The sequence below is a fragment of the Lissotriton vulgaris genome, chromosome 12 (genome assembly GCF_964263255.1).
Source record: "Lissotriton vulgaris chromosome 12, aLisVul1.2, whole genome shotgun sequence".
Classification (NCBI taxonomy): domain Eukaryota; kingdom Metazoa; phylum Chordata; class Amphibia; order Caudata; family Salamandridae; genus Lissotriton; species Lissotriton vulgaris.
Genome location: NC_141700.1, coordinates 109,772,331 through 110,060,688, shown reverse-complemented (window position 1 = coordinate 110,060,688; position 288,358 = coordinate 109,772,331). Strand labels below are relative to the sequence as shown.

At 47.0% G+C, this 288,358-nt stretch overlaps 3 protein-coding genes and 2 non-coding genes across 8 annotated transcripts; 1 reads left to right on the top strand and 4 right to left on the bottom strand.

The window, feature by feature from the left end:
- Positions 1-96,808: 96,808 nt before the first annotated feature.
- LOC147673547 (uncharacterized) lies at positions 96,809-121,997 on the bottom strand. The gene is made up of 2 exons (XM_086947424.1): positions 119,888-121,997; positions 96,809-96,836 (listed from the first exon to the last, which is right to left on the bottom strand). The coding sequence occupies exon 1, from the start codon at positions 121,603-121,605 to the stop codon at positions 120,520-120,522; it is 1,086 nt and encodes a 361-aa protein (XP_086803550.1). The 5' UTR covers positions 121,606-121,997; the 3' UTR covers positions 96,809-96,836; positions 119,888-120,519.
- KHDC4 (KH domain containing 4, pre-mRNA splicing factor) lies at positions 103,304-212,960 on the bottom strand. Of its 4 annotated transcripts, XM_086947422.1 has the most exons (15): positions 212,804-212,960; positions 212,410-212,674; positions 194,254-194,692; positions 161,170-161,280; positions 160,400-160,479; positions 160,199-160,251; positions 152,792-152,958; positions 151,332-151,543; positions 150,889-150,949; positions 133,603-133,660; positions 133,118-133,320; positions 131,847-131,987; positions 130,165-130,277; positions 113,358-113,449; positions 103,304-106,766 (listed from the first exon to the last, which is right to left on the bottom strand). In XM_086947422.1, the coding sequence occupies exons 2-15, from the start codon at positions 212,445-212,447 to the stop codon at positions 106,564-106,566; spliced, it is 1,971 nt and encodes a 656-aa protein (XP_086803548.1). In that variant the 5' UTR covers positions 212,448-212,674; positions 212,804-212,960; the 3' UTR covers positions 103,304-106,563. The 4 variants fall into 4 exon arrangements, 2 of the variants coding, with proteins under 2 accessions (XP_086803548.1, XP_086803549.1); XR_015302622.1 differs by lacking the exon at positions 212,804-212,960 and having other exon boundaries at positions 130,165-130,249; positions 212,410-212,529; XR_015302623.1 differs by lacking the exon at positions 212,804-212,960 and having other exon boundaries at positions 130,165-130,249; positions 152,801-152,958; positions 212,410-212,529.
- Positions 114,383-114,510, bottom strand: LOC147673548 (small Cajal body-specific RNA 4). Its single transcript, XR_015302999.1, has one exon.
- LOC147673546 (small Cajal body-specific RNA 4) lies at positions 151,637-151,764 on the bottom strand. The gene has a single exon (XR_015302998.1).
- Positions 212,961-213,109: 149 nt separating the features above from the next.
- Positions 213,110-215,253, top strand: HHAT (hedgehog acyltransferase). The gene has a single exon (XM_086947421.1). It carries the CDS (start codon positions 213,424-213,426, stop codon positions 214,903-214,905), a length of 1,482 nt encoding a protein of 493 aa, XP_086803547.1. The 5' UTR covers positions 213,110-213,423; the 3' UTR covers positions 214,906-215,253.
- Positions 215,254-288,358: the final 73,105 nt, after the last annotated feature.

The window sequence follows — 288,358 nt, the reverse complement described above, 5'->3', positions numbered from 1 at the left end:
ATCTTGACAGACCTGTGGAGGGTCAACTGCCACCAGGGGAGCCACTGTGTTCTCTCCTGTGGTAGACATGCTTTTCTAGTGAGGTGTAAGTGGTGCACTTACCTACACTATGGGTTTACCTACTGATCCCTTGCTAAGAGTTGTAGTCAGGGTGTGCTACTCCCTTCTACTACAACAGCTGGTTCAGTAGAACTCAAAGTATTTCTAAGCTTGTTATATGTACCTATGGTACCTTATGTGATCTTTCAAATGATATCTCAAGATTATATTTGGCAAAAACAACAGCAAGCTCAAATCCCAACCGCTGCACACCAATGTGAGAAGTTGGCCTGATATATGATGCTCACTAGTACTAGTGAACATCATATATCAGGCCAACTTCTCACAGGAGTTGCTTATCCCCCCCACAAGAAGATAGTGGCAATGCAATCTCTTCTAAATCCCTTAATCAACCGCTTGCGGATAGGACTTTGGGGGGGAGATGCTCGCAGGAAGTGATTGGTGGTAGAGAAGAGACAAATGGAATTGCCCTCACTCACATTGCACACTCAGCCCATCCTACAACAACTGTTATGGTTGAGGAGAGTGGCCACTCCGATATGGACATACATTCTATTCTATTCGGATTTGGTAGAGCGCGACAGCTGCCCCAGCAATGAGGCGTCCCGGCGCTAAGAACCCAGGGTCCTGGTCTGAATAGAGGAGCCAGGTAGGAGGGGGTTTTTACGGGCAAGGGAATAGGAACGTTTTAACTGCCTTCCGGAAAACCGGTAGGCTGTCAATGGAGCGAATGTGTTGTGGCAGGTCGTTCCACAGCTTGGCTCCGAGGAACTTAAAGGAGCGGCCGCCCATGCGGCTGAGTTTTATGCGTGGGACGTGTAGGAGGTTTTGGTTTGAGGATCTTAGGTTCCGTGACGGCGCATAGGGGGTGAGAAGGGGTCGAAGCAATGGAGGACTGTTGAGTTTGAAGATTTTGAAGGCCAGAATGAGGGTCTTAAACTTGATTCTGGAATCAACGGGGAGCCAGTGTAGTTTTTTGATGGTCGATCTGGCTGAGCATCTGCGGGGGAGGCCGACCAGAGTTCTAGCCGCAGAGTTCTGCACGCGTTGGATCCGCGCTATCTCGCATTTGTTGGCACCCAAAAGGAGCACATTGGCGTAGTCCAGACGTGAGAGGATTGTGGCTTGTATAATGAGTTGGCGGGTTTTAGCGTTGAAAAAGCCTAGTATGTGGCTGAGGCTTCTCAGCAAGCCAATACAGGTGCCGGCAACTTTTTTGGTATGTGACCGAAAGTTGAGTGAGGCGTCCATCCAAACACCTAGATTTTTTACTAGGGTTTTGGGGGGAGGGATGGTGCCTAAGGAGGACGGCCACCAGTGCTCATTCCAGAGGCTGGTGTCTTTGCCAAGGAATAGCACCTCTGTCTTTCCGCCATTGAGTTGAAGACAGTTCATTGTCATCCATTGTGCGACCGCAGAGAGTCCGTTTTTAAAGTTAGAGGATGATCTGTTGGGGCCTTCTGAGAGAGCGATGGCCAGTTGTGTGTCGTCAGCGTACGACACTAATGTCAAGCCCCATTCTTTGGCCACTGCCGCCAATGGCTGGACATAAAGATTAAAAAGCGATGGGCTCAACGCGGAGCCCTGCGGAACTCCCTGCGGGATGGGGTGGGGTTTGGACAGGAAGGGGGGGGTGGAGACTCGAAAAGTCCTGTTTTCGAGGAAAGATCTGAACCACTCCAAGGCATGTTCAGCTACTCCAAAGGTCTCCAAACGATTAAGGAGGATGTTATGAGACACCGTGTCAAAGGCCGCGCTGAGATCCAAAAGGATCAGCGCAGCACTTTGACCGGCATCTAGGATCGTTCGGAGGTCCACTTCCTCAAATGTATCTCCTGAGACAGTCTCTTGCACGGATATACTGCCTGACACACCATTGTCGGAAAGTCCTTCTCTAGCCTTAATTTTGCATACTTTGACCGAACAGCAGCATGAAGCACAACAATACTTCTTACAACTGAAAGAAGATAATACCAAGACGCAAAACTACTTGCTTGAAGTTAACAGAAAAATGAGTAGTATAACCCAAGAGGTAGAAGAATTACAGCAGAGGGTTGTGCAAGTAGAAGAACAGTCGGCAAATACAGAACAAAAGAACGCCCGTCATGACGAAGAGATCTGTGCTTTGCAATATAAAATTGAGGACATGGATAATAGACAACGAAGGCAGAACCTTAGACTTTTCGGGATTCCAGAAGGGTCGGAAGGCTCAGACCCTCGTGCCTACATTGTTAAACTTTTTCAACGTGCCTTCCCAGCTCTGGCGGACTGGGATTGGGACTCTCAATTACAGAGAGTTCATAGACTGCCGCTAGTAAATAGAAACAAGGGAAGTAAATTTCCCCGTCCTTTCCTGATCTTTTTTTGGAATTTTTTACTGAGGCAGGCGGTTTCTCTGAGAGCGAGACCTAACCCCCAATTGTCACAGAAGATGTAACCTTTTTTGTTAGGTACGATCTCTTTAAGACTACAATAAAGAGACGATGGAATCTACGTCAATTAATTGATTCTTTTAAAGCAACAGGGGCACGGGTCTTTCTTCAGGAACCGGCCTGCTTAAAAGTCATCAAAGCAGGTCATACGTACTTCCTAAATCAGGTTAAAGAAGCGGAGATGGTTCTAGCAAAAATTACCAATGCATAATGCATAAAGTGATAAGATGTTGATATTCTCTGAATTACAATGGTGTTTGATAAGGTGATGACAAATTGATATTGCATTTGGGGGGGTTCAGACTGATACACTTAAGGGTGAAGGTGAGGGTCCTACGGATAGCTGCACCCACAGGAGGCTGCCCATCCAGCGGCAGCAGGTGCGTAAGGGTTTTTTTTCCTTATGGTACGGGGGTGGTAGAGAGTGGGAGGAGGGTATGGAGGGGGGAAATAAAAAATGACATGACAAGTCTAAGTGAGAATAACTTGGCAGTCATAAGATTAGAAATTAATAGGAACTTTAGGAAAGGGATAGAGCTTTATGACTGTAATGACACTCGAAACGGCGTATTGTAGTTGCTTAGCTTGGAATGTGTCAGGCTTGAATAACAAGACTAAAAGAAGCTTAGTCTACGAGGAACTGAAAATGTACGATGCACATCTGGTTATGCTAACAGAAACGCATATTTGTTTTAAGGACAAAAAACTTCTGGCCCAACTGGGATATGAGATGGTAGTATGCACTACTTTAAATGCTCCAATACCTGGAGTGGCAATATTGAAGAAGAGACAAATGCGGGGAGAAGTGATTAAAACTGCAGCAGATAATGGGGGTCGATGGGCAATTGCGCAAATGCGGATAGAAAACTGTAATTACGTCTTCTGTGCCATTTATGGGTCAAATAGAGATGAACCACGCATATTTGATTGGTTGAATGTAGAATTATTATCTTGGGAGGGCGAACTTATCTTGATGGGGGACTTTAACTGTGTATTAAACTATGAACAAGATGTGACGAAGAGAGGGATATTTCCACGCATGCGTAAAACGAGAGCTGCAATCCTGGAATTAGCAAAGATACATATGTGAAAGATATATGGCGCAGCCTTTATCCGGGCACACCAGGGTATACTTATTATTCATCCCCCCACAAACTTTGCTCTCGAATAGACTTGGCATGGGCTTCAGATGCACTAATGGATTACGAAGGAAAGAAACTAAGGCAGCGATTGCTAATATTTTATTGATTGAGAATCAATTAGCTGACAATCTTAGAGCCGGTGCGCTGAGTAGCCTAGATATTGCTCAATTGGAAAATAAACTTATGACTTCACGTTCAATTATTAAAAGTTTACTTAGGGAAAAAAACAGTCGTAAAATACTCAAATATAAACTGTCCCAATATGAATGTGGAGATAGAGTAGGGAAGTTCTTGGCCTACAAAGTTGCCGACGATCGGGCAACGACTTTAATTAAATCCATAAGGGGTTCTAATGATATTCTATACTCACAGCCTGTACAAATTATGGAACAATTTGCCTCTTATTATGAAAATCTGTACACTCCTGAGAGTAGGAATACGGAAGATCAGATACAATCTTACATAAATGATAAATTACCATTAAAACAATACTTAGGGGGAGGAGCCAAGATGGCGACCTGAGCGGACGTGTGGTCGCTCGGCTCCACCGGCTCTGAAGACCCGCGCCTACATCCTGCCTGCAATCCTGGGGTTTCTTTCGCCCGAAATGCGCGGGACACGGAGCCGATCCTGACGGTGTCCCTCTGACCTCTCTGCCCGCCCGGAGTCGTGAGCTCTGGGAGGATCGTCTCTGCCCCGGATCTCCGCCCGCTTCTTGGAGCCTGCCGGACCTCACAAGCCTCGAGGGGATAATCTGTTGCGGTGGCTGCCTGTAACGAGGGAGTGCTTTCACCCGTCTGCGGCTTGGCCCATGCCCTGCGCTCACTGCCAGCCGAGATCACACGGAGCAGCTCCGGCACGCATGTGAGAGGGCTCGCACGGTTTCCTTTGTCTGTGGCCGCCATGATGTCGGTCGGCTTTCCTCCTAGCTGTGCTGGTTGCCGGTAAGCTTTAAACGGCCCTGTTTGCCTATCACACTACCGGCTGCCCCTTGCTTCTGCAGCGCACAGGAGGGGGTGCAGATTGTTGCAGGGCAAACATCCATTTCCCGATCGGGGACTGTGACCCCCGTTTCTCCCCCTCCCAGCACCCCGTGGACTGCTGCTAAGATGGCGGTGCCTGATCACCAACGCTGTGGAGATGGCACTGCGACCTCTTCCTGGGGAGGCAAGTGCGCATTGGCACAAGGGACCGTGTTTGACCCCGCCACTGTGACTAGAGAACCACGTGCAACGCAGCCGGAATGCACCTACAGGGATGTGATGAGGATCCTGGATGAGGTACGGTCGGAGATGCGGCGTACCTACAATGTGCTGTTTGAGTCACTTGATGCATGTGTCCCTGCTGAGAGACGAACGCAGGGGGTTCGCCCCCGACGGGACCCAGGACTGACTTTGTTGCAGCGTGCCAGCCCCTCGCTACCTCCTGCTACTACTGTGTCGACCGATAGAACCACTGCTGGAGCTTCTGAAGATTTGTTGCCACTAGTCGACACTGTTGCTGCAACAGTGTTTCCCCTTTGTTCTTCGACTGGCTGCCTACCTCGTGTACCAGCCCGGCTGCGCAGTTCATCGCTAGCCTGTTCTCCTGCCCTGTCCCCTGCTCCTTCTTTGACTAATATCATCTCGTCGATCAGTGGTTTTTGTCACCTATATGCCCTGGAAGTACATTTTATTGTGGGACTATTATCTACGGGGGACAGGCGAAGCTTCCTCGGCGCTGGTGCACCTCCCCCATCCTCGAGGCGGCCATGTTTCCACGTCAATGCGGACTGCAGCAGACTGCCAAGTTGGTTGGGTGACAATTTGCCTCCTAGATCGGGCCAGGGCTAGGCGATCCCCTAGTTGCATTACTGTACTGGTGGGTGGAGGCAAAGAGAGACTTGATTTGTGTGTGGGGCACTGTGTATTATTTGTTGTCTCTCCCCAATGGTTATATCTCGGGTGAAGTTCTCTGGTAATTGATATTGGGGGGTAGAATGCTTAATGGGCCGGCGATGTCCGAGCGTGTATAATGTGGCCTTCCTCCTCGACTGTTTATTTCTGGGAGTCCAGGGAGGGACCTTTCTCCTTGCTCCCTATATCACTGGTGAATTTTTTCTTCTTTTCCTACTTTCCTCTCACTATTTCTCTTCTCTTCCTATATTTCGGGTTTTTTGGGGCGACAGACACTCTGCTGGGGGGGGGGGGCAGGCCGTAGCCTCTGCATGTGTGTAGGGTGGGGGGTTATATTTAGTTTTAGTTAAGTTTCTATGGTGCCTATGTATGATCTTCTTTTATGATTTTTCCTTTTTTCTGTCCTGAGTCTGCGATAAGGGATTAGGGGGTGCGGGTAGTACTGTGGGTGGTGCGTAAATGCTAGCTGACTCTCCTGTTGCTACGTACTGTACTGCCGAATTGGTGGGTGATTCCTTATTATTGTTGTTATTTTTCGATGCTGCCTGCCCGTGTGATGAAGTAAATGTACGGACTCAGTACTCCTTGGTTCTATTCTTCATTGATTTATCTTTAGACTAAAAATCTTAACAATTTTAACCTCACTGCTCCTTTCCCTGGCGTCAGGATTCTACTCAGTATAACTGCTGTTACTTGTCGCCATATTGCCTGCTGGCGCTGGGGGACCGTATATTTTGCTTTATGTGCATAAACGTATTGTGGCCGGCCGGACGGTTGTAGGCCCGTATTTGTACCATCCTTACTGCACAATAAAGGTTTTCAAAAAAAAAACAAAAAAAAAAAAACAATACTTAGATCAGGAAAACATCGACAAATTGGAAGAGAATTATACATTAGCAGAATTACGCTTGGCAGTGTTTTCTCTTCCACCTAACAAAGCGGCAGGGGAAGATATACTTCCAATCGAACGATATAAAATTTGTGCAGATGAAATTTTGTCTTTTTTTTGTTTAGTAGTTAATTCAATTAGTGTTACAGGAAAGGCCCCGGACTCTTGGAAAACCGCCAAAATTATGTTCTTTTTGGAAAAAAAACCTACAGAATGCGGGTCTTACAGACCTATTTCTTTGATTAATGCTGACGCCAAGGCCTATTCTAAGCTGTTAGCAGTGCGATTGGCACCCCTCATGCCATATTTAGTAAATGATCAACAACATGGCTTTGTAGTAGGAAGGGATACTACTACCCATGTTAACATGGCCATCACAGCATTGGATGTGGCAGCAACTAATCTCACCCCACTCGGTATGATACTTCTAGACGCCGAAAAGGCGTTTGACCGAGTGGGGTGGGATTATTTGTGGAGGGTCCTGAAGCAGTTCGGCATTTAAGAGCAGTTCCTCAGAAGCATACAGGCTCTATACAGGGATCCCAACGCTAAAATCAGCTACGCTGGGTCACTTTCATCAACTTTTGTAATCTTAAGGGGGACTCGGCAGGGGTGTCCGCTCTCACCCCTGCTCTTCGCTCTCTCCATGGAGCCTTTTATTACCGCCCTGCAAACTCAAGATAAGATCGTACCTATGCAACAAGAAGATAAAATCCTTAAAATAACTGCATATGCGGACGATTTAGCTATTTACACCACTAATGTGGTGGATGCACTACTCGGGATTACAGAGGAAGCTAAAAACTTTGGAGCTATCTCAGGTTATAAACTAAATATCAATAAAACACAAATTATCATGAACTATCAAGCTAACTCTGTAGTCCCAGGACTTTGTAAATCCGCAGTTTACTTAGGGGTAAAAATCTCTTCTAAGATCAATGAAATAAATATGTTAAACTATGATCCCTTACTAAAAGAGGTGACCACACTGCTTAAAAAATGGCAGAAAATTCCACTCAACTTACTTGGCCGAATTAATTTGATTAAAAGGAACATTTTGCCGAAATTTTTATATTTTTTTCGCTCTATCCCGTTGCGGGTTAACAATTTACTCTTTAAAAAATTGGATGGAATTTTTAGCAGTTTTATTTGGGGCTATAAAAAGGCCAGAAGGTCTATGTCCATAGTATAAATTACCACTTGAAAGAGGGGGTCTGGATTTTCCGGACTTTAAAGTCTATTTTTTTGCATCCTTTTTAGGCCGGCTTCGTAGTCTGTTAGCTGAAAAACCAATATTTTTTTATCAGTTCTTGCTTGGCACTAACTCAAAACAGTTCTTAGGAAGAGTGCAAGATCCTAACTATTTTAAGCGTGTAAAATTTAAGACCGCAAGAGATGCAGTACGTATTTGGAACTTGATTTTGACTTACTGTGACACTTCCTTTTTTCATACTGAGCTACCACTCTGGGACAACCCAGGGCTTCCTGATATCTTTAGTGATAAAACTGGGAGGGACTGGGCTAACTTCGGAATTAAGACACTAGGAGATCTATGTGGTTCAGAGGGTTTCTTACAGTTTGCAACTTTACAAACTTTGCATAACCTGCCTGAAGTAATGATATACAAGTATCTTCAAATCAAGGACTATCTGATACGTAAAATGAAGTTTAAACAAATAAACAGCTCAGACATCTGGAGTTGCTTATATTCTACGAAAACGAAGTCACTAATTAGTATGGGTTATAAATGTCTCAGCCAAAACAAATTGGATGACTGCCCAAGATTGGCGTCAAAATGGACTGTTGATTTAGGAATCAAAGTGACACCCCAGAATGTCTCAACTGCTTTAGATAATAATAATAAACTAGTCCATTCTTCTAGCTTGAAACTACAATTATATAGGACGGTTAGTCAACTCTATCATACTCCATTAAAAATATCCAAATGGTCACAAAGTATTTTAGGTAGTGATCGTACAAAATGCCCTAAATGTGGTCTGGTGGCAGCAGACCTCACACATATGATCTATTCGTGCCCTTTCCTTACTAAATACTGGCAAGAAATCGAAAATATTTTATTTCAAAAGCAGCTGATCAATACCTCAATCACTGCACCTTTGGTATTATTATCTTTACACCCCATGGGCATTACAAATAGGAGTTGGCTAAGCATAGCTCTGTCCTGTGCTAGACTGGTTGTAGCTAGGGCTTGGATTTCGCAGAACCCTCCTCATACGATCGAGTGGTGGAATCTTTTACATGAAATTTATACTATGGAAAAGGCTCTGGCTAAGGGTAGAAGTTTAAAAGCTATTGATAAATTTGAAAAGATTTGGGTTAATTTTTTGTAATCTATAGAGGATCTGACAATGGAATTTCTTTGCCTTACATGACATTACCGATTTTGACAAGAAATGTGATTTATGGTTTGTCAGTGATTTGTTTTTCTGTCTCTTTTTCATCTGTTGAACATTGATCTGTCCCTGTAATGAATGAAAATTAATCTCTTTCTTTGTATGTATAAGAAAAAAGCTGCATTCTTGGACTTGCTTGTCAAAATAAAAAAAAATGTTAAGAAAAAAAAAAGATAAATATTACATAACTTCTGATTCAAATCCCTGTGTACGCCCTTCTTTGAAAAGGGTCAGGAATATAGCCTCTTACTTGTTAGGAGGGCCTATATGTCTAATTTTTGTATAAACCTCTAATTTGTGAGCTCCAATTTGAAGCACAAGAGGTAAAGACAAACAGACTGTCCAATCCATCCCTTACTAAACAGTGAATGCATTAAAGTGAATCTAAAAATGGGTTATGGGCTCTAAGTCAATATGAAAAGACACTGGCCCCTGTTCCCGGCATCATCTTAAATGTAGAAAAGGTTTTTGTTAAGTTTATAATCAGGGTTTTTTTAAAGACTTTGGGATTTGGCTGGTTTACAAGATCAGAGTGCAGAGAGATCTAGAGTTATACAGCCTGTTCAACTTCCTTGAGTAATACCACTTAAACCTGAATTGTTCAGTCAATTGTGCCATAGATTAGGAGTGTGGAAGTAGTTGGAGCTAATATCATTGTGCATTTTGAATGCTGAGCACAGAACTTTTAACTTTATTTTATATGCTACTGCTTACCAGCGAAGGTCCTTCACAGTTGGAATAATGAGTGAAAAAAATAAATAAAAAAATAAATAAATAGAAAGAAAAAAAAAGCAAATGCAATGCGAACTATCGTTTTCCACCACTGATCATCAAGCACAGTTGACTCCAATGTATAAATGTGTTCCACTGACAATACTGAGAAACTGACATCCTAAAAGTATTTGCTCAAAACTAACCCCATCTGTCCAAAATTCCTAAGCCAAGTGCAGCGATCCAACTATATGGTAACTGAAGAGGACTTTACTAAGAAAATGTCTAAATAAGTCAATGTAAGTACAGATTAGGCTTATCGATAATACGTATTTTTACTAGTAGAGTATGTGCACGGTCTTTGAGGACTGAGGGTTTTCCATGGGTCAGTGGTGGAGAGACAGTTCAGCTACCAAGGCTCTACTACCTTCGGACATTAGTTCAATAGCCGATCAAAGTTTGTACCACAATGCTCGAGAGGTTTTTGTGGCTCAAAAGAGATCTTTTCTGCAAGATTGCTCGAGATCGAGATGATCAAGCTCTTCCACTCTTTTTAATTCAGTCGGGCTCTTGCATATTTCCATTTGGCACTCATAACTTGGCTTCCCAGTGTGTAAAAGGCTAAAACATAGTTTATGGATTTTTTGGCAACGATACATATTATATGGAACTCTCCTTTCATTGCAGCTTTCAACAACGGCACATCACAAAGTCAGTATGTGACGTCATAATTAAAAATGTTTTATTCTCCAGGACACCGGCTCTTTTGATTGCTGCTCTTACCTCATTGAGTACTCTCTTAAATTCATCTTGTTTTGCTTAGCTTCTTCGTTAGTAGTGTACATTGGCTCTCTTCCTTATAGCAAATTCTTCATACACAGTCTGTGTTTTTTCTCCTTGCCTGCATTTTAACTTTTGCTTTGTTTCTCTGTTTGCCATTTTCTTGTACCTCTATTCCAATGGGGTTTAGCTTTCATTCCAGATGTTAATATTCTTCAGTGTCCTTGCCGCTTTCTCACCCTAAACTGTTGGCTGGCTGTTGGCTCACTTTGTGGCTACAGGTGCCCATAAGGCAGAGGGCCTGAGGCTGTGGAGTGATTAACTCTGGTGTGCCTCCACTCTCCTGTGATTTGCAGCTGCAGGCCACCCAGGCTTGAGTCTGTGTCATCCTCTGCCTTCACTCAACCATGGATGCATATCTTTTCCTTTGAAAGCTTGGTGGCTAAGTGGGAAGGTATGCCCATTCGTGGGTTCCGTGCTCATTGTGCCACTGGATTCAAGCTAGCCTGGCAGATGAGGGGTGATGCCCGGAAACCTGTCTCAGGATGCTTGTTCCAGTCCGGGGAGGACCTGGCTTGGCAGTTTGAGCTGGACTGTTCCCATGAGGAGCAGGATCAAGAATGATTTGCATATGGCTGGGTCCAAACTGGAGTGGCGTGGTGAATAAAAGAACAATGGCTTTAACACAGATCCTTGTGTGTGTGGGGGAGGTGAATGTTTGCATTGTTCAGCATTGAATCCATCATTTGTTCCTTTTTGCAAAGGCAGATTCAGAACAAGTACTCTGATCTTCCTATGTGGCGACCAATTGCAACAGGCACAATGGTGAGTCGCAGCTTCACATTTGCTTAATTGGGGCATGTAGGGAGTCCGGTAGATCCTCTGTGTAGGAAGCTGGCTCTTAATATAGTGGACCAAAAAGAGGTCCAGGCAAACACCAAAGGAATTACAGAGGCACAAATGACACCCCAGATGCTCTCTTTTGTGGAAGTATGAGCGAGCATGTAGACATATCATAGAGTAGTGCTAAAAATGTACTACACACACACACATAAAAAGCAGTAAGTGGGAACACACAATAAAAAAATCCAACACCAATTTATAAAAATGTATATTTTTATATAAATTTAGATTACATCGGAATTGGTAAGTTCTCTTCAAGTTATGAATTTTAACATTTTTCAGACATGGACACTGTGCATATCTGGATCGGCAATGTTATCCTATGGAGGAAAAACATGAATTACATTCAGACACTTGTCAGCGACTTACGGGACTATACTTCAAGACTTAAGGTGAGGAGGGGGCAAGGTCCAAGGCCACACTAAGAGGTCACCTCTGGAGGCTCTCAGACGTTCGGGTGCAGAAGGGGTGACACAACGTTAGGTGTCCCATTCACTTCAATGGGAGAAAACTCCAGTTACAAAGCAGCTGTAGGCTGAGACTGGGAGGCCAGTCGGGGAACCCACAGCGGGGCTCGATCCTTGAGATCTTTAGGCACACAGGAACACCCTTGGTCCACTTTTACTCAGGCTGTGGGGCTTGGGTGCATTGGTGTGTTTTGGGGTCAGATTCTGGTGAAAGAGTCTCTCTTGGTTGGAGGGGGCCTGCAGAAAGAGACTGCAGAGGGAGACTGAAAAAGTACACACTGAGCAAATCCAAGTGTAGGCTTAGCTCTTGTGGATCTGGGGACCCCGTTGGCACCGTCCCCTCTCTTGGTCTCAGGAGCATGGATATATAGGTGCTTTGAGGCGTCGGGTGAAGGCAGATGGGGCAAACAGGACAGCTGAGCTGTTCATAATGTGGGTTTCACTGTCCCTGGAGTTTCTCAAAGTGCAGGTCAGTCTTTCTAGGTATTGGTGTCTGGTCTGAGAACAACAAGCCTTGGCTGCTGCAAGGGGGTCCAGTTTCCCAGGAATTGGGACTGTGCAGGTCCTGGTGTCTCAACAGTTGGAGGGAGGACAGATCTGACCTGTGGGAGCACTGCTACCTCTTCCTGGCATGCCGATATTCAGTGTCTTGCTTCTTTGGTGCCTGCAGCTGCAGGGGAGTAGCTCCACTACTCCAGGGGTGTTCCTATGGCAATTGGCAAACCACTGGCAGCCCTCCAGGTTTCTTGGAGTCTGCAAAGTGGCAGGAAGAGTCAGAAGATCCATGAGGGCCGGGTGAAGCTGAAAGGTTTGGCGCAAAGTCAGTTGTGCTCCTCAGTTCTCGGGTCAGCAGTCTTCTCAGTCCACTTCTTTTGTGATTGTAGAAATCTGAAGTCTTGGTATCAGTAAGTCCCATAAATACTCAATTTAGAGGCCTTGGTATCAGGGGGTTCAGTAAATACTCAATTTAGAGTAATAGAGGGAAGTGAGGGGTAGCAGCCAATGGGCTACCTACCCCGGCGGTCACTACACCCCCCAGATGACCACTTCCTATGGAAAGTGGGCATCACCCTGTCTCAGAATTCCTAATTGTACCACACACAATATGGTGGAAGTTCTAAAGTAGTGTTCACTTTTATTTATCGAGTTTTATATAGCACATACTTGACTGGAAGGTATCAGAGCGCTTCACAGAGTTTGCACAACGGCAAATACATGAGTTTATTTATCAAGTTTTATATAGCGCAAACTTGACCCGAAGGTATCAGAGCGCTTCACAGAGTTTGCACAGTGGACATTACATGAGATACATTTGGAGTGGATAAAAATACAAAGTGTTAGTATGTAAACGAAGTATACAGTGCAAGGGCACTACAGTAAATATATCTGATCTTAGTTATAATGACTGCTTTCATTTAAATGCCACGGTACTGTGGCTTTTGTGATGTGTGCTGTATAGATTGTCAGCATTTTAAAGAATATTTCAATGTGTAAATTGTCAGTATTTTAAAGATTTTTTCTATTGTGGAAGTTATGCCCCTTTCCTTATAGACCATCTCTGAAAACTTGTCCAGCCTTCCCATTCGGTAGGGTATCTGAAAGAAACATTGGCCATTTGAGAGTGGCTGGTATTTGAGTGGGTGTCAGATTATCTGTATAACTGTCTGAGTAGGTGAGAGAGTATCTGTATGGGTTTGAGTTTTATATAGTATCAGCCAGACACAAAGGCATAAGAGCCATCCATATGCAATGAGATAACGTTTACAAGTAGTACATGAGGGAATTCTTAAGAGTCCTAGTTGAACAAACTTTGGAGGCAAATGCACTCTGTGGTGAATACGCCCCAGTACAGTGCATCTCATTATGACCTTGGATGAAAAGAAAGCATTTTAAAATGCTTATATTATACCCATTATTTACATATACAAAAACCACAAGGTTTGTTTAAACAATGCCATTGTGTTATATTCCACATCCCAAAAGGCCCACAAAAATGATAATCTAAAACTTCTATAGACTGCACAAGGCACAATTGACCATTGGCATGCAAATGCATGCATTTATGATTATAATTGTTTGTTTGTTATTTTCAAAATACAAATTCATACTTGGATAAATGACCTTAACCACAAGTAAAATTACACCAAGAGTATGCAATGTTAAAGATATGAGAACATGTTCTCAAAGGCAAGTTGTGATATTGCTAAGAATTATGAAGCAATTCACGCACTGCATACAATTAAAGAATTATACCTAACATTTGTATATGGCAATATGAAAACAGAGAACATGGTTATAACACACTAACATTTTTTCAATGAAGCTGTATTGGAAGAAATGCAATCATTTGGATTTATATATATATATCTATATATATATATATATATATATATATATATATATATATATATTATAGAGAAAACATTAAGGTAACAGCAAAAATATATGTTTATTATATAGATAAATTTACAATGCACATTAACATATGTGATTCTTAGACAGATGTCCTAGAATTATCCCCCAAAACAATGGCCACCAAAAGTCAACCCTGTCCTTTTTGTGGCTCCAATACCTGTAGGACCCGCATGCATCAAAAGATTGAATCCAGTACCTCAAAATTTCCTCCTCAAACCGTCACCTGCTTCTGGAATAGGTTTCCACCTCATAGAACAATTCTACATTCTTTGACTTCACCTTTTCATTTATAGGTTTGTTGGACGGTCAGCATTATTAATATAATGGATCACTATTTCCAGTACCAGATCTTCAGTCGCCTTAATCAAATCCTCCCTACAGATACACTCACTGGTCACCTTTCTCAAACTAGCCACTACACATCTACCATCACTACTCACCTTTTATTCATTATTCCCAATTGGCAATCAGGAATAACTAGCAGGGACATTTTTTCTTGCTGATAGTACTCCAACTGAAATAAAATTTGTGTGACCAGCATAATCCGTTTTAATTTCTGGGGAGTTGTCCTCCCTGTACCTGTGGTCATGAACAGATCCATAAAGGGTCTGCGATCCCTTTGGCTTGTGATGTCAGTTCACCCACACAAACTTCCTAAACTAAGTCAAAGCTACTTTTCACCGAAGGGCTAAGGCTTCCTTCCTGATAGTAGAATATTTTTTTTCAGCTTCTGTTATTTGTCTGGTATTAGATCCTGCAGTCATGTTTACTCTCCCTCTTTCTTAAATTTGGGCCCAGAGTTACTGGTCTCCTTATTAAAATTCGTCTGTTCCTGGTATCAAAAGGTTCAAGTGTTGAAACACATTCAATTTCCATTTAGAACTTTTTAATCGCAAGATTCACTCCAATCAAACTTCACCCTTTTGATTAACTTCTTCACCATTTAGTTTTGTCTGAAAACATTGGAATACATAAAGCATATTATTCTGCAAGGCTAGAGAGCAGCATAATTGATCTTTACTCACTGATGACAGGGCAACCGTAATGGCTTTTACTAGACTCAATTTAGGAGAAATACAATTGCTGTGCACTTGTACCCCAAGCAATCTCCATGTTAAAACCATTTTTATACTTCTCTCTTTGAATGGTTTAAAAGACCTGCTCAAGGCCAGCTCTCAATCGAACTCACTAATATCTGACGGTGACACAAGGACAACAAAAAATTCACATCCAATTCTATTTTACACCGTTTTACGTAAATAGAAGCCTGGAGTAGCATAATGGGAAATTGGTCTTGGAATGTGCATCTGTTAAAGCAAGGGAGCCATTTACAATGCACCAATGAAAAAAGTTGTAAATTAAATGTTCAATTATGTCTCACTACAAACGTTGCAACAGCAGCTGCAATACTAGCGCACAAAAAAACTTTACATGTTTATTTAATAAGCAGAAGCATCCTTGGAATTATACGCTTTCACCCATACCTCCATTCACTTAAATGGCAATGAAGTCTCCAAATACCTTAATACCTTGCTTGCCGTCATAAGGTATTCAGTTGATATCCAGTGGATTAAGATCCACTGTGCCAAACGTGGGTAGCAATTCCTCATTTATGAGGGTGTCTATGGCTCCAGTATCTGGTAATGCTCACTGCTCATATAGAATAGCTTTCCCACCATCATTTACTGGGCTTAAGAATCTCCTCCTTATGTTTTCATGCCCTAGCATGTTTATTTCCTATCATCCCTTAATTTTGTATCAATTATTTCTTTGTTGATCTTTGAACACGCTGGAACCACATTTCGTAACCAATACACCTAATGCAAACGTGGGCAATAGCAGGACTTTTCCATTTTATTATTAAATGCCTTCCGACTCTATAACTAAACCATGAAATTTTAGCAATTTCCACCTTTCTTATATTACACAATAAGTACAGTCCACCAGAAGGTCAGTTTTATAGACAGAAAATTGTCTCTCCCGAATGATCTTCGCCAGTTGTTTTGGACAGGATGATGAAACCTCACACCTACTGTGGCATACTTCATTACCTGTTTCCTCATCTAACACTCTTGAAACACGACGTGGCTGCCCTATTATATAGAAGCTTTTTATGGAGTAAGCATGCTATGTATAGTGGGGCTATGTAGTCAATTTGAATATATGGTGGAGATGTCTGAACTCTGTGTTTTCAGGAGCCATGCTGCCAAGCTAAGTGAAAACCTTGCCCTCCTGTATGGTCAGACTATCCTGCGGTCCAGGAACACCATCTGAAGTTTCCGGATACTTAAGTGTTCCACTGCATCCTCTAGAACCCACATGCCCTGATGTTAACTTTGTTCATGGGGCTCCCCCAGCCCATGTGATACCTCTGTTTTATTGCTGACCGTGGGAGTTGGTTGTCTGAACGTTCTACCTACTGTGATGTTCTTCCTTTTCTACCATTCTATCTCCTTGTGCAAGCTCTCTGCTACAACCACTAGATCTACACAACTCCTGGCCGCCTGTGACTAGTATCGCTATAGTCACTTACAGATCAGACTCATGTGGAGCCTAACATTTGATATGAGGGGTGAAGCATTCCTGATAGATATAATTGAGGACACAGGAAGGCTGGTTCAATGCAGTTTAATCCAGGAGAAAGATCCCATCCATCACAAGCCAGCATCAGTTACAACTGACCACTTTACATTCTCAAAGCATAGACCCATGTTACACACATAACGTTCCAAACATGTTAACAATGGGATGCCACAAATAGGATTATTTCATTATTTATGAAATACTACACAACCCACTTCTTTACCAAATATAAGAACAGTAATTCTAAATGTAAAAATGAAAACTTGTTTAAAGTAATTATATGATTATACCAAATCATCATAATGAGAAAGTAGTTTAATAATCCTTGTTGAACAACGTCCATTAGGCATAACATTGTCACCTTTGTTGGTTGAACAACGTGCACTGGGCATAACATTGTCATCATTGTTGGATGAATTATCCTGAATTTTACCATCAAGATTAACCTTGACAGCCACCACTCTATTTACGTTCCAAATACTATGATCTTGTGTCTGTATAGCATTATTAAACACTTTAATGACTGTTATAGGTTTCATGAATTTAGATGAGGAACCTCCCAACATCCCAAGACACTTTATCATTACCCAATCATCGACCTTTAGAATGGTTTTCTTAACAGCCTTTTTTAATCAAAATATTTCTTCCTAAGTTTGGCTTTTTCCTCATCTTTCTTTTGTATTGCACGACCATCACATAAACTTTCTTTCCCTTTGGACAATTCATACCTATTGACCCAAAAAGGCCCTACCACCGTATTAGGCACTCTTCCTCTAAACAGAAGGCGTTTTACCAGGGGTTGCATGTAGAGACAACCTATACTCTTCCACCTTTTTCAGAACTTCTTTTTTCCAGTCTAGAGATTGAGAATTTGCTAACATAATAGTTTCCTTAACAACCCTATTAAATCTCTCAATCATACCGTTGGCCTCGAGATGATATAAAGAACAGGTTTCATGAATTTAGATGAGGAACCTCCCAACATCCCAAGACACTTTATCATTACCCAATCACCGACCTTTGGAATGGTTTTCTTAACAGCCTTTTTTTAATCAAAATATTTCTTCCTAAGTTTGTCTTTTTCCTCATCTTTCCTTTGTATTGCACGACCATCACATAAACTTTCTTTCCCTTTGGACACTTCATACCTATTGACCCAAAAAGGCCCTACCACCGTATTAGGCACTCTTCCTCTAAACAGAAGAAAAGGCGTTTTACCAGTGGTTGCATGTGGAGACAACCTATACTCTTCCACCTTTTTCAGAACTTCTTTTTTCCAGTCTAGAGATTGAGAATTTGCTAACATAATAGTTTCCTTAACAACCCAATAAATATCTCAATCATGCCGTTGGCCTCGAGATGATATAAAGAACAGGTTTTATGTAGAACACCCTTAGATGAAAGAAAATATTCAATTTCCTTAGAAATAAATTGAACTCCATTGTCGCTCAACAAAGTTTCTGGAATACCTTCTTCTGCAAATACCTTTTCTAGACACTGAATTATGTTATTAGTGTCAATTCCACATAAAAAAAAATGATTGGCCACCTTGAATACATGTCAATTATTGTTAATGCATATGATGATGACCCCTTACCATGGATAGAAAAAGGAAGGTTTTTAACTCAGTTGTGGATGGGTGCACTGCCAGTTTATACGCATACGATTCTGTATATTATAGATATCCTAGGTGCTGTTCGGCGAGTGGACAAACCTAAACCACTCACTAGAGTAGAAACAACTACTGCTAAATGCTTTACAAATTGCCGGAGCACTCTCATGTGAGTATACAGATTGTTCAGTAACAATTTACAGAATTCAAACACCAATTATGACAGAAGTAACAAGAGATCCAAAAGATGAGTGAATCTTGGAGTCTTTAATGGAGATTACAGCCAGCCGACACGTGTTTCATCGCCTTCGCGATTCATCAGGGCTAGAAGGCCGTATCAACGTCAAAAAGGTCGCTTAGCTGGTTATAATTCCGACCCAGCCGGGCCCGTGACCTAGTAGAGCTGGTTCGAGTGCGTCCAGCAGCAGTCTATAGCCTTGTTTATGAATATAGAGTAAAGTCGTATTGTAATGGGCTCGGAGGTGACCCGATACAGTTCTTTGCGTGTGTGATTATCTTTATCAGAAAACTACTCTATCTTTTTAGAGATTCGTGGATATCCGTTTCGGTTCCAATTATGAAAGTATTTGAAGCCGTGTGTTGGCTTCTCCAGCGCGTTCGGCGGGTGCGCCTCCTCCGAGCTCAGTTCCTGTTCAACAACAACGGATATCCACGAATCTCTAAAAAGATAGAGTAGTTTTCTGATAAAGATAATCACACACGCAAAGAACTGTATCGGGTCACCTCCGAGCCCATTACAATACGACTTTACTCTATATTCATAAACAAGGCTATAGACTGCTGCTGGACGCACTCGAACCAGCTCTACTAGGTCACGGGCCCGGCTGGGTCGGAATTATCACCAGCTAAGCGACCTTTTTGACGTTGATACGGCCTTCTAGCCCTGATGAATCGCGAAGGCGATGAAACACGTATCGGCTGGCTGTAATCTCCATTATAGACTCCAAGATTCACTCATCTTTTGGATCTCTTGTTACTTCTGTCATAATTGGTGTTTGAATTCTGTAAATTGTTACTGAACAATCTGTATACTCACATGAGAGTGCTCCGGCAATTTGTAAAGCCCTTACCATGGATAGCTCCAACAATATCCAATGCAATATCTTGCCAAGGATTGTTAGGAAGCTTTCTTAACATCATGGTTTGCTCATGAGTACATTTAGATTTGTCACTCAACAAACACGGAACACAATATCTTATGATCCGTTCAACCATCTTGTCCATACCTGGCCATCAATACGACAAGCGTAATCGTTCTTTACACTTTGAAATACCATAATGAGATGTGTGAACTAAATCAATCAGTTCTTTCCTGAGACTGCAAGGCGGAACCAGTTTTGTGCCACGAAACAGTAATCCCTTGTCCACAGACAACCCATTCCGCAATAACCAAAAAGGTTTAGTGTTTTCAGAGCCATCTTTGCTACTATTCCACCTCTTTTGAACTAGAGACATTACCTCTCTTGAAAGCGGATCACAAATAACTTCTTCACTCCACCTTTCCTCAGAGATAATATCCTGGTCCACTACACAAACCCATTCATCATCATCATTTAATCTATCTTCATTAGAGGTATCTGAGGAAACAAGACGGGATAATACATCAGCAAACCCATTGTTAATGCCAGGTATATACTTAAGTACAAAGCTATACTCTTGCAAGCCTATAATCCACTTAGATATCCTGCTTGAAATAGAATCCAATCCCTTTTTATTAAATATCTCAACCAATGGTTTATGATCAGAATGCAGCTCAAAATCAACTCCCAAAGAATTAAAAAAAAAATTTTGATGGCCCAAGTTACTGCAAGGGATTCCCTTTCTACCACAGAGTAGCGAATTTCAGGGTCTCTCAAACTCCTTAATAGAAACATAACAGTTTGAATCCCTGAAGAACTATGTTGTTGCAAGACTGCACCAAACCCCTTTTCACTTGCATCAGTGATCAAGATCGGTTTGACAGAGGGATCAAAACTTCTAAGAGATGGAGCTTCATTGAGTTTTGCTTTGATGTCCATAAAAAATCCACACCTTTGCGCAGTAAACCTCTCGTATTAACAGTTGAAGCAGCAAAACCTTTCACAAATTTTGCATAGTATTCAATCATGCCCAATAATTTCATAAGCTCAGTCTTGTTTAACGGAGCACACATCTTATTTATCGTATTAATAAAATCAGCCTTTTGTTTAATACCATCACCTGTTATGTTATGTCCAAGATAATTCATTGAATCGAATCTGAATTTACACTTTTCAGCATTGATGGTAAGGTTAGGATTGCTCAAATTCTTTAAAACCGCTTTAAGTCTTGCATCATGCTCACACACATCCTTTGCAAATATTAAGATATCGTCCTGATATACACACACACCAGGAAGACCCTTGAGGACCTTTTCCATAACCCGCTGGAATACTGAAGAAGCCGATACTAGCCCAAAAGGCATGCGCTTAAACCTAAATGTACCAAAGGGCGTAATAAAGGAAGTGTAGTCTCTAGAAGACTCATGCAACTCAATCTGGTGATAGGCAGACGTTAGGTCAATTGTGCTGAATATCTTTGCCCCACTAAGGAGAACCAAAAGTTCTGTAATGTTAGGGAAAGGATACCTATCAACCACAACATTTTTATTCAGATGTCTCAAATCTATGCAGAGACGAAGATCCCCGTTGGCTTTGCATGCTGTCACGACCGGAGCCAACGAGCAAGTTACTTACCTTCGGTAACAATATATATGTAAGAAACAGTAGTTAGTATTAGATTCCTTACCTTAGAATATCCCCAGGCGTCAGACTGGATCCGGAAATTTTTGCGTAGCAGTACCCTTGCGCGCCGGTAGGTGTGGTCTGCGGCTCCGCGTCCGTCGTGGGCGCCATGATGACGTCTTCGGAGTACTTAGACGCCGCCTCCGCGTGCTGACGTCAGTTCTTAGACACAGCTTTTCCGCGCCAAAAACGCAGAGCCATGTCAAAAAACAACACTGGTGCCATTGAAACTAGGGCCCTGAAAGGGGATGACCTTAACCCTAGATATCGGTTCGCAGAACGGGGAGGATGGGTGGGGCGGGAAGGAATCTAATACTAACTACTGTTCCTTACAGATATATTGTTACCGAAGGTAAGTAACTTGTTCATCTGAAAGAAACAGGTTAGTATTAGATTCCTTACCTTAGAATAGATACCCCAGCAATACCAACCCCGGTGGTGGGTCTGCGAACCAATAATCACACCAGAAAGTCCTGGAGGACAGAACAGCCAAAGAAGCCATCCCTCCGGACTTGACTGTCCAGGCAGTAGTGTCTTGCAAACGTGTGCAGCGAGGCCCACATAGCTGCCTGACAAATGTCCTGCAAGGGGAATCCCCGACCCAGGGCAGTGGTAGCCGCCGTGGCCCGAGTGGAATGGGCCCTCAGCCCAACAGGAGGCTCCTTCCTTGCCAAGGAGTAACAAGCCTTGATACACAAGACGACCCACCGAGAGATTGTCCGCTTGTGTACCGCCCGTCCCTTCTTAGCGCCCACTTAACCAACAAAGAGTTGGCCATCCACCCGGAACTGACGTGTGCGATCCAAATAGAATGAGAGCGCATGTTTTGGGTCCAAACGGTGGAGCCGCTCTTCCTCCTTTGAGGGATGCGGAGGCGGAAAGAAGGTGGGCAAGGTGATAGACTGCCTGATGTGGAAGGCCGTGACAACCTTGGGCAGGAAAGAGGGCCTAGTCCGCAACACAACCTTGTCCGGATGGACAGAAAGGAAAGGAGGTTTAGAGGAAAGAACCTGGAGCTCAGTCACTCTCCTGGCAGAGGTGATGGCAACCAGGAAAGCAGTCTTCAAAGTAAGAAGGTGGATAGGACAGTTGTGAAGTGGCTCAAAGGGAGCGCACATCAGATAAGTAAGAACCAGGTTCAAGTCCCACTGAGGCATCACGAATGGAACAGGTGGAAACGTGTGCATGATGCCTTTCAGAAAACGAGTTACAATAGGGGACTTGAACAAAAATGGTTGATCAGGCAGCCGAGAAAGGCCGAAAGGGCAGAAAGGTAGCCCTTGATAGTGCCCAGAGCAGATCCCCGCTGGGCAAGAGAAAGAAGGAAGAGAAGAACCTCAGAAAGAGGGGCAGAGAGAGGATCCACAGCCTTTGCTGTGCACCATGCCACAAATATGTTTCACCTGCAGGCGTATACCGACTTAGTGGAGGGACGCCTGGCTGCCAGAATGATATTACAAACTTCAGGAGGCAAGTCAAATGGCCTCAACTGTCGCCGCTCAATCTCCAAGCATGGAGGTGGAGACTGGACAAGTTCGGGTGGAGGACCGTCCCCTGTTGCTGCGACAGAAGGTCCTCCTGAAGAGGCAGACGAACCGGGGGATCGACTGACATACGGAGTAGCTCGGGAAACCAGTACCTTCGTGCCCAGTCCGGAGCCACAAGGATGACTTGGGCCCGGTCGCGTTTGATCTTCTTCAGCACTCTTGGCAGAAGTAGTATACGAGGAAAGGCGTACAACAGACCGCAACTCCACTCACGACGAAAAGCATCTCTGAGCGAGCGCCGCCTTGGAAATTCCAATGCGCAGAACTGATGACATTGCACGTTCTCTTAGGTGGCGAATAGATCTAACCAAGGCTCTCCCCACTGCAGAAAGAGGCCTTGCGCCACGTCCGAGTTCAGACGCCATTCGTGATCCATCATGCACCGGCAGCTGAGTTTGTCCGCCCTGGTGTTCAGAGAACCTGCCAGGTGTTGAACCACCAGGGTCACACCCTGATGTTCCAGCCACTGCCAGAGGCGCAGAGCCTCCTGGCAGAGGGTCCACGACCCCACCCCACCCTGTTTGTTGCAGTACTACATGGCGGTGGTGTTGTCCCTGAACACTTGCACTACACTCCCCAGACAGAGGGGAGGAATGCCTTCAGTGCTAGACGAATCGACCTCAGCTCCAAAAGGTTGATATGGAGCCGGGACTCCACCGGAGACCAGAGGCCTCTGATCTCCGCCTCTCCCATGTGGCCTCCCCAGCCCTGGAGGGACGCGTCCATCAAAACTACGTGCTCCGGTTGGGGAAGGGAGAGGGATCTGCCGCTGACCCAATCGCGGTCCGCGAGCCACCACTGCAGCTGTCTTGCAGTGCCCTCCGAGATCAGGACATGGTCCGACGGGTTGCCCTGATGCTGGGCCCACAGAAACTTCAGGTCCCACTGCAGAGCCCGCAACCGCCAAGGGGCGTGATGCACCAGAAGGATGCAGGAAGCCATCAGCCCCAGAAGCCGCAGCGTCAACCTGACCAAGACTCGGAATAAAGGCTGAAAGATCGGAATCAGAGCCTATATATCCCGAACCCGCTGTTCGGGGGGGTAAACCCGAAACTGCGCCGAGTCGAGAACCGCTCCGATGAAGAGGAGCTTCTGAGAGGGACACAGGTGTGACTTCGGCACATTGATGGAGAACCCCAGCTGGTGCAGGACTGCCGTCGTCTGGAGGTGGCTGTCGAATGTCTGGGGCGAGCCTGCTTTCACCAACCAGTCGTCGAGGTAGGGGAAGACTGAAACCCCTAGCCTGCACAGATGAGCTGCGACCACCGCCATCACTTTCGTGAACATCCGTGGGTGCTGGTAAGGCCGAAGGGGAGCACGGTAAACTGAAAGTGCTCGTGGCCTACCGTGAACCGCAGGTAGCGCCGGTGGGCTGGCAGGACGGGGATGTGGAAATAAGCGTCCTTCAAGTCCAACGCTACCATCCAGTCTCCTGGGTCCAGGGCAGCATTTTGAACTTCTTCTTCCGGAGGAAGCCGTGGACGTTCCATAGATCCAAGATAGGGCGTAGGCCCCCTTTGCTCTTCTTGGGTACCAGAAGTAGCGGGAGTAGCAACCACACCCTACTTCTGGCCCAGGAACACGCTCGATGGCCCCCTTGGCCAGGAGGGCCGTAACTTCCTCCTGCAGAAGCCGCATATGATCCCCGATACGCGGTGGTATTGCGGTGGCATGGCTTGAGGGGTCGTCTCGAAGGGGAGGGAGTAGCCCCTTCGGACGATTTGCAGTACCCACCTGTCCGATGTGACAGTGCGCCAGTGGGAGTGGTGATGGTGAACCCTGCCCCCCACTGGCGTCACAGGAAGGTTTTGAGGCGGATGCTGCGGGGGAAGGTGTGGACTGGCCTCGCCGTTGTCCCCGACCGCCTCCACAGCGATTTCCACGCCCGCCACCGCGTTGGATGTTAGTCTGCGGTGCATGGCTGGCAGCACGTGTGGGGGCGCCCCTTCCTTGGCCGCGAAAGGCACCAGTTTGCTGGCACGGGCCGACAGGCCCAAGGACTTGGCCGTAGCCCTGGAGTCCTTAAAGCGCTCAAGGGCATGGCATGCCTTGTCGCCTAAGAGGCGACGGCCATCAAACGGCATGTCCATGAGAGTATTATGGGCATCCATTGAAAAGTTGGCGGGCCTCAACTAGGCGTGGCGACGAATCGCCACCGTCGTTGCCATTGCTCTGCCCAGTGAGTCAGTGGTATCCAGCCCACACCAGATGGAGAAACGTGCCGCATCTCGACCCTCCACAAGGGCTTGGGCGAGTTTAGCCTTGACCTCCGCCGGGCATTGTGGCAGCACGTCCGCGACCGTGTCCCACAGGGAGTGGGTGTAACGGCCCAAGAGGCATGCGGTGTTGCAAGACCGCAGTCCCAAACTAAGGGAGGAGAATATTTTCTTTCCATAAGTCTCATACCTCTTGGATTCCCAATCAGGCGGAGCCGACGGGAATGCGGTCTGAGAATTAGAGGCCTGGATGACCAGGCTCTCTGGGGTGGGGTGGGTGGACAGGAAACAAGGGTCGCCTGGGGCCGGGCGGTGGCGTCTGGCCACGTTCCTATCTACAGGCTGGCCTGTAGCGGGCCTGGAGCAAGTGCCCAAAAGAACGTCAGTCAAGGCCTCATTAAACGGCAGCAGAGGCTCAGTTGAGCTTGACTGCGGTTTAAGGACCTCAGTGAGGAGGTTAGGCCTCACGGCCACGACGGGTAGCTCAAGGCCCAAGGCCTTGGCTGCCCGCATCAACACCACACTGAAGGTTGCCCCTTCCTCCGAAGCCACGGTAGGAGATGAGACAAAACCAATTTCTGGCTAAGTGCCCAGACCACTGGCATCCCCAAGTCCACCTGTCCAGTCCTCCTGGGACTGACACTCACGTGTCAGAGGGTCCTCAGACCCCTCCCAATACTACTCATCACCCATCTCCTGATAATCAGGGTTGTCAAAGGACAGGGCCGGTTCATTGAAGTAGAACTCCCCAAGCGGCGTCGAGAGCGGCGCCCAGCGGCACCGCTCCGACGCCAGAACTGGGTTGAGGGAGGTATTGGGGACACCTGTGGAACCGGCGCCAGTGAGGTCGTCAGGTCGACCGGCGACGATCCGGATCCAGAAGCGGATCCAGTGGGGCCCTGCGGGGCCGAAGCACCCGACCCGCTAGGGACCCAAGACGGGTCCGCTGGGCCCGAAGGCGCCGCGGAACCCGCCGGAGGAGTGAGGGACCTCATGGCCATGAGGAAGCGCTCGATCTCCTTCGGCGTCGCTTGCTGCCCAGTAGGGTATGGGGCAGGTCGCAACGCCCGTGACTCCGATGGAGCCGCGTGGGTGGTCACCCGAAACCCCAGCCGCATCGCGCGAGCGTCGGGGTGAGTCGCAAGAGTGATGACGTCTCTTCGACTTCTTGTGCTAACCTGATGACGACTTCGACCCTGAGGAGTGATGTCGACTCCCGGAGCTATTATGGCTCCGTCCCTGCGACCGGTCCCTCGACCTCCGTCCGGACTGGGACCTCTCACGGCGCGGGGCCGACTGCCGGAGCTCGAGCCGCTTGCGGGACCGCTCCCGCCTAGCCTTCGAGGTTAAGGCCCGACAGTCGGAGAAGGTCTTGTCGTCATGATCGGCGCCGAGACAGTGGAAACACCGACGGTGAGGGTCGGTGACCGACATCAGTCGGTCGCAGTCCCCACAAGGCTTAAAACCTGGCATCCCTATCGGCACCGATCGGAGTCAAAGACTCGAAGAAATTATCAAAAAGATCTCAAAAAAGTTAGTCAAAAAGTGACTAAGGTACCACTTTTTCCCGATCTGCGCTGTTGGCGTGGAAAAAGAAGAACTGACGTCAGCACGCGGAGGCGGCGTCGAAGTACTCCGTCGACGTCATCACGGCGCCCACGACGCCGACGACGGAGGCAGAGCCGCAGACGACGCCTACCGACGCGCAAGGGTACTGCTACGCAAAAAATTCCGGATCCAGTCTGACGCCTGGAGATATTCTAAGGTCAGGAATCTAATACTAACCTGTTTCTTTCAGATCATTCTGTACCCTCAACTTCCTCAATAATTCCTCCTTCTTTTAATTTTAGAATGTCTTTTTTCATGTCATTATTGACAGATTTAGGAACATTTTTCACCTTACAGCATACGGGAATGGAATTTTCTTTTAATTTGATCTTATGACAGTACGATTTTAAACATCCTAAGTGTTCCTTAAAAACGTTGGGAAATTCTGTCTTTAATTTGTGTACAAATTCATCTCCACCATTTTTTGACACAGAACAAATTTCTTCTCTAAGTTCAATTGGAGGATCAGCTTTGGGATCGAGGTAAACACCTAAGTCACCTTGATGTAACCAACTAATTAATCTGTCTCCTCTCTTAGATACATACATTTTCCCAGAAACAAACCTGTTTTTATATTCTATGAGACCTACAAAATAACCATGTAATTTGATAGGCTCACCGCCATAAGCAAGAGGAATTATGTCAGGTTTTAGCAATACAATTTTCTCTTTCAATTTCTTGACAAAAAATTAATTTGATATTAAAGCAATTTTTGCACCGGAGTCAAAAAGAACTCTTGTTGACTCACCTTCAATCATCGAAAGGACTCTGTTTGTGTTGTTGATTACTTTCAACTTGGACCACTATCTGACCACATTCAATATCATCAGAACTAGATTCAACTTCATCATCATTATAAATTTCAACTTTCTTAACTTTGCGCTTTTGCTTGGTTTTGCAAAACAATGTGAAATGACCCTTTTTTAGGGCTCGTGCCCTGCGTTGAACTGCGCAGTCCTTTAGTAGGTGAAAAACGTGGTTTGGAAGCTGCCCTAGGAATCGCATTGTGTGTGCTTTTCCTTTTGTGGGCAGTTATTGGCCTTTATGTGCGTCTTTTAATGAAAGACTGCATGCAATAGGCCACAGGCGGGCGCATTGCTCCGTCCATGGCCTATTGGTGTCTATAACGCACCTGGTGCATGTAATAGACACCAATAGGCCATGGCTCACAGTGGCGCGTGCGCACCACTCGCGGGCTTTCTCTTTTTTTCAATCGGAAGTGAAAGCGAACGCTTTTCCTGCTGCTTTCCTCACAGCTGTGCGCTGGCTGCCCCTCACACGACCCCCACCCCTTTCGTGGTCTCCCTGTTGCTGTTCTCTCTTTTTACCTGCCTCCCCTTCAGTCCTTAAGTATTTGCAATGCAATAAGTGTCGCATTACTAAAAGTTAGAGCTATTGGCGTTCTCATTAATACAACTTAATTAGCTAAAACTTTAAGTAATGCGAGACCTATTGCATTGCAAATGCTTGTTTTACATTTACTACAGGTTTGATTTAGTGCAGGACACTTCTTATCATTGGCGAGATGATCAGACCTGCCACACCTATAACATTTCCTTTCAATACCGGATTTTATATTATCATTCCTGTTTTTCGACATCGACTTGTCATATTTTTCCTTAACAATTTGAACCTTTAACTCCTTATTGGTATCCTTTTTTATAACTGCCACACATTTTAGAGAATGCTCTATTCTTTTTGCCACTGTTAAGACTTCATCCAATGTGGACTCGTCATGCAACCAGAGTTCCTCCCTGACCTTTTCTATGTTGCATCCAAACATAAATTGGTCAAGTATTTGCTCATCGGTTAGATTATCGAATTTACACGAATAAGCAAGCTTCCTTAAGTGAGTCAAATATGCTTCAATTGTTTCTTCTTCTGCTTGCATACACTTTGCGAACTGATACCTTTCCAGTATAGTACTAACCTTAGGAAGGTAGTGATTATCAAGTTTTTCGTAATCATTCAAGCCTCTGGCATCTGTGGCAGAGAGATCAGGTAGATTGTCAAATACATCCTGACCCTCCGACCCTAAACAGTGAAGAAGAACTTCAGATTTCCTCTCCGCACTGAGAGAAGGACCACATACTCTTGCATACCTCTCAAAAATAACTTTCCATTTAATAGGAGGAGAACCTGGACTAGATAAGAAAAATGGGGCTGCAGTAACATTTTGCATTGTGACACAATAACAGAAGCAACTTCAATTTCTATTATATTAATGTTACAAAGCAGTTGGTCCTTGGAGTGATGTTCAATTTTCAGTGTGCATATCACTGCTGCAAAATAGCTACGCAAATGAAATCTCCTAGAAAAAAAAATGTGCGTGCCGCTGTTATGCAGAAGACACCAATGATGATAGTGTGCGTATCACTGGATCTCTCCTGCACAATGGACACACAAGAGTGTGTGTCACAGTTGTACTACAGACACGCAAGTTAAGTTTCCAAGAAGTGAGTGTGCGTGACACTGCAATGTAGAAAATAATAATGTGTCCTAGATGAAAAGCTTGGTAGATCGCTACTTTTACTTCATTCGGTATAAAGCTTCAAGCTTAAGTGTGCGTGTCACTGCTGAAATGTAGACATGCAAGTTTAGGTGAGCGCATCACCGAAGACCACCTTTAAGTGTAAATCAAAAATGTTATACCTTCCTGGAGTTCAGCACTGAAAAGACATTGCTAAGCAATCCCAGACAACGCTGCAACTACCGGAGAAATACGTTGAGATAAATGGCAACGTTGCTAAGCAATACCAAACAATTCTGAACACTGCTGACCTGACGTTTTGACGCTGCTAACGTGACGTTTTGACGTGCTTGAAGCGCAGTGCTGAAAGAAACAGAGACGTTATGATGTGCTTCATGAAGACGCTGGGACACGCTGTGAAAGAATGATGTATGACGGTAACGCTCCAAACTCCAATGAAGTAAACCTTTTGTTGAAACAATGCATGCGTGAGGATTATTTTCAAATGTCAGCACGTTGAAATCCGCAGCTTTATTTTTAAATGATGCAGAGGCCGTAAGAGAAATAACGGGAGTAATTTCTGGGCGAACACCTCCGGAATCAAACTTTAATGACTGACATCTTAAGACTAAATCCAATCCACGCAGGATACAAAAACAATGCTTAACTTCAAATATTAAGAGTAATACACAGTTGGCAGACGAAAAGAGATTAGCTCCTTAATTTCAAACAAGGAACATACGCTCAATTTCTCTTTTAAAGATCACTCAAATCTTGAAGTTAAAAATAACAGCTGATAATCTTTTAACTAAATTCAGCTCAAGTATTAAATACTGATTATAGTCATGAATTCAGGAAAATAAATAAAAGTATTTATTTTAGTTTCGATAACAATAGTTCCTCCAATAGTTCTTTTAGTTCAAAATGTTACAGCTTGTTAGTTGATGAAATAAATAAGTCTTTTGATGAAATTGGTATAAATCCAAAATGATTTGAAAGTTTATCTCTCACCAATCCTTTGAGTTAGGATCTTCTCCATCACAACTACCGACTACGCCAGTGAAGCATTCCTGATAGATATAATTGAGGACACAGGAAGGCTGGTTCAATGCAGTTTAATCCAGGAGAAAGATCCCATCCATCACAAGCCAGCATCAGTTACAACTGACCACTTTACATTCTCAAAGCATAGAATCATGTTACATACATAACGTTCCAAACATGTTAACAATGGGATGCCACAAATAGTATTATTTAATTATTAAATACTACAAGGGGTATACATGATACGATCATGTCCATGACTTTCCCCCACCATCCTCACTGTCAGAGCCTGTACCCTCTGGTAAAGGTGAAACCATTCTGTCATTGTTTGGATTCTGAAAATCAAGAAGAGGGACTCTTGCAAGCCAAAGGGACCGAGCACCCAATAACTAAAACGTTAAAAATAAATCTTCCCTTTGGGAATACTAGTGGACCGAATGGTACTATATGTCAACTCAACTCATACGTACACTCTCATGCACACATCAATTACAGCTCAATACATGACCCCTCAACTCAATAAAGTTGAGAAATTGATTCTGGATTGATGGAGTATGGCCTTGTGTTATAAATGGAGTGAGTTTTTAAAAACATCATTGGGAATCGTTTAAGTATAGTGTAAAAATAGGTGTTTAAATTTGTTTTTCAAAAATATATAGATGAAAAATTCATCCTAAATAAAAGTTTGTTCTGTCTATCTAGAATATCGGAGAATAAGACCCAAGGTTTTACCTCTTCTTGGAATTACAGACAGGCCCGGACTGGCCGTTGCGGGCACCGGGCAATCCCCCGGTGGGCCGCATGGTTGGGGGCCGGATTTGGGCCCCTGGGGGGCGTTTTTGTTACAGGGCCGTTTTTGCAGCTATGCTGCAGAAACGGCCCTGTAACAAAAACGGCCGAAAACCGGTCCTGGCACAGCGCGCGGTCGTGCCCCCCTCCCCCTCCTCCTCACGGAGGGGGGTCGGGGGGGGGGGGGGGGGGGCGGCCGAGCACTTTGCCAGGGCTGGTTCTGGTTCCCAGTCCGGCCCTGATTACAGAACAATTATAAAAACAAGAAACGGTGAGAGAATCAATCGATGAACACATGCCCTAAATGAGAACCTGTTTGTTCTAATACTAAATTGAGTTTATTCCATATCTTAGGACGTAACTCAATAAGGTGTATATGGAAGAAGGATAAACTTCCATTTTTAATATTATTCAGATCCCCCAGAATATAGCGGCATGGTGTAGGAAAGTGGCTCTATATATACTGGACCAAAGTAAGGTACAGTGTGTATAGAGTCCCCAATCCCCAGAGGTATAACAGAGGTCCAAGTCAGATCTGACCTTACTTTCTATAGTGGTAACTTGGTCGAGCAGTAAGGCAGTATCAGGGGACAGTGTAAAGCATTTGTTGTACACACTCAGTCAGCAAAAGGTTTCACACACTCAAGAACTGAACTCTAGGCCAATTTGTTTTTATATCAAAATATATATTTGTTTTATTTTAAAACCAACAGTTATCAAAAGATACTTTTCTCAGTATGAGTGACTTTAGGTAATTACTTTGCAGAACGGCAATAGACTCTGTAAGTACAATAGCTACAGTGGTTGCAGTTGGCAACACAATTCTAAACACAATTTAACATTGAGCTCAATGGGTTTTTCTACATAAATGCAGAGGATTAATTTATAGATTACTTTTGGAACTCCAGGACTGGATCCTAGATTCAGTCCAGGGACCTAAGCTGAAAACAGTCTAGTAAAAGCGTTTTGGTTATTGCAGTGATTTTTAACGAATATAACTGTATTTTAAAAGTTCACACTTTTCCAGTGAAAATCTAACAATGTTATCCTATGGGAGGAAATTCAGGTCACAGGTAAAGTAAGTTCTTGTTACTTTTGTAATTCAGTACTGGGTTCCTAGGTCCAGCACTGGGATCTCTACTTAAGACAGGTAAGTAATTACGTTTCAGTAGTTGGTACGATTTTTAAGAAATATTTGAAGTTTGCAAAAATAGACAGAAGAAATTTCACTGAAAAGCAGTCAATGGTTTCCTATGGAGAAAATTCAGTTTACTAGTAAACACAGGTAGGATTACTTTTACGGTTCAGTACTGGGCTACAAGGGACAGTACTGACTTCTCTCCTGATCACAGCTGAGTACTTCGGAATTCGTTATTCGGCTTATTTTAGATGACTATTTTAAAGTTTCAAATCTTCACACTTAAAAGATTTTTCGAGTCAAACCAGTCAAAGTTATCCTATGGAAGGAAGTGAGTTATCGGTTTGCAGATGAGTACTCGACTGGTGAAGTTAAGGCTCTGGGCATAGACTCAGGAGTCTCCCAGGGTCGGAAAGGTACAGTAGTTGCACCCTCAGCGGCACTGGGCCAGACGGGTGCAGAGAAAGTAGGCCCAATGCAATCCAATGGAGGGGAGGGGGCCTGCAGTTGGTGGCTGCAAGCAAGCAGACCACGCGGCTGTGGGAGCTGAGCTCCAGGTCACTTACCCAGGGGAAGTAGAGTAGGGTAGTAGTTACACTTCCAGCGGCACTTGGGCGACTGGGTGCAGGGTGCTTTTGAGCCGTCGGGTGCTCAATGTTATCCAATGGGAAAGTTATAAAGTGAACAAAGGCTGCAGGCTCGGGGACGGAGATTTTTCAGGTGTGACCACCACTTCGAGAGGTAAGTTGGGATCTTGGAGAAGAGGGAGGTACCCCAAAGGAAGGCACAGGGGACCGTGGGGTACAGGGTGCAGGGGTGTCTTTTGGCATCGGGAAATCTTACCCTCAGCTGGTCGCGGTTGGAGGGGTCCCTGGTTCTGAGGCTGCAGGCATCGTCGAGGAGGGTCTTTGGGCACTGGACTTCGGGTCCAAGTCGCCGGGGGAGACGTCCTCGTGGTCTTGGATCACTCGGGCACGGGCCGGGCTTGGCGGGTGCAGAATGGGCTGGATTTGCGGTTCCTGGCTGACACCAGGGGTATTGCTGTTGGAGCAGAGCTTCTGCCTATGGGAGTCCTGTTAGAGGGTCAAGGCAGGCAGGTCCTCCGGGTTGTCCAAGGTTGATGTCCGCAGGAGTCGCCAGGATTTAGCAGGAGCAGGTTCCAGGATCGACAGGCCGGTAGGGCTGGGGGCAAATCAGTTGGTGTCGTCCGGTTGTTAGCAGCTGCACGGCGGGTCTTCTTCTTCCTGATCTTCTTTCCTGTTTTCTTATCGGGATCTGAGGAAAGAAGGTTCAGGGTGCCCCTAAATACTGAATTTAGGGGTGTTACAGGTAGGGCAAGGGCAGGGACAAATACGTCCCTGTCCTGGGGTGGGTACACCCCCTAGCCTGCTCCTCCTGTGGGAGGGGCAGGAGCCTAACTGTGATTGGGCAGGGCTCCCCATCTTCACGATGGCCGGGGCCCGAGGTCGTGCTTCACCTCGCCTCTCCCACCTGAGGGGTGGGGTTGGCACCCCCCCCCCTTCCTGACGTAGGGTTTCCCGCAAGTCTTCCCGCCAAAGTGAATGTCAGAACTGGTGGGGGCCAGTTGCTGAGTACAGCAAGTGGTCTGGAGAAGCTCACAAGGGCAGCAGGCCTTTTAAGCTCCCCCTGCCCATCCTGGGGGAGGAGACCTAGCACCTCGCCCAGGATGTGCATTGCTGCAGGCCCAGGAGAGCGGGGGGCTCTCCACCCAGGGGTCCAGCAACATGTCTGCTGTGTGGCAGCCTAGGCAGCCTCTCAGACCAGACGTGGATTGTAGGTTAGGATTTCAGGGGGCATCTCTGGTGCATTTTACATTAAATCCCACACTGGCATCAGTGTGGGTTTAAAGTGCTGAGAAGTTTGATATCAAACTTGTCAGTCTTCAGTGGAGCCATTATGGTGCTGTGGAGTTTGTAATGACAACCTCCCAGCACCTTATACTCTTAATGGCATCACTGCGCTTACAGTGCACAGGAATGGCCCTGGGTACTGTAGGGGCACAGGACTCATGCACCTGTGCCCACACCACTGTCATAGGGCACCCAGCTAGAGGGGGACTGAAGTACGCCAGGGCAGTGGGTCTAGTGGGCATGGCAAACAGGGTTGTGTGCCATGTCGACTCCTTGTCAATCAAAGATCAATCAATCAAAGACATTTATAGAGCGCACTACCTACCCGTAGGATCTCAAGGCGCTTGGGGGGGGGGGGGGCGTTACTGCTCGAACAGCCAGGTCTTGAGCTTCTTCCTGAAGGAGAGGTGGGCTTGGGTCAGGCGCAGGTCGGCCGGGAGGGAGTTCCAGGTCTTGGCGGCCAGGTAGGAGAAGGACCTTCCTCCTGTTGTCGCTCTACGGATGCGTGGGACGGCGGCGAGGGCATGGCTGGCTGATCGGAGGTGGCGTTTGGGAGCGTAGAAGTTGATTCGGTTGTTGAGGTAGCTCGGGCCTTGTTCGTGTAGGGCTTTGTGTGCGTGGGTGAGGAGCCGGAAGGTGATTCTTTTGTTGACTGGGAGCCAGTGCAGGTCTCTCAGGTGTCCGGAGATGTGGCTGTTTCGTGGGATGTCGAGGATGAGTCTGGCTGAGGTGTTCTGGATCCGCTGGAGTCTCTTCTGGAGCTTGGCGGTGGTTCTGGCGTAGAGGGCGTTGCCGTAGTCCAGTCGGCTGGTGACGAGGGCCTGGGTGACGGTCTTCCTGGTCTCCGTGGGGATCCACCAGAAGATCTTCCGAAGCATGCGCAGGATGTTGAAGCACGACGAGGAGACGGCGTTGACTTGCCTGGTCATGGAGAGGGAGGAGACCAGGATGAAGCCCAGGTTGCGTGCGTGGTTCGTCGGTTTGGGTGCAGTGCCCAGGGCGGGGGGCCCTTGTTTAGTTCTGTACTTAGACACTCAGCCTGCAAAGGCAGTGTGTGGGTGTCAGGGTACAGGGCCCCTAAGGGTGGCACAATAAGTGCTGCAGCCCTTAGGGGTCTTCTCTGGTCACCATGCCCTGGGTACCTAGGGTACCATTTATTAGGGGCTGATAGGAGGCCAGAGATGCTAATTGGGGTTTAGTTTCAACACAGTTTTAGGGAAGGAACACAGGCCCTCGGTACCTGGTTGGCAGGAGCCACGGGCACACTCAGTCAAAGCACATAAGCAGTTCAGCAAAAAGTGGGGGCATACCAATGCAAGAAAGATGGCACTTTCTCACACATGGATTAGCAAATTTAGCGGCACAAATATGGAAATTTAGCTGCATAAATATGGAAATTTAGCCGCATTTTTGCAGCACTTTATTTTACTCATAATGATGTAAAAATAAATTCTCAATCAATCAAATATAGTTCATTTTGGGACAAAGCCTATAAAACCATATCAGTAAAATAGAAAAAAATAAAGCACACCCATGCTAGCCCTAAATAAATATGGCATTTAAAAGTCGATCTTTAAATTAATGTTATATAATTAAATTAATATTATAAATTTAACATCATGTCAAGGAAACGGGTAAGGAGTAGGTACGGGGGCTCTCCTAATATTTTAAATGGGATTAATCAGGGTCTCCAAGATAGGTCAGAGGCGCTGGCGATACCCCACAGTTCTGCAACCACACACGAGTTGCTCTTTGTCCTTGTGCTTTATATGCTTTCAAGGCCGCTTGGATCAGGTCCTTTATTTATATTGGATCGGGATACTGCAGAGAAAAGTGCGCTCCCAGTTTGCTGGGCCATCAGATGTCTTGAGTTGATCAGATGATGCTTCCACCTCACAGGAGTGTATGGACAGCAGGTGACCTGATTGAGGGGAGAAGAGTTTAATCTGGAGTTGTTCTCGATGCCCCTGTGGGGGCGGAACATCATCAACTACGGGAACAGGTCTAGGGGGTTGTACATTGCCGATTTCGCAAGCACTTTTGTAAAAATTGCGGCATTTTTACAAAAGTGCAGATTTTCGGGCTTGTTGGATTCGACATTAGAGCCTGAATAAATTGAATATTAATTCTGAATTTTATTTAACAATTTTTAATATGAACTCTGAATCAGTTGCATGCATCATCTGACCCGATTGAAACGATACCCCGCTGAGTGTCTTTTGGCACCGGTGAGTTTTGAGTGTTAATGGGGACTTTATCTAATCGAATGTAAATTAGTGAGTCACCTCACCCCTTGCGAGTGTATGTACAAATCATTTTAACAACTGTGTAGCTGTATGCATGGGTGATGCCTGAGTGGGTATGTTTGCCATGTAGGTGTTCTTTCTATATAGCAGTGGTTGAGTTACTGCCAAATGTTTTTATAGGAATCCCCCTTCTTTTTAAATAACTCAAGTGGGGATGTGTGAGCACCTATATAATATTTGACAATCTGTAAATTAGCTATTCAGAAATATTAGATTTTAAATACTTTTTAGATGAACCATTATTTCCAATGATAAAAAAATAAGTGAATGGTGGTAATGTGTTTACAAAATTGAATGTTCCCTTTGATACACCTGTATACCGATTTTTTTTTTTTTTAATAGGTGTGTATAGAACACATTATTGCACTACATGAAACAGGAAAGGATTTAACCCCTTCCCTGCTCATGACGAGCTCAGCTCGTCATGAGGCACACTGGAGCTGTGCTGATGACAAGCTGAGCTCGTCATGAATACAGAAGAATAGCAATTTCCAGCACAGGATGGGAATTGCCTTAGCAGCCAAGGTGTTAAGAAAGCATTGTGTCCTGAAGAAGGTGGTTTTATTGTGAATCAACCACCAAAACGCGTCAACGCTAGTTGTTGGTTACATTTGTTGAGTCAGCAATCACACAGGACAGAGAATTCTTTTCTCTGCAAGGTGCTGTTCATTTTATTCAAATTGACTGCCAGGTGACAAATGTTATTGGCTCTTCTGTCTTTTCCTTTCCAGGGAGCACTGTTTATATTGATGACCACTTTTTTTTAAGAATAATAGTTTTATGAATTTCCTTATGTAATTGTGGTTTTTTTAACCTTTTTTAATATTCAAAATTCTACAAGTGCCTTCACATTCAGACTTGAGCAGTAATTGTATGAGTTGGCATATAGTACCATTGGGTCCACTATTATCTCCAAAGGGAAAATTTATTTTTAACGTTTGGATTCACCTTACTAAATGCAATGCTATTTCATGTTGTGAATCCAGTATGGCCCCTAGGGAGGTCTTCTCTCTTTCTGGATCTGTGGATGATTTTTCCCCATTGGAGAAGAAGTTTGTGTAGTGCTGGTATGACTTTCGGTCTTTACTCTGCATTTTGCTTTTATGAGCCAGGTGTCAAGGTAGGAGTAGACATGAATCCCCTTCCTTAGTAGGTGTGCTGTTACTGCGGCCAGACATTTTGCTAAGACACCAGGATTTGTTCAGAAGAGCAGCAGAGTGAACTGGTAATGGACCTTATCTATCACAAACATTAAAAACATCTGGTCTCTTCAGTTCATCGGCACGTGTAAATACATGTGCTTGAGGTCTATTGTTGTCATGTAGTCCTCTTTCCTGAGAAGTGAGATGACTTCTGGGAACATAACCATCTGAAACTTGTGTCTTAATTTACCTGTTTAGTGCCCTGAGATCCAGTATAAGCTTTAAGTCCTTTTTTGACAGTAGGAAGTAGGCTGGGCACACCCTTTGTCCTCTTTCTGATCGTGGAAGCATTTCTATAACCTTCTTTCATAGGTCTGTTAACTCCTTTTTCAAGTTTATGGTGTCCTTGGTGTTTTCAGGCCCCATCCCTTGGTGTGATGTTTGGCGGTGGCTTTAAGAATTTTGGGTTTAAATCTTTTTATTAGTTTAACAACAAGCAAGTCAATTTGCTGTGTAGGAAACATCAATTCGTGGGCTAAGGAGAGCACGAGTAGGCGACTTGCCACAAAATTCAAACTGAGGATGGAAAAAGCAAAGAAAATAAAAACTCCTCCCCTCGCTCTATCCCAGCCCTCCCCCGTCCACTGCAAGTTAGGGATCATGTTTGGGCATAGAACATTTCATTGTTGTCTCTTGTCCTGTTGAGCAGTCGCATCAGATGTAGGAGACGTAGATACCTGGGGCACGTAAGTTGACAGAACTCTTGGCTAAGTATGGCTAAGAGTGGCTGCCAGAGATCCCCAAAAGTCGAGAATTTCCCTGCCAGCGTAAGCGATATCTTCTCAATCCCCAGTACATGCCACAACCCTGGAGCCAATCCGTGTGTGCGAGGGAATTCGAGGAGTCTTGGCCGTTCCTAGAGCTATTACTATCTGGTGCCCTCTTCTGGATTTGAGGGGGTACGTCAGGGGATTCAGCAGTCCCAGAAGAGTGTATGCTGGGAAGGTCCGTGTCTAGGTGTTTATCGATTTTATCTAGAATCTGAGACCAATACTGTTGTACATGCTCACATTCCCACAGGAGGTGGACCAATGTTCTCGTTTTCCTGCATCCCTTCCAGCACTCTGGGCTTTGTGCGGAGCCGACTCGGTGGATGCGTTCTGAAGTGTAGTACCAATAAGTGGCTATCTTGGTTAATGTCTCAGTTAGACACATGTTGTTTGCCATGTCCTATAATATACACCCTCCCATTCTTTGCTATTAAGTTCTCGTCCTAGGTTCTGCTCCCAGCGTAGGCGGCTTGTGTTATATGCGTGCGTGTATTGAGTGAGCAGCATCTTGTAGCGAACCAAGATCAATTTCTTATCTGATGATCTTGTGATAAGCCAACGTTCATAAGGGGTGAGACTCAGGAAGTCCATACTCAGATCCAAGCTGTGGGAAAGAGATTACCCCCTGTACATTAAACAGGTGTCCCAAGGCGCTGCATTCCGTAACACGTCAGTGTGTGAAGGTAGTCTCACCTATCCCAGGGCTAAATTCTGGGTTAACGAAAAGTGGAGTGAGAGGACCAGGGAAGCTTATGTCTCCTGTGATTCTGGTCCAATGTTGTTAGGATGGTTCGGTAATGTGGGAGGCATATAGGTTGGGGGTCTATGTGGCTTCTTTAGAAAGGGGATCTTCCTGAGTGATGTGCCTGCTACTGCTCGATTCTGAAATAGCAAGGGCTTCTCTGACTCAGTGCGATTGCATTCAACTAGGTGCCATAGCTTTGTAATAGAGTTAGATGTCAGAAATCCCCAGTCCACCTTCATTAGGTGGGAGGGTGTTAATGTGTTTCTTCATTCGTGGTTTACGACTCTGCCATATAAAGAGGGAAAGTTCTGACTGTACTCGATTTAGCCTACCTGTTGGAGGTCCTAGATGAAGCTTTTGAAAGAGGTATAAGATAAGTCAGTCAGTCAAAGAATCTTTATTCGATTTAGTTAAAAATCATACAAAGAGAATAAAAACATTTATGTACGAGTAAAACACAATTAAACAATTTAATATCAATCGAATTCATGTGGCGAAGTATATAAGCTAAAAACAGGATTATAAAAAGGAGTATAAACAAGCATTAGAAATGCAATAGGTCTCGCAGCATTAGAGTTAGTGCTTTTAGAATTGTTTATGGGTTTTTTTGTAAATCTTTAGCATGAGGTTGAGGGTGAGTGAGGGTGAGTGAGGGTGAGGGGTTGAGGGTGAGGCTGAGGGGTTGAGGGTGAGGGTGAGTGAGGGTGAGGCTGAGGGGTTGAGGGTGAGTGAGGGTGAGGCTGAGGGGTTGAGGGTGAGTGAGGGTGAGTGAGGGGTTGAGGGTGAGTGAGGGGTTGAGGGTGAGTGAGGGTGAGTGAGGGGTTGAGGGTGGGTGAGGGGGTGAGGGTGAGGGGTTGAGGGTGAGTGAGGGGTTGAGGGTGGGTGAGGGTGAGGGGTTGTGGGTGAGTGAGGGTGAGGGGTTGAGGGTGAGTGAGGGTGAGTGAGGGTGGGTGAGGGTGAGGGGTTGAGGGTGAGTGAGGGTGAGTGAGGGTGAGTGAGGGTGAGTGAGGGTGAGTGAGGGGTTGAGGGTGAGTGAGGGGTTGAGGGTGAGTGAGGGGTTGAGGGTGAGTGAGGGGTTGAGGGTGAGTGAGGGGTTGAGGGTGAGTGAGGGGTTGAGGGTGAGTGAGGGTGAGTGAGGGTGAGTGAGGGTGAGGGGTTGAGGGTGAGGGGTTGAGGGTGAGGGGTTGAGGGAGAGCAGGGGGCATGAACACTACCAGGGTGGTGAAGTAAGAGCCTGGACATAAGGTTGTGTGTCAATTCTGGGGCATCTGGGTGAGTAGGCAATTGGTAGGGGAGCAAGGGGGAAGAAGCATACCAACCCTGAGAAGATGGGAGTGTCTAGAAGGAACACCATCCTGGTGTGGTTAATGGTCTGCCAGAAGAATAAAAACAGACAGAAGTGATCTGCGTACCCCAGGAGTGGTGAGCACTATAATCTCAATTATTACACTCCTGAGCCTGAAACGCAGATCCACAGCCAACCTCGCTACTGTGCCAAAAAGTTAAGACTGTGGCCACCTACACCACTGTGACACAGAAATGTATCTGCAGATGCCCTTGCTACTGTGATCAAGATGTGTGCCTGCAGCGGTTCTTGACGCATTAAAGAAGTGTATACGCTTCTATCCATTCTACTGCTGTGAACACTCCCTCTCAGACTGTGTGCTCCACCTGCATAGTATAGTCACATGATCCAGAAGCCGGTAGGGAGCCAAGGGGGGTCTGCTTTATTCTGTTAGGCCCCCTGTGATAAAGTACTTGTGCTAATGCTGGAGGACCTATAATATCAGCCCTTTCGGTCTATAGACTCAGCCTGCCTGGACTGACAAAAGCTACTCCTGCAAGCAGCAAGTCTCCTACCAGAAGCGGGAGCAAATGAAGGCGTCTTTCCAGTTCCCTCTGGCTACAATGTAAACACAGAACATGTGGTGGGTGAGCCTTTAAGGAGGACTCTACCAAACAGAGTACAATTTATGCTCAATAAGGATAACTTGCTCCTGGGTCTTGATTTGCACTGGACAGAGACTTTGGCCCTAGGGTGAACTTCCAGAGCTTTACCAAAAGAAGGAAATTCATGTAACATGTACTTTTCTTTTAGTTTGACTATCAATTAAAACACTACTGGGTGGGATTGCTTTTTTCTATATTGATTGTATTTATTACTCTTTGTATCCAATTTCATTATTAAGCTGTGATTTGGCTATTTAAAGACCTGTGTAGATTGGCCGTTATGTCTGGATATATGTAACATGTATTGTGATATAGAATTTGGATTGCCAATTGTTGTTTTCTACAGTGCGTTGTCCAAACATGTTACATACACAAAACACTGTAAACAAGCCAGTTTACACCTCTTCCAAAACACAAGTTGCTATTTCACTCTCCGCCTCGACTGATGCCACGGGCTAGGGGTGCGTTATTTTGGGAAGCTTGTGGCGTTTTGGCAAAAAGTCTTAAATAGGTAAAAAGATAAAAAGTTCTGTGCGTTTAAGCGTTCGCCGGAAAACGTGTACTTTACCGAAACTATTAATATTGCCCAAGCTATTTTTCTCAACGCAAAAACACTTTCCTGCATTTTAAAAATGTTGCAGGAGATTTTTTTGGGGTGTCGCAAACATGCGTTTTTTTGTGCGCGAGTACACTAATTTGTCACTCATGTCGCTCAAGCGCATCGGAATGACCTCATTTTCAAAGTGGCAAAAAAAAAATATAGGAAGCATGACGTGTATACGGTTTAATTAAAAAAAAAAAAGATGACAAAACAACACAGCCAGCTGCGAGAAAATATTCCACCATACAGGTAAGTGTGGGAGGAAAACGTTGACTGTTTGAAAAACGCGTGAATTTTATGATGCTAGGTGAAAGTAAATAACTGGCTAATTTTTGGCAAACCCCTGCTTCTGTAACAAAAATCAAACCCATCCATATGACAGATTAATTAAATTATTCCTGGTGCCCGTTTTAAGGAGAAAAAATAAACAAAAAAGAAGCCGGAGGGAAGAGAGGGGAGGGGGGAGGAGAGCGAAAGGATCGGAGACACGGCGACACGGCGGGTAAAATAAACAAAAAAAAAGCCGGAGGGAAGAGAGGGGAGGGGGGAGGAGAAATGCGACACGGCGGGAAGGGGAGGGGGCGGAGCGGGTCAAATAAACAAAAAACAAGCTGGAGGGAAGAGAGGGGAGGGGGGAGGAGAAGTGCGACAGGGGAAATGCGAGACGGCGGGAAGACGGACATGCACGCGCCCGTGACTTTTAAGGTCAATGCGCATGCGCATAAGCTTAATGCGCATGCGCATTGACCTTAAAAGTCACGGGCACTGCAAGGAATCGCCACGATTCCTTGCAGTGCAGATAAAGAGTGGATAACTCGCAATACTCTCGCCTTGCTCGATGCGCATGCGCATCGACAGGCGAGACCTAAAAACAATTCATACGGGGAAATCTTATAATGTCTTACGTGATCTTGATCTAGCTGCCGCCACTAAAAAGTTTGCCATACAAAATGTGATGCGGATGTTACACAATGATATATGAAAAGTCATTTTCATGGACGCTATCCTTCCTTGCCAGGAAATGGGGTAAGGCTTCCACCGCTGCAGGTCTGAGCGGATTTGAGTGTGTAGTTTGGCGTAATTAACTGACACTGTGATTTGCAGAGTGGGCGCTAATTGGATTCCCAGTTATGTATAGGATGCTGATTTTGGAGGCATGCCTGCACGTGTGGTGACAAGGAGAGGTTCAGGGCGACCGATTTCCCAATATTGACCTGAACTAGGAAGCCTTCATGAAGAGTCAAGCTCCGTCAGAAAAGCTACCAGAGCCACAGCTGGATCAGCTAAGGTTACTAGGACATTGTCAGCTTATAAATTTATGGTGTGGACATCACCTTCAAATCGGATGCCGGTGATATCTGGGTGTTCTCTGACTATCTGAGCCATCGGTTCCATGTACAGTGCAAAGAGCAGGGGTGACAGAGGTCACCTCTGCTTATGGGAAATGAAGCAGAGGTATGTTCGTTAACTCTAACTGACGCCGTAGGGGAGTGATAGTAGGTTAAAACTTGTGTCCTCACATTTTCTCTCCCAGGCCAACACGGATTAATTCCAGGTAAGGCCAGTGGACCCTGTGGAAGGCCTTTTCTGCCTCAATGGTGAGGAGCATGAAGTGATCCATGATGCTTTATAAGATGTAAGACCCTCTTAGTGTTGCCACTGGTCTGTCTTTGGGGGATAAATCCCGCCTCATCGGGGTTGATTATTCCTGGCATGTAAGGAGCTAATCTACGTGCTAAGATCCTGATGTATAGTTTCAGGTCTATGTACAGGAGAGAAATGGGGCGATAAGCTCCGCAGCTAGTCTCATCTTTCCCTGGCTTGGGAACAACCACTATTGCAGCCTCAAGCATGGATCTGGGGATCGCCCCTGGTGATGCAGAGGTACTAAAAGAGCCTGGGTTAACAGTGGTGCCAGTGTGGAACAGAACGGTCTATAAAAGGCGGCGGTGTAACCATCTGGCCCGGGGAATTTTGGCTAATTTAATTTGTGATATTGCCGTTATCACTTCTACCCGTATGTCCCCCTCAAATTGCTCCGCTTGTTCCACGGTTAGTGTATGGCGGTGTGCCTCTGTTAGGTAAGCGTTGATGTCTGCATCTGCCAACCTCTGCCCCGGGTAAAGTTGGGCATAAAAGTCCCCAAATTTCTCAGCTATAGCTGAATCTTCTGTGACTTGTCTCCCTGTCTGGTCGCGTATCTCCTGGACCCCCTGTAACGGTCTAGTCTAACGCAGTTTGTGCGCTAACAGGCGCCCAAACCGATCCCCCCCAACGTAAAACGAGTGGCGCAGCACTGCATATTCCCCTCTGTCTTGGTCTGTGGCCACTAATTGTGCCCAAGCTGCCGTCAATTGGTGCCAGATTCTAGGTGCCCCTGTTCGTTGGTGCATTTGTTCTAATTCCTGTTTTCTACGCAAGGTCGTGTCACTTCAGCCCGCGCTCAGCCCTGTCTGCCACCGAAACAGCAATTAGTTTGCCCCTAATCGTAGCCTTAAGTGCTTCCCATCGTGTGGACAGGAGTGTGTCAGGATTGTCATTGTGCAATAGAACATCATCAATAGCGTGCTGTACCTGTGTGACCAAGTCTGCGCGCTGCAAAAGGGTGTCCCGAAGACGCCACTGTCGTGTGGGCCGTTGGGTAGGCGGTAGGGTTAGTGTGACCACAACGGGAGCACGGTCTGACTTGTATGCCACTAAGATTTTGACATCTGTCGACATCTGTCGTGATATCGCAGACAGACACAGAGCTTAACAGGTAATCTTGTCTTGCGTAGGTTTTATGGGCGCTAAAGTAGTAGGACTATTCTCAAAGATGAGGATGGTGACACCTCCAGAGGTCCACCAGGCCTAATTCCTCCAGTCTGTTCCACCATGAGGAGGAAAGCGTACTGACCTGGCCGAAGTGTTGTGCTGACCTGTCAAGAGCATTATCAAATACTAAATTAAGATCGCCACCCAGGAGTAACTTGCGCTCAACTGTGGCAGTGGCCTCAGTCAGAGCCTCGTGAAGAAATCTTTCTTGACCCTCATTTGGTGCGTACAGAGACCCAATAACCAGCATGTGTCCCCCCCATTAATGAACTGATAAGGCAGCAGTCTTCCCCTGATTTTGAACAACAAATGGAAAGTCTTACGTCAGGTAAGAACTACCCTGAGCACTCTTGAAGCACAACCAAGTGCGTCACTGGAGATCAACTTGAGGTAAATCACTTAATGTTGAGTATTTTCAGATATTTTTATTCATCCAAATGTTTTAAATCATCCAAAAGATAATGTTCATAAGTACATATTCATTCATATACTTGTACTTAGTGTCAAAATTCCATGACATTCATCACAAATGTTCAATTTAAGGTGACATGAAAACCCCAATGCATTTCGTGCTGATTTAGCACTTCTTCAGGGGGATGAGTTTCTGAAAGGAAAAATAACCATATTGTAGATTCTACCAATGTTGTATACATGCTTAAATGCCCGTGTGGCCTCCCCTATGTGTGGTTCTGGGGGTTCTGAACCTGTGTTTTAAATGTCATGATTCTGTTATGAATTTGGTATCAGTGAACCGCAAATAATGAATGCGTTATTCATGAGTATTTTCGTCATGTTACACCAATGGATTCACTGTGCATTTGAAGGTTTTGCATTGAACACTTGGGTTTCATCTTGTAAATAGCAGCCATGTTATTCGTTGCCCTTACAGTAGGCTCTCCCCATGGCAGAGCAAGCATTTAAAGGACATAACCTTAGCATGGGTTTGTGCTGACTTCTGCATGACCTGACGACAGCTGACCCTGTTGCTTGAGGCTAACCTCCCAAGCCAGTTCCTTGTTCAGCAGCTGGCGCAATAAAGTTCAAAGAGCAGGACATGTCCGACCTTTTAGGGCACCGTTCCCACCACTCCTATCTCCGTCCCATCTGTTGCTGCCTTTCCTTTAAGACATGTTCATCTTTCTGGGTTGAAGGTTTTATGGTGGGTTTGTCCGGCCTGATTGAACAGGAAACCAAGCATGTGTGCAATCCTTTTTTTAGCCTGGACTTATCTTGAAAGTGATGCTTTTTATGCACGTCCTGGGAATCTCCAACATAATGCACTTCAAAGCAGGAATGTGTGCTTAAGGCGGAATATTCTGTATAAAAGGCCTGTGCGAAGGCCATGCAGCAGACTCCCTCATTCAGTTGCTTTAAGAGTGGCTGGGCGACGGAGCCTCACAATTAATGATAATAAAGATGTCTTTTCATATTTCAGATTCTGTGTTGATTTCTTTGCCACTTTTGAATGGACTACTTATTGGTAAGAACCCTGAGAAGGAGTATTGGAAATATTTGGTTTCTTCATATGTGGGAAAAACGGAAAAGAAAAATTAAAATCAGACTTAATGAACATCGTAGCAACATTCGAACAAAAAATATGAAATCATGTCTTGCTGCTCACTATGTTTCCCACGCTCACAATCCCAGTCAAATCCGATATCTGATTTTGGAGATGGTTACCAAAGTTCCTCACAGAGACAACAGCAAATATTTGTTACAACGGGAACTACAGTGGATTTACTATTTACAAGCCCTTCAACCCAAGGGGTTGAATGACAGAATTGAACTGAGTTGTCACCTGTAATTATATGTTTACGTAGTGATTTGATCATTCTTATAGCTGTGTATATGATAGAATGTCGATTCAATATTGGTGTTATATTTGACACTGTGCTTGCAATTTGTTTATTTTCACAATTTGTTTACCTTGCCGCTCTTTCTATGATTCATTCAATCATTCTTATTTTCCTTGGACACTGTAATTCTCTGAGTTTCTTCTTGTAGTCTCTTCCATCACTGGGACATCGCGTGGATTTCACTCTGTCTACATTGTTATTGTTTCTGTTTTCCACATTGTGCTCATAGATTTGCTTGTATTTCATACACTTCTCACTATTTTCTGTATAATCACCCTTCCATGTTTCTTTATTTTCATTGTTTATTTACCTTAGTCCTACTTTGCACTCCGCGGTTTTTTTAAACTCCCGTACCGGCAATCCCACTTCGATTTTTACTACCTTTATCTATGGTAGCCTGTGCACAGACTCGGCGTCTTCCGGGTTCCGACTCGGACTCACCTTTGCTGTTTCTGCCCGTTCCTGGTGACGAGTAAGTTTGCTGTTCATGTCGTCTTTCAGGTGGCGTTTCTTCCGTCTTGCTTCACAGGCGGTTATACTAGGTGAACATCTTAGATATTGGGAATTTTGGGTCTACTTCGACACCGGCATCTATCTTGGTTTCACTTTGGATTCTACCGTCCTTTGACTCACTGTTTATTTTCGTTCTTTTCTATGCGTTTTTTGTCCATTTCACGAGTTCTTTTAATACTTTCACGATCCCTTGGTTTCTTGGTCTCTGTTTCATTTCCCACTTGATGCTTTAGATGTGTTTTCTTTTTAATCCCTTATTACATGGAATATATGTTTATACATGATGGTTCCTCATTTGATTAGGATTATTTTCCTTAGTATTGAGTCTGGGGCTCACGTTGTTTTGCTTTGACTTACGCATAGACTTTGCGTAGAATTTTTTATGTGTGCATAGAAGTTCCTGTTCAGCAAATATCTACAATATGGTTATTTTTCTTTTCAGAAACTCATCCCCCTGAAGAAGTGCTAAATCAGCACGAAATGCATTGGGGTTTTCATGTCACCTTAAATTGAACATTTGTGATGAATGTCATGGAATTTTGACACTAAGTACAAGTATATGAATGAATATGTACTTAAGAACATTATCTTTTGGATGATTTAAAACATTTGGATGAATAAAAATATCTGAAAATACTCAACATTAAGTGATTTACCTCAAGTTGATCTCCAGTGACGCACTTGGTTGTGCTTCAAGAGTGCTCAGGGTAGTTCTTACCTGACGTAAGACTTTCCATTTGTTGTATATGCTTGACACCTGTTTGGAACCAGGAGGTGTTTCCCTGAGCACCTATAAACTATACTACCATTGAAATATTTATCCACAAATCAAATTACTTTAAGGAGTGCCACGGCAGCCCTCACTAGTATAATTGTTCCCCAGATTTTGGCCACTACTACCTTCCCCTGAAAGGGCCGGGAAACTAAGATTGCCACCCCTGCCGTCTTAGGACCAGACAAATAAAATTACATGGGTAACATACGAGATTTGAGCCAGTGGCGGTCTTTCGAGAGCAGGTGCGTCCCCTGCAACAGGCAAATGTCTGCTCTGGTACTCTCCAGGTATGAGAGGATCACCCTGGGCTTGATTGGATTATTGAGACGTCTCATATTTAGCGTGAGGATCTTCAGGTTAGTGAGGAGTATCTAGAGGTCTAGGGGCAAAGAGCGCGCATAGGAACCCAGGACCGGGCCTGTGCGTTTTGGCTAGCATGCAAGTGCGGAGTGGGCCGAATATGGTGCCAAAAAGCCCATGTGTGCCGGGGAGCAGTGAACGGGGGGACCCCCATTAGGAAAACCCCTTCATGAACTAACAAACTTATGAATAAAGAGCAAGAGTTCAGGATACAGTCCGTCATCCAGGGATGATCTGTAGAAAGTCTTTGCGGGGACCATAGTGTGGCCAAGTTTGTCCCCCCGCACACCGCCCACCTCAGTGCAAGAAGAAAAAGACAGGCAGCCCATGATATGTTCACGAAGTTTGTGTCTTTGACAGCGCCTCTGGGACGGCTTCCAATACCGCCTGCTGCCCCTTCGTGAACTCTGCCGGGTCGGGTTTTTTCGGTCGGCTTCTGAACCCCTGCCGCCACCTCGGTTGTGCGTTCCCAGCCCAGGGGGGGAAGACTGCGGCTTCCGTCACCTTCTTCAAAGACAACGCCTAGCAGCTGGCTTGCTTCAGAGAGGAAGTGCAGCTGGTGTAGTTTGCCGTCCAGGTGGAAGATGAGCCAAAACGGGTGGCCCCCCATGAGCATGAGATGTCACGCGGACGGGGGTACATAGTGATGGGTCGAAAGACTTTGGTTCCTGCAGAGTAAGCACGGCAAGGTCCTGATACAAGATCAGGGTCTGATCCCTGAAAGTTATCGAGTGCATTGATCTGGCCTTACGGAGGATCTCCTTCATGCAAAAGTCTTGAACAAAGACCATGATATCCGCCGGTGGGGCTTTATCGGAGCGAGGTGGTCCCACTCTGTGTGTTTGGTCTATTTTAAGGTCTGTTCTGAGTGGGTTGCCAAGGATATGATTGAAGAGATCACTCATGTAGTTGAAGATGTCCCTGGCCTGTTCATTGGTTCGCACCCCCTGATCCTGATGCTATGTCTGTGGGAACAGTTTTGTAGGTCTTCGAGGTGAGTCTGTAAGTCCACCTGTTGTTCATGGATGCGGATGACTTCCTGCTGTAAGGCGATCATTTAAGTGTCCCCGGTTGTCTCCCTTGTCTTCCAGTGCAGTGACGCACTTCCCTATTTCATCCACATCTCTTCAGGTGTTTTTAATTTCAGATGTGAGGTCTCGCTCAACTGTTTGCAGGTCCAGGCGAAGAGCTGTGAAAAGGGATTCGAGGAAAGCCTATGTCACTGGTTCCACCCTGGCGCTGTCCGCTTGTGAATTGGTGGGCTCGCCCGGGAGTGGGTGATCCATTATAGCTCCACTCTGGGTAAGGCCGTCATTCCAGTGTCCCTGTTGTCGCCCTCTTCTTCCAGTGCGGCGACGCACTCCCCTATTTCATTCATATCTCTTCGGATGTCTTTAATTTCGGATGTGAGGTCTCGCTTAACTGTTTGCGGCTCCACGAGAAGAGTTGTGAAAAGGGCTTCACAACATCCGCCTGCGAATTGGTGGGCTCGCCCAGGAGTGGGTGATCCATTATAGCTTCCCTCCGGGATCGTGCAAATAATTCCTTTAACGTCTTATCTTTCTCTCCCTGAGTGGAGGTCATAGTCTCGCTGTGTGTAGTGTACGCAGCAGTCAGAGGCCGCGCAAGTCCCAAAGGTTTAACACTCCGGTGGAGGCAGGAGTGCAGGGCGACTCCTAGGATGCCCTCTAAGGGAATCGGGCATGTGGCAATTAAGACCCCTTTATTTACGTATCAGGGGCCGCAATTCCCAGTCCTCCAGAGAAGCTTAGAATCCCAGCTCAGTCTGCAGTGTTCTCAGTTCATAATGGGCAGTGCTTGAGTGGGTGCACTTCTCACCAGGCTCAAAAGTGACCACTGGAATCCCCTGCTGCGTGCTTATGGGGGCCAGAGTGCTGTCGGTGACTCTGCGGCCGGGTGATGTCGAGTCGGCCTTCTATTCAGGCCGCTCTCCTCTGTTTTGATGCGTTGCCCAAGTGTACCACCCTTCAAGGTACTATTATACTGCTCCTCAACCGGCTACATCCGAGCCCCTCCATCATGGATGTCAGGCAGTTCCAGAGAACGGGCCAGCGCCCAGGCTGCAATCCAGTGTCTGCTCCCGGGGTGTCATGCGGCAGGCCATTCACCTGTTCCTGCCGCTGCGTAGCCGTGGTTCCCTATATGGCGGGTCATTGGCCCTCGGGGGCTAGAGCCACGGTAAGTATGGCCTTTCTCCTGTGCTCGGCACAGCAGCACATCGCCGCTCAAGTCCAGGCCTGGCTTTTTTACTCCATCGGCCCGGTATCATTCACGCAACTTGTGTTGGCCTCCGTTTGTGAGCCGGAGGCAGTCCGCGCCTGCCACTGCAGATACCAGGCTGGCGCCCCTTCTCAGTCCCTCTCAGCAGTGTCTCCATCTGCTTCCCTAATGGGGAGTGTTCAGGGCCACAGTCGCCGGGTCTCATTACCACTGTCAGTTCAGGCCTCCCGCATCTGCACTATCCCTTGTCTCGGCCTGCGACACCGGCTGCTCCTGGCCACAATCTATGCCGGTTGTATCAGGTCTCTGGCCGCCTAACTGTACCAAGGGCTTCTCTGGAACAAGCCCGAGCAGATTCCACTCTCGGAGCCGTGTCAGGACTCCGAAAGGTGCTGTTTTCGGGCAACGACGGGCCGGAGCAGAAAAACACCGTCCTGTCTCGCCGCCATCTTGGCCACGCCCCCTAGAATGGTTTTAAGAATCTTATACAATATCTGTGTTGGATTACTTTTGAGTATCAACTTGTCGCAAATATTGGCCATTCCCTGTGGTCTTCCAATTATACACCCCTACTAGTGCTATGTGTAGGAGTGGGTCGTTTGTGGAGTTACATACTGGTCTGTGCAGCTGCACTCGGTGCTGTTCCTCATCCTCATGTCAACCATTGAAATGGCAGGCTCCGTCACCTGCATAGGAGTACTGTGGCTAGGTTTCTGCATAGTAAAGGATGTATGGGAGGCTGATAGCTGTGAAACTCCTTCCCATTGAGTTCTTATTCATGGAGCACCTCCTCACCAGAGTTGCGGCGCACCCATGGATTTAGCTGTGTCAGCATCCTTTATCATTCTTAGAAGGGAGTCATCTACCGCTGTTCCAAAGAGCGATTCTCCCATGAAGGGCATGTTTATCACCACCACTTGACCCTCGTTTGAACCTGGACACACTTAGCTAAGAGTGTCTTTTAAGTTTGGCTCTGGTGCAGTGTCTGGAGCCACCAGGGCTGATTTCAGGCAAGAGTTATCAATCGCCTTCACCATTCTGGATGAGTGAGCTCCCTCTTTTCTGATATTGGTCTAGGAGATGCTGCACACAAGTTCAGGAGGGTGTTGGAATTTGTAAGTCAATTGCCACGGTGTCTACCTGCTTTCTTCACCCTATCAGATGATTGGCCCACTGATGCATTCAAGTTGACCCTCTTTCAGGCTATGGAGACTACGATACAGTCAGCAGGCACGGATTCCCCTAATGTGGGTGGGGTCCTGTGTGTACGGTCTGTATTTTCTCTCCATGTATGGAATAACAGCCTTTAACATAACTGGTCCATTGAGGATCGCCTTACCACGGTCAATCACACTTTGCAGCACCAGGAGTAATGGGCTCCTTCTCTGTGATGGAAGTAAGCTTTTCAACATTCCTTTGTTTGTTGTTCCAGCTTGTCAGCATCGACATTGTGCCAATCTATATGGGTGTCTGCCTTGAAAATGCCTGTATGTCAGAGCAGCTGTTAAATTCTTCTTCTTCTTCTTCTTCTTCAAGTCCAAAGGATGTCTCCTCCTCTTCCACCGGCTCAGGTGTTCAGCCTCAGGTCGCATTTTCATACATTAGATGCAGAGTGCTTTCTTTTCAGTGTCAGCCACAGATGCCTTTTTTCAGTCCTGAAGTATCCTCCTCTCTGGCTGATTTCTCCCTCCTGTGCTCTTGATTGCCTGTCAGATCTTCCGCTGTATCAATTTGCCTAGATCAGAGTGTCTCTTTGGGCTTTTGTTTCACCCCAGCCAACTCTGAAGTAGTGGGAGACTACTTCTGTCTGTAGTCCGTCTTCTTCTTCAGCTCCATCCCTAATCTCCCCTCCGGTACCTTGTGTTTCCATCTTTCGATGGACTGCTAGGATTGTGAAACCCCAGTTCTTTGGAGCAAACAACCCAATCTTATTCAGTGTTCAACAGCTTTCTTCAGTTTCTCAAATTTTCCACTGGATCCAGACCCAACAGCAGGAAAAAAATAGAATCTAGAGATGACCACCACACAATACAGCTCAAGGATGGAGAAGGAAACCATTACCCTGTAACCAACTGTTTGTAGTGTGTTGGACAGTAAAGTCACATGCTCTGCACAATCCTGCCATCTAGTGTAGAGCCTGGTTGTCCTCATCTTGTTTTTCTTTGAAGACGTTTCATGTCACAATACTTCTGTGATTTCTCCCCTGAACTACAATGCACCAGGAAAACAGCCCCACCTCAGATTGTGCTCACTCAGTTATGTTATGTTAGGTTATGTTATATTATCCGGATTTATTGAGCGCACAGATGCCCCAGCAAAGGGGCGTCCTGGCGCTTGACAGAACAGAAGGCCGGACAGGTAGTCTAACAGAACCACAACACAACAGCACTAGGAGCTGGGGGGAAAAGAAAGGTTTTAACAGCCTTCCTGAAAGAGAAGAGCCCATCAATAGCAGGTATGTGGGCAGGAAGGGAGTTCCATAGCTTGGCGGCAAGAACTCTAAAAGAGCGGCCGCCAGTCCTGGATCTCTTAAAGCGAGGCACTATGGCTAGGTGGAGACCAGAGGACCTCAGAGAGCGTGCTGGAACGTAAGGGGAGATGAGGTGCTCCAGAATCTGAGGGGATGAGTGTTTGAGGATTTTAAACGACAGACAAAGAGATTTGAACATTATCCTCTGAGAAACCGGAAGCCAGTGGAGTTTGTGAATGGTTTTTCTGGCTGAACAGAATTTGGGTAAGCCAACCAGAGCCCTGGCGGCAGCGTTCTGGACGCGTTGGAGACGTAATAGTTCAGCCTGATTAACTCCAAGAAGAAGAGAACTGGCATAGTCTAGCTTAGACAAAATCATGGCTTGTACAATGAGTTGTCTGGTGGGAGCGTCGAAGAATTTAAAAGTGGATCGAAGCTGACGCAAAATCCCGAAATACGATGCAGCAATCTTTTTGGTGTGGATAGAGAAGCTCAGTTGGGAATCAAACCATACCCCAAGATTTTTGACCTCGGTGACGGGGGTAGGGGTAGGACCAAGCTTGTGCGGCCACCAGTTATCGCCCCATAAGTGAGCTTGTTTCCCCACAATGAGCACCTCGGTTTTCTTGGCGTTCAATTGCAGGAAATTGTCATTCATCCAGCGAGCCACGGATATAAGTCCTTCACGGAACTTAGCAGCCTCAAGATCGGAGGCCCCACTAATGGCAACCGCCAGCTGAGTGTCGTCTGCGTAGGACACCATGGATAGGTTCCCACGCATGGCGACAGCAGCTAGCGGCTGCACATAAAGGTTGAATAAAGTGGGGCTGAGAGCCGATCCCTGCGGGACTCCCTGGGCGATCGCATGAGGTTTAGATTCAAAAGGAGGGGTGGTGACCCTAAAGGAGCGATCAGATAAAAAGGATCTGAACCACTCAAGAGCCAGATTATCCACCCCGGCCTCAACCAGACGTAGGAGAAAAATGTCATGGGAGACAGTGTCAAAAGCGGCACTGAGATCAAGAAGAACCAGTGCCGCCGTATGACCAGACTCCACCAACATGCGAAGATGTTCAGCCATATACAGGAGCGCAGTCTCGGTGCTGTGACCGGGCCTAAAACCATTCTGCGAAGGGTCTAAGATATTCGCAGAATGGAGATGGTTAACTAAGATGGTGTTAACATGGGCCTCGGTCAGTTTGGCAGCCCACGGGAGGAGAGAAATGGGACGATAATTCTCAGATTTTTGAGGATCTAGAGCAGGTTTTTTAAAAATAGTAATTACCTGTGCCTGTTTCCAGGCACAAGGAACAGAGCCTGAGGACAGGGACATATTAATAAGCTTGCAAAGCGGGGGAAGACAGAGGGAGGCAGATTCTCTAAATTGAGCGGGCCGCAGTGGATCTTTAGGGGACCAGCCTTAAGAAGGGCGGGCGGAGGAGGGCCGCAAGGCTAGAGCGCTCGGTCCGGCGCCTCTAGAACGGCGCGTCCTCACCCAAAATGCCGCCCAAAAAACTAGCAGCAAGCTAGGAGCCCACAGACCCGGACCCGCAAAGCAGCGGTGCAGATGACAATTATGGTGCAAGTGGGGGCCAGGAATACCTATTAAAATCAGGGGTGAAACTCAAATAAAAATAACCAAACTAGCAGAAGCGGTAAGTTTTAAAAAAGCGCGAGAGCGCTATGCGGCAAAGCGTTGCAGCGTGAAGGTCTCAATCACACTGAGTGTCCAACGAGGAGTTCTCAGTGGGTGAATAGTAAGAATGGAGTGTTAAAGGCAAGTGGACCATGCATTACAGAGGTATGATTTGAATGTAAAAAATTAGAACACTAAGTGATAATCCCTGGCTTCCATGTAGAAGGGTGGGTACCTGTGAATATAAAGCCTTACGGACTACAATCAAATGGTTACAGGTTAACATTTTCCATTCATAGCATGCATGTCTGCTAGCAAACAGATCGTGCAGAAGTTTGAAACAGCATTCTTAACACAACTTGGACAACTGTAGCTTGAGAATTCAGATGTCCAAACAGCAGTGTTTTGTGACTAAATGCCAGCTTTACAGATGTCTGCTAACGGTATGTTTCCTGAACTTTCACGACCCCCGCCCTCTTTTTTTAAGGTTTTGCCTAGCCTGGTCTCTGCAAGTCAGTTTGTTAACATACAGTGGGGTTACACACCACCCATAGCTTAACACTGGTTACATTCAGTCATGTCCTTATCTTGTTCATCCCTCCCCTGGAGCATGGGCCAAGTGTGTGTGACCTTCCACTGCTTCCTTTTTTGTGTTCAGGCACTGCTTGTTTTTTCAGTTCATCTCCTCTCTCAACATCCAGGTCTCTGCACACCTCCCCTCCCCACCCCCAATGTAAACAAATCAGCTCCTCTAGGACAGTGAAAAGGTCCGTCATTATGACATAAAATACACATATCCTTGTACTGTAAAGTGTGATGGCTTCGGAGTGCCTTCTAAATAAAGAAAGCTGCAATATTATTTGTCCCTTAAATATCACTTACCCAGTAAAATGTTTCAGCTGCGCTCTACTTTCTCCAAAATACAGTGCTCATCAGTGCAGTGCTAGTGTAAAACATAGACAAAACCCATTAGAGTGACATCTCTTCAGAGATTAAGGATCTTGTAGAACTTGAACTGAGGCTCTGACGTAGGCTTTTGACCGCATTCCTCTAGGCCAGTGCACTCTACACCACTGCCACTCGGCCGCCACACTATGCCACTGCAGTGTCACTCTTCAACACTGCATAGAACTCTAGACACGCCTACAGTCTACTGTACACCATACCACTCCACTCCAGTCCAACATGGTTAAAGAAATTGGCAAAACCAATAATTCCTGCAAACACGAAACCTATTGGCTTTGCTAATTCTCGTTTCACAAAGAATGCGCTCTCAGAGGAAAGCTAATGTATGCTTGGCATACGTTTCTACACATTTGATAATGGGCTCACTATGCCAGGCTAGTAGATACAGTGTTTCCATGTGAAGTTAGCAAAAGAAGCAAAGGAAAATGCTACTTACCAGTATGCAACTGTTCTTGGCATGTAGAGCTGCAGATTACTAAACTTAGCATTAGATCGCCACCTGGTGTTGGGCTCAGATGATTGCTTGTTGTTGACATCTTGGAAGGAGTCTTTTGTTGTCACGATAGGTGACTCCCCCCTTGGACGATAGTACGTATGGGCATCTGCTCCATACCTAGATTGTTTTTCGCCATGATGGGAAATGATAGTTAGTAGAAGTAAAGAAAAGGATGTCCATGCGTGTGCATCTAAATAAGATAAAACTTGAACAGATACAGGTCCCGGGGAGGCGGGAGGGTGTGTAGTAATCTGCAGCTCTACATGCCAAGAACAGATACATACTGGTAAGTAGCATTTTCCGTTCAAGGCATATGAGTTGCAGATACTACACTTAGCATTGATTGTGCAGCAGTGTCTCCCCTGACGGTGGTCACCTGCATCTGTTGCAGTAGTTTAAAAGAGAGTTTTAAAGGCAGCTTGGCCTACTGCTGCTTGCTGCTTGGCTTGTACATCAACACGGTAGAGTTTAGTGAAGGTGTGTGTTGTAGACCATGTTGCTGCCTTGCATAGGTCCTCTAGGGGAATGTTCCATAAGAAAGCCAGAGGCTCCTGGTTTGCGTGTGAAGTGCGCTCTGGGAGGTACTGTTAATGTACGTTTCGCTTTTTGATATCATATTTGTATACATTTTACAATCCACCTTGCAATTCCACCCTTAGAGATGGGGGTTGCCTTTATGAGGTGGAGAGAAAGACACAAACAATTGTTTAGTTTTTCGAAAAGATTTAGTTCTATCTATATAGTAGAGAAGAGCTCTTTTAACATCTAATGTGTGTAGAGCTCTTTCTGCTACAGAGTCAGGGTTTTGGAAAAACACAGGTAACTCTACAGATTGGTTTAAATGAAAAGGAGTAATGACTTTTGGAAGGAATTTAGGATAACTTCTTAGAACCACTTTGTTACGATGTAGTTGTAAAAATGGTTCTTGTATTGTGAAAGCTTACATCCCACTTACTCATCTAAGAGAGGTAATAGCAATAAAGAAAGCCGTTTTCCACGTGAGGAATTGCAATTCACATTTTTGTCAAGGCTCAAAAGGAGGTCCCATGAGTCTTGTGAGAACAACGTTCAGGTTCCACATTGGAGAAGGTGGTAACCTGCGGGGAATGATTCTTTTTAATCCTTCCATAAATGCTTTAATAGCAGGCACTCTAAAGAGAGACAGATGTTGTCGGTTTTGTTAATACGCTGCAATGTGCAGGCGTATGGATGAATATGCTAAGTTACATCTTTGTAAATGTAAAAGGTAGCAAATGATATTCTGGATAGACGCGTCCAGGGGATCAATTTGGCTATTGTTGCAATAAAAGGCAAATCTCTTAGATTTAGCAGCATAACAAGCTCTGGTAGTAAGTCTCCTGGCCTCTTTAATGATGTTCATACAGTCTGGTGGTAGGTTAAGATAACCAACTTCTAAGACTTCAGGAGCCAGATCGCTAAATTCTTTTGATTTGGTCTGGATGTCTGATGTCTCCATGGTTTTGCGTTAGCAGGTATGGTGTGAGGCGTAACTTTTGGTGTGGAACTAGAGAGAGTTCTAGCAGTGTGGTGAACCACGGCTGGCGTGCCCATGTGGGAGCTACCAGGATTAATTTGAGAGACTGTTGTCTTAGCTTGCGTACTACTAATGGTATTAGTGGTAGTGGCGGAAAAGCGTACGCAAATCTGCCTGACCAGTTCATCCATATCGCATTGCTCTTGCCCTAGGACAACGGGTGTGGAAACCTGGCGGCGAAGGTTGGGCATTTTGCGTTTTCTTGTGTGGCGAACAGAATTATGTCTGGATAAGCCCAGTTGTGGAAAAATGGTTGAAGAACTTGCGGATGTAGTTCCCATTCGTGAATTTGCTGTGTCTGCCGACTCAACTGATCTGCTATCTGATTATGAACTCTATGGAAGGTGTTGTGCTAGCAGATATATATTTTGTGGAATGGCCCATCTCCAAATGTTCTGTGCAAGCTGGGACAGTTGTAGTGTGTGCTCCCCTCCCCCCCCCCCCTCCCTGTTTTTGTATATAATACATAGCGGTCATGTTGTCCGTCCGGATTAAGACAGCTTTGTTTTGTACTTGGAATGTTTTGAGTGCTAAGAATATTGCTAGCAGCTCTAGATGGTTGATATGGAACAATCTTTGTTGAATGGTCCATTGTCCTTGTGTAGTACGATGGGCTCCCCATCCTGTGAGAGATGCTTCTGCTGTGAGTCCTATTTGTGGAACAGGTTCGAGGAACAGCCGCCCCTTTGTCAAGTTTTTGGTGTTCCAACACTGCAGAGAGCGATGTGTGCGGCAGTCTAGCGAACACCAGGTCTGTTAGTTGCCCTCGAGACTGGTTCGACTGTCGTGCTAGACATTACTGTAACGGACGCATCTGCAGTCTTGCATATGGTACAATAAAAATGCAAGACACCGTCATGCCTATTAGTCTCATGAACACTATGGCTTGGAGAGAGTGTTGATGTTGGAAAACTGTGACTAAGGTTTGAATGCTCTGTATCCTTGCTGGACTGGGATACACTAGAGCTGTAGCCGTGTTTATTGTAGCCCCTACATACTGATGTATATGAGAGGGTTGCAGGTGCGACTTGGTGTAGTTGATTGTGAACACTAAGTCGTGCAATGTTTGAATTGTCTGATGTGTGTGTTGGACACACTGATTGAATGACTTTGCTTTTATGAGCCAATCATCTAGATATGGGAAGACATGTATTCGTTGTCTTCTGAGATGTGCTGCTACTACTGCTAAGCACTTTGTGGATACTCTTGGTGCTGTTGTCACTCTGAATGGAAGGACTTTAAACTGATAATGTTGTCCTTCCAGTAAAAACCTTAGATACTTCCTGTGAGCAGGATGTATAGGAATGTGAAAGTAGGCGTCCTTGTTGCAGCAGTGGGAGCACTTGTTATAAAGTGATCATATGAAAATTATCTGATTGTATGTAATGATTGAGGGGCCTGAGGTCGAGTATTGGTCTAAGTGTCCCGTCCTTCTTGGGTATTAGAAAATATAGCAAGTAAACCCCTGTTCTTTGCTGTTGTAAAGGAACTATTTATATTGTGTCCTTTTGAAGAAGCAACAGAACTTCTTGTTTGAGCAGAGTAAGGTGTTCTGCAGACATTGGAAGCTGCCTGGGTGGTATGTGTGGAGGGGTTGCTATAAGTTCGAGGCAGTAGCCATACTGGATAATTTCTCTTACACACTTCTCTGTTGTGATGGAATTCCAGACAGGTAGGAAATGTGTTAATCTGCCCCCCAAAGGAGTGGAATGCTTTCGGGGAAGCAGAGGAAAGTCACTGTTCTGTAGTGGAAGAGGTTCGATTATTGTTGTTACCCGACCTCTTCCTTTGTTGTGGTTTCCTCTATATCCTCCACTAAAATATCCCTCATTAGAGGATTTTTGTGTGTTAGATTTGAAGAATGTTGTATTGTCTGCTCCAGCCTGTTTGGACCCTTATCTGTAGGAGCGCCGAAAGGAACTTCTAGCTTGTGTGGACTGTGAAGCTCCCATAGATTTGGCAGTATATGTATCCTTCTTCATCTTTTCAAGTGCTGTGTCTACCTCTGGTCCAAACAGTTGATTTTGATTAAATGGTTGATTTAAAATGGTAGTTTGCACTTCTGCCACATCTAGTGCGCACTTGATCGAGGCATTAGAAATTAGCTTGCCTTCTTGTATAAGGTTGTTTGCCTGCTCCTTATATTGGTCAGGTAGATGTTTTTGTAGTTTCTCTAATTGACCGTAATGAGCCCTATCATATCTTGAAAGGAGGGCTTGCGTGTTAGCTATACGCCATATGTTGGTAGCTTGCGCAGCTATTTTGCCTGAAGCATCTATCACTTTGGATTCTTTGTCAGGTGGGGGTGCCTCACCTGAGGTTTGTGAGTTTGCCTTTTTCCTAGCATTTGACACAACTAGTGAATCTAATGGTAGTTGTCCTTTAATGTGGGCTGGATCTGCAGGCCTATATTTTTTCTCAATTTTAGGGTTTAGGATCCTAGTACGTACAGGGTCTTTTAAATATTTCTGGAGCATGTTTGATGTCCCCTTTAATCATAGGAAGATTTTGAACTGACCTTTGAGATTGTTCAAATGTGTCTAACAGAAAATCTTCCTCTGCCTCATCAGAATGCATAGTGTCTCCATGGTAAATGGCAGCTCTGTTCAGCAGGTAACCAAAAGGAAAATGCTACTTACCAGTATGCATCTGTTCTTGGCATGTAGAGCTGCAGAGTCATACACTTAGCAATAGATCGCCACCTGGTGTTGGGCTCGGATGATTGCAGGTTGTTGTCCTCTTGGAAGAAGTCTTTGTAGGCACGAGATAGGTGACTCCTCCCTTGGACAATACTGTGCATGGTCATCAACTCCATTCTCAGATTGTTTTTCGCCATGATGGGAAATGATGGAGTTAGTAGAAGTTAAGAGAAAGGATGTCCATTCGTGTGCATGTAAGTAAGATGAGTACTGGAACGGATACAAGTCTTGGGGAGGCGGGAGGGCGTGTAGGACTCTGCATGCCAAAAACAGATGCATACTGGTAAGTAGCATTTTCCGTTCGAGGCATATGAGCTGCAGATCCTACACTTAGCAACGATTGGGCAGCAGTGTCTCCCCTAGCGGTGGTCGCTTGTATCTGTTGCAGCATACTGAAATAGTGTTTCAAGGACAGCTTGGCCCACTGCAGCTTGCTGCTTGGCTTGCACATCAACACAATAGTGTTTAGTGAAGGTGAGTATTGTAGACCATGTTGCAGCCTTGCATATGTCCTCTAGTGGTATGTTTCCTAAGAAAGTCATAGAGGCTCCTAGTTTGCGAGTGGAGTGTGCAGTGGCGGTCCGTCCATTGGGGGCGTTGCCCCACTAGCCATGGACGACCCCGCACTGTCTGCCACACATGGGCTTTTTAAAAAATGCATCTCAGTCACTCACTCTCTGATTAATCATCTATCAATCAATCAATCAAAGACATTTATAGAGCGCACTACTTACCCGGAGGGTCTCAAGGCGCTTGGGGGGGGGGGGGGAGGGGGGGTGTGCTGCTACTGCTCGAACAGCCAGGTCTTGAGCTTCTTCCTGAAGGAGAGGTGGTCTTGTGTCAGGCGCAGGTCGGGAGGGAGTTCCAGGTCTTGGCGGCGAGGTAGGAGAAGGACCTTCCTCCTGTTGTCGTTCTTCGGATGCGGGGGACAGCGGCGAGGGCGTGACTGGCTGATCGGAGATGGCGTTTGGGAGCGTAGAAGTTGATGCGGTTGTTGAGGTAGCTCGGGCCTTGATCATGTAGGGCTTTGTGTGCGTGGGTGAGGAGACGGAAGGTGATTCTTTTGTTGACGGGGAGCCAATGCAGGTCTCTCAGATGTCCGGAGATGTGGCTGTGTTGTGGGATGTCGAGGATGAGTCTGGCTGAGGCGTTCTGGATCCGCTGGAGTCTCTTCTGGAGCTTGGCGGTGGTTCCGGCGTAGAGGGCGTTGCCGTAGTCCAGTCGGCTGGTGACGAGGGCCTGGGTGACCGTCTTCCTGGTCTCGGTGGGGATCCACCGGAAGATCTTTCGTAGCATGCGCAGGATGTTGAAGCATGACGAGGAGACGGCGTTGACTTGTCTGGTCATGGTGAGGGAGGAGTCCAGGATGAAGCCCAGGTTGCGTGCGTGGTCTGTCGGTTTGGGTGCGGTGCCCAGGGCGGGGGGCCACCAGGAGTCGTCCCAGGCGGAGGGCGAGGAACCCAGGATGAGGACTTCCGTCTTGTCTGAGTTCAGTTTCAGGCGGCTGGTCGTCATCCACTCGGCTACGTCTTTCATCCCTTCGTGAAGGTTGGCTCTGGCGGCGGCGGGGTCGTTGGTCAAGGAGAGGATCAGCTGGGTGTCGTCAGCGTAGGAGATGATGTTGAGGTTGTGTTGGCGTGCGATGGTCGCGAGGGGGCTCATGTAGACGTTGAAGAGGGTGGGGCTCAGCGAGGATCCTTGAGGGACGCCGCAGATGACTTTGGTGGCCTCTGACTTGTACGGTGGTAGACGGACTCTCTGTGTTCTTCCGTCGAGGAAGGAGATGATCCATTCCAGAGCCTTCTCCTGGATTCCGACGTTGCTGAGGCGCTGCACTAGGGTGCGGTGGCAGACAGTGTCGAATGCCGCGGAGAGGTCTGCCGGCACAGGAAAAACTTACGTGGTGGTGGTGGTGGACGGCGCGAAACTCTGCACCAGGCGGTCCGGACCCGACCGTCCGTAGTAGGCAGGCCGGCCGCAGGCACACTCTGGAAATGGCCAATCACCTCGACATGACTGGAATAGCCATTTGCTCGTGCGGTGCTAGTCAGGCTGGCATTCCTCAGAAAATCTGAAGCCTACGTGAAAGCTTGTTATAAAGTTGGCCTGAGCCCATTTGACCATAAGATGTTAATAGATCTATTCCACTAGAGTGGTAAACCCATGCGATTACCAGGCTTGCAAACTGCAATCAGGAGCACTTTTGAAAAGCCTATGATAATTGTGCCGATAATAAAAGGTCAGCCACTCGCATTGTTAAAGCATTTAAACGGCTTTCAGCCATCCTCGTTCTGCGGCCCTGCACATGAAATGTGGAAGAGATAAGCATGTGCCAATCACCAATTATTAGCCAATGTCCAGGAAGCACTTCCCGAAGCCACTTTCTTTACTACTGCTGCAGTCTGCACCACAGCTTAAAACCTCTATGCCTAATTCACATTATTCAAGAGTAAAAAATAAACACAATAACTCCATAATACTCTGATAAAAGAATTCAGTATACAGCGCCTGAAAGCAGTGGGTGCACAGAATCACGCAGATAGACATGTTTAACAAATGTTGATGCCGTCACAAACTAAGGTGAATGACGGACATTGTCTGTTCAGATGTTTTGAAGGCGATGTTTTTTTATATGTGTGCACATTTCGAGGTGCCAAGTTTCTATCATGCTTTGGCATGCATTCCTTTTTCTTGGAAACTCATGGTTCCATCGCTAAATGTTAGAGGGAAATCGGCAAAGATTGTTTGTCATTGAGCTTGACTTCTTGAAGCAGTTCTTGCTGCTGATTCGAAATCTGAAATAGGATTATAATTGAAACTAGCAGCATAACCAAAGCTACAAGAGTAATGCTAATATGCTATTTCATATGTATGTTATTAATCAATAATGCTATTTAGAGCCAAACCTTTTAGCACTTATTAATATTGTAGCAGGCAGGTCTGAAAGTCTAACCAGGTAGGCATGGCAATACCACATCATAGGAGTAGTCGTATTGCATGTCCAATTGTATGAAGAGTTGGCTTCGAAGAGTCATATCTGGAAACGGGGACCCCAGAGATAACCACAACCAACTGAGCCGTGAAGCGCAACACCGTCCGCAAAGTCATGTGAAAAAACTAATTATCCTCCGGCCCGGGCATATCTGTAGGAAGACATGTTCCGATTCCGAATATTATCATAATGATAATATTCATAAGAGGAACACGTCTTCCTGACATATGCCCGGGCCGGGGGATACTTAGTATTTTCACATGACTGACCCCGGTGACCCGCGCCCGCCGCCTAGGCTACTACTAGTACTACACAACTCTTAGGGAGTAGTCTTTCACCGCACAAATGTCCCCCGTCGACCACATCTACGCGCGCGCACACACAAACACCTCATTCTAACACCAAGATAGATCTCACGCAAAATTGCCACACAGCCAGTTCATTAACAAGGACTGCTTTTGTCACAGTCTCAATCAGATTGCTTCCTTCCTTTCATGCGGCCCTCGAGGGGACGCTCTATCGACTACTTAACCAATTTGCCGGACTGATGAAACAGGATCTGAATGTAGGGCGAAAGCCGAAACCTTCTGCATGGAGAGCTGAACAGCTCCCAGACAAACGGCAATTGAACTTGGGGATTTCAGGGTTCTCTTTTTGAAAGCACAGGATTGATTTCACAGCTCAGATTGGGCTGAGAAAAAACATCCAAGAAATAAAAAGAATGCTATCTGGGTATTAAACTGGTGTCAATTACTGTTGCAATGCCCACATTTCAAGTGTTTGGACTGTTGTTTATAAAAGGACCCCTTTCTCACGGTAACTGCTTTAGCCAAGGACAGATTGGGACAGAAAATAGGGCCTGGCACCTTAGTAAAATCATTGAATCAGATCGCTAATATTTGGCCCATATTTGCAACGCAGAGTCGTTTTGAACTTATACAGAAAAGCTTTTCAAGGTGTCGAAGGGTTCATTCATTTACTCTTGCTACATGCGATTATCGTGGTAGTATCAAGGAAAGCATTCCATAATGGGTCACCAAGCTATAAACAGGCCCACATCAGAGGTGGGTGAGCCAGGGAAAGCTCGAACCAGTGAAGGACTGGGTTTTTCTAAGACCCAGCGGTGCCAGGGGACAACACCTGAAACCTTCGTGGGTAACCTGTTCCGGCGTACAATGACAGAGACACGGGACACTTCCTTCGGCGTCAAAGATTCGAGGTTTATTACTGCAGGGAACACAGAAGTCACGAGAAGTACATCACATGTAGGTTCGCGGAGCCTGCTTCAAATTGCTACTGTGGGTCTCTCCTTTTATACACATTTCTCCCATAGATTAACATGATACACAAAGGTTTACAACTTGGTTCCCATTATAAACGTCAGAAGGGGTTGCTTTCATGTATTCAGGGCCCGGAACATAAGTACGGAAACATTTGGTGGTTCCCAACTGTAAAAACCCATCTTCCCACCATTAGTACATTCCAATTGGCAGTAAACAGATCGAAGAAGGAACAGAAACAGGTGCAGAGGAAGGCAGAAACAGTGGGGAGATCGGAAAGGGTGTAAAAGGGGTGGTGTCGGGAAACACGAGTTGCAAGCATCAAAGAGACGTGCCTAATGAGATGCACGGCTGAGACAATAGACCGGCACGGCAAGATGAGCCTCGAGCGGGGCCATCTGCCTTACAGTATCATCCCCCTCATCATAAAGACACTTTCAAAGGAAACGTGTCTTCCGCAAGAGTCTTGGGAATCCCAGGGTCGCGAAGCGGACAGCGTCCGTTTGCTGGCTACTTGAGGGCAAGAAACAGAATGGATGCCGTATCTAAGATGGAACCCGTGGGTACAGATATAGAAACCCACGAAACAGACGAACGGTTTAGGTTAGCACAGCGAAACTGCGTACACCCACTAAACTCGTCATTTGCGGTTCATAGATACCAGACTCGACCATATTCGTGCGAGTCAAAAACACCACTTACGATCGTCACGGAACCTCAGACGCTCCTTTTGCCCTCATGTAGGCAAGCACTAGTCAGAATCATATTCGATATTCATCAGACCATCTAGATGTTGTTGCAACATAATTCTATCCATCTGAGATCCTTTGGTAACAGGCGGCCGTCTTATACACGTCGTAGCACAGAGCCCACATAAGGCAGGACCACACTGCACACAAAGGCAACACGTGAACAGAAACGCTACGACAACCCCGATGATCATCAGAATCTCCCAACCTCAAGTCGACATTATGCCCCAAAACCACCCAAGTAGCGTCCAATCCCCTACGTCCACGTGTATGGACTCAGAGATTTTATGCAACTTTGAGATGGCTTGATAGACAGTTGGAGCGTTATCTGGAATGAAAATACAGCAGCTCGAATGGATCACCTTACATACTCCACTCGATCTGCTAAAACAACGTCTAAAACCATACGGTTTTGTAACGTCATGAGCCTATCCGCCTGAAGTTCTGCGGTGATATTACCAAGGGCACTGGCAGTGATATTAGCTGTCGATTCCACTACTCGGGTCAACTGTCTCAGGTTCCTACTATTGACCATAGGCCCCCAAAACGGAAAGAAACCCTTGAAAAAGTCTCCTGCCTCTTGACCGGCAGTGTCCTCTTCGCTAATCACGCCCCTCACAACTCTAGTCTTGTGATAGTCTGCATCTGCGTCGGAGGCAACAAATTTGCGATATAACATGTGCCCGCAAAGTCGGAGGGCAACCACGTATACGTGCGATCATGGCAGACAAAGTACGTACCCTTGGCAGTCAGAAACACAGGGGACGAGAGCATCGGCAAGACATACGTCTCGGAGCAAGCACTCTCTCCAAGATAAGCTCTCGGTCTTCGGCCACGACCTTTTAGACAGAAATTACCAAGGTGGGGTACAATCCATATCGGAGACGAGCTTCTAAGCGGTCTTTCATCCACGAGCGCACTATACTCAGCCTCACTCAGGTCCCTATAGGCTCGCACCTCTTCCTCTGGGATGAGCGACGGCTCATAGATATCCCTATCTAAATCAGCGATCGCTATAGCCAAAGGCTTGTGATACGGACCAGGACCAAAGTGGGAAGGACGTGGCTCTCGATTGGGGTAGGAATCTAGTGCACTTCGAAACATTGTTTGAAATGCTCGAGCTGAACCCTGGGAACTATAAGGAAGGACCAAGTATGGAATTCCCTTATTCGTGGTATGTGGCATTAACCCACACACCCAACAATTAGTAGTATTAACCACTAACTGATGCTGATGTAGGAGCTGAATAAAGGAATTATTTCTGAATTCTGCACGTCTAGCCTGCTCGTGTTGGGGTAGAATATGGAAGGAATGAGGGGACACAGTGGTGGTAGATTTAGGTTCAGAAGTAGGAGTAGGTATGGCAGAAGGTAGGAAGTACTGTATCATATAATATACCCCACCCCCCAATAACGAGGAAACAATTAGAAACAGAAAGAACACCTGAAACATAAAGCATTTGGTACGGGTAATTTGTTGCAGTTTGAATCTTTGCGCCTGAGCTTTTTCCAAGTCCACAAGCTTTGAAAACGCCATCCTCTAAAACCGTCCGCAACGTTTCTTGACGCACTTCGTTCTGTGTAGCAGTAGTCAATCCCTAGGAGTTCACATGAACCGACGGTCTTTGACCTAGTGCCAAGACCTACTAACCAGAAGGAAGTACACGCGCGGCCCTACGGTACACCTGGATGCAAGGTATCTTAATTTCACAAATATGTACAAAGTCTTTCAGCTGTGGAAGCAAAAACACAGATGTGGAAAAAACTCAATATTTACAAAATCACAGTTATACGAGTGTTTTTAGACTGATCGTGGCAATGTGGTAACGTAGATGTCGAGGAATAAAAGCAAATTTTATTTGTCCTTGGTGTTAGATCGCAAAAAGTATCAGCTTTTTCCAGGACGTGTCTGTTCGTCAAACAATGGATCCGATGAGGGAACAGAGTTCTGTTGATCAGTCAATTGTTCAGATCTTGAGCTTTGCGGTGACAAATGTTCAACAATGTCGTTCTGCTGCACTGAGGATTCTCCGACAGGTTCGGCGTCGCTAAAAGGTACGAAGGTCTGCAATCTTTCCGTTTCAGATGAAGCAATGCCTTTCCTCACCCACGAGTCCGCCGGTAAAGGTATAGGTACCTTTTTGGTGTGGGTGGCATGCACCCAGTTCTTCCGGCCTTCCAAACGGACAGCAGTTCTAGTGGCAAGGAGGACCTGGAAGGGTCCAGTAAAACGAGGCTCGAGATTTCGTCTTCTTCCAAAGTTCCTCGTCACCACCCAGTCTCCGGGCTGGAGCTGGTGGCCTGGACCCTCCGTCTGCGTTGGCAGTGCTTCAAAGACCTGTTGGTGAATTAACCTCAGTTTAGCAGTCAGATCATGAAGATAATCAATCAACATTGGATACTCAAGATCAGAAAACACACTCGGTCTAGGGACCCCCCAAACATTCGCAGGACGGCCGAACACTATTTCATAGGGACTGAGCCCTACTCGGGAGTGTACAGTCGCCCTTGTTGACAACAGAGCTAGAGACAAAGCGTCAGGCCACGACAGACCAGTCGTAGCCTGAATCTTCGCTAGTTTGAGTTTAAGGGTGCCATTATACCCTTCAACCAAACCTGCTGATTGGGGATGATTGGCGCTATGGAATTTTTGAGTAATTCCAAGGCCCTTACACACACTCTTCATCACACTCCCCACAAACTCACTTCCGTTATCAGACCATACAATCCGTGGCATTCCATACCGAGGAAAGTATTCCTTCAGTAGGATTTTTGCAGTGGACAGAGCTGTATTGTCTTTAAGAGGGTAGGCTTCAATCCATCGGGAGAATGCGCAAACCACAACTAAAACGTATTTCAGGTTATTGCATCGCTCCATATGGATGAAGTCTAGCTGGATCACTTCAAACGGACATGAAGGGGGAGCAAAATGGCCAGGAGGTGTAGGGGTTCCCTTACCAGGATTGTACATCATACATATCATGCAATTCTTCACCAATCTCTCAGCACACTTCGTGATACCATCATTCTTCCACACAGGGGACAACAACTTACAAATACCTTTCGCGCTACTATGTGCTAACCCATGTGCCATCGTCACAACAGCTAATACATACGCATCTGGCAACATCCACCTCTTGTGCTCTGACAAATCAATCCAACAACCATTCGCATCCAACTTTCCTGTACTCTCTTTCCACTTCGTCTTTTCAGTCTCGGTGGCCTCATTCTGTATTGTTTTCACACTCTCAATGGTATCCTCGCACATACTAGTCTCTGTAGGCCACCTAACCGAACTCGTCACATACATTCTAGTGCTAAGGTTCCGGGCAGTCTCCTTAGCAGTCTTATCCGCAAACGCATTACCACGACCAACATCATCCGTCACCTTACGATGCGCACTACATTTAACAATCGCCACCTGCTTAGGTAACGTAAGTGCATCCAAAAGATCATTCACAAGCTGTCCATGTTGAATCTTAGTGCCATGCGATGTCATAAAACCTCTCTCTCTCCACAAACGTCCAAAGCTATGTGCGACGCCAAAAGCGTATTGGCTGTCGGTAAACACATTCACCCGTTTCCCTTTCGACAACACACACGCTCTAGTCAAAGCGATCAGTTCTGCAGCTTGAGCAGAGTTCTGATTCAATCTCGCAGTTTCCACAACAGTATTCAAAGTAACCACAGCATACGCAGTCGTCACATCACCATTTGGCAATTTAAAACATGAACCATCCACATACAAGGTCCCATCGGGATCTTCCAAAGGAGTGTTTTTAAGGTCCACACGACCTTTTGTTTCCTCCTCAGTCTGTAAGTAACAGTCGTGAGGGGTTACTTCATCTGACTCCATGCTAATGGGCAACAAAGTCGCCGGGTTCAGGACATTACAACGTTTTATCTGGATGTGGCTTGCCAACAGCGTCAACTCGTACCCAGACAACCTTGCACTCGTCAAGTGCTGAGTTTTCGTACGAATTAAGAGAGTGTCAACTGCATGCGGAACCATCACCGTAAGCATATTATCCATGACCAATCCTGCAGATTGTCGGATGGACACCGCAGCTGCCGCTGTTGCTCTCAAACAACTCGGCAATGCTCTAGCTACTGGGTCCAAGGTCGAGGAAAAATATCCATTGCCTGCAGTATGACGTGATACCTAAAACGGCACGCACATCTCTCTGAGTTGTTGGCACAGTCATTCGGGCAATCGCTGCAATTCTCTCTGGGGTCAACCTTCTTCCCTCCTTTGACAATAAGTGACCTAGATAGGTTACTTCTTGACAACAATATTGAAGTTTAGAAGGAGACACCTTGTGATGTAAGTCACAGAGATGTTGCAACAACGATACCGTGGCAATTTTGCAAATGTCCTGAGTATCTGCAACCACCAATAAGTCGTCAACATATTGGATTAAGGCTGCACCAGCCGGCAACACAAACGCATCTAGTTGGCCCTTCAAGGCTTGACTGTATATCGATGGACTTTCACAGTAGCCCTGAAGAGCACGTTTAAACCAGAAGCTGCGGCCACCAAGAGAGAAACCGAAAAGGTCTCTGCTTTCCTCAGCAATCGGGATGCTGAAGAACGCATTCTTCAGATCGATCACTGAAAACCAAGATGCCGAGGCTGGAATCAGAGTCAGTAGCGCCGTGATGTCGGGCACAACAGGGAACTGAGGAATCACAATTTTATTTACCTCCCGTAAATCGATAACAAAACGATAAACAGGTGGTTTCGAAGGATCAGTACGTTTCAGAATGGGCAACACAGGACTGTTGCACACGTTTCCCCGAGTCTCCTCGATAACATCTTTCTCAATCAGGTCATAGATAATAGCTAACAATGCTCGTTCACCATCAAGGGAGATACGATACTGGGGAATACGTGGCAATCGCACATTAGATTTCAAGTGAACAACATAAGGGGAGATGTCAAGCAGGCCCACGTCATTGGGACCTGTTGCCCACAAAGATGCAGGAAGAGAACTCAATTCCGGTGGAAGCTTCTCGAGAGACAAGTACATTGGAGAGATAACTCTCTCACCCAAAGTAAGCTTCACTCCCGCAGGAGAACAATACAAAGTCGCATACAGACGTTTTAGCAAATCCAGGCCCAAGAGATTTTCACCACACCCAGTGGTCAAAATCAGCGGAGCTTTCAGCTCACGCGGCCCAATTGTAAGAGGCAAAGGGCACGAAACCGGATTGCTAACAGGGGCGCCAGAGAATCCAACGGAAACATTTGTTAAGCCAGACAAAGGTGCGCCAGGGAGTTTCGAATGCATTATGGAACTTATTGCTGCACCAGTGTCCAACAGAAAAGGCTCAACGATGCCCGAGGTGGCAACTGCGACGTAAGGCCCTCTCTGATCAACCGGAACTGATACTACTCCCTCTCCTTGTCTATGGCTGTCTTAGTAATTACCGTTGTCAGCATCCTGATCGACGTAATAATCATCCACATTGTACTGAGCAGATCGCCCTTGTGACGATCCACGCTGATCAAAACAATTATTGGAGTCAGAAGTGTTAGTGGAACGATCGTTCTGAGCACCGCGACCTCTACCACGTGATGTCTGTTGAGAACCACCACGACCTCCTCTAGAAGAATTACCACTATTACGCTCATTGAGGACTGGACAATCGAATTTCAAATGACCCTCCTGTCTACAATAGGCACACTGATTGTACCCCAACGAAGATCTCTGTGAAGAGGAATCATTTCGTGATTGTGACCTATTTGACTGAGACTGCGATCGATTACGTTGTTGCGAGTCATTCTGATTCGAACGCGGAGGGTATGCCTGCTGCAACAACACTTTAGTTTTTAGCTCTTTTGTTTTCTTGTCAGCACGATCGTTCTCCTCTTTCTCCCTATTCTCATAATATTGAGCCGTAGCCAATATTTGAGCAGAAGTAGAAACAGCCCACGCACTTTCAGAATTTCGCAATTTGTTGCTTAAGTCAGGCAGTAAATTTGAAACAAATTTGTCCACAAACAACCTCTGACCGCCTTCGGTACCCATGTCTTGACCACTGTGGTCAATGAAAGCCTCCTCAAATCTCGTAAAGAAATCAGAGACGCTCTCATCCTTCTTTTATTTGCAAGCGGACAGTTTGTCCCAATTTACCTTCATGGCTGGCATAAGCGTTTTCATCAGAGCGATAATTCTCTGAGGCAAAGCCGTAATGAGTTGTTCGGGTTTAGCCCCACCAATTTGTCGTGTGTCTGCCGCTACAAGAGCAGCCCAATCACCACCTAATTCAGCCGCATTGGTTTTCTTGACGAATCTTTGCCCATACCGGTTGCGGTACGAGATTGCCAAACAGCATATCGATATTGGCAAGATTCATTATCGTAGCGTCTACAAGCTGCGATAATTCTTTATAATACCCTGCAGGATTTTTGCGAGGGTCAGGCAAAGATTGCTTCACCTGTAGAACTTCCGATCGTTTCCACGGGAGATGAATCCATACTCTCTGAAAATGCGGCAAGATGATAGGAACAGCATTAGCATCACCTGGCATCCACACTGGTGGAACTTTGCGCATGGGATACTGACCAGGCGCTGCTGGCGGTCCTTCGATGTCTTCTACAAACAATGCCCGAAGCATTATAGAAGGACGAAAAGACAACAACTGCTTAACAGCGCGTCGAACATTTGAATCGACTATCATTCCGCTCGAAAACTGGAGCTGCAGATTAGTCAAAGCAGTCAACACATCGTCCGATGCATCTGCCGATATTTGGTCACGTAAAACTTTACACATTTCTTCGAAAACGTATCTTTGTGTCGGTATATTGAATTGACAGAACGTCTCAAGCACCGCACGTGGAGGATTTCTAAGAGGGTATCTCATCCAAGCCATCGCCATAATATATAGTGCAGCACGTTCCCTATTACCGGGAAGCTGACTACGTCTTTGGGGACCGTCCGAACCAGCGGACTCAAGAATAGGTCCAAGAGAATTAAAGAAGTTAGCAGCAACAGAAGGGGTACGACGTCGGGTAGATGGAGAAGTATAACATAGGGGATTAACAAGAGAAGAGTCGGAAACAGACGAAACAGCAGGAGTAAGTAGAACAGGAGCAGCAGCTGGAGCAGGAGTATGAGGAAGTACAAGCGGTGGAGCAGTAGGAATAGAAGTAGGCAAAGGAGCAGGAACAGTCGGAAGAACGGGTACAGGTTGAGGAACAGGTTGAGGAACAGGTACAGGGGGAACCACAGGAACTGCGGTACCCTGGGCGTACGGAGGTGGTGATTTCAGAAGGTAGGACAGTAAAGGGTCCTCAACTGACTCCTCTTTCTTATCCGACTCCATTGGCAAAGCGGGGTAACATTTATCTATAGACATACGCTGAAGCCTATCAAAAACGTCCTTTTCCTCCTTATCTCGCTGAAACTGTTCTGCTTTCTTTACTATGGCAGCAACTCCATCTCTCTGATTACGTTTTGTCTGTCTGATTTCTTTCTGTTTGGCTTCTTTGCGCATAACCGAAAGGCATCAAACATGGCCGGCCTTGATTTTTTCTTAAACAATTTAGCCTCGAGGTTATCTAAAATCGGGGTCTCGAAACTACCATGAGGTGGCCAACTAAGGACACCGTCCTTTCTAGTGTAGCGAATCCAATATGCATTAAAGGTAATCGGACCTAACCCATGCTTGCTATATAATTCATAAGTTGGAGTTCCAACCGGAGGTATCGGACACGAGTCCTCCAGTCGGGAATCCGCACCACAACGACCAAAACAACTGAACAAAGTACTACGGCCAGGCATCTTGCACACTAGCTGAGTTTCACAAACTTCAAGGGTTACGGGATTTACCAAGTCCCCGCAAAGAGCAAAAACCCTCGGTTTTTGGCAACTGCAGACGTCAAATATCACAACAAAGAACCAAGTACTAAGAACCACAAATGCAATGGAACCATGCAACAACTAAGCACCCACAACTAAGGACTCTGGGAGCGACCCACAAATACTTAACTCAAAGATCGATGGCGTCACCAGGAAGGCCCGTCAATCGTCTCGCTGTACCAAGGTCTACACCAGGCGCCAAAACAGGTCTACAGTCCGGGCAGCAGTCCGTCGCAGCCGTCAGGAGGCAGGAATCTTCGCGGGAAAAGTCGTCGGGCCACTTGTTTCGACAACAGGATCGATGAAGCGGGGTGCACCTTCCCTCGGAGATTTCACACGAAGTTCCTCACGATCGTCGGGCTTGGACCGGTACCACTGATGCAGCCCCACGTTGGGCGCCAACTGAAGGACTGGGTTTTTCTAAGACCCAGCGGTGCCAGGGGACAACACCTGAAACCTTCGTGGGTAACCTGTTCCGGCGTACAATGACAGAGACACGGGACACTTCCTTCGGCGTCAAAGATTCGAGGTTTATTACTGCAGGGAACACAGAAGTCACGAGAAGTACATCACATGTAGGTTCGCGGAGCCTGCTTCAAATTGCTACTGTGGGTCGCTCCTTTTATACACATTTCTCCCATAGATTAACATGATACACAAAGGTTTACAACTTGATTCCCATTATAAACGTCAGAAGGGGTTGCTTTCATGTATTCAGGGCCCGGAACATAAGTACGGAAACATTTGGTGGTTCCCAACTGTAAAAACCCATCTTCCCACCATTAGTACATTCCAATTGGCAGTAAACAGATCGAAGAAGGAACAGAAACAGGTGCAGAGGAAGGCAATGCGTTGGCAATGCTCTCTATAGAGAGCAAGCTTGTTTAAAATATTGCTGACTTTAACGTTCAAGTAATTGAAAAGTTTGCTGAAGTAAATATGTTGAATGGTGATCGTTTGTGACCTCTTTAGTTGGTTCTTTTGTTGTTAGCAGTTTTTTTTTTTAAAACTCTTTATTCGTGACTGTATCAGTTATTACATTTTACATGCATGCATATCATTTCCCAGCAGTCTTTTCACTTTTTCTCCCTTTAACATCGGGCTAATGTACATGTAGCTTTCCCTCCAATATAGTAATTTAGTCCATCTCAGAGTTATTACAACCAGAATTACATTGCGTTTTATGATAGTATCGCCTCTTAACAAACCGCTCATTGGGGCTCCCGTTGCCTGTGCAAAGGAGGCGTGGTCCAGTAGCGTGTCATATCCGAACAGGTCTCCTACTCTATCCACTCCCGCCTCCACCCAGGGCCGTATCCTGTGTTGTGTTAGGCATCCTTGCGGTGTTGGGATCCCTAACAGGTGAATGTTATCCGCATAGGGTGCGGTCCCTGCTGTGTATGTCAGTGCCTTCCTCCAGCATATTAGGGCCGTATGTAGCAGGGGGTGACAATCTCGAGGGATCCTGGCTCTGGGTAACAGAAGGGAATGCAATTCTCCTCGTGCTAGTTGGGTCGGGTGAAATTGATCTCATGTATGTTCTTACCCGCCACCCATTGTGATAGACATTGCAGTTGGCTTGCGTAGTAATAACTTCGTAGGTTTGGTACACCTAGGCCGCCCTGTCTAGTGCTCAGCTGCAGTTTCTTGAGGCTTATTCGCCGTCTCCCCGAGCCCCATATGAGAGTGGTTAGGATCGTGTTCAGTGTGGTGAATATGTGCTGTGGGAGCAGGACCGGTAGGTTTATTTATTTAATTTGTAAAGCGCTACAGCTACCCAAAAAGGGTTTCCCGGCACTGGTAGAGAGATTGAGTGCGGGAAAGGAGGGGAGGGAGATGATAGCCAGGCCAGGTTTACTGGTTGAACAACCATGTTTTCAGAGATCTACGGAAAGTACCGAGATTAGTTTCAGTGCGCATTTTTAGGGGGAGGGAATTGCATAACTTAGGACCTAGGTAGGAAAAGGACCTGCCTCCCATTCTGGAAAGCCGGACCTTAGGCACGTTAAAAAGGCCCTGAGAAAAAGATCTCAGATGCCGAGTGGGAAGATAGACATGAACTAGGGATTTTAGGTATCTTGGGGCAGAACCAAATTTTATCTTATGCATGAAGCAGAGAGTCTTAAATTTTACTCTGCTCTCAATTGTAAGCCAATGCAAAATTTTTAGGTGTTCCGACGTGTGTTCTCTTCTGTGGCACTTGCGTAACAGACGGGCCGCGGCATATTGTACACGCTGCAGTCGTTTCATTACAGCTTGGGTTGCCCCTAGATAAAGGACATTCCCGTAGTCAAGCCTAGAGGTGATTAGGGCATTGACTACAGATTTTTTGGTGTCTTCCGGGAGCATCCATATAATCTTACGGAGCCATCTCAGGATTACAAAACACATGGCAGTAAGTTTTCCGACTTGAGGCTGCATTGTAAGTCCTTTATCGATAGTTGTGCCTAGGTTCCGGACTTGGTCACATGGGATGGGAAGAGGACCCATGCTGGAAGGCCAGTGGGAGGCATTCCATAGATCATGGCTGGGGCCAAAGATTAGAACCTCTGTTTTTTCTCCGTTGAGCTTCAACAGATTGGTCCGCATCCATGTTGCGATATTGACAAGGCCAGATTTCAGGGGCGAAGGTGAGTCCTTGTTTGTACTGGACAGAGAAAATTATTTGCGAATCGTCCCGTAACTAAACATGGTTAGGCCTTCATTTTCCGCGATACGGGCAAGAGGGGCCACATATAAGTTAAAAAGTAGGGGGCTAAGCACCGAGCCCTGGGGGACACCATAAGGGGACTAATAGACACCAGAGGTGCCTATGTTGGAGTTAATTTGGAAAGAGCGCTGATCTAAAATAAAAAAAAAAAAGAGGTTAGCCACTCAAGAGCAATTCCCCTTATGCCAACATTAAAAAGGGAGTCGAGCAGGATACTGTGCGAGATGGTATCAAATGCTGCACTGAGATCAAGTAATATCAGTGCAGCAGGGAGTCCCTTGTCAACTAGGCTCCGCAGATGTTCTATGACCCCCAGCAAGGTAGTCTCGGTTGAGGAACCGGGTCGGAAGCCCGACAGAGGAATGGAAGATGTCATTTATCTCTAAGTAATGGGCCAGATGGTTATGAACATGTTTTTCCAAAAGTTTGAAAAATGCAGGTAACAAAAGAGATCAGGCGAAAGTTACCCAGAACTTTCGGGTCAGCCGTAAGTTTCTTCAACAAAGGTGTGACCTTGGCATGTTTCCATGATATAGGGACAGTGGCAGAGACGAGGGACTGGTTTAAGATTTTACAAAATAAAGACAAATGCCTAGTGTCAAGTTTCTTGAGTATTGACACAGGGAGAGGATCTACCGGGGATCCCGATTTTAGTTTCCTAACAATTTCTTGTAGATTTTTGATAGTAATCTCAGGCCAGCAAATTAGAGGGAGATGTGTTAGCTCAGATTATGTTTGCTGATTTTTATTGGCAATATTGTTATTTGTTTCTTCCGACTGCTGCTTAGAAATATCATCATAGATTCTTTCAATTTTGTTTGTAAAAAACTGAGCCAGTTCATCACATTGAGCATTGTTCAAAGAGGGAGGTTCAGCAGTAGACTTAGATCCTGCCAATTCTTTAACTAAGTTAAATAATGTCCTCGATTTGTTTGATGCAGCTGAAATAGTCTGGGTGACATAGGCTGCACGAGCTGCAGCACACTCCCTATGATATTGCTTGAGTTCCTTTTTGTAGGTTTCCCCAGAAATATGAGAGTAGTCTTTCCTCCAGACACGCTCGTAGCGTTTACATTTGGATTTAGCTGCCTTAAGTGTGTCATTAGACCATGGTGCTGGAGTGTTATGAGGTTTGATTCTCTTTTTATTAAGCGGCAGGCAGATGTCAATGGCTCCCAGGAGCCACCTGTCCGTTGAAGCAGCTATGGCCTCCATGTTAGTTTTGTCACTCAGAAGATCCTCAGGGACAGAGTCTAACGCTGAATTCAGTAGAGTCAGATTAAGTTTCTTCCAGTTTCTGTGACCATAGAGGGATGATATGTAGGGAGGGGACGATGTTTCCCCGCCAGGGATAGTAAAATATGTGAGAAAGTGATCTGACCATTGAAGGGGTAAGGCAAGAAGGCATTGGATCTGAGGAAGGTTGCCAAATATAGGATCGAGTAAGTGGCCATCTCTATGAGTGGCCCCCTGATTATGAAGCAAAATATGCATGGCCGCCAAATCATTGATCAGATTATTGGCAGCCGCATTTTGAGGGTCGTTTAAATGAATATTTAGGTCACCTACAATCAGAAAGGTGCTAGTGTCAATCAGAAGAGAGCCTACAAAATCAGAGAACTGAGATGTCCAAGTTGTTGCCGAACCAGGTGGTCGGTATACCAGTAGGCCAGTTAATGTAAAAGTAGGAAGTAATGTGAGTTTAAAACAAGCTATCTCACAGGCATTCAAGGATAGGGGTTCAAGATAGCATTTATAAGAATTTTTATAAATGATAGCTATTCCTCCCCCTGATCGCTTAGCCTGTCAAGTCTGAGTATAACATAGTTTGGAGGTAGTGCTTATGCAACATCCGGACCTGAACTATCATTCAACCATATCTCTGTGAGAAACAGAGCATCCAGTGTTTTATCTATGAGAAGGTCGTGAATATTCAATTTATGTTTGCAGAGTGCGCGGCAATTTAAACTCGCAAGCTTCCAAGTCTGCTTATTGACATTGCTAGGCATAGTCTGTTTACATAACTGAGGCGCATCAAGTTTATGGCTACATGTGGGGCATATAGCAGTATTAAGGCGTTCGTTTTGAGAGACAGTACAGTTCCCATTATCTTGTTTTCGAAGCGCGTGCAATGCCAGTGAGGAGTATGTTATAGGTTTCTTAGTGCAGAGGCCAGAGGTCTGCGGCCCTTGGCCCGGTCGGGCACAGACGGGCTTGCCTTTGGCGCGCCGGCCCGCTGCGCCGTCGGAAGGTGTTACACATTTATAGCCAGAGGAGGAGGGTGGGAGGCAGCCAGAAACTAGAGCGCTCGGTCTGCCTCCCCCCCCCCCCCCCCCAAGATGGCGCCCGCTCCTGACTCGCACCAGTCCTAAGATCGGCTCGGCGAGGAAATGCAAGGGAGAGGTAGGGCGAGCTGAGGTGCAAATGTGCAGTCAGCAAAAGACACAGTATTACAAAGTAATACAGTATGCGGGGGAGCAAAACCATTTTGGAGACTGCTATCCCACCCATGACAGACAGTGGCAGGGATGTCCAGAAGTTTACACTACCTCAGAGTCCAGTGATTGCCCTCCTCAGGTTACCCTCAATCTGATCTTCCTGTCGTCTATATACGTTAATGCCCAGGTATTTAAATGTAGACAGCTCTATGCGAATCCGACAGTCGCCAAATTGTATTTGAGGGGGCCATTGCCCTTCGCGGAAATAATAACCTAGGGATTTCGCCAGGTTAATGGCCAGGCCCGATACGGTTTTCAAGTGGGCAAATATATTTGCCAGAGATGAGTGGGTCCCGTTTTGATCCCGTAGGTACACTAAAATATCGTCGGCGTATATTGATATCAAATTATGTGTTCCTCCTATGGAAATACCCACCTCGCCCGCTCTGGTTCGGAGCGCTACCGCTAGGGGTTCGAGTGTCAGTACAAACAGTAGAGGCGATAGTGGGCAACCTTGCCGAGTTCCTCTGTATATGTCGTAACTGTCGGATATATACCTGCCTGTGCGTGCTCTAGCTGTCGGATTTGTGTATAATAGACGGATCCATTTGATTAGGGAGTCCGGGAAGCCAAAACGTCGTATGACCTCGAACATAAAATCCCACGTCAGGGAGTCGAATGCCTGTCGGAGATCCAGGGCAATGCAACCGGCCCAGGGAAGGTCCGCTGGTGTGGCCGACATGAGGGCGTGGCGCCTCCTCGTGTTCTGGGAAGTGCTCCTCTCCGGGAGGAAACCACATTGGTCTGGGTGTATCAGAGCAGGGAGACGGGACTGTAGGCGCAATGCGATAGCTTTGCTAAGTATTTTATACTCTGTGGAGAGCATTGAGAGGGGTCTGTAATTACTCAAGTCAAGGGTATCCCTTCCGGGTTTTGGTATGGAGATCATTGAAGCCTGCATCGACGTGGCAGGCAGGTGGCCCACTTCGTACGCCGTCTTGTATATTTTCTCTAATATGGGTACTAGTGTTTCAGAATAGGTCTGGTAAAATTCTACAGGCAGGCCGTCCATACCGGGGGTCTTGCCCTGGTTAAGGGAGCCAATAGCTATTTTAATTTCTTGCTGCGTAATGGGTCCGTCCATCCCCGCCTGTTCTTCTCGGGTCAAGGTTGGTATCGGGAGGTCTCTCAGAAAGTCCATCATGTCATCCCAACCGCCCTCTGGGGGAGGGGCGTATAGCTTTTCCAGGTGAACCCTAAATGCAGTGTTGATATCTGATTGAGTGATTACTTCTCTGCCCTCCCCGTCCCTAACTCTCGTAATCACTGGGGCCTCAGGGTTGTCTCGGATTAGGCGCGCTAGTAAGGCTCCAGATCGGTCTGCCTCCGCCTGCTGGCGTCTCAGATAGTCCTTGTAATCAATGACTCAGTGTCTCCAGCAGTTCTGCGTGTTCTATATTGCACGCCTGTAAGTCTCCCTTGCGTCCGGGGTCTGTTCCTGCTGCCGCCTCTAGGTCTCTCAGGCGGTCTTCGATCTCAGTTTCCTGTGAATTTCCTGTCTGGCCCCCACCATCCGCCCAATAGCGGCTCCCCTTATCACAACTTTCATGGCGTCCCATACCAGTAGGTTCGAGGACGCAGTGTCCCAGTTTTCCCTGAAATAATTATTTAAAGTGTCCGACAGGTGTTCGCAGAATGGACCATCCTCCAGCAACAATGGGTTAAGTCTCCAAGTGGGCACTGGCGGGGGCACTTTCCCCCAGTGTAGGTCGAGTGTCAGTGGTCTGTGGTCCGAGAATGTTTTTGCCAGGTAGTCTGAGGACATACATTTAGTCAGTAGGGAGTTGATACACAAGATCCTATCTAAGCGGGTGTGTAGGGCATGCACTAGGGAGTGGTAAGAATATTCCCTGTGTGTTGGGTGTAGGGCGCGCCATACCTCTGTCAATCCCCAACACTGGAGCCAGGTTCGAAAGTAGACCGCCATCTTATGTATTCCTGTTGTCTGGAGGGGGGGGGGGTGAGATCTGTCCAGGTCAACATCTAGGATCATATTCCAATCCCCCCCCTCCCCAGAATCCAGGGGATATCCATCCAGTCAGTCAAGACCCGGCCCACACTTGCTAGGAATTTATCTTGGTCAAAGTTCGGGGCATATATGCTGCCCAGGACCAGCAGTGTACCGTCCAGTGTGCCTTTCACCAAGATATAACGCCCTTGGTCCTCCACCCTCCTCTCAAGTTCTACAAATGGGGTGCCGTGGCGTACCCATATAGTGGCCCCTCTGGAAAAGGCGGAGTATGTTGTAGAGAATATAGTACCTCTCCACTTTTTCCTCAAAGTGTGTGCCTCAGCCTGCGTCAGGTGTGATTCTTGTAGGAATACTATTTGTGCATGTTGGCGGAGCAAGAAGGCATGTATTCTGTGTCGTTTTTGTACTGCTCCTAGTCCCCGTACATTCCAGGTAGCCAGCCTATACTTCCCCTTTGTGTCAGCCATACTGGAGTACCGATGTCATACCTGCCAATGCTATATGATGTGGTGTTTATAGTGTCCATGCCAGCCAGGAGACGTTTCCCCTCCCTCCCCAACTTCGAACTCTATAGGCGCAGCCTAAGATCATTGCTGTGCCGAACCAAAAAATACAAAACATAGCTAAACAATTTGCGGTGCATGCGCCTTTGGGGGGGTCGACTAAGCATGTGCTGTGTCTACAGAGTCTTGTAGCTCTATGCTGCCGGCTCTACGGTGCCGCCAGGGAAGTTATTTCCAAGAGTGTCAACAGTTGGTGTCCTCCAAGGGGGGGGGGGGGGGGTTGGGCTCTCGCCCACTTCCGTGTTTCTGTGTCTCACCTTTCTGCAGGAGTGTGGATTGTGCGGTCCGTCAGTTGCGACGTCCAAGTGGGGAATCAAAAATAAGTAATTCGGACCGCAGCATATAGACGGCGCACCAAGGCCGGTGCCCCAACTCAAGATCTCCCCTCCTCTCCTCCCCCGGCCCAGCTTTCAATCAATTCAACTTGAAAAGGATATTTGTAGGTCCTAGGGCCTCAGGCCCACTCCGTTTACGTAGTCACTCCTGGGCAGCGTCCATAAGTTCATCTGCTGCTCGTGGCGTTACAGTCGGGAACAATACCAAACTGTTCTCTGAGTCCGAGTGTATAGTACTGTCTTCAGTGTCTGTATTAATGATCTCCTGCTCTTCCCGAAAGGAGCCCACCATTGCAACTGCTTCTTTTTGACCTTCTTGCTGTTGGGTTTTAGTGGGTTTCCGTTGTTTCGGTTTAATTTTCATAGTTTGCGTAGTAGCGGTATCTCCTGAATTATCTGCGCTGTCTATGGATCCGCTGGCCGACGATCTCTGGGATGTTCCCAGATTTTCTTCAATGTCCATCACCTCCAGCCACTCCTCCAGGTCAGTGGGGCTCTCAAAAAGTGAGTCTTATTGTCATGTATCACCTTAAGGCGGGCTGGAAACAGTAGGGCATATCGGAGGTTGGCTTTTTGGAGCCTCTTTTTAATCTCGAAGTAGGAGGACCGTTGCTTTTGCACTAGATTAGTGTCGTCCGGGTAAAGCGATATGAGTTTGTTTTCATATTCAATGAGGGATTTCTCCCGGGCCTTTTGCAGCAGAATGTCTCTGTCCCGGTAGTTGAGGATTGTGACAATCAGTGGTCTTGGTGGTAGTCCCGGTTTCGGCCGCCCGGTGGGGATCCGGTGAGCTCTCTCCACACAGAAGAACGGCGATAGGGCTTCCGATGTCACGTTGTTCCGGAACCATTGTTCCATGAATTCCGTTGCGTGGGGCCCCTCACTCCGTTCCGGAAGCCCTATGACGCGGATGTTGTTGCGTCGATTGCGGCCTTCTGCATCCTCCACGCGTTCCATTAGGGTCTTCACTTGCTGTTGTATCTGTTGGATGGAGGTGGTATTTTCTGTCACCGCCGGGGTGAGGTCTGACAGCATTATCCCTTGGTCCTTGACCTTGTCTGCCAGTTTGCTATAGTCCGCTTTTAATAGCGAGAGATTGGTAGTAAGGGTTCCCATCTGTGTTTCCATTGCGGTTCTGGAGTCTCTGATTTCTTGCAGAATCACATCTAGTTTGTCCATTTGCTGGTCTCCGGGTAGGGTTGAGTTTCCCGTCGCCTGCGTGGAACCCTCAGGGCCAGTGTCTAGGGTCCTTCTCACAAGCTTGTGACCCCATTGTGCAGTCCGCGGCAATTCCGGCTCCGGAGGGGGGGGGGGGGGGGGGTTTGTTTGCAGTTTAAATCAAAAAAGTTGTTTGTTTTGTTGTTTGCAGTTTAAATAAAACAATCTGTGAGGTTCTCAGCATTGTATCTTGAAGTCGGTTATAAAGCTCTGTGGTATACTGAATAAGCAGCTACCTATGTTATATGACAGCTCTTTAATAATGTAATACCTGCACTTTCACAATTGCTTTATTAACCTTCCTGCTTTCTCAAATTTGCTTGAAAATGCACCATTTTCCCACTATTTTTTCAAAATTTTCTTGCGGGGAATTCCCCCCCAAACCCTCCCTAGGGGGTTCGGGCTCGCTCGCTACGGTGCAGTATGATTATCAGTTCCGTCCCACCCCTTACAAATGTCACCAGCAGCCACTGGGAGTGTGCTCTAGGAGGAACTGTTAGTGTACATTTAGCTTTTTGATAGCATATTTGATACACTTTACAATCCATCTGGCAATTCCTCCTTTAGAGATGGGATTGACTTTGTGTGGGGGAGAGAAAGAAACAAATAATTGTTTTGTCATTCTGAAGGATTTAGTCCTGTCTGTGTAGTATAGTAGAGCTCTTCTAACATCTAAGGTGTGTAAAGATCTTTCTGCAACAGAGTCCAGGTTTTGAAAAAACACTGGTAACTCTACTGATTGGTTTTGGGTGAAAAGGAGTAATCACTTTTGGCAGGAATTTAGGATTGGGTCTAAGAACCACTTTGTTAGGATGTATTTGAATGCTTGTATTTCACTAACTCTTCCAAGAGAGGTGATGGCAATAAGGAAAGCAGTTTTCAATGTTAGAAATTGCAGTTCACACTTATGTAAAGGCTCAAAAGGGGGGCCCATGAGTCTTGTAAGGACCACATTTAGGTTCCATACTGGAGCAGGTGGTAACCTAGGTGGGATTATTCGTTTTAATCCTTCCATAAATGCTTTTATTGCAGGTACTCTAAAGAGAGATAGATGTGTATTTTGTAAATACGCCGCAATTGCTGCTAGATGCAGGCATATGGAAGAATAAGCCAAATTGGGCCTTTTGTAGGTGTAGAAGGTAGCAAATGATATTTTGGACGGAAAAATCCAGTGGATCAACTGGATTGTTGTTACATTATATTGCAAATCTTTTCCACTAAGCAGCATAACATGCTCTGGTAGTGGGTTTTCTAGCTTAATTATATTCATACAGTCTGGTGGTAAGTTTAAGTAATCAAACTCTAAGACTTCAGGAGCCAGATCGCCAAATTCAGTTGGCTTGGTTCTGGGGTGCCTTATTTCTCCATGGTTCTGTTTTAACAGGGATGGCGTGAGCCGTATTTTCTGATGCGGAACGAGTGAGAGATCTAGTAGCGTGGTGAACCACGGCTGGCGCGCCCATGTGGGGGGCCACTAGCATTAGTTTGAGAGACTGTTGTCTGAGCTTGCGTACTACTAGTGGAATGAGTGGGAGAGGTGGAAAAGCGTTCGAAAATCTGCCTGACCAGTTCATCCATATTGCATTCCCCTCTGACCGTGTGTGTGGGGTAACCTGGCGGCGAAAGTTAGGCATTTTGCATTTTCGTGGGTGGCAAACAGGTCTATCTGTGGATGCCCCCACATTTGGAAGAATGGTTGTAGAACTTATGGGAGCAACTCCCATTCTTGAATCTGTTTTTGCTTTGTTTTGTACTTGTACTTGAAAAGTCTTGAGTGCTAGAAAAATTGCTAGCAACTCCTAATGGTTGATGTGGAACTGTTTCTGTTGATTGTTCTACTGACCTTGTGTGGTATAATGCAAGAGATGGTCTCCCCATCCTGTGACGCATGCCTCTGTCGTGAGCACTATCTGTTGAACAGGGTCTAGGAACGGCCGTCCCTTTGACAAGTTTTTGGTGTTCCACCATTCAAGAGAGCGATATGTACGGCTGTCTACCAACACCAGGTCTGTGAGCTGACGTTGAGCCAGATTCCACTGTTGTGCTAGACATTCTTGTAGTGGGCGCATTTGCAGTCTTGCGTGAGGAACTACAAAGATGCAAGACGCCATCATGCCTATTAGTTTCATGAACACTCTGGCTTGGAGAGAGTGCTGGCATTGAAAAAGGGAGACTAAGTTCTGAATATTTTGAATTCTGGCTTGACTGGGATACGCTAGAGCTGCAGATGTGTCTATGGTAGCTCCTAGATATTGATGAGCGTGCGAAGGCTCTAGGTGCGTCTTGGTGTAGTTTAACGTAAACTCTAAGTCGTACAATGTTGGAATTGTTTGTTTTGTGTGTTGTACACACTGGTTGAACGATCTTGCTTTTATGAGCCAGTTGTCGAGGTAAGGGAAGACATGTATTTGTTGTCTTCTGAGATGTGCTGCTGCTACTACTGCTAAGCACTTTGTAAACACTCGTGGTGCTGTTGTGACCCCGAATGGAAGGACTTTGAACTGATAGTGTTGTCCTTGTATGACAAACCTTAGATACTTCCTGTGCGCAGGATGTATAGGAATGTGAAAGTAGGCGTCCTTTAGGTCTAGTGTGGACAGAAAATCTCCCTGTTGTAGTAATGGGAGTACTTGTTGTAAAGTGATCATGTGAAAATGATCTGATTGTATGTAGTGGTTGAGGGGCCTGAGGTCGAGAATTGGTCTTAATGTCCCGTCCTTTTTGGGAATTAGGAAGTACAGGGAGTAAACTCCTGTTCCTCAAAAGGAACTACTAGAATAGCATCTTTTTGTAGAAGTGCTAGAACTTCCTGTTGAAGCAGAGTTATATGGTCTGTAGACATTGGACGCTGCCTGGGTGGTATGTTTGGGGGGGGGGTTGCTGTGAGTTCTAGGCTGTAACGAATAGTTTACCTGTCGGTGTAGTTTTGCAGCTTGAAGATCTTTCTGGATTCACTATGCTGTGCATTATTCCGCGGTCTTGTGGGTGGGTCCGGAATCGTAGTCTTTTCTTTTTTTCATAGCCCAGGTGGGCGTCGATGCCCTACCTTTTGGTGTATTTCCGGTGACTTCGGCACGCTTCCTGCGGAAGCAACCACTCTTGGGCGCCATCTTCGGATTCTTTTTTCTCGTGTTTGTTCTGTTACCGAAGTAATGGCAATGTTCTAGTAAGTCATTCACCGCTTTAACCTTCAAGGTTTGTTTGTTCAAGTAGTTGTCCATGTTTTCAACCCCCTTCCTCTCCAGCCTCATCTATCTGGCGGAGGTGGGCGGGTTCGCTAGTGAATCCAGAAAGATCTTCAAGCTGCAAAACTACACAGACAGGTAAGAAAACAAGTTACTTACCTGTAACTTTAGTTCCCCAGTATTGGTAACTTTCATAGATTCCCATGCTTTGTATCATTCCCCGTCGTCGGAATGGGAGTCTCGGTAACAAAAATACCATAGCTGTAGGTACAAAAGACAATGGAAAAAGGCCTAGGCCTCATTACCTTTTGTAGCATATCACCCTCTTTGTGCAAAAGAGACCAAACTTTGGCCTCAGCCAATCAGAAGTGCCTCACCACTTAGAACCTTCCTGAAGGAACCTCAGAGCCTCAGATTTTCGTAGCCGTTGTGTACTGAGACACCATTTGTGCTGTAGGCTGAGCTTTCCCCGGGGAGGTGGGTGGTCGCATGGGAATCTATGAAAGTTACCAATACTGGGGAACTAAAGTTACAGGTAAGTAACTTGTTTTCTTACCCCAGTATTAGAACTTTCATAGATTCCCATGCTTTGTATCAGATTTTGCATTGTAAATAATAGCAGTAGAGAACATGACATTAGATACAAAATGTGAAAAATGGAAGGTGGGAAGAAAGGAAAGCTCACCATTAGTGGAAGAGGTTCCTCAGGACAGCCTGTCCTACTGCTGCATCCTCCTGTTGCAGAGATTTCAAGCAGTAGTGCTTGGTAAAGGTGTGGATGCTGCTCCAGGTTGCAGCTCTGCAGATATCCTTAATTTGCACCCCTGCGAAGAGTGCTGTGGAGGAAGCCACAGATCTTGTGGAATGCGCTCGTATCTTCCCAGTCAGAGGTTTACCAGCAGTCCTGTGACAATGTAGTATAGCGCTTGTGATCCACCTTGAAACACCCTGTTTGGATAGTGGAAGGCCTTTACTCGGTCCCCCGAAGGCCACAAACAGTTGAGAAGATTTTCAAAAATCCTTGGTACGTTGTAAATAAAACTTCAAGCATAGTTGCACATCCAACGAATGCAACGCTTTTTCCGCCGGTGTGGAAGGCTGAGGAAAAAATGTTTTCAGAATGACCGGTTCATTCAAATGGAAATCCGAGGGAACCTTTGGCATGAACCTAGGGTTAGTCCTCATGATGACAGTGTTCCTCTTGAATTGAAGGAAAGGTTCTTGAATGGTCAAGGCCTGTAACTCCCCTACACACCGAGCCTATGTGAGAGCGAGGAGAAGAGCCAATTTCCACGAAAGGTATTTGATGTCAGAACGATGGACTGGTTCAAAAGGGTCCTTCATGAGCTGAGAAAGGACCAGATTCAAATGCCATGTTGGAGGAGGCGGTCTCACCGGTGGATAGACCCTGAACAGGCCCTTAAGAAATTGTTTGATTATTCTCCAAGACCATAATAAAGGCCCAGATTCTGTCCTCCTGAATCGTGACAAAGCGGCCAAATGGACCTTAATTGATGAATGGGCTAGACCAGACTTGGCCAAGGACAGCAGGTAAGGGAGGACCTGATGAGGTTTGGAATTGAATGGATCAATGTGTTGCTGTCGACACCAACAACAGAATCTTTTCCACTTAAGGCGGTAAGTTTTGTTAGTTGAAGGGGCCCTTGCTTGGGACAGAACTTCTCTAACCTCCTTTGATAATGGCAGGTTCATAAATTCTCGCCGTTCAGGAGCCATGCAGTCAGGTGTAACGACTGAGGGTCTGGATGCAAAATCTGTCCTTCGGACATCGTGAGAAGATCCGGCAGAATCTGTAGAGGTAAGGGCGGAGCAATCGACAACAGATGGAGCTTCGTGAACCAGAACTGCCTCGGCCAGGCCGGGGCTATCAGGATCATCCTGCACGGTTCCACCTGGAGTTTCTTGATTAGTCGTGGTATCAGAGGAATGGGAGGAAAAGCGTAGACAAATGTCTTCGACCAGGCTATCGAAAGGGCATTTCCCAGAGAATTTGGATGGGGAAGCCTGCTTGCGTAAGACCGGCATTTCTTGTTGGTCGGAGTGGCAAACAGGTCGATGTCCGGTCTTCCCCACCGACTGAAGACTTGTTCCAAGACTTCCTGATTCAACTCCCATTCGTGGCTGACCGAGGATGACCTGCTCAGTCTGTCGGCGTTTTCGTTTAGGACGCCAGGCAAGTGTTCTGCTATCAGAGACATTTTGTGTCGGATCGCCCATTCCCAAACCTGCTGGGCTTCTTGTGACAATGGGCACGATCTGGTCCCTCCTTCCTTGTTCACATAGTGCATGGCCGTGGTGTTGTCCGTCCTGATAAGCACTTGTGAACCTTCCAGGCGAGGAAGAAACGCTTGCAGAGCTAGACGTATCGCCCTGAGTTCTAACAGGTTGATGTGGAGGCGTTTTTCCTGGGGTGACCAATGACCACTGACATGTAGGTCCTGCAGCACTGCTCCCCAACCCTCCAACGACACGTCCGTCGTTATCACTTGTGGAGACGGGTCGCTTTCGAAGGATAGGCCTTGGGACAAGTTGTTTTGGTCTGTCCACCATAGGGCCGCATTCTTCATCTCCGGAGTGATAGCCACTCTGTCGTCGAAGGAACCGTGGACTTGCCACCATTGATTGTCCAGTTGTTCCTGCAAGGGACGCATTCTCAGTCTGCAATGAGGGATCCGTGGAATACACAATGATATTACTCCCAGCAGAGACTTGTAGCGGCGAACTGAAAGAGACTTTCTTGTTTGCAAGTCTTGGGCCATCGCCTGTAATTTTTGCCTCCTTTCCAGAGTAGGAAATGCTCGTGAAAGCCTTGAGTCCAAGATGGCTCCCAGAAACCGGGCTCTTCTGGATGGGATCTGGCAAGATTTCTCGTCGTTTAGAGTGAGACCCAGGTTTTGGAATAAATTGGTACATGCTTGAACCGCCTGGAGCGCTGCTGCTCTGGACGGAGCTTTCAGTAACCAGTCGTCCAGATAGGGGAAGACTTGAAACTTGTGTCTCCGCAGGAAAGCTGCTACTGGAGCCAGCACTTTTGTGAATATTCTTGGGGCTGAGCGGAGTCCAAAGGGTAAAACCCTGAATTGGTAATGGCTCTTGGCTACTGTGAATCGCAGAAACCTTCTGTGCGCTGGGTGAATCGGAACGTGAAAATAGGCATCTTCGAGATAGAGTGTGGCCATGTAATCCCCCGGGCTGATGAGCTTCAAGATATCCTGGAGGGACACCATCCTGAAGGACAGAGAAATGAGATAGGTGTTTAGCCCCCTGAGGTCTAAAATGGGGCGCCACTTGTCGAGCGTTTTCTTCACCAGGAAGAACCGGGAATAAAATCCCTGGCCTCTTTGGTTCGATGGAACTGGCTCTATCGCCCCTTTTCGGAGCATTTGTTGAACTTCGAGCCGAAGGAGACGCTGGTGTTTTGAAGGAGTGGCTGCCGGGGGCTTGGGTGGCTGAACTTGAGTGAACTCTAAGGTATGCCCTTTCCGAATGATGTTGAGCACCCAACGGTCCGATGTTATTAGGGACCAGTTGTGAAGGTATTTGTTGACCCTGCCTCCAACTGATGACTTCCTGGAGGAGGGTCCAGTAGGAAGAGCTAGGAGGCCGCTATTGGCGCTTGGACGAATCTCGTCCTCGCGCCCCCTGCTTTCCTTTACCGTAGGGCCTGGAGTAGTTGGAAGACTGGCCCTGCCGCTGTTGGTAAGATTGGCGGTGTTGCTGGGAACTGGATCCTGTGTTGGAATAGCGTTGTTGTTGGAAGGATCCTCTGTAAGTACTACCCCTGCCTCTGGAGCCCTTGAAAGGAGACTTCCTGTACTGAAGTGTTCCTAAAGACTTAGCGGTCTCTGTGTCTTTTTTAATATCTTGCAGGGTGTCGTCAATGAGTTTGCCGAACAGCGCTTCTCCATCAAAGGGGAGATCCAATACTTTATTCGGGACCTCGGGTCGGAACCAAGTAGCTTTAAGCCACCCTTGGCGACGGAGTACTGCTGCACCAGCCAGTGAACGAAATGCAGTAGTCGCAATATCCATTGCACAATCGATGATTACCATTGACGTTGCTTCTCCCTCCTGCAAAACCTTCTTTGCCTCCGACATAGATTCAGGAGGCAGCTGGTCCAGGTACGGGGCGACATCTCACCAGAGTTGACAGTCGTACCTACCCAGGATCGCCAAGGCATTAGCTGCTCGCACCAGCAAACTTGCCATCGCTGAGAATCTTTTTCCCCACGTTATCTAACCTCCGCCCTTCCTTGTCCGGAGGAGTTGTCAGCGGTGCTGAAGGGTTGCGCGATTTTCTCTGCGCTGCCTGCGAGATCACCGAGTCTGGTCGTGGATGACCTGTCAAGGCCGCTGGGGCATCATCGGTCGCTTGGTACTTTTTTTCGAGACGCGGTAGCACCGGCACCACCGTCGCCGGGTGTGTCATGGTCTTTACGCCCTCTTTCCATAGGTGATCCACGATTGGAATAGATCTGGTAGTTTTTCAAAAGGGTTCCTTAAAGTCATATAAGAAACGATCAGTGGTGACTTTAGGCATTGCTAACTTAAATCTTGCCATTAGCTGATGGAAACCCCCAATATCCACTGGCGGGGAGTCCGCCGGGTCCGGATTTGGTGACGCGGGATTGTCAATAACGTATTCATCATATTCCGTGTCGGGATTAGAGACATGATCCGACTGCTGATCCTCATCCGAGGATTCATCAACATCATGCGATCCTGGCAATCCAGAGGAATCCTGATGAACGGATGCTTGAGGCTGTGGAGAAGTTGGAGCCGAGAAAGTAGGTGGCACCAATGACGCCTGAACCCCTGAAGGTGTAACAGGCGTTGATGTATGTGGCAAAGGTCTACTGGCCTTAGACTTCTAGTCCTGCAGCATCCTATGTAGATCCTGCAGGAAAGATGTTGGCACTGAAACCATTTCCTGGTCAGGTTGCTGCTGCTGCTGACTATGATCATGTTGTTCGTGGGTGTATTCGCCCTCTGAATCAGTGTCCTGGCATTTGACAAACAGTTGTGAAGGACTATTGGCATAGCTATATGCATCTTGGTCATCTTCCTCTGACTGTCCCTCTTGAATGAGCATTGTTGGTAACAGAGGGTACACTGTCCTTGGAGAAGTCATCTCCGGCGTGATCCGCATCACAGAAATGGTGATTTGCTTTTCTGTGGACAAGATCGTGGGTTCAGTAGTCGACGGTTGTATATACGCTGTCGAGATAGGGGTCGTCGACGATGAAACTGTCGACACACCAGCCGTCGTCATAGTCACTGTAGTAGTCGACGAGACCGCAGTCGTCGACACCGTTGTCATCGCGGTCGACGGGGCTTTCGTCGTCGGCGGGGCTTTCGTCGTCGGCGGGGCTTTCGTCGTCGACTGGAGTTTGGACGTCGACGGGGCCTTCGTCGTCGACTGGAGTTTGGACGTCGACGGGGCTTTCGGCGTCGACGGCTCCTTCGTCGACACCTGTGAAGCTGGTACCTTCGTCGTCGGCGCCTTTAGTTTCTCCGTCGACGGTGAGGACTCCGCTGTCGACGGTCTCGACGTCGACGAACCTCTAGTCGACGGAGCCTTCGATGTTCTCGTCGACGGGCCTCGCGCTGTCGACGTCTTCGTCGTCGAGGACTTAGAAGCTCTCTCAGAAGACTGGCATGAAGGTGTTTTGAAGGCTGTGGAAGTCTTCGCACCTGTAGACGGCGTAGAAGGTCCATCCCTCTCCTTTACACTTCCGTGAGGAGATTTGCTGGGACCGGGGCTCTCAGACTCACTGGGGGTCTTTTTTGAGGCCTTAGAAGATCTTCCCACAGAAGTAGAAGGGGAACCCCTACCCCTTTTCACTGACCTTCTAGTAGAAGCCATCGATCCAGCATCCTCACTGTCACTGGAGACCGTACCCTTCCTTGATTTAAGCTTCTGCAGCCATGTCAGGAGCCTACCCTCACGGTCCCGGAGGGTCTTGGCAGAAAAAGTGCGACAGATTGAACAGGCAGCAGCCTGGTGGTCAGGATAGAGGCAATAAATGCAGTCCTTATGCTTATCCTCCACAAAAAGCCTTTTCTTGCCACAGGAGGAACAAGGCTTGAAAAGCGCTTTTTTCTTCTCAATTTCCGACATTCTGGAAGGTAACAACAATCCTGAAGAGAATCTGAAAGATTCTGAAGAAAATCCTGTAGAAAAAACCTGAAGAAATCCTTTAGAAGAGTAGAAGTTGAGCAGAGCTCAAAGGAGACTCCCTAGCACAACGTGCAGTAGAAAATCTGAGGCTCTGAGGTTCCTTCAGGAAGGTTCTAAGTGGTGAGGCACTTTCGATTGGCTGAGGCCAAAGTTTGGTCTCTTTTGCACAAAGAGGGTGATATGCTACAAAAGGTAATGAGGCCTAGGCCTTTTTCCATTGTCTTTTGTACCTACAGCTATGGTATTTTTGTTACCGAGACTCCCATTCCGACGACGGGGAATGATACAAAGCATGGGAATCTATGAAAGTTCCAATACTGGGGTAAGAAACTATTCCTTTTGCAGCGTGAATCTTTCTGGATTCACTATGCTGTGCATAGACTTTGTAGCGGTTTCTCATTTTTGTGGCAGCTGGGTGGAAGATGAGCGTTGGTTATTGAATATGTGTTGAACTACCTTTTGTCCGACCTGTGCTTTCTTGTTCATCTGTATTTCCACGCAGTAGTGCTTCGTGAACGTGTGCACTGAAGCCCATGTTGCCGCCAGGCATATGTCCTGAATGGGTGTGTTGGCCAGGAAAGCTATTGTAGCTCCCTTTTTCCTGGTAGAGTGGGCCCGTGTCCCACCCCCTGCCAGTTCTTCCCCTGCCTGCGGCAGAATTGTATGGTCTGTGCGATCCATCTCGCAATTGTTCCTTTAGTTACTGGTTTTACCATGAAGCTCTTAGCGTATGAAACAAAATTGCTTTGTTTTCCTGTGATCCTTTGTCCTTTCAATGTAGTGCATGACCGCCCTTCTGGCGTCTAGGGTGTGAAGAGCTCGTTCAGCGCTTGTTGTCGGTTTCTGGAAACTTGGTATTTGTATAGTTTGATTCATGTGGAACTCTGACACCACCTTCGGCATGAAGTGTGGGTCTGTTCTCATTACCACCCTATCATTGTGAATTTGGATGTAGGGTTCCTGTAACGTTAATGCCTGCAGTTCGCTTACCCTGCGCAGCGAGGCGATTGCTACCAGGAAAGCTGTTTTCATTGTTAGCCTCTCTAGGGATGCTTTGTGAATTGGTTCGAAAGGATGTTTCATCAGTTCTGTTAGTACCAGGTTAAGGTTCCATGCGGGTGGTGGCACCCTCTTTGGAGGCGCAATCCTCTTTGCTCCTTCTAGGAATCTTTTAACCACTTGTGAGGTGAAGAAACTCTTACACGTCTCCCTTCTTGTGTAAGTGACTATTGCTGCTAAGAGAACTCTCAAGGAGGATGAGCTTAGTTTCTTGTCCAGTAGGTGCGTGAGGTATCTAAGCACCGTTGAGTCCCTTTGCATCTTATTGTGCAGCTTCTCTCTCCTGCACCAGAGTGTGAATCTGTTCCATTTTGATACATAGCACTTTCGAGTGCTGGGCCTCCTTGCCTCCCGAAGTACCCTCAGGGTGCTCTCTGGTAGTTTCAGATGCGCAAATTCTATGTCCTCAGGAGCCACACTACCAGGCTCAGGCTCTCTGGCTCTGGATGTAGCACCTGCCCGTTTTGCATGGTGAGCAGGTCCTTTCTCCTTCCAAATCTGTGGGGTGCGCTCTGTGCCATCTCCATGATCTGCGAATACCATGTCTGCCTGGCCCACTGTGGTGCGACCAGTATCCGTGTCATGTTACTCGCTCTGCTCTTGCTGAGGACCTTGTGAATCAGTGGTATCGGGGGGAAAAGCGTAAGCAAATGTCCTCAACCAGTCTATCCATAGGGCATTCCCCAGGGACCCCTCCCCGGGCCACCTGGATGCGAAGCTTCGGCATTTTGGCGTGTTGCAAATAGGTCCACCAACGGTGTCCCCCACCTGTCGAACAGCCTTTTTGTCTCCTGTGCATGGAGCTCCCATTCGTGGGTTGACGATGTCTGTCTGCTGAGCCAACCTGCTTCTACGTTGTCCTTTCCTGGCAGATGAATGGCTAGCAGGTCTATGTCGAGAGCGTGGCCGATTGTGTTCCACCCTGCTTGTTGATGTAGAATATCGCTGTAGTGTTGTCCGTCTGGATCAACACCCTCTGGTTGTTCAGTTTTGTCTGAAAGGCTTTTGTAGCAAGGAAAACTGTCTTTAACTCCAGGAAATTGATGTGCTTTATCGCATCTGCTGGTGTACACAGACCCCTCACTTTGAGTTTCTCCATGTGAGCTCCCCATCCCTTCTGGGATGCATCTGTGGTGATGGTCACCGTTGGCGGCGTTAGAGGCTTTCCCCATGTCAGGTTCTCCATGTTCCACCATGCCATTTCTTTCTGCACTGTGTGCGTTACAACCACTAGATCCTCCCAACGCCCTGTTGCTTGTGACCACCATTGCCCTTGTAACCACTCCTGCAAAGGTCTCATGTGCAGCCGCACATTTGGCACTAGGTGAATGCATGATACCATCATGCCCATGATCTTGCTCGCTGTTCTCACTGTCCGAGCTTGCCCCCTCCGGTAGAGTTTCGTCTCCTTCACCAGTGCAACTGACCTCTTCTCGCTTGGGAACACCCTGGTCTGTACGGTGTCGATCTGAGCTCCCAGGAAGACCTTTATTTGTTCTGGTTCCATTGAGGATTTCCCCCCAGTGTATGGAGAATCCCAGGTCCATCAGTGCTCTTGTCACTCTGTGCATGCTCCTTGTATATCTGGTATGACCTTGCTTTTATTAGCCAGTCGGCCGGGTAAGGGTATACGTGTATTCCCTCCCTTCTTAGGTGTGGTGCGACTGTTGCTAGGCACTTTGTGAAGACCCTTGGCGCCGAATTTAGACCGAACACTAGGGTTGTGAACTGATAGTGGTGTTCCCCTATGGCGAATCTGAGCAGATGTTTGTGACTTCTGTTCATTGGTATGTGCAGGTAGGCATCCTTTAGGTCTATGGGGACCATGAAGTCTCCTTTTTGCAATTGAGGGAGCACCTCTTGCAGGGATGTCATTAAGAACTTTTGCGTTCTTATGAATTTGTTTAAGAACCTTTGGCACCAGGATGGGTCTCATTGTTTCGTCTACCTTTGGCACCAGGAAGTACGTAGAATACACCCCTCTGTTCCTTTCTCTGTAAGGTACTGGTTCTATGGCTTGTTTTTGCAGGAGCTCTCCCACTTCCTTTTGCAGTAGCTGCAGCTCTTTCTTTGCTAGTTGCCTTCTCTTTGGCTTTCTGCTTGTTGGTGTCTTTTCCAGTTCTATGCAGTATCCGAAATGCATGATGTTTAGAACCCATTTGTCTGAAGTTATTTTCTTCCCTCCTGGAAGTAATGCTTTAGTCTTCCTCCCACTGGTCTCACATGCCCGCAGGTACTTAGTGCGCCTGACCCCTGCTGCTGTTCTCGTGCCTAACCCTGGGAGTTCTTATTTGGGTGGGCACATGATGCCTGACCAAGTCACTTGGTGGGGGGGTTGCTGACCTCCCCTCCTATTCTGGCCCCGTCCATTGCCTCTCCCGCGAAAGGGCTGGCCCCTCTGCATGTATTGCCAGTACTGCTTTTGTTGGCCTTGCTGTGTATGGTTGTCCGTCTGGTGGGATTGTTGGAACGCCTGGTGCGATGTTCCTGGCTGGTTCCCACCCCTGCCATTGGGCCTTCGTGATGGGGTGTCCCTTTTGGACCCTCTGAACTGCAATGCCCCCATGGACCTTGCTGTTTCATTGTCCTTCTTTAGTTGGCTGAGCTTTTCGTCTACTGGGGCCCCGAACAAGATCTGTCCGTTGAACGGGGTGTTCAGTATGCTGTGTTGTACCTCTGGCTTGAAGCCTGACACCCTGAGCCAGGATTGTCTTCTTTCTGTGATGCCCATCATCATGAGCCTACTGGAGGTGTCCGCTCCGTCCAGAGCGGTCTTGATGCAAGAGTTTGCCACATTCTTCCCCTCTTCGACTAGGTTTTCAGCTCTATCTCTGAATTCCTAAGGCATGTTTTTCATCAACTTGCCCAGTTCCTCCATGATTTGATACTGATGTCTGTTTAGTAGTGCGCTGGAATTGGCCATTCGCCAGTGCATCGCAGCATTCCTTTCAATTCTTCTCCCTACCAAGTCCATCCTATTGCTCTCCTTGTCTGGAGGTGGTCCTGAGGTAATAGACACATTAGCCCTCTTCCTTGCTGTGGCAGCAATGATTGAGTCTGCTGAGACCGTTCCCTGGATATAGGCTGGGTCCTTGGATGAATGTTTTTACTTCTTTTCAGTCCTTGGGGTGACTGCCTTGCAAGTAGCCGGCTCCCTGAAGGCTTCTTTCCCTTGTGCCATGACACTTTCTAGCATTGGCAGGTACTGGCTCTTGGTCTGTGTGGGGAGCACTGTCTCGAGGAGAAAGTCAGCCTTCTGCTGCTCTTCGTCGAGTTTCACCTTGAAGACAGCCGCTGCATTCCTGATGACCGAGCTGTACACGCCAATGTCATCTGGCGGCGAAGGCCTCTAAGGATAAGTGTCGACGCTTTCTTCAGGACTCTGTGTCGACATCCTGCCAGTCGATCTCCTGGCTTTCCGAGGTCGCCGAACCCAGGGGCGTCCTCCGGTCGTCGTCCTCCTCATAGTAGTCGAAGGACTCTTCTTCGTCCGGTTCGCCAAATGTTTCAACATCCCCCATCTGTTCCTCGACTTCATCCTCTTCCTCCTCGACCACCTCATGCACCTGTGGCTTGGGCTTGGTCGGGATTATGTAGTCTTTCATCCTGGCGTTGAAATCCTTCTTTTGTTGCAGGATGTTTTCCATTTCTGCTTCGAGACACCTCTTCTCCATTTTGGCAGCCAGATCTGCATCTAATGGGTTGGCCGATCTCTTCCACGCAGAACAAATTTTCGGCGTCAAAGGTTTCGGCGCCGAGCTTATCTTCGGTGTCGGCACTGGGGCCTTTTTCGGGTCCTTCTCCCTCGCCCTCGGATGTTCCTTTTCGGAGAAGTTTTTTGACGGCTTTAGCTGTTCCTCAGTTCTCGGCGCCGGGGACTCCTTCTCAGAGGATCCGCTGGGCCTGAGTTTAGGTGCGGGCGCCGAAGCTTTCGAGGATTTTCCCTCGATCTTTCGAGACTCTTGGTCTCTCGGGGCTTTAGGGGCCATAGAGTCTCCTACCTTCTTTGGAGTCTTCGTAATATCGGTCTCTACGACCGTGTAGCCGTTGTCTTAGTCTGCGGCATGGTTGTCTACTTCGTCTGAAGATAGACCAAGGTCTCGAAGGGATGGAGGCTGGCCCTGGCCCTGCATCGTGGCGTTGGCTACCCTCTGTCTCGCTCGAACTCGAAGAGTTTTCGGCATAAAGGCGGAGCAGTCGCTGCTCTCATGGTCTACCGGTAGGCAGAGGTTGCAAACCGGGTGCTGGTCCTTCTGTGCGTACTTGTGGTGGCAATTGCGCAGAACTTGAAAGGAGTCTTGTACATCTCATGCATTCAGGGGGCCCCCTGCACTCGCATTCCTCAATGGAAAATCAAAGTTCTGGAACTCTCTTCCCTCTTTCGTTGATCTTCTCGATGTAGTCTCCTGAAATCTTCTCCAATATTTTTTGTCCAAAAACTGCGTTTTTTCTTCTTTTCCAGACCCAACCGCAGAAAAAAAGAATCTGAAGATGGTGCCCAAGAGTGGGTGCTTCCGCAGGAAGCATGCCGATGTCACCGGAAATACACCAAAAGGTGGGACGTAGACGCCCACCTGGGCTACGGAAAGAAAAAAAAAAAAGAGAAAAGAGTAAGATTCCGGACCCAACCACAAGACCGCGGAATAATGCACTGCATAGTGAATCCAGAAAGATTCACGCTGCAAAACCATGTTGGATAATTTCTTACCCACCTGTCTGTTGTGAGGGGAGTTCCAGACAGGTAGGAACTGTGAAAGCCTGCCCCCCACAGGAGTGGAATGCTGTAGGGGAGGCAGAGGGAAGTCACTGTTTGGGAGTGGAAGAGGAGCAGTTGTTATTATCTCTGCCTCTTCCCTTATTGTTGTTGCCTCTGTATCCTCCTCTAAAGTAGCCTTTATGAGAGGAAGTTTGTGTGTTTGTCTTAAAAGATGATGTGGTCTCTGGACCTGTTTGCTTTGATCCTCCTCTATAGAAGGAGCGGCAAAAAGAACTTTTATTCTGGGTGGATTGTAATGCACCCATAGACTTCGCTGTGTCAGCGTCTTTTTTCATCTTCTCTAGTGTGTGGTCTACCTCCGGCCCGAACAACTGGTTTTGAATGAAGGGCTGGTTCAGGATGGTAGTTTGTACCTCTGGTTTAAAACCTGAAATACATAACCATGCATGACCTCTGAGAATCACACTAGTATTGACTGCTCTGGATGCTGTGTCAGCTACATCTAGTGCGCATTTAATTGAGGCATTGGATATTAGTTTGCCTTCTTGTAAGAGCTCTGCTGCCTGATCTTTGTATTGATCTGGGAGATGTTCCATTAATTTTTCTAGTTGGTCGTAGTGAGCCCTGTCGTAGCGTAAGAGTAAGGCTTGTGTGTTTGCTATGCGCCATATGTTTGCTGCTTGTGCAGCAATCCTTTTTCCTGACGCATCAATTTTTGATTCGTTGTCAGGCGGGGGGTCTCACCAGAAGTTCGGGAGTTTGCTCTTTTACGTGTATTTGACACTACTAAAGAGTCTACTGGCAGATGTCCCTTAATATAGACCGGATCAGCAGGTGCTGGTCTATACTTTTTCTCTATTCTGGGATTTGGTACCCTACATCTTACTGGATCTTTAAAAATGTTCGGAGCATGTTTAATAACTCCTTTGATTATAGGTAATATTTGAGTAGACCTTTGTGACTGCTCAAAAGTGTCCAGTAAGAAATCCTCCTCAAATGGCATCAGAGTGCGTTGACACTCCATGGTAAAGGGCAGCTCTGTTTAATAAATGATTAAACCCAATACTATCTTCTGTAGGGGAAGGTGTTGTTGGGTAGTACTGAGGCTCAGGGATGTCTGGTGCATTGTTTGGTGTAAAACCATATGCCTCGTCCTCCTTGGGATATTGGGGGTTGACATCTTCATCTAAAGGGTATGTTACGTCATTGCCCCCACTTAAATCATACTCTTCGTCAGTGTGGTGTGATGATGCAGGAGATTGAACAGGAAAAGTCATAGGTTCAATGTAGGGATTAGGAGGGGAAGAAGGTGAAGGAGAGGCAGGGTGCATTGGAGAAGTTGCACATTCCTTCTTTTTGGCAGGAACCAAAGGTGGAAGTGGTGTGTCTGCTGGTCTTTTGTTATACGGAATTGCTTCTGGTCTTTTTTTTTAATATGGAATTGCTTCCACATGTCCAGTTTTTGGATTAATATAGACTTTTTTCTGTTTAGGATCTGGTTTAAACAGTTCTTGTTCTATAATCTTCTTTGGCGTTGATTTTTTCGGTGCCGATTATTATTATGTTTCTTATATAGCGCCTGAATCGACCCCCGAAGGGGTATCTCCGCGCTTGCCTTGGGAACCCGTCCTGGCTTTTACCTGTGAGATAGCCCCTACAGGGCATCCCCAAGGTGAAAGCCAGGCATTCCGCCGTGGGGGGGGGGACAGTTGTGGAGATTGAGCAAGCTTAATGCACAGAGTTGCAGAGTGTGGACCCATGATTAGGTCAGGCACCGAAGCGAGAATTATCGAGTCCATGGACATTTGAGCTCAAGACCCTGCCGCGTCGGGAATTGAACCCTAGACCCGGGTCTGACCTCTGCTTCAGGGTCTGCCTGCTCTAACCAGTGATCCACACTTCTCAACCATAGAGGTTGATTAGTGTTCATTGCCTTAGGAGGAGTGATTGAGTCCTGTGGCAATTTTTTCGGTGCCGAAGGTGGTCTAGGCTTGTCTGTATCATGCCTTGGAGTCTTTGTTACCGATATCGTAGATTTCGGCGTGGAGACAGGTTTTGTTGGGCCTGCGGCGCCGGAATCGCGCTTCCCTTCTTTATTTTTGGAACCGGAGGGTTTCGGAGTCGAAGCTTTCGGGTCCGGCACGGTTTTTGGCTTCGGCACCGAAGGGTCTTTGGTCACTGGAGGGCGTTTTGGCTTCGGTGTCGAAGAATCCTTCAGTGTCGAAGGATGGTTCGGTGCCAATGGAGGAGGTGGAATTGGCACATGATGTTTTTTCGGTGCCGAGGCACCGGAAGGCGTATTCTTTTTCCTCGGAGCCAAGCCCGAAGGCGGGGCGTCAGAGGGTAAATTTCAGGCTCGACTAGGCCCCATGGGCGGAGTGCAGACCGCTGCCTTTGTCTTGGGTAGTGTATGTTGTGCAGGGGCAGTGGTACTCACAGGTTGTCGAGATGGAATCGAATCGTCCGAGTCCTCCTCCCCGATATGATCTGGAGATCAGACGGATCTTCCTCAGCAACGAGTGAAGCCTCGTCCTCGGAGAGATCTTCGATTGGATCTTCGTCCTCTGAGACATCTTAGTCGACGATCTCCTCCTCAAAGATGGCCTCCGGTGCTGATCTCATTTCGTGTCGACGGGTCCTCCGACCCCAAATGGTTTTCTTCGATCGGAAGGAGGCACAGGTCGACTCGTCGTGTTCTGGCGAGAGAGAGGTTGCAGACCTCGTGATGGTCGCTATGAGGGAATTTTGCTCTACATACCGGGCATCTCTTGAATAGAGTTCTGTCCATGAGGTGTAGGTCGCACGGTGCCGATAGGCCCAACGGCCCGCGTCGACGCACAGGAATGTAGCTGGTGATGTCGAAAAGTCTATTCGATGTCGAAATAAGTTTATCTAAAGTTTCTCGCTTCGAAATTGCAGAAAAAGTCTTTTCTAGCCAGAGCGGAAAACTTTCATCTGCACCCAGTGGCGGAAAAAAACAATCTGAGGATGGGTCGATGACCATGCCCAGTATTGTCCAAGGGAGGAGTCACCTATCTCGTGACAACCTGCAATCATCTGAGCCCAACACCAGGTGGCGATCTATTGCTAAGTGTAGGATCTGCAGCTCATATGCCTCGAACCTAATGATATCCTCTGGCAGAGGTTTTGATGGCTATGACTGTGGGTCAGGGATATCTGGCACATCCTGTGGGTTTGGGTACTCCCAGTCTGTATCATCTACAGGGTATGGTAAAGGCTCATCTGGACCCATCCCTCTTCCTAAACTATACTCATCATTTTGAGGTGAGTGTGAAGACCGAAGAGGAGAATGTGGAGGAGAAATCTGTGGTGAATTAATAAGAGGAACGGGAGAAGGAAGTATAGGAGGAGAAGGGTGCATTGTCGGCGCTGATTTTTTTCGGTTCCGGACGAGGTTGCTGCCTGTCATTAGCCTTAGGAGGCGTTACCTTGTCTTTTGGCATAGTTCTCAGCACCGAAGGTGTTGTTTTCGGTGTCGTAGGCTGTTTTGAGGGCTTGGGCGCATCGGAATCAGGCCTTGTCGGTTTCGGTACCAAAGACGATGGCTTCGGAGTGGAAGCTGGTCTTGTCGGCTTCAGACTTTGGCTTCATACCTTTGTCTTTAGAAGTAGACGGTTTCGGAGCGGAGACTTCTTTCGGTTTCGGTGCCGAGGGAGCTTGTGGGGTCAGCACGTGCGGCTTGCTCGATACAGAGCTACCTGAAGGCTTGATTACTTTCTTCGGAACCGGGCTCGATGGCGGGGCTTTCGAAGTAGTTTTTCGGTCGCGACTGGGTCCCGAAGGCGGAGTGTTGACCTTTGCCTTCGATCTGGGTGTTGTGTGTGGTGCAGGGGCAGTAGTACTCATGCGCTGACCCGATGGCATGGAGTCATCTGCCTCCGATACTATTTGGAGATCTGAATCTTCTTCGGGAACGAGCGGAACCTCCTTGTCGAAGATATCCACCGGTTCTGGAGCTGATCTCTGCATGTCGTGTCGACAGGCCCTCCGATCCCAGATGGTTTTCTTGGAGCGAAAGAAAGCGCAGGCTGTACAGCTTGATTAGTCATGTTCTGGCGATAAGCACAGGTTGCAGACCTCATGGTGGTCACTGTGTGGAAATGTTGCTCCACACTCGGGGCATCTCTTGAATGGAGTCCTTTCCAGGAGGTGTAGGCCTCACGGCTTGGATAGGCCCAACGGCCCGCGTCTACGACCGGAATCGAGCTGCTGGGAGTCGAAAACGATGTTGGTCGATATCGAAGGCAGTTTGGTAAAGTTATTTGCGCTTCCAAGTGCTTGAAAAGTCCTTTTCTAGCCGGAGCGGAAAAAGTTCATCCGAACCCAGCGGCAGAAAAAAACTATCTAGGGATGGAGGCGATGCCCATGCGCACTATCATCAAAGGGAGGAGTCACCTATCTTATGACTACAAAAGACTTCTTCCAAGACAACAACAACATGCAATCATCCAAGCCCAACACCAGGTGAGGATCTAATGCTAAGTGTAGTATCTGCAGCTCATATGCCTCGAACAAGTTGTTTTGTTTAGGGAAGGCCTTGGTCCCGTCAGTGTAATCCATTAGCACCTTTTAAAAATCCAATGTGAAAAGTCTTCCCTCTACGGAATCATGGTGCAGGAAAATGGGCAGCTGAATGGTTTGATTAATGTGAAAACAGTGTCATATACCTTTGATAGGAACTTAGGATTAGTACTAAGAATAAACTTTCCATGTGAACTGGATTAAAAGGTTCCTGTATGGTTAAAGCTAGTAACTCACTGATGCAGCTGAGTGAGGTGACTGATATTGAGGTGGTCACCTTCCATGACTAAAAACAGCAGACTACAGGAGTGGAATGGTTAAAAAAACCTAGGCCCATAAGCCATACAAGGAAATACATTAAGGTTGGATTTTGAAAAGGTACTCACATTCCCTGTTCTGCATGTATGCTATGACTGCACTGAAATGTGGGCGTATGAAAGTACATACATGCAAACCTAGCATTTTGAGGCTATAGCAGGTAGCAAATATCTTGAACAGACATATTGAGGGGGCTCTAAATGTGTGTTAAAGCAGTAATGGACAAACCATTGCTGTATACCAGGTTTATTTAGTGGGCCTTCACATCTTGTGCAAAATCAGCAAACTCTCCTTTGCCAGCCAGACCTGAACTCTAGGTCCTTAGTTGCCATTCTAACATTGATTAGTTTGGGTCTGGCTGAGTGAGCTAACCCTTAAGTTAAGTGAGAAGGTATGCTTCAGAGGCAGTTGCTCATGTGGGCTGATAAACATTTCATGAAGCAAATGGCTCTCTAGGCACCTCTTAAGGATTTGCAATTAGTTTGACCTTGCTGCAAATGGGCCCCTAGGTCTGGAGTTTTCTTTAAGTGAAAGGCTCAGCAGGGGGGCCATGTCGTGCTCCAGCGACAAAGGTTGTACAAGATCTAACAAGTGGTACTTGACGCCATCTCAGACCAAAACTGGAAGGGTATCTGTTCCATAACACTCCACAGTCATTCTCTGGAACAGGACGTGAAAGTGCCAAAGAAACATCAGTACGGATAGGTGAGATGTTGATTGTGTAACATCTCATTGTTGCTGAAAATACACTGACCGTATACAGACTGAGCAGCCATTGTTTTCAAAGTAGTTGAAAAAAAGACTCAAAGGCTGGTGCAGAAGAACCTGGGGAAGAATGAGTCCTTCCCATCACTAGCACTCCAAAAACCTAACACAATGGCAGAAGAAAAATTAAGATGGAACCATTATCGCTGTACCATGTGGACCGAAGATGTAATCAGAATAAGTCTTGTAACTCTAAATTTCTTTGCAGAAAAATATGGCTCAACATTAATATGAGCATTCAGAGCATGTTTATCCATGGCCACACACGCTATGAACATTTAGAATTATACAGTTTCTGGGACAATGCACACAGATGCATGGTATTTTCTTTGTATCCAATTCACAATGCCCACACCCCTTTCTTGTTGCCTCATCCACTCTTGAAGATCTTCCAAAGAAAGCTAATAATTACATTTTGCTTCCACCTGGTTTTTATTTTAACCCAAGCTACTCATCTGTGGAAGATTAGAGGATCCTTTGAATCAGGTATGAATAGACACTTCAGTTAAAGACATATCTGCACGGAGGGCAAAGTCATTATTTGTGATGCACAAATTAACTAATGCCCAAGACCACCATAGTTACATTCATCGAATAAAAAACATACAGCAAAATATTATTACATTTATTTACAAATTCAGTTTTGAGAAATGTACAACGTATCAAGCAAAATTATTTCATACAAATGCAATATTTACTGAAATGTGAGCATGTTCGAAAAGCACATATGCCAGCAGCAAAACTACTGGTGTAAGACTGGAATCTCTAGTAAATGTTTTTGGAATATTCACATGTAAACTCATCAAATATTTCAAATGGTTCGCAAAACTTAAACGGCTATTAAAACAAATTGTTCTAGTTGGTTTTTACTGCACTTCAGCAAATCTAATTAATCAATCAGTATACAGGTAAAATGAATTCTTTATTACCCAAGTCTGAACTGTCGCCTAGCAACTCAAAGGAAATGTTACCAGATTCTCCCCCCGCTCCCCCCCAAGCTTTCAAAACATGCTCAGCCTGTACAGACATACCCCAAATACACTGAATTGTGAGTCAACAAAATGTGTGGCCCCCATCTTGTCTCCCACATGTTCTCAAGAGCTTTTAGATTTGCATTTAGGAATGCAAAGTATACTTGTTCAGGTGGTGACGGCTCAGTTTTAAGAGTACTCTAGTAATTAGGATAAGAAATGTATTCTTACTTCCAATCAGAAATTTTGAAGTGCACAGTACCATTTGATGGCACCTGTAACAGATGTAAAGGTATATAGGCTGCAACAAAAAAGGGGAGCCTAGCTCCAGATGCTCACCTTATCTTGGACAAATGCTGTGAGTATTACAGTCAAAATTTACAGCATGAATGCTAAATGTATGAGGATATAATGGATGGAGGAGAAATGGCATTTCAAGTATGGTATCAGTTGCTGAAATTGAAGTATTCAACATGTTCCCTCCGATAGAGAATTACATAAGAGAGGAAAATAACTCCTGAGGAACACAAAAGCATTTGTAGGATCCAAATAACAGTTAAATTCCCACCTAACAACTAAATTATAGAGTGTATGGTCAGTCTTTAAGGCAAAATTGGTGTAGAGAATTTAGATGTATGGGAAAAAGAGAATTGAGACAAGTGTGAATTGTACATCGTATAAAGAAGTACAACATCCTAAAACTGCACTCTTGTTCAGAGCTTTAAACGTTAGAGCTTCCAAGCAGGAGCAACAATGATCAGAGCTAAGCTGCCTTTTAGGCCACTACTTTAGCAAAGTAGGTCACATCTTTCAAAAGACTGAGCCAGGTTTGTAATTAAAACCCACGGAAGATGCTCTTCTAACAGGAGGAAAAATATGTATAAGCCAAACCAAATTTTGTAAAAATTACAATATTTAAAAAATTAAATATATCTGGGTGAGCGTACTGGTAGATCTTCAGGTCTTTAACAGAAGAAAATCTAACACTGTGGACGCAAAAAAAAGGTAGATGCAACGCCTTAACTGTTAAAGAGATTGACCTCACACCTTTTCTGCTTTTGTTGCACTCAAAGTCAGCAACTGTCTTATGGATGTACTTAATTGTTACCACACAAAAGAAAGAGATACAAAGTTAACAGTGAAAATGCATTCCTTACATACCCTCCCCACTAAGGAGGCGGCATCCATGGATCTTGTCTTTCCCAGACAAACAATGCTTGGCCAACTGTAGAAAATTAGCTATTTGGGATTAGGAGCTTGGCTGAGCATTTTTTAAAAATATTTTTGCATTTTTTTTAAAAGTCCGTGTACTGCATACAGAAATGTTTTGCAAATAACCTCCCTGTGGTGAAGGCTACTCCAGAGACGAATCCAGAAAAATTAAGAAAAACAGGGAAGGAGCACAATCTATTGGGAGTTCAAGCCTAGGAGTACCATCAGCATCTGTGGTGACCAGACCAAAAAAAAACTACAACTTAAAAGTAGAGCACCTGAAGTCTGCCACATAAAATAGTACAGGCAAACGAAAAACAAACCTTAGACATGGGTGTTGAGACTGAGGAAGAAGGGAAGGATTGTTTTGAAGTGTGGGGTATGTTAGAATGGTTGGGAAAGTTCAAGCTTTGTAACTGCACAGCTTAGTTACCAGAACAAAAAAACCTTAACTAGTGGAGGAAAAGGTCCCTTACAAAAAAGCAGTTAGGTTAGAATTCTTTGCAAGGTTTCTAGGTTTTTGAAAATAGTCTATTAACCAAGATACTGCAACATTTGTATGCTACTTCCATTTCCCAGAGTCCAAAGTGTGCTACAGATGTTGACAGTCAAAAGGGTAATTTCAAAAACTGAAAAGGGCAAATGTTCCAGCATCACTCAAGAAGCACTGATGCAAAGACATGGCTGTAAAAGCAAACCAAACGGGAAGAACAGGTAGCCATGAAATATGCTGCAAGCAAATACATTAGATCCCTGTAAATGGGGGAATGAACTTCAATATAATCAACTGAAGGGGCAGGATGTCGCACCCATAATATAGGGAGCAAAAAAAAAAAAATACATGCTAACATTCTGAACACACAGTGTCATAGAATATCAGAATTGTCCAAACTTCACTTGGAAAGTTAGTGCCAAATTGGAAAGGAAAAATGAAGGAAAAAAACACTCATCTAGCAAGAGGCGATAAGAGTTCTGTTGGCCATGGCTTTAGACACAAGGGATAATTATCAGGTAAGTGCCACAGTAACAAGGTAAAGGTGTAAGGCTCAAATGTATATCACTGTTGGGACACTGCAATATTTTTGGGGCAACAAGCTTAAGAAAAGTGTGAATCTTGACAGACTGTGTCAAAGCCTTGATAAAAAGAAAAACATTTTGGCAGGTTTAGTATTCTTTCAGTAATAAAAAAAAGAAAAAGAAGAGCAAGACAAATGCATTGCCCTTCCATTAGAAAAAAAAATACGTTATTGTACCCTTTCACTGGCTCTTCATAACAGACTTTCATTAATGAAGGACACTTGACAGACAGCGGCACATTGCCCGTGCTCGTTTCAGCTCCATATACAATTTCTTTAATTGCAATAAAGCCAGGAACAGTAGTTCCAAGACTAAAAAAAATAAGATAAATATGCATAAAAGGTGTTAGCTGAAAACAATCCCTGCTCTCATACCACCCTGTCCATTTTTTTCTACACGCCGTTCATAAATTTTTCTTTACCTTCAAAATTGGACAAAAAAGTAGGTGCCAAGTCCATTGGGAGAATATCAAACTAATGGAAACAAAAGAAATTACCGCACCTCACATTGTATGAAGGTAAGAAATAGTTGTTCTTTAAAGTTTAAATAAAAAGTATTAATTTTACATGCTGCATTATTGCTACTGAAAGTTCGCTCTGGACAGCTTCGGTCATGGTGCCATCCAGAAAGGCATTGGTTGCTGGGTACGTGGCTGCATGGTAGATGGAAATTGTCGACTAGAGTTCCAGCTCTGTCCAAATGTACTTGATTTTTTGTGACCGCCATGTTCTTCTTCATCATCTGAAGAGTCTCCAGCATATGCTACCAATCCCCCTTCTTTTGCAGAAGTCTTCATCTTTTTACTTGGAAAATCTGGGAACAAAAAAAGAAAAAAGAAAAAGAAACACCCCATCCCCAACAAACAAAGACAAATGGTCGATTAAGTTAAAAGAAAATTGAAGTTAATAGTAAAATTGTTAGTTTGACACCGTTTCAAGATCCCACAGGATCAATGGCAGCCCCCACGTTGGAAGTCGCACGAAACAGCATCAGCATCCGCAAACCGATTCATCAGGCACATGTAAGAGAACAGAGAAAGAAGAAAAAAAAGAGAACACAGAACAACAAAAGAGAACAATTAGGTGGGTGTAAAAGATGAATCAGTCACCTTTTAGGCTTTTTTTTGTAGATGACAAACTAGGTTGAAGACGCTTGCAAGAGCAGAATGTATAAAATGTGTAGTGTTGATGTCATGGGGCGCAGGGAACAGAACATCACATCCCACACAAGTATTCTCTTTAGAGTTCACGAGATGAGGCAAGTATATTTGTCAGTAACTCTTGTGAACAGAAGGAATATATTACTTACCCTCTAAGCATCTGTTTGTTGCATGTAGTTGCTGTAGATTCAGTCTCTGCATACCCCTACCATCTGTTAGCTCAGACTGCTGTAACTTGTTTTTTGTTTGAAGTCTTTGGAGTCACAGGGCACCATGCAACTACCCTCCTTTAACTGGTAATACACATGGGCACAAACTCCATTGTTAGATTATTTTTTGCCATAGGGTGAGAGCAAGTAGTGAGGAGGATAGTATGGTGACTATGCTTGTGCTGCAAATGAAAAAACAACAGTTGATGGACAGAATGCAGAACAATGTCATACATTCACCTCAGTACAGAGATCTGGGCCTAAATCCATTGTTTTTTTGCACGCCACACCACCCCAGTTCAGACATGGCCATATGCAAAACAGCCTTGACCCCATGCCTCATGGGAACAGTCCAGCCCGAACTGCCAAGCCATGTCTTTCCTGGACCGGAATCAAGCCTCCTAGGACCGATTTCTGGCTATCAGGCGTCTTCAGCCAGGATAGCTTGACTCCAGTGGTGTGGAGAACATGGGACTCACGTCTGAGCATATCCATCCCACTCGGGTGACATTTAGGCCCAGATCTCTGTACTGGGGTGTATGTATGACATTGTTCTGCATTCTGTCCATCAACTGTTGTATTTGCATTTGTCACCCTGAGTGGGACGGGTGTGCTCAGACTTGAGTCCCGTGCTCTCCACACCACTGGAGTCAAGCTATCCTGTCTGATAGCCAGAAACCGGTCCTAGGATGCTGGATTCCGGTCCAGGGAAGACATGGCTTGGCAGTTCGGGCTGGTCTGTTACCATGAGGCACAGGGTCAAGGCTGATTTGCATATGGCCATGTCTGATCTGGGGTGGTGTGGAGTGCAAAAAAAACATGGATTTAGGCCCAGATCTCTGTACTGGGGTGAATGTATGACATTGTTCTGCATTCTGTCCATCAACTGTTTTTGCATTTGTGCTGCAAATGAGATACATACGATTTGAAATTATGATCTGTACCAAGCGCTGGCTACAGGAGAGGTGGGTGACGCCTTTGAATCTACACTACATGCAACGAACATATGCTTACAGAGTAAAGTATTCCGTTCATAGGTTTTGTTGCTGGAGATAGGTGCTCTGCATCATCTGTAAAGCAGAACTTCCCTGAGCAGTGGTTAGCCGCCTGAGGGACGCAATAGCTACAACAAATGCGACGTCCCATTAGAGGAACTATAAAGGGCATGAGTGCAGTGGTTTGAAAAGAGGTCCCATGAGTCTGGTTAGGACAATATTACGATTGCAGGCTGGAGCAGCTGGTACCCTTTGGTGGGATGACTCATCTAAGGCCTTCCATGAAAGTTTTGATGTCCGGAATTTTAAATCGAGAGATGTTCCCTATTCAGCATACATTCATCAACAGTAGCTAGATGTAGCCACATCGAGGTAGAGAGTATCCGTGAAATGTATTATTTTTTTTTTAATGTGCCAGGGTTAGTGGGTCTATACAGTTAAAAGTAGTAGTGGAAAAACCTCTTCCACTTAGCAGAATAGCAGGCAGGTGTAGTTGTTCTTCGGGCTTCTTTGAGAAGTTCATGTGTTCTTCGGGCAGGTTAAGGTAACCGAATCCTCAGAAGCCAATTTGCTTGGCTGAGCTGTCGGGGGTCCACATGTCTGACTTTGCCTTAGTTCAGCTCGAGAAGGTCCAGCTTCTTATGGGGAGGATGGACATCTCTACAAGGGTTGAGAACCATGGTTGTCTGGCCCAACTAGGTCAGGGATATTTGCAGCAGTTTCCTCACTATGTACGGGAGAGCGATAGATAAGGAACAGTGTAGGCAAAGATTTCTAATCAGTTCATCCATGGAGCAATGCCTATGGACGGGGCGTGTGGAAACTTGTTGGCAAAGGTTGGGCATTTAAAGTTTTTGCTAGTGGCAAATAGATCCATCTCTGGGCCCACCCCTACTGGCAGAGGTACTGGAGTAGGACTTCTGGGTATGGTTCCCACACTTGTTACTCTCTGCTGCGAGGGTCTGCAAAAAAAAAAAAATGGTTGCGCCCTCCTGGGAAGCACTCTTACTAGGAGGTGTATTCTGTGGTGAATCGCCCAATGTCCTATCCACACAGATTGTGTGCTGCCCAGTTTGTAGTGACAGCACATGGGGTCTTGTTGGATGTTCACACCAGGACTATTTTGCCTTGAACACTGTACAGAAACTTGTCAGGGCTAGCTGAAGAACTAAAAGTTCTCAATGGTTGATATGGAAACCTCGTTGAGGAGGTTCCTCAACTGTACTGTTCCCAGATGCAACACCCAGCTGGAGAGTGATGCATCTGTTGTAATGGTCACGTGCAGAATGAGGTCAATGAAGGGCATTCACTGCAACAGGTTGTTGCTGTTTTACTATGGTAGAAAAGTTGCCGGTTCGCCCTTATGAACACTAGATCTTCCCAACAAAACTCTGCTCTTCACCATTGTGCTGATGGACATCTTGCAGTGGATGCATGCGAAGCCTGGAATGGGGGACTATGGCTACGCAAGAGGCAATCATCCCTAGGAGGCGCATTATCTTTCCGTGCGAGAGATGCGGCTGAAAAAGAGGCAGTAGGTGCTGAATTACTGCAAACCTACGGTCACTTTGATACACTTTGGCAGTGACTGCCTTTAGGACAATGAAAACAGGAGGTATGCTGTTCCTTTAATGGGAAGGAAGGTGCGGTCCTAACCAGAGGGGCACATGCGGGAAGTGCTCCCAATAGGAGAAAGAGCCCTCACATACCCCAAAGTGTGTCATGCTTCATCATCGGGCAGCGCCTCGTTGGGCTGGTGCTGCAATGCTCAATGGGCTCCGCGAGGGGGCTCTTTGCCAAGATCTTTTACCTGTGATCTTGGCCGATTAAGAGGGTGTGTATGTGTGGTGTATATAAAGGTGAGTATAGTGCAGGGAGAATGTGAGCTAAAAATAACTGAGAACCAGCCGAGCCAACTTTAATTAGGGGGTGCCATGTTACGATTAAAAAAACATTCAGTGCTGCAAGAAAAGGATATAATAATCCTATGTGTCTACATGTTTCGTGACTTCTAGCGGCTAAGATCATTACATTTCTTCAGGACCGGTAAACCCATTTTTACTACTTACTGAGGGGTGGCTCAATATACACGTGAAGATGAGTAACCATACCCTAACCAAGTTACACCAACCGTAAAGGTGTCCCTCGGGGGTAAGAACCCGAAGACGGCAGGAGTGCAGAGCCAATACTCCTGAGTGTTAGGAGGGTAGGTCCCCTGCTAATCGGATTCACCAACTTTAAGATTTATGGCGACACCACTGAGCGGCTGTCCATACCGTAGTGATTACCCTCTCCCCCTTTGTTGGTGGTAGGCTTGCTGCTGCCTTTGGTATGACTGGGTATGGTCAATGGAGATGGCTTGGGACCCCCAACACCGTATCGTGCCTTCTGAAAGAGAAGTCCAGTTGTTGAGGCCTTAAGGACACCCATAGCCTTGGTGGGTTCTGTGTCCTTTTTTATTTTCTAAAGCATCTCAACTTATGACGGAAGGGATGCCCTCCAAACAGTAGGTTGATGAAATGCTGTTATTCTGGCTTGAACCCGGATATAAGGTGCCTGGCATAAGTATGATAGATGTTTTTCCTCCCTTTGCTCCAGTGCCAGCGGAGTCACGGACACAACGCATGGCAAAGTTAGAGATGGTTTTGCCCCCTGATATGATGCAGAGTCTATGCGCTTTTTCCCATTGTCAGGCTGAGGAGTGTCGCCCCTGCCGCATGAACAGCAGTGAGTCTAACAGGAGGGAGTCTGGGGGACATGAATATTTATGTATGTGGGAGTCAGAGGGCAAAATCTGGATTTTTTCTATTCTTGTAACCACCTGTGCCCTTAACTACTCTTTTAAAGTATCAGGGGTGGTATTGAGCGGGAGGAACTGGACAGACTTCTCTGTCCAAGAGAGTGTCTACACTAAGAAGTTATAGTTCGCTATCTAACAGAGCTGGTGGCCATGCGTATTACCAACTAGAGGAAGACTTGCATGGAACCTTATGATTATAAAGAGTTCTTCGAACAAAAACAAGCTGCAACAGTTCAGGCCCAAGACTAGATGGCAGGAGTATGATTAGCATGTGCATATACAACCACACATGCTAAGAACATGTCGTCACAGGGCAACGTTAAATACTACATATTAAACAAGTGTGAAAGCTATTCTGTCCTCTGGGTCATCACGGATATTTAACTAGTAAAACAAGCAACTGCATTTGCTTACTGATTCACTAAGGAAACATGTAATATTGATGGCCAGGCTCAAACACAGAAAATACAGACTGCTTGCCTGTCTCCATGGATCAAATGTGTAAAAGGTCGCCAAACATATTTCAGACACATTTGGGAAAGCAGAGTTTTCCAGTTGGCATGTAGCAATTTGAAATTTTTAGCATTCAATTATCGAACTAAGAATCCATCTTGATATGTGGGAGATTATATATGTGACCATCCCAATAGTGTATTATACGCTTATAAAATAATTATTTTGCAGTGCAGTGCCTCAAAGGAAGTGCTTTGTGGCCTGCCAGTGGTGAAGGAGCTCTGTTGTCCAGCACACCTCTAATGCTGGGCTCCACTGTGTTTATGTAAGATTGGTATGCTCCTCTTAACTGGATAGGGTTTCTACTCCTTCTCTGAGGGAAAGCTCCAAGTTAAGACAACTCATGACTGCTTAAAGTCAGTCAACACAACAAACCATACTGAGGAAGGAGGAAAAGTAAATCTTTTGCTGCAGCACAGATAACAGGGCTTCACCGAGCACATGTCACCTTTGGAGGGGCGTGTGTGTGTGTGTGTGTGTGTTGGGGGGGGGGGGGGGGGGCGGGGGGGGGGGAGGGGGGGTGAGAAAAGCTCAAGGAGTATGACCCTTGTCAAGCCGATATGAAAAGGGGTGGTGTGCCTACAGAGAGGTAGTTAGGTAAGGAATAGTGGTGTTGCACATGCCCCTATATGTGTAAGTCATTAAGTATAAACATCCCAAGTAAAATTGCTGTATTGCCAATCTCCAACCTGGATCTAACGGGACAGCGGTTTTTTTTGTCTTTGGATCAGGGTATGATTGAACAACGGAATGCTAACTTACAGGTTTGCAAAGGGTCAGGTATCAGGCAAGGAGAGACAGCAGATTATGGTAGGAGCGCCAAACGAGCCTTGCTCAGACTATAGCTCTTCTAAATGGAAACACTGGAGGGTATGCCACTTACCATTTATATTACCGTCTAGTACCCAGTACTGACCTATGAGGCCGTACTCTTGTGCATTCTTCTGGGAGGCAGCAGTGGATGTAGAGTGCCTTCAAATCAACCATTTGCATTTTGGGGCACATGGTTTGTAACCCTCTTAACGAAGTATACAGGAACGAGCAAGCTTAAGGTCAGGTATCCAGCTAATAACAGTAGATTAGCTAGACATATGTAATGCTATAGAGTAGGCCTGCCAGCAATCAGAATCAGTTAAATTAATTTAAAAAGCCATTAGAGACCTCACTTCAATAGTGACAGATCTGAACATGTATTTTTTTTTATCTGATTACTATCCTATTTTGCTATTCACTTACTACCGACTACTATATTGTACCCAAAAGTTTGTTTAATCACCCTCTTGTTTCCCTTAGCCCTTGTTTTCTGTAAAGCGCTCTGATATCTGCAAAGATCGTGTTCGCGCTATATAAAACTTTGAAAATAAATAAATTTATAAAAATTAAATAGTCTAATATGGTGGCCTAGGGCTTTGATATCCAAACCTGGCAAGCTAACAGCCTCCTGTATCCATATATAATTTTACTTAGAAACATGGTAGCCTCTTGCAACCCTTTAAAAGGATTTCTAGACCTGCAACATGGAAAGATGCACACGATGTCAGGACAGAACTATTCTGAATTAGGTTACTCAGAACAATGAATATGCTTAGTCTCAAACAATCATCTGATCTTAGGGACTAAATATCCAACATTCAATATGAGGGAGCTAGCTCCACAAAAGAAAACTATGATGCAGACCTGCTCACAGTTGGACATTCACAGGCCATATTCTGTAGGAATTATGCTCACCGTGACTCCCTGACGAAGTTCGGGAACCATTTCTCTCTGCGAGTTCGGTTTTTATGCCCATAAGAGGTGGAATCGATGAAGACATCACGTTCCTGAAAAAAATGGCAGCCATGATTTAATTGTAGAGCGGGCTGCCTACCCAAGCATGGAACAGGCTCACTCCAATTTAATTTCACCATGCACGTAAAACTCTTATTTACTCATACATCCACAGCCTACAAGAAAGTTTAGTCACCTTTCTGAATTTTACATAGAAGCATAACTTTTCAAGTACATAGAAATGATGGTATGCGGAGGGGCAGAGGGCAATAAAACAGAGTCCAAGTAATAAGCCACAACCACACAAAGCACATTCACATTCTCTGTAAACACACTATAGGTCTAATCTACACTCCTTTGACCATTCTTCACCAAGTACCTTCTCTATCTTTCTATGCAGATCGTTGCAGACTGTGATGACACCCCAACTTTACGCATCAAGAGCTGCTAGAATAGTGAATGAGGTACTGAATTACCATAAGGAATATAAATAAAATACCTCATACACTTGAAAACAATTGACTATATCCATGTTATATTAAGTGGTCTTTCAGACAGCAATTTGGTTTATACAGTACTGGCAATATTTGTTTGATTACCAAACTGCAGAAAAGGACTTTAAATTCCTATTGAAAGGACATTGGGGGTGATCACACTTCAAGGCACTGGAGCACAAATAAGGAAATAAAAGTGTACAGGCTAGAGTATAGGCAGTATCAGGTAAAAATTAAATACCTTTTTATTCTTAACGGATGGGCTTTATTTTAACCTGTCTGTGCTTTAGGGGAAATGAACGATGGCTTGGGTACTGTACCATCGTCCTTACTAGATGCCATTCTACACTGCCTACAAAGAACATATAACACTGTGGAAAGCTAAATTACCATCTCCCCAATTATCACATTGAGCGAATTCAAAGACTGTTAAAAGCCAACCCAGCAATCATGCATACTACCACTAGAACTAAACAATAAGCAGATAAGAACAAATGTGGGAAGCAGTAATACGTCACTAGCTCATCTTAACACTGGACAGTTCTTTACTTCCGTTTTCTCTAGGAGGATAGTATCAGCAGAGCCTTACTTCATAGGCCCAACCTTCTTAATCCTCCAATAGCAAAAACATCAACTGTAGCTTGAGGGATTTTTCGGTACAAAGGTTGATAACTTACACATTTTACACCCTGAACCCATGTTTGAATGATTTTTCTCAAGATGTTTCAGAAAAAAATTAACACCAACTGTGTACTCACAAGGATAATAAAACAAGCATTTACAATGCAATAGGTCTCACAGCATTAAAGATGGAGTTACCGGCATTGTAAATGACAATGCTTTGCAATTTTTTATTTTTTTTAATTTGCAATTGGTATAGAAACATTGTTTGTGAATGGTTAGCTGTTGCTTATGCTAAGCAAAGTTGGCAGTAATATAGAGTGCTAGTCTTGCTTGTTATAGGTATGCTGATTTAAAGCGCTCGGATACCTGCGGGTAAAGTTTGAGCTATATAAAAGTGAAAACTAATATGCCGCATTAGAAAGACATGAACACGCCATTCTGATAAATTAGTCCAAGTAATTCTTTAAAAGCATTTTAATTTTATTTTTGCTTATACATTTCCAACTGCTTTCATAAGGAAGCACTGTTCTTGTAGTCTTGCTGTACCTGTCAACACAGATAATTGACAGTGGTACAATATCTGAAGTTTTTTAGGTGACATCACTGAAGCATAGAGTTTGAAGATAGGATACTCTCCCACACTGGAGGGCTTTGTGGGGAGCTCTGAAGAGTCGTGGCTAGTGACAGGAGGGTGGACCAACTCTAGAAGGTAAAACAGGTGTCGCATGCTGGGATAGGCTGTGGCGAAGTAACAATGAACTGCGTTCCTAGCCCGGAAGTGTTCGTGGGCACTCCCGTCAACCTATTAGAACATAAAAAATGGTTTGGCTCGGAGGGCCACACCTGCTATACGGCATGAGGGAAAGGGGTGCACTTATCTCTCATCAAACGGCAATATGCCCACAACTGTCAGGGAGCACAGAGTAAAGCAAAACCCAGCATGTGGCGCGAGTAAGCCCCATAACAAAGCTAGAACATTAAGCTACCCACTGTAGAGGCAGGAAGGTCACATCTGCCAGGCAGAGTCAAACGAAACCTTACAAGTGACAAGAGGGTGGGGCTAAAATGCTACCCCTGGTAGAAAGGGGCAGCATCCAGTAGTGCCATCCCCGGAGAGTAAAAGGGCAACCCCTGTTTTTGTTTTTAAAACAAATAAAAGGCATTGTCATTTACAATGCCAATAGCTTAAACTCGTGTAAATGCGAGACCTATTGCATTGTAAATGCTTGTTATTCTGCTCACCAGGACCTAGCATTTTAGGTCTGGTTATTGACAGTGATAGACCTATTGCTAACAATATACATAGAGTGGGCTTTGAATCTACCCCTTTCAACTGTTGGATTTCTTTGTCCAGCCAGTATCAGCCACTGGTTTGAAACTTTGTTAATGAAATCTTGGCCCACACCAGAGCAGTTTGCTATATGGGTACATCCTTCCGCCTCTATATGAATGCTAAACCATCTTGTCTACTCATGCTACACCTCTCTCCCTCTAATGTCCTAATGCTGCATGCAACAGCACATTAATTGCAGAACTATTGGCTTTGCCAGTGCTTATGGATCTTGGTTTTGGTAACCAACTGCCTTCCGGGAGTTGTAGTCTAGCTTGAGAACTGATCAAATCTTACTGAATTCCTCGAGCACAGTGGTTTGTGGAAAGCTGCAAAAGACTACGCCTGTATACACGCTGTCCCAGTGGCTGGGGGTCATAAGGTCACATTAGGCCAGTGGGCCAACCTAAGGCAGGGACAGTACTATAGGGAAAGATTGCTGTTAGGATTGCGTCAGGCCGACAAGTTAAACTTCTAAAAGACTTGTCAAAGCCAAAGTGATTTTTTTTTTTCAACACTGGTCAGCCTGGACAGATTGCAACTTCCTACAAAATTAAGTCCCTTCTAGACACAAAAAGTTTTTTTTCTGTGGTCTAGAACAGGACTAACGGCGGCCTGAGATTGTGAAAAGCCTGACAGACTGCTGCGGCTGAGGCTTCCCGGCATGACTGCGCTCGGAAGGCATGGGGCCTGTGTTCCTTTTCTGTAAATACACGGTAGGCTTCGGTTTCCAGCAGTGTCCAAAATAAAATTCATGAGCAAAAGGTTAAAAAATAAATTCATCTCGCCCTTTACCATTGCGTTGCCTGCGTCACTCACGAAAACGCGCACGGGGGTCATAGGGCGGCAGCCATGAAAAGGGATCATCTGTGCCCGCCTCAAAATAACCCAGCTGAGCAGCCAGAAATACCGGGGCCGGAGAGGGACCGTGCTGACCGGTGAGACGGGTGCCGGAGCTCCACACCCCGGCAGGCTCCAGTCACCCCGCGTGGGGGGGCTCGGCTTATAACTGTCACCCATCAGGGGCCCGGAGGAGGGGATGGGGGCTGCCCTAGGCAAGAGCAAGGGGGCACTGCCAGAGCAACAGAGGAGATCTTTAGCCAGCAGTTAGAACATAAAAACCTGTCCAGAGGGAAGGATAGTCCTGGCCAAAGAGAGTGCCTGAGCCATGAAGGACAGCGCTATGAGCAAGGGTCTCTCCGGGTTTTATATTTACAAATGAACGTGCGTCAGAGATCAACAAGAAAAGGGCAATACAAACTGTGGTAGGAAATGCGTCTGGTATGAAATAACCAGGCGAGGCTCCTGGAAAGTGCTGCAGGCTCAGGCCATCCGCCTCCATTCCACCGACAGCAGTGCCAGAGAACGAAACTGAAAGCTAAGTCTAAGCGCGCATTCTAAGCTCATTCCGGCCTGCTGAATGGAGCGCGTGTTCGCGTGTGCGCGGCTTGCTCCGATCAGATTCTTTCAAATGAGAGTGGCCATCTCTTGTCTCCTGGGAGGCTGAGCCGGTGACTATAGGTCTCTGGCGAGACCGCGGTAATTGCCACAAGACATAAAAGGATATTAAAAAAAAAAAAAGATAAACGCCCCCCCCCCCCCCAGGTAGTATTTTTAGTTATGAGATATTGACTCCTCATTAGAGATTAAAGTGACACAAAGATGTTCATGCATTAAGAAAGAGAAAAGTAAACACACAGTATCTGCAACAACCAAGGGTTTCCGGAAAGGAGGGTGGCACATGTGAATTTACAGCACTACATGCCACAAACAGAGGTCTACAAGGCAAGTAACATTCTGTTTGTTACACGTAGCTATAGATACACATGCTGTACATAGACCAGAAAGCCGTTCCCCAATAAGGCTATGGCTAACTAGAGGATGTTGCAGAACCTGTGGACCAAGTAGCAGCTTTACAAAAGGTCAGTAATTGAAGCTGCTTTTTTGAGAGTAGAATGTGGATTTGGAAGTGTCAGGAGTGGTCCTTGGCTTTGGTATAGGTCTGAATACACTTGACTAGCCAGCCAGCAATTTCGTGTTTTGAAATAGCAGTCCCTCTACGTGGTTTAGAAAAAGCCACAAACAATTACTGAGTTTTTCGAAATGGTTGTGGCCCATCAACCTAGTACACAAGGACTATTAACATCTAGTGTATGAAGCACCCTCTCTGCTACGGTCGTTGGAAAGCTGGAAGTTCTATGGTTTGGTTAAGGTGAAAAGATGATTTTAACTTTGGATTAGGTTTACAGATTCGGAATATACTTTGAAAAAAGGTTCTTAAAAATTTTGCACTTTAATCTCACGCATCTAAGTGAGAATAGTGACTAAAAAAGCCACTTTCCAGGACAGAAATTGTAACGGACAAGAATGAAGGGGGATCAAAAGGGAGGTGCCCTTTTTATCTTGTGAGGACTATATTAAGATTCCAGGAAAGGATTGGAGTTAGTCTGGAAGGGATGACTCATTAGCCCTTCGTTAAAAAGCCCTAATTACAGGTACCCTGAAAAGGAAAATGCTACTTACCAGTATGCATCTGTTCTTGGCATGTAGAGCTGCAGATTAGTACACTGTGCATTAGATCCCCACTTGGTGTTGGGCTCGGATGATTTCAGGTTGTCGTCTTCTTGGAAGAAGTCTTTGTTAGTCCCAATAGGTGACTCCTCCCTTGGAGAATACTGCGCATGGGCATCGGCTCCATCCTCAGATTGTTTTTCGCCATGATGGGAAATGATGGAGGCAGTAAAAATAAAGAAGGATGTCCATGCGTGTGCATCTAAGTAAGATGAAAACTGGAACGGATACATGTCCCGGGGAGGCGGGAGGGCGTGTACTAATCTGCAGCTCTACATGCCAAGAACAGATGCATACTGGTAAGTAGCATTTTCCGTTCGAGGCATATGAGCTGCAGATAGTACACTGTGCATCGATTGTGAAGCAGTATCCCCTCTAGCGGTGGTTAACTGTATCCGTTGCAGTATTTTGAAAGAGTTCTAAGGACAGCTTGGCCTACTGCAGCTTGCTGCTTGGCATGCAAATCAACACAAGTGTTTAGTGAAGGTGTGTGGTGTAGACCATGTTGCTGCCTTGCATATGTCCTCTGGTATATTTCCTAAGAAAGCCATAGAGGCTCCTATTTTTCGAGTGGAGTGTGCTTTAGGAGCAACTATTAGTGTACGTTTAGCTATTATATAGCATATGTGTGTACACTTTGGAGATGGGGTTGCCTTTGTGCGGAGGACAGTAAGCGACAAACAGTGGTTTAGTTTTTCGAAATGATTTAGTTCTGTCGGTATAGTAGAGTAGAGCTCTTTTAACATCTAGGGTGTGTAAAGCCCTTTCTGCTATTGAGTCTGGTTTTGGAAAAACACAGGTAGCTCTACAGACTGAGGTGAAAAGGAGTGACAACTTTTGGGAGAAATGTTGGATTAGGTCGAAGAACCACTTTGTTAGGATGTATTTGGAAAAATGGTTCTTGTATAGTGAAAGCTTGTATTTCACTTACTCTTCTGAGAGAGGTAATAGCAACAAGGAAAGCAGTTTTCCATTTAAGGAATTGCAGCTCTCATCTATGTAGGGGCTCGAAAGGGGGTCCCATAAGTCTGGTAAGGACAAGATTTAGGTTCCACACAGGACAAGGAGGCAACCTGGGTGGGATTATCCTTTTTAAGCCTTCCATGAATGCTTTAATCGCGGGAACTCTGAAGAGAGACAGATGTTGTCTGTTCTGTAAATAAGCTGCAATTGCTGCAAGGTGCAGGCGTATGGAAGAATATGCCAAATTAGACCTTTGTAGATGTAGAAAGTAACAAATAGTTTCTTACCTGTCGGTGTAGTTTTGCAACTTGAAGATCTTTCTGGATTCACTATGCTGTGCATTATTCCGCGGTCTTGTGGTTGGGTCCGGAATCGTAGTCTTTTCTCTTTTTTTTCCATAGCCCAGGTGGCGTCTGGTGTATTTCCAGTGACGTCGGCACGCTTCCTGCGGAAGCACCCACTCTTGGGCGCCATCTTTGGATTCTTTTTTCTCATGTTTGTTCTGTTACCGAAGTAATGGCAATGTTCTTGTAAGTCATTCACCGCTTTAACCTTCAAGGTTTGTTTGTTCAAGTAGCTGTCCATGTTATCACCCACCTTCCTCTCCAGCCTCATCTTTCTGGCGGAGGTGGGTGGGTTCGCTAGTGAATCCAGAAAGATCTTCAAGCTGCAAAACTACACAGACAGGTAAGAAACTATTTGTTTTGCAGCATGAATCTTTTCTGGATTCACTATGCTGTGCATAGACTTTGTAGCGGTTTCTAATTTTTGTGGCGGCAGGGTAGAAGATGAGCGTTGGTTATTGAATATGTGTTGAAGCACCTTTTGTCCGACTTGTGCTTCCTTGTTCATCTGTATATCCATGCAGTAGTGCTTCGTGAACGTGTGCACTGAAGCCCATGTTGCCCCCAGGCATATGTCCTGAATGGGTGTGTTGGCCAGGAAAGCTATTGTAGCTCCCTTATTCCTGGTAGAGTGGGCCAGTGTCCCCCCTGCCAGTTCTTCCCCTGCCTGTTTGTGGCAGAATTGTATTGTCTGTGCGATCCATCTCGCAATTGTTCCTTTAGTTACTGGTTTTCCCATGAAGCTCTTTGCGTAGGAAACAAAGAATTGCTTTGTTTTCCTGTGATCCTTTGTCCTTTCAATGTAGTGCACGACAGCCCTTCAGGGTGTGAAGAGCTCGTTCAGCGCTTGTTGGCTGTTTCTGGAAGAAACTTGGTATTTGTATAGTTTGATTCATGTGGAACCCTGACACCACCTTTGGCATGAAGTGTGGGTCTGTTCTCATTACCACCCTATCATTGGGAATTTGGATGTAGGGTTCCTGTAACGTTAATGCCTGCAGTTCGCTTACCCTGTGCAGCGAGGTGATTGCTACCAGGAAAGCTGTTTTCATTGTTAGCCTCTCTAGGGATGCTTTGTGAATTGGTTCGAAAGGATGTTGCATCAGCTCTGTTAGTACCAGGTTAAGGTTCCATGCAGGTGGTGGCACCCTCTTTGGAGGCGCAATCCTCTTTGCTCCTTCTAGGAATCTTTTAACCACTTGTGAGGTGAAGAAACTCTTACACGTCTCCCCTCTTGTGTAAGTCACTATTGCTGCTAAGTGAACTCTCAAGGAGGATGAGCTTAGTTTCTTGTCTAGTAGGTGTGTGAGGTATCTAAGCACCGTTGAGTCTCTTTGCATCTTATTTTGCAGCTTCTCTCTCCTGCACCACGAAGTGAATATCTTCCATTTTGATACATAGCACTTTCGCGTGCTGTGCCTCCGTGCCTCCCCAAGTACCCTCCGGGTGCTCTCTGGTAGTTTCAGATGCGCAAATTCTATGTCCTCAGGAGCCACGCTACCAGGCTCAGGCTCTCTGGCTCTGGGTGTAGTACCTGCCCGTTTTGCATGGTGAGCAGGTCCTTTCTCCTTCCGAATCTGTGGGGTGCGCTCTGTGCCATCTCCATGATCTGCAATTACCATGTCTGCCTGGCCCACTGTGGTGCGACCAGTATCCGTGTCATGTTGCTCGCCCTGCACTTGCTGAGGACCTTGTGAATCAGTGGTATCGGGGGAAAAGCGTAAGCAAATGTCCTCGACCAGTCTATCCATAGGGCATTCCCCAGGGACCCCTCCCCGGCCGCCTGGATGCGAAGCTTCGGCATTTTGCATTTTGGCGTGTTGCAAATAGGTCCACCGACGGCGTCCCCCACCTGTCAAACAGCCTTTTTGTCTCCTGTGCATTGAGCTCCCATTCGTGGGTTGACGATGTCTGTCTGCTGAGCCAATCTGCTTCTACGTTGTCCTTTCCTGGCAGATGAATGGCTAGCAGGTCTATGTCGAGAGGGATGGCCCAAGTCCATATCTCCTGCGCCAGCTTCGAGAGCGTGGCCGATTGTGTTCCACCCTGCTTGTTTATGTAGAACATCGCTGTAGTGTTGTCCGTCTGGATCAACACCCTCTGGTTGTACAGTTTTGTCTGAAAGGCTTTTATAGCAAGGAAAACGGTCTTCAACTCCAGGAAATTGATGTGCTTTATCGCATCTGCTGGTGTCCACAGACCCCGCACTTTGAGTTTCTCCATGTGAGCTCCCCATCCCTTCTGGGATGCATCTGTGGTGATGGTCACCGTTGGCGGCGTTAGAGGCTTTCCCCATGTCAGGTTCTCCATGTTCCACCATGCCATTTCTTTCTGCACTGTGTGCGTTACAACCACTAGATCCTCCCAACGCCCTGTTGCTTGTGACCACCATTGCCCTTGTAACCACTCCTGCAAAGGTCTTATGTGCAGCCGCACATTTGGCACTAGGGCATGATGGCATCATGCATTCACCATGATCTTGCTCGCTGTTCTCACTGTCAGAGCTTGCCCCCTCTGGTAGAGTTTTGTCTACTTCACCAGTGCAACTGACTTCTTCTAGCTTGGGAACACCCTGGTCTGTACGGTGTCCATCTGAGCTCACAGGAAGATCTTTATTTGTTCTGGTTACATTGAGGATTTCCCCCAGTGTATGGAGAGTCCCAGGTCCATCAGTGTTCTGGTCACTCTCTGTGCGTGCTCCTTGCATATCTGGTATGACCTTGCTTTCATTAGCCAGTCGTCCAGGTAAGGGTATACGTGTATTCCCTCCCTTCTTAGGTGTGCTGCGACTGTTGCTAGGCACTTTGTGAAGACCCTTGGCGCAGACTTTAGTCCGAACGCTAGGGTTGTGAACTGATAGTTGTGTTCCCCTATGGCGAATCTGAGCAGATGTTTGTGACTTCTGTTCATTGGTATGTGCAGGTAGGCATCCTTTAGGTCTATGGTGACCATGAAGTCTCCTTTTTGCAATTGAGGGAGCACCTCTTGCAGGGATGTCATTTTGAACTTTTGCGTTCTTATGAATTTCTTTAAAAACCTTAGGTCCAGGATGGGTCTCATTGTTTCGTCTACCTTTGGCACCAGGAAGTACGTAGAATACACCCATTTGTTCCTTTCTCTGTAAGGTACTGGTTCTATGGCTTGTTTTTGCAGGAGCTCTCCCACTTCCTTTTGGAGTAGCTGCAGCTCTTTCTTTGCTAGTTGCCTTCTCTTTGGCTTTCTGCTGGTTGGTGTCTTTTCCAGTTCTATGCAGAATCCGAACTGCATGATGTTTAGAACCCATTTGTCTGAAGTTATTTTCTTCCACTCCTGGAAGTAATATTTTAGTCTTCCTCCCACATGCCAGCAGGTACTTAGTGCGCCTGACCCCTTCGTGCTGTTCTCGTGCCTCACCCTGGAAGTTCTTATTTGGGTGGGCACATGTTGCCTGACCAAGTCACTTGGTAGGGGGTTGCTGACCTCCCCTCCTATTCTGGCCCCGTCCATTGCCTCTCCCGCGAAAGGGCTGGCCCCTCTGCTGGTATTGCCAGGACTGCTTTTGCTGGCCTTGCTGTGTTTGGTTCTCCGTCTGGTGGTATTGTTGGAACGCCTAGTGCGATGTTCCTGGCTGGTTCCCACCCTTGCCATTGGGCCTTCGTGATGGGGTGTCCCTTTTGGACCCTCTGAACTGCAATGCCCCCATGGACCTTGCCGTTTCATTGTCCTTTAGTTGGCTGAGCTTTTCGTCTACTGGGGACAGAACAAGGTCTGTCCGTTGAACGGGGTATTTAGTATGCTGTGACTTACCTCTGGCTTGAAGCCTGACACCCTGAGCCAGGCTTGTCTTCTTTCAGTGATGCCCATCATCATGAGCCTACTGGAGGTGTCTGCTCCGTCCAGAGCTGTCTTGATGCAAGAGTTTGCCACATTCTTCCCCTCTTAGACTAGGTTTTCAGCTCTCTCCCTGAATTCCTGAGGCATGTTTTTCACCAACTTGCCCAGTTCCTCCATGATTTGGTACCGATGTCTGTTTAGTAGTGTGTTGGAATTGGCCATTCGCCAGTGCATCGCAACATTCCTTTCAATTCTTCTCCCTACCAAGTCCATCCTCTTGCTCTCCTTGTCTGGAGGTGGTCCTGAGGTAATAGACACATTAGCCCTCTTCCTTGCTGTGGCAGCAATGATTGAGTCTGCTGAGACCGTGCCCTGGATATGGCTGAGTCCTTGGATGAATGTTTGTACTTCTTTTCAGTCCTTGGGGTGATTGCCTTGCAAGTAGCCGGCTCCCTGAAGGCTTCTTTCCCTTGTGCCATGACACGTTCTAGCATTGGCAGGTACTGGCTCTTGGTCTGTGTGGGGAGCAAGGTCTCGAGGAGAAAGTCAGCCTTCTGCTGCTCTTCGTCGAGTTTCACCTTGAAGACAGCCGCTGCATTCCTGATGACCGTGTTGTACACGCCAATGTCATCTGGCGGCGAAGGCCTCGAAGGATAAGTGTCGACGCTCTCTTCGGGACTCTGTGTCGACATCCTGCCAGTCGATCTCCTGGCTTTCAGAGGTCGCCGAACCCAGGAGCCTCCTGCGGTCGTCGTCCTCCTCATAGTAGTCGAAGCCCTAGTCTTCGTCCGGTTCGTCGAATGTTTCGACATTCCCCAACTGTTCCTAGACTTCATACTCTTCCTCCTCGACAACCTCATGCACCTGTGACTTGGTCGGGATTATTTAGTCTTTCATCCTGGCGTCAAAATCCTTTTTTCGTTGCAGGATGTTTCCAATTCTGCTTCGACACGCCTCTTCTCCATTTCGGCAGCCAGATCTGCGTCTAATGGGTCGGCCGATCTCTTCGGCGCAGAACAAATTTTCGCGTCTAAGGTTTCGGCGCCGAGCTTATCTTCGGCGTCAGGGCCTTTTTTCGGGTCTTTCTCCCTCGGCGTCGGACGTTCCTTTTCGGAGACATTTTTCGACGGCTTTAGCTGTTCTTCAGCTCTCGGCACCGGGGACTCCTTCTCAGAGGATCCGCTGGGCCCGAGTTTAGGTGCGGGCGCCGAAGCTTTCGGCGCCTTCGAGGATTTTCCCTCGATCTTTCGAGACTCTTGGTCTCTCGGGGCTTTAGGGGCCGTAGAGTCTCCTACCTTCTTTGGAGTCTTCGTAATATCGGTCTCTAGGACCATGTAGCAGTCGTCTTCGTCAGGCGGCGTTGTTGTCTTCATGTCTGAAGATAGACCCAGGTCTCGAAGGGATGGACGCTGGCCCTTGCCCTGCATCGTGGAGTTGGCTACTCTGTCTCGCTCGAACTCGAAGAGTTTTCGGGGTGAAGGCGGAGCAGGCGTAGCAGTCGCTGCTCTCGTTGTCTACCGGTAGGCAGAGGTTGCAAACCGGGTGCTGGTCCTTCTGTGCGTACTTGTGGTGGCAATTCACGCAGCACTTGAAAGGAGTCTTGTACATCTCATGCGTTCAGGGGGCCCCCTGCGCTCGCATTTCTCGATTGAAAATCGAAGTTCTAGAACTCTCTTCCCTCTGTCGATCTTCTCGATGATGTAGTCTCCTGAATTCTTCTCCAATGTTTATCGTCCAAAAACGGCTTTTTTTCTTCTTTTTCTCCAAAAATGTCTGGAGCCCTCTCGGGAACGATCCAGACCCAACCGCGGAAAAAAAAATCCGAAGATGGCGCCCAAGAGTGGGTGCTTCCGCAGGAAGCGTGCCGACGTCACCGGAAATACACCAAAAGGTGGGACGTCGACGCCCACCTGGGCTACGAAAAAAAAAAAAAAAAAACACACAAAGAAAAGACTAAGATTCCGGACCCAACCACAAGACCGCGGAAAAATGCACAGCATAGTGAATCCAGAAAGATTCACGCTGCAAAACAAATTATATTCTGGATGGAAGCATCCAAGGGGTCAATTTGATTATTTGGGCAATAAATTGCGAATGTTTTCCATTTAGCAGCGTAACACGATCTGGTAGTGGGTTTCCAGGCTTCTTTAATAATGGCCATACAGTCCGGTGGTAGGTTTAAGTAACCAAACTCTAGGACTTCAGGAGCCAGATCGCTAGATTCAGTTGGTGCGGGTCTGGGTGCCTGATTTCGCCATGGTTCTGTGTTAACAGAGATGGAGTGAGCCGCAGCTTTTGGTGTGGAACTAGAGAGTTCCAACAGCATGGTGAACCACGGTTGGCGTACCCATGTGGGAGCTATAAGGATTAGTTTGAGAGACTGTTGTCTGAGCTTGCGTACCACTAATGAAATTAGCGGGAGAGGCGAAAAAGCGTACGCAAAGCAACCTGACCAGTTCATCCATATTGCATTGCCTTCGGACCGTGGGTGTGGAAACCTGGCGGCGAAGCCTGGGCATTTTGTATTTTTGTGGGTGGCAAACAGATCTAGGTGTGGATGACCCCACTGTTGGAAGAATGGCTGAAGAACTTGTGGATGCAATTCCCATTCGTGAATCTGTTGTGACTGCCGACTCAACAGATCTGCTATCTGATTGTGAACTCCTGGAAGGCGTTCCGCTAACAGATGTATGTTTTGAGGAATGGCCCATCTCCAAATGTCTTGTGCGAGCTGGGACAGTTGCAGATAGTGTGTGTGTCCCCCCCCCCCCCTGTTTTTGAATATAAGTACATGGCTGTCATATTGTCCGTCCGGATGAGGACAGCGCCAGGATACCCTCTGGGTGACAGCTGCGCTCTATAAGTGTGCTTACAATTACAATTACGGCGCCGCAGGCATAGTTTTCGGCTTCTTTGTAGGCTCGGAGGCCTCAGAATCAGGCTGTGTGGTTCGACACCGTGTGAGGCTTTGGAGCCGGTGCGTCTTTTGGTTTCGGTTTTGGGACCGAAACATGTTCCGGCACTTCTTTCGGTGTCGGAGCCGAAGGGTGTTTTGGCGTCGACTTGGGTCGGTGACGAGGCATCGGGAGGCGTGGAAGATTTCTTCAGAGTCGAGCCGGAAGGCGGGACTTTCCAAGTAGATGATCGGTCTCAAAGGGGCCCAGTGCTGACCTTTGCCTTCTGCTTGGGCGTATGTGGTGCAGGGGCAGTAGTACTCACGCGCTGACCCGATGGAATGGAGTCATCGGAGTCATCTGCCTCGGACACAATCTGGAGATCTGGTGAGTCTTCTTCTGGAACGAGTGGAGCCTCGTCGTCGAAGATGTCTTCCGGTGCTGGGGCTGATCTCATCTCGTGTCGACGGGCCCTCCGGTCTCAGATGGTTTCTTCGAGCGGAACGACGCACAGGCTGTGCAGGTCGACTTGTGGTCCGGCGACAGGCAGAGGTTACAGACCTTGTGGTGGTCGCTATGTGGAAACTTTGCTTGACATTTCGGGCATTTTCGGAACGGAGTCCTTTCCATAAGGTGTAGGCCGCACGGCGTCGATAGGCTCAAAGGCCCACTTGGATGACCGGAATAGAAACTTTGGCGTCGAAAGGTGCCGCAGTCGATGTCGAAGGCAGGTAGTAATAGTTTTATTAATTTCTGCGCTTTGAAGTTGCAGAAAAACGGTTTCTGGCTGGAGCGGAGAAACTTTCACCCGAACCCAGTGGCAGAAAAAAACAATCTGAGGATGGAGCCTTTGCCCACCCGCAGTATTGTCCAAGGGAGGAGTCACCTATTGGGACTAACAAAGACTTCTTCCAAGAAGACAACAACCTGCAATCATCCGAGCCCAACACCAGGTGGCGATCTAATGCACAGTGTACTATCTGCAGCTCATATGCCTCAAACATACGGTTTTGCAAGTATTCTGCTGCTACTGCAGCCAAATATATAATGAATAGATGTATATGCCAGTCTTGAACGTTGCAAGTTAAAAAGTTAATTTCCCGTACTTTTGGTTTTAAAGTAATGATGCAGTTGAGAAGGCAGTAGTAGTCCAAGTTGCAGCATTAATATGGACATCGATGCGCTCAATAAAAATGAACTGTCGTCCTTATTAATAGAACCACCCATCTTGAAGTCCACATCTACCTCAACATGTAAATATGTAGTCAGGCAGGCCCTGTAACCTAGGACCAGGATTGCTGATTGATGGATCACAGGTGGGAGTGCATAGCAGATGGGAGAGTGCATATCTGGCAGGCAAACACATGGGCAGGAAACTCTTGATCAATCCCACAGATAGGGTGCAACAGTATGACGGTCAGTGGAGATTGCCACCAATAAAGCACAGCCTGTGGGAGGGTATGTGCGCTTCTGAAAACACCATGAAGTCAGATGCCACATAAGTTAGGAACACATAGCCAATCAGGACCTAGCACACGAAGTGATGACGCACCTCTATGCCTGACATCTAAACACATTCACCACTGTGTCCACGCAAGGTCAAGACCCACCCGTAGTAACCATTTAACCATTAATTTAGGACTAAGGCAGCAACTAATATTCCTCACCATATATGGTAGGCCAGACACTTTCTGCTTGCTGTAATACTATATCTAAGATGCACACGAACCCAATGTACATCGAGACAGTCCCTCACACCTCCTGAATGTAACTGTTCTGGACAAACTGTTCTAACAGTTTTTGCTTTGCCAAATGCCTGGTCTTCTGTTTCTATCAAGGAATTCGAACCCTAGCAACAGCAGCTTAACCGGCTCAAGTGGTGGGTTGACCAGACTCCCTGAGGATAAGCATGCACTCATGGTAGATATACAGGTACTCAAATGCTAGGATTTCAGGAGCCAAATATCTAGGTTGAGTTGTTTAGGATGTCTATGGGTTCCATGGTGTTTCGTGACAAGGTCTGGCCTGTTGGGGAGCTTCTGGTGGCGAACTACAGCGAGCTCGAGGAAGATAGGGAACCAGGGTTGTCCGGCCCATGTGGGAGCTACTAGAATCAATGCGAGAGAAGTTTGCTGTGGTTTCCTGACCACATATGCAAGTAGTGAGAGATGTGCTGCATCCTGCTGAGCAGGTCTGCAAATTCGTTGTCCACTCCTGGTAAAAGAAAAGGCCTGCCCTGTTGCAAATTGTCGCTGTTCCACCACTGCACAGAGCTTTGGTCTTTACCATTAGATCCTTCCTTTGAGCCTTTACCTGTAGCCACTGCTCCGATAAGCATTCTTGGAGCAGATGCATGTGAAGTCGGACGTGCAGTACAATGGCAATAAAGAGATGCAATCATACCATACAAGCATATGATCATGAGAGGTACCCGCTCCTTGAGGTTAGCTCTGCTCTTCTCACAGACTTCGGTGGTATTTGCGGCATCCGTGATTTTTGGTAGGCTTTTCTTTTCTAGTCTCTGCAGATCCTTGAAGATTCTTCAGAACTCCTCCGGTTTGCCTCCAGAGCCATCAGCGGAACAAATGATCTGAAGATGGTGGCGACAGACAGGAATGTCTGGGTCGCCATCTGACACCACACAAGGGATAGTTTTATCACCAAATGGTGGTCTACAAAAAAAGCCAGAAGGACAAAACACGGTTTTGGACCCAATCACTAGAGGGCAGAATAGATGCACAGCAGGTGAATCCAGAAAAGGATTAAAGCTGCAAAACCAGTGCTAGTTCTCGATCTTTAAGGGAACAGCATGGTGGCAGTACCAGCAGTGGCCATGTGCTCATTTGAACAGTGCTCTTCAGGGCTAGAACACACATCATAAAATCACAGTGCAAAATAACCTTGTTTTTACCAACTCAATTTACCATTAAAAGGGAAGCGGCGAGGGAGAATTTACATGGTTTGGAGGAGTTGTACCACACTGGACTCACATTAATATGTTTTTTCCACCATTTAAGTCAGTTTTAAAACCGCTGTAGAAGCAGTTTCTGGCACCATCACTAAACAGTAGGTATTCCCCGGCCGGGGTGGAGGATGGTAAACTGCTTGCTAGGTTCGCCTTCCATGTTCAACAATCAACAGAAATGTGCCCAAAAAAAAATGTCCAACCATTAATGTAACAAAGCCCTTTTATCTATATATAATGTTCAGAAAATGATCTATTGCTTACAGCATGAGAAATAGGATGACCGTTCAGTGAGGCACCTTCAATTTTTGCAATATTCAAACATTTTCTTTTTGAAATGGACAAAAAGAAACCACAGAAGCAATACACACTAAGGCTCAAGTCACTGTCCCAACGTTGGGCCTTCAGGGGTACCAAACACTATTATCTAAGAGTAGACTGCTTTTGTATTTCTATTTAAAAAAAACCAAAAAAAACGAATTTCACCTTAATATTTCATAGTAAAACATAGGAACAGCTTCCACATACATATGAAGTAAGGAGGTGCTCTTGCAGCCACGTTACCAGATGTGTTGAGTGTTTTGAAAAAACTCCAACAAAGATACAGGAGTCAGTAACAAATGCAAGATAAACCTTGATTTATAATGCTGGTGCTCAGGTTGGTGAGCTTCATCAATACAGTCTTCAAACTGCCTATACTTCAGAGAGCCTCATAGTGCGCTGGATTGCTTTACTATAGCAAAGGGTCAATTTATTATGCTTAAACATACCTGTCCCTCTCTCTCTCTTTGCTCTGGGAACCACCTCTCTTCTTGCCACCTCCGTCGGCACCTCGCTGGTCTGGGAAGCCTGTACCTAAATTAGTCATATGAATGGGTCCATGCTATGAGCAGAAAAACACACATTAGCATTAGCGACTCTACAATAATTACTTACGGTCCAGCTCCTCAACGTCACTGTGGCACCATCTCGCAACACAACATTAGCAGCAATTCTGCCTTGGCTGGGGGTTTACCCACACCCATTCAAGTGCGGGGATATGAGAATTCAAAAGTGAATGGGAGATCAATGAAATCTCCAATAATACCCATTAAATGTAGAATAAGAGTTATATGGTTTAAGACAAGAGGCAGAGGGAGCCCTGGAACCTTACAAATGACAATTAGGGAACTGATGCTCTGCTGAATAAACCCACATCAGCACCATATGCTTTGGCAGTAGCCAGCTTGGATAAAGACTGTTTCCTATTTTATTAAGGAAAGTTGCTGGACTTCTATTGTGGAAGGCCTGAATGCAACATTTAAAAAAAAGAGACCAGAATAGGTTCTGGACAATTTGAAAGTCATCATGATTAACAAGGTCAAGGGATGTCTTTTTGCCAATTACTCAGACATCAAGCATTAACAAGGGAGTAAGCCTGTCAGGACTTTGAGCTGCAATAAGATGTAGCAGGGGAGTTTTAGAAATGCATTGGGAGCTAGAATAGGGACTTTGCTTTGAGTGAAGTTATGCACCCTCATGCAGTTCACTCGAGTGACTTTATAAACAAATTGATGCCTAATTAGAGGGAATCCAAGTAATTGTGGTAATTTTCCCCAAAGTACGAAGATTACAAATGTATTCAGTCATTTCAATGACAATCTTAGCATGCCAAAACACTGAAATGGATAAGGACTCAAGTGAGAACTACAAAGGATGCTCTTTACATCACTTGGCATACAACATTAAATTGTGGCTCCCACTGCCGGGTACACTATGGAAGTGTTCCTTATTGTTTCTTTGTCAAAGCAGACATAAGGAGCAGCTGGGGACAGAGGCAACAAATGTTTTAGTATTAAAAAAAAAACCATCCTTTAAGATTATTATATGCAACATCAGTAGAGAAAGACGGACAGTTTTGCAATACGTTATGTTGTCCATCTGTGTGAGCCTTGCCACAGATCAATAAAGAAGAAGTACTTTATGTTTATGGAGGCCAAATCCCCTGATTTTGAAGGGAAAGTAGCTTGTGTACTGGTCAATGTTTCTGTCAAAGGAAATCACAAATTATGCTAGGAGATAGGCCAGTAAGGACTGTCGAAAAGTGGCACCTCTGGTTAATGTAGTCCACATACCTTAGCAATGCTGAGAAATTAATGTGAAGGTCAGTACCACAAGGGGACCGCCCAATGTAGCTATGGTCTTCATGCAGGAAAACAAGTAAGGTGTTCATATAGTAAGGTCTTAATCGAAGCTGCATTTCAAACACTGCTCGGAGACTACATAGGTGAAGAGTTCACAACAGAAAGGCATTATTTTTGAATTCATATGAAATTTTGGGGGTGGGCTATATTTCTGGTGTTTTGTATTTTCTAATGATGTTCATATATGTTGAGAAAAGAAATTGAGATTTACAGGAGTGATTGGAAAGATAGAAAGCACTTAAAAAAAATAAAGGGTCGGTGTGGCGCACCTGGTAGCCAAGCAGCCGAGAGTTTCTCTCATTCGGGAGCTCCTCCCGGAAGCGTCTCTTCTGTGCCATGGACTGCAGACTTCCAGTCTCAGATGACTTCATCATATCAGATGCCATGTAGCTGAAATTTGGAGCCATTCGCTGCGGAACGGGGAAAGTAAGAGATTTAACTACTAGTTGCCAAGTTCCCACTATAACAGCACAATATCTGCAGGAGTCACATCAAGTAGTTCTTGATCTATCCAGGTGTCAAAACAAGACCTCATTACTCAATTAGTTTATAAGTACTCTAATAGTTCCTTACGAGCAGTTAGAAAACAACTAAAACAAAGGGCATGAATACACAAGTTTAAAGCATGAATTAAGGTTTGGGATCATTACTGTAAATGTAGTATACTTGTAAAGCGCACAGCTGCCCCAGCAACGGGGCGTCCCGGCGCTGTATAACGCTGTGTAACCCTTCCTGGCTCTCCCTGTGAGATGCCCCTCCTGGGCTCCCCCAAGGTGAAGTCAGGCATCCCAGCGTTGTAGGGGCCGTTGTGGAGATTAAGCAAGCTATTTCCCAGAGTTGCAGCATGGGAACCATGATAAGAGTAGGCGCTGAGGCGAGAGAATTATCGAGTCCACGGACATTAAGCCCAAGACCCTGCCGTGTCGGGAATTGAACCCTGGTCCCGGGCCTGATCTCTGCTTCAGGGTCTGCCGCTTCTAACCAGTGAGCCACACTTCTCCACTCAAGTGTGAACACATCCTCAAGTGTGAATTTTTTAAGAACCCTGAACAGAGATTGGCTAGTCTATCAATTTAACTCTAACCATATTACTGCAAAATGTGTTCATTTTCTTTGAATAGAAACAATGCAAAATACATACTTTAGTTATTTACTTCGACATTAAAACAATCAGGAGGAGTAAAAAGATCAGGGATTACATCCATTACAGACATGTTGGCTATCTGCGCCCATGGCCCGGTGACAATACGTTAAAGATGAATCCCACATGACCTCTAGAGGTTACACCCCAGCTGAATCCATGGCATTATATGGTAGGTAAAATTGTGTCCTCTGGACTTACACTCCCACACATAGGACGCTTACGATCCGGCATAGAAGAACCCCTACATCTTACAAGAGCAATCTCTACCAAGCATGTTTCACTAAAACATTCAACCGTCTTGAAAAATGTTCAATTATTTTTAAAACTGTATCGACAACGTATGAACTATTACCATTTTTGCACAGATCAAACATGTCCACATGCTTCGCATCTCACCTGACTACTGTTGGCCTGCACAATTGGATACTGCGTGGGCGCTCCCATCGAGGGATCTAATAACCGATCGTCAGAGCCCATTCCACCGTACGAGGCCTGCCCTTGATTAGGTGGTGAGCCAAGAGAGTAACCTACATTGTAATCGTCAGATGGATAATACGATGTTTGAGGAGAGGCACCGTGCATTGAAGGCAAACCAAACCCTGGGGAGAGAAGCGCTCTAGTTTACAAATGACAGACTAAAGTGTTTGAACAGCACTTACATATTTCTGCATTGCAATACGCGGCGCGTAGCAAAGTGTAAAATGAAGAATTGGTGCAATTTAACGTTGCTGCACTGCAGCAATCTTACTGCTTGATCTACGAAACCAACACAGCCTGAACAATTCAAATAAAATAGTGATTACTCTCTCATACTCTGCTGGCAAATACAGTTGTTAACTAGCTTAGCAACCACACACAAATAAAGAACATTAACTCTGTACCTGCCATATTCATAGAACCAGTCATCTGATTTATGTGTTTGTTGTACTCCGTATGTACCTACAAGAGACAAAGATGATTGTTAACCTTCTAGTAAATTTAACATTACACAAAATCAAAAAAAATAGAGGACTGTTAATCTGCTTTTTATGATGGTGCCTACTTATAACACTGGTGCAAACTAAGACTTTACTCGATCATATTTGAGAAAAATGATATGATAAAAAAAAGAAAGTAAATTACACCACATACTGGGCAAAGTCAAAAGCCCTAATGTCTAATGAATTTCTGGCTCTGCTACCAACTCAAATCAAGCAATTGGAGCTTCCAACAATGCATACCCTGTGAACACATCAATACACTCTCTCCCAATGCAGGCACCAGTACTGTCCAACTGAGGAACGACGACCAAGCTACTGGTCCTGTGGCCTCAATGAATATATGATGGATGAACACCAGCAAGGCGAGACCATAGGGCAGGGGGTCTTCAAACTGTGGGGCGCAACACTCATGGGGGTCGTGGAGTGATAGAAAGGGGGGGTCGCACATTCCCTGTCACACTGAAGGATTTTGCAGAAAATAAAAAGTCAAGTGTCTCAAGGCTGCTGGGGTCGTGTTCCGTGAAGCACCCAGTGAATTCAGTGTTGCTGTATACCATTGCACTATGAGCTTTGAATTACGCTCCTTTTTTTAGCGTTTTGGTAGTTGAGAGGTTTCTTTTCAGAGGACGTGTGAGGAATGACCAGAAACAAAAGTTTGCGATTTTGATATTTTTGACCATCACACCAATAAGACTTTTTGTGCAGTGAAATTTTTGTCATTGTAGGTTGAGCTGGTGTTATTGTGAGTGGCAGAGGACGTTTCATTGAATTGGGAATGACGTTTCATTAAATTGGGAATGACAATGCTGGAGACGTGTAGATTGCACACAAATGTGCAGGGTGTGCTTAATTCTGCAGTTTTCCATTTTTTTCGGTTCAACAGATAATATTTCCTTTCTGCTGAAGTGCAGTTTTTCGCATGCCGGAAAGTGCACCCCTACCAAATGCAGGTGGTTGTTTTCCTTTCTGCATCAATACGTGAAAATAGCATAGGTGAAAGCGAGGCCCCAAGTATCCAATTCAAGGACCATAGAAATCAGGCTGATAGTCCAGCAGAAGTCCGAGGCAACAGGCAGTGAGTGGCCACATGGAAAGCAGGCTCTTGAAACCAGTGTTAGGCAGTGCTGACCGCCTGCAGTTCAGTTGTGCATTAAGTGCCACACTCCTCTCTGCCCCCACGGGTACTTTACTGCTTTTACTTGCTAAGGGAGTTTTAACGCAGAAAGTGTGCATTCGTGTTTGTCTGCAGCCGAGGTAGTTTTGTACAGCCGTGCGGTGCTTCGCCCGTCCCTGTGAATGCTTGTAAGAGCTCCGTGGGATCTCTTAAACGTGCTTGTTATGCAAATGTATATAGTTGCTTTCAGTGAGGTGTTGACACTTCCCAAATAGTTCTTGGATTGCTTTTACCCTTAACTTTGTCCTTTTCGTAGGAAAGATTTTTTGCGTCATATTGATGCAACATACAATTTACTGACAACACTGTGCAAAGTTACTCGCAGAAATATAAACCCAGAGCTTTGTCTATGGTGTTTAATATTCGAGAAGCAGATATCCACACAATGGCTGATTTGTGCAATATTGGAGTCTGGAAGTTGGGATCAAAATCTCAGCTTCCTTGCTTGATCAGATTGTGTGATTTTGGGCAAATCACTTTACCAAGTTGCCATCACATTTGCGAGCACAGTGAAGTAATTCAGCTGAGGGAAGAGTACTAACCAGATTAGACAATAATATTACTACCGTATACTAAAATTATTCTACTTCTTTAGTCACGTAGGCACGCCAAATCGACTTGTCTCTTTGTTAAACCAATGACGTCATCACGAAGGCATGATGGACTTCATGAATGTTCAGGTTTAAAATCTATTACCTTTATTAAATGTCATTTAGTACATCAGTATGATTTAATGTACTCAGTGATGGACAGGGAACCCCAAACTTGCACAGGTGGTTTTGATACTAGGTACAAATTGCTACAAGCGAACAGTGCGCAAGCCTAAAATTCTCAAGGTCATTAATGGGGAAAAAAGGGCCTCTTACTCTCTTCCCAGGAAGTGTAGGAAAACAGGACAACACAGTGCATTTTCAGCACAGTCCTCGAGGCAAAAATCGGTATTATATATTGTGTGCGCAAATTGGCTGCAGTGATACCCAAGCGGTGTGGGGCATTTACACAATTCCTATTATAAGAGAAATTTTATTAGTGTTTTTGAAATAATCGAGAGGTGACCAATTTCGTAATGGCTCTACACCAGGGGGTATTCAAATTGTGGGGCGCGACCCCCATGGGGGTCGTGGAGTGATAGAATGGGGTCGCACATTCCCGGTCACACTTCTGCCTCTTATTATTTCCATTTGTAGTTCAAGTTCAGGAATTTGTATAGCGCACTACTCACCCAGAGGGTCTCAAGGCGCTTGAGGGAGGGTGGGTGCATTACATATCGAATAGCCAGGTTTTTAGCTGCTTTCTGAAGGAGAGGTGGTTCTGTGTAAGGCGGAGGTGAGTGGGGAGACAATTCCAGGTTTTGGCCGCTAAGTAGGAGAAGGATCTTCCTCCCATGGTGGATCTGTGGATGCGCGGAATTGCGGCGAGGGCTTGATTGGATGATCGTAGTTGGCGGGTGGGTGTGTAGGAGGACAGTCGTGTGTTGAGGCATTCGGGTCCTAGGTCGTAGAGGGCCTTGTGTGCGTGGGTGAGGAGACTGAATGTTATTCTCTTGTTCACGGGGAGCCAGTGGAGTTCCTTCAGGTGACCGGAAATGTAAGCTTGACGGGGGATGTCTAGTATGAGTCTGGCTGAGGCGTTTTGGATGAGTTTGAGTTTTTTCTGTAGTTTGGCTGTGGTTCCGGCGTAAAGGGTATTTACATAATCCAGTCGGCTAGTGACCAGTGCGTGGGTGACTGTTTCGGTGGGGATCCAACGGAAGATTTTTTTGAGCATGCGTAGGATGTTGAAGCATGAGGATGAGACGGCGTTGACTTGTCTGGTCATCGAGAGGGAGGAGTCTAGGATGAAGCCCAGGTTACGTGCGTGATCTGTAGGTATGGGTGCTGTACCCAGGGCCGGTGGCCACCATGAGTCGTCCCAGGCAGAGGGGGATGATCCTAAGATGAGGACTTCCGTTTTGTCCGAGTTTAGTTTTAAACGGCTGTTCTTCATCCATTCGGCTACTTCTTTCATTCCTTCGTGTAGATTGGTTTTGGCGGTGTTTGGGTCTTTGGTGAGGGAGAGGATCAGCTGGGTGTCGTCTGCGTAGGAGATGTTGAGGTTGTGTTTTCACGCGATGGATGCGGGGGGACTCATGTAAACGTTGAAGAGGGTGGGACTGAGTGATGATCCTTGTGGTACGCCGCAGATGACTTCGGTGGGCTCTGATTTGAAAGGGGGGAGGAGGACTCTCTGGGTTCTTTTAGCACTAAAAGGTGGAGGTTAAGGGGTCAGAAGGAAAAAACGAAGGAAGAAGAGAAAAAATGGAGCGAGAGGAGGAGAGCGACAATGGGAGCAGGGAGAGTGGAGGAGGTAGACAAAAGGAGGTGAGAGGGAAAGAGATAATAAAAAAAATGGGTATGGGGTATGGTTGAGATTGGAGGAGAGAGATGGAAGGGAAAATGCTACGTTCTAATCGAAAGAGGCCCACTTCACCTTTCACCCCAATTAGGCAGACAAGAACAGTTTCAAAGATGGTAAATAATAAATTAGCAATAGAGCAACATGCAGGACACTACAAATCTTCTGTGAATTACAGTGATTTTTGTACACGACCGGCACCCACTGTGACATCTGCCGATAGTGCGCTCTCTTTTGGAATTACCTAATCACACACGCACAGGCTTCATTGCAGCACCCCACGACTCCCACTTACTTCTCAAAGCTGCAGGAGCTCGAGCCACCGCAGCATCACACAGCCTCCTCAGAGTCTTCTGGGCCAGGCCTAGACTCGGGTCACATGACTATAGGGTCAAGAAGGGCGGTATTTCAGCGCTGGTTTTTAATTTTTACCAGGTCTGTGAATGGCGAGCCCCGCACCTCTTGAAGCCCTGTATAAACTACTACTGCAGCAGCCCTACTTAGAAGCTTGTTTACACAGTCCCATTAGAAGAGTAGCAGCCCTGGTTAGAATTATGTTTACAGTGTCCCATTAGAACAGAAGCAACCCTGCTTAGAATCTACTTTACATCGTCCATTAGTAGAGCAGCAGCCCTGTTTTGAGAAGTGCTTACGTGCGAAAGAGGGAAAGCAAATGCTATGAGAAGTGCGGCTGCTAGTATGCGAGGTCTGCTGAGAAGTGCTCGTGACAGTACAGCAGATCTGCTGAGAAATGCAGGAGCTAGCATACCAATGAAGCTGAGAAGTGCAGGTACGAGTATGCAAGACCTGCTGAGAAGTGATGGGTCTAGTGCAGCAGATCTGCTTAGAAGTGCAGGTGCGAAGCCTTTGACAGGAAGTGCCGGGCACTGAAAGCTTGGCAGTATCGGCCCTGCCACTCCCCCTCGATGGAATGAAGGGAACTGCGGGGGGTGAGCTGTAAAAGCTTACTTGCGTCTCTTGAGGCCGCAACAAAAATTGTTTTTGTTCTTTTTTTCAAGACACAAGTCGTAAATGCGTTAGACAATTAGGAAAACACTACTTCTGAAGTTCCAAGAGTCATCACAGCGCTGGCAAAAAGGAGGCGGACCTGCCTCTACGCCAGGAAGGTGAGACCAGGAGAAAGGATGTGCAAAAGGTGATTTTCACTGAAACTCTGCCCGGGTGACAACTGAGGGCCTCTCACCGCTCCACAGGTCTGCGAGCATTAAACACCTCATACATTAAAGCATGCCTTCCGAGAGACTGCAGACCGAACTAACAGGCGGCAAAGTTTACTGGAACACCTGCCAAAACGTGCACACTCGAGTAATGGCGCTCACTGCCAGACCTGCACAAATGGGCGCCCGTTTTAAGAAAGCGGTCCTTTACTGTGCTAATGATAGCAACAACCTGGCATTCTTCGAGCGGATTCACTGGGAAAGGTCAGTGCCCATGACTCAACGGGGGTGGGTGCAAGGGCTGTACCCTCCCCGTTACTTCTACGAGGCAGACAGACACAAGATTGTCAACTCAGTGCTGCTCCTCGAGGAGCAAAAGTCGGGTAGACGGGTGTGTGGCTGACTCTTCCCCAGCTCTGCCGGCAGTCCTGTGATCTTACTAAGTCCCTGAAGACTATAACAAGCATTTACAATGCAACGGAGCAGGATTGTGACGAGGTGGTCCTGGCTGCGCTGCTGTCCGGTGCGGAGGGAAATGGTGTATAACGCCGTCGGAAGATGAAGGCTCAACATGGCGGCGCCAGATGAGGGTGGTGAAAGCGCGCTCCCAGGGCGAGCGGACGGGAAGCAAACACCCTTGCGAGCAGATAGGAGCAGTACAAAGATCCCATCCCACCATCTAAGTTTGTCCTGTGTATGTTCAGCAAACACGTACAGCCACATTTGAAAAACAAAAGAGCTATTTACTTACAATGTAAAGTTTTGCGTCGCCCCATCCTAACTCTTGGGCACTTTGCTGGCGTGTTGTCTTGTGACTTTCGGGACGTAGACTGTCGGGTTAAAGAGACGGCGGTCGCAGCACATCATTTTTTTTTAGCTCAATCCTTTCCAAATTAAACGATGCACAGTGCAATGAGATAGTTGGGGCACAAACAGGGGTGCAGGAGCACTACAAACGGGGGCAGAGGCAGAGGCTCAAGCCTCACCCTCACTGCGGGGAAAAGAAAATGGCTGCCGCAGGGTTCTGAATTTTTCGGAATTGGGGGCGTGGTTTTGCGGTTTTGAGTGACGCACGACGTCACTATCTAAAGAACAGCAAAAATTACGCCCCCAAATCCGAAAAGGACGGGGCTACATCGGAGTGACGGATCTCTCCTCCAATGGCTGGCCTCCATTTAGGAAGCCAGCCAATGGAGAAGAGACGGGGCAAGGAGCTTAACGGTCCCTCGACCTAAAAACCGAGAGACTTTGCGAATAGTGCGAAGGGAAAGGAAAGACGACGACACCACAGTGCTGACTTGGGAGTGAAGTGAAGTGAAAGTTGATGATCCAGTTTAAACCCAAGGGTTTTTACAGAGGAGGATGGGGTTGGGGGAGAACCCAACGAGGGGGGCCAGAAAGAAGAGAACCAGGGACTGGAGCAACCACCTGTCAGCACCAACTCCGTTTTGTCGGGGTTGAGCTTCAGGTGGTTGTGATTCATCCAGTCCTGAATGAAAGTCATGACAGTTTGAAAATTAGAGATGGACTCTGGGGAGGAGGATAGTGAAAAAATAAGCTGGAGGTTATCCGCATAATTGTAGACGGAGACCTCTAGTTGTTGGAGGGCAAAAATAAGAGGAGCAATATACAAATTAAACAACGGGGAGAGGGATGAACCCTGGGGGACCCCACATTTGACCGGCTGGAAGTCCGCTGAGAAATCACCAAAGCGCACTGCTTGGGTGCGGCCACTCAGAAAGGAGGAAAGCCAGACCAAGGCCGATCCTCCGATTCCCGCCGCTCTGACACGGGACAATAAGATGGAATGATCAACCGTGTCAAAAGTGGCGGAGAGATCGAGGACCACCAGGGCCTGGGGATGGTTAGTGTCCATACCCTCTCTGAGGTTGTCAAGGACCGATAATACAACGGACTCCGTGGAGTGTGAGGGACGGAACCCAGCCTGCCGGGGGGCTAATACCCTATTCTCCTCCACGAAGGTGCTCAGCGTTCTGGTTACATGGCGCTCCAGAACCTTCGCCAAAAAGGGCAGGAGTGAGATAGGGCGATAGTTGACAAGTACTGAGGGGTCCGCTCCATTTTTTTTTAAATGGGTAGGATGGGGGCCGATTTAAGAGGTGGGATGACAATGCCCTGTAATAGCGAGCTATTGAGAAGGGTGAGGGGAGGCGAGGCACATGCAGAGTAAATCTGTTTCAAAATATGTGCAGGGCAGGGATCTAAGGGGGAACCGGACTTGACCATCGGTAGAAGAGAAAGAAAGGATTCTTCTATAAGGAGAGGGATGAAGTCCAGACTTGCTATGTTGGGGGGACATTGGGGGTTGACAAAGGAGGGGGGATATTTGCTTTAATGGTAGAAATTTTATCAAGGAAAAAAGAACTGAGGGAGTCACAAAGATGCTGGGAGGGGGAGGGTTTGAGAGAGGCCCTATCAGAGTATGCAAGGTCGTGCACAATAGTGAAGATTTCTCTGGACTGATTTTCGGCGGCTAGAATTTTAGAAGAAAAGTAGGCGTTCTTGTTGACCAAGATGGATTTTTTTGTACTGGGCCAGAAGGGTGATGTATTGATTTCTTAGTATTGGACAGTAGCCCCCCCTCCAAGAGCGTTCTGCTCGACGGACGTTAAGTTTTTGAACTTTAAGTTCCTGATTGAACCAGTGATTCGAGTCGTTGGTGCGTCTGGATGATACACGCCTTAAGGGAGCGACTAAGTCGCAACCTGAACAAAGCCAAGAATTGATGGAATCAGCTTGTTCGAGAGATGACTGCCCGTGAAGATCCGGGCGAGAGGCGGAAAGTGTAGCAGACAGGGAGGTCACATCTACGTGGTTCCAGGAGCGGGCCCAAATGTTTTTAGGGAGGGATGACTTACGGGCTGAGCTAAGGGATAATGAAAAGGAGATGAGAAAATGATCGGACCAGGTGCAAGGGGAAATGGTCAAAGACGACACCGGGCAGTTGAGGGACCAAATCTGGTCTAGGATGTGGCCCTGACAGTGGGTTGGGGAGTGCACAACTGGGGAAAAATTAGGAAAACGGAGAGACTCCGAAAATTCTTTCGATGTTGAACATTCGGCCGGATCTGAAGGCCAAAAGTTGAAGTCTCCTAATACCAAAATGGCTGAGTTGTTTACAACTAGGGTTGTCACCAAGTCTTGGAAGCACGGCAGAAAAAGTTGAGGAGAAGAGGGAGGGCGGTACATCAGCACACAAGTGAGCGGAGTACTGAAAGAGTGTGCGGGCAACTAAAAAATCCGAAGAGCCGATAGGGGAGAAAGTTAGAGGTTGAAAAACTATTTCTCTGAGGGCAATCAGGGCGACGCCACCACCCGGTTTACCGGGGGGGACGATCGGCGCGAAGTGCATAATATGATGCGGGAAGCATGGCTAATAAGGGGGGAAGGGAACTGTCACAAAACCAAGTAAGAAAAAGGAGGTCGGGTTTGTGCAGGTCCAATAAAGTGAAGAGTTCATAGTAATGCTTAACAGCTGACCTGGTATTAAGGTAAAAAGCAGATAAAGTGGTGATGGAAGGGCGGGCCGACGGAACAGAGCAGGAACAGTTGGTAGGTGGAGGAGACCGAGGGGGGGAATGGTGGGAAGCGGATGGAGGGGTCAGACCCAATCTGTTAATGCGCGCTGTTACAATATCACCCAGAGGCCACGAGCCTTGAAGGCTAAGTAGCTGCGCAGGGGAATATTGTGTGAAATAGGCAGAGTGCTGGCCACTGGTCCCATTCGGACGCGGACGGGCGCAGACGGGCTTGCCTTAGGCGCGCAAACGGCGCTCGTCCGCTGCGCTTCCGATAGATGCACATGTTATAGTAGAAAGGGGGGTGTGGTCTCGAAGGAGCGTGGCCTGGGTGCACGCTGGAGATGGCGGCCGCAAATGTTTGTTTCCCTAAAGTCCGCGACAGCGTTCAAATCGGCTGTGCGGGATGACAGAGGGTGGGCTTCTGCCCCAAGAGTGAGCACAAGTAAGGTGAGAATAAAATACAGTTTGTTAAACAAGTGACTCAAAATTATTAAAAATCGCACCTAAAGCTCCCGACTTCCGCCTCAGGAGTAAGGTTCAAATGTGGGTGTGGGAACTGCTCCTGGAGGTGATAATCTTTTCACCCTCTCCAGGAACCCTTTGACGCCTTGGAGGACACCCACGTTTTTGAGCAGTTGCAGATGTTCAAATTCTAGTTACTCAGGAGCCATGTTGCAAAAAAGATTTTATGGTTACGGGTGGGACACTTTGCCCCCTTACATGGTTAGAATGTCCTGCCGTGTTCATAGTGGCATCACACTTTTCTGTGCCAGCACACCTAAGTCAGAAAACCATGCTCATATGGCCCACTGTAGTGTGACGTGCCATAATTGGAAATCTACCCTTTCAGCACCGTCACCCCGGATGTTTCGGACTGTGCTGGACCCGATATTTTTGCTGGATGTAGATCCCTGTGCACTTTCTCTGCTAGCTAGTGGTACAGTGCCTCTTCTCCCTCTTTCAACAAGAGATTAAGTCACAGCCATAATTAGCATATTTACCTAACTGGTCCCTTGTATATGGTTCAAAGGAAAGCCAGGGGCTGCGGAGTAAATGCCACCATTATCTCACTTCCTTTTAATCAAGGCTTCAATTTGGCCTCGAGGCTGTTCATCCTTGTGACGTCGAGACCTTTCTTCTTGGCCTCTACTACAGAGTGCCTTTTTTCAGCACCCAGATATCCCCATCATGAGTCAACTTCACCCTCCCGTTTCCCATTTAGGGTAGAGGTTTTTTTCCTGAGGGTTTGCCACGTGCGATTTCTCTGCATTTAAATCTGGAGGGGCCTTTTGGGTTTCTTTTTGCCCTTTGCATCTTCAAATAATAAACAGGCTTTTTGGGCTTGGATCGCTTTGGCTTTTATAACTCGTAACAGACACCAATAGGCCATAGGCTGAGCTAGGCGACTGCCTACGGCAAATTGCGTGTTCTGTTTAAAAACAGCACGCATCCGAAGGCCAATGAAATTGGACCTTGGAAATCCACACGCACAAGCTATGTGAAATCCAAGGTCCATTTTCAAAATGCCGGGATTAGGACTCTGGGCTGCGCGGACACTGCTGCGCAGTGTATGCAGAGCCAGAGGCCTAAAAAGGGGTGGGGAGACTATTCCCCATAGTGGCGCTACACTGGCAAACTCTGTAAAGTGGCGCTAATGTGTTTGGGTGCGACTAAAACCAATCAGGCCACTTTGTCTTATTTAAACAATGTTTTTCTTCCTTTTGTTTCTCTGTCCAAAGGCTGCAATTTGGGAGGGAAAAATGTCAGAAAAAGACGCAATTTTAAGCAATGTGTTTCCCCCGCCTCTTTTTTGGATCAATTTCACACGAAAATGAATGACAGGTGAGGAAGAGAGGGTAAGTGCCATTTGTGTTTACGGTTTTCAGCCGGTGAGGAGGAGCGAGACAAATTGAGAGGGAGATGGAGAGAAAGAAAGAGGGAAAGAGCCGCCAGCAGCCTCAGTACCAAAAGCAAAATAGGAGTACAATTTTATCAAAGTCCCTCAAGCTCTGTTAGATAGGCTTTTGTGAACATAACATTGGGTGCAGGGCCTATTTCAGTCCATTTGAAGAAGCTGTAAAGGTTCACAAAGCCTGGACCTCTTGTAAGAGTCTCACAGAACTGAGTCATCGTAAGCAGAGACTGCAGACGCCGAGGAAGGAACACAGTGAGGGGCTTTATGGGAAGGTAGCTATAAAACCGAATTACAAACCGTAAACCTCAATTTAAATTAAATTATTATTTAGAATACATTCACTCAAATAATTGTGCGTGCTGATTCCTCCCTGGTGTCAGTATTTCTACATTGCATTTACCACTGTTAACCAACTGCTTTGAGGTTGGGTTCAGGATGCGCCATTGGCTGTCAGACGGCGTGTTTTTTTTTTATTGGTGGTTAAAGATTAGCAGTCAATAAAATGCTTGAGCAAAGCCTAAGAATGGAGTCCTAGGGGACTGAATAAGTGACTGGAAGCAACCAACTGAACATGTGTCAACAAAAGGCTAGAGAGGAGCTGCAGAGACAATGTAGGATCCCTTAAACAAAACAAGGAAGAGTAGGGCGGTGCACTGTGTAGAGTCAGAGTCATAAGGGAAGACCGTAAGTGAAGCAAAAGACTTACTTCTAACAAGAAATCAGTCTAATTTGAAATATCTGGTGCTGTTAAGGCTCTCTAAACTCACTGCACTGGAGACCTGTAGCCCTTGACACAGACTTCACTAGTCAACAGTGCTAATTGGCAAAAAGAATTCCCTCTACATTTATTTATTTATTCAAAGTTTTATATAGCGCGAACAAGATCTTTGCAGATATCAGAGCGCTTTACAGAGACAGGGTACAATATACAGTATTGGGTACAATATGATAGCTTAGTAGAATAGGATAACAATCGTGTACATATATGAGGAACAGTAAACGATCAAGTAACTAATAAAACAAAAAGCGGTGCAGAGTCTTAGATCCAGCAACAATAGAGACCAGGTGAGCTTAGGCCAAAACGGATGGCTATAACCTCTTTCTTAATGCTTGCAGGAACAAGGGGTAGGGGCAACAGGAAGGAAGTTGGAACCGACTACTAGGAACAAAATGGTAGTCGGTGGTAAGTGAAATAGCATAATAGGATATCAGTCATGTACAGATAAAAATACAATAAACAAACTGGTAACCAGTACAGCAGCAACGATACAGACGTCCCTGTTCCAGCATCAGAAGCGTTCAGGTGAACTTGGCCATAAGGATGGCTTTTACCTCTTTCTTAAAAAGTGCCGTGGAGGGGATATGCCTAGTTTCAGGCGGGAGTGAGTTCCAGGTCCTGGGCGCCATCCCTGAGAAGGAGCGTTTGTATGTTTTTTCAGCTGTATTCTGGCCTCAAAGGGCAGCCAGTTCAGAGATTTTAAATCAGGGGATATATGCGAGTGTTTCCTAGAACCAGTGATGAGTCTCACGGCAGCGTTCAAGGAGGCTCTTAGGGGAGCGGTTGTTGAAAGAGGGAGACCGCTAAGGGTCGCAATTCCATAGTCTATGCGAGGGATGACTAGGGCTTGTAAGGCAGTTTGGAAGTCCTCAGCAGATCGGAAGGGTTTAAGTTTCCTCAACATGTTGACTTGGAAGTTAGCTCCTTTGCTAATGTGCTGCTGCATGTTGAGCTTGGCGTCAAGTGTAATGCCTAAGGATTTCGCGGATTCCACAATGGTGGGTTGGACATGGAGCGCAGTTAGCGGATTGAGCCAGGTTTGGGTGATGGCAATTTTCGTGGGGGTTAGATCAGAAGGAACTCAGTTTTCAGAGCATTTAATTTGAGGTGATTATCGGCCAACCATGATTGGGTGTTTCGGAGTGTGAAGTTCAGAAGCTTAATGTCTTCCGGGGATTGTAGCTTGAGGTAAAGTTGAGTGTCATCGGCGTACATATGGAAGAGTACATTGGATGCTTGAAGCAAGGAGGCGAGTGGTTCCATGATGAGGTTGAACAAAGTGGGGGACAGGGAGGAGCCTTGTGGGACGCCTAAAGTTACCGGCACCGGTGAGGACAGCACGTTGTTGATCTTGAACTTCTGTGAACAGTTATGTAGGAAGGAAGCGAACCATTTGAGAACAGTCCCGGATAGACCCATTCTGGTCTTTAGCAGCTCCAGAAGGTTTTCATGTTTGACAGTATCAAAAGCTGAGGAGAGGTCAAGAAGGATGAGGAGGCAGGAATCGTTGCGGTCAAGGATTTGGAGGGCGACATCAATTATGTGAGTCATAGCCGTTTCCGTACTGTGTTTCGCTCGGAAGCCTGATTGATGAGGGTTGAGGAGGTCAAACTGATCAATGTGTTTAGTCAGTTGGAGTTGTACACATTTTTCCAGAAGCTTGGCCAAGGTGGGGATATTGGTGATAGGGCGATAGTTGTTCAAGTCAGCCGGGTCAGCTGTAGGTTTCTTGAGTATAGGTGTGACTTGCCCCACCTTGAGGGAGTCTGGGATGAGGCCTCGTTGAAGGGAGCTGTTAATGATTTTAGTCCAGAGTGGAAGGAGCAGGGGGTGAAGTCTTTCACAGTATTAGCAGGTAGGGGGTCAGTGAAGTGATTAGAGGGCTTCAAGGTGGTGAGCAGTTTGCGAATTGCTTCTTCAGTGTAGGTGTCGAATGACGTCCGTGATGCATTGTTTTTAGGGTGAGTGGTAGTCACTCTGATGGGGCTGGACTATTGGCTTGCATCAATGAGGAGATCACTTCTTATGTTGTCGGTCTTTAGCTTGAAGAATGCGGAAAAGTCTCCACAGTGTGGAATATCGCTTGTTGCGCTGTTTGATTGTGAAGGTTGCATCTTGGTTTGAGCTTTGATTAGATCCTAAAAATGCATGCGAATCCACCGCCCGTCTTGCCGGTCCTGTCGAGCCTAATGAGGTGGTAGTTGGGGGGGGGACTAGTATGTCCATTATAGGCGTAGAAGATTCAGTTAGCCACGTTTCAGTCAGAATGGCCAGGTCGAGGTCCAATGCTATAATGAGATCCGCGATGTCGGAGGAGTGTCTCAGGGCCGATCTACAATTGAGAAGGATGCATTTGAGTCTGGGGGAGAGAAGGGTGATCGATTGCTCTAGAAAGAGGGGGACTTCTGAGGTTATTGGGGACGGAACTTCTGTTGCTCAGAGTGGGGGGGGGGGGCCTAAGGGGATTAGTGAGGATTGTGGGAATGGGGAGGTGTGTAGCGGTTTAGTGTTTTAAGGGACCAGGGCCGAATGAGCGAAGGAGGGTGCATAGGTCACGTTCCGAAAGGGGGTTAAGGGCGTGACGGGGGCGTGTGTGATTACGGGCGGGGATAGAGGGCCAACGCGGGGAGTATGATTTATGAGGGTATGTAGGGTGGGTGGGGGGTTTGTTGCGTGAGGGGGCGGTGATAGGTAAGGGTTGTCTGGTGAGTGTGGTAAGTAGATCTTTGATTGTGTGGAGCTCTTCTTTGACTTGTAAGAGGGTGGCTATAATCATGTCCAGAGGAGGGTTAGGGGGGGAGGGAGGGATGGGCGCCGTGGGCGAATTGTTGATTAGGGAGCTGAAATGGGGACTGGGGGGGGGGGGGGGCTATGCTAGCGTTGATGCCGGGCTCTGAGGTAATAGTGAGTGGGGTGTCATTCGATGGGTGTGAGAGAATGTGGGTGAGGGGTGGGGAGGGGGGTGTTGGAGGCATAGGTGGGGGTGCTGGAGGGGGGCGGAGCAAATGAGTTGAGGGGTGGGGGGAGGCTGGAGACAGTGGGGGTGTGTCGAGGGTATCGGGGGCTGAGAGTGGGGGGGGGGAGCGAGGAGGAGGGGTTGAGGTAGGGGAGGTGGTGTGTTCCGCGACTCTGGTTGGGAGAGTGGGGTAGTGGGGAGTAAGCGTGGGAGGGGAGATAGTGTGAGAGCTGGACCTGCCGCGGGGCAGGGGGATAGGTTCCAGCCGATGGAGGGTTCTGCGAGATTCATAGGAGGTGAGAGTTGGGGGGTATGGAGGATGTATGAGGGGGAGAGATCTCTGCCATTGGGTGAGGGGTGTGGAGAGGTTATATCCGGTAGGTGAGCGACTACATCGCTTGGGATATATGAGGGGGGAGTAGTCCTCTTGCGTGGATGAGAGGTGAGGTTACAACTGGTGGGTGACTGACTACAGCACTGGGGGGATGGGAGAAGTGTGTGTCGTTCAGCTGATGTGCTAGGATAGGCAAGTTAGATTGGAGATTAGAAGTGGGAGTGGGGGGGTTGTGTAACTTGAGAAGTTAGGAAAGGAGGTGCGCCGGTTAGAGAGGTGTTCGAAGAAGGTGGGGAACAAATTGTCGAGCAGGTCCAGGTTCTGATCAGTGGATTGGAATAGGATGGTACCGCTGTTGTAGATGGTGATGGTTGCTCTACCTGGGAAAGTTTGGGATGGGGTGGTAGTAAGTGTTAGGCCATGAGCGGTTTTTCTGGTGGTGGAGATAGTGAGAATGGAGAGGAAGGCTTTCCTCCATTGTGCTCTGCGTAGAGTGTTAAGAATGAAATCAGTGCTCGTGGCACCATTGGTCGGTGAAAAATAGGTGTCCACAAACGGGGTTTCAGGGTGGGCCTTCAGGATGTTGTGTTTGAAGCGTTTGGCGTTATTTTTGGATAACTCGGGAGGGTAGTTAATTTTGTAAGTGTGCTTGCCCATGCGTTCCATAACAGAGGAGGAGTGGGTAAGTAGGTAGAAGAGGGGCGGGTGTGCATAGATGAGAATGTGAGGTTCCAATGGTGTAGGCCTGATGAGAAAAGAGAATGAAGATAGCCTTAGGTGTGGGCAGTTGTTGAGTTGGATGACTAATCTAAGATGGCCACCAAAGTGGGGGACTAGTCCAACATGGCCGCCAGAGTAGAATATACAGGGACCAGAGTCCTATGTAGTAGTCCCTTGTCTATTGTAGATGTGTTAAGAGTTTATTTTCCCTTTCTAATCCAGGGGAAGTCGAGTTAGTCCATCATCTATGTTGCTAGGCAGGGAGGAGAGAGTTTCTGAGTTGCATGGAGGTGAGGGGAGAGACTTATCTGTTTTTGGTGACCCCTGAACGCAATGGAATGCAGCCTCATGGTCATCTGGTGGGCAGTGGAGGCGATTTATGGCTCCTGTTTATGGCCCCCGCGATTTTAGGTAAGGGAAAGTGCAGGGGCTGCTGTGTCCGCAATAGTAATTTTACATGCAGGTACCCCTATAAGAAACCATAAAGATTGTTTGAAATAATATTTTTTGTGGCGATACCTTCAGGAACAGCGTGCTCATTGTGGTCGCCCGAACTGCATTGATGTTTTACAAATCCGTAGCTTCAAGGCAGTGTTGCGTTGACACTGACCGATCACCCAGGCTGAGCACACCGGGGACGCTCCGATTGCCCAGCTGGGGGCGGGGGGGGGGGCAAACGGAGGAGGCATCCGGCTGAACAGAGTACGCGAGCGAACGTTCCTCACTCCCACGAGAGTCTCCACAGAGGTGGGGGCGCTCTCGCTCGCCTGCGCCAGGTCAGTCCGCACACCCTTTCATCTGCTTGGATCCCGGACACGGATCCACGATATCGCTAGGGCTGGGCGGGGGGGGGGGGGGGGGGGGGGGGGGGGGATCGAGCTCACCCTGGCAGCAACTTCCTCTGGTGTCGCCGTGGTGCGCAAGGCTCAGCCCCAAGGCGAACAGGCAGGCACACCGCTCACCGGGCGGGATAGGGCGAACACCCCCAGCATGAGCGGGACACCGGGGTGATCTCAGGCCGTAAAAGCAGGCAGTCAGGAAACAAACTCCGCAGTGGGGCTACCAACGTCCAGCCGGCGCCAGCAGCGGTCCAGGTCCCCTTCCACGACCGGACCTCCACAGCTGGACTCGCAGGCAACCAAGGCAACTCAACAGGCAACCAAGGCAACTCGCAGGCGACTCCGCAGTGGGTCTCACGACCGGCGCCAGCAGTGATCCGGGTTCAGGTCCCCTTTCACTATTCTATCTCTGTTCCATTTCCGATTTGCATTCCTTCACGCTGGGAAGTCCACACAGAAAAAAGTGCACCAAGAAAAGTGAGAAGCGCAACAGAAGTCCCGGATTAACCTCCAAATACACTGCTGCGGCTAGCCAGCCACAATTATCTACTAGGAAAGCATACAGTGCTGCCGCATATTACAGAGAAAGGTCTCTTTCTCCAGCTTATTATGTTCTGTACTGCATACCTAGAATAAACAGACACCCAGCTACCTCACTGCCCTTTGTAACAGCCTTGTTACACCCACATGCACTTCAAACACAACTTTAACACATGCTAAACTGCAGACCTGCGCAACATTTACGCCACACAAAGGAGCGAAGGATCCATTTGCAGAGTACTTGTTACCACTTTAAAGACTGTCTGCCAAGGATAGGTAAAAGTGCTTGACTTGCCACTAGAAAAAGTACTGCTGTCACCACTGTCAGCCCTCTTCAGGCCATTGAGTTGACTGTAGTCCTGCTTTACGAAAAAAAGGGTGAATTCAACATGACATGCCCTTGGGCACCAAAAGCCCTACTCTGGGACTCAATCTGAGTTATAAACTGTACCTCCAATCCACATGAATGATATCTGTGTGTACCACGATGGGCATAAAAATAATTTCTGCTTGTGGCTAGAGATCAAGGCAGGGGCGCATGTTCTACTCAGTCAAGCAGGGGACCTTGAACATACATACAGTTCCAGACTGCCTGGCCACAAACAATTAGTTTAAATGCAATTGGGACAGATTATAAGCATTCGGTCAACTGTGTTACAGCAGATGTCCAACCTACTTATAACAAGAGTGACTACTTGACCAAAAGGACATGAACTGTGGTTCAATGCAAAAAAAATCGGAAAGTGAACTTAAGATACTGATGGGTTGTTATTTTAAGGAACTGAATGAGTGGAACATTTATGCTGCCATCACTTACAGTTTGCAATAAATCCTCGCAGAGTTTTTTCGCTGTGGTCAGCCCTTCTTGTTTAGGATGGCTGCAGAAGAACATGACAAAAAGTAGAACTACTATTGAGAAAAAGCTCTGTGACATCACATTCAATTACTCTGCCACACATAGGTGGTCAAGTCCTAAACAGCATAGTTCCTGCAGCCCCACTGGCTTTTAAAGAGCCTCAAATTTTGATAGTTAAAATAAGTTTGTACCAATCCCTTATGGCCAAAGAAGGAGTGACCAACATTCAGAGATCTCTGCAGAAAAGCTTATAACATTACTTTATTCTTAAAACAAGTTAAAATGCTTTATTTAGGTCTAACAATATGGAAATAATGGAGAAGCAGAATATGCAATTGGGAGAGGATAGATGAGCAGTGTAAATGTACTTTGGTCCCTGCAGACCCTAGAGCATCTCCGATTACCTAATATAAATGTACATCGGCTCAAAGGCTTCTCTGCCAGATGCAGGTTCGATGCAGCCAGAGCCCCTTCCGCGCAGAAAAACCTTGGCTCCCGTCTCCAACTGGATATGCTGTAGGTACGAGCAGTTTGGCCCCTCCACTTTCTCCTTCACGTTAAATGAGGGTGGCGCTTGGTCCAGGCCAATGAACAGTTTATCCTGCACGTAGTGCATCTGGCAAAGACAGACAGTAATCATATTATGAGAATCCAAGACATGACTCACCCACTCGTAAGAAAATCAAGGCAAACAGAAATTTGCCAGAATAACTGTCGGACAGTGCAGTCAGTCCTTGGCTGCTCTTTAGACAGGACTGCTCTCTGCTTCCTTTTTTTCTAGGAAGATGGTATCAGCGGAACCTAACTATACAGGCCCAGCCTTCTTTATCCTCCAATAAGCACACAAACAAAACGTATTGCTTTAAACACTACAAAAATACTACATGGAGCACAAAAAAAAAAAAAGATTAATACACAATTTCGACCTACTAAAACAATAATCACTGCCATTTGCCCAAAAAAGGATGACATTTTATGGGACCACAAACAAGTTATTAAATCTCAATCATTATTACCATTCAAGCACATTGGATCCATTTGGATGGACATGAAAAAATCCTGGTTCAGGGGCCTTAAAAATGTATGATCCTTCCTGAGGGTGGTGCAAACAGACATTGGCTACGCTCAAAGAACAGCAGTAACCTGATTTCAGAGAAAATAAATTAACTGCGAAGCTAAAAAAGGAATCTAAAGAAATCCAGGTGCACCCCGCGCAAGGATTTTTTTTTCCTCACCTCGAGCAATCATCTACAATATTAATTACCATTAAGAGGCTATGCATCAGTGAACCACTCCCATAACAATTCAGGGTAACTGTTACACAAATGTGCCTTTTAGGTTACTGGTCGGAAGGAAAAGAAAGTCAAATTAAAACTAACAATCTTTCCTTTCAGGACTTAGAAGCTTACGCAAAATCCTTTTACAGTCTTGCACCATACCACATACCCTTGGTGGAACATTTCATCACGCAACTTCGCTTTGCTTCTATATTATGTAATGCACGATATTTTATTCTGATACTAAACGTCAAATCCTAAAGCATTTCCATAAATGTTTTAATGGCATGGCCTGGACAGGGCAGACTAACCAACAGGAAGAGGTGGATAGTTTGAAAAGAGTTAAAGCTTCCAAGACCCCCGATAACTTCTACTTTACTTAATATACAATAATATCAGTTGTCTTGGGAATCTTCGTCATCTAAGATGCATCATATTTCAGAGTTCGAAAAAGAGGCAAACATATTCCTAAGAGCAGTCAAAGCCTCCAACCCAGTTCTGCACACACAACTATGTCAAAGCTAATTACTGAAATCACTGTGCAAAAAATCAACATATCAAAAATAAATATAGATTGTTGTTCTTACTTTACCTACCCCGGACTGGAATTGCTTCGGGCCGCCAGTTTGGGGCAGGTGAGAGGAGGGAGCAGACTGATGATACACCGTCACGGTCGCACCATTAAAAACGGCACCTCCAGCTGCAGCCTTCATCATGCCGCTAGTGATTATCTCTTTTATAAGGTTTACCGCTTCTGTTGGGAATAAATAAAGACTTAATGCAGGGATAGAGCTTCCCCTCAAGGCAATCTTTTGCAACGTTACAGAATAAAAATATGTTACTGAATGGTTATAAAAATGGATGGATTGTCTATGCCGTCAAAGACTACTTTTGATGGACTAACCAGCCTGTCTTGCTTTTTTAGGTCTCGCCTAGCGTTTTGCGTAAGCAATAGCTATGCGAGAGAGAGAGCTGCTCCAGGAAAGCTTACCAAGGGGCTTTTCAATGCGGATTATCGACAGTGCATGTGCTCGTGCGTGCGCTTGCCATTTGCCTGCCCCCCCCATCCGACTTGAAAGGAATGCCTCGCCCGCCACAGCAATGCAGAGAGCTTGTTAGGTCTCATGTGCGCTGGAGCATTTGCGGCCGCTTTGATGTCAGGGCCACTCAGACCATCACAGCAGCCGCCAAATGCTCCCAATTTGCCATCCGAAGCCCCTTACTGCTTTGCTTGTTCACCTCATTCTTCTAGCTCAGCATCGCCATTTGGAAAGAGATTCTCGTCAAAGCTTTGCCCATTGAGCTTCTGAGGGTGGGGAATGACCGTCACCTGCTATGCGAATATGGGCGCATTGAGAATACAGCCTCGTACACTTCTTTACTCTTTCTGCAGCCTGTAACCAGCACTGTTTACACAGGGGATTAAAGAGCTCTGACGTCAACAGTGGCGTCTTCTGCACTACTCAAACCTTCACAAATAGATCTAATGTATGGCCACACTTTCCGATTTCACTGCCTCGACTTTCCTGGGCGCTTCCTCTGTAGGAAGCGGTGTCTCCCACGGCTGACTCGGTAGCTAAAGGCGGTAAGCGCTCACATGTGTCCTGAGACTTTCCCAGAACGAAGCCCTGCGGCCTGCAGTCCTCGCCTGCAGCTACCTTCACGCTAGAGTGCTTTCAGGACCTCTCCATATCATGTTTATTTGCTCTACTCACCCGCGAGTGACCTTTCGCTTTTTGTTGGTTTCCTACCTCAGCTCAGAAGTTCGTTTGCAGGCATTCTGCATTTATGTTGTAACAACAATGAATTGCTGTTTTGCTTTTTAAGTACCAATGAAAAAGCTCACTAAAAATGCAGTCCCTCGGAAAGTAGGCCTGCGCCCTCCCTCCCCCACCCTTATGGCTTCCAATACCACACACAGTCCTGCAGCTGCCTCAAACAGGTCTCACATTCCACTCTTCTTTCATAGCCCTGATATCCAATTAAGTAAATTAGTTATTGCCACATGGTTAATTTTACAGCAACGATGTGAGTTAATATTACAGCACCGTTGTCCTTAAATTTCATCAAAAATTTAAAATACAGGAGTGTTTTGGGTGCAGCTATTAGCCATACCAAAGCTTTACTGACTGTAGTTCTTGTAACCTTCATTTTCCACCAATAAGAGGGCAACATAATTTTCACTCATGCCTATACTTCTTAAATACATTGTTTCTCCATTCTGCCCAGGCTAAGCTAAAGTCATCCTCTCATCTACCCAAAGCCACAATGTACAAGCTTGCATACAAATCACAAATCTCTTTGTAGACATTCAGATCAATGTGTCTGCACTGCATACTTTTGCTTCCATTTTCTTTGCTTTTGTTGTCTAGAGCTCTGTAGATATTTTCTTCGTCCTCTGGTATCGCCTATATGGTCTTCGGGCCTAGAATTCCTCCCTGAATTGCTGCATTACCTCTAAATGAAACCCTCAGCATTTGTCCTAGATAACACACCCTTTGCAAGCACACACAATTCAAAGACCTCTCCTTGCACAGTAAGTTATTTCTGAGTTTGAAGTTTCGAACAGGGAGGGCTTCCATCTCGCTCCGATCTCTGTTCCCAGCTAAAGATTACAGCAACTTTGCTAGGACCTATGGCAGGCAGATGAAGAAATTCAACTGCAGGGATGTCAGCCTGGGCTCTGCACAAACAACCTAGTGTTGGTGTCAACAACTCAAATTCTAGATAGTGGAAACTTAGTCTTGGAAACCACATCGCCTCTCCCAACTATCCAAACCATCATCATTTGCATCACCTTTTTTAGGAGAGGGCTGATAAATAATTTGTGGTCACGCAATTGAAACTCCAGGATGTAAATTGTTTATGGTTAGGAGGATTTATTGGGAAAACCAAAACGTCAGTGCACACTTTCACCACGCACAGACATCACTCATCAGTGCACGCTTTCACCGGACACAGACACCATCACTCATCAGTGCACGCTTTCACCGGACACAGACACCACCAGCTGTCTGTGCACGCTTTCACCAGACACCACCAGCTGTCAGAGCACGCTTTCACCAGACACCACCAACTGTCAGAGCACGCTTTCACCAGACACCACCAACGGTCAGTGCACGCTTTCAACAGACACCACCAGCGGTCAGTGCACGCTTTCAACAGACACAGACACCACCAACTGTCAGTGCACGCTTTCACCAGACACCACCAACGGTCAGTGCACGCTTTCAACATACACCACCAGCTGTCAGTGCACGCTTTCAACAGACACCACCAGCTGTCAGTGCACGCTTTCACCAGACACAGACACCACCAACTGTCAGTGCACGCTTTCACCAGACACAAACACCACCAGCCGTCAGTGCACGCTTCTCTCTATCGCCCTCCCTCTATCGAACCACCACAGCATCACTCAGGGGCACCACAGCATCACTCAGGGGCACCACAACATCACTGAATGCCACAGCATCATGCTGAACGCCACGAACGCCACAGCATCACTGAACGCCACAGCATCACTTGTCGCCACGACAACATCACTCAGCGCCACCACACCATCAATCTGTACAGCCATTCAACAACTGGTTCAAATATGTTCTCTCAATGTTCAAGCTTTATTACAAATGTGACAAAAATGTTTGATATTTCACTTCTGTTCTTATATTTTAGTCACGATAAAATACACTGAACATAATCTTCACAAAAGTTATTTACTACTAAATTTTAAGCTATTGCCATTATACATAATAACTTTTAAGTATTAAATATTTAAAAAAAATAAAAGCCATTGTTATTTGTAATATCAATACATCTAAGTGACGTAAATATAACACATTGCATTACAAATGCTATAGGTGTCACATTTTCAAAAGTTATAACTATTGGCATTGTTAATGACAAAGCTATTAATTTCGCTATTTTCAAAACCAACACATAAATAAAAATGTTGTCATTTACAATACCACTGGTCAAACTTTCCTAATGCGAGACATATTGCATTGCAAATGCTTGTTTTTAATTACCATTCTGCTTGACGAGCAGACTTTGGTAAAAGGATTAGATTTTGTGAATAGATTTGCATTAATCAAACTTTCCTGATACAAGGTCCATCTTTATCACATACAAAAAACACACAGCTTTAACACTCCCATACATTCAGCAGAGCCTCTTAAACATCAATAAAAGGAATGATAGTAAGGCACTGAAGAGTTCTACAACATACTCCATACACCTTCACTTTCCCCAAGTGGGCTGAATGCCGAAGATACTGTTTAAGGAGGTTACCCAGCCTCACTATGTGGATTTTTACATTATATATGGAGTACTGTAAATACAAGTAAGCAAAGAAAGAACATGACAGAACAAGGGGGAGTTCACACGATAAGGGCATCATGGAGGCTTTGCAACTGCATGGGTCTCAGGGAACCAGATAAAAAAAAACACTTCTGTACCAGGAAAAAACTCCCTATCACCACTCAGCTCACTTATCCACCATGCAAAAGTGATAATGGACAAATTATTCTTTTAAACTGGTACGAAATTATAGCATATCAAGTCCACCACATAGGATGAGGACTCCCAATATGGTCAATAACATGCACAGGGAGTATATTTTGCTGCAGTCTATGATGAGTGCTAGGCAACCCTGGTCGTGGTCTACCTAAATCAGAATGACCCAGCTGGCTCATGCAATAATAAAAGGCAGAACAAATGTTGGCAGCGGTTGACAGGCATATTAACTACACTCAGAAAAAGAAAAGACAAACTAGTCCCCACAATTAATTCCATTCAAACTGCTGCTGGAAAAGGGTGACTCCTCAATGTGTGTAGATAACGCACATTATAGTTATAGCTAAAACCCCTGGCTTTTCAGTTGTTAGACAAAAAGGCTACTCTTCTGGACAGAACCAAAAACTCGCTCACAGACAGCAAACAAAGAATATAAAGAAAAGGAGGGGGTATGCAACTGATAACTACAAGTAAAGTACCAACTACCGGCCCAGAATTGCTTTCCTGTGGGGTTTCTGTATGATGAAAAGTTATGTTTGCATATAGCAATCTTCCACGTACCCAGAAGATAGATTTGAAGCCTTCCCCAGGTTTTACTTGATACTAACAATATAAAGATGCATATCAATCCTTAAGGTGGTGTACCATGTTATGTACATATTATGTGCAGTGCATTATTTCGTGGAGTGCTGCATTACTTAGTTTGCTACTTAACTTGAACCAAGATTTACAGCTCTCTAAAGAACTGTAGTCCTACAAAGATTTGAAGTCAACAAGCAGACTACACTGAAATTCTTTGCAGTGTCTATTAATATACAGAGTTAAACTCACTACTGAAATTACAAGATATACATTTGTATAATTGCTCTATACAATCAGCTACTGTAAACCAAAAACAATTTCTGGTCCAATGATTTTGAGATAAACATTTCAATTAGAGCTGTATTATCCCCTAAAAACCTCTGCCAACAGAAAAGATAGGGATACTATCAATAACTATAATGCTTATAAAGTATATACACATTTATGAAATCCAATTCCAAATATCCTTCACCCGTAATAATTGTGTAAATATTCACAACTTGAGAAGAGGCATGGCTTGATACCAAGATGTCTGAACACCGTTGAAGCTTCTGAAAGGTTCATCAGTTCACGGTTCACTGATCCACCCTGGGAGGCACCCAGTGTCTCCTGGCATGGTGAGCCACAATGCAGTGCATATAAATAACCACACAACTAGTAACATGCAGTGTAATACACACTGGATAATTTAACTAATAGGGTGCAAGAAATGGAACAAGATCAAGAAAGGGTTTTGCCAAAAATCCAGGAGGGATAAATATCAGAGATGGGGAAAAGAGTGCAGGAGCTCCTTTGTTATTGTAGTCACCAAACTGATGCCCGGGACAGAAACTTTAAACATACTAAGGGGGGTACACCTCCGCGTTTATTGACTAAGAGTGCAGAGCCTGGCTGCATCAATGACCGAAGAGATAAAACAAACAGTTTAACCAGCACCGATTCATCCCGTGCATAGACATACACAGAATAAACAGCGAGGTGGTCAATGTTTAGGAAGTAGAGTTACAATGAGCAAGCAGACAGTCGAGTGGAGAAAAAAGGTTTCATGGGAGAAAGCGAGGAAGAAATTTATGATGAGGGTGGAAGCCAGGCACCTATTTTTCTGACTTGATCTATTACCTTACCTAGAAAACAAGCTCCACTGGCGATAAAGATACTGGCAACAGGAGATCTTCTGGAACTGATGGAGGCTCATTTTATTGATGCTGCGAGAGTTGGGGCACTTCAAATTGGTAATAGGCTGTCCCCTTATGAAAGAAGGGGGTGGTGGTTGTGAAACAGTTGGCTCGTTAAAAACCACCACCCTCTTCCCACTAAAACGGACCTTGTAATGTCTGGGCATGTTGATTAGGGCTGGACAACGGTATAGCCTACGAAATGATTATTCTAGAAAATCCCTCATCATATGTATAAAGAAGGGGAGGAGGGCTTCATATTGGTGAATATAAATAATTCTACTCTTTCTGGATCCTGCTACTTTGTGAATTAACAGTTTTAGACTTAAAATATACGCAATATTACGAGTGGCAAATACAGGTACGAAAAGCGGTGTCTTTTATCCTAGGTCCCACTACATGCACCTTTCGTTAACAGTTTTTTGCAAAGATAGGAAAATTGTAAAAGTATGCAGAAGATAATTGTATACAGCATGCTGCAAATTTTTTTGAAGGGGTAAATGGTGGAAGATTTTCATTTTTTTCAGTGATTCTACGGCAGGTGTCTTCAACCATTTCTTTAATAAAAATTGTGAACTACTGAAGGCTAAACAACCCATGCATGATTTCCAGACAACTCCAAGCCCAGCTTCATTGACTTTAAGCCTAATGTCCATAAAGGCAGATACCATGGTTTGAACAAAATACTTTGACATGAGGCACTATGACAGGGCTGCCATGGATGTCATAGTGTGCTCTTTGGGGATGTGTGAGCATGTGCGAGTATGAATGGGCTATGGGTGTATGGGTGAGAGCCTGTGTCGTCGTATGTACTAGTGCATCAGGATTTACCTTTCGCCATATGGCACAGTTACATGCATAACACAAACCTCCAACCATTTCTTTTTAAATGGGATACATTTAAAGTGCAGAAAATTGTTCTGCAAAGAAGTTCAAAATGTGGAACAATTTTCTGCACTTTAAATTTCTCCCATTAAAAAATGACTGTTCTTCAGTTACAAATATGGCATTGTGTCTACTGGCCACTGGGAGCAAGATGCCGGTTTGTGAATGTAACACTTTATAATGGGAGAAAATTAAAATGTAGAAATAACAATCATTTAAAGTAAAGTTTAATTGTACTGTTCTCCCATTTAAAAGCATTCAGAAATATAATTTTATCATGCTCTAATATGGAGTTAAGGACTTTTATTTAAGAGTTAAATACATCAGTGCCTCAGTTCTTCGCATCTGTGACACAGCCCTAGTCTGGATCAGAAATCTGACTCCAGCACTGCTCTTTATCAGGCCCTGCTAACTTATCAGGCCCTGCTAACTACAACTGGATGATAAAATAAACACAGCCTCCCCTTGGCCTTAAAAGGGTAATGTGAACCAGTGCTTATTTAAAAATGAATTCAAAGCTACGAAGTACTCTGAACGTATCTGGGAGCTACTAGCAGCTTGTGATCCAATGGTTGGAGACACCTGCTCTAGGCATACTCATGTGTAATACATCCAAAATGTACTAGGCAAAATAGCAGTAGCGTACAACTTACAAAAATGACTATGGAATGGTGGCACACATGCTACTAACTCGCCACATGCTCCCAAATGTAAGAATTCCAGATTGAAGGCTGTGATCTCAATTGCTCTTAAATAGTGTTCTTACTGACAGATTCAACATCAAATGATCTCAATAGTAGAATACAAAATGAACAAGACAAAAACACCAACGGTACTTACTCTCCACCTGGTCCCGCGAATGGCCTTGGACATGTAGATACAGAGGGCGTTCCCTATAGTCAAAAAAATAAATAAATTACAGGTTTACAGAAAAAGAAGCCACACAAGTTTAATCCAGTTTAGAAGAATGATGAAACAGCAACCCTCATTTTAAACTTTGTTACAATTACACTATAATAACAAAAACAGAAAAACACTTACCCAGCTCCAATGAGGGCTTTTTCCTCATTTGACATGAAACGGCCTCGTGTGGACACGGCAGCTCCACTTAAGCGACTTATCTGTAAGAAATACACCAAGATTCGTTCACAGAATTTCCGGAAAACAAAATCTCCTGTGATCAAGCTTTACAGTTTGAAAATTACAGTGTTTTGTTAAAGATACTCATCCTTAATTAGTGGCAGTAAATTAATCTAACATTGAAAGAATGGCAAGCCTTTAATATTACACACAGCACGACTTCAACGATCTCCTGTAATTTAAATGACAGGCAACATTACCCGAAAAATGGCTTACGAGTCCTAGATCTCTAGCGGATTCAAAACGGAGTTAGATGTGCTTCAAACTGAACCTGTGCCCAGTAATTACACACAGAACAAGCACTGAATCCAATGAGCCTTTGAGACCATCCTACTGACTCTGGTTCCATTCTTCACAGATAATGGAAACATTCCAATACCCCTTAGATCTAGCTGCTTCATGCAAAAATAGCAAATTGAATAATGTCAAAAGTGAGCACATTTTCCTTCTAGGTTATCCGCACACCCTGCTTGTTTAAATAAAGAACTACCCACGAGATGAAACCATTCAGGTGTTTTAACCACTCGGATGATCACCCAATAGGCTCTGTCAAAAGAAATAGTACTGAAAAGAAAAACCTTCCCAAGGGCGCAGGGAAAAACAGGTCTAAACATGTCCTTTAAAAAAAACACTGAGTACATCTAATGGGAATAGATCAATTGTATTCGCACCTCATCCTGGGTCTGCCCCTTTGTCAGCAAGTTTCTCGAATTTAAAGGAACGTCATTGATTTCCACCTCTGCTACAACCAAATCATCCTTGACTTTCATGGCTGGTAGAAACTGCAAGAGAAAGTTCTTTAGATCAGAGCATGACAAGATAACAAGGCACATTCTTTCCATTTAAAAATACGTTACTTTTTTGAAGTACACCCAATAACCCTAGGGTGGACTAAACAGTGCAAGACAATTTATCTGCCACAACAATTAAGTACTGAGGCAATAAAACACCATGGGGACGAGGTAAAAAAAAATAACTACAGTAATATAAGAAAAGAGGGATCAACCTCGACAAAAATCAAATGGCGTTTCAATTTGTGGACTAACAAGAGCTGGGATTCAATTTCTATATATGAAAAAGTAGCCACATTTTGTAGGCAGCTTGGCTCCTCGCAATGTTGACTTTTAGAACCCGTCCGAGATTCAAAGTACATATGCAGCTACAAAAACTATTTTGCTCTATATATTATGATGTGGAAGATAGAAAAGCTCCACAGGAGAAATGCCACCTTCATAAACGTCAATGTGCATGCTGTATTGAAATATAGTCATCCAACCACCAAATTGGAGTAGAAATGCGTATTTATAGATTTCCACCTATGGGGAGACTGGGTAATGGACAAAAGGATGGAAATACCAAACGGTGCACCGGTGAATACTCTGGTTTCTTAGCGAGCAACTGGCAAGAACCACGAAAAGTGCCAGTCTAGTATTAAGTTTAATAAAAAACAACTTAGGATAAATCACTTTAAAATAAACATGGCTTAACACATTCATAAAAACATTTCACCTTCAGAGAATACAAATGTATTCTTTCCGCCCACAGCCCAAGATCGAACACAAAGTTTTGAATCAGATTCACTTGTTTTTTCACCAGCACCCTACTCTCTAGCATAAGAGTTAAGGAAGCTGTAGCCATGCATATAACCTATCAATTTAGGTCAAACCTGTTCCCAACTAGATATTAATGTTTACCAGTTTTGAAGAGGACAGCAGCTCCAACACCAGGAAATAATAAAGAGTAGAGTCTCATCTGCTGTTCCAGTTGTTCCTGAGGGCCGGGCGCAGCTCCGCCAGATCCACTTCGCTGGGCTTGGCTCCGCCGAGCCCTGAATCCCCGCAGCACCAGCATCTAAGGGCCGGGCTTTGCTCCGCTTATTCCCCCGGCCGGGCTTGGCTCGACCGGGCCCCTCCCACTCCCGTGACCAGCAGCGGACGTCAGAGGAAAGCGCCAGGAGGCGCATAAAGGCTCCCTCTGTGCTGAGTCCGGGGGAGTCTCACCTGCTGTTCCAGTTGTTCCCGAGGGCCGGGCGCAGCGCCTCCAGATCCACTTGGCCGCGCTTGGCTCCGCCGAGCCCTGAATCCCCACAGCACCAGCATCTAAGGGCCGGGCTTTGCTCCGCTTGTTCCCCTGGCCGCGCTTGGCTCCGCCGGGCCCCTCCCACTCCCGTGATTAGCAGCGGACGTCAGAGGAAAGCACCAGGAGGCGCATAAAGGCTCCCTCAGCGCACGGGAGGGCGCCGGGAGAAGCCCGGGACAAAGGCGGGACCATCTGTGACCATCAGCGGCCAGGCTGGGCCACCCCCCTTGTGATCCTTATAAAGGTACATTGATATTGAGCACCCCTATTCAGTACGATACCTCGACGCCCAGCCAGCCTCGAACTGTTTCTAGAAGGCGGTACAAATAGTGGACTATAATCTATTGTGCAAGTGCGGGAGAGAGAGAGGAGATAATTCCTATTCTCGGTCTTGAAGCAGGGAGGACTTATTCACTAGCCTACGTACTAAGGAGGGAGGGTAGTGGTGGGCAGGTGACAGTGCAAGTTCTGGTACCCTCCCCTCCTTCTGTTTAGTTATTGTCTAGCCATGTCTAACAAAGCGAAAACGCGCTCTGCTACGAGCAAAGCACACTCGTCCCGCACCCTAAACTCTTCTGGGCTTGAGACAAATAGTGCGTTGTCCCAAAAAAAAAAAAAACCCACCGCGATTGACTTTATGTTGAGGAAAGTCAACAGGGAGATTGAGCGTACAGAGAGAAGCTTATGCATTTCACCAATACCTATCCCAGACACACCTACACAACCTATTGACTTAAATATGTCAGCAATCTCTCATACTGACACATCGGAAAATTCTACTGAAGATATTCTTTGTGCGCAGGTGGCAGCACAGGTTGCCGCAGATACAACTAGGGACAGAAACAATGCCACAAGTAAAAAATCCAAACAAGGGGGTGGTAGGAAGGGCCAACCTCGGAAAAATAAATTAAGTAAGGTACGAAAGTAGCAGCGGCATGCCACCCAGCTCCACCAGAATGGATGGATGAAGTAATAGGAGATCTCCAAAAAACGCCTAGAAGCCTTTATTATGAGCCAGCTAAAACCAGTAATTAGCAGACTAGACAAAATGATAAATGAACTGACTAAGCTGGGAAAGCCAAAGGGCCCTACTAACTGTAACCTAACAGCAAATCACAACTTGGCAGCCATTACGCCAGCTGAGCAAACAGTTGGCAATAATGACTGTGTTAGTAATGAGCAATGTACTACTGTACAAGTCCATGATAAAACCTAAATCGACAGCTCAGGTAGAGAGGGGAAACACACAGAAGGAGGGGAGAAAGGATACTGACAAGGCTCAACAGTGAACAAATGTGTTGTTAACACAAATAGGGAATTCAACAACTCATACCCTAACTGAAAGAAACCAGAGAGGCCATGAGCCGAATGATAGACCTGACTATCCTGCACCACATACAAACTTGCCCCCTAAAGCATGCCCTTATGTTGTTGTTTTTGCCGGGGTACCCAAACTTAGGGCAGTGGAGAAAGAATCACATATAGAAATAAAATCTAAGATAACTAAGAGGTTGAATACAGACAGGCCCCTGCAAGGTGGGGAATGTGGGGAGATTCTTCATGTGAGAAGAGTTAACTGGCTAGGCAGCAGGAAGAAAGATATCACAGGGGATTGCATTGTGGTGAATTTTAGTAACACTAACTTAGTGGAATATAGATTAGGCAGCTATAACAGGAACCAGACTAGCACCATACACTCCCTATCATTAGGATATTTCTATCCAAGGAAACGGGTCATACACCCTCTGAACCACACCAATGGTAGAACAGGAAGGGCACCAGCTAGTCACTGGGTTAGAATGCATGAGCAGATAGGCCAGATCACACCAAGTAAGGGCTACCCTCAATGGGTAAACAGATTCAGTCCGTTATTGTCCCTTGATGAAAATGATTGACTACCCCAAACTGAGAAATGTCAAGAGAAGATGGCCAAAAGGGTGGGAAATGAATGTAGAGTAAATGGGGCCTTGGAAAATTATCAAGAAAAGAAAGTGGTAGAACCCCTAGTAAAGGGAGAAGAGGGAGATCAGGGGGTCATGTCGCCCAGGAGGGATGAACCCGGGCCATATAACCAGGGAGGGAAGATTGGAAAAGTACCTAGTGAAGGTCTGATTTTATGTCCTGGAATATTGCAGGCCTGTAGGGGAAATTTGAAAATGGGGATTGGAGAAAAAAATCTCAGCGGCTCTCATATATTAGCATTCCAGGAGACGTGGGCAACAGAATCCTCCCTCTACCAAATAGAGGGTTATAAATGTTTCTTTGTGCCGGCTCAAGAAGGTAGATCAGGTAGGGCAAAGGGAGGGCTAGCACTGTACGTTGACCTTGATTTAGAAGGTTCATGGACACAGACCTCTTGGACGTCACATACCCTCCAGGCAGTGGTATTTCAAGGGCACGGGCTGAGGTTGCTGATATTCAACATCTATAATTCAGGGCCTGCAGATGGGACTAATGCAGTAATCCAGGAACTAGATAACAGACTTAATCAAGAGATCAGGCAAAAGAAAGGGGGAGGAGAACCGATTGTCCTGGTGATGGGCGATCTAAATTGCCATCTATGTCTAAAACTCTTTCCAGTAAGCCCTGATTGGTCATCGTGCCCGGTAGAGAGTGGGCCACATTTTGAGCATAACAGGAGGGAACAACATTAATGAAGCTATTAGGCACTCACGCTCTCACACACACAATTGATCTGGTGGTCCCGGGTAAAGAGGGTACCCTTATACAAACATTCAAAGGCAGAGGATGTTCCTCCATTATAGATTATATGTTGATACCTATTTTTGCAAAGGACCAAGAAAAAGGAGGTGAGAACGGATTGGAGTCCTTTTAGTGACTAAAACCCGCTGATTCTGGAATTAACATATAGCGGTCGCTCCATAAGGAGTATCCCGACTGCGCCCAGTGGAGGCGTCTTAGATGGTCAAAAATTAATGCCCAGGAGTTCTACAGAATTTTATTAGAAAAGGGTAAAAAGCAGATCCTAGACTGTCTCGAACCTTCAGTAGAGGGTGGTGCGCTGGTCTCAGTGTTTGAGTCTTTAACCAACTTGGCCTGTAGATGGGACTAATGCAGTAATCCAGGAACTAGATAACAGACTTAATCAAGAGATCAGGCAAAAGAAAGGGGGAGGAGAACCGATTGTCCTGGTGATGGGCGATCTAAATTGCCATCTATGTCCAGAACTCTTTTTTAGTAAGCCCTGATTTGTCATCGTGCCCGGTAGAGAGTGGGCCACATTTTGAGCATAACAAGGAGGGAACAACATTAATAAAGCTATTAGGCACTCACGCTCGCACACACACAATTGATCTGGTAAAGAGGGTACTCTTATACCAACATTCAAAGGCAGAGGATGTTCCTCCATTATAGATTATATGTTGATATCTATTTTTGCAAAGGACCAAGAAAAAGGAGGTGAGAACGGATTGGAGTCCTTTTAGTGACTAAAACCCGCTGACTCTGGAATTAACATATAGCAGTCACTCCATAAGGAGTATCCCGACAGCCATCGAGCTGCGCCCAGTGGACCAGGGGAGGAGTCTTAGATGGTCAAAAATTAATGCCCATGAGTTCTACAGAACTTTAATAGAAAAGGGTAAAAAGCAGATCCTAGACTGTCTCGAACCTTCAGTAGAGGGTGGTCCGCTGGTCTCAGTGTTTGAGTCTTTAACCAACTTGGTTGACGGACTATTGAAAGCAAAAGGCCCCGGAAAGAACGTAACACAACCACGATGGTTTGACACCAACTTTTCTCGAGCACTGAGAGATTTAAAATCATGTCTTAAAACCAAGCCTAGGGATAAGCAGAAAGTAGCCCTCTGCCGACATACATATAAAACTAAGGTAAAACAGAGGAAGACTATGCTGCAAGCGGAAGTTTGGGCAGACCTGAGGAAGGCAGGGGAAAATAGGGATTCTAACGAATTCTGGAAAATTATCAACAGGCCCTGTTTCCAAGACAGCAACGCCTTGAACAGTGGGTGGTTCATTTTAAGGGTCTTAACAATCATAGCTGTGACACAATCTCTGAAGGGGGTTGGAACGGGGCCCGGCCCAAGGAACTAGAATTTTCACTTCAAGAAATTAGTCAAGCTATCCAAGGACTGACCCGAAATAAAGCACCGGGCCTGATGGCACGCCACCAGACCTTTATTTAAGTAACATCGACCTCTGGGCTCCCATTATGACTAGGGTGTTAAATGCAGCTATAAAATCCGGGCTCCCGCGATCTTGGTCCACCGCATTCTTTGTCCCTATCTTCAAAAAGGGGAGTAGGGACAATCCCCAATGCTATAGACCAATATTGTTGATTGATGCGTCAGCTAAATTATTGGGTAGGGCTGTATTAAATCGTCTTATGGCCGGGACTGAAGAGCACCACACCATAGCAGACACCCAATATGGACACAAATTATGGGCCATGATGAGTAATCTGGGAATTGACCCTGGACCTGGGTGGGGGGGGGGGTATAGATACCTTCCCGTGCACCAGCGGAGTGAGGCAGGGGTGTATCCTTGCTCCCTTTCTATTTTCATTACATATAAATAATTTGGAGAGAACTCTGGTTGCCCTGAACGTGGATTGCCCCAAAGCAGGAACGGGTCAAATTTTGTGCTGCCCGTGCGCTACTGAGAGTCCCACGAAGAACTTAAATAAAAAAAATGGCCTAAGAACGCTACACTGGCTGCCTATCAGGGACAGAGTGAAGTTCAAAGCGCTGTGCATTGCTCATCAGACCCTTTGGGAAACTGGTCCAGAAATCAACCGCTCCCCGATTTCCCCCTACTTGCCCAACAAGGTGCTTCGATCTTCGACTGCATCACTGGCCAAAATTCCTAGAATCTTTAGAGCCAGAGCAGGTTGACGTTCGTTCTCGTACAATGTGTCAAAATTGTGGAACACCCTCCCTCTGCAGTTGAGATGCAATTCCAACCTAACTAGCTTCCGGAAGCATCTTAAAACTTTTCTATTTTAGCTACCACAAACTACTCCTGTTCCTCTGAAGGTATTTCTGTGTAGTCACAGAGCCTGGACGCCTCAGGGCAACTGTAGTGCTTTATAAATTTTATTTTCCTTTCATTTCATTTCATATTCCGGTACTGCTGTACGCAGACGACGCGGTCCTGCTTGCACGAACAGCTCTGAGTTTACAACACTTCATTGACGGCTTTGTGAAATTCATGGATAATTTAGATCTGTCCGTGAACTTGAGCAAGTCCTTCGTGATGGTGGCGGGTAAAAAATCCTGTAGGAAATGCTCATTTAAAATAGGGTCCCACACACTAGAAACTGTAAGCACCTTTTCCTATTTGGAAATTTTATTTGACGGGGAGATAAAGTTTGACTCTTTAATTGAGGAAAGGTGTAGAAAGCTGGTCTCTGCAAATGGTGCGATTCTAAACTTTGCCCAAAGGCTGGGTAGTTTGTCTCCAGAGCAAGTAATGAATCTATATGTAGCTGTAAGCAATGCAAAGGCTTTGTATGGTGCAGAGGTTTTGGGGTTTTAGGGATGCAAGATACTTACAACTGGAGGAAGACAAATTCCTACGCAGGATCCTCAAGATATCGCCGAGTACCCCAGCAGAAATTGCACACACTGAGCTTGGGATCCCATTTATCAGACCAGGTGAAGGAGAGGCCCATTATGACATGGCTCAGAATTTGGGTAAACCCCGAAGCAGAGTTAAGTAGGGTAATAGTCGGAGATTGTTTACAAAAGGATAAGTGCCTCCAAATCCCTTGGCTAAACTATATTAAGGATACACTAGGATCTATCGATCAGCAGTTACTCTTTAGTGATCTGACCTTAATTGCCACCTCTTGTAAACATCAAATTAAAAAACAGCTACAAGAAAAATTTGAATTGGTTAAACTAAGCTCCGAATTAGCCAAAAGATCAGTTGTGGCACATAGTTTAGTAAGCAATGGAGAGGGTATGGAACCTTATTTATTTCTGATGTATAACCAGCAGGATAGATTTTTAATGTGTCGTTTTAGGCTCAATTTGTTACATAACATTTTGGCTAATCCATCAGGTTTTACTTTTAACAATTGAGCAGAAGGGTGCCTGCGGCTGCGACAATAGGTCTCCGCAGGACACCCTTCATTTTGTACTTTTGTGTTCTTTTTTATCAGAATCCTCGTCGCAGATTTCTTGTGGATATTCTAAAAGAGGCAAAATTCCGTCATGCTAACACTGCACTACTTTTCTGCAAAAGGCGAATGACATGCGCACCTTATGTTCTATTATGAATTTTTTTAAAGTAGCAGTAAGATTAAGAAATATGAGAGGTTGAGCAAAGATGTATATAATGCCACATGTTTTAATCGTATTAACTTTGTTTTTAATGACGAACGGTTCACAAAATGTAATTAATGAATTTTGTAAATGCTTTTTTAGGATGGTTTGTAATCATCGAAATAAAAATCTACTGAACTGAATAAAGAGTACAAAAGTTTAACCTTTCTGAAAGTGAGAAGAAATTTGTGATCTCCATACTGGTCTATAACAGCCAACACGATCGAAGGAGGTTTCCCAACTGTAACATCAAGAGACACTACCCAATATTTGATCTATCATGCAGAAAGAATTTGCAAACAAGACTGAAATGGTGGCTTAGATTGCTCTCTGACAAACACGCGAGTTATAGTACCAATGTATTAGGTGTTACTATTTTTTTTAATGTAAACAATTGTTATTGATTTTCGTACATACGAAACAACAAGGGGGATTTCGGTTACACACCCCAAATAGGGATCAAGGTCACAGTGCAATGCAGGTTATCTATGGCATAACTGGAGCACCATGCGATGCCCATTGCAAATGTTTGGCCATTGCATAGGGTCATCACAACAAATGTTTGCAACCAGTGAAGCTTCCCATCCCCTACCAATCCTCCACCCCCCCCCCCCCAGTGTGTTAGTTACGTGCAATCTGTAACAAGCATTGGAAATGCAATAGGGCTTGCATTAGGAAAGTTTGAGCTATTGGTGTTATAAATGAATTTTTTTATTTATGTGTTTTTTTTTTAATAGCTAAATTAATAGCTTTGTCACTTACAATGCCAATAGTTATAACTTTCGCAAATGTGACCCCTAAAGCATTTGTAATGCAACATGTTTTGTATTTACGTGACTTAGATGTATTGATATTACAAATAACAATGGCTGTTAATTTTTTAAAATAATTACTTAAATAATTAATTTAATTTGTAATGGCAATAGCTTAAACTTTTGTAAATAACATTTGTAAAGATTGTTCAGTGTTTTTTATTGTGACGAAAATCCAAGAACAGAAGTGAAATATTAACATCTTTTTGTGATTTGAAATAAAGCGTGAAAGCTTGAAAACAGCTTGAAACATTGAAAGAACATATTTGAACCAGTGATGCTGTGGTTGCACTGAGTGGTGGGTGCATCGGCAGAGCTGTGTGGTGGGTGCCTCGGCAGAGCTGTGTGGTGGGTGCCTCGGCGGAGCTGTGTGGTGGGTGCCTCGGCGGAGCTGTGTGGTGGGTGCCTCGGCGGAGCTGTGTGGTGGGTGCCTCGGCGGAGCTGTGTGGTGGGTGCCTCGGCGGAGCTGTGTGGTGGGTGCCTCGGCGGAGCTGTGTGGTGGGTGCCTCGGCGGAGCTGTGTGGTGGGTGCCTCGGCGGAGCTGTGTGGTGGGTGCCTCGGCGGAGCTGTGTGGTGGGTGCCTCGGCGGAGCTGTGTGGTGGGTGCCTCGGCGGAGCTGTGTGGTGGGTGCCTCGGCGGAGCTGTGTGGTGGGTGCCTCGGCGGAGCTGTGTGGTGGGTGCCTCGGCGGAGCTGTGTGGTGGGTGCCTCGGCGGAGCTGTGTGGTGGGTGCCTCGGCGGAGCTGGGTGGTGGGTGCCTCGGCGGAGCTGGGTGGTGGGTGCCTCGGCGGAGCTGGGTGGTGGGTGCCTCGGCGGAGCTGGGTGGTGGGTGCCTCGGCGGAGCTGGGTGGTGGGTGCCTCGGCGGAGCTGGGTGGTGGGTGCCTCGGCGGAGCTGGGTGGTGGGTGCCTCGGCGGAGCTGGGTGGTGGGTGCCTCGGCGGAGCTGGGTGGTGGGTGCCTCGGCGGAGCTGGGTGGTGGGTGCCTCGGCGGAGCTGGGTGGTGGGTGCCTCGGCGGAGCTGGGTGGTGGGTGCCTCGGCGGAGCTGGGTGGTGGGTGCCTCGGCGGAGCTGGGTGGTGGGTGCCTCGGCGGAGCTGGGTGGTGGGTGCCTCGGCGGAGCTGGGTGGTGGGTGCCTCGGCGGAGCTGGGTGGTGGGTGCCTCGGCGGAGCTGGGTGGTGGGTGCCTCGGCGGAGCTGGGTGGTGGGTGCCTCGGCGGAGCTGGGTGGTGGGTGCCTCGGCGGAGCTGGGTGGTGGGTGCCTCGGCGGAGCTGGGTGGTGGGTGCCTCGGCGGAGCTGGGTGGTGGGTGCCTCGGCGGAGCTGGGTGGTGGGTGCCTCGGCGGAGCTGGGTGGTGGGTGCCTCGGCGGAGCTGGGTGGTGGGTGCCTCGGCGGAGCTGGGTGGTGGGTGCCTCGGCGGAGCTGGGTGGTGGGTGCCTCGGCGGAGCTGGGTGGTGGGTGCCTCGGCGGAGCTGGGTGGTGGGTGCCTCGGCGGAGCTGGGTGGTGGGTGCCTCGGCGGAGCTGGGTGGTGGGTGCCTCGGCGGAGCTGGGTGGTGGGTGCCTCGGCGGAGCTGGGTGGTGGGTGCCTCGGCGGAGCTGGGTGGTGGGTGCCTCGGCAGAGCTGGGTGGTGGGTGCCTCGGCAGAGCTGGGTGGTGGGTGCCTCGGCGGAGCTGGGTGGTGGGTGCCTCGGCGGAGCTGTGTGGTGGGTGCCTCGGCGGAGCTGTGTGGTGGGTGCCTCGGCGGAGCTGTGTGGTGGGTGCCTCGGCGGAGCTGTGTGGTGGGTGCCTCGGCGGAGCTGTGTGGTGGGTGCCTCGGCGGAGCTGTGTGGTGGGTGCCTCGGCGGAGCTGTGTGGTGGGTGCCTCGGCGGAGCTGTGTGGTGGGTGCCTCGGCGGAGCTGTGTGGTGGGTGCCTCGGTGGAGCTGTGTGGTGGGTGCCTCGGTGGAGCTGTGTGGTGGGTGCATCGGTGGAGCTGTATTGTGGGTGCCTCGGTGGAGCTGTATTGTGGGTGCCTCGGTGGAGCTGTGTGGTGGGTGCATCGGTGGAGCTGTGTGGTGTGACCGCTGCGCCTCTCACCAGGTCGGGTCACCCCCTTGCTCCTCCTGCCGCCTCCTGCCTGCCAGCCTTGACGCCTTCTTCTTCCGCCGCAGACGCCCCCCTGGCCCCCAGAGCGGCCCAGCCACAGCAGAGCCGCCCGCTCGCCAGTTTCCCGCCGCAGCTCGCCACAGGCCCCGTCCACCACCGGCCCATTGGCCTAGTTGCTCCCGCCGCCCAGCTGACCCGCCCTCCCGTCCCCCTTCTTATGACACCCCCAGAGCGACCGCGCGCAGCGGGAGCACCGACTGAGCGCCGAAGGTGCGCCAAAGATAAGCCCGACTGCGCCCATCAGCGCCTGGACCACGCCCAGCGCAGGACCCCTGGCCCCCGCAGACCCCAGCCCACCCGCCGGACGTACGACGCCGCCACCCTCAACGCCGGCCGAACCCCAGGATGCTACCGAGCCACCCCGAGACGCACCCACGGACCCTTCTGCTGCAACTACTGCAAGTTCACCTGCATCCGGACCTGCACTACTCCAGCACCAACCAAGACAGCAACAGCAGCAGCCACCTGAAATGCATCCTGCTCAACACCCGCTCCGTCCACAGACACGCCGTCGAGCTCTGGAACCTGCTCGACACAACTTCAGACGTCGCCTTCCTCACGGAAACCTGGATGAGCGCCTCTTCAGCGCCAGACATCGCCACCCCAGACGGCTACAAGATCATCCGAAGGGACCGCATCAACCACACCGGAGGAGGCATCGCCATCATCCACAGGAACACCATCCGCATAACGACCAACACCGACGACACCCTCGCACCCGCCGAGCACCTGCACTTCCAGGTCCACATCAACCCCAAGACCACCCTCAGAGGTACCCTCATCTACAGACCCCCGGGACCACGCACACAATTCAGCTTAGACAATACCGACTTAATCAGCCCGCACGCCCTCTGCTCCGCTGACTACGTCCTCCTCGGGGACCTCAACTTCCACCTGGAGAACAACAACGACCGCAACACCACCACCCTGCTGGACAACCTCGCAAACCTGGGACTCAAGCAGCTGGTCACCACCCCCACCCATTACGCCGGACACACACTCGACTCCGTCTTCTCATCCAGCAAGGACATCGCCTTCAGCCACGCCACCGGACTCCACTGGACGGACCACAGCTGCGTCCACTTCAGCTTCAAAAGGACCACGATCCAACACCACCAGCAACAGGTTGCACGCAGAAGCTGGAACAAGATCACGGCCGACCAGCTCGCGACCTCCCTGAGCATGAACTCTCCCACCAGCGCAACGAACCAAAGCCAGGCGGCCACCAACCTCGCGAAGTTGATCAGCATCTGCGCAGACTACCTCGCCCCTCTGAAGACCCCGCCTAGCAGACCCGGTAGCAAGAAAGCCCCATGGTTCACCGACGAACTCAAGAGCTCCAAGAAGAACTGCCGAGCCCTCAAGAGAACCTGGCGCAGAGAACCAACTCCGGACAACATGACTGCCCTCAAGCTCGCCACCCGAAATCACCACCAACTCATCCACGCCACCAAGAAAACCGCATTCAAGGAACGACTGGACAACAACGCACACAACAGCAAGGAACTCTTCAACATCGTCTAAGAGCTCTCCAATCCAAACGCCGGAAACAACGACATCACCCCTTCGCAAGACCTCTGCAACTCCCTCGCCTCCTACTTCCACAACAAGATCGCAGACATACACAACAGCTTCAGCACTCAACCGACGCACGCCACGACCGAACCACCGACCCCACCACCACCCTCCGCGCCTGGACCCCGATCAGCACCAAAGACACCGTCCGCACGATGAACTCCATCCACTCCGGATCTCCTACCGACCCCTGCCCTCACCACGTCTTCAACAAGGCCGACGCTGTCATCGCACCCCACCTGCGGGACATCATCAACATCTCCTTCAACACCGCTCCCTTCCCGGGGAGCTGGAAGCACGCTGAACTCAGCGCCCTACTCAAGAAGCTATCAGCCGACCCCACCGACCTCAAGAACTACCGCCCCATCTCGCTCCTACCGTTTCCAGACTACCGCCCCATCTCGCTCCTCCCGTTTCCGGCCAAAGTCATCGAGAAGACCGTCAGCAAGCAGCTGGCCGCCTTCCTCGAGACGAACGGATCCCTCGACCTCTCGCAGTCTGATCCCTCGACCTCTCGCAGTCTGATCCCTCGACCTCTCGCAGTCTGATCCCTCGACCTCTCGCAGTCTGGCTTCCGGGCCAACCACAGCACCGAGACCGCCCTGATCGCAGCCACCGATGACATCCGAGCTCTGCTCGACAACGGAGAAACAGCGGCCCTCATCCTACTAGACCTCTCCGCGGCCTTCGACACTGTCTGCCACCGTACCCTAGTACAGCGCCTCGGCAACGTCGGAGTCCAGGAGAAGGCACTGGAGTGGATCATCTCCTTCCTCGCCAGAAGGACACAGTCAGCCTCCCCCCGTTCATATTTGAAGCCACCGAAGTCATCTGCGGCGTTCCTCAAGGCTCCTCGCTCAGTCCAACCCTCCTCAACGTCTACATGAGCCCCCTAGCAGACATCGCACGCCAGCACAACCTCAACATCATCTCCTACGCCGACGACACCCAGCTGATTCTCTCACTCACCAACGACCCCGCCACCGCCAGAGCCAACCTTCACGAAGGGATAAAAGAGGTAGCCGAATGGATGAAGAACAGCCGCCTGAAACTGAACTCGGACAAGACGGAAGTCCTCATCCTGGGATCCTCACCCTCCGCCTGGGACGACTCCTGGTGGCCCCCCGCCCTAGGCAGCGCACCCAAACCAACAGACCACGAACGCAACCTGGGCTTCATCCTGGACTCCTCCCTCTCCATGACCAGACAAGTCAACGCCGTCTCCTCGTCGTGCTTCAACATCCTGCGCATGCTACGCAAGATCTTCCGGTGGATTCCCACCGAGACCAGGAAGACGGTCACCCAGGCCCTCGTCACCAGCCGTATGGACTACGGCAACTCCCTCTACGCCGGAACCACCGCCAAACTCCAGAAGAGACTCCAGCGGATCCAGAACGCCTCAGCACGACTCATCCTGGACATCCCCGTCGCAGCCACATCTCCGGACACCTGAGAGACCTGCACTGGCTCCCGGTCAACAAGAGAATCATCTTCTGACTCCTCACCCACGCACACAAAGCCCTACACAACCAAGGCCCAGGATACCTCAACAGCCGCCTCAACTTCTACGCTCCCAAACGCCAGCTTCGATCGACCGGCCACGCCCTCGCCGCCGTCCCCCGCATCCGAAGAGCCACCACAGGGGGACGGTCCTTCTCCTACCTCGCCGCCAAGACATGGAACTCCCTCCCGACCCACCTCCGCCTGACCCAGGACCACCTCGCCTTCAGGAAGCAACTCAAGACCTGGCTGTTCGAGGAATAGCGGACCCCCCCTCCCCTAGCGCCTTGAGACCCTCTGGGTGAGTAGTGCGCTATATAAATGCTTTAATTTGATTGATTGGTGGGTGCCTCTGTGGAGCTGTGTGGTAGGTGCATCGGTGGAGCTGTGTGGTGGGTGCATCGGTGGAGCTTTGTGGTATGTGGCACTTTTTATAAATCATTAGTAAAAGAGATCAATGAAATTCAACTAAAACCCATATATAGCAGAAGAGGAGAAAGCTCTAGTAACGGGATGCAGGATTAATGTGTTCCTTTGAAGCAAATCGCCAGCGTGTGAAAGGTGTAAAATTGCAATCAGCATAAAACGAAAATGCCAGCAAAAGACTTTATAAAATTCTGTGTGGCCCTGATAAAATAATTAGAGCGTTTAATTATATCATGACCAACATTGTTTTAAGAGCAGCGTGCGAGATGGTTAGGCTGCAATATAAACAATCCCTCGGCATTGCTGTGGTGGGAAGGGGTGGCGGGGAGAGGCAAGAAGGGAAGAATAGCCGGCAGCAGCAGCCTTTGATGTGCCGGCCGGCCGTGCAGTGAATAATTAAGGAGGAGAAATGCCTGTTGGGGGAGGCTTGAGATGCCCGAGGAGGCTGGTGGCTTTGATGTGCACGCGCTTCGGGCACTGCAACAAATCGCCGTTCGGTGAACTCTGTTTAAGCTGCAATATAGCTCGCCAGCTATGCGCATGCGCATCAGCAGGCGAGCCCTAATAAACCAATGGGACTACTATCTCTGTGGGGCGACTAAGTTGTAGAGGGGGCTGCTGCCCTTGAATGTCACCTGGAGCGCATGGGCAGCACCATTACTATACACGAGGCTACAGATCAGAGTGGTCTTGGAGCTGCGTAGGCATTAGTCCATAGCTGCTCCTGGGCCTCCTGCAGATGCGTCCGCTTGGCCAGGAGCAGACCTAGGTCTATGAATTTGCTAATAATTTAGGATAATCTTAGAACGCCTCCAGGATTGGGCAGAGGAGAACTCTGTTCTATCCGACCTGCAATACGGATTACGAGCAGGATTGGGGACTTCCCTTCATCTCGGATTTAATAAAGCTGGAGCCTGTGCTCTTATGGCACAGGCTCTGGACTAAAGATTAGGCAAAATTAATCCGAGATATTCTACTAGATACTTTGAAACTGGAAAGGGTCCTAAAGATCCCATGGATAAGGTACGTCTGCAACTTCCTACAAGATCTTGGTTGTAAAGACTGTTTTAATAACCCTAGAACTATTGGGACAATAAAAAGAAAAGAATTACGAAAGGAGGGCCGCTTGTTGTTGGACACTATTAGAATTTCTTCCGAGATACTGAATCCAACAGTCCTGAATCACCAGTTGATTTTATCCACTTTTAGCCTTCAACATTATTTGACTTTTGTACCCGGAGTATACAATAAGTTTTTATTAACTAGGTTCAGGTTGGGGGTATTTCATAGACTAGTCACTTTACCTACTATGAACGACTGGACTCATAACCTTCAACCCTGCCCCTGTGATAACTCCAGCAAATCTGTGATTCATGTGGTCTTTTGTAGATTCTATATCCCCATGTAAGGAATATGTACTTAGTACCAGTTTTAAAATTGTTGGGATCCGCCAATGTCGACCTGCTCTTCTCGCACTGCAACACCTAGATAACTAGCATAGTGTTTTTAGAATTGTAATTTTTCTGAAGGAAGTTCTGAGTCATAGGAAAGTATGCTTATTTAGGCGATTCTAATCGGACGATGGTCTTAATTGAATACTGTTTTTTTAACGTTATAACATTATAGATTATGTGTACATTTTTAGGATAATTTTTAACTCATGTACTGCTTGATATGTATTTTAGTGCTTTTCTTATGTGCTTTTATGATTGTTTGATATAGCAATTGAATAAAGCTTTCTTTGACTTGTTAATAATTTTGTTCTTGGACGTGTGTGTGTGTGGTTGTGTGTGTGGTTGTGTGTGCGCGCGCGGGGGGAGGACAAGTGCACTAGGTGTTACTATTGTCAACTTCAATAGTACTAATTCTAATGGCCATGAAAATATCTAAGGCGGAGATATTAGAGGGCATGGATGCTGGTGATCTCTCTGGTTTACAAATCAAATATTTCTAAAGCAGAAGGTGCAGTTTGGGTCTAGTATAAATACGTAATGGTGTTTTCTGTGTGTATTTTATTAAGTACAGCAAACTGGATTAGGTATGGAAGACTGGTGGTCTTACCAGAAGAATTGGTGTCAACATTAGAAATCTTTGAAAGTCTTTCAAAGCAAAAAACGTTAGTACTATGGTAGAGTCTGGCACAACACTTCCTCTTTTAGAAGAACAACTGAAAGTTAAAAAGCTCCAACCTTCCCATTAAACAAAAATTGCGATTTCTGCATAATTTTTGTTTTTGAATTATCATAGTTTCTGTATTTGACAGACCAACTTTCAGTATTTATTTATGGTTTTGAGATGCACACTGTACAAATTGTTAGGCCGTGGTCTATGGCTTCCAACGAAGACTTAGTGGATTCCACAGAAATCAAAAGGTGAATGCTGCCTGAACCATAATGGAAGAACCAAAACTCAAAAGGGGATAACAAAATACAATAGATACAGTTGATGCTAGTAAAGTAGCTGACTGAGCACATAGTAAGCACTGAATTTTGGTAGAAAGCCTAGGTCTTCACACTCCGGTAGGTGAAATGTTCTCTATCTGTGTTGCCACCCTACACTCCATTCTAGTCTTTCCTCACACCCATCATCTCTCCCGCCAGTAGTAGTAATAGTAATGTTTTTTGTTTAAAAAATAAAATTAAAAAAAAAACACCTGCAGCAGCCAGCACTGGCCACGACTCTGCATTTACAAAGCCAATAGCACTTGTCTTGCAAGTTAGTCCTATTGGCTTTGCCAGCGCTTGTTAAATAACTCCCACTGAACCACTAGCCTCTCCATGCAACCCCTGCATCACCAGTCTGCCTGCCACATTCCTACACCTACGTCAAATCCTGGCTGATACCTGCCCTCACAACTTTATCTTTAACTCAGTCACTATCCATTTGCCCTGAAGGGTACTCTATATGTCACAACCCTCCTGCCTCCCAAACAGCTGCCCATAACACTTGATGCAAAGTGCCTGCCCCACACACATGGTAAAACAGAATTGAATCAACTCCCTGTGGGCTCTAGACACACAGACATCCAGCTTCTGCAACACCATCGCAGTCTTCATAGTACCCCTAGCAGTCGACTTCAAGGATTAAATCTTTCCCAACGACCTACATTTTCACATCAACAACCCATTGACAAAAACACTGCACATCTTGACAGCAGGAGCAGGCTTAGATTGACCCAGATCATCCAAGACCCCACACATCACAGGACACACGCTGGACCCAATGTTCACCTCCAGCAAGTGTTAACAAGCATTTACAATGCAATGGTTTCGCCTTTGGAAAAGTTAGAGCTATTGGCATTGCTCACACACAGAGCCCCACACACAAATACACACACACACAGAGCCGGACACACAGAGCCAGACACACACACACACACACACACACAGAGCCAGACACACACACACAGAGCCAGACGCCCACACACAGAGCCAGACGCCCACACACAGCGCCAGACGTGCCCACACACAGCGCCAGACGTGCCCACACACAGAGCCAGACGTGCCCACACACAGAGCCAGACGTGCCCACACACAGAGCCAGACGTGCCCACACACAGAGCCAGACGTGCCCACACACAGAGCCAGACGTGCCCACACACAGAGCCAGACGCGCCCACACACAGAGCCAGACGCGCCCACACACAGAGCCAGACGCGCCCACACACAGAGCCAGACGCGCCCACACACAGAGCCAGACGCGCCCACACACAGAGCCAGACGCGCCTACACACAGAGCCAGACGCGCCCACACACAGAGCCAGACACGCCCACACAGAGCCAGACACGCCCACACAGAGCCAGACACGCCCACACAGAGCCAGACGCCCACACAGAGCCAGACGCCCACACAGAGCCAGACACCCACACACACACAGAGCCCCAGAGCATAATTCCAAGAGCCGCACGTGGGGTCAGTTATGTCATAGCGTACTTAGTAACATAGTAAGGTTCATCCATCACAGTAAGAGACAGTGTGTTATACAGTCTACATAGTAAGGATACACAGGTGGGGAGGACAAGTTAAAAACGGGAGGGGGCCAAACATGGCTGGTTAACAACACACAAATGAAGCGTACTGTCGTTAGGCCTGACTTACCCAGAGCAAAAGGTGCGCTTACTCCTGTCGTCTCCCCGGCGTAGGACACCTCAAGGTGGTTGTCGTAGGGAAAGGGAGAGAGAAAGACATGGAGATGCACCTACAAACAAAAGTAGTGGGGGAGGAGGAGTGGCCCACTTGGTAAGGGAGAGAGTCTGGAGACCCTAAAGGTCAACTCACCGGACCCTGTGAGGTCAGGGGAAGGAAAAGGCAAGGAGGTGCCAAGCCCAAAGGGGTCACCTACGTGTGGCTCAATCACTCGCCACAGTATCCAAAGGGCGTGGTTCCTTACACCAAGTAAGGGTAGTCCAAAAAAATACCGACATCGAGACCGTCACACCGGAGCCGAATCAGGCCAATGCCCGTCAGGTGACAGGATACGTCCCAAACCGTGCTCCGCCGCGCAGGCAGTAGATGGTGGCATCATGGCAGAGTCCCCCTCGAGCAGTAATTAAGCACGCCAAGGGCACTTGGAAAGAGACAAGCCCACACGCTCTGCTAGTCCGTAGGCAGTGTAGGCTCCGCGTCGGTAACCCCTAGACTCCGGGAGCAGTCCAGGGTAATACTGCTGCCACCCAGTATCGTGAAAGCACTCACCTGTTCTAATTAGAGCTAGCGCCGGCAACCTACCCACGCGCTATGTCCGGGTAGACGGGGCAATCCCTGGTACGTGGCACCGCAGTTTAAATGTGAGTCAATGCCGTGCTGGAACTGGGGTTGTGTCGCTTTGTTCGCCCTAAGTGTGGCAGGGTATGCTCAGACGTGAGTCCCTTGCTCACTTGGCCACTGGATTCAAGATAGCCTGGTTGATGAGGATTATGAATCCGAAAACCGGTCCCAGGATGCTTGTTTCCGGTCCAGGGAAGACATGGCTTGGCAGTTCGGGCTGGACTGTTCCCATGAGGCACAGGGTCAGACTGATTTGCATATGGCCATGTCTGAACTGGGGTGGCTGAGTGAGCTAAAGAATGGTGATGGATTAAACCCAGATCAGTTGACTGGGGGTGAGTGTTTGATTTGCTCAAACGCTCCGTCCATCCTCCCTTTTTGTATCGCTTGGAACTGGAGTTACAAGCAGACAAGGGGGCACATGTTGTGCTCCCCGGAATGCACCCCAGGGCGGGCCCCGTATGGCCCCCTTTGTTTCTCCACCGCCAGCCTTTACATGGCGGGCTCACCGCCATGAAAGGGCTGGCCGTGAAGAAACTCGAAATATGCTCGGCGAGAATGCGCCAATACTCGCTCAGCATATTGGATCGCCTCTCCGCGGTGCCATTGTCAGGGAATGGCAGCCGGCGGTCCATCACCTGAACGACACAAAGTAGTGATCAGGCAGTTGGACCACTGCAAACCCGAAGGTCCACGAACTGCCAGACTCGTAATCAGCCCCTTAATCTGTATTTGAATATGCAACAATTAATAGTTTAAAGCTAAACAACTTGAAAAAAGGACTAAAATACGCCCTTTCAATCAAATATGAAAAATCTATGTTCTAAATGAATAAGTATGTGGAAAATGTCCTTTCAATGGAATGTCTCCTGGAAGCTTTTAGTCCTACAGAAACAGCTTGATCCTTTAGTCTCTAATTTTTTTGCAACAGCAACAGATCATCCTCGGTGCTCCGGTGACAACTACAATCACATGATCAAGACCAGAACAGAATTTAGTTTAAACCTTATTTGTAACTGGTTAGCAATGATTGTGAAGGAAGTACATTTGGAGGTACAGCTACAAAATTGTTAATAAATTAACAGACTTGGCTCAGATATTAATCGGAGATTGACACGACAAAGAATAGGGTGTCTATCCCATTTTTCTCGGGAACAATAGCACAAGTTAAACCTTTATAATGAGATCTACAGTTTCAAATGCAACCCTTCAGAAATTTAACCTGGCATAAATATCTGGAATGAGTAATTGAAAAATTAACTTAATTGGACAGGCTTCTAGCTAAGAAAAATAATGATATTCAATGATCGGACCTCATAGGGTTTTAAATGTTCTGGTAAACGATTGAGGATAAAATATTGTTTTTCAGATTGAATTCTCCGTTTTTCTATAGCAGAAATCCTGACAAAGGCTAATAGAGCACTAAACTGCATATATCGTCACATTCTGTCGTGGTGCTGTTATTCAGCTGAGCATCTCAATGTATGTAATGTTTACTGTAGTATTTAAAAGGCAAAAAAAGTGATAAAAAACAGCATATATAATTAAAATAAAAAAAGAAGACAAAATTAGAGCAGCGGAGGTACAATGTACAAAGGCATCTTGATGAAATGGAAGAACAAGTAAGAGTGTTTATGAAAATAAATTATATTTCAAAAGTTTAAAAAAAAGTTATGTTGCATGTATGATTTTCTGGACTTTTTAAAGACTGTCCAACTAAAACGGGATACCATTAGACGAGAGTATCTTCAATGCCCTTTCCCAGCTTCCCTTTTGTATTCTTTGTGTTCCGGCAAATTTTAAAAGGAATGGTAAGTTTATAGGTGCAGGGTCAGAAGTATAGATAATTTTTAAAGGCATAGTTTGTATTACTTTTTTAATTAGAAAAAAATAGTTTTGACTATCCTGCTTGTGTTGTATATGATTGTATGCATTTAAGGAATAAAAATGTTTTTTAAAAATGAAGTGAACTTTAGGTTTATTTTGCTCCTATTGAGAAAACTGTGAATCTGAGTTTATTGTAAGCGCAAAGTACAACTAATATGTACTTCATCTACCACAGGCAAAAGCAAAGACGGCTCCGATGTAATAATGCCTCCTATTTTCTGCCAAGAAATTTAGTCCAGCTTTCTTAACCTTATACTAGCCCCTTTAGAGGGGGTCAGACAAGGATCTTTAAATGACACAAAAAAGGTGCATCAATGGTGCTTTGCACAAGTATGAAACAAACTGTATTTCACCAACTGCAGGACAGGAGTTCAATTTCCTGCAGCCTTTTCACAAGTTGGGGAGGGTGTGGGCGGTGGAGGTACCAGCGCTCGTCACACCATCGCTGGTCTAGTGGCGAAACGCCTAGCTCCTAACTTTGGAACATAGGGACCTGGGTTCTAATCCTTGCTTCGGCACGTGACTGCAAATCGTGCGATTTTGAGCACATCAGACCGTTTCGATGTTCCTCCTCAGCAGGTACACGCTTCACACGTACCGACGGCATACAAGGCCTGCAGCCCCAAACTACACACGACGCAATCCCCAGCATGCCCCTCCTACTCAGGAAAAGAGGAGGGCGCAGGAGGAAAGTATGCCACCTCGTGAGAATAAAGGAATCCCAAGTCTGGGTATCGGTAGTCACAACGGTGTACCAGTTCTCACGGTCGCGGGGAGATGTGGCCTAAAGGCCAGAGGGGCCTATTTTGCAACGGGGGATGCGGGTTCGATCCCCGGCGTCGGCTCCACCTCCTGAGATTCTGGGCAGAACACTTCATGGACCTCAAAATAAAAATATAACCTCTTGCAAAGTATGCTGGTGCTTATGTGACACGTTCTGAAGCCTCTAGGCCACGTTCGGCCATATACAACAACTGCAAAGAAGTGTGTCCCCGGCTGGGGAAGGAACTGGCAATGAAGTCTGGATGATGACAAGTCTCTGCTAAGAAGAGAGCCTACAGGATGCCGAAACTTTGCTGTTTTACAGTTTAGGGCAAAACCTAATACAAAAGAGGCCATAAAATGGATGGGGATACGTTTTCAAAAGCCCTCGTGCTGCAGTACTAAGACGATAAAAAACATGTCAGGTCCCGGGCCGGCAGCCAATGACAGCGCGGCCCGGGACAAAGGGGCGGGATTTAAAAATTATTATTCAAGCTCTCTGCTGCGGGCGCGTTAACCCACTGAACTGTCTTCCTGCGATTAAAAACTGTAACCTGCAGGGACACGCAGACTCCCCACACCCGACCAGTGCATTAACCCCTGGCATGCCTCGCTATCCCCGCAGTAATGCCTCTCAATCAAACATCAGCTGCTTGGCACAAGCCGGGAGTGGCCGGATGGGGGAGGGGCGGGGTTGGGTCAGTGCGGGAAGGCTTCTTGACGGCGGATGCTGGGCGTGTGTGCAGTGAGGCTGCAACCGCTGCTGGGAGTGCACTACGACCCTCCTTTAAATGTGCCCCGTTCATCTTCCTCCTGCACACCCTATCCCCATCGAGCGTCTGCCCTGCTGTGCAGCGACCATCTCTTGCCAGTACGCCACCTCCTGCAAAACTTACCTAGCGCATATCTCACCCGGGGCGCACACCGTTCCTGTACAATCTATTGAGACATCTCTCTCCTGCACTTCTATACACATCTCGCGCCCGCAAATCACCTTTATACGTCATCCGCTGCACATCTGTATATTTTGAATACTCCACATCTCCCCTGCTTATCGCATTCCTCGCGCTCCCTTTACTTCACGCACGTTTCACGCGCACAACTCACCCAATGCACATTTTACCCCGGTAAATCCCTGATCACGACACATGCACATCTCACGCTAGCACCTTCCCCGCGCGCATCTCGCCTCCTCGATACCTGCCGCTCCTTAACTTACCCACCATACGTGTGACCTTCTGCACTTTCTCCCCTACACCTCTCCCTGCTGCCCCGGACCAACCACCCTGCCGTGCGTTATGCTGCGTTTCTGGACGTTACTGGGATGTCTCGTCGGAGGCTGCTGGGGGCGCCCAAAAGCCCAGGACATCGGGAGAGGCGTGGTGAGTACCCGGGGAGAGGGTTGAGGGACGCTGGGGGAGGTGGCGAAGTGATGGGGAAAGAAAGTGCAAGAAAGGTGGTGTGAAGGTGGACGGGGATGTGCATGTACAAGACACCTTCGTCAGACAGCTCTGTGAGGCCCTAGTAATGTCATGCAGCGCTATACTGTTCTCTGTCAGCATGGACGGTCGCTGAGAGGGAGATTGTGTGCGCGCCGGGATTTCATGATGGTACCACTGCGAGAAAGGGCCACATAAGATAAGAAGAGTAGAGAGCATGAGACAGAGGGGTGCAGCACGAGCGGGGTACCAGGCCGATATGTTCGTGACCAGCCAGAATGCAGGACTCAGAATTGACAGATCCGAAGACTCACCCTCGCAGGCACGGCCCCCGTCGCAGCTCCCACTGGCCTCCGCTGACGTCGAGGGTTCCCCCGGAGTCAGCCACTCACAGCGCGGCTCCCGGGGCAGATCCTGATGACGCGGCGAGGCTCCAACCAACGGCGGCGCAGCTCACGGGGACAGGCCCACTGCAGCGGCCAATCAGAGCGCGCCTCTGTCGACGAGCCACCAATGCGGTCGCAGCCCCTTCGTGCCTCGGCCAAGGTGCCGAGCAGCTGACGGGCGGCAGCACCTACGAGGACACGGGGGGGGGGCGGGAGAGGAACGGACGGCGGGAGGGGGCGGGAGAGGACACAGGGGGCGTGAGGCACGAAAATTGGCACAAGTGCGGCGTGGGCAGCCGCGGATTAAAAAAAAATAAAAAAAAATGGCGGCAGCACCTACGAGGACACGGGGGGGGGGGGGCGGGAGAGGAACGGACGGCGGGAGAAGACACAGGGGGCGGGAAAGGACACGAGAGGAACGGACGGCGGGAGGGAGGCGGGAAACGGCGGGAGGAGGGACACAAGGCAGGACAGCAGCAAACACGACCCGGCCGGACCAGACACGGGGGCGTTCCCGGCGTCGCGTGACGTCGGCAGAAGCCAAAGAATCTCGGGAACGCCCCCGTGTCTGGTCCGGCATTGACGGACGCCTCTCTGTTCCAATGGCTAGCCTCCATTTATGGAGCTAGCCAATGAAGCAGAGAGGCGTGTTCAAGTCACCCATACTAGAAACTACAGATTTCTCTGGAGGAGGAGCCTAACGGCTCCGCCCCCCAGCGAAACCTAAAAAGGGCCACGTCACAGAACTGACATTAACTGATCACTTCATCGCCCACTTTAGCATCTCCAGCCCCCACATCACCACCCTCAAGATGACCAACACCCCCCACTGAAGGCAGAATAAAATCTCAGAGACCTGCTGGAATGAACGCCTCAACACCTCCAACTCGGCAACCGACATGGACCTCGAACAATAAGTGAATAACAAACGCTTGGATCACTCATTGCGCATACTGCATGGTCCACATCAAGAGCAACATCCAGGGAAAATCCTCCAAAAAGGACAGCTGGTACAGCCAAAAACCCAGAACAGCGAAACTAGACAAAACAGTTGGAGGATATGGCGTACTAGCAAGGACACCCCCAACAGGGCAGCTTTCAAGAATTTTCTCAACCTCTACCACTGCCTGCTAAGGGCAACAAATAAGACAGATCTTGTGGCATGCATCGAAAACAACTGCAACACCACCAAGGAACTTTCAACATGGTTAAAGAATTCTCCAACCCGGCTGTCAGCAAAATAATCAGCAATCACAGGAGCTGTGCGACAACTTTTCCAATTTCTTCCACGACAAGATTGTGACCCTATACAGAAAGTTCAAACCCCAGCCCACACCTACGGACTTCTGACAGATGCACCATCACCGTAACGGACACCACCTTCACCATGAAATCCATTGATTTGGAACATCCCAGAGTCTCATGCCCACACCATATCTTCAAACTCATAAACCAAAGGATCACCTAGGAACTCACCACCCTACTCAACACCTATCACCACTGAACATTTCCCGATACCTGGGAATACGCCAAAGTCATACCACTACCCAAAAAACCCTCTGCCGACCCCACCAAACTCGAACGTTTCCGGCCACTCTCTCTGCTCCCAGCGAATGTACTGGAAAAGATAATCTGCAATCAACTCACGACACACCTTAAGCAGAACCAGTTAATCAATGCATCCCAATCTAGATCTGCAGCAATCACAGCACCAAAACCAACCAGAACGCAGCCACCGATGACCTCCACACCATCCTCCACCTAGGAGAAACAGCAGCTTTGATCCACCTCAACATCACAGTATCCTTTGACATCGTATCCCACCACACATCAGCTTCCAAGGGGGCGTACTCTAATGGTTCACCTCCTTCCTCACCTGAAGAACCCAGCGGACCCACCTCTGAACCCAAGGAGATAATCTGCGGTGTCCCACATGGCTCATCCCTCAGGCCTACGCTCTTAAACGCATATATGACCACGCTGGTCCGCATAGTTAGATCCCATAGCCTCAACATAATTTCTGGCGCAGACTACACCAAACTCATCTTCCCAGACGATCCCACCACCACCAGGACCAACTTCCACAGACACATGACAAACATCGCTGACTAAATGAAGAACAACTGCCTGTAGCAGAACAGACAAGACAGAAGTACTGATTTTTGGCAACAGCAGCAAGACATTGAATGACTCCTGGTGGCCATCAGACCTAGGACCCACTGCCTCCAACCACACCAGAAACCTCTAATTCATTATTGACAACAGGCTCACCATGCATGCTTCCTCACTCTGCGCATTATACACAAGATATTCAAGTGGCTACCACTACAAACGAGACGCACTGTGACAAGCCCTCATAACCAGCCGACTGGACCTCTACGTTGGAATGTGCGCACACCACCCACAGAGACTTCAGACCATACCGAACGCCACAGCCAGACCCATTCTCGACCGTCCCCGAAAAACCCACATCAAACCGCATCAAGCAACTCCACGGCTCCACACAACACCAATGTTAACCACCACCCAAAGACTACACTCCACTTCCTTTCACTTGCCCATACTTCCCACATTGCAGCAAAAATCTGGAACAGCCCCCCCCACAAACTTCTAGACTATCACATCACTTCCAGAAATTCAAATGGCCCTCAAGACCTGGCTGTTCAAAAAAGCTTATGGGACCTGCAAGGGCCTGAATACCCTATCGGGTAATTAGCTGCAGTTTATAAAATCGTGACTGATTGATAGCACATGTGGTTGAAAATATTTATCTCTGGTAGTCCGAATGACTAAGTAGCTTAAAAAATGACTAAGTAGCTTAAAAAATGACTAAGTAGCTTAAAAAGTGACTCGGGATCCAGGGCCTCGGTGTAGAATGAATACAGCTGGCCAGGTCACGTACAGCCTGTCTTTCAAATACACTTTTTTTTTAAAAACCTTTATTTAAACAAATGCACAGTACACAGCGTCTGCCTACAACCCGATCGGGCCGGCCGCTATGACATCAAAGTGAATTATAAGCACAATACATTGCGGAAAAGCCGAAAGTCGATTCAGTACGGTGCAGCGGTATGTTCATCATAGAAAGGATAAGAAAGGTTCAATTTTGCAATTTTGTTGAAATCAAACAAACAACAAAGACACTCACATGGTGGCAACAATATCTAGTTCACGTGGGGGGGGGGGGGAAATCGACATATGAGAATGGAACCAGTTCTGCAGGGGGCAGGGAGACAATGAAAGGGATGTTAAAAAAAATGGATGCTAATCAAAAGCAACATCAATTACGGGGATGAAGGAATAGTTTCAGTATAATCAAGTGGTGGGGTACAAATGTCTCCCCGGTATTCATTTCACTGTGCCCAGATTCTACCCCATTTCTTAGGACGACCTCGAGCCTCATAGACTGTCTTTTCCCGAAACATGCACCAGTCCATGTTATCTTTCCAGGCACTTACTCCCGGTGGTCTGTGGGAGCCCCAAAGTTGCGCTATGTCTCTTTTAGCAATCATGTTGCCTAGGGTGACCCAGAAGGTCTGAGCGGTCGTACAATCTGTGGGTTCCCACACGTTAAGCAGGCAGCGTCTCGCCTCAGGAAGAAGGGAGACCCCAGTAACTCGCCCCATCACATCATGCACCCTAGACCAAAAGACGGAAATAACCGGACATTCCCACAAAATGAAGAAAGGTGCCGTTCATCCCACAGCCACGCCTACACAATCCATCAGTTGCGAGCCCCATCCGTACCAGACGCACACCAGTCACATACACTCGGTGGAGGATCTTCAGTTGTACAAAGCGCAGCCGAGCTGGAATGGCCACCTCCTTGGGAGAAGGTCCGCCCTGGTGTTGATGAGCTTTTTATAGATTAAGGAAATCGTACTATCCGGGACATGGCCATCCAGAATGCGGTCTTCCAGCGGGGACGACTGGGGAATTTCCGTCCCCGGGGGGGGGGAAGGTTGAGAGCAGGGCGTGCCGTACCTGGAAGTAGCGAAAATATTCCTTGTCGTCCAGTTGATATTCTAACTTCAGGGCCTCAAAGGACTTGACTGTGCCCTTGGTCCAGAGATCCTCCACCTTGCTAATACCAATCATATCCCATCTATCAAACCCTTTCGTATGCCACAGGTTACCCAGCCGTTCAGAATCATACAGTGGGGTCATGCGTGTCAATCTATCACTCCAACCCGTAGCCACAGTCGCGTCCTTCCAGGCACGCACGACATCTCGCCGGGCCAGTCAGAAGCCGGAGTGGTGGTTTCGAATATAAGGCTCTATTAAAGTTACCGCCCGGCAGCAGGAATTTATCCATGGCGAAAGCGGGAGTGGGCCCTGGAGAATAAGTCACATGGTTGATCGCACTCAAGTGCGAGGCCCAATAGTAACGCCTGATGTCGGGCAAAGCTATACCGCCATCATACCATGGAAGCGTGAGTTTTGATAGGGAGATACGAGCCCGTCCATCCCAAATTAACTGCCTCTGAAGGCTTTCCACCTCACGGAAATAACGGGAAGGAACAGGATCGAAAAAGTTCTGTAGGGCATATAAAAACCTGGTGAGGGACATCATTTTAAAAAGTGCCGCTCGTCCCAGTGGGGATAATGGCAAATCACGCCACCTTCGTACATCCTGCTTGAGGCGACGAAGAGGAGCATAGAGATTACGGTCATAGCGAACGGAGGAGTCCATAGAAATAAAAATCCCCAAATATTTAAAGCCATCCGCGGCCACGTGAATCGGGAATCTACGGGGTAGCGGAGGCAATACCCCCGCTATAACAGACACATGATTTGGTCCAATTAATAACAAGCCCGGAGTTCTTCCCAAAGGAGGTGAGAACATCGAAGAGCACATTGAGAGACTTCTGAGGTGACGTGAAATAAAGAAGGATATCGTCCGCGTATAGCGAGACGCGATCCTCCAGATCCGGTGTCCACTGGATCCCTTTTATTGATGGCTCTCAGCGGAGCCACGCTGCAAGGGGTTCCATCGCCAATGCGAAAAGTGGAGAGTGGGCACCCCTGACGAGTGCCACGTCCCAATGGAAACGACGCAGAAGCTCTGCCGTTAACTACAACCTGGGCTAATGGCTGCTCATACAGGAGCCGCACCCATGCAATGAAACCAGGACCGAAACCAAACTTAGAAAGGGCAGCCCATAAGTACGGCCACTCAATGGTGTCAAAAGCCATTGTGGCGTCAAGGACGCCACCACTGTGGGTTCAGAGAGAGTCTCAGCTCTCGCGAAGACACTGTGGAGTCTACGAAGATTGAGAGCCGTATTCCGATGGGGAATAAAACCGGACTGATCCGGATGGATCAAGTCACAAATCACTGACAATAAACGATTAGCCAGAACTTTGGCCAGGATCTTAGGCTCAGCGTTAAGCAATGAAATGGGACGATACGAGGCGCAGCGGTCACGAGGTTTGCCATCCTTGTGGATGATCACTATGGTAGCCAGGCGCTGTTCGGGGGGAAGGAGGCCCTCTTCAAACGCAGAAAGAAACATAGTACGCAGATGGGCGGCCATTTTGTCCGGTCTTAGTTTGTAAAGTTAGATAGGCAAGCCGTTGGGCCCCATTGCTTTGCCCGGTCGCAAGGACCTAATGGCGTTGGCAATCTCATCCACCGTGAACGGCGCCTCTAGGGCCAGTCTATCCTCCTACGACACACAAGGCAGTGTGATGTCACGCAAAAGCAAACAGGAATCAGCCTCATCACGGTCACTCACAGATCCATATACTGAACGGAAATGATCCACAAAACATTCAACAATCTCGCCCGGGTCAGTCACACTTTCACCATTTTCACGGATTATTTCTGGCACCACACAATTCAATCTATCAGCTTTGTCCAACCACGCCAGGAGCTTACTAGCCTTATCGCCCACATCATATAGACGACCTAACTGATTCATACACATCACCTTGGCAGCGTCAGTGACCAGGGCTCTATAATCTGCCTGTTTCAGCTCCAGGGAATGTAAGAGCGCAGGTGTATCATCTCTACCCAACTCAGTTTCGAGCTCTGTTATTTCGGCCTCAAGAGCTGACAAAGCCTCCCTCCTCGCCTTCCTATCTGCAGCAATAAGGGACAGCGCGGAGCCCCGTATGACAGTTTTGAAGGCCTCCCACAGAATTGTAGGAGAAGCGACCGATCCCACATTCTCATCAAAGTAATAATCGATCGCCTTAACCACGTTCGAGCGAAGCTGAGGATTCTTAAAGTGCCAGGGAGGAATAGGAGGGACTCTACAGCCAGAAAAGCCACCCACCGAGACCTCAAGTAACAGAGGGGAGTGGTCAGAAATACCCCTAGGGAGATGTCGGATCCCACTAACCAAGGAGGAATTGGCAGTTAACATAAAAAAATAATCAATTCTCGAGAGGCTACCATGAGCACCGGAGTGAAAAGTGTACTGAGTTTGCGTGGGGTGCAACATCCGCCAAACATCCACCAGCCCAAAGGTTTCAAGCAAGTCAGTCAGCCACATCTGGGACAATGGTAGAACCCTGGGGGGTAACCGGTCACACTCGCCCGATATTACTGAATTGAAATCCCCACCCATGATCAGGAGGCCATCTGGAAGCCCTAGAAGAGTCCTACCCAGGTCAGCATAAGTGGTGGCCTGCAGTCCCGGGGGAATAGAAACAGCAACAAGTACAACCAATCTTCCCTCCCATCTCCCCGAAACAGCAGCAAATCGGCCCGATCATCGAGGGTGATGTCGCCAATTGCAAGGGCCAAGGAGGATTTCACCATTATGCCAACCCCCCGGGAGCCGGATGTAAAGCCAGCGTGAGCCACAAGTCGGTATCCTCGGCGGTCAAGAGCTTAACAAGCATTCCCTATCAAGTGGGTCTCTTGGAGGAAAACAACATCAGGGGAGTGGCGTCTAATGAACTGAAGCACAATACCACGTTTAATCCTATCCCCAAACCATTAACGTTCCAAGATAGCACTTTCATGTCGCCCCCCCCATTCCAGTATGACTCCCATACCACCGCCTCCCAAAACCTCAGAGCAAGGATATGCATAAGTGATAAAGTACCATGTGAGAAAAAACATTGAACACAAAAACAACCAAAATCCCACCCCCCACCTCCCAACCAAAAACCCGTTACAACACCCCCCACCCTGCTGACTCATAAGCCACCCCAAACTGCAGAGTGCGGTCGCCCCTTTCAAAAATCTACACAAAGAACCCCTGAGGAGGAAAGGAGAGACTATCCCAACCTGCACCACCCCTGGGCCGAGAAGTGAAAGCATATAAAAATAGTTACGACTAAGAATCGGACCCCAGGACCCAAAGTCATTCTTGTGCCGATGCACCTCCGTCCGCGCCTCCGGGGCCTCTGCTCTCGGCATCATCTTTCGGCAATGAGTCCAGCCAGTCACTAACACTATCCGGTTGATCAAAAAAGAAAGCACGTTCTCTGTACTCAATACGTAGACGAGCGGGGAACAACATCGCATATTTGAGTCCCAAGACTCTCAAGCAGCGTTTCACTCCCAGGAATCCAGACCGTTGCCGCTGCACCTGAGGGGTAAAATTAGGGTAGATGGAAATGGAGCGGTTCTCAAATTTCAGCGGGCCATGTCTACGAGAGGCTTGAAGGATGGCGTCCCTGTCTCGAAAATGAAATAGCCTAGCAATAATAGGCCTCAGGGGGAGCCCCCGGTTTGACCTGTCCACCTGGGAAGCGGTATGCACGCTCCACCGCGAAGAACTTACTAAGGCCTGCAGGAGCCAGTTTGCCAACAATCAACTCCTCGACCAGTAAATCGAAGTAGTACCGCTGTCCTCCGGCACCCCGACCAGGCGAATGTTGTTCCGTCGGGCCCGGTTATCGTACTCCTCCATACGTCTGGTCAAGAGATCATGCGATGACCGGAGATTCCCGATCTCCGATTGTGCTTCCGCCATATCAGTAACCAGACTGGTGGCCTTAAGGTCCAATTCCTTGACCCTCTCATTAGTTTTAGCCAGGTCGGCTCGAATAAGGGTGACATCAACCGCCACCGTGTCTATCTTGGACACGATGGCCTCATATTGTTGACCCATATCCGCCTTGAGTCCCGAAATGGCGGCCATTAGATCTTGAAGGGACACCTCCGATGCGGCCACCAGGTCCGTCCTCATGTCCTCAGTACCGCGGCCAGCAGCGCTGGGGGAGCCTCTTGGCTGAGTATAACGGTCTATCACGTTAGTCTGGACCGATCCCCCACGGTTGGTGACTTTCCTGCGCTTATCCAGCTCTGGGTTCGTCGCCATGTTGAAATCAGCACCTCGTTGGGTCTTCGCGGTTGCGATAAGATGGCAGCGACCTTCTGGACTCCAAAGCCACACTGTCACGAAAAACCGCAGATCGCCGGCCCAAGGCCTGGTCAGACGCACAGCTGGTCAGACCACCGGAGTCAGGAAGGCAGTGTAGCTCTCCGGCAATCAATTCAACAGGGAAACAGAAACCGAAAGTGAAAGTGGCGACACCCCCGCTAGAGCAAATGCCAGGCGACCGTTGTTGCATTACTGCACGGCCATTCAAAGCAGCAGAGTCCCCGGTCCCGTCCGGGGCTAGGCCTGAAAACTTAGGACAACGTAAAATGGGTTCCCGAGGTCCGATCTCGGCCCGGAAAAGTGTAGCAGCATCAGGACGAGTAGTACTTCAAAAGCCCATCGAAGTAACCAGGATATCAGAAGGATAGATCAAGAAGGGCGGCGCGGGTCTCGGGAGCTCTCTGCTCACGCGACCATCTTGGATGCCCGCGTAGCTCCTCCTCAAATACACTTTTTCAATTACTCAGGGTTTCCATATATCGGAAGGCAATTCCTGTAGTAAAGATGTGGGAAAGCCATGCCTCTTACTGCTGAGTGTACCTCGGATGTTTATCACTGCTCCCAGTCTTCAGACTCCCCAGGCAGGCAGTAGTAAAATGCTGCTAGTAAAGAAGAAAGGGTTCTCATGACGGTGCAAAGGTTTCACCTAAAAATCGCAGAGGTACTCCACGACGTCCAATTAATCAAAGCAAAGAACAAGGATTTTTTTTACACTAATAAAACAAGGGAACTGTAACTAATGCAACAGGGAGAAAATGCTGGTCAATGCCCTTTTTTTTACAGAAAGTTAGTTTAATTACGCAATCATTATGGGAGCTCACGAATAGTATGCAAAATTTGTGAACCCCGAATTCACAATATGCTGGAGTGTCCATATAACTGGCCTATTGAAAACTATAACAAGAAAGCCCCGAGCGCCAGGCAGCTTCATTAATACACTTTTAATGTCACTAGTTATGTTACACAAATGTCACCTCACAGGTCCATCCAGCTATTGTGCGGCAGCTTTTATATAGCACCCACTACGACTATGTGGGGTGCTGAAGTGCTTTCTTATATGAATAGCATGCCACACCATATAAGGTGTGTGGTTCGATGAATGTTTCGGTGCTATATCGGAAGTGTTATGTTGTGGGATCACTACTAAGTTTTTAAACTATACCAGAAGTAACCAGCAAAAGTATGTAAGGCATGCAATTCTCCAACATATATCAACCTGAAAGAACAATGCAATAGATTTTATGCACGATCCAGGTTGAATCTCAGAAGCCTACAAGATAGGTGGTTATACAATGACTTCTGCATTACTGGTAAATAAATGGGGAAAAATTACCTTATCAGCAGTTTGGGAGGGTACTAGCTTGCCCTTTGCTACAAGCATGGCATTGATTTTCCTTGCCACTGCAGCAGCGGCATCCAATGCCCCTGACGGTGTAGAAACATTATCAGAATCTTTCTTCACAGAAAATGGATCTCTGTTGCCTGTATTCTGAGAAAGTGATTCCTGGTAGCGGGTGTTCCCAGCTGACGAGCCCTGATATCCAATATTGCCAGAAAAGGATTGTCCAATACTGCCAGAAGATGAACCTTGATAATTGTATCCAGCATTTCCAGCAGATGAATTCTGGTAGCCAGGATTCCCAGATAAACCTTGGAAGTTTTGGAAAGTACTACCAGCCTGGGACATAGTAGCAGTGTTGCTGTGTGCCATGGTGTTGGCATAGGACTGGGATGAAGGAAAATCGCCAGGAACATCCCACTTACTGCGGCGCCTGGAAAAAAAATGGGGGGGGGGGAATTACGTCTTTATCAGTAAAAGAGTGCACAAACCATTGCATCAGTAAACAGACTACAGAAATTACATTCTTGTAACTTGCACTGCCACCTTATCTCTCAGCTCTTTACCCAATCAGAAAGACTGACCTACTCACCAATAAGGATGAAGTGAAGAAATAATGAAAAAAGCAAGCACTGTAAAAGTCAACTGGTGTTGCCTACAAGCTCCATTGGCTTTCCCAATGATTTCTAGCCATGTTGTACAGCAAAGCGGCTGTTGTTGCCCGAAGTAACAAATATTATATATTATATATATGTGTGTGTCAACACAGACCGGAATCTACCAAACAAGGAGAGCATTTTTTTTTAAATGCACTACTTTGAGGCAGATTCATATATAACAAGCATTTACAATGCAATAGGTCTCGCATTTGCGAGAGTTTATGCTATTGCCATTGTAAATGGCAATGCCTTTTATTTATTTGTTTAAAAAACCAACACATTAATAAAAGGCATTGTAATCTACAATGCCAATAACTCAAACTCTAGTAAATGCGACACCTGTAGCATTGCAAATGCTTGTTTAATTTGATGGTAACTTTGGCGAGGCTTGACAAAGCAACAGAAACCCTGGCAGACAATTTGGTTTTGCACTGTAGCCACTATTAAAACCATGCTCACCCTTGTCGTCTTAAACTTTAGTTTTTTTCAGGAAATGTCATTTATTTCTAAGGATGTATGTTGGATCTTATGGTACTAGTTTGATAACTATCAAGTGTCCTGAAATCCATTGCCCCTAAATTTCGAAGACGGGGACAATACCTCAAAGAATTGTAGGCCAAGAAGGACCAGGACAGCTAAACATGCTCCAGCACCCTATTCAGAAGCAGAGAGGGTGCTACTGCAGCTATCACAAGGACCCTTCACACCTCATTTTGTTTTCAATGTGGTATAGAGGACAACTGCCCCGGTGCCCAGTTCACAATTGCAAATGTTGCTGCAGGACAGCAAGTACCCACTGAAAATGTGGGGGAAAATAAATGTACCTCACTGCCTTTGAGCACAGCGGTGGACTAACCCATAACACCACTGCCCTTGGAAAGGACCATGTCTACCCTACCCCCTCCTCCTTTTAGGAGCAGATAGCACTGAAGAGGCTACACAGTTATGGAAGTTGCTTGAATACATGGGTTTTCAACTCCGGAGAAGGTTGGATCCTGGTGATGTGGGCTTGGATTCGAGTCCTGAGTCTGCATATCATAACTATGCAGGCAGTGATCAAACATCTACATCTGCTACTCCAGGAACTCAGCATGAGCAATAACACAAATACCATTAATAATTACGCGAGCTGTGAAGTGCCAATACCAAGTATTTTTTTCTGTACAACATACCTGCCTTCCTTTATTCTTTACAACCCACACGTCTACTTCTTCCTCAAATTCTAGCAAGCACCCCAACCTGCCTTCACTTTCCTCCCACTCTGCTCATTCTTAATATCCTTTCCCAAACTTTTGTCCTAGATATCTGTTTTTCTGCCCCCTGTTCTTCATTTGAACTTGCACAAAGCTCACTGGTGGCTTCTATGAAGATTACACCGTTTCAAGCGCTACAGGACATCCATAATGGTTTGGAGTTTACTGCGCTTTGAATCCTCTCATTCCAATCAATCTGCCTCGTTTCCCGGGCTTCTCTATTTCAATCATGCCCCTCCATTTTCTCCACATTAAGTTTGTCGAGTCCAGGCCTTCATTCCTGCAAGATGGTCTCAAGGGCACCCTGGGGGGCGCTAGGCATAATTTGGGTGTGGGGGTGATAGTCCGTCCTCAGAAGACACTGCGCAGCGCGGCTCTAGGTGCTGCTTGGGTGAGGGCAGTTCTCTGGCTATTTTCTTTTCCTGACTACAATCACAAGCCGCCAGAGGGAGCTCCGATGCGATTAGCCCAGCAGTCAATAGATTCATCTAAACCCACCAGTCACTAGATTAATCTCACCAAAAGTGAGGTTAAAATGGCCGGCCCTCATATGACTGAGGAAGGTGCCCAGTGAGTCCCGAGAACTTCACTTCGACCTGCTGAAGGAAAAGAAGATCTATTAACACAATCACACAACTACTTTTGTAGCACTGAGTCCCGAGAACTTCACTTCGACCTCCTGAAGGAAAAGAAAATCTATTAACACAATCACACAACTACTGTTGTACCTGTGGAAAATACAGAGAACTGCCTCCGAGTCAATCACTGGTTTCAAACTGTCATCGGAACAGCAGTCTGCAGAGAACTGCCCTCACCCAAGCAGCGCCTAGAGCCGCGCAGTGTCATCTGTAAGGAGCTAGACTTCCAACCATGGGGAAGAGACAGGGCAGGAGGGCGCGCAGCTGCCCTCAAAGAGAGCCCTGCCCCTTCAGGAGACTGACGAGGGACAATCACCCCCACACCCAAATTATGCCCAGCGCCCCCCAGGGTGCCATTGAGACCATCTTGCGGGAACTGGAGATGTTGTATTCTGTGATTAAAGTCGTAAGAGATGTGGCGCGAGCCCTGCAGACTGTGTGCTCTGTTGGCAGGCATCTCTTTGAAATGTACAGATGGGGGCAGCAATGAGCTTCAGAGGGTCTGCTGGTCGGCAACACAGAACAGATCACACCCACCTTCTTGCCGCGACTGAGGCCCTACATTTCTGTGATTAAAGCCCTAGCAGGTGGGGTGCAAGCAATCTCAGGACCCTGTACAGAGTCACAGGCTCTGCTTGCTGGAAACTTTGTGAAATATACAGATCGTGGCCACAATAAACATCAGTGGTGTCTGCTGGCTGGCTATAAAGTGCGCCCTGTACAGCAGCACTGGCCTTTGACAAACTACTTTTTTGTGTCATAATTTTTAAGCACTTCAATGTTAACTTTCATCTCGGGGATGGGTCAAGGCGAATGAATTCCAGCGAAGCACGTCTACTTATGAAAACCGAACAGAATGTAATTTTGACACTGAATTGTATTTTGCGCCGGTCCTGAATATCTCAAAGAAAGTGTGTGCGACTTATTTAACTGTCTTTGAATAAACGCGAGATTCACTGCAAAATTGACATTTTTTTCCCACGAGACTTGAAATGTTGCCTTCAATTTTTACAGGTCGCATACTGCAATGTGGAGAAAGAAGCCGTTCCTGGGCTCATTTGCATACCCATAATGCCATGGTGTGCAACTGCTACTTTGGGCTGGGTTATTCTGTTTAATTGTGCTACTGCTCGTGCAGTGATATGTTTGTAAGTTGGGGATGGAAAGCACAGAGTCCACGGATAGTGGGCCTTTCTCTGCAAAGTCACCCTTGGTGTAAAATATTTCCACATGAGACCTTTATATAGCGCGTCGTAGTGAAAACTTTTTGTTTGCCAGCATTACATTATAGCGTCTGGAGTTTCCTCTCGCAGGTGTCCAGGGACAACACTGCGCAACTCGAGGCTGCCGCAGCATCTGAGGGGGGCTCCTTCAGAGCAACAGCGAAGGGCGCCGGCCGATAGAGGGAGCTCAGTCTCCGGCTACACTACAATCACAAGCCGCCAGAGGGAGCTCCGATGCGATTAGCCCAGCACCCACACCCACCAGTCACTAGATTAATCTCACCATAAGCGAGGTTAAATGACTTAGGAGAACTTCACATCGAGTGTTTCCGAGCGTCAGTCTGTACAAGAAATAAAGATTATTTCAAGTTACCTTGGCGGGGCTTGCTTGTGTGCTTCCCAGAGAGACAGGAGATGGGGAAGCGCGCGCGCGGCCGGCGCCGATCGCTTTCCAGAGCGTGCTCGTGACATCTCCTGTCTCCTGGGAAGCATACCCGGCAGCAATAGTATCGCGCCTGCGCGATGGCATATGGCTTCGCCATATGCATCGCAGGCGCGAGACCTAAAAAGTTGTGCTGTTTTTATGTAGCGCTAATTCGCTTTGGAAACAAGCATTTGCAATGCAATAGGTCTCGCATTAGGAAAGTGTGAGCTATTGGTATTGTAAATGACACTTTTTATTATGTGTTGGCTTTGAAAATATATAAATTAATAGCATCGTTATTCACAAAGCCAATAGCTTACACTTTCTTAATGCGAGTCCTATTGGCTATGGCAATGCTTGTTGGTAGCAAGCAAGGACAGTGCTGTTGTGGTGCTGAGTGATGATGCGGTGGTGCCCCAGAGGGATGCCCCCCGAGTGACGCGGTGGTGTTCCCCGAGTGACGTCTTGGAGGGTGGAGTTGGAGGGTCTGGTCAGAGGAGGATGCATTAACAATATACATGCTGGAGTGAGAGGCTTAGGTAGCTAGCAGCGTAGTGTGGTTAAGTTTGGAATCATGTCAGCAGCGAATAGTAGCAGAAACAAAGGTCAGGCCAAAGATGTAGCGCTTGCACGCTGAAACAAGCATTTGCAATGCAACAGGTCTCGCATTCACACGAGTTTGAGCTATTGACATTGGAAATGATAATGCCTTTTATTTAAGTTTTGGTTTTTGAAACATAAATAAAACGCATTGTCATTCACAATGCCAATAGCTTACACTTGCGTATATGCGATACCTATTGCATTGCAAATGCTTTTTTTACAATACAGCTGGCAAACCTGCCTGACGCACTGAGGTAACCATTGATGGTGGGTGATCTGGCACAGGGTGGCAGCTAATGTAATCTTGTCTGAGGTGGTCACTATTACAATACTCTTATTAGTAGCCTAAGATGAATTTCACTGAATATAATTAAGCAGCTCTTATAACATAGAACGTTGGAGACCCTTTAGCCAGACAATTACGACCCAAACAAAAGTGCCTGCTTCAAATTACTAGGGCACTGACTTCTACTTATGGATATAAAGCTTTCTTCATTCCAGCAGCAAAAATGTGGAATACCGTCCCCTTTCATTTACGCGGTAAATATACCTTGCTTTTATTAAAGTAAATATTGAAAACATACCTTTTTTAACCCCTTTGATGCAGCGCAAATATCCCTCCCCAGTGCTGCGCTGTCCATTGGAACTAGTGCTGAATGGACGTCCAATGGTCGTGCGCAGCACTGGGGAGGTAGTGCATGCGACGACCGTTGGACGTTCGCAGCACTGAAGGGGTTAATCTATAGAAAGTAATCTGACATCTAACCAATGTTACTACAGGCCTTGGCACCTTGATCTTGTGCCCACCACGGGGTTCTGGCACGATGAGGTTGATGCACAGTTTGTCCTTATTTATTTATTTATTTATTTCGATTTATATAGCGCTATATAACCCCGGGTTCTCTAAGCGCTTAATAGCTCCTTGATAGCTAAATTCCTATACGTTTCCCCTGAGATAATGGTATACGTGAGCCAGTCTACCAGCACTTCCACATCCAACTTAATGATTTGCACCAAACATCTGGGTTGACTTTCATCCTTTTCTTTCCCAGAATTGCCACTTATAGGACAAGATATTCCATGTCATCCTCCAAACTAATTATGCCATCTTCCTCCTCATCACCTGTATATACTCGCCTTGGTCAACTTTGCATACTCCGGAAAAGTGGTCTTTCTTTCCACTGGGCATTGTTTGTTACGTGTCGAACAATTTTTTATACAATGATAAATGTGAAGTTGTCCCACACTGGTAACATGCACCTTTGCCAGATTCATCATCCCTCTGTTTGTCTGCAAATTTTTTTCTTTGATTTGGTCAGTTAATTTCAGATTCTTAATAAATTCACATCAGCAGTTGGCATTTCAAGTTTATGCAGCATTCATATTCCATACGTAGATCACACTGCACTCTTGATGGTGCTTATTACTTTGTCTAAATGAGACTGCTTGTAATTGAGCAATCTTTGCTGGGCTCACTCTCTACATGCAGAAAACATATGGGACCTGCAAATCTCACCCAAAGAATTTAAGAGATATTTCAATTCTATCACCACTGATGGCCCTGCTGGGATATGTTAAACAGGTACAAGTGACGCATCGAAAATATGTTGCCCTTGCATTACTCATGGCTAAGAGGCGAGTGGCCTGCCGGTGGGGTAGAGGGAGGGCGCCTAAATTCAAGGTTTGGCTTGACGACATGGTCTATTGTCAGGAACAACTCGCCAACTATGCGGAGCTGTTGCCTAGTACCTCCAGGCCCGAGATATCTGGTCACCCCTAACATGTTACTTGCTGGCAAATCCACGAGAGAGCCCACCAGCGGAGTCGCAGTGACCAATACCATAGAACACTTCAGATAGGTACGCAAAGGTCTTGGAAACTCTATTGTGAGGACTTGTAGATGTCAATCTCGAATTGCATGGATTATATTCAGATGTAGTCGAACTTCACTTCATGTAGATAGCTGCAAGCCAATGAAATGCCTGGGAGGTCAGCAAATATAATTGTGTGTTGTATTGTGGATCTCCCCTGTGTGTGCCCCTTGCCCCCCTTGCTGCAACTGCAGACAACGTGTTGTGCCTTGATATGTGCCATGCTATGATCTGAACTGTGCACATGCATGATCCTGTTAATAATCATATCGAGTGTTGTATAAAACCAATAAAGAAAGTTAAAAAAAATAATAATTCTAACACCAGGCCACTTTCCTTACAGGAGGATAAAGCCACACTGGCTATGAAACGGCACAGCTGGAAAGGTATTAACTCCTACAAAGTTCAGACCTCAGTCTCACTTCGACCAATGATACTCATTCCATCTGAAGTTAGCATTCATGCGCCTGGACAAAGACTAAAATTCGAGGAACATGGCGGCCGCCACTTGAACAGCCGCGGACACACTTCTCTCGGGCTCGTAATGGTGGTGGGAAAATAAGGATTGTCGACCTCTTCTAGCGTCTCCTGCACCCTGCAATCAATAGGGAATATATTTCTGTTAGGAAAAATCAGGTTTTTCTGATCTTGGTTATGACTCGAAGTTACGCTTTTTGTGCTGTTTGCTCTCAGACCGCTGTTGCATTGCTCTGGCGCAGGTCTGCATAGTGTTTGCAGGTGGGGACCCGCCCTCGCCGTTCCAGGCAGGGGTTGCGGCGGTCGGCCCTCTAGTTCTTTCACGCTTCCCTGGCTGTGACGACTTCGATACTGGTGAGCTCAGTCCAGGCATACGGAGCTCTGGCTGGAGGTGGGAGTTAGCAGCAAGCGAATGGAGGCGGAGTGAGCTTCTTCCCCTGTTGGTGTGTGGAGAGCGAGGGAGAGCATACAAGTTGGAGATCTCCGTTCTCTCCTCAGAGCAGGTAGGAAAGGCTGGGGCCCAATGCACGTCATCAGGGAGGACTTCTTCGGCAGATAACCAGTTTGAATGCTCCTCTTTAGGTTGGAAACTACTTTTTGGCACCACAGTAGTTAAATTAGATAGTAGTGTTCCATGCTCCAATTTAAGAAAGGTTTTCCCCATACTGCATGGAGAAGGGGGCTGCTCCTCAAGAGGGAATATCTCCCCCTAAACTGACCAGATACTCACCGAGGGCAAGGGCTGCACATTTTGCGTCGAATAATTTGAATATACAGCCTATTTTACCGCAGCGTGTATCCCCCCCAGTGGCAGAAATAACAAGCACCGCCTCTCCCCTACCTGCTCCACCGCCGAGGAAACAGGATACTGAATCCCGCCCCTCCAGGACTCCCTGACCTGCCTCATGGTTGCCAAGGCAATATTTCTGAAAATATTGTCGTGCTACCGTAAGGCAGGTCATGGAGTCCTCGAGAGGCGGAATCCAGAGCAGACAAATCTGCTAAACAGGAGCTTTTTCCAATGGCAAGCCTCCGTTTCGCGAGGCCTGCCAATGGAAAAAGAGGGCGTGGTTTCACGCAGTACTGAAATTCCCCTGTTCACAATAGGTCTTTGCCTGCAGCAGGGCAAATGCCCTGCAATGCAGGCTTCGACCTAAAAACGTTCACCCCTTGCACAAAATAGTAAAACAAATGCATCACCTAGAAGTCTAGGTTAAATTTAGTGTCCCAGCTAGAATATTTTTAAATCCTTCTGAAAAAAGGTTGTTGTCTGTATACAATACATCCACAAATCATACACCTGGAGTAAGAGGGCAACTGTTGAGGACGTTTCTGGTACTCCAGTACAGCCAGAGTGGCTCTCGGCGGCCGATAGTGTTTAACAAGCATTTACAATGCAATGGTCTCGGCATTATTAAAGGTAGAGCTATTGGCATTGTTGATGACTTTTTTAAATCATAAATAAATGGCATTGTCATTTACAATGCCAATAGCTTAATCTCTAAACCCACACACAGAGCCCCCCACACACAGACAGAGCCACCCACACACAGAGCCACCTACAAAAATAAGCTACCCACAGAGCCCCCCACACACACAGAGCCCACACACACACACACAGAGCCCACACACACACAGTCCCCCACACAGAGCCCCCCACAAAAAAGGTACCCAGCCAGAGCCCCCCCCACACACAGAGCCCCCCCACACACACAGAGAGAGCCACACACACACACACACACAGAGAGCCCCACACACACACACACAGAGCCCCCCCCCCCCACACACAGAGAGCCCCCCCACACACACAGAGAGCCCCCCCCACACACAGAGCCCCCCCCCACACACACAGAGAGCCCCCCCCACACACAGAGCCCCCCCCCACACACAGAGCCCCCCCACACACACAGAGCCCCCCCACACACACACAGAGCCCCCCCACACACACACAGAGCCCCCCCACACACACACAGAGCCCCCCCCCACACACACAGAGCCCCTCCACACACAAACACAGACTGTGTTTGTGTGTGGAGCTCCCGGCTGTAATACCAACGGCTACCCTCCATCTTGAGACCGGAGCACAGCGCATGCCCACATCGCGCACGCCTGTGCACCTCCAGCTCAGAGCGGAAAGCATCTACCACCATTTACTGCCCAAAGAGCATGGCATGAGTGTTTACTTCCGTTTTGTTGGACCTTTTTGGCGGACCTCTTCCGGCGCAGGAACAGATGATGTAAACGCTGTTTGAACGCGCACATTAGCGAAAAGACATGACATTGTAGTGAGGAAGACGCGGAGTGTCTTGAACGGGTTCAATAATTTATTTGAGAAGCCATATTAAACTGCGTACTTCCTCTCGCCAGTCAAGCTCAACTGGCAAAGGAGCCCGCTGCCTCTGCCGCTCGCTGCAAGACTGCCCCCAGCGAGGCCCTCTCGCTGAATGTCCACTACTGGAGAGACGGCCGGCTCCCGGTGAATTAAATAAATAAAAGAAAGCTAGAACAACGGCACAAACAGGGGCGCAGGAGTACTAAAAACGGCACAAACGGGGGCAGAGGCTCGAGGCTCACCTTCACTGCGGGGGGAAAGAAAATGGTGGCTGCAGAACGTTCCAAATTTTTCGCATTGGGGCGTGTTCGGTGTTCTCAGAATGGGCGTGGCCTAAAAGTGGAAAGAAGAACACCGAACACACCTCCAAATCCGAAAAGGACGGAGCCTATTCGGAGGGACAGCTCTCTCCTCCAATGGCTGGCCTCCGCTTAGGAAGCCAGCCAATGGGAGAGAGGCAAAAACAGAGGCGGGACAAATAGTCCACACTGAGAAACATTAAATCTAGGTACTTCCGGTCCTGCCTTCGGCAGCCCGGATATTACCTCGACCTAAAAAGTGGCTGTAGGTCACCCAAAGGTTACAGTCCTGCTTTACCCCTTCTACAAGGGGAAAGACAATGCCAGATGCATTTCAGCCTTGTTGGGAATCCCAGTGATGAGCAGTGACTGTTATAATGGCACAGAGGGCGGAGGGTCCAGATCCAGGTAAGGGAGTTCCAGGTGGTTCTGATTAATTCATGCATAGCTACTTTTATGTGAAAAGCATCATTGTACTAGTCAAAAAATATTTGAAGGTGCTTTATACTGTCCTGAACTGTAAGCTTGAATTGCAATGTTGCTTTTGGTGGTGCTGCTTTGTAAAGCTCATTTTTGATTTTGAAGGCAGCACTCAAGTAAGATTAATACAAAATATTGACTTCCCTGCCATGTGATCGAATCAAGGTTGGGGTTTCGGTGACACGATTCCTGATCAAAGGGTTTTGCAACTTAAAGTTGCAACTTTAAGGCATGCCTTTTGGTGCTCAGTACTTTTTTGTTGCTATGGTTCAGTGAAGCCTGGTGAGAGTTCCACCAGAGCATGCCAAGTCTCAGGCGCTAAACTATTATTTACAGCTTATCGTTTTAGGTCCATGGGTATAACCTTCACACATCATGCCCAATGTAGTGACTGCTGATGGTGTAGATCTGACTTAGTGGGGGTACGCCCCTAAAAGAATATAGTCCAAATATAAGCCAAAATCCGATTGCAATTTATTTGAGCAGATTCGCGTATGTATATGTTTCGTTCTTACTAGAACTTTTTCAAAGGTGTGCCGTAACGTCTATTCAGGTAATGGTGAACCAACAGGAAATGCACTCTGTTTAAATCTTCGCCCCCGGTGGAACCCCCACAGTGAGTCGCAGTGCCTGATGGTGCTCGTGGTTCACTCCTGCTTCTTTACTTTTTGCCAGCCATTGGGTGATGTTTAAGAATTATTATTTTGCGCTTTGATTTAAAAATGCAAAGTCTGTTGTGCCCCAGAAGCCCATTTTCGAGGCTTGCCCTATAATATATATATATATATATATATATATATATATATATATTATATACACACACACATACATATATATATATATATATATATATATATACACACACACACACACACACACTATTATGGAGGCTGTATGCATACAAGTATTAAAATAAGGCAATTGAAACACATTTCAAAGAATAACACGGGTAAAGCTCTCAAGCGTGCTGCAGAGGTTTGCTCATAACTTGCAAAAGTACTTGTTGACATCCTGGGAGCCTCTCATAGTTGATCACTTTATTTACGTAGAGTAGCAGTATTTAATTAATATTTAAAATATCAGCAATGTGACAAAAAAAAGTGTACCTCTGCAGTACCAGCTCTAAGCATACACTGAAACAAACCTATACCCCGGGCTAACGGAGCTCGAACAAAAGCTTGGTGCGGGTCATGTATGGCACTCAGACTCCAAGCCAAATTGGCCTATGAAAAAACTACAAGGAGACAGTGGAATTAGTCCACAGCTTCAATGGAGCTGGTAGGGGTGGTGTGCGCCATGCACGGAACACAACCATCGGTCTGGAGCACTGCAACATAGTTGCTCATAACAGTATTAATTATCTTGGGCTTTTATTATCTTCTTTGATGATTCAGCCAACCTGTGTTTCGTCATCAGGGGAAATTATCCTACGACTTCCTCAGGGCTGTCTTGAGGCAATTTAATTCATGAAACCTCCGCGCCGGTTGTACTTCAGCCCCAGCCACTGGTTAGCAGATATTAAATTGTTATCTGAGATTTATTGTGAACAAGTTAAAGGCAAATAGTTGGTTAGTCTTCTGAAATTACACATATGCTGATGCGCTTCGTCAGGTAGGGTAACGAAGGGCACTGAATGCGGCCTGACGAACAGTTGAGCAGCGTGTCTAGTATCTGTGACCTGTCCTGCTCGAGTACGTCCATACTCGAGTGGAATTATATTGCATCAAGACAGCCCTGAGGAAGTAGTGGGATAACTTCCCCGGACAACAAAACATGTGTTGGCTGGATAATCAAAGTAGATATTAAAAGCCCAAGAAAATAAATACTGTTATGAGCATCTATGTTGTATACTACTAACGGTCACTGGCATGTGTGTGCTCGGGTTTTGAGTTGTTTCTAAGGTAGATCCCTAGGGATCAAACTCTGGGGATTGGGGTGGTCTCCCCCTTCCTGGAGCACCATAATAATTTGCACTACGAATAAATGTAAAGGTCAAGAGTGAGCGCCAAAACCACCTGGTGCCATATCACCCACCTTGTACACTTTCATGAGAGCCCAAAATTAGTCATGTCACTTAGACCAATCAGAACTTTCATGGGAAACCAACGGCTCAATGCGCAGATTTCAAAAGGTAGAATTATGGCATGCAGTATTCTGCAACAATGTGATGAATTGCTCTATTGCTGAAGAAGCATGCCCCTGTCTGTGCAGTGCAATCAGCTAACTTCCTTACCGCCCAGATCACATAAACCAAGAAGGCTTGCACGGGAGGGGGCATTTCCAAGTATCTCATACCCAAAACTTTGAACCAAACAGCAATCAAAATTAACTCCATGGCTGCTAAGGCTTTCCCCCCCCTGTGCTGACTTATTGACTTTCCCATTATTCATGACGAGCTGGGCTCGTCATCAGTGTACGAGGAGGCTACACCATGACGAGCCCAGCTCGTCATGAGTGTGGAAGGGGTTAAGAAGGGTAGAAATTACAAGCCCCTTCAGTAGAGCAATGAAACCCTGTTTGATAAAAACCTTTGATTAATTGCACGGCCGTGGTCCCTCTCCTGACATGACATTTTAACCCCTAGTATACTGGAGGTTTTTTCTCTTTTTTTTTAAGCCAGGAAGCTTGTTAGATATCAGTGAACTCGCATAATAAAAAAGATATTCTTCAATAAATTAAGAAGCATTGGCATAGCCAATAGGTCTTGCCTTTGGGACCTTTTAAGTTTTTGGCTATGCAGCACATATGGGGTGCTACAACATCTACTGATGCTTCACATGCCACTAGTGAACGGGGGAGTGAGCCTCCAATCAAGCCAGGATGGGCTTGTACAGGCCACAAGAGAGTGAAGAAGCTGCAAGGGTCAGGTATTATACTATAGATGGGCGGGTGGAACATGTAGTGCCCTTGTAATAGTAAGAGATATAATGGTGATGAGAGTGTGCCTGCCCACATGTTACAGAAAATAAAGAGAAAGACAAACCCACCATACAGCGCCAAAATGTGTTTAAGTGTCCATTTTAGACATGAGGATGCGTTTAGCACCCAAAAGTGCCCATGTGCCATAAACCATTGTTTAAACACTATATCTTTCCAATGCCGATCATTCCTTTATTGAGACTACAGTATCGGAGGCAGCAGTAATTTTGCACTGGGAGATGTCAGCCCTTGAGGGGGTGATGCTCAGCACACGGAATGCAAAGAGGGGGGCGGCGGATTAGCAGACCGGGCACTTTATGTAAGAGACCTGCTGGGGGGAGTCCCCAATTCCACTAAAATGGAGGCGAGGCTGGGCGATGTGTCTGGCTTAACGGGGAATATTTTTGCCGAAGAGAGGCCTGACTGAAAAATATAGTTCGCTGGCTACAGGCAGGAAACGGCCTTGGTATTATTAACTCAGCCAGGTATGCTACATAAAGGAGGGGGGCTCCGTCCATCATCCCATTTTGTATCGCTTTGTTCGCCCTAAGTTGGCAGGGTATGCTCAGATGTGAGTCCCTTGGCCACTGGTTTTAAGATAGCCTGGCTGATGAGGATTATGAATCCGAAACCGGTCCCAGGATGCTTGTTTCCCGCCCAGGGAAGACATGGCTTGGCAGTTCGGGCTGGACTGTTCCCATGAGGCACAGGGTCAGACTGATTTGCATATGGCCATGTCTGAACTGGGGTGGCTGAGTGAGCTAAAGAATGGTGATGGATTAAACCCAAATCAGTTGACTGGGAGTGAGTGTTTGATTTGCTCAAACACTCCGTCCATCACCCCCTTTTGTATCGCTTTGATCTGCTAAGGGAGGGGGCATCAATAGAAGACCTAATATTGAATATAAGACGATAAATATGAACCTTGCCGGCACCATCTTGTGTAGCGAAGGCCTCCGCGAGCGCGTAAGCAGCAACCATTTCAGATATCGCAGCCATTTCATTCACTGCTAGTCCCCTATGATTCACCCTGACCTCGCAATCATCCCCAACACCCTGACCAAGCATGACCAAACATACTGGGGTTATAAAACCTTGTCCTCATGACAAAGCCCCGGAGCCACTTCCCGCCCTAAACCCATTTGTCCTTTCATCCTCTGAACATGAGCAAGGACTCCTGATAACCTCCCTGACCGCACCTGACTGCTCAAATCCAGTCTCAGGCACTAACCGACCCCTGCAGACAGTTTCTTGCCCCCACATGGCCGAACTTTTAGAACAAAGAAGTCTGATTTAATAAATAGCACAAACCCTCAGATCTGACCGATCCCACACACTTAGGTCCTGTCGGAATGTCCAGCTACAAGATTGCAATCATCTGTTCGATGGGGGGGGGGGGGGGGGGGGGGACCACGACAGCTGCAGGGTCTGTGTGGGAACCTGCTGGAGGCAGGAATTCCAAGGATGTTTGACCACCAATAAACTAACTGAAATGTGTATAAAAGACCGAGCAGCAAAGAAGTTGTCAGAGCACCTCCTGACGAGAGCCCCGGTGTCCGAAGTGATGTACTCTCCTCTAGAGCAATAAACTTGTCCTTCGCCTACCAACTCCCAGCGCCAGCCTCGTTATTTTGATCACTAATCTTAGAGTGAATTAGAGGTGGTTTGCACCAAGCGGCAACGAAAGTCTTGGGAGTCTCACTGCCTTTCATCACTAAAACGAACGACGTTCTGGGGTGGGGCACTTAGGAGAGTTCGAGTGATGAACACCTGAACACAAATAAACTCTTCACCTTTAGCAGTGCTCTGGTGTTCGTGGAGAGCACAAGGACCAAGTAGTCGGAGAGGAGATTTAAAATAAAAGTGGAGGTCATCGAGTTTGCGCGGTGAAAGTGACAACTCCCTTGGACCGGGAATAGAGGAATGCCTGGATAATCATTAAAGCGTCTTACTTGTGGGGAAACGTCCAAGCAGTTGGCGAGTGTGCCCGATCTAACAGCAAGAAGTGACGACTGTGTGGGCAATATGGAGGCACTGACCTGGCAGCTCTGATTACTACTGAACCTGGTCAGAGCCCATGGCGGCCGCCCGACAACAGCACTCACCGCAGCATCACGCAATCTAATTCCAAACAGGCTCAGGAACAAATCTCAGAACAATAAGTTAAATGTATGTAGAATAATAAAGACAGAATGTCGACGGGCAGGAAACATTTTTTTTTAAAAACAAGCGCAGTCGAAAAACTGAAAGAGACTGTGCTATGTTTAATTAGTAACATGATACACAACAAGGGAGGAATGCAGCTGCCAGCCTGCTCGGTCCTGAGACCCAAACGCTGTGAGAGTGAACGTTTAGAGAAAAGACGGGACATGCACCTGTCTTTAGCCAATTACGTGCTTTCGTTATTGAAAGCCAAACGCAAAGGCCAATGGAATGTGTGGGAGTTTCCAGACCCACACTGAGAAGTCTCCAGGAAGTTTTGAGCCCTCACAAGAAGCCTCCCACAGAGCAGCGCATGCTCGACCTAAAAAACAGCAGTCAGGCTTCACGTTATAAGTAAACTAGAGCACATGTATTACATTGACTTCACGCAATATATACACAAACATGTGGTGTGGTATTGACGGAAACTATGCTATACTGACTAAACAGCACAGGACCACAGAAAAACTGGGAGGATCTGGGCTGGACTCTTGATTGCTACATGGTCAAGACTGACTTGCATACAGCTTGGTGCAAACTGAGGTGGCATGGTGGTAAAAACAACAATGGATGGGGGGTAAGAGTAATTATCTACCACATACCACTGTCCAACAGCGAACTCTAATTTAGGCTCCCGCTACAGGTCCAGACCAACTACATTCTATAGGCACTTCATGGCATACCACAATGATTTGGTATAATTTTGAAAAAAGAAAATCCCAGCCGATCTCTACAGCACTTTTCCTTCTAACCTATGCCCCCTCAGGATCATAAACATTAAACAATGTATCTCAAAATGGACAACCTAGTGCAGTAACCAGCTAAATGGACTATGAACATAAGAAATACCAAAAAAAAGGGACCTGCGGAGCTACTCAAGCATACCAGCTGACTAAAAAAACATAAATGGTGTGCTTATCTCATCTTCTTCATCCATCACACAGCCAAGAGAATTGTCCCATAAAATAACAGCATATTTATGGTCTTCGCACACAACCTGGAAAAACTTCCCAACAAAGGATCAAAACAAAAACATCTTTTCAACCACACACCCTACAACAGTGTAGTGTGCTATCCATGTAGGCAAGCACCCCAATGCCCCTACATAGGGGGTACGTAAACGCTATACAAATGTTGCAACACAATAAAATACATTATACGTGTAGAGAGGAGGCTGGCTTGCGTTGCCTTTCTGCCTGCACCTTAACACTTGGGGTTGCATGACTACCGCCAAGTCACACAGGACACAAATCATGACAGAGTCATATATTGCTCAGCTGTTTTGAATGTGCCAGAGGATTAAGGTGGAAAGTATAAGTATTCGATTGCAATTGAATTGTTGTAACAAAAGTTAAAAGGTACTCTCCCTTGACAATAAAGATCCAATACAAGGCCACCAGTAAGAACATGTTGCCTTCACCCAAACAGGATTTTGTCTCGTCACCAGCCTTTCTATTTTCTGTGACATTTTGGAAGCTGCAATTTCTGACCAACTAGCTACAGCTTACCTTTACACAGGTAATCCCAGTTGTGACCGACAGAGCTGTAGCTAATATTGCAAAATCCAAACATTGTTTCTTAACAACATAGCAGTCTGAATCTATATGTAAAGGTTCATGTTCACTGGTTACATTTCTATACGAAATGTTACTTCCAAATAAAAACTACAAGAACATAAACCATACATTGGGGCCGTTTGACAAATATGGAGGGGGTCTGATTTAAGAAATATTGACAAAATCTGGTGCTAGCTTTCGGAAAACACTGTTTGAAAAGTGTAATGGTATTGAGGAATTCGACATGTTTACTGCACAAGGGCCAGGTTCAGAATTACGAAAGCAATGCCAACTAGGGAAGTCCCCACTTCCAGCATTTTTAAACACTGAAATAGATATTTGTTCTTACATTTGCAAATCGCCATACAGTTGAGGGCTATCAGTTAAATAAAAATGTACCCCAACCGGAGAAAACAATAGTGTCAGAATGCTTGTCCGAGTCAATAAATTAGGCTCCTTTTCCTTTGTGCTACATTCGACAAGAACACATTTCTACCAACTAGTTACTCATGGGCATAATGTATCCCTGCGTTCCAAAGACCGGGACACAGTATTTTCTAATAATGCTTCTGTGTACGTATATGAGAGTTTTTATGACGGTACCAACACAACCAAGACCCTCGTTATACAGGACCATTTTGATTTTTAGTACTAACCATTGGAAGCCGAAAAGATCACAGCTTCTCTTTCCCTCCTCATTGTTTATAACATAATACAGCTTCCAAACAACAAAAACATTCCACAAATGAAATATATATTGAATGTTAGCATCAAACTTGCACAAACACAATGTGAGCGCTTACAAAATAAATAATATGGGATTTGGTTGTTCAAGGTGGCTATCGGGGTCTTTTCCGTCATCGCACCGCCAGTTAAACCACACCCGCCCCCAAGGCACGTACATTGCCCACTAGGCCACTCTCAAACGACCCTCTCGTGCACACCACCAGCCTTTTGCTGGAATTACAGATACATTATCTTCAACACATCTCGTCTGCCCACACAGGATCGACCCTCTCTGTCAACACCACAACCGCAAAACTCCTCCAACTCATCGTGGGTTTGCCTTCCCTTATGGCCGGTTGTTTGGACCCTTGTAAACACCGACTCCGGTGTGGCTTAATCAGGTCACGGACCTGGGCCACTCTCCCTAGCACCGCAGGGGGTCCCATTCCCTGTCTCGGACTTCTCGTGTCAATAAGCCCTACTCTTACCCTCCTTGAGACCCGCTACTGTTGACCCGCCCGTACATCTTCAGTCTTCGACACAAGCGCAAAATCCGGAGCCTGCAGTAGGATCGACGTAGGACGCTGAACGTCAGCACGCAGAGGAACTTCCGTAGCGCAGCGAGGGGGCCTTCATCGTGTATATGGCATCGTAGTAATCAGCCAGTGTGGGTCAGAGTGGGATGGGTACGTCAGTAGACATCTTGAAATATATATATTCGACTTGGGTTCCAGGCTACAAGCGAGTAGAAAACTGTAAAGAGTAAAATAGATGGTCCAATGGAATCAATAAATAACGTTTTAGACGATTCAGATACTCAATATTGTTAATCGGTTGTAAAAAGTGAAGACACGCATCCCTAAACTGTTATCGTGTTCTTACCTAATTTACGGCTTATATTTTTCTGCGCAGGTATAGGTTCGTTCCAGTATAAGATGCCTCTCGCCCTTCCCGGTCCTAACGAAATGGCATTCAAGTAGTCTCCCGAATTTTCACTCTGCTGGTCGTGGCACGCTCTAGAATGCACAGGATGCTCGATATTGTGACGCTGAGCGAGCTACAGTGGGAGACCTGGGTTGAATAGACATAAAAAAGAGACTGCGGCGAACAGCCATTTTAAGATGCAGAGTGCTGAAGACAGAGAAATAAAGGACGGACTTGGGATAGGATGCCATTTTGAGGAACGGGCTTTGGGGGGAAAAGAAAGTGAGAAGGCTTCCAACGACTTTCATTGACAGGATGTTGCACGGATGCCTAAGGCTTCTAATTCTTTAAAAACGTTTAGAGACTAGATTCAGAAACAAGACCCGGACAAAGGATAACGACTCACTGAAAGAAGGGATGAAAAATTGAATGATAAGCCATTAAACGAGAGACTGTCTTTTATTAGCTATGGGACATCGAGATCATAGACATAGAAGACACACTTACCATGGTGCTGCATATTGGTAAGTGATATGTTGGCACTGAACAAAGGACTTTATAATTAAAAGCTGACGGGAATGTTGTTGCCACAATGGGAAATGAACTTCTACTTTCTCGTTTCTGTGGGCTTCCACATTTACTCCTTTTATGAGGTTTATTTATTGTCTCAGGAGTACATTCTAGAATATGACAATGGTGTTGACTCTGAGGAGAGCACTTTATTTTGGGCCCTTAAAAAGGATACCTTGGATTTCGAGTGGAGCTTCTGGACAGGATGGGCTCGGGTGCGGTTACTTGTCTCTCTCACTGGGCACATCGTGATGTCCTTAGCATCCCGTTACTTCCTGAGAGCTCTACAACCTTGGTGCCTAATGATCTATGGCATGTTTGCCTGCTGGTTTCTCCTGGGGATCCATGGATTTGGACTACTCCTGCTCCACATCGCTGTGTCTTACACTGTTGCCCAGCTGAGGATACCTGTGCTGTCCTGGGTCTGCTCTCTTCTTCTGCTCGCCACTCTACAGGTTGAGGCAATTGAGGAAGAAACTAGGGCTTGGTACAGAACAGAGAATGAGTATTACCTGCTCCAGTTCACATTGGCTGTGCGATGCTTGTTTTATACCAGCTTCTGTCTGGAGTACTGCTGGCAGCAGAAAGATCAGGAGAGTGGGTATTCGTTGGCTTGGCTGCTGCTGTACATGTTCTATTATCCCATGTTCCACAATGGGCCTATCATGAACTTTGATGAATTCCGTAAAGAGATGCAGAAGCAAAAGACCTCCACTCCAAAAACTGACCTGCTTGTTGGCATCCTTAGTGCATTCCGCCTTTTCTGGTGGTGGTGGCTTGCAGAATTGATGATTCATCTCATGCACATTCATGAGATGTACGCCAGTGATGCCTTTTTGAGAACTACATCCCACTGGGCTTTAGGGGGCTTGGCTTTAGCACATGTGCTTTTTTTCTATGTGAAATACCTGGTTCTTTATGGCCTTCCTGCCGTTGTTGTACGCATAGACGGACTGAGACCTCTGCCTTTGCCACGCTGTGTCAGTACAATGTATAGTTTCACTGAGATGTGGAGAACTTTTGACGTCGGACTTCATAGGTTTCTGATCAGATACATTTACATACCAATGGGAGGTTCAAAGTCTGGCCATGGAGGGATGTTGTTATCCACAGGCATTACTTTTGCATTTGTGACCTACTGGCATGGGGCGCATCAAAATCTTTGGTGCTGGGCCGTACTAAATTGGATTGGTATCAACACAGAATATATCATCAGGAGATTGTTGTCCTGCGCTATTGTCCGAAGCTCCGTTTGTCAGAAACTTTCTCCAGAGATGCAGCGACGGTTCCACGCAACACTAGCTGCAGTTGCGACTTCAATGCTGATTTTAACCAACCTAGTATTTCTAGGAGGGGAGCATGTAGGAAAGATATACTGGGAAAAGTTCTTCATTGAAGGGTGGCCCTGGGCACCAATAATAGTGTGGGCATTCTTGTACTGCTATGCCCACATTGGCATAGAATGGGACAGAGTTTATCACCTACCTTAGTAATTGTACTCCATACATTAGGGTGCTTAATGTTGTCAGGGTTCCTGTTTGTATTCTGTTGGAGTGCATACTTTACAATCCCTCCATGATATCCAAGGCCCAGTTTCAGAATTCTTTGTTTTATTTATTTTTCTATGAAAACATTGATCAGATGACATTTTTATTTTTGAAGCTAATAAGTTAAAAAAAGAAAGACTGGATTTGCTGTGCAGTTATCATTTATCGATAAAGGCTTTACCAACCAATATCTTTTAGTGCTTTCAATCATTGTTTGAAATGTGTGTGCCTTGAGTCCTTAAATCTTATTGTTCTGTGCTGATGGGTTAAACAGTATGTCTAAAATGCTATGAGAAATATGAAATTGAAGTGCAGATACATTTATTTTTTTCCCATTGAGAAGGCACATACATTTTCTTCTTATTTTTTTTCTTGTTCTACTCCTTATTTAATGAATAGATTAAATAAATAATTGAAAATTGGACTATGCTTATCTACATGGCATTTAATCATTTGAAGCAGGCAATGGTCCAAAGGAGTGGTAGCTGAGCTTAGAGTTCACATAATTTTCCGCACTTTCATTGACAAGACAGATAACAGACTTCAGGCAAAAGCAAGAAACAATTATGCCGTGAAAGGACAAGAGACTACTAGAACAAATCCCTAACCGTTATATCTAATCTGCAGATAAAATGTATGGACATTATTACAAGCGACTTGAGAGCCATTGAGAACTCCAATAATAAAATCCAAATTTGCAATGCTGAGAAATATTTTAAAGAGAGTGGCTAAAATAGTATAATTTTGGCTCTTTTTGCCACTTCACAGTAGGTAAGTTGTTTGGCCCCTCTTCCATGCCTCCTCTGAAGAATACTTTCTCCATATGCTCTATAACTGAATTAGGGTTTCCCGGAAAGATAAGAGGGCTTCACAGGAAGATGTAAATATCAAGTGTTGAGGTGTGTCCATAACACTTTTATTTGGAGTAAAATTTGGTAGGGAGGTTGGTAAATCCTAATTTAATGAAGGCTACAGTAAATGTAATGGGCATGTTGGCTGTTTGGAAGCAAAGATACACTCCAAGAGTGATTAGGGTCATCATACCTAATCCATTTGACTGGGCTACGCGGACACAATTGTTTTGTTCACCACCGCTTCTGAATTTGTTTTGTTAGATGGATAACAAAGTGAATAATATGATGGTCTAACTAGGACACTGTCCCGTGTGGGGCGGAACGTGGGGATCTGTAGGGGCTACTGTCGGTTCTAAGGTAGGAGTAGGGGAAAAGAGGAACACAGGTGCCTTCAGCAAGGGTTTTAAGGAGGGCTTTATTGGGATGTAAGTTTTTTTCATGAACACAGTTCTTTGGAGTCAGCTACAGAAATACGCCTTTCTCTAGCATATGAACTTCGTCTTCAGTACGTCCTGATTTGGAACAGGTGGCTGTGCTCTGAGGTGAGCGTCGTCTTCTTAACTCCGCTCCCGTACCGGAAAAGAAAAGGAAACGGGAATCAGGGCAATGCAATAGAACGTTACTTCAAGGGACCGGGTGTGAGGGAGTAACCGGCCTGAATTGGTGCAAGTATCTAGTATACCGACAAAGTGAAGGAAGTGCTCGTGAGTAGGCAGAGGGATCAGGGTTTATCTACGGGCAGGCGCAATTACGTTTGTTTCCTCCGCCCGACCCAACCCGCTACCCTTCCCCGTACCTCTTGGAGCCACGCTCCTCCCGTGGGAACGTGGCGGGGCGTAGCGTGGAAACGTTGGGCTCCAGGCATATCTCTCTCCCTCCGTTCAGGTTCCTGGCAGCTCCCGTCGTCTTCCACTCGCTCGTCCAGTCCTAGGGAAACGCCGCCCGGTGAGGTTTCTGATCTTCCGGCTTTTGACGTCGTTACGCTGTCTGTGGGTGGAGTCGCGTCTCCATAGTCTAAGGTCTTAAAGGGACCTTCCGCTTTTACGTGCGGTATCCAGCCTGACTCGTCTTCTTCGTTCCATGAGGAGGGAGAACTCTGTGGGGACAAGGGGCACGGTAAAAGAGGTGTGGCTGACCACCATTCTGTATTAGCCTGATGTTTCGATACATGCGCCCCGTCACATTCCTCCCCCCCTGGCTTCTCCCGTTCGGGGAGAGTGAGCAGCCTTGACAGAAAGTCAGCGTTACCATTGTCCTTCCCTCTTCGATGTTGTACGGTAAAGGAGTATGGTTGTAGGGACAAGAACCATCTCAAGACCCTAGGATTATTACTACTGTTTTGATGTATCCACTTCAGGGGCGCATGGTCTGTATGAAGGATGAATGGTTTCCCCTCCTAATAATATCTAAGCTTCTCTATAGCCCATTTTATGGCCAGTGCCTCCTTTTCAATGGTAGAATACTTGCACTCTCTCGGGAACAGCTTCCTGCTTACATACAACACTGGGTGCTCAACCCGTCTTTGCTGATTTGGGACAAGACAGCACCTAAGCCCACGTTGGAGGCATCAGTGGCTAATATGTAAGGTTTGGAATGATCAGGGGAGGTCAGTATTGAGGCGGTGGTCATTGTAGTTTTTAGGAACTGAAAAGCCTGGAGGGACTCAGGGGAGGGCTGCTGGAAGTCACTGGGTTTTGTCTCTTTTCTGAGGAGGTCAGTCAGAGGGGCTGCTATCTCAGCAAAGTGAGGGATGAATCTGCGATAATACCCCACCAGTCCTAAAAAGGCTCGCAAATCTTATTGGAAGGGAAAGGGACTGATGTAATTGCTCGTACTTTCTCACTTTGGGGGGCTATCGATCCCTCACCCAGGACATACCCCAGGTAGTTTACGGTATGAAAAGCGGCTCTTGATTTCTTTGCATTAATGTGTAGTCCCGCTTTCCTTAATGCAGAGAGGATGGTTGATAGATGTAATAGATGTTCCTTCCAATCTCGACTGTATATGACAATGTCATCCAAGTAGGCCGAGCTGAACGCAGTGTACGGCTGTAACACCAGATTCATTAAGCGTTGGAATGTCGCTTGGGCTCCGTGTAAGCCAAAGGGCAAAACCGTGAACTCATAAGCCCCGTCATCTGTCACAAAAGCAGTTTTTTTCCGATCTTCCTCTCGAAGGGGCACCTGCCAATATCCCTTTGTGAGGTCAATGGTGGTTATATAGCGGGCGTCACCTATCTTCTCTATCAGGTCGTCCACCCTTGGGATAGGGTAGGTATCGAAATGCGACACTGCGTTTAGGGCTCGGAAATCCATAAAAAAACGTTTGGACCCATCCGGTTTGGGTATCATCACTATGGGCGACGACCAATGGCTCTGGGAGGGGCGTATGACCCCTAGTTGTAGCATATCTTGGACCTCTTTTCGGACAGCTTCTTTTCGAGCAGCCGGTATCCTGTATGGTCTTTGTTTCACGACTTTCCCGGGTATGGTTTCTATGCGATGTTCCGCGAGGGTGGTTCTTCCGGGTAGGTCGGAGAAGATGTCAGCAAAGGGTTGCAGAATAGCAGCTAACTCCTCCTTTTCTTTTGAGGACAGCTCCGTATTAACAACCAGATGTTCCAGTGTAGAGCTTTTTTCCATAACCGTCTGTCCTACAAAATGTCCTTTTCGAGGTACCGGTCCCAGCCATTCTTTTAGCATGTTGATGTGGTACGTCTGGTGTTTGGAAGGAGAAAGTCGCAACCGGTAGGTCGTCAGCCCGATGGTGTCAATAACCTGATATGGCCCATGCCATTCGTGTTTTTGCTTGTTCGTGCTAGAAGGCAACAACACGAGGGCCCAGCTTCCTTTTTCCAGCTTTCTCAATTTTTTTCCTTTGTCGTAGGTTTTTTGTACCTATTCTGCTGTACTTCCAAGTTAGAGTAGGCTAGTTCTTGCAGCTTCCCTAGTTTGGTTCTTAGTTGGGTCGTGTATTCTAACATATTCTTCTGTTCTTCGGCCTCTTCGTTCTCCCACATGTCTTTGGTGATTTCTAGCAGGGATCGTGGTATTCTTCCATATAGGAGTTCGAAGGAGGAGCACCCGAGGCTACTTTGTTTCTGGGCCCTTATCACATACAGGGCTATAGGCAAAAGCCGGTCCCAGGTGGGTCCCTCGGCTGTCAGCATTTTCTTCAGTGTTACCTTGAGGGTTTGGTTATAGCGCTCCACTAGACCATCGGTTTGAGGATGATACACCGAGGTCTTCAGGTGTTTAATATCCAGGGAAGCACATACTTCTTTCATCAACTTTGAGGTAAAGGGGGTCCCCTGGTCAGTCAGCACTTCTTTGGGGAACCCTACTCTTGAAAACAATTCCACAAACTTTTCAGCAATGGCTGCCATTGTTGTGGTTCGCAAGGGAAAGGCTTCAACAAACCTGGTGGCATAGTCGACTATCACAAGGGAATATATGTATCCTCTACTGGACTTAGGCAAGGGGCCTATGATATCCATACCGGCCCTTTCAAATGGCACTCCTATGATGGGCATCTTTTGTAATGGGGCCATGGTCGGTTTGCGTGTATTTTGTCGTTGACAGACTTCACACCTAGCACAATAATTCTGTACGTCTCTATAGATCCCTGGCCAAAAGAAATGTCTAGTAATGCTATCGGTGGTTTTCTCTTTCCCCGCGTGACCAGCCGTCAGATGGGCATGAGCAAAAAAAAGAACCTGTTCTCTAAAGGACAGGGGTACAAGCAACTGTAAATCTCCTTCTGGTTTACTTTGCCTATACAACAGATCATTTTTAATCAGGAAGCGAGGGAAGGAAGGGGATGTTGTACTACAAGTAGCGTGCGCAGCTTCCCATGCGTTGACCAAAGTCCTATCCTCACTCTGGGCGAAACGAAAACTTGGGTCAATAACCCAAGGCTCGGGGGATAGGTATGAGGGAACACTGTCTTGCTCTTTCGCTTGTGACAGGGTCTCTTTGAAGAGGGACAAGAATTCAGGGTTATCAGTGCCCAAGATCATGTCTTCATGAAGGGAGTCCACCACCCCTACCCACATGGTTCCCTGTTAGGAAGTGAGACAGTAATGGATGCTACAGGATACGGTTTGACATCTCCATGTACACACCTTATGTAAACAGGCCCTTTTGGATTCATCTGTTCTGGCTTGACGAAGCTGGTCTGTATTACTGATTGTCTACACCCTGAATCTAGCAAGGCTCTTACCGTGTAACCATTCATCCTCATACTCACATAGAAGGTGCTGCCCATTTCTGCGGAGTACATCACGGTTCTTGGGAGATAGCCGACTTCCATCGGTTCCTCTGGTGGCTTACGTTTGGGGCACATCCTTGCTATGTGGCCCCACTCTCCGCAATCGAAGCACTGGGGTCCTTTGTTTGGAGGTAATATTACACTTGTGGGTCGTAACATCCGAGGCAGCTCTACTCCTCCCTTTGGTTTTTTTTCCATCTTAGGGGGAGGGGCCACTTTATGGTTTTCTCTGGTTCCCAAGTACAAGGTTTCGGTTGAGCTCTAGCATATTGGGAAGCCATTTCTATTGCATGTTCAACAGTAAGACCCACGTGTTGATGTAGCTAGCGTTGGGTGGCGTAAGGCAAGGCTTCCATGAACTGTTCTAGATAGATCTTGTTCAGTATGTACTCTTTACTGCACACATCAGGGCGCAACCATTTGTCTGCTGCCATTTTCAATCTAAAGAAGAGAGTCTTCGGGTTCTCGCCTTGGACGCCTCTTGCTTTTCTAAACCGTACTCGATAGGCCTCCTGGTCCAAACCTAGATGGTCTAGGATCACCATTTTAATGGTGGCATACGGCGTTATACCAAGTGGGTTAGCAGCCTGATATGCAGATTGTGCTTCGCCTGTGAGCAGAGGCGCTAGAAAGAACGGCCATTTGTCTTCTGGCCTACTCAGGGCGCGCGCTGCCCTTTCAAAATTTACTAGGAAAGCGTCCGGATCTTCACCGGGGACGTATTTCTGTAGGATTACGCCCGGCGGATGGGGATTCTGTACTCTAACTTCCCCTGAGACAACCTGTGGGGGAGGGGTTATGCTCTTCAGACCTTCCAACTGAGCTGTTATGGTGGAGGTGAACATATCCCGGTCTGCTTGTGCAGTAGACATTTGGTTTTCCATAGCTTTTTCCAACTTTTCCTGTCTGTTAGACCTGTCTGGCTTTTTGGCGAAGTCCCTCCTAATTTTTATTTATTTTGTCCCCTTTTTGCCCCTCAAACCCTTGTTAATTTTTGTGTCTACTGACTTTTTGTAGGTGTTGGTCAGGGGGATAGGTGTTTTCTTCCCCCCTCATAATCTTTTACCTCAGGCCCAGAGGCCTGTTCTGACAGGAAAGTTGGCACCACCTAAAATGGTGGCCACCAACTGTCCCAACTGTCACCAACAGAACCTGGCCATAGCCCAACATAGGGCATTCCAGAACCTTCTGGTCCATTCTGGACCACTGAAGGGCAGCCTATATAAGGCGGAATGCTGGACAGCCATTTTGTCTGTCAGTGAGGAGCAGCTAGAGTGAAGGCTGAGGTCTAGTGGGGGTAGGATTCTGAAGGGTGGTTCCCTCTACAAGAGTAGCCCTCTGTCAAGGTTTGCCCCCTCCTTGGTCCTGTTGTCCTAGCCAAGTTAGCTCATCCTGCTGATCCTGGGCAGGTAGATTAAGGGGTTACCTTTAGCAGTATTGGGAGCTGAGCTGAGAGTTCCCCTGTGCCCCTAGTCTGCCCAGTAAGGAGGGATAGGGGATTAGTGCTGAGGAAGAGCTCTGTGGATTCAGTCTGAAGGAGCCTCCCCGTTTTTAACCCCCCTCCTCACTTTAGTGTGGAAAGGAAGAACTTCCATTGGACATTTACCAGATTTCCTTACCCCCAAACTGGTCCTGTGACGTGTGGCAGGCATCCCCATCCGTTTGGTAGAAAGTGGGAGCTGAGGAACAGGGTCAGTGACTTCATCTGAGAGCAGGACCCCTGGGGCACTGTTCGCGCTCCGTGGCAGCGCCCCCGCAGGATCCACTGGGCCTTAGAAGCCTTGCGAGGCTTCCCTTTGTGAGCGGGACCCCGGGGGCACCTACCGCGCTGTGGTTGCGTTGCCGGTAGCGTCCAAGCTGAGGGAAGTGAGAGCGCCATCGCGCATGCCCCCTCGGAGGTGGCTATCCCCGGAAGGAGGGGCAAGGAAGTGAGCAGGCCCAGGCGTGTAGCGTCTCTCCCTGGAGCGGGACCGGCGAGACGCGTCTTCGACCAGAGCGCTTCCGCGCATGCCCGCTAGAGCAGTGGCTGAGGAGATCGGCGCTGAGGAGAAGCGCCGGAAGGGTTTTCAGCTGGCCGAGTGATCGGCCTGGTCCCTCCTGTTCGAGCGCCGCGCTGAGGAGCCGGCTCGGGCAGGGAGGGAGAGTTGCAAGGCCGGAAGAGGTCTGGGGGCTTTGAGGCTTCTGCCTTCGTGGTTTCCTGAGCGGGAGCAGCGCGGAGGAGCAGGCTTGTGCTGGGAAGTCTTGTGGGGCGTGAGAGCCTCGTCAGCTTTCCTTTCCCCAGCCCCTCGCGCTTGATCAGCCTTACCCTTGAGGCAACAACGACAGACACAAGTAAGGAGGTGGTTACCTGGGAGATTGTCTGCACTGCAGCAACTGTATGAATTGAGACTCTGACTCTGAGAGTACAGCGTCTATGGGGAATCCCTGACCGGGTACTGTTGTAAGCTGGCATCCATAGGTCTTCACTCCTTCCTTTTACCAGATGAGAAAGTGAACTGAAATGCTATTTATTTAAAGGGAAAGGTTACCCTGGTCTAATAAAAGGGGTTATTCTTGCCAAACAGAAGAGTAATACTGATCTGAGGAATTATACAAAGTGAGCTGAGTATAGTAAATGCCTAACTGAGCTATCAGAAGTGTAAGAGATATCTGCCAGTTGTGTTTAAAGTGAATTGTCTTTACTACAAAAGCTGATTGCTAATGTGGTCTAGAATTGAAACGTATTTGTGCTTATACTGTGTAGTAGATTCTTTCTCCCAAGATTCTAGCGGGGCATATCTGGCTTAATTGATTCTGAGGTACAGTTACTCTAATGAAAAAGCGTGATCAGAATCCAGAAGTACAGTGACAGCTAGTAATGTAAAACAAGTGATTATCTGCTAATGATTTAAAACGTGTAATTGTTGACCCTGAAAGTGATCTAAACTGATTTGAATTATTTATATGTGAGTTACTGAAACTTGACCACACAGAGCATATTATTTTTATATAAAGCAACACGTATTTTCATATAATTTTGGTGTAGTGTTTTTCTTTTTGAGTGCTATTGCGTGAAGTTACTTTTGGGTGGTCTGCAACCTTTACACTGTGCCTCTAAATGTTAGTCTTGCCCTAGGCCAGGCTACCTAATTCCAACACTGTCCCTTGATTATATGGTCAATTAGGGCCGCCATCTTTTCGTTACAGAAGGATGGTGATCCCACTTCTGACACCAGTTGTCCCGTGTGGGGCGGAACGTGGGGATCTGTAGGGGCTACTGTCGGTTCTAAGGTAGGAGTAGGGGAAAAGAGGAACACAGGTGCCTTCAGCAAGGGTTTTAAGGAGGGCTTTATTGGGATGTAAGTTTTTTTCATGAACACAGTTCTTTGGAGTCAGCTACAGAAATACGCCTTTCTCTAGCATATGAGCTTCGTCTTCAGTACGTCCGGATTGGGAACAGGTGGCTGTGCTCTGAGGCGAGCGTCGTCTTCTTAACTCCGCTCCCGTACCGGAAAAGAAAAGGAAACGGGAATCAGGGCAATGCAATAGAACGTTACTTCAAGGGACCGGGAGTGAGGGAGTAACCGGCGTGAATTGGTGCAAGTATCTAGTATACCGACAAAAGTGAAGGAAGTGCTCGTGAGTAGGCAGAGGGATCAGGGTTTATCTACGGGCAGGCGCAATTAAGTTTGTTTCCTCCGCTCGACCCAACCTGCTACCCTTCCCCGTACCTCTTGGAGCCACGCTCCTCCCGTGGGAACGTGGCGGGGCGCAGCGTGGAAACTTTGGCCTCCAGGCGTCTCTCTCTCCCTCCGTTCAGGTTCCTGGCAGCTCCCTTCGTCTTCCACTCGCTCGTCCAGTCCTAGGGAAACGCCGTCCGGTGAGGTTTCTGATCTTCCGGCTTTTGACGTCGGTACGCTGTCTGTGGGTGGAGTCGCGTCTCCATAGTCTAAGGTCTTAAAGGGACCTTCCGCTTTTATGTGCGGTATCCAGCCTGACTCGTCTTCTTCGTTCCATGAGGAGGGAGAACTCTGTGGGGACAAGGGGCACGGTAAAAGAGGTGTGGCTGACCACCATTCTGTATTAGCCTGATGTTCCGATACATGCGCCCCGTCACAGACACCCAATATAGTTTTGGGTTTCTTGTCTGCATATAGATTTCTGGAAGTTTAAAATGCTTGCACTTCTGTTTGTTTAATGTTCTGTATGATTTCCTGGATCACAGGTAAATTTACCTAGTTGAAGTGTGGGCTCAAATGTTTTGGGGGTCGTCAAAAAGAAAAAGTCTTCCCACGCCAGTATTTTAGTGGTTCTTTAGAATCTAAAATTCCTTACAGACTTCAGTAGTTTCAAAGGCTTTGCAACTCCAGTTCCAGCCTAGGGACGTCCCCTCAACCTCTCTTCAAATCCTAGCACTGTCGCTTTTTTAGGTCTCGCGACCTGCGTTGCACTGCGCAGCAGTGCACGCACAGGTTGTGAGACCTTTTAGTAGGTGAAAAAAAGGGACATCTAGCTGACCTAGGAATCGCACACACGCTCGTGCGTGTGCGTTTCCTTTTCAGCTACCCCATTGGCCTTAGCATGCATCTTTTAATGAAAGACTGCACGCTGCTGGCCAAAGGCGGGCGCATTGATCCGCCCACGGCCTATTGGTGCCTATTACACGCTTGGAACACGTAATAGACACCAATAGGCCGTAACGTGGTTTCAATTACCGTGCCCAGACACAGGCACGATAAGTGAAACCACATGGCTCGTTGTGGCGCGCACCACTCACAAGCTTCTTAATTTTTTGGATCCATTTCACACGGAAGCAACAAAATAAAAGAACCGCTGACGTCTTTTGCTTTTTTCCCTTCCATTTGCTTCTTGGTATTTATTGTCCTGCACGGGTAATTTAAAAAAGTAAACTAATCTGAACCTGTTCAAACCAATTTGACCCCTCTGCTCCCCGCCAAGACTGGTGCTGTGCCAATATACAGCCCCTGGGATGCCTTTCGTGCTTGTTGATATAGTTGTACAATGCACCAACACATATTCAAGACTGCAGTGGCTGCTCCTAAATTGAAGTGGTTTAGATCCGCAAGGTTGGGTGAGCTGTTTCTATGTTGTAGTGAATTCCTGGCACAACTATACACGATAATTTGGTATCCATCAGGGTGCTTGGACAACACTTCTACAGTTTCGTGGCTACCAGTACATCGTAAATGATATCCTGACATCCACAGTCTAGCTACCGTCTTGATTCTTCATTGTGGTTGTACCTTGTACAGTTGTACATAGCCCCATGATATCATCTACAAGGCCGCAGGAACAGTTGCCATGAGAGAGCGGACTCTGGTACCACTGTGCATGCCAGCCTACCATCTCTCAAGGCTACAGGGTGTGTTGTATTGGTCTCTAGTACAGTTGTATGTCACACCTTGATTTCTCCAAGTCGGTTTCACACATGCAGTCAGTGTTGCGATTAGTCATCTTGTCACCCCACACAGCCCTGATGAGCTCTAAATCCTGTACTTCCTGCCATTTCCTCCTTCAGAAACACAATGTTCTAGCTGACACTGTGGGAACCGGCTCTCAGCCAGACTGCTGACCTTTGCAGCAGTGCAACTCGCTTCTTTTTTCCAGAGAGCAGTTCCGGCAGGCCTGCATTTCCAGGATCACCCTCATTTTCGTACAAGGGGCTCCTGTCTCCTGCGACCGTGAACCTTACCCTCTGTGACAGAAGGGGCTCCTGTCTCCAGGGGCTGTGAACCTCCCCCTCTGTCACAGCGTTTATTTTTGTAATGCACATTGATCGCCTATGCAAACATTTTCAATAGTAGCTGTTTATAAGGTTTCTCCCTTGCAAGTGCATTTGATATTCTAGCCACATGCAAGGTAGGTGCAGGACCCACCATCTTTCTGTACAGGTCCAGCTCGCATCCTATGTTGCTTTTGAAGCTCAAGGTACAGTCTTAAGAAACATGTTTACAAAGCGGATTCCGTGCACCTCTGCTGATCCTGAGTCCAGGTTAAGGGACAGCAGAAACAGGCGAGTATGCACTGTGACAGTAGTGTTCCCTTCAGAAGCGCATGCAGGGTGGGGCATGGTTGGCCTAGCACCTTTCAGATGTATTAATCCGTCGTGGATGGTGTCATTAGGAAAGCAGCATCGTTGTCAGTGAACGGCAATACTGACTATTTATGGAGCACAGAGGCTCGGCCTTTGAATAATCAGTGCTATGTGTACTTCAGTGTTGATGAGTTGGCCATACTGAAGTTGGAATACTTGTTCTGTAGGTTACCCGCAACTCAGTGCTACTAAACAAACCGAACTATCTTGGCATCCTCGTGATGTTGATGTAGGTTTGTAGTCACTTTCTGCTCTTTTCTGTTGTTATGCCAAATGCTACTTTTTGAACAGTTGAAAAACATCCTATACTGAGAAACAGATACTTAACTACCTCGATTTCAAGTGTAAACCAATATAGCCAGAATGCTTATATCAGACAAGTGAAGGGCATTGCCTTAATTACGGCTCACCTGGGGAACACACTATAAATTAATGATCTTTTCTGAGAAGAAAGTAACATAAATCCATTGTCAGAGGAGCAACAATTCATTTTCAGACATTCAAATTAAAAACTAGCTGTAAAAAGAAGACCAATCCAATTTTGAGAGGGGTCCTCTATTGATAACAGGAACCATTATCCTGACCCGATCCTGAAACACTAACAGTCACCAACAATAAGCATTTTAGAACTTTCCGTTGTTTGGTGATGTCACATATTGTGACATCAATCATTGGCTGGCCCCTTTAAAACGACTATTTTGTTTTCAGATCTTGATAAATCTGTGATTTTCAGCTCTGGTACTGCGATTCGCCATAGCCTATGTACAGCTGTGCGTCCTTCCAACTCAAAGTTTGTGGTATCAATAACCTGCTGAGGTAAGTACATGTCTTTAAACACAATGCAGAATGCAATCCTCTGATGCAAAATCCTGGACCTAAGAGTTTATCCTGGGGTGAATGCCTTCACATTAAAAAGTAATCAGCGGGGCGTGGCCAAGATGGCGGGGTGAGCGGACGCTTCCTCCCGTAGCTCCTCCAGCCCGGCTCAGCTCGTGCCCTGATTTCTGCGCTTCTCTCCCCCCGCAGCTGCTTTGCGGGTGAGGGGACTGTGCCGGAGTTCCTGGTGCACCTATTGATACCACTTTGACTCCTATCGCCCTGGGGGAAGTACTCCGAAAGTTTGCTCAATGTTCGGAGCGCAGAGGAGAGCCTAGGAGGCGGAGCGTATTGCATTGCTGTCCAGGCGCCTCGGCTGGGCCTGGTGTTGAAAGCTAGTGATCCCGAGTGTTCGGACCCGTCGTGCTCCGGAGAGTAACAGCACCCCCTGACCAGAGCCTATGTGACCGGTGTCACCACCACGCAGCGGACCCTGGACCTCAGCTGCCGCTTTGGTTCCTCGATACCGACAACGGTGTATGGTGTGACGAGGGCCCCGGATCTAGAGACGAGGGCCGGAAGCATCAACGCGGCCGCTGGCCTGGATGGACCCACTGGCGAGACTGTGAGACACTGGCTGCGGACCTTTCTTGCTTACTGTGCCCCGGGGGTCGCTGGCGGCTTCGCCAGCCTGGCCCGCTCTCACGGGCCCGCCCTGCCGCCATCTTCTCCCTGTGATGCTGCAGTTGGCGACCTCCACCGGTGCCTTGGGCGAGCGGGGGCCTCTTTTTTGCCTTGGCTCCTGACCTAATTTACCGAGGGGTGCGCTGCTGAGAGACCCTGATTTTAGCCCCGATTGCCACCCTGGTCGGTACAACGACTGTCTCGCCCCGGACTGGGCCGCCATTTTGTCGCTTGTGACGCAGCACCTTTGTCCTCGGCCGGGCCTCACATCTGGTGCCCACGAGCGACTGGACGCATCTACGGCGGCCGGCCCTGGGCCTTGCCCACTGCAGCGGCCACGATGGCTGGGAGAAGAGGCTCGGGAAGGAGCGACCGCACTCTGCCGGACATGCTCAGCAGGGCCCAGCAGCTGAGGGACAGGACGCAGCCGTCGCCGGGGTCCTCCCGGGCCTAGGCAGACGCAACTGGGGGCGAACCGCCGGTTACGAGGTCCTTTATGGAGGACTTATTTAGTTCCCTCAAGGACGACTTCCAGACGCTGAAAAAGGAGGTGGCCAGCGAGGTTCGAGAAGTGCGAAGAGAGGTGGAGGGCCTTGGCGAGCGGGTCGACACGGTGGAAACGGCGGCCCAGCGCCGGGATGAGGAGATAGTCCATCTCCAGCAGGACGTTCTCCGTCTCCGGGAGCAGTGTGTCGAGCTCCAGGCCCACTCTGAGGACCTCGAGAACAGGTCCAGGCGGAACAACATCCGGGTGCGGGGTGTCCCATCCGCGGACGAGGGGTCGGATCTGGTGGCCTATCTACAGGACTTGTTCCGAGAGATTTTGGGAGAAGATGCAGAATTTCCGATCCGCATAGATAGAGCGCACAGAGTGGGCCGACAGCGCCAGTCATCAGCACCCCCACCGGACATTCTGGCGTTCCTGCCTGATTTCCCCTTGAAGGAGCGCATCATGGCGGAGGCCCGCAGGCAGCAGCCCCTAACTTTCAGGGAGCGGCCAGTGGCGCTCTACCAGGACCTGTCCGCCATCACGCTGCAGAAGCGCAGGTCCTTCCGGATAGCTACGGACTTTCTGCGGGAGCACGAGACGCCCTACTCCTGGGGTCACCCCTTTCGCCTCATCTTTAGGTGGAATGGAGTGTTGCACCAGCTGCGCTCCCTCCAAGACATCTGTGGGGTACTGGGACTCACAGCCGCGGAGGAAGACGGGGCGACGCCTACATGGAGGCGCTCGGAGAGACGGAGCCGGCGAAGATCGACGAGGAGACAATCGTCGGCGACTGCGAGTCGCCCTGATTCCCCTACCATCAGAGCGGATATGGAGGAAGCCCTGAGGACAGCGGCCAGGAACTTGCCTGAATCCAACGGCGTGGCCATGACGGCCTAACTTCACTCCGGGGGAGAGATGCTTAGCTTCTGCGATGCTGAGTTGGGGCTGGGGGTTGGGGGGGACTGGTTGGAGGTGAGTGGCTGAACGTCCACTTGATTGTTTTCTACAGACTTGCCCGATCGGGCTGGACTGAGACAATGGGATGTTTTTCTTTGTTTGTGGTTTTGGCTGGTTGCCATGGGTTAGTTCTGGGGGGGTTTAAGAATTGTTTTGTTGTGGGGGGGGTCCCGTCCGATAATGCCCAACCACGCGTGAGGTCGGTCTTGGCCTTCCCTGAGCTCCTGCCCCGCGCGCCCCCACCGCTGCTCCCTCGCTTGCTGCATAGCGCCTCGGTTCCCTGGGGGAGATGCCGTCCTTGAAAGTGGTGACCCTTAATGTTAAGGGTCTGAACAATCCCGTGAAGCGCAGAGCGATCCTATCCCTACTAGAAGGGACGCAGGCGGACATATGCCTTCTGCAGGAAACTCATCTCCTACCCAAAGATTGTCATAGGCTGCGCTCTGCCAAATTCCCCACCCAATTCTTCTCGTCGGCAGCGACCAAGACTGCAGGCGTAGCCATTCTTTTAGCTAGCTCTTTCAGGGGCGAGGTCCTGTACAAATACGCCGAACAAAAGGGGAGGCTCCTAGTGTATCGGATGCGGCTTGGGGGTATTGCTTTCACGGTTGGATCCGTTTACAGCCCGAACGATCACCAGGATCGTTTCCTGGAATCAGTGTTGGTGGATGTTACTGCCTCGCCCGATCGCCATGTTGTCTTGGGGGGAGACCTGAACATTGTCTTCGACTCGGCTATGGATAGATCTGCCCAGCGCTCCCCGCAGACGGGGGAGCTTTCCCGCGCGGTGCAAGACCGGATTGCAGAGATGGATCTGCATGACCTCTGGCGCACTATGCACCCCACCGATAGGGACTATTCCTATTTCTCTCACGCGCACCGCACTTATTCGCGGTTGGACTACCTCCTGGTGAGTGGACCGCTACGCACGGCCGCCACGACGGCGGACATCGGGGTCCTGTCCCTGTCCGATCATGCGCCGGTTTCCGGCGTCTTTGCATGGCCGGCGGCCTCCCCCTCCAGAGGGTTGTGGCGGCTCCGGGATACTCTTCTGCACAAGAAGTCGGTTGTGAAACGAGTGGAGGAGGTCATTCAGGACTATCTGGTCCACAATGGCAACTCCGACACGTCTCAAGCTACGCAATGGGCGGCCTTGAAGGCTGTCCTCAGGGGGGAATTTATCTCCATTTCCTCGGCCGAGAACAGGGAGCGACAATGCAAGAGGGACGAACTGACTGCGCAGGTCAGGGAACTTGAACAGGTTCACCGCCGAACAGGGGCTCCTCGAGTTTGGAGGCAACTGAAAGCGGCGAGGAAACTCCTTTCTGCGCTGGACCTTGACCGGGCGGAATATGCGGCGTTGCGTCTGAAGCATGCCTTTTACACGGGCGGGGACAAATGCGGTAAGCTCCTGGCCCATCGGCTCAGGGCTGCGCAGCAACGCAATATGGTGAGGGAGCTAGTGGGTGCAGACGGAGTCTCTGTTTCCGGTGACGCAGAGATAGCAGACTCCTTTCGTAGCTTCTATGAGGAGTTGTATGCCGCAGAACCGTCCTCGCCGAGGGACGCTGAGGATTATCTGGAGTCTGTGACCCTCCCGGTGCTTGAGCCCGCCCAAGCGGACCACCTAGAAAGGGACATCCATGTTGAGGAGGTTATCTCCGCTATAGCGCGATTGAAACACGGTAAAGCCCCGGGCCCGGATGGCTACACAGCCTTGTTCTTTAAGACCTTCTGTTCCACGGTGGCGCCTATCCTGGCTCGCCTGTTTAACTCCTTCTCCGAACCGGGGGCTATCCCGCCGGACCTTCTTTCCGCGACTGTGTCGGTCATTCCGAAACCCGGGAAGGACCGGACCCTGTGTGGTTCTTATAGGCCTATTTCGCTTCTGAATGTTGATCTTAAGCTCTACACGGGGATCCTAGCGGCCAGACTTGGCCTGCACCTACCGGGTCTGGTGGAGGCGGACCAGGATGGCTTTGTACCCGGTAGACAGACAGTTGACAACACCAAGAGGGTAACGCACATTTTAGAGAAGGCCTCGCGCGTCCCGGGGGAGCGGATGTTACTGTCGGTCGACGCGGAGAAGGCCTTTGATAGAGTTCATTGGCCGTACCTTGAGCTGGTTCTCGGGAAACTGGGAATCGGTGAGAAGTTCCGCACCATGGTCTTCAATTGTTATAAAAGACCATCGGCGTCAGTTCGGGTCAATGGGCTCAGCTCGAGTAGCTTTGTCATTGAGCGCGGTACGAGACAGGGTTGCCCCCTCTCGCCGCTTTTGTTCGCCCTCTACATGGAGCCGTTTGCCCAGAGGATACGCGATAATCCAGACGCTGTTGGGGTTAAGATGGGTCAGTATACCCATGCTGTTAGCCTGTATGCGGACGATGTCCTGTTGACTTTAGATGACCCCAGGAGGTCCCTCCCTGCTTGCGTCCAGGAACTGGACGCCTTTGCTCGCGTGGCCGGTTTTAAAATGAATATGACCAAATCGGCTGCCCTGGACGTGTCGCTCACCGCGGACACCAGGAGAGACCTTCAGCGTCTTTTCCCCATGCAGTGGTCCTCATCCACGGCGCCATACCTGGGGATCCTGCTGGCGCCTTCGCTACCTGAAATGGTTAAGGCGAATTACTCTTCCCTTAGTAAGAAGGTTAAGGAGGAACTCGGCCGCTGGAACAAGGGCCTGCTCTCGTGGTTGGGCCGTATTGCAGCGGTGAAGATGACGGTGCTACCTCAGATCTTGTACCTTTTTCGCGCTCTACCTCTCCAGCCCCCTGTGGGTTGGATACAGCAAGTGCAGGCTGACATCTCCCGTTTTGTGTGGCAAGGCCGCAAGCCTCGGATGAAGAGAGTTCTCTCCACGCTCGCTCCGGAGGCGGGAGGTCTTGGTATCCCGGATCTCCGGAAGTATTTTCAGGCGGCGCAACTCCGATATTTGGTGGAATGGAGCAGGTGGGAATCTGACAAGCATTGGCTCTTTCAGGATCAGGCGGTAGCGGGACGCACCCTTCAGGAGGTCCCGTTCCTGCGGCGCGCACACCGCCCGGCTAACCTCTACGCCTCCTTTGTCACCCGGGTTCCCCTGCGGGTGTGGGACGCGGTTTGCGAGCTTCGCGAGCTGACTACCTTCCCATCACCGTTTACACCCATAGTTGATAACCCGGACTTTACTCCGGGCCTGGAGCCGGGAGCTTTTACCCACTGGGTGAGTGCGGGTTGCAGGGCACTTTTTCAGATTTACGGGCCGGAGGGCGTGCTTCCTTTCCAGCAACTCCGACAGGAATTTGGTTTGACGGAGGTGGACAGATTGCGCTATATGCAGGTCCGCCACTGGGCTCTCCAACCCCAGGTGCGCGACGTCGCGGCCCGTCAAATCACTCCTTACGAGCGGTGGCTAGTGACCCGGACCTCGGACGCCAAGCCTATTTCCGATCTATATAAATTTCTTCAACCCCCGCCGTTTCATTTCCATAATCCGGGGAGGGAGCGCTGGCATAGAGAGTTGGGCAGGACCCTGAGCCACAAGGAGTGGGACAAGATCGCATATCGGGCGAGGCACTCTGCATACCACACTGGGCTGACGGAGACTTTTACTAAGGTGTCCACCTACTGGTATTACACCCCGGAGAGGCTCTATGAGATGCACAAGCTCACCGACAAGGGATGCTGGCGGGGCTGCGGACAGGAGGGTACTCTGTCACACATTCTCTGGGATTGCCCGGTACTGACTGCTTACTGGAAGGAGGTCTTGGACGAGGTGGATAGACACTTTGAGATTGAACTGCCGCGCTTCCCAGCGTATGTCCTGCTAGGCCTCCCCAATGACTTGATGTACCCGCTGAAGTCCCGTAGGGGTAGGCAGATTGCTATTGCGCTAGGCTCGGCGGTCCAAAATATCCTTGTCCACTGGCGCACCTCCGCGACCCCCTCCATCACTGGTTGGTTACATAGACTCTGGCAGGTACTGGGTATGGAGAAGATGTCGCGTACAGTGGCTGGGAATGTAGATCAGTTCGAGGAGCTCTGGCACCCCTTCCTGGCACTGCTGTCCACAGAATTTAGGGAGCTCACATGCCCGAGGTACCTGCGCCTACTTAGGCTCACGCCACCGGCGGCCCCGGCGGATTAGGAGGGATGGGGCTGGAGGGCTTAGGGGTTGGGGGTAGGCTGTTCGGGGCGGATGTTTTTACTGAGGGCTATTGGACGGGGATGTTGGGGTATTATTTTCCTTTTTCTTTTTTTATGGGGGCGGGGGGCTTGGAGGGACTGCGTTGTGTTTGACTGTGTTGCAGGAAGCTACTTGCTCTTAGCTTTGGTTGGGGGGGTCGGGGAATATAGGAGAGCTGTACGCGCTACCTTATTGCCTTACGGCTGATGCCTTCCCCTCCTGGACCACCGACCTCCCCCCTTTCGATTAGAACTGCTGCGACATGTCTCTTTTATCTCTTCATTGTACTGTATGTAACCTTGACCTCCACTTCCCTTCCCCATGTTCCTTTTGTTATAATAATAAAAATGCTTTAAACCTAAAAAGTAATCAGATTATCTCAACACAATGGAGAAGCGTGGAAGTGAGCAACACAGAATTAATTAATCCCACATCCAAAGAATGTACTGTTCCTAAGTGAATCATATGAAAAGTAATTTCCTGTAACGGTATTACCAGGCTAATCCATAAGAAAATGTGTCAGGCTGCTGCTTTGAGTCAGGGATATCGGCAGTAATGTGAGGTTTGCCACTTGAAGCGTAGATAGAGGGACAGGCAGGTCTGGGTTTATGGGTGAGACCTGCTGTAGAATACATGAACTGTGAAACGTAAAATATAAAAATGTTGGTTAGGGACACCACACACGGGGTGTGGATGCATACACAGACGCACATAAACTCTGACTGAAAATATATACATGTAGAGCTATGTATGTGAGTGACCAAAAATATACAAATACAGAGCACTAGCACTTGAGAAAGAGCAGGTGATTTTCGGAAGTATACATTACTCCCATAAACTGCACCTATAGCAAATTAATATACACACATAAACTTATACGAGCTAAAGAAATTCTGTGAGGTCTGAAATCTACACGGTCAGCTATAGGAGGTGAAGAAGAAACACATGAACTCTGTCAGGTAGAAGACACAATGATGTGCACACCCTGCCAATTTTTAGGTCTCACGCCTAGCGGTGCACTGCGTAGCAGTGCTCGCGCAGCACAAGACATTTTGTAAGGGAAAAACGGGTAATCTGAGCTTACCTAGGAATCGCACACGCTTGTGCGTGTGCGTTTCCTTTTCAGCTTCCCCATTGGCCCTAGTGTGCGTCTTTTAATGAAAGACTGCAAGCTATTGGCCAAAGGCGGGCGCATTGCTCTGCCCACGGCCTATTGGTGTCTATTATGCGCTTGGTGCGCGTAATAGACACCAATAGGCCATGGCCCGCAGTGGCGCGCGCGCACCACTAAGGGCTTCTTTTTAGGTCTTGTAGAGAGACCTAATGCCGTCCATCCACAAAGCTGACTTTTTACGATCCGGATATTCAACAGTTCACGAGAAGCGAATCACGTGACAAGCTCCTCGTGCACGTGCTTGCCCGAGCCTTCCCCCTGCCAGCAGCATTTCTCCTGCACTCAGCCCACCCCCTCCCTCTCCATATGGTGCGCTCTGCCTCAGGCCAGCATCTCTCCTCCCATATTGTCACCCTTCCTCCCAGTCCCCACAAGCAGGCAGCAGCTTCAAAGGGATCTGCTTCCCCTCGCCCATCAATCACCCTCCCACGCCAGCAGCTCTTCCCGCTCCGCCCCCTGCTCTCCGCCCCCTGCTGGATCAAAGGCTTTTTTTGGGGGGATCCATTTCACGTGAAGCGCTGACGTCTTGTTCCTGTTGTAGTACGTGTTTGTTTAGAATGAACTCGACCGAAGGTAAACAAACTCGACTGACGGTAACGACGAGCTTTACTTTACCAGTTGTATTTCAGAGGGCCAGGGAGTCCCTACTGTACACTACACACGAACATTCTCTACATTAATCATACATGCACCCTGTATCTCCGCTATTTAAACTTCTCCCCTTAAGCTGCTTATTGTTGTGGATTTTCACAGGGTAAATGTTCAGCTGCCCTGGCATTATGTAATATTTGGTATCCCCTTGTCACCGGCTCTCTAAAGGCTTAAGTTGCTAATATTCAAAGGTGAACAACAGACTGAACGTTTGCTTATTTCAGTTGCTTTTGTGTTTGTTTAGAATGAACTCGACCGAAGGTAAACAAACTCGACTGACGGTAACGACGAGCTTTACTTTACCAGTTGTATTTCAGATGGCCAGGGAGTCCCTACTGTACACTACACACGAACATTCTCTACATTAATCATACATGCACCCTGTATCTCCGCTATTTAAACTTCTCCCCGTAAGCTGCTTATTGTTGTGGATTTTCACAGGGTAAATGTTCAGCTGCCCCGGCATTGTGTAATATTTGGTATCCCCTTGTCACCGGCTCTCTAAATGCTTACTGTGCTAATATTCAAAGGTGAACAACAGACTGAACGTTTACCTTTTTCAGTTGCTTTTATACAGTGTGGTAAATAAAATTACCGGGACTATTTTTCTATGCATTAAATGACAATAAAGATAGCTCAATAAAATGAGAGGCAGAGTCCGTGGTATCTGAGTCATACGGGCTTTAATTAGGTTTCTCGAGAAACGGGACATCGAGTTCCATCACCACTAAGGTTCAGGAAGGGATATTCAACATTTTATTAACATCACACATTATATATAGTAAAACAGTATAATTGAAATGAATACAGTAGGCGTAACAAGTGAAAGAAGAGAGATAAGAACACCTGGGCGTAAAAGAAGGCGTGTAAGGGGGCGTACACGGAGGTGTGTTTTGGAAACGTCACAGAAGTGTCATAAGTGGGTGGATGCATAGAGAGATTCTGCAGGGTCAGCAGAAACCTTTACCCTGTGTGCGTGCGCAACTGAACATGACGTGCAACTGGGGAGAGCTGGGGGGCTTAACTTTTAACACTAGTAGAGGAGTCTGGTGTCTGGGATGTCAGAACGACCTGCACCTATAGCACATCTGGTATCTTGTGTTTGGAGGATGTGTTGTCTGAAGGAAAAGGTCTCTCGGGCAGAGGCCGTTCAATACTGAATGCTAGTGGGTGCATACATGTCTTGGTGCAATGCGCGGGGGCCATGGGCCTACCATGGTAACGGGTTCAGTAAATTACTTGCATGGAGACAGGAGGCCGGGCCCTTTGCTCTGCAGCCGGGAATATGTTTACCTATTTCACTAGACTGGAATGTGTTTTCGAGGAGGCTGAGCAGATAACTGTAGGCAAAATACTGTCTTGGCAGGTAGGCCAGGCCGAGCCGGGCACCGATTCGCTGGGCAGGAAGTAAGGCAGAGGTCAGGGATGCATACCTAAACTGCAGCTTTCAGAGACAGAAAAGACTCGGAGCCTCAATTAAGGGCCTGGCTCGACCGAGCCAGAAAAACGTGAAGAACGTGTGCTTTGCGTTATTTAAAAGTGCACCATGTAAAGACGTTGGCACCATAGGCCTAGAAGCCAAATTAACGTGGTTTTCTTGGAGGACCGAATAACTGACATGTTAACGTTGGACGCAAATGCATATGCGTCTTCATGGCAGGCACAGGAAGGGAATTACACGACATACATGGAACATGGGTGCATGGATAGGGTGCGAGTGGGGGGACACATTGATTACTTAAAAATTTCTATTTCCTCATTCCCTCCTTGGCCCCTACTTCACCCTTTAGGATATGTCTATTTTCATGAGACTATCTATCTGTTCGTATAGCATCATTTGTTCATCTTTTTTCATTCGGGAACGTGAACTTGGACGGGGAATACAAGCTGTGGCGCACAAGCCGCAAATCGCTGGCCCACATTGCAGACAGAGACAACAACTGAATACTATAAGCAGTATTATTCCTAGGAATGACAGTATTTTCCATCCCCAGGCGGATATCACACTCCAGAGCCAACCGGACCAAGTCCAGGTGCCAGGATTCTGGTGCATCTGGTGAGCTATATTATGAAGCCTTGTTATTGCTTTATACACTGACGGTGCGTTATTAGGAATGAAAATACAACAACTGGATCCGATCACTCTACAAGCCCCGCCCCTATCGGCCAGGATGACGTCAAGGACAAGGCGGTTTTGAAGAACAACGAGTCTCATAGCAGACTGTTCTTCGGTCAGGTTACCTAAAGCAAAAGTAGTTTCGTTCACTACTGCTTCAAGAGTTCTGGTCAATCTTCGTATTATCTTACTATTCTGGATGGGACCTATGAACCAGAAGTATCCTTTAATATAATCCTTATACTGGTCCCATGCTGACTCAGAATAATCGGTAACAGGAGGGAGGTCTCTCTTATGTCTTACATGTACAAGGTGTGAATTTCGATGATAATCAGGTGGGGCTAGGAAAACAGGTGGCAATAGGAACGCGATGTAACACGTTCCATCCCAATCCAAGGGCAGACGTACATAGGCTGTCTGACCACATATAAAATAAGAATGGCGGGAAGCTTTGAAAGTAGACTTCCTTTTATCACTGAATTCGACCACAGTATTACAATCACTGTGTCCTAGATGTACTGAACCATTCTTTCTGACGCATAATTCACCTTTTACTGGTAAGACTGTAATAAACGGCAAGTCCGAATTAGTCTCGGACTGGACGTTCAGAATCATGAGGTTAAGTGTAAAATTACCTAATCCATACACTTCATTTTCTAGATCGGTCCCTGTCCTTTGGGGAAGACCTTCCTTGTCTGGGAAACATATTTTATTCATAACTGTATTCAGGTTCCCCCATATCCAATTGCCTTGGGAAACTGTGGACTTACTGTCTAGGGAGGACATTAAAATAAACCATGCTCCGCACGAACCATTATGTGTAAACGGGTAAGGAAAGAGGGGCAGAGCTCCCTTATATTTCTGATAGGGTGGGAGTCGGCCACATACCCAGCAATTTGTGGCATTGCTGGTCTGGTGAGAATGGTGTAACATACGGATAAAAGTATTGTTGCGCATTGCTAGTCTATATGACAGCTCGTGAGGGGGCAGGTCACTGAAAGTGTGCTCTACAGTGTCATTAGAGGAAGGATGTACATGGGAACCAAGAGGAGGAAAGAAAACATGTAACATTAAACTTATGCATATGATCGTAAGACTCAGAAAAAACATAAAAATTAAAGTAATGGAGGGGAGGAGCCAAGATGGCGATCGGAGCAGACCTGTAGGCTCCCGGCTCCGCCAGCCTTTGTCCGCCGCACCGACATCCTGGCATATATCCTGGTGAAATTTAATACCTGATCGCGTGCGGCGCGGCGCCGATTCCAGCGGTGTTTTCCCTGAGTCTCTCCCTGCCCGGCGGCCGGAGATAGCTCCGAGACGACTTTCAGCCCTGGACCCCGCCTGCACACTCGCTCTTTGCCGTGCCCCGGAGGACTGATGGTGGCCAGCCTACCCTATCGGCGCTGAAGACCTGAGCACCGGTGGGAACCTCGTGAGGCACTGTCCGTGTGGCGCCGCTTGGGAAGACTTGAAATATGCGGTGAGAAGTGAGCGCTTGCTCCAATGCGGCACTAATCCGAAACGGATCCTCTGTTTGGGACAGATCGTATGCGGAGAGGGTCGCTCGGCCATGTTTGCTTGCCCGCGGTTGCCTGACCCCAAGCCTCACTACCCTGCTCCGGTATGGGACGCCTCTCCGCGATGTGATACTCACTGACATTGTCTTTGGTGCTACTGAAGTCCTACATTGACGCTCACCTGTGCCACATTTATCCTGGCGATTACCCTGGATTTGTGCCATAATGGCTTTGTTTGGTGCTCCGTGTTTTGGGGGAGAGCGCCCGTCCCTGCCAGTTGACTGTGCTGCCCCGCCTGAGATGGGGTCCGATTTTCAGGCGCCTTCCTTTGGAAGTGAGAGACATGGGCTTCAGCCCACACTTTCTTTCGGTACCATCCTGAATGCCCTGCGCGACTTCCGTGCCGACATGCACCAAGGCTACCAGGTACTTGGAGGGAAGCTGAACGATATGGCGTCGGCGCTGCGGCAGGGATGCAACGCTCTGATCCAGCAAACCCTCCATTCGTCTCTGCCTGCGTCCCATGGGGATGCAGTGCTACCTTCTGCCCGCCGGACAGATTTGCCCGCCTCCAATTCTATGGACGCCCGAGACCGTCAGCCTGACAACGATGTCTGGGATACTTTGTCTCCCCTTTCATCGGAGAGTGCTACATTGTTGGATTTTACATCGCGAGTGCCTTGGAACCTATCCACAACATTGCTGACCCTAACGATAGCTCCTGGGTTATATCCTCCGACTTTGTTATCGAAGAACTCGTACATTCTGCAAGTCTCTGAGGAACCCCCTATTGTAGTCGGTGGATTTTCTGGTGACTTTCGACGGCCATTTTATGTTTCTAAGACACTTTCATTCTCTCTGCTGCCATATTGTCTCTTTGTTTTACAGTGGGCGGGTTTTTTCCGGGGAGCGTATTTGGGGATGTATCCACGATCGGGCCAGGGCTAGGCTGCTTCTTTGTTAACTGCTTCTTTGCTGGTTGAGCCGGGGTTGGGACGTTTTTTCTGCATCCAGTCTACTCTAACGCTGCTTTCCTCTTTGCTCTCTCTGGGGCGGGCAGTTTCCTTTTTTCTGACGGTTGTGGCTCCCCACGGGGGGCGGATGAGTGGGGCCACCTGAGATCGGGCCAGGGCTGGGAGATTTCTTTAGTGTGCTGTACGCATTGCCGGGCGGGGACTGGGATGGGACTACTTATTGTCTGATTTATTCGCACATTTTGAATTGACTCTCCCCACCTCCAGCTTTGCTTGCTACTTCTGTTGTGCAGCTGATACTTGAGGTTGGGGATGCTTACGGGGCTGGTGGTGACCGGGAGTATGTTGAACTTTCCTCCTCCTACCTCTTCTGAGAGTCGGAGATTGAGATGGTCTTCTCACTCTCTATACTCTCTTTCCCGCTTGGGGTTCTTTTGGGGCGACAGGCATGCCTATTGGGGGGGGGTGGGCCGTGGCCTTCCGCTGGTATGCAGGGTGGGGGGATGGGATGTGTTTCGTGTTTTTCTTTGTCTCTATGGCCCTCTTTCTTTTTCTTCTCTTCTTCTGTTTCTTTCTCTTCTGTATTTCCTTGTTTCTTCTGGGGTCGGGGTTCAGTGTTCTTAGGGAGTTTATTGTGTTGTAACATTCTCTGCATAGCGTTTGGTCTTAGTTCCTTGATGGTGGCCTCCTGTTTCCTGACAAATGCCTTCCTCTATTATGCCTCCTTCAGGGTGCTCCTTGAACGATGATGGCTATCCTGGTCAGTGATTAGCCTTGACTCTCTTCGTGGTTTCCACGTTGTACTCGACAAAATCATAAAATTAAACCTTTTCCTATCCTCATATTATGGTTCTATGTTCTACACGATACTCTTCGCTCATGGACTGCTTTAGAGGCGTTCTGTCCTATTGGTTCTTTCGTATCCTTTCCCCATATGTCATAGCGGCCGGCCCCGAGGGGTTGTAGGCAGACGCTGTGTATTGTGCATTTTACAAATAAAGGTTTTCAAAAAAAAAAAAAAAAAAAAAATTTAAGTAATGACGCATCTGCTGCGCAGGTTTTTGCAATATTTTTCTCTCTTTTTGATTCGCCTATCTCTCTGACTATTTGGGTCTATCTTGTACATGTCAGAAACCTGTCTAACCGCTTCACCCGAGGGGGACTTAAACAATTAAACGCTGTCTGACTTACTAGACCTCAACTTTGTTTTGTACTCCTGTTGTGGAGTTTTCTCTAACAGGGGGAGTTTAGAGTCTGTATCAGGGCAGTCCTTGGGAAATGTCTTTGGACACAGTCCATGAAATCGTTTGATGTGGCTGGAGTGGAGCCACCCTTTTCTTCCTTCAATCTTCACAGCGGTCCTCGTGGTCATCAACACCAATTTCGGTTCCTTCCACCTGGGCTCCAGAGGGCTTGAGCGGTCAAAGTTGCGGACCAACACCAGGTCTCCGGGAACAATTTCATGCGGTTTCACCTGGGTGTTGTCCGGGAAGGCAGCCGCGACCTGTGAACGACAAGAGAGTAGTGCAGACATCAAGGAAGCCAGGTAATCTGTCAGCATGTTACTATCAGCAACAGTAATCTTACGAGATATAGGCGTACCCCACATATTTGGGGGACGACCGAAGACTACTTCATACGGGGACAGTCCGGTTCTGGAATGAGCTACCATACGCATGTAAAAGAGGGCAACCGGCAGGGCTACCATCCAATCTACTCCTTTTTCTGCACAGACCTTCGCTAACCGTGTTTTCAGAGTTTGATTATGTCTCTCAACGAGACCGGCTGCTTCAGGGTGTCGTACACAGTGAAATTTCCACTGGTATCCTAACAGGAGTGATACCTGTTTCATCAGTTCGGACGAGAATGGCTGTCCATTATCAGAGTACACGACACAGGGCAAGCCGTATCGCGGGAAGAATTCACGGACCAACTGTTTGGCAGTGGTTACAGCAGTATAATCTGGGACTGGGTACGCTTCTGTCCATCGGGAAAGGGCACATACAACTACGAGGACATACTTGAATCCTCGGCATCTGTCCATCTGGATATAATCCATCTGGAGGACTTCGAAAGGATGATCAGGAGGATGAAATCCACCTTGTTCCACGGGAATGCCTTTGCCTGGATTGAACTGACAACAGATCATGCAGGTACGTACTTTCTGTTTTGCTGCTGCACGTAAATGCTTGTTGAACCAGAGATTCTGGATGCTGTCTAGGATGGCTTTTTCTCCTAAGTGTGCTGGACTATGTGCTGTATTAATGATAACTTGAACCATAGAGTCGGGGAGAAACCATGTGGCTCTTCCCTTCGTCATCCATCCCTGATCTGTCTGGATCCCTCCTTGTTCAGTCCATTTCTTGATTTCTTCTGGAGTTGCATGTGTCTGTATGTCGAGTACATCTAGTGTGGGATCCTTAACTGTCATACAATGTGTCGGTGTTGATACTTCAGCCTTTGTCGCGTCAGTCGATATGTCTGTTTGAGTCTGAGCTGTGAGTTTAGCTGTTCGATCTGCCAGGTCGTTACCCTGGGAAATGGTGTCGGTGACTTTCGTATGTGCTTTGCACTTCATAATAGAAATGGATGCAGGCAGATGTATTGCCTCTAACAGAGCTTGAATGAGGGGACCGTGTTGTATCTTGGCGCCGTGAGAAGTTAAAAAACCTCTTTCTTGCCAGAGGATACCGAAGTCGTGAACGACTCCGAATGCGTACTGTGAATCTGTGTATATGTTTACTTTCAGGTTCTTGGCTCGTATGCAGGCTTGGGTCAGAGCGATGAGCTCTGCTGCTTGGGCAGACAATGTGTCAATACAACGTGTTTCTATGACTTCAGTTTCAGTGGTCACTGCATATGCGGCCACTAACTCTCCTGTACTTGTTCTCATACATGAACCATCCACGTAAAGTGTCAGGTCTGGGTCGGGCAATGCAATGTCTGTCAAGTCTTGTCTGGGCTTTGTCACGGTATTAATGACTTCCACGCAGTCATGTGGTGTAGGATCTGCTGTAATCGAGGGTAACAGTGTAGCAGGGTTTAGTATGTTGCAACGTCTGATTTCTATGTGTGGTTGAAACAGTGTCAGTTCATATCCTGTCAGTCGTGCTATGGTCAAGTGTTGAGTCTGGGTTCGGTTCAGGAGAACTTCCACGGAGTGTGGAACTTGTACTGTCAGGGGATGTCCTAATACTATGGAATCACTTTGTCTGATAGCTAGAGCTGTTGCTTCAACTGATTTTAGGCACGCAGGCAGAGCCTGGGCTACTGGATCCAATGTACTAGAAAAATAAGCACAAGGCTTGTGTTTTCCTGCTTGATCTTGTGTGAGAACAGATAATGCTGTGCCATCGCGTTCAGTGACAAAAAGTGTAAAAGGTTTGCTGTAACATGGTGTTGCTAAAACAGGTGCTTGACATAGGGCTTTCTTCAGTTCATCAAAAGCAAGTGTATGTTCCTGAGTCCAAGGGAGGACAGTCGAAGTTGCTGCCTCCTGTGTTGTCAACTGTATGAGTGGCTTGGCTAGATATGCATACTGAGGAATCCATTGTCTGCAGTAAGAAGTGAGGCCAATGAAGGCCCGTACTTCCTTTTGTGTCTTGGGTTGTGGCAGATGTGCAATTAACTGGATACGGTCAGGTGTCAACTGTCTACCCCTCTTGGACAGCAAGTGTCCAAGGTATACCACTTGCTGGGCACAGAATTGCAGCTTCGAAGGGGACACTTTATGCCCCTTTTCGGCCAGAAAATACAAGACAGTCAGTGATGCACGTTCGCAGTCACGTTCGGTCCGTGCTGTAATTAACAGATCGTCAACATATTGGAGTAGGGCAGTGTCAGTAGGCATATGAATACTGTCTAGTTGTCGTTTCAGTGCTTTGCAATACTAGGGCTTTCTGTGAACCCTTGAGGAGCACGTGCAAATTTGAAGCTTCGGCCATTTAAACAGAATCCGAAGAGATACTGGCTTTCTGGATGGATGGGGACACTAAAGAAGGCGTTCTTGAGATCGATAACGGTAAAGAACGCTGCTTCGGAATCAATGGCAGTTAATAGAGAGGAGATGTCTGGGACCACTGGGTACTGGGGTATTATGCATTTATTTAATTCTCGAAGGTCGATCACCAGTCTGTAGACCGGTGGTGCATTCGGGTCAGTTCGTTTAAGAATCGGGATGATTGGAGAATTACATACATTGGAGTCAGTTTCTACAACCACTCCTTGTGCAATGAGCTCGTCAATAATTTTCAGTAAGGCTACTACAGCCTCAGGTGGTAACTTGTATTGTCGGATACGTGGCAGTACAACTCCTTGTTTGAGAGTAACACGATAAGCTGTAATATGCATGCAACCTACATCTGTTGGACCTTGCGCCCATAAGTGCTGTGGTACATTCTGTAATCTTGGATCAAAATCTCTTAACACATAATGTCCTTTAAAATCACGTAAAAATAATCTCACTCCTTCCGGAGAACAACATATTACTGCTCCTAGTGCTTTCAATGTTTTAATACCAAGCAGATTTTCAGGACATGATTTCGTAAGTAACAAGTCTGTAGTACGAGACAATGGACCAACTTCTAAGGAAACTGGTTTTGACACTTCGTTAACAATAGGCTTTCCTGAAAATCCAAGGGAAACATTCTGTGAGCCTGAGAGGGGTGCCCCTGGAACCTCGTCATGACTGATGGTAGTTCTGCTCGCCCCTGTGTCAATCAAAAATGTTCTGTCTTTCCCTAATACCTGACTATGTACATAGGGACCCTCTTGATCTACAGGAACCTCGATAAGGGGCAAGCCAACCTCCCTCTCTAGGCTGTTTCATGAATACTGCTGATAATCAGGGTAATCTGACTGTGCATACTGGTACATTTGTTGCGTGACATGTTGCGTGGCAGCAATGGGTTGGGGCTGGGGTACAGCCACTGTCTGTTGTGCATTCTGTGGAGGTTGCGTGTTCTGCGGACTATGTTGTGGAACATGTTCTGGTCTAGGTGGACGCGGTCTTTCTTTCGTCCTGCCTGTAGCAATATTGTATTTTAGAACGGCACATTCGTTTATAAAGTGACCTGGCTGCTTACAATAATTGCAATTCCCTTTAACAGGAGCTGCAGAATGACCTGGCGGTGCCATACCCTTCTTCTGACCGTCAGCTGGGACAGACTGGGCAACTAGTACTTTCATTTTCGTGTCTTTAATACGTCTCTGTTCATGTTCGTGTTCCTCTCTGATTCGGTTCTGGTGGTACTGTAACATTTGTAACATTTGGGAAGGGGTATTAGCTTGCCATGTACTCTCGACCTTCAGTACTCTGTTCTTAACCTGTGGTAAGGAATTCTCGACTAATTTGGTCACAAAAAGATGTGGATACGATTCACTACTTGTTTTCAGGCCGCTATTAATAATGAAACATTTCTCGAATCTGGAGTAAAAATCACTAGTGTCTTCGTCTTGTTTCTGTTTGCAGGCTGAGATTGCATCCCAGTCTTCCTTTTTCGTAGTTAATAATCTTGGTAAAACTTGTATTAACAACTCGGGTAATGCTTTGGCTTTCTCCCCAAGACCCGTACCAGGGACTCGTGTATTTTCTTCGTTTTCTAATACTGTCCAATCAATCTTTTTCTCTCCCACTTCCCATTCTTTTTCTTTAAGTTTTTCGGAAATGCCGGCTGGCAACAGTACCTTTTACATTTTAAGGATATCGGGATAGGTATACTCCCCCATGAGGAGCATGTCTTTTAATTCACGGTGGAACCCTGCTGGGTCTTTATCATGACAGGGCACTAATTTTTTCATTTCCAATAATTCCATTTTGGTCAAGGGTGTGTATACGAATACTCGTTCACGCTCACCCCCTTCCGTCCGGACGGGATGAACTTCTCGTAAAGGATTCTGTCTGTCTATGTAAAATGGTTTTCTTACTGGAGGTGGAACAGGAACGAAATGTGGAGTCAGGAAAGTTCTGTATTTATGTCGTTGTTCTAGGATGATATTAATTAAATCGGTACCTAGGCCTCTCCATCTCTTTAGGAGTAATTCTTCCAATACAATATGTAGGGGACCTGGATCAGAATACTGACTTTCATACAGTGTAATGAGGTGTTGGATCATGTACATACCAGCTAGACGCTGTTCGTCTAGGGAAAGATTCAAAAACGTTTGCGCTACTATGTCATCTTTATATACGCTAGTATTGCCAGCCCATTGGACTGCTGACCGAGCTAGTTCCTGTTCATGCATGGTACTAAGTTCACTGTAACCTATTCGTTGTTTCAATACTTTATCGGTGGCTTGGAATAAATGTTCAAGAGAACATTGTTCTGGTATGGGAGAAAGAAAACGTTTCTGGTTTTCTAGACGTATGGGTCTGTCAAAAGGTCTTTCAAAAGGTCTCGCCCTACCTACATACGCTATTGTATTTGGGGTTTCAGTTTCTATATATTCGTCCTCTGAGACTTCTTCCTCCGCTTTCTCGGCTTCTCTCGCTGCTTTTTCCCTTGCGTGTATGTCTAAAATTTCTTTACGAATCTTTCTGTACATGGATTCTATACAAGCTTGTTTACTATGTTTACCATCAGCTATGTTGTCACTCCATTTAATCAGAAGTTTCATCTCTTCTTTGTCTTTACCTGGCTGGTCTTGTTCCCTAATCAGACAATTTATCAAAAACTGCAAGATCATATTTTGCGTCTCCACCTTGTTGTGTGCCATGGCCTCGTGAATACTTTCTGGTCTTTCCCCCGTTCTGATGAAATGATATATGTCATCTAAATGTTTTCTCATATCTGGAAAAATAGTCAAATAGTTTGTGACCCGTCGTAAACGTATTGAATATAGGATCATCTGGTCTTCGCCTGGTACTGGATCATATCTACAATCTGTAAGGTACTGTTTAAGGGCTGTGTATGTAGTTACTTTTGGTGTGCGTTGTAATGCTGCTTTTCTGAGTGTGGTTCTTTTTATTTGAGGCGGGGTGATAAGGGGACCTCCTACTGCTCCTCCTGAAGCGGGATCGTCAACTATTACTGGCTGTGCTGTCGCTGGTGGCGGTGTAGGCGGTAAAATAGGTGTAGGTAATGCAGGTGGGCCCTGAGTTGCAGGCGCATTAAAAGGATTACTAGGGCCAGTGGCCGGAGCAGTGGCAGATGAGACAGTGGGAGAAATCGTGTCATCAATGGGAATGTGAACAGGGTTGGGAGGATGAACATTTGGAGGAGGATTTCGGTTTGCATATTCTGGGACAGTGTCATCTAAATAAGAAGAAAGGAAAATTTCCGCTGCGGTTTGATTATGACGTAATTTAGTCGGGACCAATGGTGGCGGCAAGTTACGGGGTACTTCCGGGGTCGCCTTGGGTAGGCCCTCAGCAAGAACAGGATACATGCCTGTAATAAGGGCATTTCTTTGTCTGTCTAATTGTTCTGCTCTAACTCGTTCACCTTCTTCTAGTAGCTCTCTTTCTCTAGCTTTTTCAGATTCCTCTCTACTTTTCTCTGCTTTCCTGATTTCTTTCTCTGTTCTTCTATGCGCTTCTTTACGCCACAATTCTATGGCATCTTTCTGGGATTGTCTGGCTTTCTTTTTCCTTAGTGCTTCTTCTACTCTCATGATGCATTCAGCATCCCATGTCCCTGAGACAGGCCATCTATATTTCTCTTCCAGATCCTTTGTATAATCAACCCACAAGTCTAAGTACAATATGGCATCTAAGCCATGCTTATGGTACATAAAATGTCCTGGAATGTCCCTAGGCGGGACGGGAACTGCTTCTTCGAGTATCCCTTTCCTAGTTCCTATCTGACGTAATTTCGAGAACAGCGGCATTTTCGAACTTACTTGAACGGGAACACAATAAACACAGTAATGAATAGCAAACAGTCATTCATACCACGACATTAAACACATTAAAACATTTTCAGACTGATACTACCTGATACATAGGAAAACATAAACTCTGAAAATCTCGAGAAACAATACTAGAATACTGAATCACTAGATGCACTGCTAAAACAGTACAGACATACCGGTCCCATAAAGAGACACGTCATACCGTATTCATCTAAGTGAACACGTCTGGACTGGACCGGGTCTGTGTACCCAGACCCGTCTTGACCGGGCACAAATTAATGAACCCGTCTAGATGCGTTCCCAACAACGGTACTCACCGGGAAGCAAAATTGAAGGCCTCGGAAACTGGACTGGACTGGACTGCTACGACGTCTACGCATGCGCTTCGGAACAGGTGGGCCTCCGGATACCTCGGACCTTGCTCTCTCGGCTTGGGCTCTGGTCGGGATCCTCCGCATTCCTCACCGCCTCGTCTGGATGCCGGACCGCAGTCTCCGTCTCCTCCGTGGGCCTGAGGGAGATAGCAGGAAAACCCGCAGGTGTGCACAGGAATCCGTCACGGCTGTAGAAGGGGTCAGGGGCCTGCGTACATCGCCGGCGCGTGATGAAGGGGAGGGGTCCCTATTCGGGCACCAGATTTATGTGGTAAATAAAATTACCGGGACTATTTTTCTATGCATTAAATGACAATAAGGATAGCTCAATAAAATGAGAGGCAGAGTCCGTGGTATCTGAGTCATACGGGCTTTAATTAGGTTTCTCGAGAAACGGGACATCGAGTTCCATCACCACTAAGGTTCAGGAAGGGATATTCAACATTTTATTAACATCACACATTATATATAGTAAAACAGTATAATTGAAATGAATACAGCAGGCGTAACAAGTGAAAGAAGAGAGATAAGAACACCTGGGCGTAAAAGAAGGCGTGTAAGGGGGCGTACACGGAGGTGTGTTTTGGAAACGTCACAGAAGTGTCATAAGTGGGTGGATGCATAGAGAGATTCTGCAGGGTCAGCAGAAACCTTTACCCTGTGTGCGTGCGCAACTGAACATGACGTGTAACTGGGGAGAGCTGGGGGGCTTGACTTTAACACTAGTAGAGGAGTCTGGTGTCTGGGATGTCAGAACGACCTGCACCTATAGCACATCTGGTATCTTGTGTTTGGAGGATGTGTTGTCTGAAGGAAAAGGTCTCTCGGGCAGAGGCCGTTCAATACTGAATGCTAGTGGGTGCATACATGTCTTGGTGCAATGCGCGGGGGCCATGGGCCTACCATGGTAACGGGTTCAGTAAATTACTTGCATGGAGACAGGAGGCCGGGCCCTTTGCTCTGCAGCCGGGAATATGTTTACCTATTTCACTAGACTGGAATGTGTTTTCGAGGAGGCTGAGCAGATAACTGTAGGCAAAATACTGTCTTGGCAGGTAGGCCAGGCCGAGCCGGGCACCGCTTCGCTGGGCAGGAAGTAAGGCAGAGGTCAGGGATGCATACCTAAACTGCAGCTTTCAGAGACAGGAAAGACTCGGAGCCTCAATTAAGGGCCTGGCTCGACCGAGCCAGAAAAACGTGAAGAACGTGTGCTTTGCGTTATTTAAAAGTGCACCATGTAAAGACGTTGGCACCATAGGCCTAGAAGCCAAATTAACTTGGTTTTCTTGGAGGACCGAATAACTGACATGTTAACGTTGGACGCAAATGCATATGCGTCTTCATGGCAGGCACGGGAAGGGAATTACACGACATACATGGAACATGGGTGCATGGATAGGGTGCGAGTGGGGGGACACATTGATTACTTAAAAATTTATATTTCCTCAACAGCGTGAGTCGCCAAAAGACTGTTCCACGGTTTTTGATCCCACTTGTTTTGTTTAAATATCATGGACTTGTTACACATCAAAGTACAAGCACCGCAATCGAATTAAAGTGAAATTGTGGACCCCATCTTTCAATGGGTGTTCATAAACTGTAAAAGACGGGAGCCTACTCTCATGTGATAATTTCAAATCCCATTTAGGGGCGAAGACACCCGGCAGACTCCGAAGCCCCACCTACCCCTCTATTGCCTTTGTCCGCCATACCCGCCCTTCACATCTGCAGCGGAGGCAGGCCGCACTTTCCAGAGTCCTCAATGTCTGTAAAGTAGTTATTGTATTGTATTGTATTGTAATTGCATTTATATAGCACTTACTAACCCGGACAGGGCGTGGAAGCGCCTCTTCGGCGAGTCACACTGACCGAGGCTGCAATCTTTGCTGTTCATTGACAGTTACTGAAGCAATGTTTTCGTGGGCTTCAACGGATGACGTCGGAAATACTGAAGAGCCCAGCCCCGGCCTCTGAATAGGTTTCGAAAGAGGAGGAAGGCCGCCTGTTTTTGGGCAACACTTGCATTTTCCTGGACCAAACAAACTTTCCATTAGATGCCCCTAAGTAAAAAAGAAACAAATAATGGGAAATTGCTCCTGACTTGCATATATGAAGCGAGCTTGTGGTCCCATCCACCTGGCGCTGACACCAAGCGGCTTGGGGTTTTATAGGAGTGTAAAGTTTACGTTTGGCTGAGTGGGTTACGGGACGTCTGGGAACCATACGAGCACGGCGCTGTGAGTCTATGCCACACAAGAGTTCAGGCGATCCCGTGCTACTTAACCTCCTTCGTAATCATGTGACAACTCTGTCCTTTATTCCACATCTTGCTTCGGTGCTAACACGCAGGGAAATCCTGTTGATACCACTCTTGATGTGTGTGTGTGTAAACGAAAAAGGGGCATCTTGAACATATAAGAATAGTGCCAGAAGCTGATTTTATTGCATTTCAGTTTTATTAATTTGTTTACATAATGAGGTCATGAGAAGGTGCAAGTTAAATCATTTTCACATGTGAATGTTGGATGTGGCTAAGGCACTAATCAGTCTCTTCACTCCTTATTATGTAAAAGCCAGACAACGCAAAATCAGTTATCTCTACTGGTACAGGGTTCCTCGTGGACTAGGGTTTCTTTGGTCATATCTCTATTACACATCTTAAGTAGTTTGTAATATAAAAAGTGTTGTGTATTTCGTCAATTCTTCTGCAATGTATGTCCCGCTGCAATAAGGACGGACTGGGGCAAGTGTATTTGCTACGTTCTGTATTACACACACTTAGCAAGATAGTACCAACGATGTTCCCCTTGTTGATTGCATGGCTGCTACGTGCAATAAGCTAGTTCAGCATGTCAGGGGTCCGTGAGTGGAGCAGGATACGGAGGTAAGTGCCCGCGGTAAGACTGCAGCCCTGCCAAGGGTCAACCAGGGGTTAAACTAATGGACAATTGCTATTGTTATCCCATCCCCTCAAAAAAATTTCGCATGCAATTCACCGCGCCAGCACTTGCTTGAATTAGTGTGCTGGTATTGCTATTGTTATCCCATTCCCTCAAAATATTTTCTCATGCAATTCACAGCGCCATCACTTGCTTGAATTAGTGTGCTGGTAATGCGCTTTGCACAGACACTAACACTGTGTGTTCTTCTGCGGTTCTGTAAGCATACCCAGGACTGACGAGACTGCTTCCCCCCCGCCCATCAATCACCCTCCCACGCCAGCAGCTCTTCCCGCTCCGCCCCCTGCTGCATCAAAGGCTTTTTTAGGTCGAGTTTACTCGAACCTATAACCCAGAAAATTCCTTTCCTAACAGGCGGATTTTGGACAGTGCACGAGAGAGTCACATGACTCCTCGTGGACGAGCGAGTCACGGGACTCCTCGTGGACGAGCTTGCCCAGCCTTCCCACTGCCTGCAGCATTTCTCCACGGCCGCCAGGCCACATCAAAGGCTTACCCAGCACTGCCCCGCCCATCAATCACCCACCCACTGCCAGCAGCATTTCTCCACAGCCGCCAGGCCACATCAAAGGCTTCCCCAGCACTGCCCCGCCCATCAATCACCCTCCCACGCCAGCAGCTCTCCCCGCTCCGCCCCCTCCCCTGCCCGCTGTGTCGCATTTCTCCTCCCCCCTCCCCACAGCAATGCCTCGGTCTTGTTTTATTGTAGCTTGTTTTTACTGCAGATTAAACAGACGGTGAGTCGCACTCTCGCCTCCTTTCTAACATGGCTGGTCTCCGCCGGCTCGAAACTACAAAATGACAACGCCAGGTTATGGTATACGTTTAACGGCCATCATGCAGTGGTAAATGTTGAACCCTGGACAGCGCTATCTCAAAGAGATCTAAAACTATATTGCAGAAAGGCATAGAATTGGTATATCTTTATAGAAGACGTAAAAAATATGACAACATGTTGCAATGAATCATTTTTTCCTACTTTAACTGGAACGTTTATAAGGGTCAATATCGTCTTTTGTAAAAGAAACTGAATAAAAACGTACTTGCGGGTTTTCCCGAAAAGCGATTAATCCTTCAATTTCCGTCAACTGTCTTCGGCCACAAACAGCACTTTGAAGCAGTAATGTTGGAACTGTTAGTCCCTCTTCAGTGTCTATGTCTGGCTGGCCCGCTGCTTCCTGGTTCTCACGCTGCATTTCTATGGACACCAGTGTCTCTGTAGACGCAGTGACGTTGCTCCGAACTGAATTGTGAGCAATCTTCTCGAAAACTGAGCTGCAGTGCAGCGAGAGAAGGCTGCTACGCTGCAGAACCGTTGTGCAGACTGGCATCCCAGTCACCGCTTTCGTATGCGACTGAGTTCTGTGCTCAGCTCAGTTTGCAGATGCGCATCGGGCAGGATCAATTTTTTATAAATATGCCCCCCACACTCTCCAAAGCCACGCACATCAAACAGCGTAGCCTATCCTCTTGTGTGAGCACATGAAAGAGCTTGTGGGCCTTATGAGCGTATGAGGCGCTATACATATTCTACAATAGAATACAAGCCCTGTATGTATTTTAAAGAAACAAACATATGAGATTTTACTTTGTTTGTTAAGAGTTCACCTTATTCGATAAATATTTCCACAACAATTTCACCAATTTTATCTGTTTTAAAGCAATGCACTATTCAGCGGGTGAAACGCTGAAGTATCACTGGGTACAAATGTAAAACTGTTGAAGCAAAAATTACATTTTTAAAGTAGGTCTTATTCTAATAGACAGCATTTCGGATTTACGTATATCTGGAAAGAAATGGCCTGTAAAAGGACCTATTGAATTTCACTAAACAGAGGAAGGCGGCAGGAAACACACCTCAGCGCACACGAGATTTATTCACATGGATCCCATTTTACAGTCACCCGTTTCCTGGGTATTTGCATCTTTACTGTAACTCTACAGACTTGTGAATTGGGGGCGCCCCCTGTCTCTCCTCAAAGAAGAGCCTGACGCCTAGCAGACAAGGGAAGTCAAAGGGGGAGGGGGGGCTTCTCTAGTGACTTTTCTAAGCGGTGTCAGACCCAGCCGGTCTCACCTTTTCTCTTACATCCAGCGCCACCACGCGCAACGGAAGATCACCTAAGATTCATTTCATGGTAGGGTGATCAGGCGTCCCGGATTTGCCCGGACACTCCCAGTTTTCCGACTGCTTTTTGAGAGGGCCGGCTGAAAAGGATGGGAAGTATTTTTTTTATGTTTCGCAAAGCAGGGATAGTTAGCAGCTGTTATAAGAAAGCAATTTAATTGACAGGTATACAACTGGCTTTAAAATGGCATTTTATGTATTTTCTTACTGCCTTTTCTGTAATTCTCTGCTAAGGAGCACTGTCATTCTGTGCACTGTGTTGAAGTAAAATTGCAGCCCTTCTACTTTTTGGAAATGTCCTGGTTTTTTGTTTGCTTTAAAATTCTGGGCACCCTATTTTATGGGCCTGCTTGCATTCTGCAATGTGTTAATTTAGAAATAAATGCACGTCTGCAACAACAGCCACGATAGACACTCCAGTACCACATTCTAAAGAAAATACAGCACAAAAGACGCCATGGTTCAATAAACCGCATAGGGCACAAAGCGCAACACATAAGACAATGCAAGACACAGACTAGCAATCCCACATATAAATTCCCACAAAACAACACACACCGCTGCAGAAAAACATTCAATACATACAAATACCTTGAAACATAACGTAATGCATCACCTGACATAACACCCACATGTAGCAGAATACCTAACACAACCCAAAGCTCACAATCCAACATGAAAACAAGACGTAACCCAACGGAACATCGAACCCCATTCATAACCAACCCCACAGTAAGATTCAACGACAAACACATAATGCCTCTAACAACTTAGCATAGAGTAATACACAGCACCTTCACAATTTATTACACAACAGATAATACAAAAGAGCAAAACTATATAGCACATAATGCAGCATTTGACACATACCAGCACATAATCCCCAACAAGGAAACACTGCTGCACGCCTCACACTGCTGCACGACTCACACTGCTGCACGCCACATACTGCTGCATGCCTCACACTGCTGCACACTGCTGTATGCTACACACTGATGCATTACTCACACTGCTGCACGCCTCACACTGCTGAATGCCTCACACTGCTGCACGCCTCACACTGCTGCACATTGCACACATCTGCATTACTCACACTGCTGCACGCCACACACTGCTGCATGCCACAAACTGCTGCATGCCACAAACTGCTGCACGCCACACACTGCTGCACGCCACACACTGCTGCACGCCACACACTGCTGCACGCCACACACTGCTGCACGTCTCACACTGCTGCATGCCTCACACTGCTGCATGCCTCACACTGCTGCATGCCTCACACTGCTGCATTACTCACACTGCTGCATTACTCACACTGCTACATGCTGCACACTGCTGCATGACACACTGCTGCATGCCTCACACTGCTGCACGCCTCACACTGTTGCAGGCTGCACGCCTGTAATGGCAGGGTTTTTGGCTCTATTTAGCAGTGATATAGACTTTAATCTTGCTCACATCTAGGATAGGTATTCTTAGCTTGTGGTGGCCCTTTTAAGCCCTTTCTTCCAGACCTAGAGGAGGCCATCTATTGCCTATTGGCTTTGGCCTGTCATTATTTCTTATAGTAGAGGTTGGATCCTGTGGTCCTGACTTTATATTACACATTGGTATGGTTTATGTAGGTATTCTGACAGAGCTAAGGGGTATTTCATCCCTTTCAGGCCTACAGGCCTAGAACTAGAGGGACTCCATCTTGATGGAGCTGAGAGGCTTGCAGAGTAAAGGTAATGTTTATAGTTAAAGCTGTTGTTCACTTGGAGAGAACCGGTCTGGGCCAGCCCTTATCGGTAGGCTGTATTATTCTCTGTGTCGAAGACACCACAAAAGGCTGGCCAGCTGGGTGTGTGTCCTTGATGCGAAGTGGTGCAGAGATCTGGTGGGCGGCAGGCTGATGGCTGGAACTTTCCATGAGGAAACAGCATTCTATATTAGTGAAGTGCAGAGGCGGAGTCAGTGAGTCGAGTTGAGTTGGAGGAGCGGTGAGGAGTCAAGCTGGAGTGGTAGAAGAGTGAGGAGCTGTTGGAGTAGGAGAGAGAGAGGGTTCAAGCTAGAGAGAGCTGAGTTGAATTGGAGGAGCAGAGAGTGTTGGTAGAGTTGGAGGAGTGGAATTGCAAGAGGAGAAGAGACAGGAAAATGCTTGGAACAGAGAGAAGACAAACAGACAGTCAGTGAGCTGGAACTGAAGGAAGCAGTCAGAAGCAGTTAATTATCAGGAGGAGGTGTGAATAGCTGGAGTCTGAAGTAATGCCTTTTAGAAGAGACTGAAGTATCGTGGATTAACCTGTGGGAGCAGCTGGAGTTAATTGGACATTGGCACAGAGACATTTAAAACAGAGTGAACAAGCTAGTGGAGCGAACGAGTATCAGAGCGGCAGAAACCATTAGACTGAAGCTGGAAGGTGGAGACAGTTCGTGGGGGAGAGGAGTCCAGTGCAAAGTGATCAGCGCAGAGGTGTATCCAAGAGTGCAAGAGAGAGAGAGAGTCTGAGATGAGCCAAGGCACAGACGAGAGAGGAACCCAGATGACAGCTAGAACAAGACTTCCCACTAATCAGGTGATATCGGTCCTGTCATATTAGTTTACTTTACACTTACATCTTAATCTTGTCTTTATTCCCTAGGCTATTGTATTGCTAATCCTTTTCTTTGCAGCGGTGTGCTCTATCTATAGTCTTTGTCAGTTACATGTGGATGTGTCCATTATAATACAGATCTGTGTATGTGTTTATATTGTTAAAATAAAGCAGCCCTAGTTCTTAGTGAACTGACATGTGCCTTGTATTCTTGTTCAATCACGGTACATATTGTTCCTAGTTGAGAGTTGTTTGCGTGAACGGATGTGAAATCCCGATCAGGTAAGTAGTGATCAAACAAATAGGGAGCGAGTGGACCTTTGATGCCAGGAGCAGAAGGCACATATTATTAATTGGCTAACTCCTAATATTATTGTAGTAGCAAACCCTTAGTGAATAGAGAGAGAGACTTCCCAACATATAACTGAAGGTATTCATAGGAAAGTGGTCGTCATTGGTAAGTGGCGTTAATGAGAACACCAGGGAGGATACTGGTGTGTAATGAGAGCGCTGGGGAGGATACCAGCGTGGAGGTCTGCCGGATTGTAGACCGTGTGTAAGTGAGAGCGCTGGGGGGGATACCAGCGTGGAGGTCTGCCAGATTGTGGACCGTTTGGAAAATGAGAGCACTGGGGCTGCAGACCCACGTGTGTAGACACGCCGGATTGTGTGTCATATCTGCCCCAGGGTAGATTAGTCTGGGTCTGAGTGGCCGCGAGACTATAAGGTATGAGTGTGGTGTAGGGCATAGATATCCTTAGTAATCAGTGAGTATTCTTAGTATCCCTATAGATTTAGTGGTGTTTCTGATAATATGAGCTTGTATATTGTGAGTTCCCCATCCTCAGGTAGGTACCCAGGTGCCTGGATAGATGGTCCTGAGGAGGGATGTGGTTACGTTCTGGCTGGGTTAGAGGGGCCCCTAGGGGCTGATCCCATCTAAGCAGAAAATCCGGCCATTACAACGCCGCACACTGCTGCACGCCTCACACTGCTGCACGCCTCACACTGCTGCACGCCTCACACTGCTGCATGATGCACACTGCTGCATTACTCACACTGCTGCACACTACCGCACGACTCACACTGTTGCACGCCTCACACTGCTGCACGCTGCACACTGCTGCATTACTCACATTACTGCACGCCACACAGTGCTGCACGCCTCACACGGCTGCACACCTCACACTGCTACACGCCTCACACTGCTTAACGCCACACAACACCACCACATCACTCTAGGACACCACCACATCACTATAGAACACCACCACATCACTCAGGGACACCACCACATCACTCAGGGACACCACAACATCACTCAAGGACACCACCACATCACTCAGGGGCACCACCACATCACTCGGGGACACCACCACATCACTCAGGGACACCACCACATCATGCAGGAACACCACCACATCACTCAAGGACACCACCACATCACTCTGGGACACCACCACATCACTCTGGGACACCACCACATCACTCTAATACACCACCACATCACTCAGCCCAACCACATCATCACTCAGCACCACAACAGCATCACTCAGCACCACAACAGCACTGTCCTTACTTGCTACCAACAAGCATTGCCATAGCCAATAGGACTTGCATTAGGAAAGTGTAAGCTATTGGCTTTGTGAATAACAATGCTATTAATTTATATATTTTCAAAGCCAACACATATTTTAAAAAATTGTCATTTACAATACCAATGGCTCACACTTTCCTAATGCGAGACCTATTGCATTGCAAATGCTTGTTTTTTCTTCAAACGGAAGTGAAGGCGAACGCTTTCTCTGCTTTTTTTGCTTCTGACGCCCGTTCCAATTCTAACGTTACTAGCCTCTCCGGCATTGCACTGCAGCATCAGTGAGCAGCCTGACCACTGTATTAAAGGTGGACTTTTTTTATCATCTTGTAAGTTACCAGTTTTAATGTTTAATGTGCTGTATTAAAATGTTTTTACTGATGTAACATTTCGAAACGTGCGTCACTCAAACGTACTGGCATTACTCTACCTTTTAGTAGGCTTTCTCTTTTATTCAGGAGCCGAGGTTGGAAAACGTATATGCTAAATGCGCTCAAATGTATTAATGATAGACTTGCTAACATATGTGTGAGGCCTTCAGATATGATGTCATATCTGATGATGTCTCCTCCTCTGAGGTCATGGGTTGTGCTGTCACTAACTGTGATGCCAAGTGTGATGTCACGCACCATGATGTCATGTCACAGCTGTGATGTCACATGCCAGGATGTCACTTGCATACTGCCTCACTTGATTAGTTTGCCACTTCTTTATTTTAGGACTCGTGCTCTGCTGAGAACCAAGAGCACGGGCCAGACACCGCTCCAGCAATGACCCCCTGGTATCCATGTCTGAAGGGAGCAGGCTGCCGGGACAGAGCGGACATGCAGGCAACACTGCACATATAGGAGCACAGCACACAGCACCCTCTCAGCGCACACACTCCAGTCCCTTTTGCAGAGTGTCTGCAGGAAATATATCCTGGTTGTATTTTGAGAAACACAATGCCAGTCAGTCAGTCAAAAGTCATTATTTCAGCCAATTGTCATAAAAGAGACATGAAAATAACAAGCATTTTCAATGCAATAGGTCTAGCATTATTAAAGTTTGAGCTATTGGTGTTGCATTATTTAACAATGCCAATAGCTCAAACTTTAATAATGCAATACATATTGCATTGCAAATGCTTGTTAACCAAGGAGCCTACATTGTTTTTTCGTAGTGCGGGTCTCTGGACACTCAAACAGCTATGTCCCAGGTTTGGGCACCCGAGACCATAGCAGGAGCCGGTCCTGGGATGTGGCAGTCGCCAGGTCCATCTGAGGCTCCAGGAGAGGGGGCACGTGGCCCTCCTCATTTCTTAATTTCACCACAGGGAGGTGGTGGTCTCCCGGACTGCGGGGGCCACATGCCCTGCACTCAATGTAAAAAAAAATAAAGTCCTGGGGCGAGGGCGGGGGGGGGGGGGTCCGCGTGGCCCCCTGATTTTTTTTCTCCAAATGACTGCCTCAGGGATGTGTTGGCCCCTGGGGCTGCGGGGTACTTGTGGCCCACGCATTGATTAACAGAAAACCCGCTGCCTTAGAAGTATTAGAAACATGCTAATCATCACTGATACAAAAAACAAAACAAAAAGGTTGCATACCCCCTGTGAAGCAATACAGTGTCAAAATGCTGACAGGTTTCAAGTAAAAAAAACAAAAAAACATTCAAAACATCATTGAATATTTATTAACTGTATATATTATGACTCTTTGTGATTTGATATAATAAATTTGATATCAACATTTAAAAAAGTTTTTTTCTTTTGCTTGAAACCTATTCGCATTTTGACACTGTATTGCTTCACTTGGGTATGTGACCTTTTTATTTAGTTTTTTGTTATCAATTACGATTATCATGTTTCTAATACTTCTCAGGAAGAGGGGTGGTTTTCTGTGAAGATTACGTGTCTTTTCCCCGGTTTCCCCTGCCTATGTATTTGCTCAGGGGGCCCCTTCTGTGTGATTGCATTGCATTGATTAAGCATAATGCCCCAGGGAGGTGGAGGTCCCCGGGGGTCTGAGGGGCCCCCTTATTTAAAAAGAAATAAGCCCTCGAAAGTGGAGGTCCCCGGGGCGGAGGGGAGGCCATATGGGCCTCCCTCGCATTAATGTTTGAAGAAGCTCCCTGGCATAATAAGCTGCAGGAGGATGGCCCGTGCGCCTCCCCCCGTCACCCAAGATCCATAGTTGGTCAGGTTGTTTCTACCCTGCCCCCTTTTCTTTTTTTTGTAATGCTTTTTCTGTGACCCGGTTCAACCGAGTCACAAGATGGCTGTCAATATTTCCTGGTTTGAAGTGTTGGCAGCCAATCAGATCTCAGCACGAGATCAGGAAGGGTCGGGGATCCTGTGCGTCCCTAGATATATAACTGGAACTTTCTTTAAACTTCTCTGCAACTACTGAACGGATTTACACCATTTAACAAAAAGTGTGCTTTCTGGGCCAACAGCTACCTCTCCTGCCAACTTTGGTGCAATTCCGTTTAGCAGTTTGGGCTGTAGCCGGGTTGAAAGATTCCTATGGAAATTAGCATGGAGAAAGAGTGTTTTGCCCCCCCCCCTCACACTGTTTTCTCAACCCCTGGTTGACAGATCACCTCGAAATTTTCAAGACAGCAGCTGAAGTGAATGGGAAACTAGTTCATCAAATGGCCCCAAAGTTATTGGCAAAACAAAAAACTTTCTTCCCATGGAAACTAGGTCCTAATCATAACTATCTACTGGCGACTGTGTATATAGTTTTCCTTCCTCCTCGAAAGCCTCCAAAGACGACCCACATGTGGATTTTATATATTTATCTTTTTATTGAGACCTGCATCAAATGCAATTTGGCTATTCATGGCCTTGTTCACTGATGGTGAGATGCCGTTTTTTCTATAAATTTAAAACACTGCAAAACCATGTGACCATAAACATCATAGACAAACTGTGGTACACATCAGTACTTCTGTAAACCTAATGGCTCTCCAAATGGGCAATAAAAATTCCTGACAATAACAGACATGCTGGACGTACTGTGGAAACATGTGCACATTGTTTCAACATGGGAATCAATAAATATTACTATGTATTTCATTAATCAATAAATAATCTCTATAAAACCGACAAATTTAGGGATTATTTATAAATATGTTTATACATATATACACTATAAAATATATAATAGATCATTAACGAAAACTCCTTTAAAAACTACCTCTTGTGCAATCATTACACCTTCACAATTAAGTATTACTTGTTTGCATCTGTATGCCACACATTGCCGGTCCTATCTCAAACATTTCATTAATTATTATCTCTTAGCTTTTTTTATTACTTCCCCATCGTTAACAACATAATTCAGCCTAAGTGGGCAATGTTGGCATCCATCAAAATGCTGTACACCAGCTTTTGACTCTATCCTTGGCTCTTTCTTAATACCCTATTCTGAGCTGACTATTTATCTTTAAAAGCAATGTAAAGTGCCACGGGCAATTCCCTCACCATAAAATCTGTCACCTACTAATGCTTAATCTACTACTATCATTAAAATTAACTATATTTGCCATTCATGACAGACACATTCAGTCTTCTCATACTGTTGAATGTATCCTTCTCGGGATTCTTAGCAGTCCTAACACATCACAGTGTTTTTTGAGCCATTTACAAATGCGTGTCTAGGTCCTTTTCCATATTGAGACCCTCTGGAGTCTTAGTATTTAGTTCTATGATATACCTGGACTCCAGTGGTCTCAACTTTTTTACCCTGTCACCTTCTCACACATTTTAGGGTCCGCATCAATCACGCAATATGTAAGACCCTCTGTGTTCCCTTTATGAAATTCTTCGAAGTGCCTTGCTACAGGGTAACCTTGATCTCGATTCTTGATGGCTCACAGAAGCTGTAGGATTATTTTATGAACTAGCAGTATTGTACTCCCAACATACACCAACCAACAAGGGCATTTCCACATATACACAGCATATTCTGTTTTACAATTATACTGTCCCTTGATCTGTTTGGTGCATACCTTGGAATAAACTTCCTCCCGCACTTCGTCAAATCTCAACAGAATCTCTGTTTAGGAAAGCCTTAAAGACCTGGGTTTTTACGCTCACTGACACCGCCTGTAAGGCTTTGGTGTAATGATTCATCTCTGAGAGCTGTTTCCAGCCTACTCACCCTTTTCTATTCTGGGGTGGCTCACAGCGCCAAGATGCTCCTTGGAGTGATAGAATGCGCTATACAAAAGTTATTTTACATTACATTTACATTACTTTGAGGGGAGAAGCATATTGTGTTGTGGTTTTTCCGTGCTGACATGCTTTGCATTACCCACACTTTTGGAACCCTTTTCTCACCATCAGCCAAATGTTTTTGACCTCTTTTCCACTCTCGGGGCTGCTCACCACCAGATCCTGTCTCATTGACCTCGCTCTCCTGAAAGTGATGCATGGCCTGCGTGGGGCTACCTCCCTCAGTATTGGGTTGTTTCTAATTAGGTGACAGTATTTATTCATGATGGCTCTAATGTCCGCCTCCTGCGTATTGTAGGTTGTAATAAGCCTAAAATGGGGTCAAATTTTATACCTTTCTGACTACTCTTTCTGTTGAACCAGATTAATTTCCTGGGTTTGGATTTTGCTTTCAATGTGGCCTTCTGTATACCCCCTCTCTTTGAATCTTTTTCGCAGGTCGTTAACTGCCTTCTATTTCTCTAGTTTTTTGCTGCAGTTATGCCTTACACGGAGACAGTCCCAGTAAGGGATATTCTCTATCAGGTTATGGGGATGAAAACTTGATGCATGTAGCACAGTGTTCCCAGCCGTTGTTTTCCTGAACAAGTTTGTTTCTAGCCCATCTCCCTCACATGCACAGTCAAATCAAGAAAGTTCACCTCAGTTTTACATAGGTTGCTCATAGAATGTAAATTGAAATCACTGACCTCAATTCTTCCCAAAAATGATCTCTCACACTGCTCTGTACCCATCCAAACAATGAACAGGTCGTCTATGAAAGAACTCCCATGGATGGCATGTTCCTCCCATTCCACCTGATATTCTGCAAGGACCACCTACTCCTACCACCAGCCCATATGCAGATTTACATAATAGGGAAGAAGCAGGTGCGATTCATAGTCCCTAATAGCTGTTGAAATACTTCACCATTAAAAAGAAAAAAATTGCTTGTCAAAGACAGCTCAATCATTGCTAGCAGCATTTTAGTACGCTGCCAAAATTTAAAAGATCTAGGGCCAGATGTAGGAACCCTGCCCGTTACCGACCGGTATTTGGCATTTGGGATGTAGGTGGCTACATTTCAGATTCAGTAATTTACCGAATCGGTATTTAAGAATTCGGTAAATTACCGAATTCTTAAATACCGATTCGGTAAATTACTGAATCTGAAATGTAGGAAGCACTCAAGTGAGTTCTTTTCACCTGTAAGGATTCGTTATTTACCACCAACTACAAGTTGGTGGTAAATAACAAAAAACGTTAAAAAAGCAATTTTTTGCTTTTTATTCAGTGCCATGTGGCAGAAATACATGCCCTTAGGGCATGTATGTTTGCCACATGTGCACCCATGCAATATTCAGGGGTGCAACAGGGTGTCAATGTGACACCCTGCCTCCCTTGAAAGGGTTCTCCCTATTACCGATTCGGCATTTACCAAATCGGTAATTCCCATTCATTCTTATGGGCCTCCAGGCCCATAGGAATGAATGGGAATTACTGAATCGGTATTTACCAATTCGGTAAATGCCGATTCTTAATTACCGAATCTTACCGATTCTGTAATTTTTACCAAAAAATTATCTACATCCCATTTACCTATTCTTAAATACCGATTCGGAGCTAATTTGGTATTTAAGAATAGGTAAATTGAGATTACCTACATCTAGCCCCAGGTGCCTTGGAAATGACTAACAGCTTGCATACCATTTGTGTAACGAATGCTTGTGTACAGTGAGGTAACATCTACTGTAAGCAGGATGTAATCTTTCTCCCACTGGAGGTCATATACCCTTTTTAGAAAATCACCTGTGTTCTGTACCTAAAACAGAAGGCTCTTAACCATCTTATTCAAAAAGTGGTCAATGTATCTGGACACATTTTCCAAACAGCTGCCAATTGCAGAAATGATCAGGCGTCCTCAGGGATTATCTTTATTTTTGTGTGTTTTTGGTATCAAATAAAACACCGGTGTGACGGGATGATCTTTCTTTACAAAAACGATATTCCTCCCGACGAAGGAGATCCTGATCTCTCCACTGTTGCAGTTTAGAATAAATCTTTAGGTCATGAACCTTCCATAGCTTGCCTTGCGACTAAATAGTAACACATGGCTTCATTAAGTTTGCAATATGCCGCTGCCATGTAAACCTCTTTCCCCTATAGCACTATATTACCACCTTTGTCAGAATTCATCACGTCACAATTTGTTTTCAATTGTAACTCATTTACTAAATCATGATATTCTTTCTCATGTGTACACACACAATTAATAAATCCTCAGAATAGCACGGAAAAAGCGCTCCTTTATGTGGTTCACCCTTTGATTCACAACGTTTCAGCTCTCTCCTCCTTCATCAGGTCCTGACGAAGGCAGAGATCGTGGAAACATGCTGTCATGAACAATTGGGTGAACTGCCCACTAGGGCTGGCATTTCCCTTGAGATTCTGAAGATTTACTAACTGTGCATATACGAACGGGTTGCTGCATGCACAGACGCAATAGGTGGAGAGCAGCTTTCCGCAGCTTCTGTGGAGATATATTGTGAATGTCTTAGCTTTGACTGTTATGAATACTTGTAATATGTGGCCTGTTGTCACCTGCAAACTTTTAAGGAATTCAACTTTCAGAGTATATGGCATTATATTTTTATTAGGATTCCCAAACTATGACCAGGCTGCTGAGCTCGTGCCAGCCCACAGGCCAGTTGCAGCCAAGTTGCCAATACACCACCATCATGCTGTCTCGCTCCTCTGTGTCGGGTTTCTTGCTCTGGTCAAGGGCTGGGAAACGAGCTCAGGAACTGCTCTGAAAACTTCACAGGAGGCTGTTGCAGGACTACGGTGTAGGAAACTGGCTCTATATAACTACACCAAAATGAGGTATAGTGTGTATAGAGTCCAGGTGAACCCAGAGGTAGGCAGCAGAGGTTAGAGTTAGATAGAACCTTACTCTCTATTTGTGGTAGAGTGGTCGAGCAGTAAGGCAGTACCAGAGGACAGTGTTAAGCATTTGATGTACACAGCAAATGAATTCACACACTCAAGAACTGAACTCTAGGCCAATTGTTTTAAAATATACTGTTGTTTTAATTTAGAACCAAGCAAGCTTGGCACAGGTAAGCATTAACTACTTTACTGTAATAAGTTGCTGAATGTAGAACAGTTTGAAAATGCAATAGGAATTGTACTTTTTTTTGATTTACAGGAGATGCTGTAAGTTGCAATACTTGGCAAATGCAGTACATTGGAATGAATAGGCTTTTTCAGTAAATTATAGATAAGTTACTTCTTACGTTATTTTTCTAACTCAGTGCTGGATACCTAGATTCAGCACAGGGACATTTCCTACAAACAGGTAAGTAAATACTTTTTTGGGTATTCATGCGATTTTTAAAGAATATTTTTAGATTTCAAAACCCCACACTTAAAAACTTTTTGGAAGAAAATTGTCAATGTTATCCTATGGAGGAAAAACAGGTTATCGGTTCACATGTAAGTTATCGACTGTGGTAGTTAAGGTTCTGGGATTAGACTCAGGGGTCCACCAGGGTCAGTGACGCACTCTTGTTCCACCCTCAGCGACACTAGGGCGGCCGGGTGCCCAGTGTTGAGGCCCAATGTTATCCAGTGGAGGATAGGGGGCCTCCGGTTGGTGGCTGCTAACGAGCAGGCCACAGGGTAGTGGGAGCAAAGCTCCCAGAGTTAAGGTCAGGGCAAATGGAAAAACAAAATAGCACAAAAGGTGCACTCTCAGCGGCACTGAGGGTGCAGAGTGCTGTTTCGACGTCAGGCGCCCTGTGGTTTCCAATGGAGAACCTCCGGTTTTCAAAAGCACTGCAGGCAGTGAAACAAAGGACTTCTGGGTGCGACCACCACTTTGAGAGGTAAGTCGGGAAGTTAAGGGTTGGTTAGGCACCGTTGGTTGGGGCACACAAGGCTGTGGGGCGTCTGGTGCAGGGGTGCCTGTTGGGGTCGGATCTTCTTACCAGCTTCTTGTCGTGGTTAGGGTGGCCTTCTGGATTTAGGCTGCAGGTGTCGGCTGGAGGCTTGAGGCAGGTCAGGGGTCGCCGAATCTCGGTTCAGGATCACCGGGGTGACCTCCTAGTGGTGTTTTTCCACTCGAGCTCTGGCCGGGTTCAGCGGGTGCAGAGTGGGCTGGATTCGCGGTTTCGGGCTGCTGCCAGAGGTTGCAATTGAAGAAATCTGGTGTTCACGGGAGAAGCAGTCTTTCGAAGTAAAGGCAGGCAAGTCCTCTGGGGTTTTTGAGGTTGCTGGCTGCAGGACACACCGGGGTTTCACAGGACCAGGTTCGAGGGGAGACAGGCCTCTAGGGTTGGGGCCAGGTCAGTGGACGTTGTCCTCGTTAGCTCTGCATAGCTCTTTGGTCCTTCCTATCTTCTTTCTTGTCATTTCTAGATCTAAGGAAGCAAGGTTCATGGTGACCCCTAAATACTAGTCTTAGGAGCGTTACAGGTAGATAAAGGGCAGAACCAATGGGTCCCTTTCCTGAGGTGGGTTCACCCCCTATTGTGCCACCCTCCAGTGGAAGGAAGGCAGGAGCCTGTCCCTGGTTGGTTGGGTCCCCCCCCCCGTCCTCTAGATTGCCTGGACTCGGAGTTGTGCTTCACCTCGCCTCCCCCATCTGAGGGGTGGAGTTGGCAGAGGTCGGCACACCTCTCTATCTCACTTGTTTTTCCCGTCGATTCTCCTGGCCAAATGGGGGGTAGAACCAGTGGAGACCAGTTGCTGAAAGCAGAAAATGGTCTGGGGAGGCTCACAAAGGTGGCATGCCTTTGAGGCTTCCCCTTTGTGAAAGGTGGCATGCCTTTGAGGCTTCCCCATTGTGAACCCTGCCCATCCTGGGGGAGGAGGCTTGGCACTTTGTCCCAGAGCAGCAGGCTCTCGACCTAGGAGTCCAGAAACATGTCTGGTGGTGGCAGCTGAAAACAGCCACTAAGCCTGGTCACTAGTGGTGGGTTCGTTTTCAGGGGGCATCTCTGAGATGCCCTCTGTGTGCATTTTTCATTAAATCCCACACTGGCATCAGTGTGGGTTTAATGTGCTGAGAAGTTTGGTACCAAATTTCTCAGTTTTCAGTGTAGCCATTATGGTGCTGTGGAGTTCATAATGACAAACTCCCAGCACCATATACTCTTAATGGCAGCACTGCACTAACAATGTTGTCTAAGAATGGGCTTATACACTGTAGGGGTACAGGGCTCATGTAACAGTACCCTCACCACTGGTGTAGGGCACCCAGCTAGAGGGGTGACTGATCTATGCCAGGGCAGTGGTTTGTAAGCATGGCACACAGGGAGGTGTGCCATGTTGACTCTTCACTTTGTTCTGCACCGAAACACGCAGCCTACAAGGCAGTGTGTGTGTGTAAAGGTACAGGGCCTCTAAGGGTGGCACAATAGATGCTGCAGCATGCAGAGGTCTTCCCTGGTCACAGTGCCCGGGGTACCTGTGGTACCATTTACCAGGGGCTGACCTGTGGCCAGAGATGCCAATTGGGTTAGTTTTGGGGAAAGAACACAGTCCCTGGGAACCTGGTTGGCAGGGACCCAGGGCTGCCCCAGAAAAAGTGTATAAGTAGTCTGGCAAAAAGTGGGGGGTTACTGCAACAGAAACCCACTTTCCTACATAACATATGAGACTGTCTCTCAAGCACCCCAGGTCTGCATGTGGCTCTCTGCAGGCACTGCTCAGCTCACCATGCTGCTCATGAACCATCACTGCCCTCAATTTCCTTGGAGAGCCGGGTGAATTAAGAGGCGTACAGCAGTATGGTGGCCGGGATGGCTGGGAAGCTAGGTTACCAGAGGTGAGGCTTTGGGGGCAGGGGTCTCATTTCAGTTTCTTTCTTCTATTACACTGATCCTGAAGGCAGATCTGGTCCAGACACCGAGAGGACAAATCAATCAGTGCCTGCCACTGCATTGGGGGCTCAGAAATATCGCTACTCAAGAGTAAAAGAAGCAGGCTATATCACACGCTTGTGGCTGTGGCTTGTGGGGGGTGGCAGCAGCTATCTGCTTTGTCCAGGGTATGGAGGTTTGTGATCAAGCTACTACTGCATATGCAGTTAGTGATGCAGTAATACAAAAACACCCCCCTTAACCTGTAATGTGCAGGGCTGTTTTGGAGTAGTTTGGTATCTTAGGCCATTGCTTCATTCACCTGAACGTTTCTGAACTATTGCCTCTTAGAAATGCTGTTCCGCCAGCAGGCCAGGATCATGGTCATTGCCACTGCCCGGTTCTCAGTTCCTGCGTAAGGGGCCTCCACAGTTCTCTTAGGCTGCAACCCCTATAGCGCTATTACATCACTTGCGGTGCCTGAGAAAAGTTGGGCTAGGTTGCCCACTAGCCGCTATTGGTTTGTTGACTGTGGCAGGTATCTGATAACTGCAGATCCAACCTTACAGTCTTCTTGTTTTCTTCTCCTGGAGTTCTTTATACTTGCGTTAAGAATAAGGGGTCCCAGTGAACAAGAACATATAATTACACACAAGATAATAAAGCTAGTAAACAAAGATTCAATGCCTCTATAATGTTTTAATCACATTATAGGAAAAAATGCATGATTGTATATTCAACAAAGCATATACACTTATAGCGGTATTGGTGCCCCTGAGGGTGGAGGGGGAGTGGTATGGTGAAGGTATAGTGAGGGGAAGGATAGGTGACAATAAAAACATGATATTGATCAGGTAATAAAAGCGGAAAATCAAATGTTCAGTAGTACACAAGATAAACCATAAATCATTGTTATAATTTCAACATAGCACATGCCCCAATGTCCAGTTAATGCAAAATTGGTGGGTTGATTAGGGCTGTTGTAGGGTAAGGGTGGGTGTCGACGTTTCGACCCTGGAAAGCAGGATTAATTCACAGTCCTTGCACACGGGTCTTCATCAGGACGGGCAGTAAATAGGGGGCAGCCAACCTGATATTTAAAAATGGAGATTTGTTTAGTTAATTCTGAATTGAAATATATTCAAAGCTTGACTAGGTGGGTAGGGTATGCAGACATACCTGAGTATGTCCAGTGGGGTAATGGAGTTGATCCAAAGAAAGGTCCTTAATATTAATTCAAAGGCCTAAGACAAACCAAACATAAACTTATTAGAATTAATTATATACTCGAATTACCAAGGCCAATTAAGGAAAAGCCAATAGACTTACTAAAGTAAAGTTCGGGTTCCTTGAAAGGTCAGAAATTGCTGGATGAAGAACCACTCGAACCATCTATCAAAAGGAGAAACACCACTTAGGATTGGACCCTCGATTTTTAAAAAAGAAGGGTAAATTGTGGATCAGAGTTAAAGCGGAGCTTACCGAATGGCTTGAGAATCCGCTCGTCTTAGCTTGAGGCAGAAATGCTGGTTAGATCCAATTGCGGTGTCTACAAGAATAAAAGGACCGCAATCGAGTGTCAAAATATTAAATTCAAAGGTTAGCGCGGGAGAGTGGAGCAGAGTGACGCGAGCAACCGGAGAGTTTGTAAGCTTACCGGTCGGCTTTACGCTCGGCGTCTGACTCGGGTTCCTCGCGGTGAGAGAGCTTCCTGATACTCAGGTTGTTATGGTAACCTAGTCACATGGGATGGTCAGGAAAGAAAGACTACGAGAGTCGCCCGTTGCCATAGTAGCGTAATCGGGTTTCGTAGTTGAATGTTCCGCGTGTTTCATAAGAGGGTGAATAAAACCACATAAATGAATCGACAATTTGGGCAATGCAAACCTAAAAGGGGTAATTCTGGAATCATGAGGTTAAAACGGAGCCGATCGAATGGATGATGTTGGTGACAACGACCAACCATGGTTAATAGCCAATCACTATGGCAATATTCTCGGGTTGGAAATGCAATGTAATGTTGCTAAACCAGTCCGTGATTAATGTAGGTATCAGTTCACATAAATACAACATGAAATAAGATGGTATCATCATTGTTAACACATAACTGCGTACCTATGCCATGATGGTAAAGCAGTATATATTCACATTTCGCCAGATGTTGGTGTCAACGACCAACCATAATTAATAACCATGCACTATGGCATCATTCTCAGGTTGGAAATGCAATGTACTGTTGGTAAACCAGTCCGTGATTAATGTAGGTATCAGTTCACATAAATACAACATGAAATAAGATGGTATCATCATTCTTAACACATAACTGCGTACCTATGCCATGATGGTAAGGCAGTATATATTCATATTTCGCTAGATGATAGATATGCACACATCGTATCAGTATCAACCAAGATAGTATGTCAGCCAGTAGGCAACAGATAGCCCATACTCAATGTTCTGCGTACCTGTCCCATGACGGTATAGGCAGTTGCAGTTGGTTAATAATAATAGTGCACAATGGATGGTTATATTCGAGTAATTCTGTAGTCTCATGTGGAAATCAGTAGCATGCATTACGTTAAGGTGGCAAGTTGCGAAAAGGAACTATCGTGTTCATTGAGACCTGTATTTATAGAGTCAAAGAAGAACATCCATTTAAGTTCCCTTATGTTAAGTATGTTGGATATGTTCCCACCCCTGGGGCCAAGGTTAATTTTCTCAATTACTAGCCATTTAAGACTATCAGGTGGATGTTGTGCTGATCTGAAGTGGTCAACTAAAGGAGCACCGGACACCTCACATCTGATGCGGCTCATATGTTGCAAGACCCTTTGCTTGATTTTCTGTTGGGTTTGTCCAATATAGATGAGGTTGCAGGGGCATACAATCGCATAAATCACTGTCGAGGTATTACAATTGCTGAGAGATTTCAGTTGGATTTTCTTTTGGTTGTGTATGAATTCTTTGGTTTGCATGCAGTTATCACAGGCTTTACACTGGCCGCATTTGAAATGGCCAATGATCGGCTGGAGATTCCACAGAGATCTGATGGTAGGATCTGCCTTGGATGGAAGAAGCGAGCGTACTACATAGTCTTTCACACTTCTGGATTTTTTGAAGGCATGTAGTGGGGTGTCGGGATGCTGTATGTCGTCTGCAACCAGTTGCCAATGGTGATTTACAATCTTCTTAATTAGGTTGCTCTTGGTAGAGAAGGTCGTCACACAGACAATTCTATCCTGCTGATTATCCATTGGGTCTTTGGTCTTTAAGAGTTCCTCCCGGGGGTAGAACCACGCACGTTTCTTAGCTTTAGTCACCAGTCGTTTTGAGTAGCCACGGATTTTCAAACGTTCTGCTAGTACCTCCGACTGTTGGAAGTAATGTTCTTTGGAGGAACAATTTCTTCGGACCCGTAAAAATTGACCGAATGGGAGGTTGTCCCGGAGGGCACGTGGATGGTGGCTACTATATTGAAGTAGAGAGTTCCTCTCCGCCGGTTTTCTGTACAATGTGGTTTGAAGTTGGCCCTGATGGTGATAAATGGTGATGTCCAGAAAGTCAATACTTTGATTATTGGATTGTATAGTAAATTTAAGATAAGGTGATTGCTGATTTAGCCATAGGTGAAACTCATTTAGGGTGGTCGAATCACCATTCCAAAGTATTAAAATGTCGTCTATGTAACGTACCCAGATATTAAGATGGTTGTTGAAAGGATTATAGGCATCGAGTATGTTGTTTACTTCGAAAGCCGCCATATATAAAATGGCTACATCCGGGGCAAAGGGAGCCCCCATTGCCACACCCTGTATTTGAAGAAAAAAATCATTTTTAAAGGTGAAAAAGTTCTTAGTCATTGCGACCTGAAGTAAGGAAATGATGAATTCAGAAGGCACCTGCTTGGGTGCTGGTCTAGACTCCAGGTACCTCATGATGACTGTTAATGCTTCCTCTTGAGGGATGGAAGTATATAGAGATACCACGTCACAGGTAACCAATAATTGCTGCGTCGGGTCAAAGGGTAACCCTTCGACTAGGTTGATGGTTTGAGGAGTATCTCTTAGGTATGTCTGGGTAGCCTCCGCCAATGGTTTTAAGAAAAAGTCAATATACCTTCCCAATGGTTCTAGAATAGAGCCACAACCCGATACAATAGGACGTCCAGGAGGGTTCGCCATGTTCTTATGTATTTTAGGGAGAGTATATATCGTGGCTAAACGTGGGTGCGGCTGGTTGAGATAATCAAATTCATGTTTTGATAGGAATCCGAGTTCCAATCCAAGCTGAGTGATTTCCAGGATTTCACGTGCTATTGCTTGTGAGGGATCCGATCGAAGTTTCTGATAGCTGACGCCATCCATCAGTTGTCGTTGAATCTCAGACTCGTATTTTTGGGTATCCTGAATCACAATGGCACCACCTTTATCCGCCGGTTTAATCACCACTTCAGGGTTGTTAGCCAGTGACTGAAGAGAATCCTTTTCAATCTTACTTGTATTATACCTGGTATAGGTCTGATTCATTAAAGTAGCGTTCACATCCCTCCATACAACTGCCTCGTACGCCAGAATTTTATTGGTCATGGTGCATGACGGTGGAACAAACGTGGAGGAAGGCCTCAGGCCAGTACAGGATGGATTTTTGTAAGGCCCAGCATTTCTGAAAAAATATTTCAGTCTCACTTTCCGGAAAAATTTAAACAGTTCAGTACGAACTGTAAATGAGTCAGGTTTATTGGTTGGGACATATGACAGTCCCTTGCTTAATGCACGTGTTTCGGATTCGTTCAAGACGTAATTGGAAATGTTCACCACAGGGTTCATGGTGGATGTCTGTATTACCAGCGGTAAGTTTTGTTCCGGGTTGTTCTCTCCCCGTGTTGCTCCTGCTGGAAATGAACCTGTTTGGATGTTTGACCACGTCCGGTGTCCCAGTTGGTGTTGCTCTGATTCTGTCCCCGGGGTTGACCTCTGTTGGAGAAATTGCCTCTGCCTCTCGGGGGGCGCCATGGTGCGGGTCGCTGGCCTAAAAAAGGTTGGTACTGTGGTGACTGATAACTGTAGTCAGGGTAGTTGTATTGACGATTCAGGCCAGCGAATTCCTGTTCCCCTTCGGAACTATATGAGGAGTCAGAGAAGGTTGTATAGTTCCGTCTACCGCGGAAACTGCCTCGCCCTCTGTTAGTGAATCTTCCTTGTTGGTCCTGTTTATAATAGTCGTCTTGCAGGTAGGGGTAGGTTTTCTTTTTGTCGTACAATCTTATGTCCCTGGCGAGTTTCTCTAATTTACGATTCTGAGTGGTGAGGTCAAAATCCTTTAGAGTGGCTTCCAGATTGTTTAGTGTTTCTTTTGCTCCTTCCAGATTAGCATCTGCGGCGATCTCTGCACGTAGTGATTTAATTTCGCTGGTCAGTACCTGGATCTGTTGGGCAGCTGTCTCTATCCCAAGCACCATCCAGTGGCGAGAGCAATTGTTCGATATGTGACTAAACCCTTCCCTGAATTTAGGAACTTCAACAAAGATAGCAGGTTCGATTTTTATTTGTAGGCCAATCGGGATAATGTTCTCCTTGAGATATTTGGTGAGCAGGTGCCCGTGCCAGCGGGTACGGATTAATTTCTTTTCAAGGCGTTCTAGCCGTTGAATCTTATCCTTAAGACTGAAGTCTAAAGTTGGCACATCAGTTGTCAAAAAATTGTTGCTGGGATCCTCAAGAAGTTTGTCAATATAGTCTTCAGAGTATGATAACAATTCACGTTCAACCATAGTTATATAAATACCCTATCATGTAGAACTTAATTCAAAGAAGAGAAAACCTCGCAGACAGCGTCTGCACGAAGTGCGTTAAGTAAGAACAGGGTTGACCCAAAAAGTCGCTGGGACCTGGGTAGCTAGCGTTAAGAATAAGGGGTCCCAGTGAACAAGAACATATAATTACACACAAGATGATAAAGCTAGTAAACAAAGATTCAATGCCTCTATAATGTTTTAATCACATTATAGGAAAAAATGCATGATTGTATATTCAACAAAGCATATACACTTATAGCGGTATTGGTGCCCCTGAGGGTGGAGGGGGAGTGGTATGGTGAAGGTATAGTGAGGGGAAGGATAGGTGACAATAAAAACGTGATATTGATCAGGTAATAAAAGCGGAAAATCAAATGTTCAGTAGTACACAAGATAAACCATAAATCATTGTTATAATTTCAACATAGCACATTCCCCAATGTCCAGTTAATGCAAAATTGGTGGGTTGATTAGGGCTGTTGTAGGGTAAGGGTGGGTGTCGACGTTTCGACCCTGGAAAGCAGGATTAATTCACAGTCCTTGCACACGGGTCTTCATCAGGACGGGCAGTAAATAGGGGGCAGCCAACCTGATATTTAAAAATGGAGATTTGTTTAGTTAATTCTGAATTGAAATATATTCAAAGCTTGACTAGGTGGGTAGGGTATGCAGACATACCTGAGTATGTCCAGTGGGGTAATGGAGTTGATCCAAAGAAAGGTCCTTAATATTAATTCAAAGGCCTAAGACAAACCAAACATAAACTTATTAGAATTAATTATATACTCGAATTACCAAGGCCAATTAAGGAAAAGCCAATAGACTTACTAAAGTAAAGTTCGGGTTCCTTGAAAGGTCAGAAATTGCTGGATGAAGAACCACTCGAACCATCTATCAAAAGGAGAAACACCACTTAGGATTGGACCCTCGATTTTTAAAAAAGAAGGGTAAATTGTGGATCAGAGTTAAAGCGGAGCTTACCGAATGGCTTGAGAATCCGCTCGTCTTAGCTTGAGGCAGAAATGCTGGTTAGATCCAATTGCGGTGTCTACAAGAATAAAAGGACCGCAATCGAGTGTCAAAATATTAAATTCAAAGGTTAGCGCGGGAGAGTGGAGCAGAGTGACGCGAGCAACCGGAGAGTTTGTAAGCTTACCGGTCGGCTTTACGCTCGGCGTCTGACTCGGGTTCCTCGCGGTGAGAGAGCTTCCTGATACTCAGGTTGTTATGGTAACCTAGTCACATGGGATGGTCAGGAAAGAAAGACTACGAGAGTCGCCCGTTGCCATAGTAGCGTAATCGGGTTTCGTAGTTGAATGTTCCGCGTGTTTCATAAGAGGGTGAATAAAACCACATAAATGAATCGACAATTTGGGCAATGCAAACCTAAAAGGGGTAATTCTGGAATCATGAGGTTAAAACGGAGCCGATCGAATGGATGATGTTGGTGACAACGACCAACCATGGTTAATAGCCAATCACTATGGCAATATTCTCGGGTTGGAAATGCAATGTAATGTTGCTAAACCAGTCCGTGATTAATGTAGGTATCAGTTCACATAAATACAACATGAAATAAGATGGTATCATCATTGTTAACACATAACTGCGTACCTATGCCATGATGGTAAAGCAGTATATATTCACATTTCGCCAGATGTTGGTGTCAACGACCAACCATAATTAATAACCATGCACTATGGCATCATTCTCAGGTTGGAAATGCAATGTACTGTTGGTAAACCAGTCCGTGATTAATGTAGGTATCAGTTCACATAAATACAACATGAAATAAGATGGTATCATCATTCTTAACACATAACTGCGTACCTATGCCATGATGGTAAGGCAGTATATATTCATATTTCGCTAGATGATAGATATGCACACATCGTATCAGTATCAACCAAGATAGTATGTCAGCCAGTAGGCAACAGATAGCCCATACTCAATGTTCTGCGTACCTGTCCCATGACGGTATAGGCAGTTGCAGTTGGTTAATAATAATAGTGCACAATGGATGGTTATATTCGAGTAATTCTGTAGTCTCATGTGGAAATCAGTAGCATGCATTACGTTAAGGTGGCAAGTTGCGAAAAGGAACTATCGTGTTCATTGAGACCTGTATTTATAGAGTCAAAGAAGAACATCCATTTAAGTTCCCTTATGTTAAGTATGTTGGATATGTTCCCACCCCTGGGGCCAAGGTTAATTTTCTCAATTACTAGCCATTTAAGACTATCAGGTGGATGTTGTGCTGATCTGAAGTGGTCAACTAAAGGAGCACCGGACACCTCACATCTGATGCGGCTCATATGTTGCAAGACCCTTTGCTTGATTTTCTGTTGGGTTTGTCCAATATAGATGAGGTTGCAGGGGCATACAAACGCATAAATCACTGTCGAGGTATTACAATTGCTGAGAGATTTCAGTTGGATTTTCTTTTGGTTGTGTATGAATTCTTTGGTTTGCATGCAGTTATCACAGGCTTTACACTGGCCGCATTTGAAATGGCCAATGATCGGCTGGAGATTCCACAGAGATCTGATGGTAGGATCTGCCTTGGATGGAAGAAGCGAGCGTACTACATAGTCTTTCACACTTCTGGATTTTTTGAAGGCATGTAGTGGGGTGTCGGGATGCTGTATGTCGTCTGCAACCAGTTGCCAATGGTGATTTACAATCTTCTTAATTAGGTTGCTCTTGGTAGAGAAGGTCGTCACACAGACAATTCTATCCTGCTGATTATCCATTGGGTCTTTGGTCTTTAAGAGTTCCTCCCGGGGGTAGAACCACGCACGTTTCTTAGCTTTAGTCACCAGTCGTTTTGGGTAGCCACGGATTTTCAAACGTTCTGCTAGTACCTCCGACTGTTGGAAGTAATGTTCTTTGGAGGAACAATTTCTTCGGACCCGTAAAAATTGACCGAATGGGAGGTTGTCCCGGAGGGCACGTGGATGGTGGCTACTATATTGAAGTAGAGAGTTCCTCTCCGCCGGTTTTCTGTACAATGTGGTTTGAAGTTGGCCCTGATGGTGATAAATGGTGATGTCCAGAAAGTCAATACTTTGATTATTGGATTGTATAGTAAATTTAAGATAAGGTGATTGCTGATTTAGCCATAGGTGAAACTCATTTAGGGTGGTCGAATCACCATTCCAAAGTATTAAAATGTCGTCTATGTAACGTACCCAGATATTAAGATGGTTGTTGAAAGGATTATAGGCATCGAGTATGTTGTTTACTTCGAAAGCCGCCATATATAAAATGGCTACATCCGGGGCAAAGGGAGCCCCCATTGCCACACCCTGTATTTGAAGAAAAAAATCATTTTTAAAGGTGAAAAAGTTCTTAGTCATTGCGACCCGAAGTAAGGAAATGATGAATTCAGAAGGCACCTGCTTGGGTGCTGGTCTAGACTCCAGGTACCTCATGATGACTGTTAATGCTTCCTCTTGAGGGATGGAAGTATATAGAGATACCACGTCACAGGTAACCAATAATTGCTGCGTCGGGTCAAAGGGTAACCCTTCGACTAGGTTGATGGTTTGAGGAGTATCTCTTAGGTATGTCTGGGTAGCCTCCGCCAATGGTTTTAAGAAAAAGTCAATATACCTTCCCAATGGTTCTAGAATAGAGCCACAACCCGATACAATCGGACGTCCAGGAGGGTTGGCCATGTCCTTATGTATTTTAGGGAGAGTATATATCGTGGCTAAACGTGGGTGCGGCTGGTTGAGATAATCAAATTCATGTTTTGATAGGAATCCGAGTTCCAATCCAAGCTGAGTGATTTCCAGGATTTCACGTGCTATTGCTTGTGAGGGATCCGATCGAAGTTTCTGATAGCTGACGCCATCCATCAGTTGTCGTTGAATCTCAGACTCGTATTTTTGGGTATCCTGAATCACAATGGCACCACCTTTATCCGCCGGTTTAATCACCACTTCAGGGTTGTTAGCCAGTGACTGAAGAGAATCCTTTTCAATCTTACTTGTATTATACCTGGTATAGGTCTGATTCATTAAAGTAGCGTTCACATCCCTCCATACAACTGCCTCGTACGCCAGAATTTTATTGGTCATGGTGCATGACGGTGGAACAAACGTGGAGGAAGGCCTCAGGCCAGTACAGGATGGATTTTTGTAAGGCCCAGCATTTCTGAAAAAATATTTCAGTCTCACTTTCCGGAAAAATTTAAACAGTTCAGTACGAACTGTAAATGAGTCAGGTTTATTGGTTGGGACATATGATAGTCCCTTGCTTAATGCACGTGTTTCGGATTCGTTCAAGACGTAATTGGAAATGTTCACCACAGGGTTCATGGTGGATGGGTCTTGCAACATATGAGCCGCATCAGATGTGAGGTGTCCGGTGCTCCTTTAGTTGACCACTTCAGATCAGCACAACATCCACCTGATAGTCTTAAATGGCTAGTAATTGAGAAAATTAACCTTGGCCCCAGGGGTGGGAACATATCCAACATACTTAACATAAGGGAACTTAAATGGATGTTCTTCTTTGACTCTATAAATACAGGTCTCAATGAACACGATAGTTCCTTTTCGCAACTTGCCACCTTAACGTAATGCATGCTACTGATTTCCACATGAGACTACAGAATTACTCGAATATAACCATCCATTGTGCACTATTATTATTAACCAACTGCAACTGCCTATACCGTCATGGGACAGGTACGCAGAACATTGAGTATGGGCTATCTGTTGCCTACTGGCTGACATACTATCTTGGTTGATACTGATACGATGTGTGCATATCTATCATCTAGCGAAATATGAATATATACTGCCTTACCATCATGGCATAGGTACGCAGTTATGTGTTAAGAATGATGATACCATCTTATTTCATGTTGTATTTATGTGAACTGATACCTACATTAATCACGGACTGGTTTACCAACAGTACATTGCATTTCCAACCTGAGAATGATGCCATAGTGCATGGTTATTAATTATGGTTGGTCGTTGACACCAACATCTGGCGAAATGTGAATATATACTGCTTTACCATCATGGCATAGGTACGCAGTTATGTGTTAACAATGATGATACCATCTTATTTCATGTTGTATTTATGTGAACTGATACCTACATTAATCACGGACTGGTTTAGCAACATTACATTGCATTTCCAACCCGAGAATATTGCCATAGTGATTGGCTATTAACCATGGTTGGTCGTTGTCACCAACATCATCCATTCGATCGGCTCCGTTTTAACCTCATGATTCCAGAATTACCCCTTTTAGGTTTGCATTGCCCAAATTGTCGATTCATTTATGTGGTTTTATTCACCCTCTTATGAAACACGCGGAACATTCAACTACGAAACCCGATTACGCTACTATGGCAACGGGCGACTCTCGTAGTCTTTCTTTCCTGACCATCCCATGTGACTAGGTTACCATAACAACCTGAGTATCAGGAAGCTCTCTCACCGCGAGGAACCCGAGTCAGACGCCGAGCGTAAAGCCGACCGGTAAGCTTACAAACTCTCCGGTTGCTCGCGTCACTCTGCTCCACTCTCCCGCGCTAACCTTTGAATTTAATATTTTGACACTCGATTGCGGTCCTTTTATTCTTGTAGACACCGCAATTGGATCTAACCAGCATTTCTGCCTCAAGCTAAGACGAGCGGATTCTCAAGCCATTCGGTAAGCTCCGCTTTAACTCTGATCCACAATTTACCCTTCTTTTTTAAAAATCGAGGGTCCAATCCTAAGTGGTGTTTCTCCTTTTGATAGATGGTTCGAGTGGTTCTTCATCCAGCAATTTCTGACCTTTCAAGGAACCCGAACTTTACTTTAGTAAGTCTATTGGCTTTTCCTTAATTGGCCTTGGTAATTCGAGTATATAATTAATTCTAATAAGTTTATGTTTGGTTTGTCTTAGGCCTTTGAATTAATATTAAGGACCTTTCTTTGGATCAACTCCATTACCCCACTGGACATACTCAGGTATGTCTGCATACCCTACCCACCTAGTCAAGCTTTGAATATATTTCAATTCAGAATTAACTAAACAAATCTCCATTTTTAAATATCAGGTTGGCTGCCCCCTATTTACTGCCCGTCCTGATGAAGACCCGTGTGCAAGGACTGTGAATTAATCCTGCTTTCCAGGGTCGAAACGTCGACACCCACCCTTACCCTACAACAGCCCTAATCAACCCACCAATTTTGCATTAACTGGACATTGGGGCATGTGCTATGTTGAAATTATAACAATGATTTATGGTTTATCTTGTGTACTACTGAACATTTGATTTTCCGCTTTTATTACCTGATCAATATCACGTTTTTATTGTCACCTATCCTTCCCCTCACTATACCTTCACCATACCACTCCCCCTCCACCCTCAGGGGCACCAATACCGCTATAAGTGTATATGCTTTGTTGAATATACAATCATGCATTTTTTCCTATAATGTGATTAAAACATTATAGAGGCATTGAATCTTTGTTTACTAGCTTTATTATCTTGTGTGTAATTATATGTTCTTGTTCACTGGGACCCCTTATTCTTAACGCTAGCTACCCAGGTCCCAGCGACTTTTTGGGTCAACCCTGTTCTTACTTAACGTTCTTTATACTTGGGCAGCACTCGTACTGTAGGGAAAAGAAAGGTTACCCCTGCCAAATGCCTATCCGCCCGGCACCTGCCCGGAGTACAACCATCAGTGGCTTTCTGGCTGAGGTATTATCTAAAGAGACTGAGTTAGCTGTGCGCAGATAGTCCAAGATAGAGTGAGCCTTGGGCCTTTGCATACAGATTTCCAAATTACAGAAACCATATTCATGGCGGTAGTGTCTTTTATTTCCTATTATTAATTGTAAAAGCTTAGCGCTAGGTTATTTTCATATTAGGTAAAGCTACATGGTTCTTACTCCTGTTGAGGGGCTAATTAATCCTTCCAACAGTTTTTCTGGTTTGGTGAAGTGTGTATGTATGTATGTATATGTATGTATATATATATATATATGTGTGTATATAAGTATATATGCGTGTATATAAGTATATATGCGTGTATATATGTGTGTATATAAGTATATATGTGTGTATATATATATATATATATATATATATATATATATATATATATATCCTCTGCTACGGTTTAGCTTAAACGAACTGGCGCCCCTAATATAAATTACTAAAAACAATTATACAACAGGAGATGCGCACTTGTGTGTGCGAGACCTTGCAACATGTCATGAAAGAGCAAGGCATAAGAGTGAAGAATTACTTGATTAATGCATCCTTGACCTGGAGCAGGATGATATGGACATTGATGATCTCTTCACAGAGGAGGAATGTCCGTCATCCTCTAAGGGGATAATAATGGACCCCCTTGGTCAGGAGAGGTTTTCTTCACATAACAGGCATCCAAGAAGTGCCGAATGGTGGCCTCAAGATCATGTGGGGAAATTTATCAGAAGATGGATCAGAAATCCCCTAGAAAAAGAGGCACCTAACATCTTGAGAGTCGAGTGCTCTAGACCAGTGATCCAAGAGAAAGTTTGACTAACACCGAACCTAGATCCTGAACTTATCACATTTTTATTCAAGCTGGGGAGAGACCCCGGAAAAGGCATGGAGAGATTCCTTAAGACCTGCCAAGATCACCATCTCGACATCCTAGGCCTCCTAGGTAGAATAATCAGCATGGAAGAGGTCTCTATTAATGGGAACCCAGTAGATATTAATCTACTCAGCGGCTGGAGCTAGAGAGCTTTGATCCTCCTAGGAAATGCCAATGCAGGGCTGAAGGGCGTAGGGGTGTCCTAAGCAAGATCTACCCAAAATTAGGAGACATGGCGGATAAAGAACACTCCGAAACCCCCAAAGGCCTCCTGTTCAGAAAGAATATGATTAAAACAATACAAAAATTTGAGGCTACGTTTATGGCCTTGGACAAAGCACAGACAAATATGAGAAGGATTTTTAACCCTAGTGTTTTTGGCTTGGCCGGAACAAGGGACCTTTCTACTGGCCAAGTTACACAAAGGCCCAACTTCAGACAAAAGAGGTTTTGGTAGAGGTTACCACCCAAATACCCTAAACTAGGTCGAACCACTTGCACCAGAGGCTTCAGATCTGGTGGACAAGGATCTAATTTTCAGAATGAGCACGAACACTTCACATATTTATTTTTCCTGCTTGGAAATTAATTACACAAGACCCTTGGGTTCTAGAAACCATCCAAGGCTTCAAATTAGATTTTGCAGAGGTCCCGGTCCAGTCCTTTCTCCCAAGAGTATTGAAACTTACTTTAGAGCAATAGAAGGTGGTAGAAGAAGAGGTGGTCTCCATGGAAAAAAGGTGAAATTGTAGAGGTTCATTGGGAATGCCATGTTTTTGTAAGTAGACTCCTCCTTGTGTAGAAAAAAGACAAAGGATGGAGATCAGTTCTACATCTCAGAGACCTGAACAGATTTCTAGTCTACAGACATTTGAAGATGGAGGGAATCCACCTCTTGAGAGACATTCTATTAGAAAAAGACAGGCTCATGAAGTTGGACCTGAAGGATGCTTACTTCACCATGCCTATGACCATGGAGTCTCAAGGTTACCTTCATATAGAATCACAGTTTTTTTTCCAGTTTCAGGCACTTCCCTTCGGCCTATCCTCAGCTCCTTTGTGTTTTACCAAGGTACAGAGTGGCTGCATCCTTTCTGAGTGAGAGGGGGATACAGTAAATTGTTTATCTAGACAATATCCTCATAATATTCCAATATCATTCTCAGATTTTATAGGTTCTGGAATTTGTGGTAAATCTTCTTGAGTTTAGGTTTGATCATAAATTAGGAGAAGGCCATTCTCGTTCCTAGAAGGTCCCTGGAAATTTGGGGTTTTACGGCACACAATAAAGACCCTTCTTCTGTTGCCAGAGATGAAAATTACCAAGATTCGAAAGGAGATAAGGTTTGTGTTCAGATAGGATTCTATAACCTTTTTTTTTTTTTTTTAAATATATTTTTATTGCAGGAATTAGTAAATCGTTACAATATCGACCAGCATTGTATCACAAGCAATATCAACATAGTAAAACCCTCTGGCCCCCCACCGTAAGTTTCGTACACAGCCAACCGGCCCACAACCCTGGGGTCGGGCGGCGATATGCAATGGGGGCTCAGCAGGACGCTTGAGCTGGTCCGGATGATCCACTGTCCGTCATCTGCTTTTCCAACACAAGCCTATAAACCCAAAAGAAACCCCCACCCTCAAAATACTACTAACCAAAAGAAACCCCACCCAACCCCGCCACTAGCGCCTGGGAGCCACCGTCACAGGATCTGCCATGGGACCCACGGGGACAACAATAGGACTAACAGTGCAAATGTTTACCGGGACTCGGGGCGAGTCGCTTCTTCACCTTCAGAGTCGCTGGGGGCACAATAATCCCTGAGGGCCTGCACCAACATTTCCCACTCCAACGCGGCCTCCTGCGCCTTCTCGTTACGCTGCCTCCAAGCCAGTTGATATCTCAGCGCGCTCTCCCCCGCCGCCCACTTCAAAAGCTCACTGTGCCATCTGCTGCCTGTCGGACCAACTCGTGCCTTCCAGTTCCTGGTCACCTCTCGTTTAGCAAGGAGGAGCCCTAGGTCGATAAATTTACTAGAAATTTTATTCCTGGGGGTATGGGGGAACCAGTGTAGGAGCCCCACCGCCGCATCAAATGATAAGGATCTCCCCGTCACCTCCTCCAGGGTCTTCCCCACTTCCTGCCAGTAAGACGACAATCCCGGACAGGCCCATAACATATGTAGGAGGTCCGCTTCCTGAGCTGGGCACCTAGGGCATTCCGCCGAATTCGTGGCAAAATACCGCCTAATTTTCACTGGGGTCAGGTACGCTCTATGGAGCACGTAATAGTGGACCAGCTGGAAACGGGCGTTACGTGTGCCCTTCCAGGCTCGTCTCACCAACTGGGCCCAGGTCGTCTCCGGGATCTCCCTGCCAATGTCCTCCTCCCAGCGGTTTCTCAGAGTGGTGAGGGGAGCCAACCCTTCGTTAATCAACCTGCCGTAAAGGCAAGTGACCGCCTTCACCGTGCCCGCAGACATCATCACGTACTGGCACACCTGAGATAAGGGGGGTTCCTCCTGCCCGCTCTTCCAGTGTGCCTGGATTGCTCGGACAATGGCCGAGTGCAGCAGAAAATCACCACGGGGGATCTCGAAGCGGTCGATAAGATCCTGGAAGGACAAGAGCACTCCGTCCTCGTACAGATCTCCAACCAGCTGTAAGCCGGCATCCTCCCAGGCCGCCAAACGTGACCAATCCCCTCCATGGGGGAGGGCCGTCAGCATCCCCAACGGTATTTCAGGCGCATATGGTGTTCTCAGTTGGCCTCGGGCGCGAGCCCGATTCCAACACAGGCGGACAGTCCGCTCCTCCATCGACAAATCCCGCAGGGCCAAACGTTGTCGCAGCGCTACAAAGGAGAGAACATGCCTGGCCATGCCCGTTCCCCTCCTGTCTTCCGGGCCCCGGAATTCCCTGGCGATCTCCTGGGTGAGGGTCTGGAGCTGCGCCGCTAGATAATACTTTTCAAAGTCCGGCACCGCGAGCCCCCCCTCGTCCTTCGGCCTCATCAAGGTTTTGAGGGCTACCCGCCGGCGGCCCGACCCCCAGAGGAATCCGACCACCATAGAGCGTAACAGTCGAAACGTGGCCGGTGGGACCCAGATCGGTAGAGTCCGAAAGTAATATAATAGCCGGGGAAGCGCCACCATTTTAAGCAGGGCGATCCGTCCCGCCACCGAAAGCGGCAGCGTGGCCCAAAAGTCCATGCAGCCTCGGAGTGCTCGAATGCTGCGGGCAATGTTCCCATCCAGGAGGTCGGGTTGGTCGTGATAGACGAACACCCCAAGATACTTAAAGCAGTCGGGTTCCCATCTAATCTCCCTATGTAGGGTAGGGGCGGGAGCACCTTTGCGTACCGGAAAGAGACAGGTCTTGGACCAGTTTACTCGGAGGCCCGAGACCTCCCCAAACTCTGTGAGCGCCACCGCCGCTCCACGTAAAGCGTCGAGCGGGTCCTCTAGGAAGAGCAACAGGTCGTCCGCATACAGCGAAACATAATGCGGGCCCGCAGGCGTCCACAAGCCCGTATAGTGGGCTCCCGATCGAAGGTGCAGCGCGAGTGGCTCCACCGCCAGCGCAAAGAGAAGTGGGGACAATGAACACCCTTGCCGCGTGCCTCGTTCTACCGGATACTGTGAGGAAATCAGTGGACCCGCCCGGACCCTGGCTGATGCAGAGGCATAGAGAACCGCGGTCCACCTGACAAAGCCCTCCCCGAGGCCAAATCTCCGCAGCACCGTGCAGAGGTAGTCCCACTCGAGGCTATCAAAAGCCTTCTCTAGGTCCACCGACAAGACGACCGGGGACGGGGCATCTACAAATGGTTCCCCCAGCAAACGGAACAGCCTGCGAATATTCATAGTCGTGTTTCGCCGTGGGATGAAACCAGCTTGGTCGTCATGCACTAGGGAACTCATGTGTCCCAGCAGCCTCGAGGCCAAGATGCTGCTCAGTATTTTATAGTCCACCGTCAACATCGATAGGGGACGGTAAGACCCCGGGTCGGACGAGTCTCGTCCCGGTTTGAGGAGAGGAACCACCAGCGCCTCACACATCGAGCTCGGGAGTCGCCCCAGTCTCTTCGCCTCCCTGTAGACCACCAACAATCGAGGGGCTAGGAGATCAGCGTAAGCTGCATAAAACTCCACGGGTAGGCCATCCAGGCCCGGGGTCTTGTTTCTCGCCATCCGTTTAATGGCGCCGCGGATCTCCTCCAATGCAATGTCGGACCCCAGGGCCTTCGCCACTTCTTGCTCCACTGCGCGGAGCTCCAGTGGACGTAGATAATTATCGAGCCGGGCAGGGTCTCGTGCGGAGCGACTGCGGTACAAACGTTCATAATAATGCCGGAAGCAGCTAAGAATCTCCGGTTGAGTGTGTACCTGGGTGCCGTTTGCCTCACGCATACTTGTCGTCAATTGGGACTGGCGCGTAGGGTTGGCCAACCATGCCAGCAGCGCGCTCGATCTGTCCCCCTCTGCGATGGATCGGACCGTATAGGCTTTATAATCAAAACAGCGAAGCCGTTCGACCTCTGCCGCTACCTTTTCCCTCGCCTCCGCCGTTCGTACCTGCAATTCCGGGTGTCCAGGGCGGCGAATTTCAAGCTCGCGGAGTTGCTGGTCCGCTGCATCTAAGTCAGCCAGAATAACGCGCCTCATGCCCACTTTCTTAGAAATACAGTAACCCCTCACCACTACCTTAAAAGCGTCCCATTCTAACGCTCGTGTACTCGCGGTGCCGCCGTTGGACGCAAAATATTCCAATATCTTGTCTCCCAGGTCCGCTCTGAAAACACTGTCCTCAAGAATCTCGGGTCGCAGCTTCCAGGTGGGGACCGCCGGCGCCCCGGGGAACCAGCGAAGGTCCAGCAGGAGTGGGTTATGGTCTGAAATGGTTCTGGACAAGTACTCAGATCGGATCGCTGCCGAAACCAGTTCGGGCGACCCAAGAAAGCCATCCAGTCGGACATGCAACTCATGCAGGCCCGAGAAGTATGAATAATCCCTAGATGCGGGGTGATGCGCCCTCCAGATGTCCGTCAAACCCCATCGGGTCTGCCAATCCTGACGACCCTTAGCCGTGCGACGAACCGGAGAATCGGGAAGTGGGGGATGGGAGCGGTCAATATCCACGTCCACTACGGAGTTGAAGTCTCCCCCAAGCAGAAGGGGCCCGGAGAAGAAGTGGGCCAACGAGCCCTCCTAGAGTGCCCGAGATGGCCACGTAACGCCCCTCTGGATCTATCTCTGTTCTCGTGACCTGGAAGGGGACCCCTGCTCTGATCCATATTAGCGCCCCTCTGGCATACGCGGAGTACGACGTGGAAAAGACCTGTCCCCTCCATCTACGCTGTAGCGCCGCCCCTTCCGCCTTGGTCAGATGAGTTTCCTGCAGCAGCGCCATTTGCACTCCCCTACGCACTAAATAAGCGTGGACTTTGTGGCGCCTGGACATAGTATGAAGCCCCCTTACGTTCCAAGTAACACATTTCAAGTTAGCAACATCAGCCATTGTCCCATATTGTTCTCGCACAGTCTCCCCGTCCGGGCTCCCACAAAGAAAAGACATCATCCATCCCAGCACTGATGGCGGCCATTTTCCCCAACTAAAACCAAACAACCCAAGAACAAACCGAACTCCCACCCACCCACCCCAGAACAGGACCCAAACTGCGCCATCCAGATCCCATCCAAACCTCGCCTTCTATCAACCCAACAACCCCTACAACTCCTACGGTCGCCACCGTAGGAAGGCCTTAAGGGCCAGGTGCGGGCCGGGCGGAGGCAGTGGGCCCTCGACGCTCAGGCCACCAGGACTAAAACAAGCCCTAAACAGTACCAAAAACCCCTCGGGGCAGAAACAGGGGCACCCCACCCCTCCCTCCCCCTTTGTCAGCATCAATGGACGGCAACCGCCTCCCCCCTGCCGGGCCCCCACCCAAAATAAGGCAGCACACCCCGTTACCCTTGTCCATCCAAAAGGTCCTCCACCGACTTCGGTGTGATCACCGGTGTATGGGCACTATCAGTCACTGAGTCCTCCGATTCCGATGGTGCCTCCTCATCACCCGGGTTGCCTTCCTCCTCAATGGCTTCGTCCCGTGCACCAGACAACTCCGACAAGACTTCCAACACTCCCCTCCGTTCCGACGACGTCTCTGCAGTTGAGGGCCCTCCTGTGCGGCCGCGGCGATTCCTGATCCTCCTGGATCGCCGTCTCTGTTCCGGCTCATCAGCCTGTTGGGACGAGGAGCCGAAGCCATCTTTCCCTGCCCTGTAAAGCTCAAGCCAGGCACAGACATCCTCCGGGGTGTCGAAGAACTGAGTTTTGTCATCGACAATGATGCGGAGCCTCGCAGGATAGAGGAGCGAGTACTGGATGCCCTCGCTCCTGAGCTCGCGCTTGACCGCCGGGAAGGAGAACCGCTTGCGTTGAGTCTCGTAGGTGTAATCCGGGAAGATGTTCACCTGACTGTTCGCCACTTTGAATGGACCATTATGTCTGGCGGCATTGAGGATTAAGACCCTGTCCCGAAAGTGCAATAACCGTGCCACCACCGGTCTCGGGCGCGCCCCTGTTGCGGTGGCCGCGCCGGGACTCTGTGGGCACGCTCCAGAGTGTAGAAGGAGGATAGCCCCTCCGGGGCCACCGTGTCACGGAGCCAGGTCTCCAAGTATGTCACCATGTCGCCATCCTCGATCTTTTCCGGGAGGCCCACTACACGGATGTTGTTCCTTCTGTTGCGGCCTTCCGCATCCTCCGCCCTCTGCTCCAGGGTCGCAATGCGGGATAAGGCATCCTTCATCGTTGCAGCCAAGGTTCGCTGCGCCGGCTCCAAGGTTTTCACCGAGCTCTCCACTTCCTTGACCCGGTCCGACAGTTTACCATGGTCCGCTCTGAGGAGGCCTAGGCTCGTCGCCACCTGGGCAATGTCCTGTTGGAGGGCCGATCTCGTGGTCGCTATCGCCTCCAGGACGCGGTCGAACTGTTGTTGCATCGGTGCGCCACCAGAACTCTTTGAGTCCCCATGTTCCTCTTTGTCCTGGGCTTCCGAGTCCGAGGCAGTCGGGGTAGTCCCCTTGGCTCCTCTAGGTTTCCCCATGTCACCGGGGGCACTCCGTGAAGGTCCCGGAGTAGGCGTCTCCGGGTGCAGATGCCGACCACGACCCTCCCGGTTACTGGTCTTCAAATCAAGTATGGGAGACCTCCTTCTCCAGGGCCCGTGGAGACTTCTCCGCTTCGGCTCACGCCACCGCCACGGCGTCCGAGGGCACCGATGAGGGGGCGGAGACAGCCGCCGCCGAGTCGGGCAGGCCCGCTCAGCCGCTAGAGACCCGGGGTGAGGGTCACCAACTCCACCGGATGATTTGTGGCGCCAAAGTGTTGCGCCTCCCATGGAAGTGGACTGGCCAGGAGAACGTAGCTAGGTGCGGTGTCGTGAGTTGGGCCACCGCCTGGATCACAGGGCGTCCGCTCCCGGGGTCCCCTATACCGTGGGCATCCGCCCAGTCACCCAACCGAGTGCAGACTCGTTGTAAAAAGTCCGATCAAATTGATATCTAGTGCACAGAGCAGCCGGGGATGGCAAAGCCGGGCGCCAGTCGCTGCTCGCGACGCTCCTCCGAATCAGTGGGTCCGACCAGGGGGACAAAGAAGTCCGGGCGCC

Bases quoted from the DNA above. Each gene is read 5' to 3' on its own strand.
- HHAT (XM_086947421.1), top strand. From the start codon at position 213,424: ATGTTGTTGCCACAATGGGAAATGAACTTCTACTTTCTCGTTTCTGTG.
- LOC147673547 (XM_086947424.1), bottom strand. From the start codon at position 121,605: ATGCACAGGAGACAAAAAGGCTGTTTGACAGGTGGGGGACGCCGTCGG.
- KHDC4 (XM_086947422.1), bottom strand. From the start codon at position 212,447: ATGTACGGGCGGGTCAACAGTAGCGGGTCTCAAGGAGG. The intron at 150,950-151,331 runs GTAATCGGAGAT...GTTCTTCTGCAG, and splicing joins CCGATGTACATTTATATTAG to CCATCCTAAACAAGAAGGGC. The intron at 133,661-150,888 runs GTAAGTGATGGC...TGTCTCTTGTAG, and splicing joins GCGAGGATTTATTGCAAACT to GTACATACGGAGTACAACAA.